We start from the raw sequence: 288,358 nt of genomic DNA on the forward strand, positions 1-288,358 counted from the left end.
GTCTGACTAGCTAATCCACTGACATATGTATTCACAAGCCACTCTTGATGCCAAGTATCTACTGTCGAAACCAGATTCACCTCTTACAAGTAGGCTACCTGTTATTGGCAGACAAGTACCACTTTGCTTCTCGCTCTACTCACTATTAAATGCCTGGTGTACTTAGTTCAGAGACAAGTGCAGACGTTGCAGCTTTCATCTGTTGTCTACTGAATCAATGGCCACTTGGCCAGGCTACTAAATCAATGACATCTTGGGCCTATTCACTGGAGACAAACCCTAAGTAGCAATTAAAATCTGCTACATTTGTGTTTGAGCCCAAGGCAGGCTGTCTCTGTTCCGCATTATTAAGTAAACATATACACTGAAGAGCCAAAGAAACTGGTACACCTGCCTAATATCGTGTAGGATCCCTCCAAGCACGCAGAAGTGCCGCAGCACGACGTGGCATAGACTCGACTAATGTCCGAAGTAGTGCTGGAGGGAATTGACCCCATGAATCCTGCAGGACTATCCATAAATCCGGAAGAGTACTAGGGGGTGGAGATCTCTTCTGAACAGCAGGTTGCAAGGCATCCCAGATATGCTCAATAATGTCCGGGGAGCCTGGTGGCCAGCGAAAGTGTTTAAACTCAGACGAGTGTTTCTGGAGCCACTCTGTAGCAATTCTGGACGTGTGGGGTGTCGCATTGCCCTTCTGGAATTGCCCAACTCCGGCGAAATGCACGATGGACAAGAATAGACGCAGGTGATCAGACAGGATGCTTACGTACGTGTCACCTATCAGAGTCTTATTTAGACCTATCAGTGGTCCCACACCACTCCAACTGCCCCCGCCCCAAAACCATTACAGAGCCTCCACCAGCTTGAACAGTCCCCTGATGACATGCAGGGTCCAAGAAATCATGAAGTTGTCTCCATCCGCTCGTTATAACGAGACTCATTCCACGAGGCAACATGTTTCCAGTCATTAACATTCCAACGTCTGTGTTGACGGGCACAGACGAGGCGTAAAGCTTTGTGTCGAACAGTCATCAAGGGTACACGAGTGGGCCTTCAACTCTGAAAGCCTATTTCGATTATGTTTCGTTGAATGGTTCGAACCCTGACATTTGTTGATGGCCCAGCACTGAAGCCTGCAGCAAGTTGCAGAAGGATTGCACTTCTGTCACGCTGAACAATTCTCTTCAGTCATCGTTGGTCCCGTTCTTGCAAGATCTTTATCCGGCGCAGCGATGTCAAAGATTTGATGTTTTACCTGATTCCTGATATTCACGGTACACTCGTGAAATGGTCGTACGGGAAAATCCCCAGTTCATTGCTACCTCGGAGACGCTGTGTCCCATCGCTCTTGCGCCGACTACAACACCACGTTCCACCTCACTTAAATCTTGGTAACATGCCATTGCAGCAGCAGTAACCGATCTAACAACTGCGCCAGGCATGTGTTGTCTTATATAGGCGTTACCGACCGCAGCGCCGTATTCTGCCTGTTTACGTATCTCTGTATTTGAATATGCCTATACCAGTTTTTTCGGCGCTTCGGTGTCTAAGACACTTGCAAACTGCTATTCATCTGTTAGTTGTAGCAGCACCGCCCGAGTAATACTGCCTTCTCGTGAGTGACGTCCTACTGCTCCAGCAGTAGCGGCTGCTGTCAATGATTATTGCTGACTACGCCTGAAATTTTTCTTCGACTCTGTGTCACTCCCCTGGTATACTGCTCCATACTCCATATTACTGATTACATATAATTATTAACAGCTTTCATCCACTAGGATCTGGTTGCACAGGACCTGCTCCATTATTTCCATAGAACATTCCGTGTACACGTTTCATCTTAATTTGGCTCTAAAAGTCTCGCCTTATTTGGTTTTTGGGAAGTGGGGAACAGCATTATGTGGTAGTGAAACATGGCCTGTGGGAAAACCGGAATAGAAACATCGAAGACGTGGTGCGCAGGAGAGTGTTGGTAATTAGGTGTAGTTATAAGGTAAGTACTGAGGAGATTCTCCGTAGAACCCGCGAGGGAAGGATATATGGAAAAAATTGACGAGAAGAAGGGACAGGAGGACAGGACTTTTGTTAAGCCATCAGAGGATAACCTATATGGTACTAGAGGGAGCTGTAGAGGGTAAAAACTGTAGCGGAAGACAGCGATTCGGATACATCTCGCAAATAATTGAGGACATACGTTGCAAGTGCTTTTCTGAGATCAAAATGTCGACATAGGAGAGGAATTCGTGGGGGGCCGCATCAAACCAGTCAGAAGACTAAAACTTCCTGGCAGATTAGAACTGTGTGCCGGACCGAGACTCGAACTCGGTAGAGCACTTGCCCGCCAACGACAGAGATCCCGAGTTCGAGTCTCGGTCCGGCACACAGTTTTAATCTGCCAGGAAGTTTCATATCAGCGCACACTCCACTGTAGAGTGAAAATTTAATTCTAGTCAGAAGACCGAAGACTAAAAAAAAATAAAAAAAAAAAAAAAAAAAAAACATAGCTGGCGCCTTCGCTGACCTTCAACCGGTAACTCGCTTCTTTCTGTTGTTTCTAGAGCGTTATGTGTAGCAAGTAGCAAGCGTCCTGGCCACCTGGTTAGCTCCTCATGTACACAAACGCTGTACCAGTTATACTCTGACATTTAACTAAAAGCTGTATCACTTATACTCCGACATTTAATCAAAAGTGATAATCGAAGGGATCGGCGTATGAAAAATATACGGATACCACTCATTGATGCTGGACTCTATTTTAAATGGACCAGAGATGTTAATCTTCTACACGCCGGTCAGGAGGTCTACATGTTGCTATATATCGTCGAAAATGCTTGCTCAATAATCCCATCTTTACCTCTCCCCACCCCACTCCACCTCCCCAATCAGAGCTCGTGCTCCATGTCTAATCACCCCGCCGTCGATTGGATGCAACACTAACACTTTATGTCATTCATAATTTTTTCATTATCTGTATAATGTTTTGCCTGTGTTTTATTTATATTTTGTCACTATTTATTTTTCTTCTGATTTTGTACCGAATTTGAACTATTTATATACATGTATGAATTCTGTGAACGTATTGTATGGGTTACTGGTCCTTTTATTGGGACGATTAAATTGTAACGAAAGGCTGTGAAAAGCTGGAAACAATTAGGAAGTCCCTTTGTGTTAAGGACGCAAAACTGCGCCAATGGAAAAGATGGAAGCCGCGTTGGAGAGCGCTCCAACTGAGGAGCGTAATCAGACAGGAGTCAGTAATCAGACATCTCGGATGGCATACGAGGCTAATACCTAACGGGTGTCCGTCCGAAGAGTCATCAGATGCATTTTGTCTGATGTTTCGACAGATATTTGTAATTTAGTTTTTGCAATATGTAGCTGTAGTCGGCCCAAACAAATACTTCTCATCACGTGTTTCGAGCTACGCCTAGTGTCGACGAAAATCGTCGGTTCCTTCCCCATTAGAGACAAAACAATTTTCGAAACAGAATTTTACTTGTCCATTCAATACAGAGGTCCTAAATTAATCTCCCACCATATCTGTTTTATCGATATGCACTAACAGGAATATTACAAGACGAAGGATAACACATAGAACTCCAGTAGGGACTAAGCAGGGCTGCTGTAGGGCGGTAGGAATCAGTGCGGGCCAGGGCGGTGCTCCCGCTACTGGAGCACTATTTGTTATTCTTCGTATTGTACTGTTCCTGTTAATACACATCGATAAAACAAATATAGCAGGAGACTAACCACGCGTGGTAGCCGAGCGGTCAAGGCGCCTTGTCACGGTCCGCGGCCGCGCGGGATAGCCGCGCGGTGTAGGGCGTCTTGTCACAGTCCGCGAGGCTCTCCCCGTCGAAGGTTCGAGTCCTCCCTCGGGCATTGGTGTGTGTGTTGTCCTTAGCGCAACTTAGTTTAAGTTAGATTAAATAGTGTGTAAGCCTAGGGACCGATGACCTCAGCAATTTGGTCCCATAGGAACTTGCCAAAAATTTCCAAATTTTTGCTGGAGACTAATTTGGAACAGCTCTGTGGAACTAACACGCAAAACTCTGCATTAAAATTTTTTTTCTTGCTTGAAAGAAACCGAATCATTTCGTCGTGACTGTGCGTTGCGCGAAAGACATGATGAGAAAAACCGTGATGAGCAAACACGAACTTGTGAATAACTGATGCAACACCAGAGAAAATGCATCTGACAGTTCTCACAAGGGAACCTCCCCATCGCACCCCCCTCAGATTTAGTTATAAGTTGGCACAGTGGATAGGCCTTGATAAACTGAACACAGATCAATTGAGAAAACAGGAAGACGCCGAATAGCGCTTATTATCGTCTTCTCCAGGATGTGTACTCTTTCCTTTAGCATTGAAAATCACGTGGTCCAGCATTTATTGTGTGTTCTGTTATCAGTATAGTCTTATTTACGTGTGAATGAGGACTCACTCCCTGAAATCATGCTGCGTGTGGTAGGTTTCTGCCCCAAATCATAGCCGGCCGGAGTGGCAGAGCGGCTCTAGGCGCTACAATCTGGAACCGCGCGACCGCTACGGTCGCAGGTTCGAATCCTACCTCGGGTATGGATGTGTGTGATGTCTTTAGTTTTGTTAGGTTTAAGTAGTTTTGAGTTCTAGGGGGCTGATGACCTCAGCAGTTAAGTCCCATAGTGCTCAGAGCCATTTTTTGAACCCAAGTTATAGAAGGTACCTTAGCCTTACAATTTTAAAGAGAAAACTGTCTTATTTTCTTAACAAATACTGACAGACATTTCTGCTATTTTTAAAACTACTTACCAATATATTCCAGCAAAAATGTTCACAAATTATGCCTATTGCCTAATGTAAGAGAAATGGATTTGCGTGAAGGTCAAACAAACTTAGAGTAACTTTATTGAAGCATTATTCAACAAAAATTCAAGATAAATGATTAATTCTTTTTGTTTTTGATTTTAATTGTTTGCCAGGTGTGGTAAGTAAGCGTAGTTGTGTTTATGGGTCATATATGTCAATAAAGTAGAGCTGCAGCTTAATTTCTTTGCTCATCTTCCATGTTGCTTTGTTCAGAACCATGTAGGACTTCAGGTAACCGTTAATGTAAGGAAGTGATGTTCTGATAATTATAATCTCACAATGAAGTGCACAATCAAAATTGCATGTAAAAATTGGTTCAATAGCTATCTCATAAAATAATTAATGCAAACAGTTAACTACTAATTCAAATTTGGGGTTAAATTTTTGCAGTTTCTTTATCCATTAAATTGTCCGAATGGTAATGTCGAATGTAATTTACGTTGTTACAATAAGTAATTGCAGAATTATGGGATGTGGTTTACAAAAATGATTCAAATGGCTCTGAGCACTATGGGACTTCATCTGAGGTCATCAGCCCCTTAGACTTAGAACAACTTAAACCTAACTAACCTAAGGACCTCACACACATCCACGCCCGAGGAAGGATTCGAACCTGCGACCGCAGTAGCAGCGCGGCTCCGGACCGAAGCACCTAGAACCGGTCGGTCACAGCAGCCGGCCTATGGTTTACAATCGCATTTTTTTCTGTACTGATTTGGTACGTTTTGTAGAAGATTAATTTAATAAAAAAAAATGGTTCAAATGGCTCTGAGCACTATGGGACTCAACTGCTGAGGTCATTAGTCCCCTAGAACTTAGAACTAGTTAAACCTAAGTAACCTAAGGACATCACAAACATCCATGCCCGAGGCAGGATTCGAACCTGCGACCGTAGCGGTCTTGCGGTTCCAGACTGCAGCGCCTTTAACCGCATGGCCACTTCGGCCGGCTTAATTTAATCCGACTGACTAATTTAACCATTAGTAACACGATCATGTTCACACTTTTTGTAAGACAACAGGTTACACGATTTGTATAGCGTATGAAGGGGTGTTAAAGGAATAACTCACCGACGAACACCAGCTTTATGTGACATTCCTGCAGAGACATCGAGCCTGCGATCGTAGAGATGAATGATGGTCTGTCTTTGGTGGTAATACGGGAGCAAAATTTTAAACTTTATCGCACGTCTGTAGCGATTTAAATGCCGTGCCAAGGTGATGCGCGCGCCGCGGCTGTCGGAAGTCTACCTCTAAGTGTGTCTGAGTGAATTACTGAGCCGTGGTGGCCAACACTTGCTGGACTCGTATGATGGACGCCTTAGTGTGAAGACTATACGAACAGTTATTTGGAGTTACAAGCGCTTCCGTAAGGTTCTTTATACTACGTGTTTAGGTCTGCGCTGACCCCCTTGTATTTAAAGAGTACCAATTCGGTGAAATGGAAATGTCGTGTGGCTAGGGCCTCCCGTCGGGTAGACCGTTCGCCTGGTGCAGGTCTTTCGATTCGACGCCACTTCGGCGACCTGCGCGTCGATGGGGATGAAATGATGATGATTAGGACAACACAACACCCAGTCCCTGAGCAGAGAAAATTTCCGACCCAGCCGGGAATCGAACCCGGGCCCTTAGGATTGACAGTCTGTCACGCTGACCACTCAGCTACCAGGGCGGACACCCATTCGGTTAAATGACATTGCTAAAATTATTTATATGGTTTGAGAACTGATGGTAATTTACTAGTATTCTTCTGGTAAACCTTCCGGGATGTAAGGTCGTGGTCCATGAAACACTTCAGCGGTGAGACTCACCGGAGGAGAAACACCCCTCTGAAGATGTCCAGCGCAGCTCTGGACGAAACGTTAGGAGCTGAAGTGTTTCATGGACCACGACCTTACATCCCGGAAGGTTTACCAGAAGATATGTCATCCGGTCGTGAAAGCCTTCATACTATGATTACTAGTATTCTTTGTGCTAGTTTTCTGTAATTTATTGTCGGCCGTTGTGGACGAGCGGTTCCAGGAGCTTCAGTCTGGAACCGTGCGACCGCTACGGTCGCAGTTTCGAATCCTGCCTCGGGCATGGATGTGTGTGATATCCGTTGGTTAGTTAGGTTTAAGCAGTTCTAAGTTCTAGGGGACTGATGACCTCAGATGTTGAGTCCCATAGGGCTCAGAGCCATTTGAACCATTTGTAATTTATTTTGCACTCAGAGTTAGTGTAAGTTTAAATTATAACCTGCTGTTTTAGTTGAAGCCGTGAGGGTGTTTTTATTTAAATGTTGTTTACACGTTCATTTACAGGAGTAGCTTGAGCAATTTGTATTCTATTCAAAGAGAACAAATAATATTTCTCTGATTCACCTAAAGGTTATATTTTAAAATGTTTAAATAGTGAAACTTCCTGGCAGATTAAAACTGTGTGCCCGACCGAGACTCGAACTCGGGACCTTTGCCTTTCGCGGGCAAGTGCTCTACCAACTGAGCTACCGAAGCACGACTCACGGCCGGTACTCACAACTTTACTTCTGCCAGTACCTCGTCTCCTACCTTCCAAACGTTACAGAAGCTCTCCTGCGAACCTGGGTTCGCAGGAGAGCTTCTGTAAAGTTTGGAAGGTAGGAGACGAGGTACTGGCAGAAGTAAAGTTGTGAGTACCGGCCGTGAGTCGTGCTTCGGTAGCTCAGATGGTAGAGCACTTGCCCGCGAAAGGCAAAGGTCCCGAGTTCGAGTCTCGGTCGGGCACACAGTTTTAATCTGCCAGGAAGTTTCATATCAGCGCACACTCCGCTGCAGAGTGAAAATCTCATTCTGTTTAAATAGTATTTTATAGCTGTTTATTGGCTGCTTTATGTACTGTACTTACAGGTGTTAATCGTTGCGTTGACTAAATGTTTAGTGATGCTTGACGTAGTTGTTTGAAATGTTTGTTAACTGAAATCTTTTCGGTATGTTGTAGCATTTCCTGAATCCATAGTGTGCTTTATGAAAAATAATTTGGAGACAAAACCTCTACGCCTGATGATGTTGCCAAAAAAAAACTGAAAATTTCGCGAATCGATATATTAAATATTGTTTACTCGTTTCCTCACATTCATTTAGATTGTTAAATTTCTCAAGTAAATAAACCAGTCCCATATGTCTTCTTACTTAAATATTGCACAGCATGAACCGCGATGATACTCCTCTCCCCTCCCCTAATTTGCATCCTATGTAAACTAATCGCTACAGAATCGCGTGTTGACTAGAAACATAAATTAGGGGATGTCATTACCAGTAAATATACCGAACTACAAGGTAAGATAGTTATGCAGACCTGTACGCTAATCAACGAGCTCCATTAATACCAGAGACAGTAGCTGACCCGATGACGCTGGGCTTAGGTTGTAAGCGCAAATGAATATGAACGAGCGGCCGCGGACGAGGCGAGAGAGTTCGCGCCGTGTGACGGGTTGCAGTCACACAGGGGTAATCCATCAAGGCGCTAGTTTTGACAACGGAAGCCGAGCTATGCGCGTCCCAGAGCGGGCCGGCGTCTATTTCTGAAGGACTGAACATGCGCTCAGCCTGCCGGCTCGGTCCGTTATTCACGGCCTAATCTTTCGGCGGCTGGAGTTCGGCTCGGCCGATAAACAGACACACACAGACACTCGACGCTCCGGACTAATCTGGTATCCCCTGCTGTGCTTCCCGTCGGTTTAAGTTGAGCGCCGCTGCCACAGGCATCCGTCAAAGCCTGCATAGCTGTGCGATCCACACCGACAAAAGCTCCAGAAATGCTCAACGCCTTGCGCCTGGAAATTAATAACTTTTTTTTATTTTTAGTCAGCAGTCTTCTGACTGTGGCCCGGCACGAATTCCTCTTCCGTGCCAAACTTTTCATCTCGGAATAACGCTTGCAGCCTAATTCCTCAATCATTTGCTCTATGTAGTCCAGTCTCTGTCTCCCTCTACAGGTTTTACCCTCTATAGCTCCCTGTAGTGTCATGGAAGTTAATCCCTGATGTCTTAATAAATGTCCTATCATACTTTATGGCATAAGCTTTTTAAAAATTCTGCAGTCGATCACGTACTGGTACAGGAACTCAGGGAAAAATGACAATAACGCTGGAAATACTCAGAAATTAGAAAAAAAGAACGAATTAAAAACATGTTTTTTGGGTGGCCACTACCCAGGGTTTGTTTTCAGAATGATGCTTTCTCTCTTCAGAGAATTAGGCCTAAGAGATTCATTCTCGAAACATCACTTATAATGCAGCCATCCAAAGTAACATGCATGGAGTTAAACTCCGTATTCGGTGGTTTTTTAATTACGGTACACGAGGTATGAATATATATTGCTTCAAAGCATCAGCAACATTGAGGACCTCTCCAAAACGCGTCATTTTAGACACTATTTGCTATAATAAAATGACAGGAAACTACACTCCTGGAAATGGAAAAAAGAACACATTGACACCGGTGTGTCAGACCCACCATACTTGCTCCGGACACTGCGAGAGGGCTGTACAAGCAATGATCACACGCACGGCACAGCGGACACACCAGGAAACGCGGTGTTGGCCGTCGAATGGCGCTAGCTGCGCCGCATTTGTGCACCGCCGCCGTCAGTGTCAGCCAGTTTGCCGTGGCATACGGAGCTCCATCGCAGTCTTTAACACTGGTAGCATGCCGCGACAGCGTGGACGTGAACCGTATGTGCAGTTGACGGACTTTGAGCGAGGGCGTATAGTGGGCATGCGGGAGGCCGGGTGGACGTACCGCCGAATTGCTCAACACGTGGGGCGTGAGGTCTCCACAGTACATCGATGTTGTCGCCAGTGGTCGGCGGAAGGTGCACGTGCCCGTCGACCTGGGACCGGACCGCAGCGACGCACGGATGCACGCCAAGACCGTAGGATCCTACGCAGTGCCGTAGGGGACCGCACCGCCACTTCCCAGCAAATTAGGGACACTGTTGCTCCTGGGGTATCGGCGAAGACCATTCGCAACCGTCTCCATGAAGCTGGGCTACGGTCCCGCACACCGTTAGGCCGTCTTCCGCTCACGCCCCAACATCGTGCAGCCCGCCTCCAGTGGTGTCGCGACAGGCGTGAATGGAGGGACGATTGGAGACGTGTCGTCTTCAGCGATGAGAGTCGCTTCTGCCTTGGTGCCAATGATGGTCGTATGCGTGTTTGGCGCCGTGCAGGTGAGCGCCACAATCAGGACTGCATACGACCGAGGCACACAGGGCCAACACCTGGCATCATGGTGTGGGGAGCGATCTCCTACACTGGCCGTACACCACTGGTGATCGTCGAGGGGACACTGAATAGTGCACGGTACATCCAAACCGTCATCGAACCCATCGTTCTACCATTCCTAGACCGGCAAGGGAACTTGCTGTTCCAACAGGACAATGCACGTCCGCATGTATCCCGTGCCACCCAACGTGCTCTAGAAGGTGTAAGTCAACTACCCTGGCCAGCAAGATCTCCGGATCTGTCCCCCATTGAGCATGTTTGGGACTGGATGAAGCGTCGTCTCACGCGGTCTGCACGTCCAGCACGAACGCTGGTCCAACTGAGGCGCCAGGTGGAAATGGCATGGCAAGCCGTTCCACAGGACTACATCCAGCATCTCTACGATCGTCTCCATGGGAGAATAGCAGCCTGCATTGCTGCGAAAGGTGGATATACACTGTACTAGTGCCGACATTGTGCATGCTCTGTTGCCTGTGTCTATGTGCCTGTGGTTCTGTCAGTGTGATCATGTGATGTATCTGACCCCAGGAATGTGTCAATAAAGTTTCCCCTTCCTGGGACAATGAATTCACGGTGTTCTTATTTCAATTTCCAGGAGTGTACATAACGGTAGTTACAGTCTTCCCACATTTAATGCTATTAGTGTTATAATCCGCTGTGCTATGAAAGTATACCATTTCAATGCTGCAGCAAAATGATGATTTATCAAAAGCATGTCGTTTTGGCATAGTTTTTCGTAGTTAAATACAACACACAAGAAAAGTTTGAAATAATCGTAAAGCGTAGTCTACGACACTAAAGGTTCAAATGTGCGAAATTTTATGGGACTTAACTGCTAAGGTCATCAGTCTCTAAACTTACACGCTACTTAACCTAAATTATCCTAAGGACAAACACACACACCCATGCCCGAGGGAGGACTCGAACCTCCGCCAGGACCAGCCGCACAGTCAACACTACAGGTCTGATCGACCTAGGCACTTCATCCATTATCCACTACAGCCCGTACACTGGACGGTGTTTACTAATGGCATGCTTTGTGGCCGTTTGCCAGACTTTTAAACATACCTGCACACCGCGAGCAGTCCAGTATCAGCTCCAGCTGCGTTCAGTTTGCATGCAGCACTGCGGTAACATGCCACGTAGAAGCGTACTACACTTTGATAGAGCCAGGACAGTGGCTTTAGTCGTAGCAGGTCACACACAGAAAGATGTGGCCGATCAATTACAAGTCACTCAAAGTGGTGTGTCTAAGGCGTGGCAAAGAACGAAGAGATGGGAAATGTGAACCATAGACCTCGAAGAGGCCTTCCTCGTATGATAACAGCAATGCAGGATCGCTTCTTCCAACTGTCAGTTCGCAGGACACTGCAGAAACACTGGAAATGACTTCTCCCGGGCAACAGGGATTCGTATCTGAGACCAAACAGTGCGTAGAAGATTGCATCAGCATGGTCTTCATTCCAGAATACCAATGACAACGGAACCGACGCAACATCAACAATTGAGCATCGCGGAATGGAGTAATATCACAACTGCTGACAAGATCAGAACTGGCTTGCGACCAAATACTGCACGTGTTAGGGTCTGGAAAGCGCTACACGACACCAGAAACTCCGACGTTTGCACGTCATCTCCGATACCTCCAATAGATTCTATAAACGTTTGTAAGGCGCTACAGACGTGAAGTCGGTGACAAGTTGATCCTAGTCGATGACAATGCAAGACCGCACCGTACTCTAGTAGTGTCTCGGTATCTTCAAAGATGCAACATGAAACGAATGCAATTAGCCAGCACAGTCAAAAAAATGGCTCTGAGCACTATGGGACTTAACATCTGAGGTCATCAGTCCCCTAGAACTTAGAACTACTTAAACCTAACTAAGGACATCACACACATCCATGCCCGAGGCAGGATTCGAAACTGCGACCGAAGCGGTCCCTCGGTTCCAGACTGAAGCGCCTAGGACCGCACGGCCACACCGGCCGGCCCCAGCACAGTCCCCAGACATGAATTCAATTGAGCATTGTTGAAGGTGGCCATAGCACGACGTCTTAATCCCTATGATGATCTTCAGGACCTCACTGAAGCTGCCATGGAGGAGTGGGACCTCATACCACAAGATAAACTTGATGGTCTCATTCAAAACATAACTCGAAAACATAACTCGTAGAGTGGAAAAACTCATCCCCGTGCAGGGAGGACACAGCCACTAGTGAAGACTGATAGTCATCATCATGAAGTAAAAGTGCCGGCCGAAGTGGCCGTGCGGTTAAAGGCGCTGCAGTCTGGAACCGCAAGACCGCTACGGTCGCAGGTTCGAATCCTGCCTCGGGCATGGATGTTTGTGATGTCCTTAGGTTAGTTAGGTTTAACTAGTTGTAAGTTCTAGGGGACTGATGACCACAGCAGTTAAGTCCCATAGTGCTCAGAGACATTTGAACCATTTTTGAAGTAAAAGTATTCACTATTTTTGTTTTCAAGATGTACACTTAGGAGACAGTCTGCTTTGTCTTGTAATGATTTTTTGTAACTAACCAAAATCGTTCTTATTATCCAAATGAATTACCTTTATTCTTTTAGTAAGATATTGTACAAACCTCAATGGGTGTACTGTAAGTAGTCACTACATTAAACTATGAGATTAAAAACATTTGTTGAGTTGTGTACCAAACAGTTTCACTTGTAGAGAACGCCTTTACATGGTGTTTAAAGTATAAGGAGGAGTGGCTGCTATGTTGAATCTGTAGTGTAGTTAATACTAACGTGAGCTGAAAACAGAAAGGTACCAGGTTCCCATCCAGTTCCTTCCAAGTTCTTTTCCTTTTCACCGTTAGTCTTCTAAAAGATTTTCAATGTTTCTTATTAATTTAATAAAAGTATTATCAGTAATGATCGATGTTATTCATTTCTTTCTTTCTTTCTTCCTTTCTTGCAGCCTTTGTCCGACTGCAACATGGAGTCAGCTGGGTTACTATCGACGTGGCAATGTTAGTTGCAGAGGACTGCCGGATGCCCTTCCTGCCACCACCCCTAACTCCTCCCCCCCCCCCCCCCCCCAAGGACGGAATTAGTGTTCCCCAGCTGTCTGCGTCTAGCGGAAGCCATGGAATTGTGCAAACCTTTTTCAACTGTCTGCGAGTCGTTCAAATGGTTCAAATGGCTCTGAGCACTATAGGACTTAACTGCTGAGGTCAGCAGTCTCCTAGAACTTCGAACTAGTTAAACCTAACTATCCTAAGGACATCACACGCATCCATGTCCGAGGCAGGATCCGAACCTGCGACCGTAGCGGTCGCACGGTTCCAGACAGTCGCGCCTAGAACCGCTCGGCCACCCCGGCCGGCTCTGCGAGTCGTGTAACTGAAGCGGAACGTGGAGCCAGCCCAGTATTCACCTAGTGGGATGTGGAAAACCGCCTAAAAGCCACATCCAGGCTGGCCGGAATACCAGCCCTCGTCGGTAATTCGCTGGGCAGATTCAATCCGGGGCCAGCGCGCCTACCGGAGTCCAGGAAGCAGCGCATTAGCGCTCTCGGCTACCCTGGCGAGTAGTCGACGTTATTCATTGTAAATAATGTATTTTCTGCAATTCTTGTCGCAAAGGGCAACGACCGAAATGTTTACCCAGTGGCCATAAATCTTGACTATCGGTCAACGCCAGGAAACGAACACACGTTACGCATTAAAATGCATGTGCTTATCTCTTAGTTTATGGACTGCCTCATATTTGAATCTTGCCGGTAAATATCTTTTTAGTGATTGTGAGTAGCTTCGAGAAGAATCTCCGCTTCCATTCAAATGAAATGACGAAACGAATACCGACCTAGTTGAAGTACCTTACCTTAGAGTGTTGGTAGATACAACATCAAGAATATGGATATTATACTTGCGAAAACTGGCACTACACACTATACCATGAGATGGAAAGTCACTTGAGTTAGCAAGAAACTTCTGATAGTGCGTATCTCAGATCGCTGTACAGAATTATGTGGTTGTACAAGTCTAATAGCACTTCACTCTTCAAGCCACCGACTAGTGCAGAAACTTGTTCGCAATTTTTTCCGCTCTCTTTAGACAATTGTCAACAAACGCAGCTATTTTAGGTGCGTTCATTTTCGTAAAGGAAGTGTGTGATTTACGTGCCAGATGTAGCGGAGATCTGCCGTTAGAGGGCGCAGAGCTTGCAAATGCCATGAGCAGCACGTGATGTTCCGTGAGATGTGGTCGTTTCAGAGCGTGGAGCAGCCACGACAGACATCACGTCTGGGATGTCTGGGATGCTTCGCAATGCGCCATATATCCCCTGTGAGAACTGTTTAACTCGCAACACGCTAGCATACGAGACAGGTCCGAGTCGACCCCGCGCTGCAGATTACTAACCGTGATCTGGTGCACCAAAGAGCCGGACTGTGCTTTTCAGGCGGTTTCCCACTCTTCTTTTAGGCAAACGCTGGACCGGTCCCCAAATTCCGCTTCAGAAAATATTATCACACACGGAACAATGTTTACACAGTTGACAGACAAGTGGAGCACACTACTTCCCTTCTTTAAGTAATTGATGACTGCGGCTATCGCATGAGCATGCGGCCACTGCTAAATAAAATAATATTTTCCATATTCTGAAGACAGTTGACTCCACAGTAGACAGGATTAACGTCAAGCAGAATAACATCATTATAGGATAACAGTCTCAGAACCAAGTGATTTTAGGGGGCTAAATGTTGTGAGGAAGCACAGGTCTATAGCTTCAGTACATTTCAGTGGACGACACATTATTGGATACTATTTCAGCACCAGTAATGTTGTTAACAATACGGTAGGTTTAGAAACCATGACGAAATGGCTGCAGGAAAAATGTGAAGACATGGAAAAAGAAATGATTATCGGAACGACAGACTCAGCTCACAAGAAAGTCAAAACAACCTTCAGTGACATTAAAAGCAAAGGTGGTAATATTAAGAGTGGAACGAGAATTCCACTATTAAATGCAGAGGAGAGAGAGGATAGGTGGAAAGAATACATCGAAAGCCTCTATGAGGGGGAAGATTTATCTGATGAAGAGAGAGGAGATTTAGTACTACAATCAGAATTTAAAAGAACTTTGGAGGACATAAGGTCAAATAAGGCAGAAGGGATAGATAATATTCCATCAGAATTTCTAAAATCATTGAGGGAACTGCCAACAAAACTACTACTCACGTTGGTGTGTAGAACGTATGATTCTGGGGACATACCATCTGACGCCCGGAAGAGCATCAACCACACAATTCCGAAGACGGCAAGAGATGACAAGTGCAAGAATTATCGCACAGTCAGCTTAACAGCTCATGCTTCCAAGTTGCTTACAAGAGTAATATGCAGAAGAATGGGGAAGAAAATTGAGGATGCGCTAGATGACGATCAGTTTTGCTTTAGGGAAAGTAAAGGCACGAGAGAGGCAATTCTGACTTTACGGTTAATAATGGAAGCAAGACTAAAGAAAAATCAAGATACGTTCATAGGATTTGTCGACCTGGAAAAAGCGTTCGACAATGTAAAATGGTGCAAGTTGTTCGAAATTCTGAAAAAAGTACCGGTAAGCTATAGGGAGAGACGGTTCATATACAATATGTGCAATAGCCAAGAGGGAATAATAAGAGTGGACGACCAAGAACGAAGAGCTCGTATTAAAAAGGGTGTTAGACCAAGATGTAGCCTTTCGCCTCTACTGTTCAATCTGAACATCGAGGAGGCAATGATAGAAATAAAAGAAAGGTTCAAGAGTGGAATTAAAATTCAAGGTGAAAGGATATCAATGATATGATTCGCTGATGACTTTGCTATCCTGAGTGATAGTGAAGAAGAATTACATGATCTGCTGAACGGAATGAACAGTCTAATGAATACACAGTATGGATTGAGAGTAAATCGGAGAAAGACGAAGGTAATGAGTAGTAGCGAGAAACTTAACATCAGGATTGTTGGTCACGAAGTAGATGAAGTTAAGGAATTCTGCAACCTAGCCAGTAAAATAACCAATGACGGACGGAGCAAGAAGGACCCCAAAAGCAGACTAGCAATGACAAAAAAGGCATTCCTGTCCGAGAGAAGTCTACTAATATGAAATATCGGCCGTAAGTTTAGGAAGAAATTTCTAAGAATGCACGTCTGGAGCGCAGCACTGTATGGCAGTGAAACATGGACTGTGGGAAAACCGGAACAGAATAGGATCGAAGCATTTGAGATGTGGTGCTACAGACGAATGTTGAAAATTAGGTGGACTGATGAGGTAAGGAACGAGGAGGTTCTAGGCAGAATCGGACAGGAAAGGAACATGTGGGAAACACTGATAAGGAGAAGGGACAGGATAACAGGACATCTGTTAAGACATTAGAGAATGACTTCAGTGGTACTAGAGGGAGCTGTAGAGGGGAAAACCTGTAGAGGAAGACAGAGATTGGAATACGTCCAGCAATAATTGAGGACGTAGGTTTCAAGTGCTACTCTGAAATGAAGAGGTTAGCACAGAGAGGAATTCGTGGCGGGCCGCATCAAACCAGACGACTGATAACAAAAAAAACTAAAACAGGGGAGATAAAGAGACGAGAAGATATAGAATGTGGCCGATCTCACGCAGGCTCAAAGAAAAATCGGTATCATCCTAAAAGAGAGCCAAGTAAAAAAATAAAAAAATTATCTTTTAAGTCTTACTTTCTACTTCCCCCGTGAACTGACTTCCTGCCATATCCGTAATTTGTTGTTGTGGTCTTCAGCCCAGAGACTGGTTTGATGGAGCTCTTTATGATACTGTATCCTGTGCAAGGTTCTTCACCTCCCAGTACCTACTGCAACCTACATCCTTCTGAATCTGTTTAGTGTATTCATCTCTTGGTCTCCCTCTGCGATTTTTACCCTCCACGCTGCCCTCCATTACTAAATTGGTGATCCCTTGATGCCTCAGAACGTGCCCTACCAATCGATCCCTTCATCTAGTCAAGTTGTGCCACAAATTTCTCTTCTCTCCAATTCTATCCAATACCTTCTCATTAGTTATGTGATCTACCCATCTAATCTTCAGCATTCTTCTGTAGCACCACATTTCGTAATATGATATTTTTATGTTTGTTGACAGCAAAAGGAAATGCAAAGACTCAGGTAACTAAAACGAAGACATAATTGATTTCATATGAGATTCGTATTTAGTCCGTCATTGCAACAGTCGCCTATGAAACCTTTTATGTACGAAGCTGCGCCGCAATACAAAATATCTGTGTTTGTTCTGCACTGTTAAAAAGTCCAACTAGATTCTTCCCTCAGAAGTTCTCGCTCCATTTAAAGAATGTTCTCCCGAGCTGTAACACGATTCTCTTGCAGATACAGCACTTCTGGAATTAAAACCCACTTTACCGGCTCCGCCTGGTTATTACTGCCACAAAGCGAGTCTCCACTCCGCAGACGCCAGACACTTTGCTTTCTGCAACCGGCTGCTCCACTATCCGTCTTGCATTGTTCCCAACTTCCATAATCTAATTACTTTTCCTCACTTCAGTATCGCCTTTTAAATAAGGAACGCCAACTATGTCTTCTCCCTCGCAGTCGTCTCTGTGGAATTCTTCATTGCGCTGCAGCCTTACGTTCAGTATGACTAACCGACATTGAATTCGAGCTGCAGTATTAACCTCGTTCAGGGCCTAGCTGTTTACTCATTATATGTGATCTAATCGCTTATCGCTACTTTTATCTTTGTAACAACAGTTTCGTCTGACGGAAACATGCTTAAACCTCAGGAAGCAAAATATCTATATCAAAACTTTGCCAACCACGCTGGAGTGCACGGAAAAGAGTACTTAGTACCAGTTATTGGAGTTTCTTTCCGTTCTGTTCACATTCGAAGCGCGGAAAGAGTGGTTGTTGAAACACTTCAATGCGCGCTGTAGTTACTCTAATCTCGTCCTCGCGATTTCTACGGCAGGGATACGTAGACGGTTGCGGTACATTCACAGATTCATCACTTATAGCTAGTTCTTGAAACTTTGTAAGTTTGCTTTCTAGGGATGGTTTTCTACTGTATTGAAGTGTTGCCAGTTCCGTGACCCTCTCTCACTGGTGAAACAAACCTGTCTCCGTTCGCTATGTCCTTCTCTAAACATTCAGTATTCCCTGTTAGTCCTATTCGGTACGGGTCCCACATACTTGAGCAATGTTCTACTATGGATCGCACTAATATTTTGTAGACAATCGCCTTTGTAGACATATTTCCATCTGCATTACCTATGACTGAGCCTATGTATCGTTCCATTTTATATCCCTATTTATTATTATACCTAGCTATTACGCCACCTGCATTGTCGTCTCTTTCGTTTACATCATTAATCTGCACATGAAGATAATGAATGAAAAACGCCTTTTGTAAGCGTTACGCCGAGCCTAATGATGTTGACATTTCGATGCAAACTTAGCCCTTACAAGTAGCCTAAGTTCGTATTCGGAAGGCCTGACGAATACAACGATGTAATTGTTTTTTTTTTATGTTGATAAAATTGACAAAATTGTTAGGTAAAATTTACACGAACGTCAGTTTTCCAATTTGTAAGTGCTCGTCTAAGTCGGTGATTTAAACAGGGCGGTCAGTGAAGATCGATAAGATGAATAATTCGTGCAGTCGCAAATTTCTGTACGGTGGTAGGAGGGAGGGCCATGAACAACATATCCTGACCTTTGGGAGGCTGGGTGTGGAAGTGGCGGTGCGTCTGGTCACTTTGGTACGTTCCTCTTGAGTAGCTCGTGAACTTGGGCCTCTAACAAAGGAAACTCCCCATTGCGTCCGCCTCAGGTTTAGTGGTAAGATGACGCAGTGGATAGCCCGTCAACGCTGTACACAGATGAAGCATGAAAAACAGCGAACGGTCTCACAACAAGAAGTGCAATAAAGAGCAACCCACTTCAGCAACGACGTCGTGGGTAAATGGTCATCGTGTTGGACTGCCAAGCGAACGAACCGTGTTGAGATCTCATTCGTGCTATATACATGTCCGTGCGGTCATTGAAATGTTTGTTCTCCTTTTGTAGTCTTGGCAGCTGTGATACCACACATTGGTTATAGAATAAGAGTCATCTGGTAAGATATTCATCATTCTGATTTGCAGCTCCTTGTACTGGTCGTGTTTGCAGTTAAAATTGTTGGACGTGACGTCCGCCAGTTATGCAAAACAGCGTTTTTTCTCAGTACCCAGACATGTTTCGGCACCACTGTCCCATCATCAGTGGGTTTTCGTTTTTATTTATTCTGCAATGTCAATATTTTGTTAAATGATTATAAAATTATGTGCATCTTTAGATCAAACAACAGATCGTTTCTTTTTGTAAATACATTTACATTTGGTGTGCATGAATTTTCTGGATCACTTGTGTGTCAGTTACTACAGGTAGCTTGTCATCTGCAACGAAAGTTTTTTGCTGGGAGTTAACCTGTCTTCTAGAATGTAATTTAGTTTGTCGCGATGTTTTCGCACCTATATTCGGTTTTACTTACGTTTTAGTGCGGCAAGCACTTCCATTCTCCGGATCATGCTGAGGTGTTGTGACGCACACGTAACGTTATTTGTGGAAAATACTTGTTATAGTTACGTGAGCATCACAACCCCTCAGAACTCTACTAATACCTGTACTGCTAGCCCCAGTTTTGATCAGAACCGAGGTGGAATTTTCCTACCCGTCGGTCAGGGCCCTGAAGATGGCGTAGCAAATCGCTGAAACTGGTGGTGTTGTTGTGGTCTTCAGTCCTGAGACTGGTTTGATGCAACTCTCCATGCTGCTCTATCCTGTGAGAGCTTCTTCATCTCCCAGTACCTACTGCAACCTACATCCTCCTCAATCTGCTTAGTGTATTTATCTCTTGGTCTCCCTCTACGATTTTTACTCTCCACGCTGCCCTCCAATGTTGAATTTGTGATCCCGTAATGCCTCAGAACATGTCCTACCAACCGGTCCCTTCTTCTAGTCAAGTTGTGCCATGAACTCCTCTTCTCCCCAATTCTGTTCAATACCTCCTCATTAGTTATGTGATCTACCCATCTAATCTTCAACATTCTTCTGTAGCACCACATTTCGAAAGCTTCTATTCTCTTCTTAACCAAACTATTTATCGTCCATGTTTCACTTCCATACATGGCTACACTCCATACAAATACTTTCAGAAACGACTTTCTGACACTTAAATCTATACTCGATATTAACAAATTTCTCTTCTTCAGAAACGCTTTCCTTGCCATTGCCAGTCTACATTTGATATCCTCTCTACTTCGACCATCATCAGTTATTTTGTTCCCCAAATAGCAAAACTCCTTTACTACTTTGAGAGTCTCATTTCCTAATCTAATTCCCTCAGCATCACCCGGCTTAATTCGACTACATGCCATTATCCTCGATTTGCTTTTGATGATATTCATCTTATATCCTCCTTTCAACACAGTGTCCATTCCGTTCAACTGCTCTTCCAAGTCCTTTGCTGTCTGTGACAAAATTACAAAGTCATCGGCGAATCTCAAGGTTTTTATTTCTTCTCCATGGATTTTAATACCTACTCCGAATTTTTCTTTTGTTTCCTTTACTGCTTGCTCAATACCCAGATTGAATAACATCGGGGACAGGCTACAACCCTGTCTCACTCCCTTCCCAACCACTGCTTCCCTTTCATGTCCCTCGACTCTTATAACTGCCATCTGGTTTCTGTACAAATTGTAAATAGCCTTTCGCTCCATGTTTTGAACACTGCCACCTTCAGAATTTGAAGGAGAGCATTCCAGTCGACATTGTCAAAAGCTTTCTCTAAGTCTACAAATGCTAGAAACGTAGGTTTCCCTTTCCTTAATCTATTTTCTAAGATAAGTCGTAGGGTCAGTATTGCCTCACGTGTTCCAATATTTCAACGGTATCCAAATCTTCCCCGAGGTCGGCTTTTACCAGTTTTTCCATTCGTCTGTAAAGAATTCGCATTAGTATTTGCAGCTGTGACTTATTAAACTGACAGTTCGGTAATTTTCACATCTGTCAACACCTGCTTTGTTTGGGATTGTAATTATTATATTCTTCTTGAAGTCTGAGGGTATTTCGCCTGTCTCATACATCTTGCTCACCGGATGGTAGAGTTTTGTCAGGACTGGCTCTCCCAAGACCGTCAGCAGTTCTAATGGAATGTTGTCTACTCCCGGGGCCTTATTTCGACTCAGGTCTTTCAGTGCTCTGTCAAACTCTTCACGCAGTATCGTATCTTCCATTTCATCTTCATCTACATCCTCTCCCTTTTCCTACTCTCGAATTCCAGTCAACCATGACTATTAAATTTCCGACTCCCTTCACTACCTGAATAATTTCTTTTATCTCACCATACATTTCATCAATTTCTTCATCATCTGCAGAGCTAGTTGGTATATAAACTTCTACTATTGTGGTAGGCACGGGCTTCGTGTCTATCTTGGCCACAATAATGCGTTCACTAAGCTGTTTGTAGTAGCTTCCCCGCACTCCTATTTTTGTATTCATTATTAAACCTACTCCTGCATTACCCCTATTTGATTTTGTATTTATAACCCTCTATTCACCTGACCAAAAGTCTTGTTCCTCCTGCCATCGAACTTCACTAATTCCCACTATATCTAACTTTAACCTATCCATTTCCCTTTTTAAATTTTCTAACCTACCTGCCCGATTAAGGTATCTGACATTCCACGATCCGATCCGTAGAATGCCAGTTTTCTTTCTCCTGAAACTGGTAGCCAACAAAATAATTCTGGAAAACGGATGACTGAAAGATTTTTAATTTGACATTTTGAGTTAAAGAATGTATGTAACTGGATTATTGGACTTTTTTTGCCATCGCTGATAGAATTACAGTGTCATCGGGAAAGGTCAAAGTTTTAATTTCTTCTGCTCGAACGTTAATTTCCTTTCAAAATTTCTCCTTAGTTTCCCTGCAGAGCTTGCTCAGTGGGTGTAGCCGCGAGCTATAGTACAGATAGAGCTGAATCCCGCGGGATCCGTGCCAGTGGAACCCATATGTTGGCTCCGACACTGTTCGGCAAATTGACGTCAGCACGGCGGGCACCAGGAAGCAGATGGGACGGAGTGGAGTGAGAGGAGCCGGCGTATTCCGGGAGAGAAGCAGGGGTTAGGCGGGCGGCTCGAGTGGCTGGCGATAGAGGCTGAGAGGCCGGCCTGCAGCTTTGAGGCTGACGGCCGCAGATAAAGCGGTGCCCGCCAGCCCGGCACAGCACGGCACAGCACTGGCGCAGCTGATGAGGCAGCAGTCTGAAACGCTGATACACCGCCACCAGCCGACCGACGTGGCGTCGTGCTGCCAAATGGACACTCCGAACACTGCACACAGTAGTTAGTTCTGTAGCACTCTCAGTGTGTAGCTCTCTTTTCTCAAAGAATCAGTATGGATTCACAATAAAACCACACGTGTGAAACACAGTTCATGTTGTCAACTACGTGACATCTCACAAACATAAGCTCACCAGACAAACGATTATCCACCCCAGAGGACATGCATAGATGAATCGTTAAAGCATTACAGGGTGGCAATCGACACACTTGATTATTAGCGCGTGCAATTTTTTTTTCTGATATGTCCAAAGTGTGACCGCCTTTGGCGATTTTTTTTTCTCGGATGGCACGGTAAAGGAACTAGTTTCACTTTGTTGTTCAAGGTACTTGGGCTCTCTACGGGCCCTTTAGTCTTTCGTAGATGTTGGTTAGGTAAAAAATTGGAAATTTGTGGTAAGGTCTTATGGAACCAAACCGCTGAAGTCATCGGTCCCTAAGCTTACTCACTACTTAATCTAACTTGAAATAAATTACGCTAAGGACAACACATACACCCATGTCCGAGAGAGGACTCGAACTTCCGACGGGGGGGGAGCCGCACGGACCGTGACAAGGCGCCGAAGACCGCGCGGCTACCAAGCGCGGCCTTGGTTAGGTAGTCGTATGAGTGGTTTACATAAACTATTTGCATTTAAGACATCAAAGAACTGAACACTGCATCATCTTTGATGGTCTTGTAGGGGTGCAATAATGGCTCGAGGCACCTTGTATTTGTGCCAAGCTCGCGCTGCCTCTATGTGAGCATAAGGAAATTGCAGTACAAATGGTTCAAATGGCTCTGAGCACTATGGGACTTAACTTCTGAAGTCATCACACCCCTAGAACTTAGAACTACTTAAGCCTAACTAACCTAAGGACATCACACACATCCATGAACGAGGTAGGATTCTAACCTGCGACCGTAGCGGTCGCGCGGTTCCGGACTGCAGCGCCCAGAACCGCTCGTCCACTCAGGCCAGCGGAAATTGCAGTCACCTAAGCATTTACGCTGAGGTGAGAATGTCATGCGACAACGATATGCACATATACAGATGGCGGTAGTATCTCGCACACAAGGTGTAAAAGGGCAGAACACAGGTGATTGATGTGAAACTGTTTCCGACGTGGTTATGGGCGAAAAGCGGGAAATAACAGACTGTTTTCAAAGGAGAATGGTAGTTGGAGCTAGATGCGTAGGATATTCCGTTTCGGAAGTCGCTATGGAATTCAATATTCCGAGATCGATAGTGGCAAGACTGTGCCGAGAACACCAAATTACAGGCATTATCTCTCACTACGGACTATGCACTGGCCGACGGCTTTCACCTAACGACCGAGAGCAGCGGCATTTGTGGAGAGCTCTAAGCAACACTGCGCAAACTAAGCGCAAAAATCAATGGGGGGGGGGGGGGGGTGTACGACGAACGTATGGACAGTACAGCGAACTATGGCGTTAATGAGCTACTGTAGCAGGTGACCGACGTGTGTGCCTTTGGTAATAGCACGACATCGCCTGCAACGCCGCTCCTGGGTGTATGACTGTATCGGTTAGACCTTATGATGATGACGATGAGGTCCCATACTCCGGGGAGCGTAGGGGAAGATGCGGGAGACCCGCACAGTCATACCAGGCGAGGTCCTAGGGAGGTGGTTTGCCATTGCCTTCCTCCGACCGGAATTGGGATGAATGATGATGACGAAGACGACACGACAACACCCAGTCATCTCGAGGCAGGGAAAATCCCTGACCCCGCCGGGAATCGAACCCGGTACCCGTGCGCGGGAAGCGAGAATGCTACCGCAAGACCACGAGCTGCGGACTGTTCGACCCTAGACGACTGGGAAACCTTGGTCTGGTGAGACGAGTCCCGATTTCAGTTGGTAAGAGCTGATGGTAGAGTTCGAGTGTTGCACAGACCCCAAGATGCTATGGACCCAAGTTTTTAACGAGGACTGTGTAAGCTGGTGGTAGCTCCATAATGATGTGGACTGTATTTACATGGACTGGTCCTCTGGGCCAACTGAACCGATTATTGACTGGCAATGATTTTGTTCGGCTACTTGGAGATCATTTGAAGCCATTCATGGACTTTATTTCCAAAACAACGGTGGAATTTTTGTGGAATGACAGTGCACCACAATCGTTTGCGATTAATTCTAAGTATAATCTGGACAGTTCGAATGATTTGGCCTCCCAGACTGTCCGACATGAATCGCGTCGAATATTTATGTGACATAATTGAGAGTTACTTTCGTGAACAAAGTCCTGCACCAGAGAGGTTTTCGCAATTATGGACCGCTATAGAGGCAGCATGGGTCAATATTTCTGCAAAGGACTTCTAACCACTTGCTAAGACCATGCCACGTCGAGTTGCCGCATCATGCCGGAAAAAACGAGGTCTTATACGATATTAGGAGGTATCTCATGACTTTTGCCGCATCAGTGTATGTTTCAAGAAGACATTGTTCGTAAACGTGGTCAATTTATGGACGTGACGAAGTGGCAAAAGGAGCACTCGTGTTTGGTGGTGCATATGGCCATATGTAAGTTGCTGGATTTGTTGGAGTTCTGCGGCAGACTGCTGAACGTTTCTACAAGCAGGGAAGTAACACAGGTGGCCACTGAAAAACGACGTCAGAACTGTGGCTGGAAATAAATACTGGCTGAAGGGACTGGAGATACGTTTCGCAGCTTGTCAATCAAAATCGATTTTAAACCCGACAGAACTTGTTGCAGGTAGTGGAAGGAGGACCTTCTCTGCCTGTCAGCGAAAGAACACAGCGACGATAACTGCGTGCAATGAATATTTGGAGTATCTTCAATGGACCAAAAATCACCGAACCTGGACAGTAAAGCACTGGCGGACCGTAATGAAGTCTAACGAATCACATTTTTGCTTATATTCAAATGACGCAAGTCGTCGAGTGGACCGGAGCTCCAATGAAGCATTTGATTCTGAATGTGTGCGAGGTCGGAATGAAGCCGGAGGTGGGGCTGTTGTGTTTTGGGAGTATTTTTTTCAGTAATTGGAACCGTTAACTGTGGTAGCCACTAACATGAACCAGCAACTTAATTTAAGCATCCTGAAAGATCAGGTAAACACATGCAAGATGACAACAGTAGAGTTCATCGGGCTGGAAGAACATACGCTACTCTTCTGAACACTCCCCCACATATTACGTCTCGACTGACCTGCAAAATCACCTGAATAGAACCACATAGAAAATCTGTGGGACATGTTGAAACAGCAGGTGGAACGCTTACGACAGTATCTTCGCAGTTAGGTGATCAGATCCTCATCGAGTGGCTTAACCCGGATGCGACGTACCTGTACATCCTTGTGGGTTCACTTCCTCACCGAATCAGGCGATTATCACGTCTAGGGCGCAAGTACACCGTATTAAATGATGCTTGTTTTTGTCTCCCCACCGGTGACTAAATATTTGTCCGGCGAGCTCATGAAAGCTTGACATGATGAAATGTTAGATCCACCTGATTTTACGATTCGCTTCTACTTTTGTTTACATTCGGCAACAAATTTTATAAACAGAACGATTGTCTGCTGATGCGAAACTGCATTTCAAGGTTGTTAACTGAAATTTTTGATCACAGAGCTCACTGGTTATCCGCGTATTACAGATAGAATCATTTATTATAAAAGACACATTCATGACTCGATTATAGGAGGGAAGCAGGACATCGAACACCTAACAGCCAAATTTAATTAACAACATCCAAAAATCAGCTTCGAGGCCCAAAAAATGTGTGTGTTAAATTTTATGGGACTTAACTGCTAAAGTCATCAGTCCGTAAGCTTACACACTACTTAATCTAAATTATCCTAAGGACAAACACAGACACACATCCCCGAGGGAGGACTCGAACCTCCGCCGGGACCAGCCGCACAGTCCATGACTGCAGCGTTCAAGGTCCAACATGAAGAAAATGACATAACGATCTTCCAAAATAACGGACGATACATATTCGAAACATTCAGAAATCCGACGTGTTTGGATGGTATAATAATCGATAAATCGTCCCAACCCAGACAATATGAAAGAGCTTACTTCAGTAGCACGATTTAATAAGTCTTTTAAATAACTGCCCTTTTCCAAACTAAAAAAAAAACAATAGTGCGAATAAAACATTCTAAAGCAATTAGTAGAGGCAAATGGCTTGAAAATGAGTGACATTATCAACAGGTGTAAAAGAAATAAGAGTAAAATGTGACGACTTCGGACGAACAAAACCGTTCGCCACAAAACACGATGTATGTTACAATAACGTTCATCCAAAGAGGAAACGTTTCACAAAATAAAAAAGAGATGTTTTCCTAAAACTGTCAGCAAAGCACTTCGTACACAAGGTTGTAGCAAAATGAGACAACATAAGATCGTCTACTTCGCAGAGAAATTCACTACATCAGGAGTAAGTGAGCAAACGTACAAAATGTGATAAGTTTTCCGTGGCATACACAGGACGTTATTTCCATACCAGATTTCAGGAACACAAAGGCTTAAGCAATAAAACTGTGTTCAGGACTTATAAAAGCTGTGGGAAATGTAACACGCAAGATATAAAACATCACTTTAAAGTAATTCACTTAGCCCCAAAGAATCGTTTCCTGGATATACTAGGGGAACATGAAGTATTCCGAGTGACAGTTGAAGGATTCAGACAAACTGTTCAGTGAACAAAACTATTTTCAGATGCACAGCTTTTTCTTAATTTTATAAAGACTTTTGTGGACACGTACTGCCACCTACACACTAAAATAGCTACGACGCTACAAAGTTGGCACCAGTCGATTGTAGGAGCCCGGCGACGATGGGAGCACCTCAGCAGATCGGTTGAGCCCCACGTTATACTAACAAGTGAATGGTCCGACATGCTGTTAACTTACTCTGAAATTTTCCACGCAGAAAGAATACACCGAAAGAAATGAACTGACTAAATTTTAGCTAAGGCAGACTGCAATTACTTTTTAAAAAAAGTTGTTACTCAATTTTGCGCTCGAGAAACCACTTCTAACAGCAGTTTGTACACCTGTGCCTGCCCAGCGCCCCAATCGGCGAATAAGCAGACAAAGGCGTGACAAGAGAACGTAGCACCGCATAGCGTGAAGTCCAAAGTGCACACACACGAAATTTAAGAATGTAAACTACACTACTGGCCATTAAAATTGCTACACCAAGAAGAATTGCAGACGATAAACGGGTATTCATTGGACAAATATATTACACTAGAATTGACATGTGATTACATTTTCACGCAGTTTGGGTGCATAGATCCTTAGAAATCAGTACCCGGAACAACCACCTCTGGCCGTCATAACGGCCTTGATATGCCCAAACAGAGCTTGGATGGCGTGTAGAGGTACAGCTGCCCATGCAGCTTCAACACGATACCACAGTTCATCAAGAGTAGTGACTGGCGTATTGTGACGAGCCAGTTGCTCGGCCACCATTGACAAGACGTTTTCAGTTGGTGAGACATTTGGAGAATGGGCTGGCCAGGGCAGCAGTCGAACATTTTCTGTATCCAGAAAGTCCTGTACAGAACCTGCAACATGCAGTCGTGCATTATCCTTCTGAAATGTAGGGTTTCGCAGGGATCGAATGAAGGGTAGAGTCATGGGTTATAACACATCTGAAATGTAATGTCCGCTGTTCAAAGTGCCGTCATTGCGAACAAGAGGTGAGCGAGACGTGTAACCAATAGCACACCATACCATCACGCCGGGTGATACGTCAGTATGGCGATGACGAATACACGCTTCCAATGTGCGTTCACCGCGAAGTAGCCAAACACGGATGCGACCATCATGATGCCGTAAACAGAACCTGGATTCATCCGAAAAAATGACGTTTTGCCATTCGTGCACCTAGGTTCGTCGTTGAGTACACCATCACAGGCGCTCCTGTCTGTGATGCAGCGTCAAGGGTAACCGCAGCTGATAGACCATGTTGCTGCAAACGTCGTCGAACTGTTCGTGCAGATGGCTGTTGTCTTGCAAACGTCCCCATCTGTTGACTCAGGGATCGAGACGTGGCTGCACGATCCGTTACAGCCATGCGGATAAGATGCCTGTCATCTCGACTGCTAGTGATACGAGGCCGTTGGGATCCAGCACGGCGTTCCGTATTACCCTCCTGAACCCACCGATTCCATATTCTGCTAACAGTCATTGGATCTCGACCAACGCGAGCAGCAATATGGCGATACGATAAACCGCAATCGCGATAGGCTACAATCCGACCTTTATCAGAGTCGGAAACGTGATGGTACGCATTTCTCCTCCTTACACGAGGCATCACAACAACGTTTCACCAGGCAACGCCGGTCAACTGGTGTTTGTGTATGAGAAATCGGTTGGAAACTTTCCTCATGTCAGCACGTTGTAGGTGTCCCCACCGGCGCTAACCACGTATGAATGCTCTAAAAAGCTAATCATTTGCATATCACAGCATCTTCTTCCTGTCCGTTAAATTTCTCTTCTGTAGCACGTCATCTTCGTGGTGTAGCAATTTTAATGTCCAGTAGTGTATACCGAACATGTCTCAAGTCATTAATTTTTTGAAAAACTTGCATTTCATATCGCCAGCTAAAGCTTTGCAGCTGTAATTGTTACACTAGTGACTAGTGTAGTGTATGATGTTACATTACAGATGACTTCTGTCATTCGAGACTTTAATTTGTTAACAGTGTATATTTAATAAAAGTTTCTGTATCACAGTTCTTATGATATATTTTGAATAACCCGTAATATGACAACAATGAAAAGTTCCTTGTTTACAAAATGTTCAAATGAGTGTGAATATCTAAGAGACCAAACTGCTTAGGTCATCGGTCCCTAGACTAACCGAGATACCATCATACAGAGATCTTCACAGATACCTGTTTGGCTCGAGGGATGTATAATATGGTATACTGGGCGGTAAAGGTTTTACAAAATGGTTCAAATGGCTCTGAGCACTATGGGACTTAACTTCTAAGGTCATCAGTCCCCTAGAACTTAGAACTACTTAAACCTAACTAACCTAAGGACATCACACACATCCATGCCGGAGGCAGGATTCGAACCTGCGACCGTAGCGGTCACGCGGTTCCAGACTGTAGCGCCTTTAACTGCTTGGCCACACCGGCCGGCAAAGGTTTTACAGGAACGAAAGTAGCATCGGATGATGTCCAAGGAAGCCTAATAGGCCTTCTACTGCTTTCAATACTGTGTACAGCAGAGTATCACTGTTCAGCACTCTTAGTCAGAGATTTGAGATCTGGCAAATGTGAGACAATGTCCTTGTGCCACTGCCTCAGTTGAAAGTCTGCCCCCCCCCCCCCCTCCCCCTTTAGTTAGAAACTCCAGTATCTTAATGCAATGCCGAGTTACACACTACTCAGCCAGAGTTTTTAGTGTTGGTCCGACCTTTCGGTAAAAGTTAGTGTACGTCATTGCTACGCCGGAATAGCGTTCTTAGAAATATGTGTGAGTATTAAGGAGTCATTTGGGACCCCGGAGCATCTTGTTTGGCGGGTGTGCTGGTCGCGCCGGCAGAGGTGCGCCGAGCGCCGCGTATCGATTTTGGGAGCGGCCAGCAGCGGCGCTGCAGTCGCGCGCCGAGTGGGAGGGGTGCGTTGGGGGTGGGGGACAGGATGGGGTTGGGAGGGGGCGAGGCGACACTTTACGTAACGCCCGGAGCGGAATTGGGCCGGCCACATCGACGCGGATGTCAGCGCCGTCTCCACCAGCTGGCTGCACGCTCCGGCGCTGCTGATCCACCCAGGACGACGTAATCCGTCCATACCACGTGCACCGTCCCGCTGGTGCCGGCTGCCTGAGAAAGGGTGTTTTTGCTTGATGTTGAGCCTTCGAGTCCAGCAGCACACACATGGCTCCATTTTGCCCACTTGGAAAACTTTATGGACAGAATCTTTGGAAAAGTTAGGTCTCATGGAGACTTTTTACAGGCAACTAGGTCGCAAAATGTGGAGCAGACCAGCATCTCAGTGGGAGAATGACTGGGAAACGAGCCTTTATTTTTCGGCTATTACCTAGCATCTCATGCATAGAACGAATCATCTAGTACAGTCTCTGGATATTCACAGTAATCGTTGATCTTGAGAAACCACATCATTTGTTGGTGGCACTGAACGGAAACACGTAAACCGCCACACAGATAAAGTAATAGATGTATTGCATTGTTGGCTGGGAAGATGCGAGCAGTTGTTCAGCCATCTAATTAAAAATAGTTTTCTTCTCCCGATCACAATAACCCCCATTCTCGCGGTGCATGAGAGTTGTTCAAAATGGTTCAAATGGCTCTGAGCACTATGGGATTCAACTGCTGTGGTCATAAGTCCCCTAGAACTTAGAACTACTTAAACCTAACTAACCTAAGGACATCACACACATCCATGCCCGAGGCAGGATTCGAACCTGCGGCCGCAGCGGTCGTGCGGTTCCAGACTGTAGCGCCTTTAACCGCTCGGCCACTCCGGCCGGCATGAGAATTGTGCTTTTTGAACTGTGTATATATCGAGTGTAGCTTTCGTGACATTGATAAAAGGAGGAGGCTTGAAAGTCAGTGCAAACACATAGCCTGTTCCTCTCTACAAGTACCAAGATGACCGCTGGACTTTACGTCTCCAGCCGCCGGACGAAGCATCATCAACATTACATTACATCCAAGTCAGACAACAGATTTTTTTTCGGTCTGCCTCTAACGTAGAGTCATGGACTGTGCTGCTGGTCCCGGCGGAGGTTCGAGTCCTCCCTCGGGCATGGGTGTGTGTGTTTGTCATTACGATAATTTAGGTTAAGTAGTGTGTAAGCTTAGGGACTGATGAACTTAGGAGTTAAGTCCCATAAGATTTCACACACATTTGAACATTTTATAACGTAGCACCGTCCTCTCAGTGATCTTAAGATTCACCAGAAAAAGGCACATGGTTCGGATTCCACGTTAAACTGTAGGTCTACTTTGTCCAGTTGGATAATCAAGTAGGTTAAGGACATACAAGTCGCCGAAATGGTATCCAACTAAAAGACTTTTGCCAGGCCTCTGAGAGGCAAGTAATTATTTCTTCATGAGAGATTGCTGACAGGTTTGGAATTTAACACAATACACTAGCGCGTGACTGGTGATCAAGAAAATCATATCACCTCTACTTCACTTTCCGGCCAAATATTGATCGACAAAATGTCTTACATCAGCAAGATTTGAACCGGCTTCTTAGAGCTTCAGCGCCATCTGGAGGCCGAAGACAAGTGATTCACATACGGAAACTGCTCGAATTCTTTACAAAGTTCCTAGGCTGTGGTTGAGCCAGTCACGCTGGTAGCGTAGTTCGCACACTCTCTCCACATGGAAAAAATATACTGGTTTCTTCCTAGAACTTCTACGGTCTCTTCCGTTTATTACTTTGTCTTCTATTTTGATCTTGACCCGGGGAAAGGACATGGGGTGTTTCCGTGATGATAACAAGAACTTCCAAGTATGGTGAAGAATGACAAGTTTATAAAGAATCCTGATCCACGTGTGCGGCAACGGCCTTGCCACCGTGGATACACCGGTTCCCGTGAGATCACCGAGGTTAAGCGCTGTCGGGCTTGGCCGGCACTTGGATGGGTGACCACCCAGGCCGCCATGCGCTCTTGCCATTTTTCGGGGTGCACTCAGCCTCGTGATGCCAATTGAGGAGCTACTCGACCGATAGTAGCGGCTCCGGTCAAAGAGAACCATCATAACGACCGGTAGAGCTGTGTTTTGACCACATGCCCCTCCTGTCCACAGCCTCACCTGAGGATGACACGGCAGTCGGATTGTCCCGATGAGACACTTGTGACCTGAAGACGGAGTGCTGGTCCATGTGAAGCTAACTGGTGCTTGGGAAGACAGTGCGATTCAATAACGCTTAAACCCATCCGCGCTACATATATTGTGTCGTAATGCGTCGTGATCACGCGCTGGGTGCGTGGGTGACACGTGATTCGGCAGAGAAACTGCTTGGGTGATCACGTGAAAGAAGAGAGAAATACTTTTTCTCTTCTTTCGATGGCTATCTCTTAGAAGGAAGCGTGCATTTTCATAACCTCTGAACGGACGAATGCGGAACGGGTATGCGAGAAATGCTGGACACCACGTTGGTCACTTAAGCTTTGGTAGCTGAGTTGGTCAGTTTAGACTTGGCAGTTAGTCGCTCCGACGTGACAGTGCTTTTTAAACACCAAAGTTGCAAGTTTCGTATCTAACGGCTTCCAGGGACAATAAAAATTTTAATTACAATATTTTATACAATTAGGCCCACTGACCGAATTTAAAATGACATAATCTACTCATTAAGATGTATAATCTTAAGTTAAATGTTTAACCCAGTAAGTCAACTACTAAAGTTAAGCACTGTGTACATGTCTAGAGGTGTTGTAACTCACAGCATACAAATTACCTAGACTGCATCCATCCAGTATTTGAGAATAAGAGAATTTTACACATAAATTCCAACACATTCTAAACATTTTCTCACAGATACTACCCCCCCCACCCCCCCACACACACACAGAATAATGCAAGGAGGAAAGCTTTTCGCTTACTATATTTTCGATTTTCATGAACTCTGGCCGTCGGGCATTAGTTGCATTTCCTTGCGTTCTTGGTAAGACAAGAAAGGAAAAAAAATTAACACTGTTCCCTCCTGTTTTCCCTGTAGAGTGTTCTATACTCCCCCCTCCCCTTTCACAACTTCACAACCAGTCCCCCACCCCATCTTCCATTGGATATGCGGAATTAAAAGTATAATAAAGTTTTAATCTCTATGTTCAAGACGAATGGATGTTACTATTATAATATATTTGCGTATAGGATACTGTGTGAGGTTGGCTTTCTTTTTATTCACACTACACAAGAAATTTTACGATGAATCATCTTGTGAGCTGTTGTTTACTTGCTAGTATATGCTATTTTGGTTTTTATCTGTTAACATAACACCATCCTAGGCCAGTAATGTGTTCGAGCTGACTTATTTTTCGGCAATTATGATGCTTTCTAGTACACAAAATTTCGCCAATGTGGCTTTATTTAGTGTACTGATGTCAATAAATGGTTTTCTATGGTTTAAGCTGATTTATTTTCGGCAGTTACGACGTATTTTAGAGTACAAAGGTCACCAGTGTGGCATTTCTTCATGTACTACCTTTGTATACACGGAACTTCACGATCTAGCTAACTAACGTACAGTGTTTTTTCCTGGAACCAAAGATTATAACGTATCTCTTGGTAAACTGATACTGCAATTGCTAGCATGTATTATGGTTTTATCTCTGACATGGCATTGTCTTTGAGTGTATCTTTGACTGGCCTAGTTACATCTGTCAGCTGTAAATGTGGACTTGCTTCTTGACGAAAATTATCGTACGGTTATTACTGTGCAAATTTTTTTAACGTATTTAAAAGAGCAAATTACTTTTGTTAAAAATATGGCATAGCTTTTCTGCTGTTTATGCCAGCAAGTGAAATATTATTTGACCTCATATTTCCCTGTAAACTGTGTAATCCCTTATACTTTGATTCATTCATTTTAGGCTAAGCTTGATAATGGTCATTGACCGAATCTAGTACCGAATTAAATGACAGCTGAAGGTTTCACCACGAATTCGGAAGCATTTAAATGCTCTTAATGAAAGCACAGAGAAGTAGACATACTATATTATCCTAGCATCAATAATAGTCTTATCTATTAAACTGAGTGGGAATACTGTATGAAATTTATCGTTCGTTTGTTTAATAATGGAACTTTTTATTTTATAATTCATAAAATTTTTCAGTTTACATGGAAGAAAGTGGAACAGTAATACTAAATGCGTCATCTAATTTTATGTTGCCATTTTAAATACAAAACATTGTTTAACTGTTTAAGTTGTACACCGATGAGCCGTAACATTACGACCCCCTACTTAATAGCTTGTCTGTCCGTCTTTCGAACGAAATAAATCACTGATTCTCGGCATCAGAGATCCGACAGTTTGGTGGAAGGTTTGTGGAGGTATGTGGTATTATATGTCTACACTCATATTATGTAATTCGTGTAAATAATGGGCCGCTGATTTGCGTACGGGGGTGGTGGCGCCCGGTAGCGACCCAGACGGGCTGCTTGGGACTTACATATCAGGCGAATTTGGTCGCCGAGACATCAACGTGAGTTCACAATAATGCTTCTCAAAGTGCTGCAAGGTTCTGGCTCCGAGACACGGAAAATTATACTGCTGAAAGACGACATCGCCGTCGGGAAGACATTAAGTATGAATGGATGCAGGTGGTTCTCAGCCGTCAGCGTGTCTTCGATTACTACCACAGGTCCCAAGCAAGCGTAGGAGAATGTCTCCCACAGTATAATACTGCTCCCACCATCCTCCGACCGTGGCGCGCTGCACGTTTAGAGCCGTCGTTCACCTCGATGATTGCATTTGTAGAGACGACCATCGACCTAGTGCAGCAAAAATGTGATTCACCAAAAGAGCCGACACGTTCCTGTTGATCTACGGTTCCACGCTCACTGCAGTCTTAACTGACGATGTCGATGGATCAACATGTGAAGACGTAGGGATAGTCTGCTGTGGAGCTCCATGTTCAACAATGTACGATGAACGGTGTGCTCCGAAACACTTGTTCGTGAACTAGCCTTATGCTCTTTCGGAAGAGATATCACAGATCACTGTCTATCTACATCTTCATCTACATACCTACTCCGCAATCCACCATACGGTGCGTGGCGGATGGTACCTCGTACCACAACTAGCATCTTCTCTCCCTGTTCCACTCCCAAACAGAACGAGGGAAAAATGACTGCCTATATGCCTCTGTACGAGCCCTAATCTTATCTTTGTGGTCTTTCCGCGAAATGTAAGTTGGCGGCAGTAAAATTGTACTGCAGTCAGCCTCAAATGTTGGTTCTCTAAATTTCCTCAATAGCGATTCCTTTCCTCTAGAGACTCCCACCCGAGTTCCTGAAGCATTTCCGTAACACGTGATGATCAAACCTACCAGTAACAAATCTAGCAGCCCTCCTCTGAACTGCTTCTATGTCCTCCCTCAATCCGACCTGAAAGGGTTCCCAAACGCTCGAGCAGTACTCAACAATAGGTCGTATTAGTGTTTTATAAGCGGTCTCCTTTACAGATGAACCACATCTTCTGAAAATTCTACCAATGAACCGAAGACGACTATCTGCCTTCCCCACAACTGCCATTACATGCTTGTCCCACTTCATACTACTTTGCAGAGCAGATGACCCTCCAAACCGCACGTTTTGTGAAGCGTCGTGGACGTTTAATCAGTTAGCGCCTAGTAGTAGTTTCACTGTCCTTCCACCACTTAACCGTAGATGCTCACGACAGTAGCACGTGAACATTCGACCAGTTTTGCCATTTCCGAGATACTCGTTCATAGGCTCTACATAATGATAATCTGCCCCTTTTCAAAGTCACTTATCTCAATGGATCTCTCAGTGTGCAGTACATATCTACGCTAGTGCACTGCCGCGTTCGTGTCTGCTCAGCTTTCATATTCTTGCTACTGCGTCACGTACCCGCAATTCCACCAGGAAGCATCCACCATTGCGTCGCGCAGTGGTCATGATGTTTTGGCTTATCAGTGTATATTTCATGTGATGAAAACTCACCAGTATGTACAATTTAAGAAAATTTAGCCATAACAGTAGTTGAAAATCGATAAACATGGTCAATATTTTCATGTGTGGAACTGAAAAGGAACAGACAATTGTTTTTGTGATACGAAAGAGGAATATCCTACTAATAAAGACCTGTAGTAATGTGTGGAATAAATTATCGCCAGGTTTGGTTCCCCATATCGCACGCCGCCGCTCTCTCCGTTGACCGTACTCCCGAGTGAGAGTGTCTTTGCGAAGCAATATGAGATTTTTAAAGGTATAACCTACAATGAAAAAGTCCACGCGGCTTACACATTACGTACAGATTTTCAGGCGGGCATGCTACGTACAGTTTAGCGCTGTGAGTTGGGAAACACGTACGAGGAAACAAGTAGCTGCGAATCAGGGCTGACTGTCAACTGTTTGCTCTCGGCTTTGGTCGGCAAGCGATTAACTGCGCTCCGGTTGGTCGTTTGTCATGCCAGCCGCGAAAACAAATGCCCATGCCTCACAACTGGCACATCCACCTGCGACGAGAGAGGAGATAACCAGGAAATGGCTGCGGCGCTCTGGCACACTCAGCAGCCATCACTTCCCGATTATGAGGTAATCGAAACGTATAATAGGAGTGATCAGTGCGAAAGGATTGTTTTCGTTACGTAGTTTAAACAGCCAGGTTGTAAGCCGTCGATCAAAAACCTGTATTCTGACAATGAGGGTCACGTTACATAAAGTCCCATATGGATCAATTTCTTCCAAGTGCGCACAACAGCCTAGGTAAATTTTAAAGAACGACATCATTGACAGGCCGTGCTGGTCTTTTTCTAGGATGTGCTCATTTTGAACACCACAAATGTAGAAATCAATGTAGAGACTTCATGCACGTAAGTACATATCACATGCAACGTACAGTAGCACAAGGTATAATCGTCAATGGATACAACCTCGCAATAAATATCCACAAAGTTGTGTTGCAGTATAACCTCACGATTAAACGAATGTAAATAACATAAAGTCGCTATTCGTTGCTGAAGATAGGTCTTCAAAAGTCTTCATCTATATAACTTTAAGAAGCTGTAATCGGTAGCAGTTTTAAAATTATATTAGATTGCAATAGACAAAAACCAAACAATCGAACTCCATTTATAAAACGTCACGTCTTCCGAAATGTATGTCGTGAAATGATGTAATTTTGCAGGTACAGTCAGTGGTATATGTGTATACTGTCAGCAAAATATTTTGCCAATTGAGTTAATAACAGTAATAATTTAAAACGTCACGTCTGATAAAAAAAGCTGTACTGCATTAAAACCGAAAATGTAGTAAGCAATAAACTTTTTTCTGTTATTCATTTTGCGGAGTGATGTCACCGACAAAATGTTTCATAAACTGTCTAAAATTATGTGTAAAATTTGTTGGAAGTTACTAAGTGCCCTTACCCTCAAATACTGAATGAATATGGTGTGCGTAATTTACGCCCCGTAAGTTATGCTTCCCGAAGACATATACACACTTTCAGGCAGTAATACGTGACATACGCTGTGTTATTATATTAGTATAAGTTCGTACCTCTTAATGGGTAGATGACAGCTTTTAAATTTTTACATTCGGCCAACAACTGTACGGCCGGCCGCAGTGGCCGAGCGGCTCTAGGCGCTACAGACTGGAACCGCGCGACCACTACGGTCGCAGGTTCGAATCCTGCCTCGGGCATGGATGTGTGTGATGTAATTAGGTTAGTTAGGTTTAAGTAGTTCTACGTTCTAGGGGACTGATGACCTCAGAAGTTAAGTCCCATAGTGCTCAGAGCCATTTGAACCATTTTGAGCCAACAACTGTACGAAATATTGAAAATAAAACCTTTGTTGCAATCTACGATAAAACAATGGCTACTCATGAATCTCCATATTGCTGTAATGGAGGGTGTGGTTTACGAGGTTAAATCCTCATGTTGCAGTATTCGTTCAAAGGTAAATTTATCGTGTTGTCTTCACGCAGCACTGAGCGCTTCTAAGCTCATCAGCGAAGCTAGTGTCTCGATCAATGTCGCGTGCCGCTGACGCAAACTGTTTCAGTTCGTTCTCTCCAGATGATACATTCATGGTCGTATGTCACGGACTTGATAGTCTAGTTGTACTCACAGCACGTTGTCTTTCGTCACAGATAGGTGAGACAGAGTGCAGCACGCCAGGTTAACGACCCATCAATTAGCACACTGGTCAATCCGTGTAAATGATTTTCACTGTCATCTAGGCGGTGACTAGAATTACTCTTCGAATTTTCTCTAGCTGTTTTTCATGGCGCATTCACTGTTCCACACTCCTCTTATAACCCTATCGGGATATTTTTGACTCAGCTCAAATACAACACCTATGAAGAGGCAACTGTAGTTTACTCCAAGCCACAAGGCAGTAGTAAGGTAAGGCAATATTTATTGTTCTGTTTTAGCCACTCGATGACATCTAGTGCTCTGGAGGCAACCGTATACACGGTATTGAGGATCGTCGAGGAATACAGGGTTATTACAAATGATTGAAGCGATTTCACAGCTCTACAATAACTTTATTATTTGAGATATTTTCACAATGCTTTGCACATACATACAAAAGCTCAAAAAGTTTTTTTAGGCATTCAAAAATGTTCGATATGTGCCCCTTTAGTGATTCGGCGGACATCAAGCCGATAATCAAGTTCCTCCCACACTCGGCGCAGCATGTCCCCATCAATGAGTTCGAAAGCGTCGTTGAAGCGAGCTCGCATTGCTGGCACGTTTCTTGGTAGAGGAGGTTTAAACACTGAATCTTTCACATAACCCCACAGGAATAAATCGCATGGGGTTAAGTCGGGAGAGCGTGGAGGCCATGACATGAATTGCTGATCATGATCTCCACCACGACCGATCCATCGGTTTTCCAATCTCCTGTTTAAGAAATGCCGAACATCATGATGGAAGTGCGGTGGAGCACCATCCTGTTGAAAGATGAAGTCGGCGCTGTCGGTCTCCAGTTGTGGCATGAGCCAATTTTCCAGTATGTCCAGATACACGTGTCCTGTAACGTTTTTTTCGCAGAAGAAAAAGGGGCCGTAAACTTTAAACCGTGAGATTGCACAAAACACGTTAACTTTTGGTGGTGGTGGTGGTGGTGGGTAGTGTTTAACGTCCCGTCGACAACGAGGTCATTAGAGACGGAGCGCAAGCTCGGGTTAGGGAAGGAGTGGGAAGGAAATCGGCCGTGCCCTTTCAAAGGAACCATCCCGGCATTTGCCTGAAACGATTTAGGGAAATCACGGAAAACCTAAATCAGGATGGCCGGAGACGGGATTGAACTGTCGTCCTCCCGAATGCGAGTCCAGTGTGCTAACCACTGCGCCACCTCGCCCGGTAACTTTTGGTGAATTGCGAATTTGCTGCACGAATGCGTGAGGATTCTCTACCGCACAGATTCGCACATTGTGTCTGTTCACTTCACCATTAAGATAAAATACTGCTTCATCACCGAAAACAAGTTTCGCACTGAACGCATCCTCTTCCATGAGCTGTTGCAACCGCGCCGAAAATTCAAAGCGTTTGACTTTGTCATCGGGTGTCAAGGCTTGTAGCAATTGTAAACGGTAAGGCTTCTGCTTTAGCCTTTTCCGTAAGATTTTCCAAACCGTCGGCTGTGTTACGTTTAGCTCCCTGCTTGCTTTATTCGTTGACTTCCGCGGGCTACGCGTGAAACTTGCCCGCACGCGTTCAACCGTTTCTTCGCTCACTGCAGGCCGACCCGTTGATTTCCCCTTACAGAGGCATCCAGAAGCTTTAAACTGCGCATACCATCGCCGAATGGAGTTAGCAGTTGGTGGATCTTTGTTGAACTTCATCCTCAAGTGTCGTTGCACTGTTATGACTGACTGATGTGAGTGCATTTCAAGCACGACATACGCTTTCTCGGCTCCTGTCGCCATTTTGTCCCACTGCGCTCTCGAGCGCTCTGGCGGCACAAACCTGAAGTGCGGCTTCAGCCGAACAAAAATTTATGAGTTTTTCTACGTAACTGTGGTGTGTCGTGACCATATGTCAATGAATGGAGCTCCAGTGAATTTATGAAATCGCTTCAATCATTTGTAATAGGCCTGTAGTGTGCCGTGTCATATTATCGATTACGCCAAGTTATGATTGAGCCGTCATCCGGTAGTTATCAAACAAATGAGCTATTGCGGTGCTTCTGTATACTGAAGCGCCAAAGAAACTGGTCTAGGCATGCGTCTTCAAATATAGAGATACGTCAACGGGCAGGATACGGCCCTGCGGTCGGCAAGGCCTATATAAGACAAGAGTGGCGCAGTTGTTAGATCGGTTACTGCTGCTACAATGGCAGGTTATCAAGATTTAAATGAGTCTGAGCATAGTGTTATAGTCGGCGCACGAGCGATTGGACACAGCATCTCCGAGGTAGCGATGAAGTGGGAATTTTCCAGTACGACCAGTTCACGAGTGTACAGTGAATATCAGGAATACGGTAAAACATCAAATCTCCAACATCGTTGCGGCCGGAAAAAAGATCCTGCAACAAGGGGACACCCAACGGCGACTATTGAGAATCGTTCAACGTGACAGAAGTGCACCCTTCCGCAAAATGCTGCAGATTTCAGCACTGGGCCATCAACAAACGTCAGTGTACGACTGGTTGGGGCTGGGTTGTTTGGGGAAGAGACCGAACAGCGAGGTCATCGGTCTCATCAGATTAGGGAAGGACGGGGAAGGAAGTCGGCCGTGCCCTTTCAAAGGAACCATCCCGGCATTTGCCTGGAGTGATGTAGGGAAATCACGGAAAACCTAAATCAGGATGGCAGGACGCGGGATTGAACCGTCGTCCTCCCGAATGCAAGTCCAGTGTGCTAGCTACTGTCAGCGTACGAACCATTCAACGAAACATCATAGATATAGGCTTCCAGAGCCGAAGGCCCACTCCTGTACCCTTGATGACTGCATGACACGAAGCTTTACGCTGCGCCTGGGCACCATCAACACCACATTAGACTGTTGATGACTGGAAACATGTAGGACGAGTCTCGTTTCAAATTGTATCGATCGGATGGACGTGTACGGGTATGAAGACTACCTCATGAATCCACGCCTCCTCCATGTCAGCAGGGGACTGTTCAAGTTGGTGGAGGTTCTGTAATGGTGTGGGAAAGGTTCAGTTGGAGTGATGTAGGACCCCTGAATCGTCTAGATACGACTCTGACAGGTGACACGTACGTAAGCATCCTGTCTGATCACCTTCATCCATTCACGACCGTTGTACATTCCGACGGACTTGGGCAACTCCATCAGGAAAATGCGACACCCCAAACGTCCAGAATTGCTACAGAGTTTAAACACTTCCGCTGCCCACCAGACACTCCAGACATTATTGAGTATATCTGGGATGCCTTGCAACGTGCTGTTCAGAAGAGGACTCCACTTCCTCGAACTCTTACGGATTTGTGGACAGCCCTGCAGTATTCATGGTGTCAATTCCCTCCAGCGCCACTTGGAGCATTATTCGAGTCATGACACGTCGTGTTGCGGCACTTCTGCGAGCTCGCGGGGCCCTTTACGACATTAGACAGATGCATGCGTTTCTTTGGCTCTTCAGTGTATAATCGCTGGACAGAGTAAGAAAGAGGTGGACAGCCACAGAGGGAAGCTGCGGCAGGTAGTGAGTAAGAAGTGAAGCTACGGACGTAACTGAGGTTATCGACAGAGACTAGCCGTCCTCCTGTACAGACAAACACATGCCAGTGTGTGAATTCTGCGACTGGAAGTTAGTTGGCAACCATAGTGGCACCACAGGCCTAGAATACGGTACATCGATTTTCAAAGCTTCCACCATCAATGATAAACATCGGAGCTGGTGATCGACTACTTTCCATAAGCAAGACGGTACGTTGAACTTGGGAATCTTCAAAAGGCATTTTGAAAATCTGCAGCAAGGATATCGATGTTACGTCACACCGACAGGAAGTGTTTATGTTCGAGCACATAACTCAGTTGTATTACGGATGTGTTTCCGCCAAATAACTAGCGCGCTCGGTCTAACAATAATTAAAACTACTAGTAAGAAAGGCTCCGAACAGTAGCGGCTCCGATCACAGAAAACCATCGTAACGACAGGGAGAGAGGTGTGCTGACCACACGCCCCTCCTATCCGCATCCTCAGTTGAGGACGACACGGCGGTCGGTTGGTCCCGATGAGCCACTTATGGCATGAAGACGGAGTGCCTGCCTTACTGCTAAAGGCAAAACGTGTATGTGTATGAAAAAAGTCATTGGCTGCAGGACTTTTTCTTTTTTGTCAGCCGGCCGCGGTGGTCTCGCGGTTCTAGGCGCGCAGTCCGGAACCGTGCGACTGCCACGGTCGCAGGTTCGAATCCTGCCTCGGGCATGGATGTGTGTGATGTCCTTAGGTTAGTTAGGTTTAAGTAGTTCTAAGTTCTAGGGGACTAATGACCACAGCAGTTGAGTCCCATAGTGCTCAGAGCCACTTGAACCACTTTTTTGTCATCAGTCTTCTGAGTGGTTTGATGTAGCCCACTACGAATTCCTCTCCTGTGCCACCCTCTTCATCGCAGAGTAGTACTTGCGAACTACGTCCTCAATCATTTGCTGCATCTATTCCAATCTCTGTTATCCTATACAGGTTTTACCCTATACAGCTCCCTCTAGTGCAGGTGTCTCCAAACTTTTTAGTCGGCGGGCCACATTGACTCCTCCACGAAGACACAAGGGCCAAGATCTACCTAGTGGGATTAAAGCACCCTAGCACTCCATGATCACCGTAATGTAAGGCTAAAGGAACGATAAAATCGCAAAAATCTAAGGTTGTGGAAATAGCTAGCACTGAAACGAACTACGATTTTTATTTAATTACATAATTTTGATTGGTGGACGTACCTGACCGAAATTCTGGCGTATTTTATTCTGGCGAATTTCACCCACAAAAAAAGTATATCACTGCACATTCTATGTGTATTTTACAACGTAATCAAAAGAAAGTGAAACCTCACTTAAGAAGCATCTTCCATAATGATTGATTACTAAGGCTAGTCGCCGAAGTGGCGTCCATGTGAAAGACTTGCACCAGACTCGTGAGTAGAATAAAACGCAAAGAATTTTTTTTTTACTTAAAATGTTTTCGCCAAACTAGCCTGTTAACCGTTCTTTCTTTTTTTTCCACTATTGCACGGAGAATGGTCTGTCTGTTTATTGTGGATAGTCACAAGTTTAACCATGACCTTCCGCTTTGTAAAGACAGAGCTCCGACAATGTCGCGGTGTATTGGCCGCGATAGGCCTCGAAACTCAATTGTTGGCAGTAAAGGTACCACCTCCAATATTTGGCGAGCCGGATACTGGGGATGTCCGGCCAGCTAACACGGGCCGGTTTGCCGGCCCTAGGGGGCCGGTTTCGGCCCGCGGGCCGAAGTTTGGAGACCCATGCTCTAGTGCAATGGAAGTTATTCCCTGATGTCCTAATAGTGTTCTGTCATTCTATCCCTTCCTCGTGTCAGTATTTTCCACATATTCCTTTCCTCTCCAATTCTGCGCAGAATATCCTTGTTCCTTACCTGATCAGTGTCCGCCCCCGGTAGCTGAGAGGTCAGCGGGACAGACTGTCAATCCTAAGGGGCCCGGGTTCGATTCCCGGCTGGGTCGGAGATTTTCTCCGCTCAGGGACTAGGTGTTGTGTTGTCCTAATCATCATCATTTCATCCCCATCGACGCGCAAGTTGCCGAAGTGGCGTCAAACCGAAGGTCTTGCACCAGGCGAGCGGTCTACCCGACGGGAGGCCCTCGTCCCACATTATTATTATTATTACCTTATCAGTCCAACTAATTTCCAACATTCATCTATAGTCCAACATCTCAAATGCTACGATTCTCTTCTGTTCCGGTTTTCCCACAGTCCATGTTTCACTACCATACAATGCTATGCTCCAAACGTACATTCTCAGAAATTTCTACCTCAAATTAAGGCCAATATTTGGTACTAGTAGACTTCCCTTGGACAGAAATGCCCTTTTTACCAATGCTAGTCTGCTTTTGGTGTCCTCCTTGCTCCGTGCGTCATGGGTTATTTTGGTGCTTAGGTAACAGAATTCCGTAACTTCATCTGCGTCCTGACCATTAATCCAGATGTTAAGTTATTCGCTGTTCTCATGTCTGCTACTTCTCATTACTTTCGTCTTTGTTCGATTTACTCTCAATCCATATTCTGGGCTCATTAGACCATTTTTCCCGTCAGAAAATTCTGTAATTTCTCTTCTCTTTCATTGAGAATAGCAATGTCATCAGCGAATCGTATCATTGATATCCTTTCACCTTGAATTTTAATTCCACTCTTGAACCATTCTTTCATTTTCATCATTACTTTTTGATGTACAGACTGAACGATAGGAGCGAAAGACTACGTCCCTGTCTTACTCACTTTCTAATCCAACAACTTCGTTCTTGGTCTTCAACTCTTATATTCCTTCTCGGCTCTTGCACATGTTGCATATTACACGTGTCTTCCCATACTTTACCCCTATTTTCCTTAGAATTTAGAACATCTTGCACTGTCTGATACTTTCGAACTCTTTTTTTCCTGGCTAATCAATACTATAACGTGTCTTGATTTGTCATTAGTCGTGCTTCCATTTTCAGCTGAAACCTCAGGCTATAGACTAAAACAAATATTTTTCTTTGAATTTTAATGCCACTTCGAAACCTTTCTTTTATTTCTGACAATTCTTTTTTAATGCAGACTCAACAGTGGGGAAAAGATATTGCATCCCAGTCCTAAACCTTTTTACTATGAGCACTTCTTTCAGGATGTTCCATCCTTATTGTCCTTTTTTGGCTTTTTATACATATTGTATACTACCCGTCTCTCCATATAGTTTACACCTACATTTCTGACTCTTTCGAACGTCTTGGACCATTTTACAAGTCGAACACTTTTCCTGCAACTATGAATACCATGAACATGTCTTGATTTTTCTTAAGTCTTGCTTGTTTTGTCATGGGCAACATCATGACTGCTTCTCCTGTGCCTTTACCTTTCCGTAAGGCAAACAGATCACCAGCCAACAGATTCTCAGTTTTATTTTCTCTTGTTCTGTATATTATTCCTATCAGCAATTTGGTTGCATGAGCTGTTAAGCTGATTTCACGATAGTTCTCGCCCTTGTTATCTCTGGGACTGTGTGGACAACATTTTTTGCGAGAGCGCGATGGAGTGTTTCCGGTTGTTGTGTACGTAGTTCCGCGTAGTCAGCGCGTACACAACTTTCCCACTAGAGCGCGCCCCGCTAAGCACAACAGCGCAGGCGCAGCGCTCGTCCGCCTCCGCACTACGAGATGGCGCTGCCTTAGAGATGGACCAAATTCTGCTATCGCCGATCCGCGTATTAATACGTAACGCAGCTAACGTAGAACCTTTTCTCCTCACGGATCACACTCGCGCAGTGATACCTGAACGCGCGAGGTATTATAGAGAGTGTACAGACCTCCGATTAGTCAGACTGCATTTGTCTGCACCAGTCTATAGTCAAGTTTCAGTCTGCGCCTAATAAGATCGCCATATTCCTGTACATGGCCATGAAGATAAGTGTATAGACACTTTTGTCAAGTATCACAGATATATGAGAATAAGATTAACGTACCAATACCAAGGGAACTTCAGATTGTCAATTGTAAATAGCATCCAGAATCAAGTTAAGTAATGTTTATGCTTGTTATTATTTTAATAAATGTGTGTGAAAATTAATCAAGTTCTTTTTAAAGTTGGTCACCGTCAATCTGCTACTCTAAGAATGCAAGTGGCATTTCTATCGTCTGACCTAACGGCAGAAGATAAACACGCCACTATAAGACCAAGAGACATATTGCTTACACTCGCCTACTTCATTAGAGCGACAAGTCAAATAATCTGATGGTGTGTGTACTGAAGGTCTTACAGTATGCACACCACACCGGTCTCACAGCTTCTCCATACCAGCTTAAACAGTAGTTTGGTTTCCACTCCCCAGTGATTTTAGAAATTCGAAGGAATGCTATCTTTCCCTCCTGCCTTATCTGATCGCAAGTCTTCCTACGCTCTGTTAAAATCTCACTGTGTATTTCGTAGTACTCACATTTCTGCTTCTATCATATCATCATCGTAGAGGCCGTCAACGTTTGACTTTTCTATATGCTAAATTTGTCCTCCAGACGAACGTTATCTTTACCGACTATCTCTTAGAAGTGAGTAAATTGCCCAGTGTGCTTACCTCGGCACTCTGAAGGACGCTGTTACGTCGATAACGACGACAGCTCGTTTTCTTCAGATGCTTGACATAGTTTCGTTAAGTAAATACCTGTGCAGCGATTAGACGTAGCGAGCGCGACGTCATCCAGTCATTCATTAAGTCGCAGAGGCGTGGCGCCGTCGGCCGGCCCTATCGATCGCACGCACCTGGCGCAGCTGCCGCGTCAGCTGACTTGAGCCGCGTCAGCTGAGCTATCGAGCGTCCCCCCCCCCCCCCCACCACTTTCCACTCCCTACCACAGCTGGCACAGGGGGCGCAGATGCAGCACCGGGCGGGAAGGGGGAACAGCTGGCCAGGAGGGAGAGCCGAGGATCGCTGCGAAGCCAGCCGCCTACCGCTACGTGCGCGTCTGCTCTTAGAGTTCGCGTACTCCAAAGCCACTACCACGTCCAAGCAGGCGCAAAAGGCCGTTCTGTGGCCGTGTGTGGTTCTGTATCGCCGTTGCTATACTGCCAGTCCAGTAACCTACACATTTAGCGTAAACCATTATGTTCCTCCTTGGTACTTGAACTGAATTTCAGCTGTTCTACTTCATCATATTAGGGTAAATGCTACAATTACTGCACTGGCAGACGTATCTGATCGTTTTGTAATTCAAATTTCAACCCGCGTTACACTTCCCAAAATATTGGCAGGTTCAGTTGGCTCCGAAATAAGAAGATTGCTTGTGTGTGTGTGTGTGTGTGTGTGTGTGTGTGTGTGTGTGTTTGAGGTTTACGGGCGCTAAACAGCGTGGTCATCAGCGCCCAAACGCATAAAAAACAGGAACACATGCAGTGAAGGGACTAAGACGAACAGCGAACAAGGAGAACGGCTAAAAGACAGACCTGACGCAGTTCCAAATCCTCACATACAGAGGCAAAACAAGAGGAGAAGGAACACACTAAAAAGGAAGGGAAACAAGAGAACAGAAACCGAAGGGAAACAAGGAGGTAATCGTGACTGGCAGACCTCTTACCTAAAACCTGGGTGAGCCAGTCACCCAGCAGCACATTAAAACCCTCTCCCTAAAATCCGAGGCAACAAATTGGACAGGACACAAAATCGTAAGACCTTAACTATAGTCGTTGCGTCATCTTGTAAAATAGAGGGCAAATCCGGTGGCAAAGAAACCACCGCCCTCTGGTCAGAGAATACAGGACAGTCAAGTAAAATGTGGCGGCAGTAATCTGGACGCCACAAGCACTGCAGATTGGGGGGTCCTCCCGCCGGAGTAAAAAACCATGCGTTAAGGGACTGTGCCCGATGCGGAGGCGAGTGAGGAGAACCTCATCCCGCCTGCATGACTGGTAGGACGTACGCCATGGCCGCGTGGTGGCCTTGACCAGACGCAGCTTATTTTCACCGACTGCCAGCCACTCCTCTTCCCACTGACGCAGAACGCGAAAACGCAAGAGGGAGGTAACAGCATGGAGGGGGACGGCACATTCAACAACGTGAGGGAGGGAACATGCATCTTTGGCAGCCACATCCGCCAGTTCGTTTCCCCTAATACCCACGTGCCCCGGCACCCAGCAGAAAGAAACCTCCTTCCCCTGGCGTTGCAGGTGAAATAGGGCGTCATGGATGTTCTGGACGACCGTATCCGCTGGGTACAAGTGTTGCATGGTCTGAAGGGCACTCAGGGAGTCAGAACAGATGAGGAACTTAAGACCGGGAACACATCTCATCTGCTCCAATGCCCGCAAGATCGCAAACAATTCGGCATCAAAGATGGTAAACGCCGCAGGAAGCCGTAACTTGACGACTCGATCAGGGAAAACAACAGCACAACCAACAGAGTCCCCCTGTTTAGAGCCATCCGTAAGATTGCTTGTGTACCATAGGGATTAATATTAGGTCCTCTTTTATTCGTGGTAAATAAAATCACCGTGGCTCGGTGGCTTAGTGGTTAAGAGCCAATTTATGGATCCAAAGGTCTTAGGTTCGATCAGTTCTACGATTTTTATCCGTCACTTGTCACTCCTTTCACCCTTGCGAATGTTTGTTAATGTGAAAAATCCTGAAATGCTCCGCGCTTCGGAGTCCATGTTGAACTGCTGGTCTACCTATAACTGTCTGGGTAAGTCTATTCAGTTGTCGGAGGATGGCCGTAACACTTCCGACAAATGCGTGGCTAGTAAAGCACTGCAATTTTTCAAACTGTCAATTCAGCGGCAGCTTTATATTTTAATTAATAACACAGACTGACACAATTTAACTTACACGACATTAAAAGCAAAAGTCTCATTTTGCCAGATAATATAGCATCTACCGCTAGTACCCGCTGCTATCATGTTCGTAAACATCTTGCTGGTAAGGGGAAATGACAATAGTTAAGAAAAGTTAGTGACTACTCCGTTAGAAGTGCAGCTGCTTTTTGTGAACAAGGAGTGTATTACTTATATGTTACAACTAGAGCTGGGCAAACTCGTTTATCCTTGGGAACTAGTCCACTGGTGATCGCTCTTTTTTGGGAACCGTTCATTTTTACTCGTTCCCCGTTCATTTGTGCTTGGTATATGGTTCTTAGCAAAAACTGAAAATTAGTAGCATAAATGATTGAAAATGGAAAGCGCTATGAAAAATGGCTCTGAGCACTATGGGACTTAACATCTTAGGTCATCAGTCCCGTAGAACTTAGAACTACTTAAACCTAACTAACCTAAAGACATCACATACATCCATGCCCGAGGCAGGATTCGAACCTGCGACCTTAGCAGTCCCGCGGTTCCGGACTGCAACGCCTAGAACCGCACGGCCACCGCGGTCGGCGAAAGCACTAAGAGGGGGCACTTGCCTCCCCCATTTAGTAGAGAGTTTTTATTCATAACAGAATTATCACACACTTGTAACTTTCGTGAGCCTCCAAAACCTCTCGTTTAGCCAACTGTTATCCGGCTGACTGCAGTGAAATAATGTAAGGTGGTGCACGAATAACCGGCCCCGAATGCAGACTGCTCGCCAATTACGCGCGATTTGTTGTCTGCTACAAGCAGAATAGATAAACATGTAATAATTAGGCAGTGAAGAAATAACAAATAAGCTAATGCAAACAACAACTTCGAAACAATAGATGACGATTGGTATGCACAATGAGCAGTCTAGTACTCGGGCTGATTTTTCGTGCGCCATCCTGTACCACTAAAATAATATTGTAGAAGTTATCATATTCTCTTTACAAAATGTGACACCAGACACTCGATTATGGAGCGCGGGTTTCATTCGGCTGTAATTCCGTCTGCCTTCCATAACAATGAACATGCTCTTTTACCTTGGATCAGAGAAAGACAGAAAATGGTCTCTCGTGTGTGCCGTGCCGACTTCCTCTGCATGTCTAATAACAAAAAAATTTTGCCTTTTTACAAGTATTTGTTCTGCTGTTTATCGAAATAGTGAAGTAAGATGATATGCCGTTTTGTTACCTGAAAAGATGTTTGTACTACATAGCACGTAATTTTTATGTAATTTACTTAATTATAAAATACATTCTAATTATCGGTCGTGGACGCTAAATAGAACACGAAAGGAACCAGAAGTTCAGAGTTCAAAAGAGGTTTGAAACAGATATAGAATTGGAGTGCGCAGCGAACGAAACGAACGACTCTATACTGAACTAACTATGAGCAGTCGGCAGTGGAACTGCGACTAGTGGCCACGCGAAGAAGAACGAATCCGGCCGACCGAGACCGAGACCGAGACAAACGGGAAACGGGACCGAGGCTGGAACGAGACCAGCCGACGTGCCGTTGCGTGAAATAGATCGACCGTTTCTCGTTCCCGGGAACTATAAGCAGAAAGCCGCGACCGAAGTGAACTATGAAAGACCGTTCCTTATAATTCGTTCCTCGCTCGTTCCGTTCATCTTGATGAACAGTTCCTTTCGACCCGTTAGTTCTCGATCGACCCATCTCTAGTTATAACGATTAAGTACAACAGATGCTCGAAATTCGCCATGGCTACAGAGCACTTTGTTTCCGAAAATAATTTCAGACTCTTTCATGTTACTCACTACCATTTCCCAACTGTTGCCTATCATCTACAATCCTCTGCTCCGGTCCCCCAGCCACGTCACGATCAAAGTGATCCCATGCAAGAAAACCCGAAGGATTCAGATCATGCGATCTTGGAGGCCAACGTGTAGTTCCGCCTCGATTGTTGACCACACCAGCGTGTTAGATTCCCTCTTACAGGGGAAACAACAGAAAGTACCGGTGCCTTGTCATGCACGTACCACATACTCTGACACTGATCGGGGTGAACATCCGTAAAGTAATTGTGTAAAAGTATACACGGTGAGTCAGCTAACGTTACCGCTGGATATATTTCGTAAACCACATCAAATACTGACGAACCGATTCCACAGACCGAACGTGAGGAGAGGGGCTAGTGTAATTTTTCAATACAAACCATTAAAAAATGCACGGAAGTATGTTATTTAACAGAAACCTACGTTTTTTTAAATGGAACCCCGTTAGTTTTGTTAGCACATCTGAACATATAAACAAATACGTAATCAGTGCCGTTTGTTGCATTGTAAAATGTTAATTACATTCGGAGATATTGTAACCTAAAGTTGACGCTTCAGTACCACTCCTCCGCAGTTCGATCGTGTGTATCGGAGAGCACCGAATTATGTAGTGATCCAAAAGGAACGGTGATGGACCTTAGGTACAGAAGAGACTGGAACAACACATTACGTCCACATGCTAACACCTTTTTATTGGTCTTTTTCACTGACGCACATGTACATCACCATAGGACGTGGAGGACGCATAAATTGGCCAGCCCGTTCTCCTGATCTTACACCTCTGGACTTCTTTCTGTGGGGTACGTTAAAGGAGAATGTGTGCCGTGATGTGCCTACAACCCCAGAGGATATGAAACAACGTATTGTGGCAGCCTGCGGCGACATTATACCAGATGTACTGCGGCGTGTACGACATTCATTACGCCAGAGATTGCAATTGTGTGCAGCAAATGATGGCCACCACATTGAACAACTATTGGCCTGACATGTCGGGACACACTCTGTTCCACTCCGTAATTGAAAACGGAAACTACGTGTGTACGTGTACCTCACCCCTCATGGTAATCTACATGTGCGTCAGTGAAAAAGACCAATAAAAAGGTGTTAGCATGTGGACGTAATGTGCTGTTCCAGTCTCTTCTGTACCTATGGTCCATCACCGTTCCCTTTGGATCCCTACGTAATTCGGTGCTCTCCGATACACACGATCGAACTGCGGAGGAATGGTACTCAAGCGTCAACTTTAGGTTACAATATCTCCGGATGTAATTAACATTTTACAATGCAACAAACGGCACTGATTACGTATTTGTTTATATGTTCAGATGTGCTAAGAAAACTGACGGGGTTCCATTTAAAAAAACCTATGTTTGTGTTAAAAAACATACTTCCGTGAATTTTTTTATGGTTTGTATTAACCAATTACACTAGCCCCTCTCCTCACATTCGGTCTGTGGAATCGATTCGTCAGTATTTGATGTGGTTTACGAAATACATCCAGCGGTAATGTTAGGTGACTCACCATGTACAGTCCGGTAAGAATAGGGGCAAATAAGCACAAATGATTTTGGAAATGATTCGCAACTATCCGAAAGAATTCGAAACTAAATATCGAGATGATACAGTACTGCTTCCTGTTTCAACGAATACGCTTTCAACAACTACATTAACAGAAACGAGTTCAGAGATATAATTTCTACATACTACATTAGGACTGTATTCCTCGTTCATTGAAAACAGCTGATATTTTTTCAGTGTCAAGCAGCTTTTGTTTAGCACTACGGTTTTCATATTCAGGTCGACGTTTACAAGTGATGAAGTCGGTGCCGACTAGTAACAAGTAAAATTTTTGAAATTTTTGAAATCATAGTCAGCGATCTAAAAATTTGTTAAAATTAAAATTTAAAACAGTCTTGATTGCAATCCTGTTAAAATATTTTTTTATTGGAGTGAGTGACCGGTTTCGACTCTTTCATAAGAGTCATCTTCAGACTCCAGAGCGGTGGATGGACACTGCGAACAACTGATTTGGGGCCCATGTTTCCTGCGACGTTTTTGTTTGTACAATCGTGTACTTCCGTACTATGTGATTTTGCTCCATTAATCATAACGCCTGTATGTATATGTGTTCAGTTCCACATTAGAGAAGGACTTTTTTTTATGTGAGTATACTGAAAATACTTAAATACTATGAAAGTATACGAAATTTTCTCGGAAGTTCTCGATAATGTGTATATGGACTGTGACTAATCTTGGCAACATAGAACACTTACTGGTTAAAGAAAAGTGTTAAAAATCACAGCGATATATTTAATAAATTTAATATCAGAAAATAAAATGACGAATTTAAAATAAAGTCGGAACTTAGTGCAGAGCGGAAAAAAATGAGTACATTAACCCACAAAATCAGCTATTATTTATCCATTAACGTTAATCGCTTCGTAACAAACAATAAAAATAATTTTAAAAACAAATTAAAGTCTTATCTCCCGAACAATTTCTTTTACTATATAGTCGAATTTCTTAACTGGTAACATGACTGAAAATAGCGCGTTTTTTTACCACACTAGCAAATCACGATTGTCAATTTATGATAATGAATGAATTATGACATGAAATCTCATAGAATTTTAAAATTTACATTTATGTAGTACCATTTTTACTCTTCACACATGCCATATCATTATGAATTATCATGCAAATGATAAATGAAACACATGAAGTACCTAATTAAATAGCTGGAAAGAACACACTACCTATAAAAGAGTCCTGCATTTAAGTGTACAAACAGCATACGCGTGTATTTATACACTCCTGGAAATGGAAAAAAGAACACATTGACACCGGTGTGTCAGACCCACCATACTTGCTCCGGACACTGCGAGAGAGCTGTACAAGCAATGATCACACGCACGGCACAGCGGACACACCAGGAACCGCGGTGTTGGCCGTCGAATGGCGCTAGCTGCGCAGCATTTGTGCACCGCCGCCGTCAGTGTCAGGCAGTTTGCCGTGGCATATGGAGCTCCATCGCAGTCTTTAACACTGGTAGCATGCCGCGACAGCGTGGACGTGAATCGTATGTGCAGTTGACAGACTTTGAGCGAGGGCGTATAGTGGGCATGCGGGAGGCCGGGTGGACGTACCGCCGAATTGCTCAACACATGGGGCATGAGATCTCCACAGTACATCGATGTTGTCGCCAATGGTCGGCGGAAGGTGCACGTGCCCGTCGACCTGGGACCGGACCGCAGCGACGCACGGATGCACGCCAAGACCGTAGGATCCTACGCAGTGCCGTAGGGGACCGCACCGCCACTTCCCAGCAAATTAGGGACACTGTTGCTCCTGGGGTATCGGCGAGGACCATTCGCAACCGTCTCCATGAAGCTGGGTTACGGTCCCGCACACCGTTAGGCCGTCTTCCGCTCACGCCCCAACATCGTGCAGCCTGCCTCCAGTGGTGTCGCGACAGGCGTGAATGGAGGGACGAATGGAGACGTGTCGTCTTCAGCGATGAGAGTCGCTTCTGCCTTGGTGCCAATGATGGTCGTATGCGTGTTTGGCGCCGTGCAGGTGAGCGCCACAATCAGGACTGCATACGACCGAGGCACACAGAGCCAACACCCGGCATCATGATGTGGGGAGCGATCTCCTACACTGGCCGTACACCACTGGTGATCGTCGAGGGGACACTGAATAGTGCACGGTACATCCAAACCGTCATCGAACCCATTGTTCTACCATTCCTAGACCGGCAAGGGAACTTGCTGTTCCAACAGGACAATGCACGTCCGCATGCATCCCGTGCCACCCAACGTGCTCTAGAAGGTGTAAGTCAACTACCCTGGCCAGCAAGATCTCCGGATCTGTCCCCCATTGAGCATGTTTGGGACTGGATGAAGCGTCGTCTCACGCGGTCTGCACGTCCAGCACGAACGCTGGTCCAACTGAGGCGCCAGGTGGAAATGGCATGGCAAGCCGTTCCACAGGACTACATCCAGCATCTCTACGATCGTCTCCATGGCAGAATAGCAGCCTGCATTGCTGCGAAAGGTGGATATACACTGTACTAGTGCTGACATTGTGCATGCTCTGTTGCCTGTGTCTATGTGCCTGTGGTTCTGTCAGTGTGATCATGTGATGTATCTGACCCCAGGAATGTGTCAATAAAGTTTCCCCTTCCTGGCACAATGAATTCACGGTGTTCTTATTTCAATTTCCAGGAGTGTAGATACCATTTTCGCATCAAAACTCTGGTAAATTACTTACGTGATTTAGTTCTACATGTGCAACAGGACCACATTCTGGAGGGAGCAGCAGCTCTTTAAAGGACCGTTTGTGTTTGTGAAGGTACGTCTTTTGGTTGCTCGGTGAACATATACAGAAGTTATATTCAAACGATATCGCGGCTAATGACGTAGTTCTACACTTTATCCTTTTAAAGGTTGCAAAGGGGTTATTTTCTGTAACATTCCGTATATTTACTCGTCATATCGTTTTACTTTATACTCCAACATCGTTCCGAGGTTTTCCAACTAATTAGTCCTTGACGGTCACCGAGAATAGTGAATGTCCCTGTGGCGAAACTGGCGTCTCATCTGTATACGGTGGTGTCTTTTCGTTCAGAACGACATAAAGAGCTTTATCCGCCAATCCTATTTAGGTGCCCTGAATGCTTTTTATCTAAATGTCATTCGTAAACGACATCAAAGACTTCCCGGGAGTATTAACTGGGGCGTCGTCATCTCTACCTTTCTCGGTCTCTAAATAAAGAGACTGATCAGAGTCCCCCATGAGGAGACACTACGTTTCAAGAAAAGCAAATAGGATCGTTCATGCAGCCAACCGCAAGGGGATGTAGCCACGCGTCACACTTACATCATACTCATCCGGAGGAACTGCACTCTCTTGAAGGCTTGTGAAGAGCCGGAAGCACGCAAGGTCGCCAATTCAGGACCGTGACTAAGTCTCGTGCATTCCCGCTACATAAAGGAGCGATCCCATGTCGACACATTATTTTATGAGATTTGAGGTCGAAGGTAGTTCCAAATATCTACAATGGACAAATGTAATGTGGCCTCAAACGAACCTATGCTACGTCACTACAAGTCTTCAGGCGCCCTTTGCACTTCATTTCAAAGATGGCAACATGACAACTCGAATACCAGGATGAATATGTTCTTGGGATTCAGCCTGAAAATGTGAGACTTCATCACAGTTGTCTGCGTAACAGCTTTAAAACATTCGTAAGGACGATAATCTGCACTGTAAAATCAGACCAAAAGTATCTAGAGGCTTTGTCTTTCACGAAAGTAGGGTTTTCTCACACATCAACAAATACTGAGGAGCAAAAGGTTACACACAGAGGATTTTTTAAATCGTGGGACACTTGCTTTTTAGTCGTGCGTTTACAAACAGTGTTTGTAAGGCGTCTGTAAGATACTGAGAACGAATAACAACTATTGTACGTAAATAAAAAATTGTTATAAGCATGTTCGAACAAATTTACATCCAGCGGTCAGTTAGCTCTAAGCCTCATTACGCACACGGTATCTTCATACCAATGGCCGTCCGACATCTTTTGGCAGGTTTACGATTCATGTTGTGAAAGTATAATTGAAACAGGGTGTCAGGTCATCTCTGGTTATAATTGGAGCGAGGCACACTACACTCTCGACATTACTCAAAATAAAAAATAAAGGAGCGTTAAATAAGCAGATCGCTCAGATGACACAAAATGCAGGTGAACACAAAGTCTTGCCCTGATTATAAAAAATTGTAACAGAATAACCGTTTGACATAGTAAGTTGCATTTGATGCCGTTCCATAGGTTAGTGTTACTATTTTTTTAAGACCACTTACGTTAGTAAACCTCAACGCGTATGCTCCCTTGGTAGCTCGGAGAATGTCGGGGCAGTATTCCAGTTCCCTCCAGGTGTTTCGTAACATACTTTCTGTCACAGTACCGACAGCAGCTTGTATCCTTCAGTTCCTCGACGTCAGCAACTGGTGTGACGAAGACTCTGTCCTTGATATAGCCCCAGAAAAAAAAGTCTAGGGGCGTAATGTCTGGAGAGCGGGATGGCTAGGGTGTTGGACAGTTCCTTCCAATCCACCGACCCGGACATATCTCCCCAGACATTATGCCCCTTGACTTTTTTTTCTGGGGCTATATCAAGGACAGAGTCTTCGTCACACCAGTTGCTGATGTCGACGAACTTAAGGCTAGGATACAAGCTGCTGTGGGTACTGTGAGAGAACACATGTTACGAAACACCTGACAGGAACTGGAATACCAAGGAACCACACGTTGAGGTTTCCTAACGTAAGTGGTCTTAAAAAAGTACTAGTAAGACTAACCTCTGTAACGGCATCAAATGTAAATCATTATGTCAAACGGCTATTAAAGTACTAGTAAGACTAACCTATGTAAGGGCATCAAATGTAAATCATTATGTCAAACGGCTATAATAAATTGTTATAATGAGGTCAAGACTTGGTGCTCACCCTGTATGCCTTGCAACCTATTCAGTTTCGCTAGAGCTAACTGTGATCATGAGCCAACGCTAGAATGTTTTATGGCTCCATTATGATGGAATCAAACGTTGATGTACACAGCAGATGCTACTGTCCACAACAGTGTGATTTGCATGTACTGATGGTAGATTACGTCATATGATCGGACTTGCAGAAAAAAATGAACGGCCCGCGAATATGGTTACCGGTTAATCCAGTCCAAATGATTAAGAAAAATCTTCTGAAGAATTGAAAATATTGACTCTCTTGGCACTATATACATATGACTGTGTGTGCTACATTATAAGAAAGACAATTTTCAGCGTTGCAACGAAGTTAACAACTACAAAATTAGAAGTATTTAGTGGAGAAGGTCCTATATCGGAAAAATAAGCTGTGTAAACCTGAAGTAATCTTCACTGTTTTGTCTGCAGAAATAAAGAATATCAAACTTCACGTACGACTATATTTAGCAACGAGCTGGAAAAGACGCTAATCAAATAGTTTATTTAGCATTAAGGAACGTAAAAATTAATATTTCGGCGAAGTGACCTTGTACAGGCGTCAGATACCTAATCAACGGTATTTTTAAATAAACGTTTGCTCTTTACCGTTTCGGTGTCTCGGACCATCATCACAGGTAGATATGGTAAAACATCATAAGGAAGAGCAATTCATCTTTCTCTTAGAGGATTCGAAAGTCCACAACGTTACAATAAGTATGCACGGCCATCTATCATGTACCATGGCTGTAATCATGGTCTTAACAGTAATACACGATAGAATGTGCAGGAGCTATCATGACATTGAATCTTCCTGGCAGATTAAAACTGTGTGCCGGACCGAGACTCGAACTAGGAACCTTTGTCTTTCGCAGGCAACTGCTCTACCATGTGAGCTACCCAAGCAGTGAGCAATGAGCAGTGAGCGTGCATGGGTAGCTCAGATGGTAGGACACTTGCCCGCGAAAGACAAAGGTTCCTACTTCGAGTCTCGGTCCGGCACACAGTTTTAATCCTCCAGAAAGTTTCATATTACCGCACACCCCGCTGCACAATGGAAATCTCATTCTGATACCATGACATTGTCTTGTGCATGACTACGAACGGCACCTGTGTGACGTCTTCAATAAGTTTCAAGTGGCACTAGTGGTGAGAACAGTGTTGTGTGTAGTTGTGAGTGCACTGTGTCGCAGTTGAGAGTATTCGAACGTTAACAGATTGTTGCTGCTCGTCTGGCGAGTAGTTCCGTAATCAAGATAGCCGAAGTGTTCGGTGTTTCAAGGGACGCGATAACAAAGATTTACGCCGCATGCAGGGAAAGCGGAAAACATCATCGGCCGAGTCACAACACGGACGAAAGGGTGCGTTGAGAGATCGTGAACTACTGTTATTCAAGAGGACTCAGAAGGAAAATAAGAGGACGACAGTTGCAAAAGCCACTGTAGAATTAAATGTTCCACTCGCGAACCCTTTCAGCGCCAAAACACCACGCAGCGATTTAAGGGCTAGCTGGAATTCCAGTACCACCCATCAGTGATGTAAATGTCCTTAACAAGAAACCGTGGTACCGAAGCGATAAAAACTGGACTTCGGAGTAATGGAAGAAATTCATTTGGTCGGATGAGTCACGTTTCACAGTATCCAACTTCACCGAATTTACGTCCCGACAGCGAAATATGGCGGGCGTTCACTGATGATTTGGGCAGCCATATCGTCGTATTCCACGGGCTCCAAGGTTGTTCTGCAATATCGCATTGCTGCCAAGGATCAACTACATCTACATTTATACTCCGCAAGCCACCCAACGGTGTGTGGCGGAGGGCACTTTACGTGCCACTGTCATTACCTCCCTTTCCTGTTCCAGTCGCGTATGGTTCGCGGGAAGAACGACTGTCTGAAAGCCTCCATGCGCGCTCTAATCTCTCTAATTTTACATTCGTGATCTCCTCGGGAGGTATAAGTAGGGGGAAGCAATATATTTGATACCTCATCCAGAAACGCACCCTCTCGAAACCTGGCGAGCAAGCTACACCGCGATACAGAGCGCCTCTCTTGCAGAGTCTGCCACTTGAGTTTGTTAAACATCTCCGTAACGCTATCACGGTTACCGAATAACCCTGTGACGAAACGCGCCGCTCTTCTTAGGATCTTCTCCATCTCCTCCGTCAACCCGATCTGGTACGGATCCCACACTGATGAGCAATAAAGTATAGGTCGAACGAGTGTTTTGTAAGCCACCTCCTTTGTTGATGGACTACATTTTCTAAGCACTCTCCCAATGAATCTCAACCTGGCACCCGCCTTACCAGCAATTAATTTTATATGATCATTCCACTTCAAATCGTTCCGCACGCATACTCCCAGATATTTTACAGAGGTAACTGCTACCAGTGTTTGTTCCGCTATCATATAATCATACAATAAAGGATCCTTCTTTCTATGTATTCGCAATACATTACATTTGTCTATGTTAAGGGTCAGTTGCCACTCCCGGCACCAAGTGCCTATCCGCTGCAGATCTTCCTGCATTTCGCTACAATTTTCTAATGCTGCAACTTCTCTGTATACTACAGCATCATCCGCGAAAAGCCGCATGGGACTTCCGACACTATCTACTAGGTCATTTATATATATTGTGAAAAGCAATGGTCCCATAACACTCCCCTGTGGCACGCCAGAGGCTACTTTAACGTCTGTAGACGTCTCTCTATTGATAACAACATGCTGTGTTCTGTTTGCTAAAAACTCTTCAATCCAGCCACACAGCTGGTCTGATATTCCGTAGGCTCTTACTTTGTTTATCAGGCGACAGTGCGGAACTGTATCGACGCCTTCCGGAAGTTAAGAAAAATAGCATCTACCTGGGAGCCTGTATCTAATATTTTCTGGGTCTCATGAACAAATAATCGTGTGACCATTTTGGCTTATCAGGTCAATGTCCACGGAAAAATGTTTGTTCCACTATAGTGATACTGTGTTACAACATGTCAGGGCCACTGCACAAAGCAGGACTGCTTTCTTGAACACGAGAATTCTCCCTGCTTCCCTGGCCACCAGAGTCACCGGACCCAGCACTCTGGGCGAAGACTTCCTGTTTGTCTAAAATCTCGCCAAAGTGCAGCAACAGGATTACGGTATGGGTATATTCTACTAGGAAGCCGATTCTCGTATACAGGACGAGTGTTCTTTTTTTTTTCTTTCCCGAGAGGAAGAGCGGCCAGTTAGAGATCCGGCCCATTACAGAGTCTTAGTTCTTTTTAGCTGGTAATGGGACAGAAGATGGGAACCAATTGGGAATAAGTGGGATGGTATGTACATTACAGCCAAAGCAAACCTCCAGCAAACCCTAGTCAGAACCAGAAGATTGGAAACATTTTTAATTTAGCGTGTGTGGTCGGAGGTATCTCTTGCACTGCCACCATATCACACAATATACTGGTTGGGGAGATAAAATTTTGGATTGTCCAGATCTGCAGTAATTACGGTAATGCACGTCTAGCCAGGCCAGGAATTGCTTACCAAGAAGCGCACTCTGGTATAGGTGCGTGTGTATTAACAACGTTGTGGCAATTCTGAAACATTACTTAAAAGTTACTTCCTTTAGTTTTTGGTGGCCGGCTTAGTATTTACCTTTTCTCCCTGACGATGTACACCAATACCGGCGTTTCTGCGGCGGGTATTCTTTCTTCGAGCTGAATTTTTTATGCAAGTCCTCTAAGCGTAGGGAGAAGGAAATTAGCACGTAGGTCGGTAGCAGAATGATAACTTGCGATTTCCGCAAATTAGAACTTTTACTTATCACAATACGTACGTCTTTCTCACACCAGCTCAGAAGACCGACAGACAACGAGAGCTGTCAGGAAAACAAATTCATTACATGAAAAAATTGACAAATTCACCCTTCAACTAACTTACTCCGATAATCATACCTCCGTACAATATCTTTGCCGCACGGGGACGGCGCGAATATTTATTTATATGTGTAGGCCATTTAAAGAACCTACACAACAATCATGTCAGTCGCATCGAAAGAATTGTAGTTCATGCTGGACCAAGAACCTCTGATTTCTGAAGCTCAGAATCAAAATGACAATTTCAGTGTTTGAAGTACAGTGGCCTCAATCATGCGCATTACGCATAAATGACGGGCTTAAAATGATATGTCTGTTAACAAAAATTTTCTTCATGTAACCTGTTCATTGCTGGAGGCCTGGAAATCATTCTTAATACTTCAGAAAGCCCCACGAAGGGTAAGGAAAAGTATGAAGAGTAACGCGACAGACAGGAACTAAGGAAGGGCCTCGTTCAGTGCATCTTACGGCTTCACCGTCCAAACTTTCTCGCACTCTTGAAAGGTTTCCCCAAAATGGGAACCTGGGGAATGCATAATGTAGGTTACTCCCACAGCAGTCTGCAATACGTTGGTCCGCTCTCGTCTTATAGCTTCCCTAGTTTAGCTCCTTGCAGTCACAACCATTACGGCTTTTTTCTTTTTCTTTTTTTTCTTTTTTTTTTGCGAGGCTCGGAGAAGCTAACTAATATTACTACCATTTCGCAAATTTTCCTGACACATGAAGCTACACTCCGTGAATGTACTGTATTTATTTTTTCTATGTCATTTTTTTCTTTACCAGTCACAACACGAGTGCAGGTTCTGATACGTGGATTTTAAAATAATATTTTTTTGTCACTCTTGGAAGTCTTGGAATGTTCGGGACAGATATTTTGCCAGTATCGATATCGATAAGAGGAAAAAATCATCAAATCTGTCGATTAGCGGGATGGATGAATTATCTGTACACATAATTATGTTTGTAAGGAACACTCGCTGCACGGGTCTTACTCGCATTAATCTGTAGCTCTTGTTCTTGTTTTCTTTTTTTCATGAACACTACGTGATTCGCGCCTGCCAAGCAATACGGAATGTGGCCCTTGTGGTGCCATCTCTTAGAAAAAAAAGGTAACTTCCAGTGGAAGCATAGTGGACAGAGTGTGATCAGGGACCGATAGTTGGCAGCATTTTAGATGGTTGTTAATCACCGAAATAAATATTGTAGCTAGAAAAGAATACACTGACATGCAAAGAACACAGTATTTAGTGGACATGGGCCACATATAAGTCTATATGATTACGTTGCAATTCACAATTAAGTGTCTGGGAGAGGGTTCATCGAACCATCTTTAAGCTACATCTCTAACGTTTCACTCCCGAGCGACGAGCGAGAGAAACGAACACTTAAATCTTTCCGCCTGAGTTCTTGTTTCCTTTATTTTCTTATGATGATCATTTCTCCCTCTGTTGGTGGGAACCAACAAAATATTTTCAAACTATGAGGAGAAAGCAGGTGATTGGAGTTTCATGAGACGATCTTGCCGCAGCGAAAAACGCCTTCGTTTTAATAACTGCACTCACGATTCGTGTATCATATCCGTAGTGTTCTTTCCCTTATTTCCTGATAATACAAAACCCTTCTCTGAACTTTTTCCACGTCCTCAGCCAATCATATCTGATGCAGATACGACACTGCACAGCAATACTCCAAAAGAGGACGAACAACCGTAGAGTAAGCAGCCTCTTTAGTACACCTGTTAAATTTTCCAGGTGTTCTGCCAATGAGTCGCATACTTTGGTTTGCTTCCCCCAGTTTAAGTCACTTGTAACGCGAATCTCTAATTAATTCATCGGTTAATGAATGACGATACACTCCTACGTGTCAGTGAGGAAAATTGTCTAATAAGTAACGTAATAAAGAATAGAGATAGAATTTTGTGGCATGTGTAAGTATGACTATATAAGACACATCGTTGATGGTGGAGGACGCGGGAGCCGTATTGAAATGAAATGGGATGATAGCAAATGAAAAGACTCGAGAATTACAACGACAGGTAAATGTGCAACAAAATGGTCTACTGAGAATCTTCTTGTTATGAGCACGATAATAGCTCCCCATCACTAAATGTGAGTGTTGTCTTTGAAAGTGTAGCTTTTTCTGTGTAAAAAGAAATGGTGATGAGTTCTCAGAATTTGACTAGTTTCTTTTATTTTCGTTTTTTGTTTGACACCCGCTGCTGGATATATATAGTACCAATAAACGCAAAAATGTATCTCCGCTTTTAAATAGGTACTATTAAATTATTCTTTCAGTTCGTAAGTACCGCCCTTAAATGGGCGTTTTAGATTTCACCGAGAGTAATAAAACTAAAAACCCAGCACTAGTAGATGCCTGATAACGAGATATGGCAAAACCGACTACTACAAGTGTGTTGGCTACAGTTCTCATAGTAATCTCAAATAAGTAACAAATAATTCAAATTCTAAATGTTTAAAAGGACGATGTTATGTCTACACCGGGCCTTGAATCACGTACCTCTTGGTGTGTACCGACTGCACCCAATCAGCCACACACTTATGTCAGTAGAAGGAGACAGAGAATGCTCTGCTGCACATTATAGCAAGCTTTCATATTCCGAAGCTAGCAGCAGTTGACGTGCAACGTAGAGACAGATCTCTCTATATTGTATTCTACATTTTTCAATTAAGGGCTCCTGTTACATCATTTGCGTTACATGAGAGGTATCAATAGTGATTCAGAGTAGTCAGTACAACAGTTCAACGTACATTCAGCAAAATTACTATTCACTGATCTCGAGCAAGAATACTGGTGCATCATCTGCAATGAACAACAAAGAGAAGGCAGCCATTATGTTCGGAAATAAAAGTAACGTTCGAATGACCCTGAAAGAGTGCGAATGCAATGAGATGAGGGCCGCTTTCAAGTCCTGCACCTGAAATGCATCGTCCGGTAAGCTTCCACCAATCACAAAGGCTCTCATGAATGCGTTATTTTCTTTCACCATTCATTCACCCATTCACACAGTGTGTTCCGTATATCCCATAAAAAAGAGAGCTTTCTGAGTCGTGGAAAATAATCAGTTTAGCATAAGCTATCAGGCGTGCTAATTAGTTCGTTAAGTACATTAACAACAAAGTAATAATGCTAATTTAGTCACACTGATAAGAGAAAAAGTGATACGTTGAAACACGCTATCGCCCCTCCTCTTCACCGAGCAGCTGTTTTTGTCTAATACTTCAAACTAAGCATTTATGTAACTGCGTACAAAACAGTATCAGCTGTCGGCGAGTCAAAATAATATAATAAAATCTAGCTGAGGCTGATTTCTTTGTTTCTGAATGAGGATATTCAGTTTTGTGTATGATGCCTATTGGTAACCTATTACAGAATTTTGCGCCCGAACAAAATAATCTCAGTTCCGAGCCCTCTACAAGGACGCATAGTTTATATGTAAATTAATTTTCTTGTTTGATGACGATGATGTGTTCCCCCTATTACATAGGTCCCTTTACTGCGTGTTCAACATGCCCCAGTCATCCCTGTTTACCGCTGTCCTTTTCGTTATTTTCGTATGATGCAGTTTTTTATGTTGTCAATTAACTTGTATCTCCTTCTACCTTTAATCCTCTTTCCAGTGACTGTTCCAGTTCATTGTTTATTATGCGGTCTCTTCTCGTCCACTGCCCTTTCATCCACTTGCCCTCCGTTAATTGTTTCCAGACTTTACCTTTTCCCACTCATCCTTTGTAACTCAACCTCATAATTATTTCATCTGCCCATTACCCAACTTCCATTCTTCTCCACATCCACATCTCAAAAGCCTTTAAGCATTTCTTCTCTCTTCGTCATAGTGTCCATGTTTCGGCACTAGAAGGTGCGACACTTCATACAATTCGCTTGTCTTTTCCTTGATTATTTATCTGGTGAACCATAGAAAATACTCCTTCATATTTAAAAACATTCTTTACAATAGCTACCCTTGATTTTATTTCTTGATTACACGTCATGTTATTGGTAATTTTGCATCTGAAACTAACAACTTGTTCCACAAACTCATTACACGTTTTCGCCTTTTTCCTAGACTGCCTTGTAGAAATCATTGCCTTAGTCTTCTCCACATTTACCTTCATTCCATACTTCTCACAGGTGGTCTTCAGTTTTTTAATATATTATTGTCTTTTCATTTTCACTCACTGATACCATGTCATCTGCAAATCTTTATATTTTACTATCATTTCTCCCATTGACACACCACACTTTTTTTTGGTTGTTTTAATCAGATCATCAAAATAAACATTAACAGAGAAGGTGAAATACAACAGCCTTTTCTAACACTTCTGTCAATTTTGATTCCGTCGTCCCATCTCCCGTTCTCATTTTTACTCTTTGTGTAGTATATCAATTGCTTACTAGGCTCCTTTCCTTCCATTTAATTCCAGTATTCTTAGGGACGTCTAAAAGTTCCATCCGCTGAACTTTAACTAATCACTCGCCTTTCTCGTAAACGTCATTGCACAAATTAACTATTTCCGACAGTCATCGGCTTCAACCTTTGATGTGTTCAGTCGAAATCTGTTCTCCATCAATTGTTTTTTTTTTTTTCAAATTTGTTGTCTGTAACTGCTATCTCGCCTTTTAGCACAACGATTGGAATCGTTTTCCCTCTTCTAGTATTGTGATAATTCTATAGAATTCAACAGAATAAAACACTTCTTTGCCTTTGCAGCACAGCCCAAAAGATTATTACACAGGTCAGTACTGACTTAAAGTCAGCGAAGTATGCTAGCAACACTGGCACAGAGAGATCTGTACGTGCAAAGTAAAGGTTTACTTTGAAAATAAACTGGTCTATGAAAAACTCAATAAACTACTAGTTGTAGTGTCACCAAAATTTTCAGCTGGACATGTCAGTTGAGGTATATTAGTAATATTTAATACGTGGGTGGCACAGGAGTTTCGTCAGGTTCGGATGGTACATGTCGCGCTTGTAAATAGATTCTCGCAGCCTTGTCCCTAGAGATGGAAGCTTGTGTCACCGAAATCTACTGCACTTAAACGGAAAACGCTAACTACTGCTGAGCGGATAAAAAAAAAAGGAACGAAATAATATGAAATTTTTCTCCGTAAAGTTCTTATCAGCCGACGTCGTCATCATCGTCCAACACTACGCAAGCTACAAGAGAACTGAAGGTGGGTAAATAACACCAGCAGCCATGCACAAGCTGCATGGTTATGTATAATTGACGACCGTCAAGTATGGAGACGTCTGACAAAGGTCTTTTTCCAGGAATTAATTTCAGATTACAAATGATGATAAAAGTCGTTATAGTTTTTCTGTATTTCAGTCCTGCGATGGGTACACACTCATGTTCAGTCTGTACATCGAGGAAGCAATGAAGAAAATAAAAGAAATTTTTGCGAGTGGGACTGAAATTCATGGTGAAAGGATAAAAATGATGAGAATCGATGATGTCATTACTACAATCAGTGAGTAAGAATTACGTGCCCTGTACATGACTGAAAATACTAATGAGCAAAGAATTTGATGTAAGAGTAAACCACGGAAAACGAAAATAGAGGAGGAGTAGCAGAAATGAGAACAGCGACAAATTAATCAAAATTAAGACCTGCGTAACAGACGAGTGAAGAAATTCAGGTCTGTTTGATGGTTCAGATTCATCGACTGTGCGAAAAATGGGAAAGAAGAGACTCTAAGTGTTTGAGGTGTTGTGCTACAGATAGAGGTTAAAACTTAGATGGACTGATACGAATTGAGGTGGTTTTCCACAGAATCGGCGACGAAGGGAATACATGGAAAACACGGGCAAGAAGAAGGGACAGGATCATAGAACATGTGTTTAGATACCAGGGAATAACCTCCGCGAATTTCTCTCCTGTGCCAATCCTTTCATCTCAGAGTAGCTCTTGCAACCTAAGTCCTCAATTGGATGTATTCCATTCTCTGTCTTCCTCTATAGTGTGTGCCTTCTGCAGCTCCCTTAATACCATGGAAGTCACTCCATGATGTCTTAATAGATGCCCTGTCATCCTGTCTCTTCTCCTTGTCAGTGTTTTCTATATAAAACTTCCCTCGTCGGTTCTGCTCATTGCATGCCTCATCAGTCCACGTAATTTTTAACATTCCTCTGTAGGACCTTCATCTACTTTATTTTGTCCGTAGTGGAATAGGTATTTAGGTTATGTTTTAAATGTGTGTATGACGATTACCATGCCAAAAAAGGAACTGCACATATGGTAACGAAAAATACATTTTTGCAACACTGCACAGTCAGTATAACTTGGTCTTTTGTCTTTTACTTGATACATCGACAGTTTAAAATAACAATATTATAATAGGTAAATATAATTAAATTGATATTCACAAAACTTCCGATTGGAAAAAGAATGACACAAAGAAAAAACGAAACAAATGAAATAAGTTCGCACAGTGATTAAAATAATGTGACATAAACAGAAATAAAAAATTACATTTAAACCAATTAACTGAATAAAAGCAATGATCAAAGTCTTTTCGATAAATATTTAAAAATAAAAAAAAATACCTAACGAGATTGGAACCGACAAGCTATTGTATGTAAAGCTATTATGCTATCTATTACTCCACGCAACCAGACTACGTAATGTGACTTTTTTAACGTTATTGAGCATCACGCAACATTACAAAATTTTTTTCGTCGATTATCGCCACGAGGGCCCAATAGGGTGGATGGCTGCAAGGTGTGATGCGTGGGATCTTAATCTGCATCACTGTGCATTTGGTTTCAAAATGTCGATCTCACATTTGGGGACTTCTCCTTGTTAGATGAAGAGGTTGCTGGCACATGAGAGAAACTCGTGACGGGTCGCATCAAAGCATTCGGAAGATTGGTGGCAAGTAAAAGAAAACTGCACCACTTGAGTACACATATTTAGTAAAGCATTAATTAATCAGTATTTAACTTTTACTTCGTATGTTTACCTAAAGTGTCCTTGAACCCGATCACTCCAACACATAATTACTGGCACAACAGGCAGTAAGAAATCTGTCGAGTGTTCACGCGGACATTAACGGAGAAATTAGCAGGAAAAACTTTCGGGTGGAAAGGATCCGACGCGTAATGTTCTCGCTGAAAGCGGAAAAGCTGAGAAGAGCAAAGGGGAGCTCGTGTGGTGGTCAACGGTACACGCACCTCGTCTGCTTGTCCCCTTCTCTCTCTCTCTCTCTCTCTCTCTCTCTCTCTCTCTTCGTGTTGTGTGTGTGTGCGTGATTGTGTGTGTGCGTATGTGAGGGCGCGTGGGCTTCTCCACTGGGGCGGCAACGGAGCGGGAAGCCAATTTTCCGCGGGGTCGTCGCAGTTTCGGCAAGTTGTGATTGCTGCTCCGCATCGCGCCGTTAAAAATACCGCAGAGCAGCCGTGCGTCCCTCCGACTGTGACACACACACACACACACACACACACACACACACACACACACACACAACGCAACACACAAACGCAGACCAACCAACAAGCTGCCGCATGCATTCCGCCCTCCGAGCGCCTACGCTTGGTTTCCACGTGTATTCACTGCTGGCACCACATGCACGGGAACCAGTTCTGTTCAGTCCCGACGTAGAAGTCAGATCTTTTTTCTGTAGGTATTTGATACATTCACCCACATTTTATACATACAAACAACTGTCAAGAGATAGGGGATCCAGTATTAGAATCGGAATTTAAAAGAGCTTTGGAGGACTTACGGTCAAATAAGGCAGAAGGGATAGATAAAATTCCATCATAATTTCTAAAATCATTGGGGGAAGTGGCAACAAAACGACTATTCACGTTGGTGTGTAGAATATATGAGTCTGGCGACGTACCATCTGACTTTCGGAAAAGCGTCATCCACACAATTCCGAAGACGGCAAGAGCTGACAAGTGCGAGAATTATCGCACAATCAGCTTAACAGCTCATGCATCGAAGCTGCTTACAAGAATAATATACAGAAGAATGGAAAAGAAAATTGAAAATGCGCTAGGTGACGATCAGTTTGGCTTTAGGAAAAGTAAAGGGACGAGAGAGGCAATTCTGACGTTACGGCTAATAATGGAAGCAAGGCTAAAGAAAAATCAAGACACTTTCATAGGATTTGTCGACCTGGAAAAAGCGTTCGACAATATAAAATGGTGCAAACTCTTCGAGATTCTGAAAAAAGTAGGGGTAAGCTATGGGGATAGACGGGTCATATACAATATGTACAACAACCAAGAGGGAATAATAAGAGTGGACGATCAAGAACGAAGTGCTCGTATTAAGAAGGGTGTAAGACAAGGCTGTAGCCTTTCGCCCCTACTCTTCAATCTGTACGTCGAGGAAGCAATGATGGAAATAAAAGAAAGGTTCAGGAGTGGAAGAAAAATACAAGGTGAAAGGATATCAATGATACGATTCGCTGATGACATTGCTATCCTGAGTGAAAGTGAAGAAGAATTAAATGATCTGCTGAACGGAATGAACAGTCTAATGAGTATACAGTATGGTTTGAGAGTAAATCGGAGAAAGACAAAGGTAATGAGAAGTAGTAGAAATGAGAACAGCGAGAAACTTAACATCAGGATTGATGGTCACGAAGTCAATGAAGTTAAGGAATTCTGCTACCTAGGCAGTAAAATAACCAATGACGGACGGAGCAAGGAGGACATCAAAAGCAGGCTCGCTATGGCAAAAAAGGCATTTCTGGCCAAGAGAAGTCTACTAATATCAAATACCGGCCTTAATTTGAGGAAGAAATTTCTGAGGATGTACGTCTGGAGTACAGCATTGTAAGGTAGTAAAACATGGACTGTGGGAAAACCGGACCAGAAGAGAATGGAAGCATTTGAGATGTGGTGCTACAGACGAATGTTGAAAATTAGGTGGACTGATAAGGTAAGGAATGAGGAGGTTCTACGCAGAATCGGAGAGGAAAGGAATATGTGGAAAACACTGATAAGGAGAAGGGACAGGATGAGAAGACATCTGCTAAGACATGAGGGAATGACTTCCATGGTACTAGAGGGAGCTGTAGAGGGCAAAAACTGTAGAGGAAGACAGAGATTGGAATACGTCAAGCAAATAATTGAGGACGTAGGTTGCAAGTGCTACTCTGAGATGAAGAGGTTAGCACAGGAAAGGAATTCGTGGCGGGCCGCATCAAACCAGTCAGTTGACTGATGACAAATAAAAAAAAAAAAACCCTATCATATTTTAGTGCCATCCATGTACAACAAATCTGCGGTTGAGTAGCCGGCACGATAGCTCAGCATGTTCCGTCATAGGACTGGCTGCTCTCTGTAATAAAAAAAACTCAGTGAAGGGATCAACGATGACCTTCAACAGGTGCCATGTGACATCCACCACTATAAAATGCAACGATCTGTAATGGAAAAAACGGGGAAGCGATTTTAACAAGTAATCGAAACGTTCTGTGTCGCTGTTTCGAACCTAGCAACTGCTTAAATTTTGAATAAAAATCATCAGAAATGGCGGCCGGAAGACTTTCAGCATAAGAAGTCACTCTTGTCAAATAGAGCAGACGAGCGGACAGACGTTTAGGGCACTCTCGCTCCTTTGCGTTGGGAAACTGCCCCGTACAGGCAGAAGAATCGACAATTATCCTCGGCATGGAGACAACCGCATTAAAGACAAGTAGAGTGTATCCACACTACCGACATGTGGACTGTAACTGAAAAAGTGCCATGATGATCTCTCCATTGGCAAAAGATCCCGGACTAGTCCGCCATTCGGATCTCCGGGAGGGTACTGCCAACGTGGAGGTGACGATGAGAAAAAGATTGAGTTACCAGAGAAAGAAAAACGTTCTAGGAGTCGGGGTATGAAATGTCAGCAGTTTGAGCGTGGCAGCCAAGCTAGAAAATATGGAAAGGGAAACGCAAAGACTCAGTCTCGATATAGTGGGATCGGTGAAGTGAAATAGAAAGAGATCAGGATTTGTGGCCAGGGTAATATTGACAGCAGCCGAAAATGGTGTAATAGATTAGATTAGATTAGATTAGTACTTGTTCCATAGATCATGAATACGACACTTCGTAATAATGTGGAACGTGTCAGGTTAATAAAAGGTGTCTATACAGGATATTACATTAGACAAAATATTACATGACACTCTTTTTTTTTTTGTCGAGGTTGGAAAATTACCCACTTACTACATCCAAAAATTCATCTAATGAGTAGATGGAGTTGCCATTAATAAATTCTTTTAATTTCCTTTTAAATGCTATATGGCTATCTGTCAGACTTTTGATGCTATTAGGTAAGTGACCAAAGACTTTTGTGGCAGCATAATTTATCCCCTTCTGAGCCAAAGTTAGATTTAACTTTGAGTAGTGAAGATCATCCTTTATCCTAGTGTTGTAGCCGTGTACACTGCTATTACTTTGAATTCGTTCGGATTGTTAATAACAAATTTCATAAGTGAATATATATATTGTGAGGCTACAGTGAAGATTTCTAGCTCTTTAAATCAGTGTCTACAGGATGATCTTGGATGAGCGCCAGCAATTATTCTGATTACACGCTTTTGTGCAATGAACATTCAATGATGAGTTACCCCAGAATATGATGCCATACGAAAGCAGAGAATGAAAATAGGCGTGGTAAGCTAATTTACTCAGATATATATCGCCAAAATTTGCATGACCCTAATAGCATAAGTAGGTTAACTCAAACGTTTCAGCAGATCCTCAGTGTGTTTTCTCCAGTTCAACCCCTCATCAATGCATACACCTAGAAATTTTGAATATTCTACCTTAGCTATCGATTTCTGATCGAAGTCTATATTTATTAATGGGGTCATTCCATTTACTGTGTGGAACTGTATATACTGTGTTTTGTTAAAGCTTAATGAGAGCCCATTTGCAGAGAACCACTTAATGATTTTCTGAAAAACATTGTTTACAATTTCACCAGTTAATGCTTGTCTGTCGGGTGTGATAGCTATACTTGTATCATCGACAAAAAGTACCAGCTTTGCATCTTCGTGAATATAGAATGGCAAGTCATTAATATATATTAAGAACAGCAGAGGAACCAAGACCGAACCTTGCGGTACCCCATTCTTGATTGTTCCCCAGTTTGAGAAATCACCAGTTTCTTGCATATTATGTGAACTGTTTATTTCAACTTTCTGCACTCTTCCAGTTAGGTATGATTTAAACTATTTGAGCACAGGAGTAGGACTCGTTACGAATTGGAAGGTAGACCACAGAGTGTGTTACTGTTAAAGATTCAGTGATAGTATGGTTCTCATGAGATTAGACAACAATAGTTCAGGTATACGTACCAACGTCGCGGGTAGAAGATGAAGACATAGAAGGTACATGACGACAATGAATAGATAATCCAACATGTAAAGGGGGTCTAAAGCTTCCATCTTGTCTGGTGTGACAGGTGAAGATAGCAAAACGAAAGCCGAAGTTTTAAATTCCAAGCTCAAGAAACCGTTCACGCAGGGGAATCGTACAAACATACCGTCGTTTGACCATTAAACAGACTCCCTTATGGACGGCATAATAATAAGCATCCCTGGCCTAGAGAAACATCTGAAGGAGTTGAAAACAAGTAAGTTATCAGGTCCGGATGGAAACCCATTTCGGTGAATCTCTCGCCCAGCGCAAAATACCAAGCGACTGGAAAAAGGCGCAGCTGACTGAAGTATATAAAAAGGTAAGATAACGGTCCAGCAAAATTACAGACCAACGTGCCTAATTTCTGTTTACTGCACAATCTTTGAACATATTCAAAGTTCAAACATAACAAACTTCCTTGAGATTGAGAAACTTATGACCATCAGTCAGCATGGTTTCAGAAGGCATCGTTACTGAGAAACTTAGCTTGCCCTTTTCTCACACGGTATATTGAGAACAACGAATGAAGAGCAACAGGCAGATTCAATATTTCTAGACTTCCGGTAAGGGTTTAATGCAGTACCCCGTTGCAGGCTGTTAAAGAAGGTGCGTGCAAATGGAATAGGTTCACAGATATGTGAGGGCTCTTACGTTACAGAACCCAGTATGATGTCCTCGACAGCGTTTTGATCAGAGACAAGCCTATCGCCAGGAGTGCCCCAGGGAAGAGTGATAGACCCGCTGTTGTTCTCTATATACAAAAAAGTTTAGGCGGACAGGGTTGGCGGCAATCCGCGGTTGTTTTGCTGAAGATGCTTTGGTGTACAGTAACCTGTCGAAGATGAGTGACTATAGGACAATACGAGATGACTCAGACTAAATTTCTAGTTGGTGTCATTAATGGCAGGTTGCTTTAAATGCAGAAAAATGTAAGCTAATGCGGATGAGTAGGAAAAACAAACCCGTAATGTTTGGATACAGCATTAGCAGTGTCCTTTCTGACACAGCCAAATCATTTAAATATCTGGGCGCAACGTTGCAAAGCGACATGAAATGGTACGAACATGTGAGGATTATGGTAGGAAAGGCGAATGGTCGATTTCGGCTTACTTGGAGAATTCTAGGAATGTGTGGCTCAACTGTAAAGGAGACCGCATATAGGATGCTAATGCGACCTGATCTTCAGTACTGCTTGAGTGTTTGGGGTCCGTACCAGGTCGGATTAAAGGAAGACATGCAAGAAATTCAAAGGCAGGCTGCTAGATTTGTTACTGAAAGGCTCGAACAACACGCAAGTATTACGCAGGTCCTTCCGGAACTCAAACGGGAATCGCTGGAGCGAAGGCGACGATCTTTTCGAGGAACACTATTGAGAAAATTCAGACAACCGGCATCTTAAGCTGACTGCAGAACGCTTCTGTTGCTTCCAACATACATTGCGTGTAAGGACCACGAATATAAGATACGAGAAATTAGGGCTCATACGGTGGCATTTAGACAATCTTTTTTCCCTCGTTCTATTTGCGAGTGGAACAGGAAAGAAAATTATTAGTAGTCGTGCGGGGTACTCTTCTTCATGCGCCATAAGATGGATTGTCGGTATCGATGTACACGTGGATGTAGATGTAGAGAGGAAAAATCTAATAATCATGGGGGTCTGCAACGTGGTTGTAGGGGAAGCAGTAGAAGAAAGAGCTACGGGAAAATATGGGCTCCGTAGTAGGAAGGAGAGAGGAGAAAGACTAATTCCTGCAATAACTTTTAGAGAAATGAAATGATGGCCGGGAGTCCCCATATGGGGAAGTTCGGCCGCCTGGTTGCAAGTCTTTTCAGTTGACCCCACATTAGGCGACTTGCGAGTCGATGATGATAAAATAATGACGAGGGCAACCCAACACCCAGTCGCCGAGAGGATAAAATCTTCATCCAACCGGAAAACGAGCCCGAGTCCGCTGATTCGCAGTCAGATGCGCTGAACACTTTTTTTTTTTTTAATCTCATTTTGTTCGCTTTTGTTCGTTGCATCTGCTCGGGGCGGACGTCGTAAGACATCCATTTAAGTTCGTTGTTGATCGATTAGCTCAGGTTTTTTTTTTTATTACAGAGGGCTGCTAACCCTCTGACCGAACCACTCAGCTAAGGGGGCAGACTTCGACGTGATAACAGCAAACACACTGTTAAAAATTCAAAGGAGGAGGAGACATACTTGTAAAAGGCCTGGAAATAGGGAAAGGTGACAGATGGATTACCTCACGACCAGATAGAGAATAATCAGATACTGGATTGCAAGGCGTACCCAGGAGCAGATATAGACTGAGATCACGATTTAGTAATGAGGCAGAGCAGACTGGAGTTTAAGAGACTCATCCGGAAGAACCAGTAGGGGCCGGCCACTGTGGCCGAGCGGTTCTAGGCGCTTCTGTACGGAACCGCGCTGCTGCTACGGTCGCAGGTTCGAATCCTGCCTCGGGCATGGATGTGTGTGATGTCCTCAGGTTAGTTACGTTTAAGTAGTTCTAAGTCAAGGGGACTGATGACCTCAGATGTTAAGTCCCATAGTGCTTAGAGTAATTTGAACCATTTTTTGAATCAGTATGGAAGGAAGTAGGTTACCGACGTAGTGACGATTGATGAGATGCATTTAAAGTTTGCTGAGGATGTGGACAATGCGATAATGAATTTCAGAGTAGGTAGTTCGGGGGAACAAGAGTGGACATAATCTGAAAAGGGTAGTCACAGATGTTCGACCGATAAGCATAGGTACATGATAGGTAACTATGAAGAAACCTTGGGTAACAGAAGAAGTATTTCAAATAACCGAAGAAAGAAGGAAGTTGGGAAAATTTTCAGGGAAACACAGGAAAATAGAAATTGCAGAGAAGCCGATGGGTACTAGCTGCAGGAAAAATGTGAAGAAACTGAAATAGAAATGATCGTTGGAAGGACTGACTAATCATGTAGAAAAGTCAAAACAATCTTTGCTGCAACATTAAGAGTGAAATGGGAATTCCGCTGTTAAATCTAGAAGACAGAGCGGATAAAGGTGAAGGAGGAGATTAGCGTTTAACGTCCCGTCGACAACGAGGTCATTAGAGTCTGAGCACAAGCTCGGATTAGGGAAGGATGCGGAAGGAAATCGGCCGAGCTCTTTCAATGGAACTATCCGGACAATTGCCTGGAGTGATTTAGGAAGTCGCGGAAAACCTAAATCAGGGGGGCCAGAAGCGTGTTTGAAGCGTCGTCCTTCCGAATACGACTGTAGTATCCTAATCGCTGCGCCACCTCGCTCGGTGAAAGAGCGGAGAGGTGAAAAGAGTGCTTTGAAGGAATCTATGATATGTCGGATTGTCTTATGATGTGACAGAAGAAGAAAGTGGAGTCGACAAGGAAGAGATAGGGGATGCAGTATTAGAGTCAGAATTTACAAGTGTTTTCGAAGACTTCAGATCAAGTAAGGCAGAAGAAAAAAAAGCACTCTGTCTTCAGGCCATGAGTGGCCTACCGGGACCATCCGACCGCCGGGTCATCCTCCGTGGAGGATGCGGATAGGAGGGGCATGGGGTCACCACGCTGCTCTCCCGGCCGTTATGATGGTATTCTTGACCGAAGCCGCTACTGTTCGATCGAGTAGCTCCTCAATTGGCATCACGAGGCTGAGTGCGCCCCGAAAAATGGCAACAGCGCATGGCGACTGGATGGTCACCCATCCAAGCGCCGGCCACGACCAACAGCGCTTAACTTCGGTGATCTCACGGGAACCGGTGTATCCACTGCGGCAAGGCCGTTACCAAGTAAGGCAGAAGGGATAGATAATATACCATCGGAATTTCTCAAATCCCTGGGGGGAGGTACGCAATCAAACAATTGTTCAAGCTGGTGTGCAGGATCTATGAGACTGCAACATATCGTCATAATTTCAGGAAAATATCATCCTCACAATTCCTAAGATAGCAAGGGCACGTAATTGGGAGAAGCATCGCACAATCAGCTTAACATCTCTTGCCTATACAGAAAAAGGCAAAAAAAATTGAGGATCTGTTAGATGACGATGAGTTTGGCTTTGGGAAAAGTGAGATAGTCCTGACGTTGAGCTCCATGATGGAAGCAAGACTGGAGAGATATCAGAACACGTGATAGGAGTTGTCCACATGAAAAAAGCGTTCGACAATGTAATGGTGCAAGGAATAGATAAAAATTAGGAACACAGTCAGGCAATTGCGATTATTTCTGACCAGTGTTTCTCTCAGGTATTTACTACCTTCAACCGAATCGTTTTGCTTGAGAGCAAAGTCGTTTTCCTTACCAGGGCTGGACAAGGGGCGACGAAATGAGAACGGAGTTCACAATGTTAAGTAGGAGGTTCGGAAGTTGGGCCGTTAAGTGCGCCCCATAAACGCAGAGCAGCGAGTTATTACGGTTTTCCGCGGCGGGGCGTTTGAAGTTAGTGCTCCGCTCCCTGTCATCGTCCGTATCGGAAATTAAGCGTCCGAAGCAGTGTTTGCGCCCGTCGAGCGATGTTACAACTGTTGACGGCGATATTGCGCTCGAGCGAACATCCTTTAACTGTTTCAGATCAGGTCTCGTCATAATAGCGGCAGTAATAATTCTCCACTCTACTGTCCCTTGGACGGCGTAGTAGCGGTCGTCCGGAATTGCCGACATTTATTATTTGTGACAGAAGTTCGGATAATAATGTTCCGAAAAGAGAGGATGAGAAACTACTCATCGCGCGAGTTATCGTATATCGTAAAAGATGGAACGGTCGCAGATAATTCCAACTGCATTATTAAAGGGATTCGCATTCGTATGTCAGTGGCCATCATTGTAACCGTACGTGAGTGGATAACACCGACTTAAGACTGTACCACTGAATCTTAATCTGAGACAAGCCTATCATGCAGTCGGTTTATGTCGTTCCTTTTCGAATCGCGATGACGCACATCTTCACACAATTTACTGTTGTTACGGTTCACATTTACTAGCACAGATTTTGATGATGGCATTACTGTCCTCAGTCAAAGTCAACACTAATTAGGGGACGTTTGGGCAGAAAAAACAGACTAATGAGTACAAAATACAGAGTAAATTAAACCGAAGAAAGACGAAAGTATTGAGGAGTAACAGAAATCAGGTTGGTAATAATATGATCAAAACTGGTGGCCAACAGGTAAACGAAATGCGTTGCCTTGGAAGCAAAATAACACACGACGGGCAAAGCAAAGAAAACATAAGAACAGCGTAGCACAGGCGAAGAGGGAAATACTGGCCAAAAGAACTACCAGACATCGGCCTTAATTTGAGGAACAAATTTCTGAGAATATATGTTTGGAGCATAGCATTACGTGGAAGCAAATCATCGATTGTGGGAACCCGGAAAAAGAGGACATCGAAGAGTTTGGCATGTGGTGCTACAGAAGGTTGTTTAAAATTAGATGAACTGAAAAGATAAGAAATTAGGACGTTCTCAGCAGGATCGGCGAGGACTATGGAACTGGAGCGAGCTGTAATGGGCAAAACCTGTAGGGGAAGGCAGCGACTAGAAGGCATCCCACCAACAATGAGGGCGTTGGTAGCAAGTGCTATCTGTGAGGTGAAGAGGTTGATGCACGAGATAAAATAGTGAGGTGTCGCATCAGACCAGTCAGGAGTTTGGTGAAAGAAAGCGCTTTACATTGATTGACGGCTAATAACGTAACGGAACAGAAGTGGGGCTATCTGCCTACTTACGTTAGATGCAACCTATTTGTTTACGTAGTCATCTGCAAGTTTTTGCACAAGGCGTAGAAACGTTTTGGGTCTTTTGGCCATTCTGCACACGGAGCGGATTTTTCCGGAGGCGCAACTTGGCATCATTTCAGTCGGAACTTCCCAGTTGCTCCGGTTCAACAGGAAGCGAAAGAATTGCTAAACGACCGACTTCTGTGAACCAGGGGTAGAGTCGCTTCCTCGAGGCCCACATATAAAGCGAATCATGTATTTGACCCTAGATGGTGTTTGATAAATAGCATAAGAAAGACCTGCAATCTCAGACATTTTTTGAATTGGTGATTTATTTCCCCCTAATTAGTTTCGGGCACAGACACATGTCAGACGTTGGCGAAAATTTCTCACACAGATTTCACATTTCTTCGCGCAATGTAATACGATTTTCATGCTTTTCTTGTTTCCAAAAGCTTTTACGTTATGTACAAAATCTTGAAATTTTACTTAGTTGAAGAAATGTTTTGTTTCTTACACTTCAGCACAGAGGCTGCATCATCGATATATGATACATTAAAGTTGAAGTAGGCCAAAGACAAGTCAGCGGGCAGACGTGTTTACATCTGACGTCATGTCAGCTTGTGATTTGATTGGCTGAACCAAACGACAGTACGTCTGGATGGCACGTTGCGAAAGCCAATAAATTAAACAAAAAAAGCAAGATTGAACAGTAATGGAATAATTCTACAGCTATTACTGAAAAGTTTCCCTTCTTTTCTTAATCTTTATTTATACAGCTGCTGCTGTTCACACGATCCTTCATAGATAAACAGAGTCCAGCCTAGAAGAAATAAATCCTACATTTTGCTGAGAAAGAAGTAGAGATGAATTTGTTCGAAGAAACAGAAACTTACTGCTACCTTCACAAAATACCTGACTGCATTTTCAATGACCACCTTTAATTAGATTATTATTAAAAGACTTTATTGGACATCGCCAATACTTTTTATTAGTTAAATGAATAGCTTCAATCACGATCCAGGCTACAAAAAGAAAAAAAATATACATCATACATGTACCATTACTGCATCATCTTGTTTTTTGGTACAGCCAATCAAATCACTAGTTGACGTGACGTCTTGTGTAAAGACACGTGTCCGAATGTTTGTCTTCAGTCAAGTTCAAGTTACCCTTATTATCTATCAACGACACATACCCCTATGGTGCAAAGTATGAAACGAATCTTTCCTCAAGTAAGTAAAATACAAATACCGTGTATGAAAGGTTAAAGTTTTTGTGACCAAGAAACGCATAAATATTCTAATCCTCGATGCTCAAATTTATTACTGTGACATGAATCATTCATCCAAAAATTTTGGCTCACCTTAATTTATTCATTAGTGACATTTACGGAAACAGCCACGGTGTTTTAAAACCATTATTAATATAATAAAGTTCTTGTTAAGTTAAGCGTACTGATAGCATATTTTCACTTTGACGAATAGTCACAATGGTCTCACAAAACAGCGAACAGCTGTTAACGTAACCTTATTACTTACCGAGAAGCAAGTACTATATTAGTTTTTCAGGCGAAATGTTGCTATTCATGAAGGAAATGAATTTCCTGTATGAGTCAGCGATCATTGGCACATTTTGTGAATAAATCCGTCAAGACCGCTTATTGAAACTTCTTTATTCATTAAGACGTTTCGGCTGCTACCATCAAAAGATATAAAGAAGCTTAGTATTTCTAAAAGAAGGTTCTACGTCAGTACTAAAACCTACACGTAATCGGTGCTGCCCGATTAGGCATAGTTTTTAGCACCTAAACTTTTTTATATCTGATGATGGCAGCAGCCGAAACTTCATAGTAAATAAAGAAATCCTAAGAGGCAATCTACACGATTTTATTTACTAAATTACACAGTGTTTCGGTTCCAGAACAGTTTAGCAGTTCGAAATGGTTAGTGTTACTTTTATGTATTCTCCATAAGATAGCATATCGTCAGCTAATTCCTCGTTTAATTGATCTTAAAAGATTATTTGCGAGGACATACGAACAGGGCCGCCTGGTGCAAATCTTTTCATTTCACGCCATTCCGGTGACTTGCTTGTCAATGGTGGTGAATTAATGATGACAACAACACAACGCCCAGTCACAGAGCGGATAACAATTCCAACCCAGCCGGGAATCGGACCCAGCCCCTGCACGGCAGTCAACCACACTGAGCACTTTTTTAAAAAATATATCGCAAAATTGAGCTGTGTCGGGAAGCGGTCAGGGGTCGACCTGTTCCACCCCTCCCCCACCCCCGCCTGGCTCCCACGGGACGGCAGACGTGACTGAAAGGGAATTAGATCAAGGTAGCCGAGAACAATAGTCATGTATGTGCAAGACGAGAGTGGGTCAGCTTAACAGGCCGTTCCGTAGGGGGAGGAGGGGGGGGGGAGGGGAGGAAGGTACTGGGTGAGTTCGCAACATCCCGAGGAGACGAATAAATAAACTAAAATTTAAACTACACATACAAAATAAGTAGTCGGGCACGCCGTTCATCCTGCACGCAATCTTGTCGTTGGCCTGGACATGCTGGTACGCCACACAAATGATCGTATACGTGCCAAGAACGTAGGGGGGTGGGGGAGGGGGGAGATAGTTGATCTTGCTGCGCAAATGGTTGGCAGAGGTCCGACACCATATGTGGGTCAGCATTCGAGCCCACTGTGAGCTGCCAGTGTATGGCATCAAAAATCAAATGTGGAGTGTGGGGGATGCTGGAAAAGTTGTGCGATCGCCTGACCATCGAACCACGTGATAGTATGATGCTTATAGCTGGAGAAAACGAGAAGTGTGTGGAAGAAATAGGAGACGGGGATGGACCGTAGATAGCGGAGCGCGGAGGAAGCAGAACGATATACACTGAAGCGCCAAAGGAACTGGTTTGGCATGCGTATTCATATATAGAGCTATGTAAACAGACAGAGTACGGCGCTGCACTCGGCAACGCCTATAAAAGACAAGTGTCTGGCGCCGTTGTTAGATCGGTTACTGCTGCTACAATGGCAGGTTATCAAGATTTGAGTGAGTTTGAACGTGGTGTTATAGTCGGCGCACGAGCGATGGGACACAGCGTAGCCGAGGTGACGATGAAGTGGGGATTTTCCCTTACGACTATTTCACGAGTGTACCGTGAATATCAGGAATCCGGTAAAACATCAAATCGCTGCGGCTGGAAAAGATTCTGCAAGAATGGGACCAGCGAAGCCTGAAGAGAATTGTTCAACGTGACAGAAGTGCAACCCGTCCGCAAATTGCTACAGATTTCATTGCTGGCCCATCTACAAGGGTCAACATACGAACCATTCAACGAAACATCATCGATATAGGCTTTCGGAGCCAAAGGCCCACTCGTGTACCTTTGATGAATACACGTTGATGACTGGAAACATATCGCCTGGTCGGACGAGTCTCTTTCCAAATTATATCAAGCGGATGGACGTGTACGTGTATGGAGACAACCTCATGAATCCATGGACGGTATATTTCAGCAGGGGACTGTTCGAGATGGTGGAGGCTCTCTAATGGTGTGAGGAGTGATATGGAACTCCTGATACATCTACATACGACTCTGATAGGTGACAGATACGTAGGTATCCTGACTGATCACCGGCATCCATTCATTTCCATTGCGCATTCCGACGGACTTGGGCAATTCCAGCAGGACAATGTGACACCCCATACGCCCAAAAATTGTTACAGACAGGCTCCAGGAACACTCCTCTCAGTTTAAACATTTCCACTGGCCATCGAACTCCCCACGCATGAACATTGTTGAGCATATCCGGGTTGCGTTGCAACGTGCTCTTCAGAAGAGACCTCCACCCCTCGTACTCTTATGGATTAATGGACTGCCCTGCAGAATTCATGTTGAAGGTTCCCTTCAGCACTACTTGAGACATTAGTTGAGTCCATGCTACATCGTGTTGCGACACTTTTACGTGTTCGCGGGGCCCTACACGATATTGGGTAGGTGAAGCAGTTTCTTTGGCTCTTCAGTGTACACCGTATGAGGAACCAGACCTCGTGCTAGTAGCCGTTGTGCACAGGAGTGATGCGACAATTCATCCTAGTGCTCACAGAGTAGTCTTGCACGGTGCAAGACTTGTAAACAGGGGCCCAATCGTCTTGGAACACAGCTTGACCGCTGGGGAACAAATATTGCACCATTGACCAGCTAAAAGGGTCACAAAGTCTTGGCAGTAAAGCGTCGTTGCAGAGTAACTATGGGGCCCAAGGAATACCACGATATGAATGCCCAAATCTTCAGCCAACCCCCGCATTATTTTACACCTGGGACTTAAATGCGGCCGGAAGTTGGAAACAGTGACCAATAACACTCATCCGGTTCCACCTTTGCCCAAAAATGTTCAAATGTGTGTGAAATCTTATGGGACTCAACTGATAAGGTCATCAGTCCCTAAGCTTACACACTACACAACCTAAGGACAAACACACACACCCATGCCCGAGCGAGGACTCGAACCTCCACCAGGACTAGCCGCACAGTCTATGGCTGCAGCGCCTTTGACCGCTCGGCTAATCCCGCGCGGCACACGTTTCCCCCTTAGGGGCATCTGCATTGGTTTTCGAATTCTATCTCGCTCTGTAATTCCCAGTTTAAGGAAACTCTTTCGTATTGTTTATGTGCTGACACGAGTGACTTCTGCACCTGTTGTCTCCTTGTTTTTCGTCACAATCCTCTTCGACGCCCGTCCATCACGACCACCGACCTCATGCTTTCGTCTGCGTTGTGACTTAGCGGATGGTGCATGCGGTGTAAACCTTGGATACGGTGTTATCTGAAACACCACACATCTCGACTCCCCACCGTACGGCCACCAACAATTTGCCCACGTTCGACGTCACGCAGCTCCGATACAAAACACCGACACCTACACATAACTGATACTAGCAACGTGTTTGAGACAGTGCACTGGTGCTGTTCGTAGTATAATCCAACAGCGCAACGTGCAGAATTGGCTAGCATCTGCATTTATGTGTAACGACGCATTTCTCGCAATGTTTTCATATTTATGTCCAACCCGACCTCGGGGATGATCAGTTTGGATTCCGCAGAAATGTTGGAACACGTGAGGCAATACTAATCCTACGACTTATCTTTGAAAATAAATTAAGGAAAGGCAAACCTTCGTTTCTAGCATTTGTAGACTTAGAGAAAGCTTTTGACAATGTTGACTGGAATACTCTCTTTCAAAATCTAAAGGTGGCAGGGGTAAAATACAGGGAGCGAAAGGCTATTTACAATTTGTACAGAAACCAGATGGCAGTTCTAAGAGTCGAGGGGCATGAAAGGGAAGCAGTGGTGTGGAAGGGAGTGAGACAGGGTTGTAGCCTCTCCCCGATGTTATTCAATCTGTATATTGAGCAAGCAGTAAAGGAAACAAAAGAAAAGTTCGGAGTAGGTATTAAAATCCATGGAGAAGAAATAAAAACTTTGAGGTTCGCCGATGACATTGTAATTCTGTCAGAGACACCAAACGACTTGGAAGAGCAGTTGGATGGAATGGACAGTGTCTTGAAAGGAGGATATAAGATGCACTTCAACAAAAGCAAAGCGAGGGTAATGGAATGTAGTCGAATTAAGTCGGGTGATGCTGAGGGAATTAGGTTAGGAAATGAGACACTTAAAGTGGTAAAGGAGTTTTGCTATTTGGGGAGTAAAATAACTGATGATGGTCGAAGTAGAGAGGATATAAAACGTAGACTGGCAATGGCAAGGAAAGCGTTGCTGAAGAAGAGGAATTTGTTAACATCGAGTATAGATTTAAATATGGAGTACTTGTATGGAGTGTAGCCATGTATGGAAGTGAAACGTGGACGATAAATAGTTTGGACAAGAAGAGAATAGAAGCTTTCAAAATGTGGTGCTACAGAAGAATGCTGAAGATTATATGGATAGATCACATAACTAATGAGGAGGTATTGAATAGAATTGGGGAGAAGAGGAGTTTGTGGCACAACTTGATTAGAAGAAGGGATCGGTTGGTAGGACATATTCTGAGGCATCAAGGGATCACCAATTTAGTGTTGGAGGGCAGCGTGGAGGGTAAAAATCGTAGAGGGAGACCAAGAGATGAATACACTAAGCAGATTCAGAAGGATGTAGGTTGCAATAAGTACTGGGAGATGAAGAAGCTTGCACAGGATAGAGTAGCATGGAGAGCTGCATCAAACCAGTCTCATGACTGAAGACAACAACAACAACTTGTCGCTGAAACAATCAATGTACAGGTCTGTGTTAATCGAGTTTGAATGCAATTTAAAGAGCACAAAGTTCGTACAGGTGCAAGGCGACAATTTTGAACATAGTTTATAAAAAATTATATGTTTTTGTTTGTATATGAAAATCTACTCATTGCTGACAGGGGACCGCTTCCGTCTTGGACCTTGAGTAGTAGCCTGTGGATTCGAAGGTTAGACACAACCTTGAGGTTGCGAGAGTACTTATACTCTGCATCCAAAATTGCGCCACACAGCTCGTGAGGTTCACTTTATGAGCGGGACACGCAAGGAGCACCGTAACATACGCGTCGTTGCAAGCGGCTGCAGCAGAACTTTATTGCTTTTCTGGGAAGGGAGAACGAGCAACCTTAGGATTCCAGCAAAGGTGACGCCCGGTGCGTTCAGAACACCTACGCATTAGTCTGCAAAACAGCGTACTCTGTTCTCTGTTAGTGGCACATGTTGAAGTAATTGCTACCTTAGGAGCTTCTGATTGCCTTCTAACGAAGTACAGAAAACTGTGTTCTTCGTTAGCTTCATTACCCGACAACAAATGGAGCACATCTGCTTGTGAAGTATGAGTAATAACAGTGTGACAACAGTATTACTTTCTCGTGACTTACGTCAGACGCAGCTATTACCAGTTCGCATTGAGGAAGACACTTTGAAGAATTATGTGCAATAATTCAAAATATTTGCAAAGAGATCACTCAACTAATAGGACGTACCTGGAAAACTAAGAAAGTACCTGAGGACTGGAAAACTGCCCTAATTCATCCACTGCATAAAAAAGGGGATAGAACAGATGTTAATAATTACCGAGGAATCTCTCTTCTCCCGGTCACAAAAAAGTCTCTCTCTACCTTTACTTGATAGAGCCCAAGAACAGTTAGAACTATAAGTAGCCTGTTTGTATATTGGCAGCGCTATAGACGTTGTTAAAATCGCTGACAGCGCTCTGCGAACTCGGCAAGAGATTCTGTGATTGGGCGGACTAGCAGTTAGCGAGTGGATAAGGAAGTGTATGGACATGATATTCTTAGTGGAGACTCTGTGCTGTTAGGACACGCATTGTAAAGTGAGATAAAATGACGTATTTATAAGAAAATACGCAAGGAAACGCATGACGATGGATGTTTGGTTGATACTGTTTGGTACTGGAATTATTGACAACTATATAATTTTTGGAACTGGATGTCACATGAATAAGGTAAAATTTTCTAAATACATTGTTTGCTTTTCACCAAAATCTTTCTTACGCTAACCATATGCCTCCTAGTACTTAGAGTCTATAGTAGTTTGAATCTTTTTATTTAGCTGGCTGTAGTTGCTACTTGCTGTAATTGCTGTAGTTTGTGTTATGAAGATTTTCTGCGTGGTAAGTGAAAAAAATGGGGATTGCACTGTTGGGATTCGTGACTGACATGAGTTGAGGCAATTAACAAGAGTTGGAGGTAATTACATATTCTTTAATTTCATTTTTCTCGAATTAGTATTATTGTTAGGATTTCTTGCAATTCAGGGCCATTCTTTTGTGTCAATTATTGGAAGTCAAGTTGTCAATGTATAGCAGTCAGACTGCGTTAGGCTTGTATATTGTGGGTTTGTCAGGAAAAATTCTAGAGGTCAGTGTTTAATAGGAACAAATTCTTAATTTAAAACTAATCCTTGAGCACCAAAGGATTTCTGGTAACAATATTGTATGTAGATTTGTGGATTTTAAAAAGGCCTACGACTCAGTTGATCGTGAATCTCTTTTCCAAATTTTAAAAGAGCAAGAGCTAGATAATAAAACTCTAACACTGATTAAGGAAACGTTACCTGGCGCTAGCTCTAGAGTTAAATTACCTGAATGTCTTTAAGGAGCAGAATCTTTCATTTTAAACAGAAACAGGGCTATTGACGAAATTCAAAAGAAGGAAAGAAAGTTTATTAGGAAAATATTAGGCCCAAAAATTACTGATGGAGAAACTTACAGGCTGAGAAGTAATAAGAAAATAGAAGGATACACAGACACACATGGTGACATGAGAAAACAAAAACTTAAATGTTATAGGCACATTAAAAGAATGACAACCACTAGGTTGGCAAAACAAATGGCAGAACTCTACCAAAACAGATGTAAGGCCAAAACTGAGCCAATTAAATGGATCGCTGCGATTAAGGAAGATCTTAAAGTAGCCGGTATAACTCAGGTAGAAGTTACGGTTAGAAAAACATTCAGGCAAAAGATACTTGCTTGGAAAGTTGGTAAGAAGGAAATTAGAAAACGGACGGGAATACCGTGGTCTGACGAAAGAAAGAGACTTCAGTCTGAAACGATGAAACAAATTTGTACACAAAGGAAGGGCAACTATCCAAAGTGACATTGATGGATTGTACGTCCGTAATCCTTTTGGGCCCATACGTAAATAATAATAATATTAATAATAATAGCAAAGTAAGGAGTAAACAGATTTTAAACTGTAGGTTGGTTTGCAAACGACAGCTCTAGCCAAGTAGTGGTACTACTGAGAGCCCAAAATAAACGCAATTATAGCAATACATGTTTAATAAAATCGAAAGTGAAACTTAGACAATTGATGTGACGGAAGATATCCAAGCAGTAGTGAACTCAGAAAATGGATCAAAATTATCTCTTAGTTAAGTTACCATCCCGCAACCGAAACCGAAGTGAAGCAGAGGACGCCTGAATGCGAAATTTCATCTTCAAAAATTGTTTTATGGGAGATCTTCATAGTGTTCGTTTTCTCAACCATCACACGAACGCCCAAATTACACAGATTACGACAAGCGATCGCAGAATAAAAAAAAAAAAAATCACCTAAAATTGATTAACAGTTTACAGCTATAAACAACCTTATCAGATACTTCAGTGACTTTATATGGACCAGTAATCCCCTATTAATGAAATAGCTTTAAACGTCTGATTACTTTACAAATGATTTAATGCGTTAAATATTTGATCTTAAGCAAGCAAAACATTTTCGGCAGAATACAATGTAATTTTTCACTATCTCAGACTTTACGACGTCATATGTCCTGAACTAATTTCCGTAAAATGATATCATTTTGAAACTTCCTGGTAGATTAATATCAGCGCACATTCCGCTACAGAGTGAAAATTTCATTCTGATACAATTTTGTTGTTACATTAACTGGTAAATGTGGATATTGCCTACAAAGTATGGTCCGAATAGAGCTAGACTTAAAGAGGTACTAAATTAAAACGTTGTGCCTGATGATGAAATTTACTGCATGAACAGCGGAAATGTAGCAAGCCTTTTGTTTCACTATTTTATGGGGGTATCAAGGAGAAAAATTTAGAAAGTTTTGTAGCTATGTGTACTGTTTGTTGGGTGTCGCTTAGTGCTCTCATTCTTGAATACTGGATGAATGTAGTCTAGATAATTTGAGCGTGATGAGTTACGCACAATATACACATATTCCAATTTTAAAAGTGGCTTATTGCTTTAAGCTTTTAACTTAAGATTTTAATCCTTAAATAATTGATTATCATAGATTTTTAAATTCGGTCAATAATTACACAAACGAAAAACAAAAACGGAACACACTCAAGGAAAAGGTTATAAGTGAGGTGACAGATAGTTCATTATTGTAAGAGTGTATGATTCAAATGGTTCAAATGGCCCTGAGCACTATGGGACTTAACTTCTGAACTTAGAACTACTTAAACCTAACTAACCTAAGGACATCACATACATCCATGCCCGAGGCAGGATTCGAACTTGCGACCGTAACGGCCGCGCGCTTCCAGACTGAAGTGCCTAGAACCGCTCGGCTACTCCGGCCGGCCTAAGAGTGTATGATAACATATTCAGAGCAAATTGGAAACACATGTCACAGTAAAGGGTAGCGAAACGGTCGCATCACTACACAGTGGACCTCCTCTAGCGGCAACGCAGGTGTTTCTTCTCGCGTGCAAACAATGATAAATGTGACGAATTGCATCCTGCGATAGATTGTATCAAGCAATGGTTCTTGCAGGCTCTGGAGAACGATTAAGTTCCCACTTCACCACGTCCCATATGTGTTCAATTGGCCACTACGAAGAGCACGTTGTGCGCACAATCCTGCTGAAAACGCATGTCGCCTTCTTGTCGGAGAAAGGCCAGTAGCACGGGATGACAACCTGCGTAAAATAGCGGGCGCTAGTTACTATATCCTACAAAATCACAAATGTTTCCTACAAAATCACAAATGTTACCATGAGTCTTAACTGATGGCTCCCCACGCAATGCAGCCTGGGATGGGACCTGTTGAGTGGGCGGATGCACTCCGGAATAGGCATCTCATTTGGCCTACGTCATACACGTTATATCAATAACCCATATACAGACAGAGACTACTGTCATCACCGAAACACCATTCCATTCTCCAGTCGGCTGTTTGACGAGACCAGGGAGGCCGTGCTCGGTGCTGCCCTGGTCTCACTGACAGCCATCCAACATTCACACATGCTCTTAATCCTTGCAAGCGGTGGTAACCGTGCAAGATTCAGACATGCTTTTAGTCCTTGCAAGCAGACGGGTATAAGTGGTCTGTGACGACACAACAAGTACAACGTGTGCCCGGATTTCGTCTCCTGATGATGTCCGGTCGGCAACCACTGCACGCACAATGCGTCTATCTTGACGTGCGACTGCACTACGCCGACGTACGGAATCGGATCTACAGGTGTGGTTGCGAACCACACAGTACTTCTGAAAGCAGTGACACACCAACCATACATTGCGCTCAAAAGGTGCAGAAATCCGTTGGTAAGTCCATCCAGCGTCCCGCAGTCCCACAATGCGCCCTCGATCAAATGGCTGAAACTGTTCAAGAGGAGTACGTAGACGTTGGAAGGACATCTTTGTACCTCTTGAAACACTGTTTACCTCTAAACTAGGCACAGTTACCGCCTGTAGAATCAAAACAGAAGGCACTCAAACTGGTTCCTCTTAGTGCCGTCTAAGAGGTGGTAAGTTCCTATGGGACCAAACTGCTGAGGTCATCGGTTCCTAGGCTGGAACACTACTTAATCTAACTTAAACTAACTTACGCTAAGGACAACACAGACACCCATGACCCAGGGAGGACTCGAACCTCCGACGGGGGAAGCAGCGCGAACCGTGGCAACGCGCCTGAGACCGCACGGGTACTGCGCGCGGCCGAGTGCCGTCTGAACGCAGACGACCGTAGGAAACGAGTCACAAAGGAACATCCCTTCAGTTTCAATATATTATATCTTGGTACCGCCGGACACACTCATTGAGCGTGTCGTGTCTTTTTTCGCTGGTGTATACGAGATACTGAGAATCTAATTTTTTGTGGCCCTGCAAGCCATTACACAGTCAACCTGCAAGTAACCTCTGGTGATCGAGTGACTGTTCTAGCCATTTCGTAATACATACAGGACTCTCGAGCAAGACGCCTGTATGCAGAACGATTCCCACATAGGAGGTCACCAAATCATGTTACATTTCAAAGACTTGATGGTCGTTTTCGTGAAATAAGATCCCTCTGACTAGAAGGATGGGGAACTGATGGATCTCGCAGTGAGCAAACAGTTCAGTTTGAGGAAGCTGTGTTACAGGGAACTGACGACAACCTCAGCACCAGTTCACGATCCACAGCGAACGGTCGCCGGCCGGAGGGCCGAGCGGTTCTAGGCGCTACAATCTGGAACCGTGCGACCGCTACGGTCGCAGGTTCGAATCCTGCCTCCGGCATGGATGTGTATGATGTCCTTAGGTTAGTTAGGTTTAAGTAGTTCTACGTTATAGGGGACTGATGACCTCAGCAGTTGAGTCTCATAGTGCTCAGAGCCATTTGAACCACAGCGAACGAACTAAATACCTCCAACGACAATGCGTTAAACGTCCTATTCGAGACGAGCGTGCATCCATGCAAGTATCAGAGAGTACAAGACCTATCAGCAGATTACTTCTGCCAGTGGTATGTACCCTGATTTCAAAATATGTGACTTGTTTACTGACGTGGCTACCTTCGCAGGGGAAGGAATATTCGACAGCCACAATAGACACTTCTCGGAACTGGAAAAATCTGAAGGCAACCTGTGTGTTCTTCGATTAACAGAGATTTGCCATAAACATATGGGCTAGTATTGTTGACGAACATCTGATGGCACCATACCACGCTCGACGGAGAAAACTGCCTTATCTGTTTCCGTAAAGTACTACCGGAAATATCGAAGAATGTCCTGCTAGCAGTCAAGCAGCGATTATCGTTCCAGCATCACGTGGGCCCACCACACTTTGCCGTTGATGTCATATTTAGACAATATATTCCCCAATTTTTGGACCGGGAGAGGTGGGCCAGGAATATGGCCACCACGTATTTCCAACCTAGTCTGTTGTTGTTGTTGTTGTAGTCTTCATTACTGAGACTGGTTTGATGCAGCTCTTCATGCTACTCTATCCTGTGTAAGCTGCTTAATCTCCCAGTACGTACTGCAGCCTACATCCTTCTGAATCTGCTTAGTGTATTCATCTCTTGGTCTCCCTCTAAGATTTTTACCCTCTACGCTCCCCTCCAACACTAAATTGGTGATCCCTTGATGCCTCAGAATATGTCCTACCAACCGATCCCTTCTTCTAGTCAAGTTGTGCCACAAACTCCTCCCCAATTCTATTCAATAGCTCCTCATTAGTTATGTGATCGACCCATCTAATCTTCAGCATTCTCCTGTAGCATCACATTTCGAAAGCTTCTATTCTCTTCTTGTCCACACTATTTATCGTCCATGTTTCACTTCCATACATGGCTACACTCCATACAAATACTTTCAGAAACGACTTCCTGACACTTAAATCTATACTCGATGTTAACAAATTCCTCTTCTTCAGAAACGCTTTCCTTGCCATTGCCAGTCCACATTTTATATCCTCTCTACTTCGACCATCACCAGTTATTTTGCTCCCCAAATAGCAAAACTCATTTACTACTTTGAGTGTCTCATTTCCTAATCTAATTCCCTCAGCATCACCCGATTGAATTCGACTACATTCCATTATCCTCGTTTTGCTTTTGTTGATGTTTATCTTGTACCCTCCTTTCAAGACACTGTCCATTCTGTTCAACTGCTTTTCCAAGTCTTTTGCTGTCTCTGACAGAATTACAATGTCATCTGCGAACCTCAATGTTGTTATTTCTTTTCCATGAATTTTAATACCTACTCCGAATTTTTCTTCTGTTTCCTTTGCTACTTGCTCAATATACAGATTGAACAACACTGGGGAGACGCTACAACCCTGTCTCACTCCCTTCCCAACCACTGCTTCTCTTGCGTGCCCTCTGTATGGATTTCTTTTTGTGGACGAAGAGGAACCGTTTTGTGTACGAGACACCAATAGACAGAAACAGTTAATCGGACACTTGAAGGAGCAGCAGAGGAAAAAATTGTGGCACCAGAGGAAGATTAGAATATTAGGAACAGATTTATAGATGATGTGGTTGCAGCCGGCCGTAGTGGCCGAACGGTTCTAGGCGCTACAGTCTGGAGCCGCGCGACCGCTACGGTCGCAGGTTCCAGTCCTGCCTCGGGCATGGATGTGTGTGATGTCCTTAGGTTAGTTAGGTTTAAGTAGTTCTAAGTTCTACGGGACTGATGGCCTAAGCAGTTAACCCTTTCGTGGTTGATGGGTCATATATGTCCCACTGACTTTGAGCGCCAGTTCGAGTGTCGGGATATATGTTACCCATCTCTGCACGGTGCTGCCATCTAGGGACGACTGTACTGAACCTAAGAAAAAAATCGGGACTGCGCTGCAAAGGCAACAGAGAAGCGGTGACTACTTTTGTTGACTGGCGTGTATATATGGCCGCTGCAACGCCACTTATTTGTGTCATTCTTCAGTTTTCATCATTTCTCTCTTTCCAGCGATGCCTCAAGTAAGTAATTCATCTTATTATTAACTTAATAATCATTTTTAGTAAAAATACAGTGTGTAATGTACTTCTCAGCGACTGTACTATCTTATAATCGAAATAGAATTAGTGGGAAACATGTGTCCCAGCAGACATTATTTGTAAAGATTAGCAAGACAATTGATTAATGGGTATTCACCCCGGAAAAAGAGGGGATCAATGCCCACTTTCTTCCCAGCAAACAGAGGAGTCTCTAGTGTGGCAGATGACGTCCGGCTCGTGAACGTAGGCAAACATGTACCGAAAGACAGTGGCACTAGGAAGCGATGCAGATTCTGTAGTACAAACTCTAAAGAGAAGAGAACAAAAGCTGTTTGCACTGCTTGTGGTGTACCACTCTGTGCCACACCATGTTTTTCCAAGTTTCATGGCAAGTAAAATTTTGTAAGTATTGATCATGTATCATAAAAACTGAAATGTAATGAATACTTTTTACACTGGCTCTACACAAATAAAAAGATTACATGCATGTATAATTTGTAGTTCTTTTATTCTCTGCAAAATCCTGTTTATGGCTAAAAGAAATAAAATTACAAAATCAGTCAGTCAGCAGAAAAGGTATCTTGCGTTGGTTCATGGGACATGTGTGTCCCACTTCCTGTTGTGAAAAAAATGGAGAACTTAAAAAATATTTTGGTGGTGAAAATATAATAATGGGACTGAAAAGAAACTTTTATCATCTTAATATTTTAAAAATCTGTAAAAAATGAATTTTATCCATAAAAGGGTTAAGTCCCATAGTGCTCAGAGCCATTGGAACCTTTTTTTTTATGTGGTTACAGTTCTTACATACAACTGAAAAGAGAAGCGCAAGATAGGAAGTGTGAAAGAGAGCATCAGATTAAGGGACAGACTGAGGACTTACAAGGGTAGTGAGTCTTTCGGTAGTATTGAAAACGCGCGTGGCAGACGGGAAAGCAAATGTGCGGAGGAGGTGAGCAGGTGCCCGTGTCCCGGAAGGCTGGCGGTTCTGGGGTCTCCCCCCTCTCCCCCTGCCTGCCGCCGCACGTAACTCCCGCCGCGGGAGTTGTGCTCCGGCATTACCGTCCACTCAGCTCAGCGCGGGACGCCATCAACGTCAGCTGGAGGCACGCCGCGCGCCCGCAACGGCGGAAGCGCGAGAAGTTGCGGCCAGCGCTGGCGAAGGAGCGGCTGGCTGCAGCCGAACGCATCCGGAACGGCAGAACGTGTTCCGTCTTTGTTGAGCTAAAATTCGGGCAGACTTTTATAAAATGCGGTAATACGCCTATATCTGCATTCCAGTGTCTGGCGGAGAGATACGAGCAAAAACATCGTCGGGATACCTCGGTATACATCTGGAATTCTCTAGCTCTCGCTATCAAATTAAACACCTTTCAGCCGTCTAGTTGCCAAACTTATGTTATTTGGCTTCCCGTTTCAGCGTTTTACTACGCCATCTTCAGGCCCCTAACTGACGTGTAGGAAAATTCTACCTCGGTTCTGATCAAAACAGGGGCCAGCAATATTGGTATTAGCAGATTTTTGCTATAGCGATCACTTCAACCGTCATCTGTCGACAGTGAAACAAGATGAAGCACCTATATTTTACCAGCAACTGAGCTGCCCATATTCGTTTTACTGAAAAGTGATGACAGGGACAGAATCAGCGTCCACGTCGGAAATCGAAGCTCTAGTAAAATGGTATACACGGTGTCCCATTTAATTTTGCCATCTTGTATATTTCCGAAATGAAACAAAATGTGAAATATGCAATTAGCCAGTAATGTAACTACGTCAGAAGCTCACACAATGGGCAGGAATGCACATGTGCAGTTCAGTGTCTGGTGGAGAGAGAGAAACATCGTCGGGATACCTCGGCATACACCAGGACTTCTCTAGCTCTCGATATCAAATTAAACACCTTTCAGCTGTCTAGTTTCCAAACTTATTTCATTTGGCTACCAGTTTCAGCGTTTTACTGCACCATCTTCAGGCCCCTGAACGACGTGTAGACGATCCCACCTTGGTTCTGATCAAAACAGGGGCCAGCAATACTGGTATTAGCAGTTTTTTTGCTATAGCGATCACTTCAACCATCATCTGCCGACAGTGAAACAAGATGAAGAACCTGTATTCCACCAGCAACTGAGCTGCCCATATTCGTTTTACTGAAAAGTGATAACAGGGACAGAATCAGCGTCCATGTCGGAAATTGAAGCTATAGTAAAATGGTATACACGTGTCCCATTTAACTTTGCCATCTCGTGTATTTCCGAAATGAAACAAAATGTGAAATATGCAGTTGGCCAGTGATGTAACTACGTCAGAAGCTCACACAATGAGCAGCAAGGCACATCCGTAAATATAAACAAACATCACTTTCAACACAAAGTTACGTTTTATTAAATGGAACTTTTATGTTATTTCTACGGAAATGAAAACTGGAAGTACAGTTGGTGATAACTGACTTGGCGTCACTGCTTTAAACCTTATGCCTTCTGGAATACTTGTACTTTAAATAATGGAAACAGGGCCGCAGTTCCAGTCATAATGCTGTCATGCCGGAATGCACGTTGCCTGCACTGTGCCAAAGCCTGCTATAGGTAATCCTTTTCGTTCATCTCCCTCGTCGTCACAAGGTTAATGTAAACAATAGATCATAATGACAAGTACCATTACGGGTAAGGATAGAATCAGCAAGGCATAAATGGTACTGGCGTGTAAAGAGAACGACGTGTAATGAATCACTGAGGGAGGTCCGCGAATTGAGACCCCGAAGCAAGAGAACTAGATACTTGAAGATAAGGTGTTCATCTAGGAAAATATGCAAAGGCTAGAACATACAAAAAAGTAGTGAGACAAGATCTGAAACATCGAAAACGAGAAGACGTTTGGAAACTAGGAAAATTCTATGGGAGATTCAAAGTACGAAATTGAAATAGAGAGAGAATTGAAAGCATCAGAAAAGAATATACACTCCTGGAAATGGAAAAAAGAACACATTGACACCGGTGTGTCAGACCCACCATACTTGCTCCGGACACTGCGAGAGGGCTGTACAAGCAATGATCACACGCACGGCACAGCGGACACACCAGGAACCGCGGTGTTGGCCGTCGAATGGCGCTAGCTGCGCAGCATTTGTGCACCGCCGCCGTCAGTGTCAGCCAGTTTGCCGTGGCATACGGAGCTCCATCGCAGTCTTTAGCACTGGTAGCATGTCGCGACAGCGTGGACGTGAACCGTATGTGCAGTTGACGGACTTTGAGCGAGGGCGTAGAGTGGGCATGCGGGAGGCCGGGTGGACGTACCGCCGAATTGCTCAACACGTGGGGCGTGAGGTCTCCACAGTACATCGATGTTGTCGCCAGTGGTCGGCGGAAGGTGCACGTGCCCGTCGACCTGGGACCGGACCGCAGCGACGCACGGATGCACGCCAAGACCGTAGGATCCTACGCAGTGCCGTAGGGGACCGCACCGCCACTTCCCAGCAAATTAGGGACACTGTTGCTCCTGGGGTATCGGCGAGGACCATTCGCAACCGTCTCCATGAAGCTGGGCTACGGTCCCGCACACCGTTAGGCCGTCTTCCGCTCACGCCCCAACATCGTGCAGCCCGCCTCCAGTGGTGTCGCGACAGGCGTGAATGGAGGGACGAATGGAGACGTGTCGTCTTCAGCGATGAGAGTCGCTTCTGCCTTGGTGCCAATGATGGTCGTATGCGTGTTTGGCGCCGTGCAGGTGAGCGCCACAATCAGGACTGCATACGACCGAGGCACACAGGGCCAACACCCGGCATCATGGTGTGGGGAGCGATCTCCTACACTGGCCGTACACCACTGGTGATCGTCGAGGGGACACTGAATAGTGCACGGTACATCCAAACCGTCATCGAACCCATCGTTCTACCATTCCTAGACCGGCAAGGGAACTTGCTGTTCCAACAGGACAATGCACGTCCGCATGTATCCCGTGCCACCCAACGTGCTCTAGAAGGTGTAAGTCAACTACCCTGGCCAGCAAGATCTCCGGATCTGTCCCCCATTGAGCATGTTTGGGACTGGATGAAGCGTCGTCTCACGCGGTCTGCACGTCCAGCACGAACGCTGGTCCAACTGAGGCGCCAGGTGGAAATGGCATGGCAAGCCGTTCCACAGGACTACATCCAGCATCTCTACGATCGTCTCCATGGGAGAATAGCAGCCTGCATTGCTGCGAAAGGTGGATATACACTGTAATAATGCCGACATTGTGCATGCTCTGTTGCCTGTGTCTATGTGCCTGTGTTTCTGTCAGTGTGATCATGTGATGTATCTGACCCCAGGAATGTGTCAATAAAGTTTCCCCTTCCTGGGACAATGAATTCACGGTGTTCTTATTTCAATTTCCAGGAGTGTATATTAGACTCCATTAATGAATGGACACGTAATAGGAGGCATGAATGAGCGAACGCACAGACAGGACGGATAAACGGAAGATTGCGAAAATAAATGACCAGCTGGTGAAAGCAATGTAGGAACCTCAAAATAGACGGAGGCGTCATGAAAGAAACAGTCTTTAGCTTAGGAATAAAAAAAAAGGAGGAGCAGGAGGGACAAGAAGAATAAGTTGATGATGATGATGACGAAGCAGAAAAAGAAGACAATAAATTTCAAGTGATGGAGTTGCTAGTAAATGAACAGCGTGACTGAAAAGTAGGACAGTACGCAAGGTATCGTAAATTGACCACTGTGGCTAACATGGTAATGATGGCTTACATCTATTGCATCATTAAGAAGTTTGTGAACAATACAGCCCACATTTCTATGTTACCTGGTAGAATATACGCGGATGTTTCTACTTGTGGTCCTAGTTACGTATATGATCCACCGCTCTGGGTTAATTTATAATTGGTGGATGTAGACAGGAGACAAAAAGTGTCAAATATTCCGCTCCACGTGCCTGTGTGTGAGATTTTGCGTCCTGAGGGACATATATGAAATATCTTTCGTACCGAATAGGCTGCTTCCAAACTGGTGCCAAGATAAACTTTTTACTTTCGATGCGTAAGTAATACTTAACGCTAAGTCTTTATCCCTATTCGTAGAATATATGGTCTTGTAAAATCGGACGTTTCTTTCTGACAAATTGTGTCTGAAACCGAACTGGGACGTTACACAATGGTTGTTTTCACTGCTCAGAGAGAGAGAGAGAGCGAGAGAAGAAGAAGAAGAAAACACTGTAGCGGACGTGACTGGCAAAACAGTGGAAACAGCAGGTAGAAGGACAGAATAACAAACGGCCTTCAGTAAGCCGGTGGTCCCACGCCGCTGCATGTGTCACTTGTCGTAAAACTGATCACCACTAGGAAGCTGAACAAATATAGATATATGGCAAGAAACTCCACACTTAACATAGAAATAGAATACATTTTTCCACCAAGACATCTATTACTGCGGCTGCATTAACTTCTGTCACTTAAGCTCATAATAAAAAGCAGAACTTCGTATCGCTTATGAGACGTCGAGACTATGCTCGAGTTCTTTACGATCCACCAAGCAGACGTCTGCGATTTGTGTGTAATGTGCGTAATATTAAGGAGTGAAACGCACTCGCCAAGGAAATGGGAATTGCCGGAGAGTGAATTTTAACATCGCGTTTCACCATAGTATTCCTACCGGGTAAAACTCCTAAAAGGAACTCTACCCCTCGATGTCAACCTCCAGCGTCGAAGTCTACATCATCTAACAATCATAAATGGCGATTTTATTTCCTTAATTGTCGTTTACATTCTCCATGAGGGAGGAGGTCGGGTAGCGGATAAATCAAATTCAGCCAAATGTTTCGCATATTTAAGAAAGTTTTAATTTGATAAAACGCGTAAACTAAAATCTGTTTTTATAAGTACATTGGTGAAGATGATATTTTTTTTTTAAGATTAAAAACTGTATGATTTGCACAAATGTAATCACGGACGATGATGATGATGAAGTTATTGCTATGGCGTAATGGTGATCTTTGTGGTTCATGAAAATGATCATGATCATGATGTAATGATGAGTAGGTGAGTGTTGTACCTTGGAACACTTCTCAAACTGTCGCCTCTTAGAATTTTAATATATTTCACTCCATTCTGAAATGATAGCATTGGCTTTATGTGTGCTGCAGTGTTGTGAAATTAAAAAAAAAACTAATCTAGAAAAGCAAGGTTTCTCCAAATGCGAAAAATTGTTCCAAGTTCAAAAATGGTCATGTACCTACGAAGAAATACTCTGTTCAAATTTAAAAGTGTTACAATCGAGAAAATATTGTCAGTGTCGTATTTAATCGCTTATCTGTTACATTATTACTCCTCTACACACCAATAACCATCAAGTGAAATCAAATTAATAAAGAATATTATCAAAAGCCATTTACAAGTTAAAATCGTTTTGAAATAAAAGTTGCTGGCAACTAACACGAAGTTCCACTTTCAAAACAGTGGAAAACTGCTAAAACGTCAAAGAAAATCACTTCATTTGTATATCACGTTCTACAAGGTAGGAAACATTCTTCCGTTTCAAAGTACAGGACGGTGCACGACCGACGAAGTGTGGCTTAATTGTCCACATGTTGTATAACTAATTTTAAAAGTACACTGAATTTTACTCACGATAAAACCCTGTAACTGAAGAATTAACAGTCTCGACGTTCAACGCTGCCCTACAGAATGGAGCCCTGTGGAACCGCATGTAGCAAGTAACAGTTAACGAAGGACAATGATGGAGGAAGCAGAAAACAAAAGCATAGAATGATGTGGAGTATTGTTAACTGGCTGCGTAGAAGAATACTGTCAGATTTCGTCTTTGAATTGTGGGAGTTGGTTGAATTCCGGTGGGAAAGGATAGATAAGGCGTGGAGGTGGTATATGAATGTAGTGGTGCACCAGAGTGCCATGATTGGTGATTCGTCGGTAGGATATTGGCTATTGGCTATTGGTTTTTCGGTTAATTTGTCCGAAGATGATCCAAGAAGAGAAGATAGCACGGGAAATTGATGAATTGGCATCAGTGCGAGTTGTTGAGGGTTGGATTAGTTGGTTGATTGGTTGGTTGGTTGGCGAGTAAAGTGATATTTCATCTGGAGTTTGTAACGTCCGCCAGAACTTTAATCGAATTATGAAAGTACGTAGAAGTGGGTAAATCTGAGGTCTTGAAAGCAATGTTGATGCCACAGCTGAGAAATAGTTTAAAAAGAAGTATATAGTTCGGGCCAGAGCAGAGGTGAGTGCAGACGAGTGTTCTCCCAAGGCTCATCTATGGCGGGAGAAATTCCACCTGCACCTGACTTTGCACCAACTGGATTAAGGATGACAAGAGTCACCGAATGAAGAATGCCTTCTAGCCAGAAGATTTGTAATAGTAAAAGTGAAAAGGACAGAAAATTAATGGATATCAGTTGAGTGGTATCACATACTGTTACCACCTCACAGGCACGAAAGTTGACAGTAGAATTGCAAGTTTCCGTCAGATGCCGAGATAGTGGCCGTGCGAGATTTGGCGGACCCAATGGAGCACGCCCGCTGAGCCACACCTGCAGCAGCTCGGTACCACGAACGCCCTCTGCCACTGCATTATAGGACAGATAGGGGCAGTCAGCCGCTCGCACATGGAGCCTTTTCGCTGCGTGATGCTAGACAGCTGCCACACAGTCGCGGCACTGACCATCGGGTGCGCTTTAGTACACAGAGCCTCGTCCTCATTGACATGGAGAATGCTGGTGTCTATTTCTTGTTCTATTATTTCCATTGAGTCTCCAGATGCTTTGAGAGAGACAAGTTAAGTAATTTTTCTGTTTACTGTGTTAACTTGTTCACTTATCATTTCTGCTCCTTCCCAGCTTTCCTACAATGACAGTTGTCACACCACTCTGTAGACCACCTCTCCTTACCATAGTGTATGAATTAGTACACAACCAGTTGGACTGACAATTATAAAATACCGTGAGATAAATACTTACGCCAGTAGTTGGATGGAACAGGCGAATGTCCTCCAAGGTTCCGCAAATGATAGTGGCTCTGTCTTCCACAGCCGTTCCACACCTGATCCGCTGCAGTCAAAGTGTCAAACATCGGAGCACCACCCACTGTTTACCAGAGTGCTTCGCTTAAAACGGAAAATAAGGTGCAGCACAAAACAATGGCTAAGCGCACCTAAAAGCAATTTAAACAGAGTAAAAAGTGGGTTGACCGAGGCAGCTGATAAAGCAGGTATGGTCGAGGATCTCTCCAGACCCAGTATGCAGCGCGAGACGCCCGAACGACGAATCGGTGAAAATAAGTGAATGCCGAAGGGGATTTCAAGAGATTTGTAGAATTTAAGTGAGTTGGAGATCCAGATGATGCTGGTATACACTGTGTTGGAGCTAGCGAGGGGCTTTTAGGTGAGTAGTGACTGCAGCTTCAATGGTCTTATGTAAGGAATTGGTCTGTGATTATTCGATCGATGTCATGCTGATAGGGATTGTGTCGATGTCTGCGGTAGGGCCGGTACCGTCGCTACCTCTCCTCCTGGAAGGTAAAAACCTTTGCGAATAGTCTCTCAACAACAAGAGCTCACTTCCATGCGCCATTATGACTGCAGCACTGTCCAGTTCGCATCTCCATGTCCTCTCTGACAACACAGCCCCAAATGATATATGAGTGGGAGAACATATGTGAAGTTTACCGAGGAACATCAAACAGCGATGTATTTCAAGAAGTTATTTTATGTAGACAACCAGTTTTGACACCTCAAAAATGCCATATTCAGGCCCCTATGCGCCCCATGCAGTCGGTCGCTGTGGCCGAGCGGTTCTAGGCTCTTCAGTCCGGAACCGCGCGCCTCCTACAGTCGCAGGTTCGAATCCTACTTCGGGCATGGATGTGTGTGATGCCCTTAGGTTAGTTAGGTTTAAGTAGTACTAAGTCTATGGGACTGATGACGTCAGATGTTAAGTCCCATAGTGTTTAGACCCATCTGAACCATTTTCTATCCATGTAAAGACAATCAGATTTGTCGATATTTGCACACTGAAGCCTTCGGTATCTTTATTTCGTGAGTTCGTTTATGGATTGTTTACTTCGAAGACTTGACAACAAATGATCGTTTGCTTTATTCGAATCAAGTCCGTTAGCGTCATCGATCCCATCGACTGAGGCTGGTCTGACCGAGGGACCTGGACTGCAACCTAATTGGGGCAAGCTGTGCTATCTCACTGTGTTGTGCGGAAGCCAGAGAGATACTCTAGATGAACGTAAGTGAGAACTGAGCGCGTGTTTTGGACTCTTTGTTCAGGATACGATCTGCATATACTTGGAGACCCAAAATAGCAACATGAAAAATTGGTAGCAGCAGCTGCTGATTTCCGGTAAGGGAAGTTACGTGACCTCCTGGGTGACCTTCGTCACAGGCAGCCGAATACAGCGCTGGTCAGCAGGAGTTCCACACCGCCGTTTAGTGCGGAAATAAGGGTACAGGGTGGCTTCTGGTGGGTCGCTCGTTTCCACGGCGCTGGACGGCGCAATCTCGGGTTACTGCCGTGGTCACGGGGGAGGGAGGTTCCTCCCGCAAACTGAGGCCACTACACTGCGTAGCAAAGTGCACTTTTGCAGCCACTACGTCTGGTGAACGCAACATTGGCAACTTTTCTTTGCGGATACTCATGTGGAATGGGAGCCAGTGGACTGCATATCTACATCTGCAGCAAAACTACACAAACTACTTCACGGTATGTGGCGGGGGGAGGGGGGGTGTATTGCTGTTACCACTATCTTTTCCTCCCCGTTCTACAGTTCAATCTATATCTATACACCGCAAGTCACACTACGATGTGTAGCGGAGGGTACTTTGTGTAGCACTGCCATTTTCATGTTTGCTGTTCTAGTCGCGAACACTTCGTGGGAAGAACGATTGCCAGTAGCCTCCGCATGGGGATCGAATCTCTCTGATTTTTATCTTCGTGGTCTTTTCACAAGATACACGTAGGACAAAGCACATTTGTTGACTCTTGTAGGAAAGTACGCTCTCGGAATTTTAACATTAAACCATATAGTGATGCAGAACGCCTCTCTTGCGGCGTCTGCCACTGTTGTTTGTTGAACATCTCCGCAACGCTCTCCTGCAGAATAATACAGCCCCATGGTAAAACTTGTGGCTCTTCTTACACACCCCGTATCTCCTCTATTAATCCAGCCTCGTAATGAGAGGTCCGTGAGTTATGAACAGTACCCCTACAATCGATCGAACGAGTGTTTTGTAAGCCACTTCTTTCATAGTTGCATTAAATTTCCTTAAGATTTTCTCAATGTGGTATCTCGTTTTTCTACTATTTGCTTTATGTCGTCATTCAATGTTCTACATCTACATCTACATGGTTACTCTGCAATTCACACGTAAGTGCCTGGCAGAGGGTTGATCGAGCCATTTTCATACCACTTCTCTACCATTCCACCCTCGAATGCACGTGGGAAAAAGGAACGCCTAAATCTTGCCGTTAGAGCTCTGATGTCTCTTATTTTATTATGATGATCATTGCTCCCTACGTAGGTGAGTGTCAACAAAATATTTTCCCATAAGAAAGAAAAGTTGGTGATTGAAATTTCTTAAATAGATCTTGCATCAAAGAAAACAGCCTTTGTCTCAGTGACTGTCACCCCAACTCGCGTATCATATCAGTGACACTCTCACCCCTATTGCGCGATAACACGAAACGAGCTGCCCTTCTTTGCACTTGTTCGATGTCCTCCGTCAGTTCTGCCTGGTAAGGTACTACCATAATGACGATTCCTCTTCTTTAATAGCAGCACGTTTTCCAGTGCCAATGATGTTTTAACTCCAGCTGCATATCTGTTAGTATATTGCATTTAGTAGTCGATAAAATCAATCTGAATGGAATGCCTTCTGGAAGTTAAGTAACGTGGTATAAACTCGTATCCGCTACGTACTGGCGTCTGGCGCTCGTGCACCAATAGTGTGTGTTGATTTTAACAGTGCCGTTGGTTGTAGGAGCCAGACTGATTCCTGAAGACGAAATCTACATCAACATCCCCCCCCCCCCTCTGCAAACCACTGTGAAGTGCATGGCAAAGTGTACTTGCTACTGTACCAGTTATTAGAGCTTCTTCCTGTTCCAATCGAGAATGAAGCGCGGGAAGCATGTCTCTATCGACGCTGTAATTGATATAATTCACGTGATTCCTATGGGAGAAATACTTGGTGAGATGCAGAATAGTCCTATATTCATCATTTAAAGCTGGTTATTGGAACTTAGTAAGTAGGCTTTCTCGGGGTAGCTTTCATCGAGTGTCTGCTATTTCAGTTTCTTCAGTACCCCCGTGTCACTTCGTCCAGTCCCTGGTAAACACTTCAGCAGGAAAGTTTCGCAATCTTTTCTTTCCAGACTGATAGCATTTCCCTAGAAATCTATCAGTGAACATTAGTATGCCACCTCCTTTACCTACGACTGATCCTATGCGATTGTTCCATGTCACGTTCCTAAAAAGTGTTACACCCAGATACATGTATGAGTTGACAGATTCTAGTTGTGACACGTTGATACTATACTCTTAGTACATTACGTTTCTTTTATTCTGAACTGTACAGTTTTACAGTTCTGATTTAATGCAAGTTGCCAGTCTTTGCACCAATTTTGAAGTATTGTAGAGGCCCGACTGAATGTTTGTTCAGCTTTTTCTTTTTTTTTTAGATTGCACTTTCTTATAGATAAGTGCAAAGTGCATCTGCGGAAACTCTGACATTGTTGTTGATATTGTCTACAGGGTCATTAACTTCCAACACGAACAGCAAGGGCCCCAAGGCCACTTCTACATCTGGCGACGATTCTCCAGCCAAGATAACACGTTGCATCTTCCCCGTCAAGCAATTCTCAACCCAGTTACAAATTTTGCTTCATTAGCGATACGCAATCGCACTTTCGCTAATAATTGTGGATGTGGTACAGAGTCAAATACTTATCGGTAATCAAGAACTGTTGCATCTAGCTGACGGTCTAGTCCATGGACTCAGGATATCATGTGGGAAAACTGCGATTGGGTTTCACACGATTGGTGTTTCCGGAATCAATGCTGGCTGGCATGGGGGGACTACATACGTCTACAGTCATAAGTCTACAGCAGATTGACATCAGCGGAGGAGAGTTTAGTGTTTAACGTCCCTTCAAACTACAAGGTCATCAGAGACGGAGCCCAAGCTCGGATTAGGGAAGGATGGAGAAGGGAAGCGGCCGTGCGGTTGCAGCGATATTAACCTGTAGTTACCCACAATGTTATACGATCCTTCTCTTAAAATGTTTTTATGGCCTGCGTAAAACTTCTTTTTTTTACCGCTTGGAATGTTTAACGGTTGCTACTAGCTGATTCTGGACTGTTTGTCCCCACAAGGTATGGTCCACCCTAAATCCTTGTTGACCCGCTAATCTCTTGTTCTGGCTCAGAAGATCTCGACTTCTTTCTGTAAAACTTTTCACTCCCTTGGCTACCTGATAATTCTACGATTACAGTGCTAGTGTGAACGATCATAGAATTTAACTACTCTCGAACAACCCTCTTCGAAGAGACATGTGAATGTTGACAAGGACGGAAGTCGTCTCTTCGACCTATGACGATATGGAACGTCAGCAGCCGACGTCCATCTCCACCGAAAACCTCCAGAAATCCAATGGCGACAGCGAATAACACATTTAACAGAGGATCCGATTTTTGAAATCAGAAGAGAGGAAAGCGTACTAATCGAGTTTTTCCTCAGAGACAGCAGAAGGACCAATCATATACTGCATGCTTTCCTCGTGTCTGCGTGGATAATCCTTTGGCTCTGTGTGTGTGTGTGTGTGTGTGTGTGTGTGTGTGTGTGTGTGTGCGTGCAACGCGCGAGTTTGTACTGCAAATCACAGCCGGCAATTTAGCGCCGGCACTCGTTACCAATCAGCAGATCTGAGGAAGGCAAACAGCGCCTCTGACGCGGGCCTTCATGCTGCAAACAAATTACGCGCGCTTGGACTGGAGTCGCTGGAGCTTCCAGGATCGCGAGCGTGCCACGTTCTGGAGTCGCCTGCGTTCCGCACAGAGGGTGCGAACAGAATTGACGAACTGCCGTAACGAGTCGGCCATGTCAGGAGCGTCCGTGAAAAGTTGATAAGGGTTGTAGGGGCAAGGTCCACTGGACACAATCCCCCATCCCTGTGTATGGCTACCACGAAAATTCTTTGTTGTAGGTACCATGTGAGGCGCGATAAAGAGTGTGAGGCTGTTCCGTAACGCTTTTAATCACATAAGTTCACATAGGGATGTACCAGATTTATTTTTACAGGCTTTGGTGTCCGGGTTCCTCAGTTTACAACTACAAAAACAACTAGGAGTTTTATGTCTGTCTCTTTTTTTTCCATCGGCTACTAACTGTGTACTGCAGGCAGCCAAACATTCCTCTCTTATGCCAAACTCTTCATCTCAGAGTAACACTTGCACCCTGTGTTCTCATATATTTGTTGGATGTATTCCAATCTCTGTCTTCACTTACAGCTTCCTGTAGTACCATAGTCGATTTTTTCTTATGTCTTAACACATCCTATCATGCTGTCCCTTTTTCTTGTCAGTGTTTTCCAGAAGTTCCTTTCTTCTCAGATTCTGCATAGAACCTTCTCATTCCGTATTAATCGATCTAATTTTCGACAATCTTCTACAGCACCACGTCTCGAAAGCTTACGTTCTCTTCTTCTTCGGTTTTCCAAAAGTCCATTCCAATGCCATCTATTAAAGTGCTCTTCCTCAGATTATGGCCGATTTTTTGATGCTGGTAGACTTGTCCAGGAATGCACTCTTTGTCTGTGACAGTCAGATTTTTAAGTCCTCCTAGCTTCGTCATGCATTGTTTTGCTTTCAAAGTAGAAGAATTGCCTGATTTCTCTGTTTCGTGATCCTCAATTTAGATGATAAATTTATCGTACATCTCATCTTCAGTGCTTTCGTCTTCCTTCGGTTTATTCTCAATTCAGATTTTGTACTCTTAGAGCAGTGTTAGCAGCGAACCTTGTCACGACAACTTTTCACCCTGAATTTTAATTCTTCTCTTGAGCCTTTCTCACAACGTTCTTCCAATGTTTATTCTGAACAGACATAGCCGCATTCACTTTCGCTCTTTATTATGAGTCCATCTTGAAGACAATATTTCCTCGATTTTCAGCGATAATTCGCCATCAGCGGTGTAATTTCTTCCACAAACACAAAAAATATTGTTTATTACACTCTGAATTAACGTTGCTATTTAAATATTGTTGTGATTACTTTCCGAATAAAATGCCACTTAAGTTTTCTGCTCCTTACAAGCCATAATGTTAACAATACATTATGTTTCCTTGTACAGTATGTCATATACAACACGAGCCCCTTTTGTTATTGATAGGTACTTGTCACCTTAATGAACTTTTATGTTATGAGACAAAGAACTTACAACTATGATGGCGATTTGACGATCCTTAAAACAACACAACACGCATGGTTCAAATGGTTCAAATGGCTCTGAGCACTATGGGACTTAACATCTGAGGTCATCAGTCCCCTAGACCTTAGAACTACTTAAACCTAACTAACCTAAGGACATCGCACACATCCATGCCCGAGGCGGGATTCGAACCTGCGACCGTAGCGGTCTCGTGGTTCCAGACTGAAGCGCCTAGAACCGCTTGGCCACACCGGTCGGCACAACATGCATGACTCATATGTTTGCTTCGATTTATTTGACGGTTACTTTGGAAAAAATGGAACTGCGTACGTCAGATTTCTGTAATTATTTGCGCAACTGTTTGCTTGGCGATCACCTGCATGTAAATTACAGCAGTTTATTGCTTTTGATACAATGCTACACGTGTAAAACTGGGTTACAACGTATTTACCTGCTACACTCATGTCTGCTTGTCAAGTTTAATTTCCTGTATCCTGTACATGTCACTGCCACGTAGTGTGTTGTACTGGTTCACTGACAGCGACGTCAGTCGCTGACAAGCGTTTCAATATTGCGCTATCTTGTTTACGGTACGCGAACTGCGAAAATTTGTATAGTGAGGGTGGATTCATGCCAATTCTGTGCGTATGAAAGGTGGGGAGAGGGATGAAAGTGTGATGCAAAGAATTAAGTATGGCGTTGAAGCTGATAGTGGTGACGATGGTGTGTAACTAATGCGTTCACAGTTTCATGATACAGATGTTATTTAAACTAAAAATTAACGATAATTGGCGCTCATGTTGCAGATGACAAGCTGTATGAAGGAATAGATCACGTTATTAATGTCACGACATGTAGGGAACAGAAAGATGAAAACTCTATTCTGTCCAACGATAAGAATAAGTCTAATCACAACAACATTCTAAAATAAACGTTGTGATAATCTAGATTTAATGTGTGTGTTAAAATAAGAGAAACCACTGGTGGAGCTACCGCGTGGAACTAATTAAGGGATTATGTAAATGGAAGGTGGGGGGGGGGGGGGAGTGGCGAAAGGAAAGGAAAAAGGAGGAATAATTGATGTCAACTGCATAGGGACTTTATGCGGAATTGGCGACGGCTAGTGAAAACGTGTGCTGGACCGAGATTCGAACCCGATACCTCCTGCGTATTAGCATTTGCGTTAACCACTGCGCCACCCGGATACATTGTTCATCGCAACTGGGAGGACTACCTTGGCACACCTCTCGGCCAGCAACATTCACACCTAGCACCACCTGTCAGCAGTCCCTGTTCGTGTCCGTGGTTGCTACTTTGAGATTCCCTCGGGAGGTCGAACTTAACTGTGCTTCCGCACTGAAGGTGGTGGATTCATTGCACACCGAGCCGAATCAGTTACACGATTATATGTTCTTTCGGACTATTCATCTATGAGATGGCAAGCATCGAGGATAATGAAGATAACTGCAACAAACGATGTTTATCTAAAAGCACTGTCTTTACGTGGATTATAACTGGGTTGTCGGGATTTGCTCTATAATTATGCTGAACTACTTAGCCCCGGGTTACAACTCAATTTTAAGTACACGCGGTAATGTATTTTACTTTTACCTGCACGTACTGATAATTTGTAATCAGTAAAAAGTGGAACATTTACAGCAATACTGGAAGGTTATCATAGATTTGCTAATGATGTAATATACTGTATTGCTGAAACACTTAACAACTTAGCGTCGTAATAAATACGGTAATCACGCACACAATCATAAATGCAAAACTGTACTACTAATCACGGACAAATCAACATGAATATTTATGCAGGTGATAGTGAGCAGTTAATAAATCTATTAATTTACTGCAATGGCGTAACAGTGCTTCTGTAAAGAAGTTTCATATTTTAGTTCCAAACTTCTGTTAACAGTAAAATATTCTATGATGACGAGTTTTAAACAAAATAGTCAATAAAAGAACCAAATTGTCTGCACTGTATTTAATTCTCGAATTGCAGAAGGTGACTGAAGAGAGTTATCATGAAATTACACTAGGATTTAGCTGGTTGTTGCTGTAGACGTTGTGTTGTACTGGTGGATAAACAGTTTTCACATTCTCCCTCACTCCTTCCATTGCACTGTGATGTTAATTACTTCATGATGGACAGCCTCTTCTTCTGGCATTTCCATAACCACAGACAACTACTATCGATGCTATTACGATCGATAAAATCTCTGTCTGACCAGTGCAGTTGTCATAAAAGTATGATTAAATGTTTTATATACTTTGTTTCTTTTCATTACACAGTCTACTGCTTCTGTGTTGTCTACGTTTTAGGAAAGGGACCACCAAAAAAATATTTACAACTCCTAGTTTGCAAATGATAAAATGTGTGTGAATTTCTAAGGGACCAAACTGCTGAGGTCATCGGTACCTAGACTTACACACTACTTAAACTAACTTATACTAACAATAACACACACACACACCCATACCCGAGAGAGGACTCGAACCTCCGGCGGGAGGGGCCGCGCAATCCGTGACATGGCGGTTCTAACCGTGCGGCCACTCCGCGCGGCTCCTACTCTGCTCACGCAGAAATATGACAACATTTATGCAAATCGTTCCTTACGCTAGTACCAAATAGCATTATTTGTTACATTTACAGATCATCGACGCATACTTCAGAACATCTCGAACTGGATTACCAATTGGAATTAATAAATACAGCTACGTATGTAAATATTATTTAGTGAGTCCCAGTCGTATAGATAGCACAAACTATCCTCATGTGAAAAAGTTCTACATCTACACTCCTCGAGGCGTATTCAGTGGCGTGGCAGAACATACACGAAATGTTGAGGTGTTAAGTGATCAGTGTACGCTGGAACATCAGAAAACATGTGGTATGTTTTAATTGTGTAGTATTATTTGTGACACGCTGGTGCTCCCTGCTACTTTTTATTACGATTTGACGCAATATCACTATTTGAATTTCTGTGTTGTAAAACTCATACACATCTAATAATGTTACAAGATCCGATGATGATCTGTCGAAAACCGGTGGCATAAAAAGAATTACTAGCGATCTTCGCAAAGTTAATTCTTCAAGAATAATATAACCTGAAGATAGCGTGTGTAACTATGGTTTCACCCTTTTCCTGTACCATCCGCGAATACTGCCTAGGAACAGTGACCATCGATGAGCTGTCTGGTTATTCCCTTCATGATCATTTTGCGTGACGTACGTGGGAGGAATTAGTGTGTTGACAGACTCTTGGTGGAACAGATGCTCTTGGAATTTTAACAGTAAACTTCTCTGTGATTCCCATATCTTGATTCGTAACATCAGCCACTGCAGTAGAACGTCCACCAATGCAACACTCTCTACCATTCAGAGAAATTTAATTGTTATCCGAAGCAGCTAAGTGCCCTTATGCTGTTTCAGTGCTCTTGTTTCACACCCTCCTGTGGCGTGATCACAGAATGGTGCGTCACTGACACATTCCACAAAGAATAAAACGGCAGAGAGTCTCTCTAAGCCATCCCCCCCCCCCCACCACCGGATCGGCAAAATCCTCTGTGCCATCCGTCCACATTTATTGAGAATTTCAAAAATGTGCCTCTACAGAGAAAACCTGCGAATACTCCTTGGCGCCTGGAGGCAGGCAACTTTCCTCAGAGGAGTATCAAGCGGTTGCATACCTGCAGGCGTCTCGTGCTACATTTACCAAAGACAGCTGTTGTCATATCAGTGTAGATCAATTTCAAGATGGCAATAAGATCCTATGGAGAACCACACACAGCTAAAATGTTCCAGAAATCATCACACTTTGTGGAGTAAAATGGCTTAGTGAGGTCAATAATGGCAATGTAAATGGGCCTGGTTTGTTCCCTGCATTTTTCCGGAATCTAATGAGCTGTGGATATTATTTCTGTGGTTCCACTAGTCTAGAAGGCCACTGCTAGTAATAACTATCTCGGAATATCGTTAGCTAGTCTGGTAGTTTGAGGAAGCTTATTGATCAAATTCTTGCAAATGGTGCTGTGCTCTTAGCACACATACACTACTGGCCATTAAAATTGCTACACCAAGAAGAAATGCAGATGATAAACGGGTATTCATTGGACAAATTTATTATACTAGAACTGACATGTGATTACATTTTCACGCAATTTGGGTGCATAGATCCTGAGTTATCAGTACCCAGAACACCCACCTCTGGCCGTAACAACGGCCTTGATACGCCTGGGCATTGAGTCAAAAAGAGCTTGGATGGCTTGTACAGGTACAGCTGCCCATGCAGCATCAACACGATACCCCAGTTCATGAAGAGTAGTGAATGGCGTATTGTGACGAGCCAGTTGCTCGGCCACCATTGACCAGACGTTTTCAGTTGGTGAGAGATCTGGAGAATCTCAACGCACCGAATCCATATTCTGCTAACAGTCACTGGATCTCGACCAACCCGAGCAGCAATGTCGCGATACGATAAACCGCAATCGCGATAGGCTACAATCCGACCTTTATCGAAGTCGCAAACGTGATGGTACGCATTTCTCCTCCTCACACGGGGCATCACAACAACGTTTCACCACGCAACGTCGGTCAACTGCTGTTTGTGTATGAGAAATCGTTTGGAAACTTTCCTCATGTCAGCACGTTGTAGGTGTCGCCACGGCGCCAACCTTGTGTGAATGCTCTGAGAAGCTAATCATTTGCATATCACAGCATCTTCTTCCTGTCCGTTAAATTTCTCGTCTGTAGCACGTCTTCTTCGTGGTGTAGCAACTTTAATGGCCAGTAGTGCAGATGACCTATTGATAGTTACCACTCTGGAATGCAGACAGTCAAGACTTGAGATGCGAAGAAGGCTACCGTATCTGAGGAAATGCGTAAGGCCTTCTAGATTTAGGTACGAAGAGCCCTTTACCTTCTTTCAGAGCTAGATGCTCAGAGCTTTAGCTTGCCCTGTACCAGATGGAGCAGTCTGAGTGCAAGTACGAAATTTCCCGGGATCTCTCAGCCAGGCATTCAGGCCGCTGTCTGGGGGCGAGGGACTTCCTGCGGCTCGGCGCCCTCTCCCGGAAGCCTCGTCTGTATTTATGGCGGAGGGTCGCTCTCCCTCGGGATAAACATACCGCCGGCCCGGGCGCCGCCGCCACCGCCAGCTCCAGACGCCGCCGGCCTGCGCGCGCTTCTCCCTTTAAAGGATAAGCACCGCCCGGCATGCGTTACTAGCAGATTAATGACGCCTGTCGGGCTGCTTGTCTTCAGGCGGGCTGCTGCTGCTACTAGGGGCCTTCTTCACCTGGTTTACCTGGCTATGAGGTAGGTACACACACCTGGCCGACAGCAAGCCAGCATCACCTAAAACTCCCTTTCATCTTACTTCATTCTGTAATAAGTGGCTCGACTCAAAACGATTCTGGGTATTTCAGAAACATTACTCTACTTTCACAAGACTATGTCTCCTTCATCAGTAGTTCCCAACCTGCGGGCCCTCACCCTCTGATGGGAAAAATGCAATTTTCTGATGAGGTAAAAGAAGAAGGATTCAACAGCGTTCCAGTCACGAAATTAATTTTTTAAACATTATATTAACTGTTATCATGATACGCAAGAGTACATAAATTACCAATAATTCTATTTTTTAAATACTACCACTAACGCGTGACACAATGTGGTGGAGGTTACATAATGTTAAACCAATGTACGAACATCGTATTCCTCACATAGTCCACCCAATACACACATACTTTCTACCGCATATCTACGAGGGTAATCCCAAAAGTAAGGTCTCCTATTTCCTTGTAAGTACAGACTCTGTTTGTGTGGCAGTTGGTCACACAGCTATGAAGAGTGCTTCACACGCTGTGTGTAAACACGCGCACGCCGCGCTGAGGCGCTCAGTCATGGTTCGGCAGCCATTGAGAATGTTGGATGTTACAGCCAAGTGCGAATTGCGCGCAGTTATTCGGTTTCTGAATGCAAAAGGCACTGCGCCGATTGAAGTCCATCGCCAATTGACGGAAGTGTATGGTGAGTCGTGCGTTGATGTCAAAAATGTTCGTAAGTGGTGCAGAGAGTTTGCAGCTGGTCAGGCCGAATTTCACGACGAACAAAGGAGCGGGAGACCGTCAATTTCTGAGGAGACAGTGTTGAAGGTTGAGAAAAGCGTGCGTGAAGATCGGCGGATCACGCTGGATGATCTCTGCACGTTGGTTCCTGAGGTTTCCCGAAGCACCGCTCACAGGATTTTAACGGAAACATTGAACTACCGGAAGGTGTGCGCAAGGTGGGTGCCACGCATGCTGACTGAGGACCACATGCGGCAACGAGTAGATGCTTCCCGCGCATTTCTTCACCGCCTTGCAGCCGAACAGGACAACTTTCTGGACTTAATTGTCACGGGTAACGGAACCCGGGCATACCTCTTTACACCTGAGATCTAGCAACAATCACGCCAGTGGCGGCATCCTTCTTCACCAAGGTTGCGGAAATTCAACAAACACAGTCTGCTGGTAAAGTCATGACAACCGTTTTTTGGGATCGGAAATGGGTGTTGTTGGTCGATCCACTGGGACCACAATTAACGCTGACAGGTACAGTGAGACTGAAAAAACTCAAACGGACAATTCAGAACCGGAGAAGAGGAATGTTGAGCAAGGGCGTACACATTCTCCATGACAACGCTCGCCCACACATCGCTCGGCAAACCGTTGCTCTCCTGCAACAGGTTCAGTGGAACATAATCACCCACCCACCCTATAGTCCTGACTTGACGCTCCTTGGCCGGAAAGCGATTCAGCTCCGACGACGAGGTGAAAGACGAGGTTCATAACTTTCTGAACAGCATGGAGGCGAATGGGCATACAAAAACTGCCACAGCGTCTACAAAAATGCATCAGCAGAAATGGTGATTATGTCGAAAAATCGCTAAATGTTCAAACTGTAAACTGATGTAAACCACTGTAGAAATAAACAGGTCTATCTACTTATAAAAAAATAGACCTTACTTTTTGGATTACCCTCGTATGACACTGAAATTGAAATATACACGACACGTATGCTTAAACATCTTACGAAATGCCTTCTCCCACTTCTAGACCAGAAGTTGCTTAATTATTCATTTCGCAACAATACACGAAATAATTCGCAGCACAGCTCAACAGTAACTATGATTGACTACGTCACTGCTCCAGCCCCCACACTTATTATTATTATTAGCGGTAGCGATGAAACACAAAGCATTGGCAACGTGGAATCTTTCAATTTCTGCCAGTTCATACATAAGCATTCCACCAAAGAAGTGATTCACGACGTATAGTGCACTTTTTTAACTTGGCTGATCTTAAATGGTGGTGCAGGATGTGAGTGCAGCGAGTGTAGCGAGAGAGAGTAGTGCAGATGAATCACGTACTGTAACGAGTGTATACCCTCTGTACAGGGTGATTCACGAAGATAAGCAAATATTTTAATATGTTATTCTACAAGTAAAACTAAAGAAAAAAGTCCATATAAACATAGGACCGCAAATGTTTAGTTAGGGAGTTACGGATAGTAAAAGATTTTACCTGAAATTTACCAAGCTATTGAAAGCCGAGAAGCTCCAATGGTTGCTTTTAGTCTACGGAATTTAAGTGCGTATTACATTGCGAAACAAACAGTTGGATCTGTTTCTATAGGTTATCCGTCTTGAGCTGGCTGCAGTCTAATTACAAAGCATTGCACCAGACGCGTTTCTCTTTTATTTATAAAGCATCTTCCGTGGTCATTGTTTATACTGGATACACACATTTGTACATGTTTTATTGTTTTAGGTTAAAAACAGCGTTTTCTTTATAAAATTGGTCGACAAACTACTTACGCTGTTTCTTTACATATTTTGGTCATTCCTCCTTGTTAGCAGCGGTTGACGGCGAAAGGCTTCATTTCCCACCTGCGCTTGGCAATTTTTGCCATTCTGTAGTATTTCCTGCGCTGCACTACTTCAAATTCACTTTCTTAAAATGTTTCTCATTCTGCACAGACACAGTGTTGATGTCTATTTGTTTGTTGAGAATGGTGCCAACCTGTGAAAAGGATTCTCTTTTTTTTGCCGGGGGGAGGGGGGGGGGGGGGGAGACAGGAGACAGGTTTATCATTTATGAGTTGTTTCTTTTCTGTTATGGTTTTTTGGATAGGTTAGTTTTCTTGTAAGGTGAAGAGATGTTTTATGTTGGTGTTGGTGTAACTGTTCCGCAAAAAGTTGAATGATTTGTCGTATACTTCCATGCTCTTACGTGTTCATTGTATCTGATGTCAAATGTCGTCCTGGTTTGACCTATGTGTCTTCCATCATATTTATTGCATTTCAGTTGGTATATTCCCGATTTCTGATATAGATCAGTTTTTCCTATTGTTTGTGGGAAGTATTTCTGAATTGAGTTGTTCGTTTGGTGTGCTATTTTCATGCCCTGTTTTTTGAAAATACTGGATATTCTGTGTGTGTGTATTTGTGGTTGTATGTCATTGTGTATCTACTTTCTGTCTCTTTCACGCTTTTTTATGATTCTATTCTTGTACTTTGCGTATTTTTTGTGTGTGATTTTGTCCTTGTGTTGGTTCAAAATGGCTCTGAGCACTATGGGACTCAACATCTTAGGTCATAAGTCCCCTAGAACTGAGAACTACTTAAACCTAACTAACCTAAGGACATCACACACACCCACGCCCGAGGCAGGATTCGAACCTGCGACCGTAGCAGTCCCACGGTTCCGGACTGCAGCGCCAGAACCGCACGGCCACCGCGGCCGGCCCTTGTGTTGGTGACAGCTGGGTGTTTATTCTTTTCTGTTTCCTGATCCTTTTGTTCAGCTTTGTTACTAAGTTCTCTTTGTATCCATCGTTTGAGGCTATTTGTATTATAGTGTTCATTTTATTATTAAGTTAAAGTAAAAAGTATCTATTCTCTTGTCCAGACAAATACCTTCGGAAAAGACTTAGATGGAGGAGATGATGGCCGAAGAAAAGGATTTGGCTATTTTTTGTAAGTGCGAATAATTGCTTCTGTGGAAACTGAAGTGTTTAATTTTCATGTGAATTCTTCCACCTGTCAACCACAGCTTTTGTTTTTATATGCTGAGGTTACCAAGGAAGTAGAGAGGAGGGAGCTAAATATCAAACGGAGATCGTTAGCGTTGTATGTTTCCAGTGCATTGGTCGGATCTTAGGCTTGATGTTGGTGCAGTCGGACTGCCATAGGGCAGTGATCAGTAATGCTGTACTGGTGATTTTTTGACACTGACTTGCAGGTGGAAGTGAAGCTGACAACGCTTGTCAAAAACTGTTTTACTAATGCAATGCTGTAGAGAGTTGATCTGAGCCCACTAATTAAAACGTTCTCCCTGGAATTGAGGTAATTTTTTTACATAATGGGATCACGTAAATACGGTAGCCAAAGTAAAATCGGTCCGCAAAATATTATATATACCTTAAGGTAACCAATCCAACTCACATCATACACACACACTGGGAGGATAGTGTAAGCTGGGTTGCTCATATTAAGGTGCAAGAAATATTTTACGAGTAATTTTTATTTTGTGACAATGTCGGCAAAGCATGGACCCCGGTACAGATATGCTCTCGCCATCATGTGTAGCCACCAAAGAAGATAAACAGGTTGTTACAATAGGTTTCATTGTTGTAGAAAACATCGTATCTACATACACAATTCCTAAACGCCTTAACGTTAGAACCTTGAAGTAACTAGACTTTTTCCAACCCTTGTATTATATTCGTTGTTACTACCTTTCTTGCCGTACAAAGTTACCATCTCTGGTCCGCTTGGCTCTTACCTGTAACAAAAAAAAAAAAAAAGAAAATATTACAAAATTGGTTCAAATGGCTCTGAGCACTATAGGACTCAACTGCTGAGGTCATCAGTCCCCTAGAACTTAGAACTACTTAAACCTAACTAACCTAAGAACATCACACACATCCATGCCCGAGGCAGGATTCGATCCTGCGACCGTAGCGGTCTCGCGGCTCCAGACTGTAGCGCCTAGAACCGCACGGCCACTCCGGCCGGCGAAAATATTACAGATTTATTGTAAATGCTAAGAATGGGGCCTTGAAGATGACCCCTAGAACTAACAAGCCGCAGTTCACATTTTTACTGTACATCAGAACGCCTCACAAAGATATTATCGCCATGTAAGATTGAGATTAATAAAAAGAAATGTAAATCAAACAAAAGCATTGTTGTGAATAAGAACAATAAGGTATATTCAATAGTTATGTATGCAGCAAGCTGTAAAATTTCGTTAACGACGTATTCAGTCGTTCTGCTTGCAAAAACTGTTGGTCGCAGCACGTTATGCTGACCATTTGATTACATGTATTTCATTTTTTGACTCGGAAATCCTCATTATACTGTTCGATATGCTATATAAATACGAGTAGCTCTTTGTCAATGAAATAACATACATCCAGATCACACACATAAGAGCACTTCATGGTCATTCATTCGCAACTGAACTAAAGAATTCACTTCTGTTTAAATAAATAAAATCTTAAAGCTGTTGTGTCCTTCAGTCCGCAGACTGTTTTGATGCAGATCTCCAAAATATTCCGTTCTGTGCAAGTCGCTTCAAATATACGCAACTAATGCAACTCACATCCATTTGAACCTGCTTGCTGTATTAATGGCTTGGTCTCCCTCTACAATTTTTACCCTATATACCACCCCCCCTTACCAAATTGACTACTCCTTTATGACTCAGGACGTGTCCTATCAATCGATCCCTTCGTTTAGTCAAGCTCTGCTATTTTGATTCATCATATCCTCGTTAGTTATCTTATTTACCCGTCTAATATTTAGCTTTTATCTGTAGCAGCACATTTAAAACGTTTCTCTGAGAGAATTCCTTATATCATGCTAAATGGATCGCCTCAGGTGAACTGGTCATTTGTTGTTCAAAAAATTATACTGACGTGTTTGGGGGGAGCCCACCTTCAGAGTATGAAGCAAACTCCTCACCATCAGTGCCGTTACAAAGCCTAGGTACAAAAATGTCCACATTTTGCTAGTTATGCTTTGTAGTGGCGTGTGTTGAGACTTTGTAAGAAGCCAATTTCACATTCTGAAGTTGAGCTGTACCCGAAACGCGCCAACATAATTTTTTGGACAGTGAGTGACGAGTCCATTAAAGCGACCCATTAAGCAGTGATATAAAAAGTGCTCTCAGTTTTACCTGCTGAGCAACTTTATGCGGCAACGTAATTTAAAGTAAAAGGTATCTATTCTCTTGTCCAGACAAATACCTTCAAAAAAGACCTACTTATATTCGATTTTATATGCTCCCTAGTTCACCAATAGTTAGTTATTTTGTATTCCAGAAATCAAAACTGTTACTTTTAGTGACTCACTTTCGTACCTAAATTCCTCAACATCGCCTCAGTTACATCAGTTACATACCATCACCGTAGTTGTCCTTTCGCTGTTCACCTTGCAATCTCTTTTTAACACAGTATCCAATCTCTTCGGCTGGTCTCCGAAGTCCTTTGCTGACACTGACAGGATTACAAAGTCATAAGCAAACTTCTAAATATTTATTTTTTTCTCTCTATACTTTGATTAACTTTATAAATTTCTCCTTGTTTTCTCTAAAAAGTTGCTGAGTGTTAACGGTGAGTAACATTAGGAAGAGGCTAGCGTTCTGTCTCACTCTCTTCCATAATACTGCTTCCTTTCATGTCCATCGACTCTCATAATTGCAGTTTGGTTTCTATACAAGTTGTAGATAACCGTTGGCTCCATGTATTTTATACCTACTACTTTCAAAGTTTAAAGAGCGTAGGCCAGTCCACACTGTCAGAAGCTTCCTCTAAATCTACATACCGAATAAACATAGTCTCGTCTTTCTTTTCCTAAGAAATATCGTAGGGTCAGTATTGTCTCACGTATTCATACGTTTCTTCGGAACCTAAACTGATCTTCCCCAGTGTCGGCCTCTGTCGGTTCTTCCATTATTGTGAAAATAATTTGTGTTAAAATTTTGTAACCATGAATTATTGAATTGATACTTCTGTGAAAATTACGTCTATGAGCACCCGCATTTCTCGGAGCGGGAATTATAACATTCTTCTCGAAATCACCTGAATCTTGTACACCAAGTGAAATAGTTCTGTCACGGGTAGCTCTCACAGCGACCTCACACAGCGCAACACAGGACGACATGGTGCGAACAACAGCAATGGTTTAATGTGCGAATGAAACTCTGCAAAAATAATTAATAACCGAGTAAGGACAATAACAGTGACTATCCTGTTAGAAGAAAAAAGTGGATTCCGAAAAGATCGTTCATAAAAAGAGTTTTACAGAAACGACTGCCGCGCGGGATTAGCCGAGCGGTCTTGGACGCTGCAGTCATGGACTGTGCGGCTGGTCCCGGCGGAGGTTCGAGTCCTCCCTCGGGCATGTGTGTGTGTGTGTTTGTCCTTAGGATAATTTAGGTTAAGTAGTGTGTAAGCTTAGGGACTGATGACCTTAGCAGTTAAGTCCCACAAGATTTCACGCATTATCTATATCAGAAACGACTAAAAGTCATTTTAGACACATTTAAAGCTTTTACTGACTTCAAAAAAGCTTTTGTTATTCGAAAAATATTTTGTTTGTGTAAGCAGAAGGAAACTATACGACGTAATGACTAAAGTTGCATATCTTACACATCTTACTGAAGCTATAAAAAGCTTATACAAGGACACAAAACTATTAATAAAAGTCGGCAATAACAGAACTGAAGAAATGCCTACAAATGAGAGACTTTAACAAGTCTTTAGACTGTCACTAACACTGTATGATTAAGAACTGGAGACAGGAAGTAAATCCGCGTACACAGGTTAACGGAAATGAATACGATAATATCCTAATGTATGCATAAGACGTTACAATTTTGGAGGGGAGTGAAGACGAGCTACAAAAGGCAGTGTATGAATTACGTCGTTTATGAAGATCAGAATATGACGCCAAGCGCAGAGAAAAGGGCTGACCTTCAAATGTAGAAACATAGAGATAAGTGTTGCCATCTATTGATGGATACGGGAACTATCAAAACTGACATTGGTCTCACCCCTAAATATCCTGTGATACTTAGGGGTGAGACAAATGTCAGTTTTGATAGTTCCCGTACCCAGCAACATACGGCAACACTTATCTCTAAGCTTTTGTATTTGAGGATTACCCCTTTTTCCCGCGCATGTCTTCATATAAACTTCGAATATCGACAAGGAAAAGTAAAGGCATAGCTCATCATGGCAAAAGCCCCACCCGCTCAAAAGTAATACCACATCAATTGAGCGGATCACCAGCTTTAATTTTTCGGATGCGACGCAAGCTAAGCTGTGGACAAAGATACAGAAAATAAGTTTAACGAATATCAATCATGCGGAATCATCAAACATACCAGAACAAAATACGGAAGGAAATAAAATGAAAATTTTATAAAACCATTGCTATATATAGGTTACTACATGGAAGTGAGTCATGGATCCGTAAAGAGACGCGATAGAAGTAAATTGCAGACAGCAGAAATGAGCTTTCTCAGGAAGGCCAGAGGTGTTACCAGGGAAGAAACGAAGAAATTAGGACTCAGCTAGATATTTATAATGTTAATGATAAGACTGAAGAAAATAAAACAGTACTGGGACACAAACTAGAAAGAACAAATGAGAGAGAATACCGTGTGTGGGCAGGGTTTACCAGCCGAGAGGAAGACGAGACGTGGGAAGATCCAGAACGATGTGGCAGTGGAAAGTGAAGACCAGACACAAGTGCCTAGACCTTGAAGTGCAGATGAAAAAGAAGCCCTCTGAAGAGGGGCATATGAATCCGAAACCGGTTATGTGTTACAAAAGATGAGAACCTTTACAAAATAGTGACTGCTGAATTTTAGTTGTCTCCCAATAGACGATCAAACAGCGCTGTTTTAAATAGTGCACAGTTGTCGTACAAAAGCAACAGAGCGGTTGTGGCTCGGTGAAAGCGGTCACCCATCAGCTGAAGTGACTCTGGGCACGCACCGGACGCAGGGTGCCAGCAAGAAGTGACATCCCGGCTGACATTAGCGGCCGGCCGCACGAGTGCCGGCGCAGAGATAACGCGAAAATAGCGTGGCCGAGAACCCGCCCTGGCCGCGTCGCTGCCGTGGGCGGTCCTCACCGAGGGGCAAAAAAGTCCGCTGAGGTAGCTGCGACGCCGACAGCCGAGTAGCTGGTCCCGGAAAATGACAGATACTTCTTGTATGTTGCGTATACTCACGTCTCTACTACACTATTCTCAGTTAATGATTTGATGATGTAATGCTACAATGAACAACAGTATCTCAAAATGTATGTACCGAGCGAGGTGGCACAGTAGTTAGCACACTGGTTCAAACCCGCGTCCGGCCACCCTGATTTAGGTTTCTCGTGATTACCCTAAATGCTTCAGGCAAATTCCGGGTTGGTTCCTTTGAAAGGGCACGGCCGACTTTCTCCCCCATCCTTCCCTAATCCGATGGGACCGATGACCTAGCTATTTGGACCGCACATCCCAAGTCAACTACCCTCTCAAAATATATACATATTTCCAGAATGAGATTTTCACTATGCACCGGAGTGTGCGCTGATATGAAACTTCCTGGCAGACTAAAACTGTGTGCCGGACAGAGACTCGAACTCGGGACCTTTGCCTTTCGCGGGCAAGTGCTCTACCAACTGAGCTACCCAAGCAAGAGTCACGCCCCGTCCTCACAGCTTTACTTCCGCCAGTATCTCGTCTCCTACCTTCCAAACTTTACAGAAGCTCTCCTGCGAAGTTTTGTATACATGTTGCCTAATAGCTTTATCAGACGTGGCGGTCAGATTTTGATTTTTTTATGAAACCCTCGCCTTTATCACAAGTATTTGTCTTACTTCCTTCAGCCTTATGCGTTTCTGAATCACGCCATTCTTCAAAGGAACAAAATAAATGGAAACTTAAGCTTTCATTTTGTTAATTTATGGCTTTCGGGCCGTGCCCTTGCAGCCTTCTCAGTAGTAATGTCAATTACGACGACACGAAAGTAAGGACAACACCCAGTCCCCGAGTGGAGGACATTTCCAACTCGGCCGGCAATCCAACCCAGACCCCTTGATTTAGCAAAGCGCTGCTACCGGGCGGACTAAATTTATGCTTAATGCTATCACGTCCGCGCAGTCCCTTGTGCCCATAGAGGTCCATAAGGGTGAGGGGCAAGAGCAGGCATTTCCCCTCATGGAATCTGGATACAGGCTTATAATTCAATGCAAAGTTCTCTCGAATTCCTGGCAATAATTGTCTGCGACACTTTTAAACATTACTGGGCATGAAGGGAAGTATTTGGCCCTTAGCAGTAACTACCTGTAACTATCCAGATTATTATTACCGATTTTTTTCCCCACGCCGTTCACTCGAAGTGGTGCTGATCCGTTGGTGCCGTGGCAGATTCGGTGCTATTCTGCAGTCAAGGTTGATGCGAACGTCTACAGAACAGATAATTTTATTGATCGGCAAACACAGCTAAAATGCTTGTACATAATGTGAAGGACAATCAAACAATTTGAAATCAGGGATGGTAAAGTAGTCTGTGCTGAAACTGGGTGAAAGTCCACATCCGCAATAGCTGTTTTCTGTGTATTTCACAGTATGACGACCGGTTTCATACCCTGGAGGTATATCTTCAGGTCATAAAAGTCTAATACTTCATTTGCTACGAATACCACGGTACAAGAGGGCGTCAAAACATGTCCCTCCTCCGTGAGACCTAGGATGAAACGACAGATGGGAATCCTATCCGAACCGTGCATGAGCAGTAATACGGCTCCAAAACACAGTCAAAAGACGAGTCCACTAGTGATGGAAGAAAACCATCATCAAAAGTCGTGGGAGAAACAAAGAATTAAAAGACATCCAATCCTTGGGAGTCGTCAACATACTAAAATATATTGGCATGCGTCAAATAGAACCACACGTTACAGCGCTAGCAACACACTAAATGTATGAAAACGATCGTCATACAGAGAAATACACAGTGAAAAACACAATAAACAGCCATTGCGGATGTGGACTTTCGCTCAACTTTAGTATAGACTATTCCACCAGCTTGTTTTTGAATTAACTGAGTGCCTTTCACATCATTTACAGAACGACACTGAAACAGTGTCACCATTCGTTTCTGTCTCTTCCACGTACAGTGATTTTTGTGCTACAGAAGGGGGACCGGCCCAACATCCTGAAGCGCGGATTTCACTGCAACGTAAACCTAGTAGATAGTGTCGGAAGTTCCATGCGGCTTTTCGCGGATGATGCTGTAGTATACAGAGAAGTTGCAGCATTAGAAAATTGTAGCGAAATGCAGGAAGATCTGCAGCGGATAGGCACTTGGTGCAGGGAGTGGCAACTGACCCTTAACATAGACAAATGTAATGTATTGCGAATACATAGAAAGAAGGATCCTTTATTGTATGATTATAAGATAGCGGAACAAACACTGGTAGCAGTTACTTCTGTCAAATATCTGGGAGTATGCGTGCGGAACGATTTGAAGTGGAATGATCATATAAAATTAATTGTTGGTAAGGCGGGTGCCAGGTTGAGATTCATTGGGAGAGTCTTTAGAAAATGTAGTCCATCAACAAAGGAGGTGGCTTACAAAACACTCATACGACCTATACTTGAGTATTACTCACCAGTGTGGGTTCCGTACCAGATCGGGTTGACGGAGGAGATAGAGAAGATCCAAAGAAGAGCGGCGCGTTTCGTCACAGGGTTATTTGGTAACCGTGATAGCGTTACGGAGATGTTTAATAAACTCAAGTGGCAGACTCTGCAAGAGAGGCGCTCTGCATCGCGGTGTAGCTTGCTCGCCAGGTTTCGAGAGGGTGCGTTTCTGGATGAGGTATCGAATATATTGCTTCCCCCTACTTATACTTCCCGAGGAGATCACGAATGTAAAATTAGAGAGATTAGAGCGCGCACGGAGGCTTTCAGACAGTCGTTCTTCCCGCGAACCATACGCGACTGGAACAGGAAAGGGAGGTAATGACAGTGGCACGTAAAGTGCCCTCCGCCACACACCGTTGGGTGGATTGCGGAGTATCAATGTAGATGTAGATGTAGATGTAAAGCAAGCAGCAGTGTAAGTGCCTGTCATCCACACCTAACTTTCTCAAAAACCACCCCTGTCCCTACTTCATAACGCAATCGCAGTAGTTGTTTACCGTTTGCCTGTGGAACGACAACAACCGTGATCGCCTGTATATTCTACAATTCGTTTGACACAGCACAGTTATTGCGATTGACTGAAGAACACAGCCGTCTGTACCTAACTTGCGTGTCCATATGCAGCAGTAGAAACAGAATAATCCCAATTTATGCACTAGACGAGAGGGAAAAAGTGTGAAATTTCAAGCGAAAATTGGCTGTGAGGTATAACAGAGCACCACAAGTAAAACTACGAATTCAGCAACCTATCTGGTATGCCTGCAGAACTACGCGACAGACTAGAGAGACGATGATTGACCTGTGTCTGTTATAGGTCCTAGGATACACTTGACATAACAAAACCAAAAAATGTAATTTTAGAAACACATTTTGTTGTGTTTTAGTTTTGTCTCTTAACATTAAAAATAGAAAGCGTGAGTGTGATCAAAGGATGTTGTTTTTTTTTTTCTTTTCTGAATTTTAATTTTCGTTTCACCACATATTATTGGGCGATAAATAATTTTTTATTAGCGTTTACTGTATTTATTTCATAACTCGTTCGATAACCTGGATTTGATCATATCAGGATGAAATTTTAGATCGTTGAATCAACAACGTGGCATTTATAATATTCATATTAATAACCTTACATATACAAATGATATGTTTACCGTTTCCCGATCAAAATAATCTGTCTTTAAAATACTATCTGGATAACTATCAATCGTTTGAGACACAATACTTCTTTTCAATTTACTTCCTGTATCACAATTCGTTTGAGCTTTTGAAATTCACAGAAAATAGCAACTTCATAATTTTGCAACCCGTGGAAAAATTTGTGTGGGTGCCCAGGTTGTATGAATAGGATTTTCTTCATTTATACATGAAGCCAAACGCTTAATGATGGAAGAAATAAAATAAATACTTGTGTTTAAGACGACAGTATTATTATATCTACATTTTAGGGTGCCCAACAATAGGCACACAATAATTTTAAACTATTAACCGGTGGAAAATGGGGATTTCGTCCCTCCACCATCGGAACCATTCTCTCCTGTACCAACGCTGCCGGGATATTGCACCGAAACAAACTCGTCTGACTAATTGTAACGATACAGACCTACACATATGGGATCGATGTTGTAAGATTCAAGACTTACGGAATTCGCTTACCCAGGAAAGCATTGTATGCCGTGTGTCCAGCACCAGTTAGCGAGTTTACATTTCGGAAACAGGTCACTTACTGAAGAAGGAACGCAACTGCAAGACCGATATCTCTTTTTAATAGTTTTTCATTGCGGAATGCAAAAACAGGAGACCTGCTCTCTCTTCAATTATTTCGCTTTTGTCCATTTTGCAGACAGTGTGGTCTGCGTTAGAACTTCTAGCCCGGAAACGTACTGCCCTAAACTCTGCCGGGCAACAGTGGTCGGTAATATTGCCCAACATGTGGCTGCAGTATGTATGAACGGCAATAATAATGGGCAACACTCGTTCACTATATTGTCGGCAATACGCAGTTTTTGTGTCCGGTGCAAACGTACTCAAACATTACTCGGAACAAGTTTTATAAACTTCTGATACACACTCTACACGCCAACCTTAAAAACAAGTTGTTGTTGTGGTCTTCAGTCCTGAGACTGATTTGATGCAGCTCTCCATGCTACTCTATCCTGTGCAAGCTTCTTCATCTCCCAGTACCTACTGCAACCTACATCCTTCTGAATCTGCTTAGTGTATTCATCTCTTGGTCTCCCTCTACGATTTTTACCCTCCACGGTGCCCTCCAATGCTAAATTTGTGCTCCCTTGATGCCTCAAAACATGTCCTACCAACCGATCCCTTCTTCTTGTCAAGTTGTGCCACAAACCTCTCTTCTCCCCAATCCTATTCAATACCTCCTCATCAGTTACGTGATCTACCCACCTTATCTTCAGCATTCTTCTGTAGCACCACATTTCGAAAGCTTCTATTCTCTTCTTGTCCAGACTATTTATCGTCCACGTTTCACTTCCATACATGGCTACACGCCATACAAATACTTTCAGAAACTACTTCCTGACACTTAAATCTATACTCGATGTTAACAAATTTCTCTTCTTGAGAAACGCTTTCCTTGCCATTGCCAGTCTACATTTTATATCCTCTCTACTTCGACCATCATCAGTTATTTTACTCCCTAAATAGCAAATCTCCTTTACTACTTTAGGTGTCTCATTTCCTAATCTAATTCCCTCAGCATCACCCGACTTAATTTGACTACATTCCATTATCCTCGTTTTGCTTTTGTTGATGTTCATCTTATATCCTCCTTTCAAGACACTGTCCATTCCGTTCAACTGCTCTTCCAAGTCGTTTGGTGTCTCTGACAATTACAATGTCATCGGCGAACCTCAAAGTTTTTACTTCTTGTCCATGGATTTTAATACCTACTCCGAATTTTTCTTTTGTTTCCTTTACTGCTAGCTCAATATACAGATTGAATAACATCGGGGAGAGGCTACAACCCTGTCTCACTCCTTTCCCAACCACTGCTTCCCTTTCATGCCCCTCGACTCTTATAACTGCCATCTGGTTTCTGTACAAATTGTAAATAGCCTTTGCTCCCTGTATTTTATCCCTGCCACCTTCAGAATTTGAAAGAGAGTATTACAGTTAACATTGTCAAAAGCTTTCTCTAAGCCTACAAATGCTAGAAACGTAGGTTTGCCTTTTCTTAATCTTTCTTCTAAGAAAAGTCGTAAGGTCAGTATTGCCTCACGTGTTCCAACATTTCTACGGAATCCAAACTGATCTTCCCTGAGGTCGGCTTCTACCAGTTTTTCCATTCGTCTGTAAAGAATTCGAGTTAGTGTTGGAATTATTATATTCTTCTTGAAGTCTGAGGGTATTTCGCCTGTCTCATACATCGTGCTCACCAGATGGTAGAGTTTTGTCATGACTGGCTCTCCCGAGGCCATCAGTAGTTCTAATGGAATGTTGTCTACTCCCGGGGTCTTGTTTCGACTCAGGTCTTTCAGTGCTCTGTCAAACTCTTCACGCAGTATCTTATCTCCCATTTCATCTTCATCTATATCCTCTTCCATTTCCATAATATTGTCCTCAAGTACATCGCCCTTGTATAAACCCTCTATATACTCCTTAAAAACAAGGTCGCTCTTAAATTAATCAAAATCTTCCGTTTCGCGAGTTGTTTCATAATTATGAACGACCCTCACGTTGTATAGGAATGGAGGATATCTCGGCGAAATTCACTGATGAACTCTTCTTAGGTCATCAGCCGAGTGGGGCGGCGTGTCATCGCAACGTTTCGACGATTTTCCTACTCGTCATCTTCAGGTGACATTTTTTTACAATACAACAATAAAAGCATTTCACACTGCTGCAACCGGTTTCGACCGGCCACTGGCCATCATCTTTTTTAAGTCATCAGTCTTCTGAATGGTTTGATACGACGCGGCATGAATTCCTCTCGTGAGCCAACCTCTTCATTTCAAAGCAGTACTACGTCAGCAAGTTTTTGCTGGATGTATTCCAGTCTCTGACTTCTTCTACAGCTTTTACCCTCTACAGCTCCTTCTAGTACCATTGAGGTTATTCACCGATGCCTTAACAGATGTCCTACTATTCTGTCATTTCTTCTTGTCCGTATTTTCCGTCTGTTTTTTTTTCTTCCCCGATTCTGCGGATAACTTCCTCATTCCTTAGCTTACCAGTCCATTTTATTTTCATTATTGTTCTGTAGCACCACATCTCGAATGCCTCTATTCTCTTCTATTCCGATTTTCGTGATTCACTACAATACAATGCTGTGTTCTAGACATAGATTCTCAGATATTTTTCCCACAAATTAAGGAATACGTTTGATACCAGTAGATTTTTCTTGGCCAGGAAAGCGCTTTTTGCCTGTTCTGGTAGCACTTGTACCTTACGTTCTCAATTATTTTCTGGGCGTATTGCAGCCTATTTTTCTCTACAATTTTTACCATCCGCACCTCCCTCTAGTATCTTGTAGGTCCCTGCTTGCTTCGTCCGTCAAGGGCTACTTTGATCCCAAGGTAGTAGAATTCTTTAACTTTTTCTGCTTAGTAACATTCGATTTTGATGTTACGTTTCTCACTACTCTCATTTCTGTTACTTCTGATTGCATTTGTCCTCTTCCGATTTGCTTTCAATCCATAGATTCTCAGACATTTTTCCCTGAAATTAAGGCCTACGTTTGATACCAATAGATTTTTCTTGGCCAGGAATGCATTGTTTGCCTGTTCTGGTAGCACTTGCACCCTACGTTCTCAATTATTGTCTGGGTGTATTGCAGGCTGTTTTCCTCTACCATTTTTACAATCTGCACCTCCCTCTAGTACCTTGTAGGTCCCTGCTTGCTTCGTCCGTCAAGGGTTACTTTGATCCCAAGGTAGGAGAATTCCTTAACTTTTTCTGCTTAGTAACATTCGATTTTGATGTTAAGTTTCTCACTACTCTCATTTCTGTTACTTCTGATTATATTTGTCCTCTTCCGATTTGCTTTCAGTCCATATTATGTACTCATTTCTTTGTTCATTCCATTAAACAGATCCTGTAATTGTTCTCCACTTTCACTGGGGATAGCAGTCTATTCAGCGAATCTCATCATTGAGATACTCTCACCGTGAATCATCAGACTAAAATCATACACTGCAAACGGAGACGTAGCGATTCCGTAGCACTGTCAACATGAGCTCTAAAGTTCTGTCCCACCCCGACACGAAAGACGGTCGGGGCACATGCGAAGTGGATTCCGAAGGACGCCTCTCGCGTGCGAAACAAACACGCCAAGAAATTCGGCGAGGCTTTTGCCTCTCAGGCGCCGGCGCGGCCGACTGAAAAATGGAGCAGAGCAAATATTGCTGCAGCCAGCGCTCCTTTTGATGTCGGCCATTTCCCGCGAATTTCTTAATGAGCGCTTTGCAGTAAACAGCGCCTATGGCGGAGCAGAGCGGAGAGAGTGTAATTATTAAACTTTATTCGCCCCCTCCCCCAACCACCATTTCCTCTCTCCCCCCCTCCCCCACCTCTCCCCTCTACCCTCACCCTACTGCCGCGATTTCGCAGTGGGCCGCCGACAGATGCCTTGTTCCGCAACGCGAAATTAAGCTCCATCCCCGCTGCAGCGTGTTTTCGTGACGGGAGTCGTGATTTTTCCCCTCGTTACGCAGGAGGGGTTGTTGCGGGGCGGGTGAGCGGGGCAGACGAAGTGCTGCGCCCGGCCGAACACAACACAACGGTCTCTCTCGTCTCAAGAGTGGAAGCCGCCCAGTGACGTCACACAGCAAGTGGGATTGGCGCGCGAGTAACAGGGGACTTGAGCGGCGCCTGCTTCGACATAACAACAGAGCTGAAGCTCTTTGCTGAAAAACCGCGAGACCGTCACGAATTTACCTCTGACGTGTCGCTTCCTAGACCTAACTATATAGAAATGTTCAGCCAATATCCTACTGTTTCCCACTAAAATTTTAGCACAGGGAAGGACAGCAAATACACTCCTGGAAATTGAAATAAGAACACCGTGAATTCATTGTCCCAGGAAGGGGAAACTTTATTGACACATTCCTGGGGTCAGATACATCACATGATCACACTGACAGAACCACAGGCACATAGACACAGGCAACAGAGCATGCACAATATCGGCACTAGTACAGTGTATATCCACCTTTCGCAGCAATGCAGGCTGCTATTCTCCCATGGAGACGATCGTAGAGATGCTGGATGTAGTCCTGTGGAACGGCTTGCCATGCCATTTCCACCTGGCGCCTCAGTTGGACCAGCGTTCGTGCTGGACGTGCAGACCGCGTGAGACGACGCTTCATCCAGTCCCAAACATGCTCAATGGGGGACAGATCCGGAGATCTTGCTGGCCAGGGTAGTTGACTTACACCTTCTAGAGCACGTTGGGTGGCACGGGATACATGCGGACGTGCATTGTCCTGTTGGAACAGCTAGTTCCCTTGCCGGTCTAGGAATGGTAGAACGATGGGTTCGATGACGGTTTGGATGTACCGTGCACTATTCAGTGTCCCCTCGACGATCACCAGTGGTGTACGGCCAGTGTAGGAGATCGCTCCCCACACCATGATGCCGGGTGTTGGCCCTGTGTGCCTCGGTCGTATGCAGTCCTGATTGTGGCGCTCACCTGCACGGCGCCAAACACACATACGACCATCATTGGCACCAAGGCAGAAGCGACTCTCATCGCTGAAGACGACACGTCTCCATTCGTCCCTCCATTCACGCCTGCCGCGACACCACTGGAGGCGGGCTGCACGATGTTGGGGCGTGAGCGGAAGACGGCCTAACGGTGTGCGGGACCGTAGCCCAGCTTCATGGAGACGGTTGCGAATGGTCCTCGCCGATACCCCAGGAGCAACAGTGTCCCTAATTTGCTGGGAAGTGGCGGTGCGGTCCCCTACGGCACTGCGTAGGATCCTACGGTCTTGGCGTGCATCCGTGCGTCGCTGCGGTCCGGTCCCAGGTCGACGGGCACGTGCACCTTCCGCCGACCACTGGCGACAACATCGATGTACTGTGGAGACCTCACGCCCCACGTGTTGAGCAATTCGGCGGTACGTCCACCCGGCCTCCCGCATGCCCACTATACACCCTCGCTCAAAGTCCGTCAACTGCACATACGGTTCACGTCCACGCTGTCGCGGCATGCTACCAGTGTTAAAGACTGCGATGGAGCTCCGTATGCCACGGCAAACTGGCTGACACTGACGGCGGCGGTGCACAAATGCTGCGCAGCTAGCGCCATTCGACGGCCAACACCGCGGTTCCTGGTGTGTCCGCTGTGCCGTGCGTGTGATCATTGCTTGTACAGCCCTCTCGCAGTGTCAGGAGCAAGTATGGTGGGTCTGACACACCGGTGTCAATGTGTTCCTTTTTCCATTTCCAGGAGTGTAGTTTAAGTTGTAGAATAAAGTCGCGCTGGAGGTCTACAACACGGCACTCCGTACTCCCTTTCACCTGATATTCTGGTGACTGGTGTTACTCGAATTGCGTAAATAAAAAATTAAGTTTTAACAACAAATGGAATATTATTAGTTGCCAATAAATGGGTGGAAAGGGCGTGCTCATTATTTGACACGAAATAATGCAATTATATCCACTGCCCACATATAGTGCAATAGGAAAATAAGTGATTAATTTTGTAGGTCATTTGGGGATGTATCGGACGGAAATTTCAATACACAGAGCTACAACATCTGACATCAACAACAGCTCTAATTCGTCTGCCCCTGGCATCGAACTGCTTGGATGACAAGTACGACTTGATGCTCCAACTCTGTGCCACCGTTCATCAGTCGTAGGAACGGGCGAATAGTGGCCTACCAGGCTCTCGATTAACTATGGCCATATTAAAGACAGCTCTGTTCTCCCGTCATCCGCATCTTGCACGAAGAACATCTCGTATAGCTGTATAATAATATTTATTGGGACACGACCGGTTTCGTGGCCTACAGTCACATCTTCAGGTGTACATAATACTTTAACTCATTCAAGCGACCAATGTACGAAATAAGTGAGAACATCCTTCAGCGGAAAACGGCATTTCATGCCGGATACAGGGTAGTCAGTCAGAGACGGGGCCGGCTGGTGCGTACATCACACGCCATTAAAGTGTGTTGCCAAACTGGGGGGGGTCTTCGACTGACCCTTTGCCGCTGCTTTGCATCACGTTCAGATTTCGTCAAAAGGTTTTCAAAAATACAGGAGAAAAATTATATTTCGCAAACTCGAAGAAAGTAATGATCAAAGTTTAGCATCACGTCAGTATCAATCTCATTATGAGCGGACTACCTCTAATGGACGTGAATGTCTTGATAAAACAACCATCTCCGAATACAACCAAAATTATTTACAGCCATGAAACTTTTAACAGGTCCACTTGTACGCGTGCTATATGACAGACGTGCGGCAGCGCTGAAAGTGGAGGAACCAGTAGAAGTCGCCTGGCATTGACTTTCTCCGGTCAGCGGTAACCTTTGGCAAACAATGCAGCACATAGTGACGTTGTACAATAGTGAATATTTCTCAGATTTCATGTTCCGCTATTAAGTCATTTAAGTGATTGTTACATTCGAGTGGCTTCGTAGGAAGACAGGTGTCTATTCAGTACTTCGACAGTAATGTTTGTGGGAAGAAGAAATTTCTTTACATGTCTTTCTTAGCCTCAACTCCTTCCAACCCACTTGCAGCGCCGAGTGACTTTGCATCTAAACTGATGTTGCAATTGTATTGATACTATCAGAAAAGTACGCAAGTGAGCTGACTGAAGAGTTTTAGTGAGGTGACAGGCTGCCTTCGTCATGTAGTGACCTGTGTGAACTGAGAAGTGGCTGATTTGGCGTCACTGATTTGTATGTTCGCTGACAATTGGATACTTTGTTAAGTCCGGAGTGATTTCCAAAACAAGACAATATCTCATTCTGGAAAATGGAACTATGTTATCCGTGAACGGTTAGCAGAAGAAATACGGCCGCCGACTACTTTACAAGTCCTCGCAGAGGGCATAATTTTCATCTTGTTGCTCCAGCTTCAAGAGAATCTTTCCTTGTCTCAGTGCCCACAAAACTACGTCGCACCGTATGGATTAAACGTGGAGATTACGTCCTTGACGCACCCATGCCAGAAGGTGACAAAGTGAAAGCTGAGATTGTCACTATTGTGAGAGCATGAAAAGTACTTCGTGAGCTTGGAATTTGGGCCCCAGAATGAGGCTGAAATACTGAAAACTTACGTAGAAGCGGAGATATAAGTGAAGATGGAGATCTATTTGTGAAGTAGAATAAGCGGGTGATGGAAGTGGGTGAATCAGACGAACCTGAAACTAACGAGAAGTGGGAGTGAATTGGGTGATAGCAAAGCAGATAGTGTCAGTGTGGATTCTGGTCCTGGTTTTGTTGAGAGCAAAGCAGGTGACAGAACAAAATGGCTCTGAGCACTATGGGACTCAACTGCTGTGGTCATAAGTCCCCTAGAACTTAGAACTACTTAAACCTAACTAACCTAAGGACATCACACACATCCATCCCCGAGGCAGGATTCGAACCTGCGACCGTAGCGGTCGTGCGGTTCCAGACTGTAGCGCCTTTAACCGCTCGGCCACTCTGGCCGGCGACAGAACAAAAGACAGTGCCAGTGGAGGAGGTGATCCTGATGTTATCAGACACAATTATAGATCAGAAAGAAGTAAATTATCACAGACAATACCAGTGAGAAACATGAGACCTCTCAAAATAATTAAAACATTTTGGCGCACTATCTGGCGAAATAGGTCAACAACTCAGAAAGGAAAATGAATTCCAGAATTTTTTTATGACTGGATGCTTACTACATGTTTCTATTGTGTAACTTCACGCACAAATTAAAATTATATTTGTAAATGAGTTTGGTAGTGGCTTCAAGTAGAAAAATGCGTCAAACGAAATTACTGAAAAATTACGAATCTATACTGAATATTCATATTTTCTAAACAAAATGTAGTTCGTTCTGTTTTTCAGAGTAAGCAACAAAGAATTAAAATACGAGGAATATTAAAATTCGTTTCAACATGTAACAGTTAGGAAAATAAATATGACTTAATTAAAAAAAAATTGGTTAGCGTAGGTAGCTATGAACGTAGTGGTCACGAATTCAGTTCTCGATGTTCAAATCAGTTTTTTCTTCGTTACAACGTTTGTAACAGGGTCCACCCAAACATGTGAAGCCAAATGAGAAACCGCTTCATAAAATAAGCAATGAAACCCTCACGCGAGCCGCCAAAATGGCGTCAAGTTGTAAGGCTTGCAGCAGGCTGGTAGTTGGTAGCCACACGACACTTGCCATTTTGGCATGTAATAAATTTTGAAGATGTCTTCTTCGCAGACAAATTTATTTATCGCGAACCGTTTCGATGTATCATCTTCAGGAAAAATTTGTTCAAAAATTCTCACACTAGCATGCAGTACAATATACACTGTCATGTGAGATGAACACGTTGAGTGCAATGTCAAAAGCTGGCATGCGATGTCTCATGGTTGTAGTATTTAGTTGGTCTTCCTGTCTTTCACAATATGTGTGTGAATTCCGAAGGGACCAAACTGCTGAGGTCATGGGTCCCTGGACTTACTTAAACTAACTTAAACCTACTTATGCGAAGAACAAAACACACACACCCATGCCCGAGGGAGAACCTCCGGCGGGAGGGGCCGCGCAATCCGTGACATTGCGCCTCAAACCGCGTGGCCACTCCGCGCGGCTATTTCATGATAATGTGTTATTGGGTTGACATGAAGAATAATTAAATTATTCATTAACAGATTTTGAATTTGTACTTAATGTGTACATCTCAGGCGAGAGTCTATATTTAACTAAATACGCTGTTTGCTAGTGTGAGCATTTTTAACACTTTTTTCTGAAAATGATGCATCGAAAAACTAATTTGTATCCGACAAAGATGTCTCCAAGAATTTATTACATGCCAGGTCTGAATGGTCGTGTGCCTTAAACATGGATGTATCCGTCAATCAAATGGAAAAAAAAACTTATTTATTTATTTACGTGGATCGCGAACTCGGGCAGAAATTAACTTGTGGCACTAGGGATATCTGAAGTGTGTGCATCTGTGTGGTGAGGAGAACTGCTTAATTTGTATGCATGTATTATTTACGGTTATGGCTAGGGGCAATAATTAATCGTTTTATGTTTTTGTCAGATTTCGGTGTGTGTTCTTTAGTTTTGTCTTGGTTTTCTGTATTACATTGAAAATCAAAATATACTTATCAATTGCATTACTACTACTACTACTACTACTACTACTACTACTACTACTACTACTATTATTGATATCAAATAAATCTATTTTCGTTTCTGGTAAAAATAAATCTCAACGTCAAACCTACCAAACCTAATCGACGAACTGGATAAGCAATCGCAACAGAAACAACGAATTTTGGAGAGATATTTAATGCAGTGTATCAATTAAAGTCAGCTGTTTCGTAGTACACAAGAATAAATACGAAAACCAGCAATTACAGCACTTAATCTTAGCCAACGAAAACGTCACACACACGTGTTTCTTGCGGTACGACAGAAGACATTCTGTGAAACGAAGACTGTGGTAACAGCCTGATCTACAGCGCAGTTCGAAGTCTGATTGGTTGGTATTAGTAAACAGAGCAGGCATCATGCCGACTTACGTGCTTGCTAAAGTGGTTTGCGTACTACGAAAATATGCATTTCAGCTGATGCACTGCATTGAAGATCTGTCCAAAATGAGTGTTTTTGTCATACGGTTTCTTGCACAAAAGTGCCAGGAAATTTTACGTCGGTACATGAAACTTATACCGGACGACATCACGTCTAGTTATCTGTTGTTTACGCGGGAAATAAATGATCATTTTAGACTATATTTGTACCTGAAACTTGGGAACATATCAAGATCCAATTTCAAGACTAAATAGTTATTAGTTACTAATATCAGTAACCTGTAGCTTTCACGTTTATAAATTTCAGTAACCTGTAGCTTTCACGTTTATAAATATTTCTAGACAGCGACGGTGTAAGTAACAAATTTCGCAGCATTTTGTTTAAAAGCCTGATTCGCGTTATGCCCGTAAAAAAAAGTGCACATTTCGTGTTACTGTGTAAAAGAAATATTCCTGTCCACTGTTATGACACATGGGCATGGGCACTGCTCCAAAAATAATATGAGTGAAGTAACGAGTTCCGAGAACTAGTCTTTATCGAACATCCCTCTCACAGAGTCATTTTTTCTGGGTGTTCCAACGTTCGGAAACGGTACCTTACACGCAGCGAAACAGTCAAATTGGAAATCGCGCAACCAGAAAGAGGTCGGCGTCTGCATTCGGCGAAGTTGCGCAGAGATCCGCTGACCGGCGCGCCCGTTGAAACGCTACGGCGTAATCGGATAATTCACGAGCTGAGCGTAACTATGCCATCCCTATAGCCGGCCCTATCGCACGCGACCATAAATTAGCGAGAATGCACGCGCGCGCGCATGCAGTTATTCCATTTAGCGTAATTTAGTACGAACGCCGCCGCAGCGCGGCGCCACGTGGCGCTGGCGCATTTAGACGCAGCGTCGCGTAAACTAATTCCCTTCCTGTCGCCCGCCGCTTGATGGGAATTCTCGCCGTACGCACGGCGACAAACGTCGTTCTGTGGAGCCCGTTACCGGCTGCAAGTATCCGTACCTGCTTCTACCCGCGTGCGGCTGTTAGAAACTGTTCTTTATCGCACTGGCCTCTCCGTTTGGCTCGCTGCGATTTTCGGAATACATCTGGCTCATGTACCCATACGATACACAGGTTGTCCGTTATGGTTACAGACGAAAGGGGGCAATTAGAGGCTGATGACCCTAGCAAATAACGATAACAAACGTACGTGCGTAAACCAGTGGTTTCCCAGATACGACATACGCACAACTGAGTCATGCCAAGGTTATAAGGCTACATTTATTTCGAAACTAGCTGACAAACTCAGTATTGCCACCCTATTCATTTTTTATTCTAAGCGAAAAGAGAAAATGAAATGTGTTGGGAGGGACAGTATCTGAACGCTGGAACCAGCGATTTTGGAAACGTCTCTATTGCAGTGCCTCTTCACAGCGCAGCAGATGTCATTTGTTTTTGCCTACAGCCGTTCGCGCTTCGCCGCCGAAAACTGTCAAAAGCGCTGCCAAGTGTCAGGGATTTCCTTCAGTTGACTCGACTGCTGGAATTTTACAGCAGCAAAAAATAATGACTGTATTAAAACGTCATGCATGATGCGGCATTGTTTTTCACGCATCTCAGTGTTCATTACGTTATATCTCTTGAACCGGGTGTCGAACAATGATATATTTGCTTAGGCACATTCAGTGCCATAAATATGTGCATACTGTCTGCCAAATACGTTGCGAATATACAGGGTGTTTCAAAAATGACCGGTATATTTGAAACGGCAATAAAAACTAAACGAGCAGCGATAGAAATACACCGTTTGTTGCAATATGCTTGGGACAACAGTACATTTTCAGGCGGACAAACTTTCGAAATTACAGTAGTTACAATTTTCAACAACAGATGGCGCTGCAAGTGATGTGAAAGATATAGAAGACAACGCAGTCTGTGGGTGCACCATTCTGTACGTCGTCTTTCTGCTGTTGTGCTGTTCACAACGTGCAAGTGTGCTGTAGACAACATGGTTTATTCCTTAGAACAGAGGATTTTTCTGGTGTTGGAATTCCACCGCCTAGAACACAGTGTTGTTGCAACAAGACGAAGTTTTCAACGGAGGTTTAATGTAACCAAAGGACCGAAAAGCGATACAATAAAGGATCTGTTTGAAAAATTTCAACGGACTGGGAACGTGACGGATGAACGTGCTGGAAAGGTAGGGCGACCGCGTGCGGCAACCACAGAGGGCAACGCGCAGCTAGTGCAGCAGGTGATTCAACAGCGCCCTCGGGTTTCCGTTCGCCGTGTTGCAGCTGCGGTCCAAATGACGCCAACGTCCACGTATCGTCTCATGCGCCAGAGTTTACACCTCTATCCATACAAAATTCAAACGCGGCAACCCCTCAGCGCCGCTACCATTGCTGCACGAGAGACATTCGCTAACGATATAGTGCACAGGATTGATGACGGCGATATGCATGTGGGCAGTATTTGGTTTACTGACGAAGCTTATTTTTACCTGGACGGCTTCGTCAATAAACAGAACTGGCGCATATGGGGAACCGAAAAGCCCCATGTTGCAGTCCCATCGTCCCTGCATCCTCAAAAAGTACTGGTCTGGGCCGCCATTACTTCCAAAGGAATCATTGGCCCATTTTTCAGATCCGAAACGATTACTGAATCACGCTATCTGGATATTCTTCGTGAATTTGTGGCGGTACAAACTGCCTTAGACGACACTGCGAACACCTCGTGGTTTATGCAAGATGGTGCCCGGCCACATCGCACGGCCGACGTCTTTAATTTCCTGAATGAATATTTCGATGATCGTGTGATTGCTTTGGGCTATCCGAAACATACAGGAGGCGGCGTGGATTGGCCTCCCTATTCGCCAGACATGAACCCCTTTGACTTCTTTCTGTGGGGACACTTGAAAGACCAGGTGTACCGCCAGAATCCAGAAACAATTGAACAGCTGAAGTAGTACATTTCATCTGCATGTGAAGCCATTCCGCCAGACACGTTGTCAAAGGTTTCGGGTAATTTCATTCAGAGACTACGCCATATTATTGCTACGCATGGTGGATATGTGGAAAATATCGTACTATAGAGTTTCCCAGACCGCAGCGCCATCTGTTGTTGAAAATTGTAACTACTGTAATTTCGAAAGTTTGTCTGCCTGAAAATGTATTGTTGTCCCAAGCATATTGCAACAAACGGTGTATTTCTATCGCTGCTCGTTTAGTTTTTATTGCCGTTTCAAATATACCGGTCATTTTTGAAACGCCATGTAGTTGGTAGCAATCAAGTAATAACTTTAAACATCATACATCACGCGGCAGTTTTTTTGCCCATCTCAGTGTTTATGACATCATATTCCCCTATCTACATGTCATACAATGATATAATTTTGTAGGTACATTCAGCGGCATATGTGGCTAATGTGTGTCGCCAATCCAGTTAATGTCATGAAATTCGTATTCAGTGAATAATTTGGAATATTTTTGATTAAAGCACTTTTTGTCTATTCTTGTCTACATTTTGTAGCTTTATTTCATAACTTGTTCGACAGGTTGTATAGATGAGAATGTAATTTCAGATCACAAAATAGAAAAATGTGGCATCCGTAATTATGTTCATAATAATAGACGATGAACTTTGCATGTACAACTGAAGTGTACTCATCTCTTTGGATTAAGTACCTTAAAAAATATTGAATGGATAAGTGTCAGTCATGATAGGCCGTACACAGAACTTCCTGTGTAACGGCACGTCTTCAGACATGCCGTACTAGTTATGTAAAAAGAATAGGAACTTTAAAAGCTTGCCCCCTTTTGAATACATTCTTGCAAACGCTACTATACATGTTCCTGCTGCTAGACAAACATGATACGACACTAAACCGTTGTAAACGTTCTCACAGCAAGTTACAGTAAACCTAATGAAGCAACTGGATCAACCAGTATTATTCCCTCTCTCATGAAAAATGTAACTCTGCGATAGCAGTACGTCACAGTTGATGTCGAAACAGGACCTGGAACGCCATTTTGTGACTATCGCAGCGCTTCAAAACGCGTATATCTTTAGGAACCTAACGTTAAAGCCGAGAATGTTATAGACGATCGACTCGCCAGGAAATATTAAACAGAATCTTAATAAAATGATGATTGTTACTATTCACTTCTATTCTTATTCCTCAAATAGACCTTTTTTTAAAGACCATTTCCGTATGAGGATGAATATATTGGGTACAAATTTACCACGTATATGACACATACGCTGATGGTTACTGCTTGTTTTTATCCTTAGTCCTTAAGTTGACCAGTTTAAATACTCTTTTTACAGTATGATTTCTACATTGAACAGTTTAATGATCCACTCATAAGGTCACAGCAGTTCCTTCTTTTACTTCTTGTTCTTAATTTAATTTTTCAGACGCTTGTTATGCAAACAGGAATGATTCTTTTACATTCATGAACACGGTATTACTCCTGTCTTTATTTTAGATCTGTTACCTTATGGTACTGCATGGAGGTGGCACTTGTATTCCTATTAATCTTATATCCTTAGTTTCAACCAGTAGTCAACAGACCTCATGCAATACGCTAATCCTCGAACGCTGCCGTACAGCTTAACAATTTTAATTTTCTATGTTTGTCTTGGTTTACAATATTCATTATGTTGTGTGACTAGGGCCTCCCGTCGGGTAGACCGCCCGCCGGGTGTAAGTCCTTCGAATTTACGCCATTCCGGCGACTTGCACATCGATGAGGATGAAATGATGGTGATTAGAACAACACAACACCCAGTCCCGGAGCAGAAAATTCGATGATCCAGCCGGGAATCTAACCCGGGCCCTAAGGATTGACATTCTGTCGCGCTGATCACTCGGCTACCGGGGGGCGAACATTCATTATGTTTGATTGTACCTATATCTGTGTATTACTTGCTATCCATTTCTTGCGAATATTATGTGTGATCTGTAATTGTATAAATTTCTCAGACGCAGTATTGACACTGTAACCTTCGTTATACACCAGCGTCATCTAGTTTGGAACATGCACCCCAAACTCCATACAGTATGCTTCAAGAAACAATTTGAACTCACTTTACGAAAAAAGTGACAGATTACCATTTGTCACTAATATTGTATGATAATTACAAAACAAAAACTACTTTTCTAATGCCAAAATATATCGTACCCACCATGCGTGAATTGCCATTTGCAGGTCTTCCCTTCTTAAACCTTCTGTGAGTGCATTCTGATCAGTTTGCTCTTATATACCATGGCAGTACAGTTTATGAGATACTGTATATCTATATTGCACAGATTCATTCTGCTTTTTGTTACATATGAAACATTGTGTAATATTTTTGGATAAGTGTTAAGTTTCGTTAGCTTTTCGTGGCGTACACTACTGGTTATTAAAATTGCTACACCACGAAGGTGACGTGCTACAGACTCGAAATTTAAACGAATGAAAGAAGATGCTGTGATATGCAAATGATTAGTTTTTCAGAGCATTCACACAACGTTGGCGCCGGTGCCGACACCCACAACGTGCTGATATGAGAAAAGTTTCCATCCGATTTCTCATACATAAACAGCAGTTGACCGGCGTTGACTGGTAAAACGTTGTTGTGATGCCTCGTGTAAGGGCCGGCCGAGGTGGCCGAGCGGTTCTAGGCGCTACAGTCTGGAACCGCGCGACCGCTACGGTCGCAGGTTCGAATCTTGCCTCGGGCATGGAAGTGTGTGATGTCCTTAGGTTAGTTAGGTTTAAGTAGTTCTAAGTTCTAGGGGACTGATGACCTCCGAAGTTCAGTCTCATAGTGCTCAGAGCTATTTGAACCGTTTTTGAGCCTCATGTAAGGAGGAGAAATGCGTACCATCAAGTTTCCGACTTTGATAAAGGTCGGATTGTAGCCTATAGCGATTGCGGTTTATCGTATCGCGACATTGCTGCTCGCGTTGGTCGAGATCCAATGACTGTTAGCAGATTATGGAATCAGTGGGTTCAGGAGGGTAATACGGAACGCCGTGCTGGATCCCAACGGCTTCGTATCACTAGCAGTCGAGATGACTGGCACCTTATCCGCATGGCTGTAAAGGATCGTGCTGCCAAGTCTCGATCCCTGAGTCAACGGATGGGGACGTTTGCAGGACAACAACCACCTGCACGAACAGTTCGACGACGTTTGAAGCATCATGGACTATCAGCTCGGAGACCACGGCTGCGCTTACCCTTGACGCTGCATCACAGACAGGAGCGCCTGCGATGGTGTACTCAACGACGAACCTGGGTGCACGAATGGCAAAACGTCATTTTTTCGGATGGATCCAGGTTCTGTTTACAGTATGATGATGGTCGCATCCGTGTTTGGCGACATCGCGGTGAACGCGCATTGGAAGCGTGTATTCGTCATTGCCATACCGGCGTGATGGTATGGGGTGCCATTGGTTACACGTCTCGGTCACCTCTTGTTCGCACTGACGGCACTTTGAACAGTGGACGTTACATTTCAGATGTGTTACGACCCGTGGCTCTACCCTCCATTCGATCCCTGCGAAACCCTACATTTCGGCAGGATAATGCACGACCGCATGTTGCAGGTCCTGTACGGGCCTTTCTGGATACAGAAAATGTTCGACTGATGCCCTGGCCAGCACATTCTCCAGATCTTTCACCAATTGAAAAGTCAATGGTGGCCGACCAACTGGCTCGTCACAATACGCTAGTCAATACTCTTGATGAACTGTGGTATCGTGTTGAAGCTGTACCTGTACACGCCATCCAAGCTCTGTTTGACTCAATACCCAAGCGTATCAAGGCCTTTATTACGGCCAGAGGTGGTTGTTCTGGTTACTGATTTCTCAGGATCTATGCACCAAAATTGCGTGAAAATGTAATCACATATCATTTCTAGTATAATATATTTGTCCAATGAATACTCGTTTATCATCTGCATTTCTTCTTGGTGTATCAATTTTAATGGCCAGTAGTGTATTTTGGATGTTATCACATGTTCCTCATTCATGATCATTTTATTGCAGATCCTTTGAAAATGGCGTAACGCCGAAACTTGTAAAATTTAATAAAGTCAACAAAGTACTGTGGTCAGGACAAATAGTGTAATTATAGTGCATCTAAGTGACTGCGACGTCTCACAGAGAATTCATGCGACATACATACAAATATACATAAAGGTAAGTTACGTCCGAGTGTGTGAAAATACAATTATAGAGCTACAATAATCACCGGGAGAAGTACAGTTGTGAGGACGAGTCGTAATTCGTGTTTGGGTAGCTCAGTTGGTAGAGCACTTGCCCGCGAAAGGCAAAGGTCTCGAGTTCGAGTCTCGATCCGGCACACAGTTTCAATGTTCTAGGAAGTTTCATATCAGCGCACACTCACCTGCAGAGTCAAAATTTCATTCTGGAATAATCATAATAATCGTAGAGACAGTTTCTGAGTTTAGGCTATAGCACTAACATACATATGGCAAAGAAGAAGAAGGGTGACGTGAGAGACGTAGGAAGACCATAGAAAACAATGAAAGAAGGAAATGAACATTCACGACGGTATGAATCACTCGATCACTACAGAGACAAGGGAGGAAAATTAACAGACGAGTATTTGAGGTGGCTCCGCTGTTAGTCATGGTAGTGAATAAAGCTACTCCGATGACAGAAAAAAGGCTTCAGAATAGAAGCAAATCGCACGTACGTAAAAAAGCAAGATAGTTCTATCCTAGGGCACATTGGTATGCACGTTAGAAAATCAGCCGCCTCGTCCCGTGATGAAGAAAAATTATATACTCAATAGATAATAGCTCCAGTAACTACTCGCGGAATTACTGACATCGTGTTTGAGAATCCTTAAGTTGCACGGTTTCCCCTTACTGCTGGGGAATTTACGGCGTTAGCCGCTACATCAAAAACGAGGGCCACTTTTCACTCCGTCGTCTCTACGGTTGTGGAATGTAATATCCGCAGTCAGCCCATATGAAAGCGCATGTAAATGTGTTGCTTCTAACAAATGAAATGAATACAGCTGGGGAATGTTGTAACCGTTTACCGCTCGCTTATGTTCCGCGATTTATTGCGTGTTGACTGTACTGGGTAACCGTACGGAGTTGTTGGTCGCGCAAGACGTTCTGTGGTGAATGTAAGACCTTGGCTCGCAGCCTGCGCACTGTATTTAGCTTTATGCTTCTCACAGGCAGCAGACTAGCAGTAAGAATGAACGAGTCACAGGGCGGAAAAGCGAGAGAACTGGTCTCACTATCTGCCGGTGGTTTACTGAGGTAGCTTCTGAGAAAAGCATTTAGAGGGACATATAAACCTTAAACTATGATCGTCAATTTTATCCGCTTTCCGTCGTTCCTTAGTTGCTTCGAAACTCATGGAAGTATGTTCCGTCTTTGCAACTAAATGAAAGGCATTTTGTTTTTTTGCCACACACGTATTGCTTTTTTATTTCAGCAGCCTGTAATACATGTGTGTGTGTGTGTGTGTGTGTGTGTGTGTGTGTGTGTGTACATATAAGAAATACATGACGTAGTACTTAAAAATATGCTATTATGCCACATGAACCATGGACCTTGCCGTTGGTGGGGAGGATTGTGTGCCTCAACGATCCAGATAGCCGTACCGTAGGTGCAACCACAACGGAGGGGTATCTGTTGAGAGGCCAGACAAACGTGTGGTTCCCGAAGAGGGGCAGCAGCCTTTTCAGTAGTTGCAGGGGCAACAGTCTGGATGATTGACTGATGTGGCCTTGTAACACTAACCAAAATGGCCATGCTGTTCTGGTACTGCGAACGGCTGAAAGCAAGGGGAAACCACAGCCGTAATTTTTCCCGAGGGCATGCAGCTTTACTGTATAGTAGATTAAAATTGAAGAAACTGCAAAAAGGTGGGAATTTAAGGAGATGGGACCTGGATAAGCTGAAAGAACCAGAGGTTGTACAGAGTTTCAGGTAGAGCGTAAGGGAACGATTGACAGGAATGGGGGAAAGAAATACAGTAGAAGAAGAATGGGTAGCTTTGAGGGTTGAAATAGTGAAGGCAGCAGACGATCTAATAGGTAAAAAGACGAGGGATAGTAGGAATCCTTGGGTAACAGAAGAAATATTGAATTTAATTGATGAAAGGAGAAAATATAAAAATGCAGTAAGTGAAACAGGCAAAAAGGAATACAAACGTCTCAAAAATGAGATCGACAGGAGGTGCAAAATGGCTAAGCAGGGATGGCTAGAAGACAAATGTAAGGATGTAGAGGCGTATCTCACTAAGGGTAAGATAGATACTGCCTACAGGAAAATTAAAGAGACCTTTGGAGGAAGGAGAACCACTTGCATGAATATCAGGAGCTTTGATGGAAACCCAGTTCTAAACAAAGAATGGAAAGCAGAAAGGTGGAAGGAGTATACAGAGGGTCTATCCAAGGGCGATGTACTTCAGGACAATATTATTGAAGTGGAAGATGATGTAGATGAAGATGAAATGGGAGATGTGATACTGCGTGAAGAGTTTGACAGAGCTCTGAAGGACCTGAGTCGAAACAAGGCCCCCGGAGTATACAACATTCCATTAGAACTACTGACAGCCTTGGGATAGCCAGTCCTGACAAAACTGTACCATCTGGTGAGCAAGATTTATGAGACAGGCGAAATACCCTCAGACTTCAAGAAGAATATAATAATTCCAATCCCAAAGAAAGCAGGTGTTGAACGATGTGAAAATTACCGACCTATCAGTTTAATAAGTCACAGCTGCAAATTACTAACGATAATTCTTTACAGAAGAATGGAAAAACTGTTAGAAACCGACCTAGGGGAAGATCAGTTTGGATTCCGTAGAAATGATGGAACACGTGAGGCAATACTGACCCTACGACTTATCTTAGAAGAAAGATTAAGGAAAAGCAAACCTACGTTTCTAGCATTTGTAGACTTACAGAATGCTTTTGACAATGTTGATTAGAATACTCTCTTTCAAATTCTGAAGGTGGCAGGGGTAAAATACAGGGAGCGAAGGCTATTTACAATTTGTACAGAAACCAGATGGCAGTTATTAGAGTCGAGGGGTATGAAAGGGAAGCAGTGGTTGGGAAGGGAGTGAGACAGGGTTGTAGCCTATCCCCGATGTTATTCAATCTGTATGTTGAGCAAGCAATAAAGGAAACAAAAGATAAGTTCGGAGTAGGTATTAAAATCCATGGAGAAGAAATAAAAACTTTGAGGTTCGCCGATGACATTTCAATTCTGTCAGAGACAGCAAAGGACTTGGAAGAGCAGCTGAACGGAATGGACAGTGTCCTGAAAGAAGGGTATAAAATGAACATCAACAAAAGCAAAACAAGGATAATGGAATGTAGTCGAATTAAGTCGGGTGATGCTGAGGGAATTAGATTAGGAAATGAGACACTTAAAGTAGTAAAGGAGTTTTGCTATTTGGGGAGCAAAATAACTGATGATGGTCGAAGTAGAGAGGATATAAAATGTAGACTGGCAATGGCAAGGTTAGCGTTTCTGAAGAAGAAAAATTTGTTAACATCTAGTATAGATTTAAATGTCAGGAAGTCGTTTCTTAAAGTATTTGTATAGTTTAGACAAAAAGAGAATAGAATCTTTTGAAATGTGGTGCTACAGAAGAATGCTGAAGATTAGATGGGTAGATCACATAACTAATGAGGAGGTACTGAAAAGAATTGGGGAGAAGAGGAGCTTGTGGCACAACTTCACTAGAAGAAGGGGTCGATTGGTAGGACTTGTTCTGAGACATCGAGGGATCACCAATTTAGTATTGGAGGGCAGCGTGGAGGGTAAAAATCGTAGAGGGAGACCAAGAGATGAATACACTAAGCAGATGCAGAAGGATGTAGGCTGCAGTAGGTACTGGGAGATGAAGAAGCTTGCACAGGATAGAGTAGCATGGAGAGCTGCATCAAACCAGTCTCAGGACTGAAGACCACAACAACAAAACATGTTACGTATCCTCGTGTTTTTCTCTTGTTTTTCAGAAAAGAAACAACTTCTGTAGCACACGTTTCGTTAGGTTAAATTATCGTCTTGTGTTAAGATTTCCAATGCTGCTAGTCCATGTGTGTGGTCCTGGAGTGGTGTTCATTCGGTCCCCACACTCCAGATGGCCGATTTCCAGCGTTTTTCCACCCACATTTATTGCAACACACACATAAATAGAACAAAAGAAATAGAAATATCAAACTACACACACTACACAAACAAAAGGAGAAAGATAAAAACACACACACGTTGAGCACAATGACAAGTACAAGTGAAGTGTTGTAATAAATGTGTGTGAAAAAACGACGGAAATCGGCCATCTGGAGAACGGGGACCGAAAAAACACATCTCCAGGACCACACATGTGGACCAGCAACATTGGAGTAGCACCAAATGATAACTTAACGTCATGAAAATTGTGCTACAAAAGTTGTTTGTAATCCAAAAAACATGAGGGAAAAACGAGGAAACGTAACATAGTAACATATTTGTAAGTACTACATAATGTATTTATTATATGTACAAAAAGAAACATTTATTACGGACCACTGTAAATGCTTGATAAATAAAACAAGTGAAACGCATATTCCAAAAAACACACTGCCTTTCATTCAGTTGCAAATACTGATCATACCTCCATGAATTTAAATTATGGCTTATTAAATAGTCATGTTGTAAGTCATTAATTTTTTGACCAGTTTCGACTACTTACGATCAATTTAAAATATTTTTTGTTTGACCGTCTATCTTCTGCACAGAGGTGGATTGTGCGTTATAAAAATAGTTAGGTGTATGATTAAGTAACAGTTAAAACTCCGAGTCTGAAACGCAAAAAAATTTTACAAGCTTCTTTTTATCACTCTTCTGACTGCCACAGGGCTAAACTCAGCCCACTCTGTTCTTGGACGAGATCGAGATAAACCAGTAAACAGCGGGGACGAGTGTGATGCCATGTTCCTTTACTTACAGAAGGCGTTCTATACAAATATATTTTGTCTGCCTTTGTTTTTTTTTGTTTTTTTTTTTTTTTAGTAATGAGTCCGCTAAATGATTTGATGCGGCCCGACTTTCTCTCCTGTGTCAATCTCTTTATCTAAGAGTAGCACTTGCAACCTACGACGTTAATCATTTCTTGGATTCATTCCAATCTCTGTCTTCCTTTACAGTTTTTGCCCTCTACGGCTCCCTCCAGTACCATGGAAGCTATTTCCCAGTGGCTTAACACATGTCATACCATTCTGTCTCTTCTTCTTGTCAGTTTTTTCATATTTTCCTTTCCTCATCGATTCTGTAGAGAAACTCCTCATTTCTTATCAGTCCACCTAATTTTCAGCACCTTTCTATAGCACCTCTTACATCCTTCGATTAACTTTTCCTTCGTGGTTTTCCCAAAGCGCAGCATTCACTTCCATACAATGCCGTGCTCAAAAAGTACGTTCTCAGAAGTTTCTTCTTCAGGTTAAGACTGATGTTTGATACTAGCAGACTTCTCTTTGCCAGGAATTCTCTTCTCACTTATGCTAATCTGCTTTTTATGTCCTCCTTTCCTCGTCCGTCATGTATTCTTTTGCTTCGAAATACCAGTGTTCAAACACTTTGTCTAGTATGTAGTCCACTATTTTGATCTTAAGTTTGTTGCTAATTTTCCTTATGCTAGTCCTCTCAACTTTCGTCTTCCGTTTAGTCGCAATCCATAGTGCGTGTTTATTAATTTGTTCTATCCACACATGTCCTGGATTTCCTCCTTACTTCCTTCAAGGATAACAATGTCATGAACGAACCATATTTGTATCCTTTCAGCTTTGGATTTAATTCATTTACTTACGTCACTCCTTCTTCGAAGCATAGATTGAATAGGGGCTAGACGCTACATCCGTTTTAGTCCCTTTCCTATCTGCTTTGTCAGGCAACAAAGACAGTACCGCACCTAACACGAAAAGAATTATCTACTTGCGATCCACAGTGTATAACCTAAGTTTCCGCCCCTTGTGGTCTGCACAGAGACCGCCGAAAAGGGAGTCCCCAGGGGAGCGACTCAGCCACGGCGGCATTTGCGAAAGGTTACTCAAGCAGAGCTTCCACACTTCTCCGTCGCTTCACGCGGTTGCTTCGTCCCCTAACCAGTAGTGGGGTGAACTCTCCATGATAGGAAAGCATGTCAAACAACCGTTCTCCATGTTTTATTGAGTAAAAGCAGTAGAGGGTGTCCTTGGATAGTACACTGGTGTGCAAATCATACGGAGGAAAATTACTTCTACTGCCAAGTAACATAGCTGGTTGAAGCACTGACCATACATAGAAAGAACTGCTAGAGCACAGGATGATTATAAGTTAGTTATATAACAGTAACATTTAATTGTGAAAAGGGTAAGTAAGGCATAATGCACTCAGGATCATTCATTTAAAAAACACTGCGTGGGACGAGAATTAAACGCGGAACCACCAATTCGCAGATTAGTTACGTCACCAAGTAACTCACTAGATTAGGAGGAACATAGCCGACGTCAAGTGTGGCTTAGTTAGAGAATACAAAAAAATTTTACCCATAAAAAACAAAAATGCCCAAGCAATGTTGAATGAAACTTTTTAGAGAATTTCCCGTGTGGCGTGTGCTGAGTATTGCTTAGCGACGAAGACCGGACCGGGATTTGAGTCGCTCTTCGCCTCGGACTGCACAAGAAAACACTGCCAACGTTCCCGGAATCTGACTTCACATGCATTAGGGAAACCAGTACATCAGCTACCGATGACAGATGGACGATATTATAATAACTCATGGGGCTTAATATTTCTCACGTAAAACCCGCGAGGCTTCAGTTTTTGTGTATCTGGCTACTGAGATCATGTCTAGTTGAAACCTCGTCCGGGGTCAATCTGAAACGTAAAATTACTGCCCCAATTAAAATCTAAAGTGGGTAATTACTCGTTAGAACATTCGTGTCTGCCGGCTCAGAAATGATACGCCGATACAGTTCAAGGCCGGAAAACAGTAGCGCAAATTATACCTCACCACAGACAGTTCCTCAGCACTGCGAGCGGTTTCCTTCCCTAGCTAGCGGTCATGCGTGCGTGCTCGACGAAGTCGTCCAGCCTTTCCTTGAAATTCTACACGCACAAAGTATCATGGTGCACATTCTTCTACAAGAAAGGTAGCAGAAGAAGTACACAAAACTGCCGTGCAATACCTTTGACAAAGTTCGGTTGCAGACTCTTAAAACACATTCTGAAGTTAAACGTAATGAGGCATCTTTAATAGTGTGGTCTCTTCTCTGACAACCAGTATGGATTTCGAAACAGCGGCCATACTGCAACCCAAAACTTTTCTCATATGAAATTGTGAAAGCTACGGATCAAAGCAGACAGGTAGATGCAATATTTCTCGACTTCAAAAAATCATTTGGTTCAGAACTACAGCAACGAAATTACACTCATACGGATTGTCAAACGAAATTTGTGACTGGTTACAGGGTTTCTTCGTAGGGAGTACACAGGATGTTATCTGGGGAGGCAGCGTCATCGGCAGGTGAGGTTGGAACTCTAGGTGCCCACCAGGAAAGTGTGTTGAGACCCTTGCCGCTCATACACTCCTGGAAATGGAAAAAAGAACACATTGACACCGGTGTGTCAGACCCACCATACTTGCTCCGGACACTGCGAGAGGGCTGTACAAGCAATGATCACACGCACGGCACAGCGGACACACCAGGAACCGCGGTGTTGGCCGTCGAATGGCGCTAGCTGCGCAGCATTTGTGCACCGCCGCCGTCAGTGTCAGCCAGTTTGCCGTGGCATACGGAGCTCCATCGCAGTCTTTAACACTGGTAGCATGCCGCGACAGCGTGGACGTGAACCGTATGTGCAGTTGACGGACTTTGAGCGAGGGCGTATAGTGGGCATGCGGGAGGCCGGGTGGACGTACCGCCGAATTGCTCAACACGTGGGGCGTGAGGTCTCCACAGTACATCGATGTTGTCGCCAGTGGTCGGCGGAAGGTGCACGTGCCCGTCGACCTGGGACCGGACCGCAGCGACGCACGGATGCACGCCAAGACCGTAGGATCCTACGCAGTGCCGTAGGGGACCGCACCGCCACTTCCCAGCAAATTAGGGACACTGTTGCTCCTGGGGTATCGGCGAGGACCATTCGCAACCGTCTCCATGAAGCTGGGCTACGGTCCCGCACACCGTTAGGCCGTCTTCCGCTCACGCCCCAACATCGTGCAGCCCGCCTCCAGTGGTGTCGCGACAGGCGTGAATGGAGGGACGAATGGAGACGTGTCGTCTTCAGCGATGAGAGTCGCTTCTGCCTTGGTGCCAATGATGGTCGTATGCGTGTTTGGCGCCGTGCAGGTGAGCGCCACAATCAGGACTGCATACGACCGAGGCACACAGGGCCAACACCCAGCATCATGGTGTGGGGAGCGATCTCCTACACTGGCCGTACACCAATGGTGATCGTCGAGGGGACACTGAATAGTGCACGGTACATCCAAACCGTCATCGAACCCATCGTTCTACCATTCCTAGACCGGCAAGGGAACTTGCTGTTCCAACAGGACAATGCACGTCCGCATGTATCCCGTGCCACCGAACGTGCTCTAGAAGGTGTAAGTCAACTACCCTGGCCAGCAAGATCTCCAGATCTGTCCCCCATTGAGCATGTTTGGGACTGGATGAAGCGTCGTCTCACGCGGTCTGCACGTCCAGCACGAACGCTGGTCCAACTGAGGCGCCAGGTGGAAATGACATGGCAAGCCGTTCCACAGGACTACATCCAGCATCTCTACGATCGTCTCCATGGGAGAATAGCAGCCTGCATTGCTGCGAAAGGTGGATATACACTGTACTAGTGCCGACATTGTGCATGCTCTGTTGCCTGTGTCTATGTGCCTGTGGTTCTGTCAGTGTGATCATGTGATGTATCTGACCCCAGGAATGTGTCAATAAAGTTTCCCCTTCCTGGGACAATGAATTCACGGTGTTCTTATTTCAATTTCCAGGAGTGTATTATACGAGGGTTATTCGGAAAGTAAGGAACGATCGGTCGCGAAGTGGAAACCACAGTGAAAATCCGATGAAGTTTTGCACAGGTGTGTTGAGCAGTGTCTCTAGTATGCTCGTCGATCGCGTTACGTCGTTCTTTTTAGTTCTGAGCACCCAGGGAGCACACAAAGACACCTAGAACAATGGTGTCTCCCGCCAAGTACGAGGGCCTGGTGAGAAATTTCGCCTGAAGCTATGCAGCCAACAGTACATAACTGTCGTGCGCTTACTTTTTCAAGATAATTCTCAGCTGCATTCTGCGGTGGCATCCTGCATCGTTTCAATTGGAAATGTTTGATTACCCACAATACAGTCCGTAATTGTCTCCCTCTGAGTTTCATCTCTGCTCACATGAACCGCTGGCTAAGAAGACAATATTTTGGCACAGACGACGAGCTGTAGGCCAGTGTAGAGAATTGGCGGAAAGCACTGGCGGCTGCCTTCTATAACGAGGATGTTAGAAAGTTGGTACAACGCTACGACAAATGTCTAAGTCGGATCGGCGACTACGGAGATAAGTAGCTGGAAGTTGCAGCTAACTGTTGCAAATACAACAGTTTTGATTTTAACTGTGGTTTCAATTTCGCGACCTATCGTTCCTTAATTTCCGAATAACCCTCGTATATTAGTGACCTCGCAAACAGTATTGGTAGAACAGACTTTTCACAGATGACGCACTTACAATGAAGTACCTTCTAAAAACGAGTTGGACACTTCATCAGTCGGATACTGATAAGATTTCAATGTGGTTAAAACATTGGCAACCTGCTATAATTGTTCTGAAATGTAAAATTTTGCGCCTGACAAAATTCAAAAAAGTTGTTTCCTACGACTATAATGTCAAACGAGTCACTATTGGAATCACTCAAACAAATACCGGGGTGCAACAATTTGTAATTATATTAAATGGAATGAACACATAAGCTCAGACGTAGGTAAATGAGGTGGCATTGTGAGAATACTGGGAAAATAACAAATTGATTGCACAACATTTGTGCGACCCCATCTTATAATACAGGCTGTTCCATAATGATCTTTACAACTTTAAGCTCATACGTTTCAGAAATGGGGATTGGTAGAAAGGTGCGGTTTGCGACGTAATGTTAGCACACACCTTATGTTTTAGTAGCCGTTTAACAGAGGTCACTGTGTGCGCCTTCTGTAGAGCACAGGATATCTGAGCGGTTTTCAGTTCCTTCCATGTCCGTCCTAACCGCCCCTCATTAACGCATGCAGTTGCTGCTCTGATGCGAACTCGCAGTTCCTGCAGATCCCGCAAAGGGGTCTGGGATACAGCATCCTTCAGAAAGCCCCCAAGGAAAAAATCTAATCGGGTCATGTATGGAGACCTAGAGAGTCAGGAAATGGGTCCTCCTCTACCAATTCAACGATCTGAAAATGTGTCGTCCAAAATCTCGAGGCTCAGTGAGGAAGGCAACCTTCCAGCTGCATCACGATATCAGGTTGCAGTTCTTCGACCTGTGCAAATGCATACTGTTCCCTATAAGTCTAGGTAAACAGTCGAAATTATTGACGCCCTTGCGGAGAAAAACAGCTCCAGCGCATGGTCATGAGACAGACCACGCAACACGTTTAGATGTGGAATATCAAGCACAATTTCCGTGCTAAAATAGGGGTTCTCAGAGCCCGAGATCGTCACAGTGGGTCAGTTTGCTTCTCCGGACACGCGAAAGCAAGCTTCGTCCGTGAACGTTACCTTTTTCAGACAGTCTGAGTCATCGTGGATGCGACTCGGAACCTCAAATGATTTGCACCTTGGACCTCTCAGGTTGAAAAACACATAGCAGCTCCACACCGTAAGCTTCAGTCTCTGGAGTAGCACCCTGTGCAGCGTAATTGATGGCCGACACGACTGTTGAGACGCTTGACGGATCGATATGGTTCCGTTCTGGATGAATGCCCGTTGCATCCGTTTCATCTCTGCATCTCTCGTGCTCAGAGGTCCAGAACTTGTCCTTTTCACGACACTTCCGGATTCCTTGAACCGTACACACCACCGTCTGATGGTCGGACGTGATGGTGGCGTGTCTCTGCAAGTTCCGCTGGCCTTGAGTGGCAACCATTCCACACATCTGTTAGCGGGGAAGAGAGGTGGCCAATTTCGTCAATATCTAACATGAAAAAAACAAAACAAAAAATACATATTTGTGTATATTAAACCGCCAACCGCACCTTTCTACGCGTCCTCACTTCTAATATATATGTGGCGAAAATATGCAAAGGTAACACAGACGGTCTCGGGTTTCCTTGACCTGCAAGTGACTGTCACGTGTTGCTCTCATATAGCCCGCGATTGCAAGATTGTACTCATTACAGCGTGAGACATTCAAGCGATCGTTCTATACGCCCGCGGAATGAAACGAGAAGAAACTGTAGTAAGTGAACCTGTGGGAAGAACCTTATATCAAGCACTTCACTATGGGTTGCAGAATAACGGATGTACTGCGACCGGTAGTATCAAATCCCTGCTATCGTATCAGCATTAATCGATTTTCTTGTGTGACGAGGGACGCTATATATGGCAGCGTCGTGTCAAAGTGCTTCTATGGTACGCGTACGCTACGTTCAGCGTCTGGGGGGACGCGTCGGCGCCGGCGTCGGCGTCGGCGTCGCGAAACCCCACAAGGCGGCGCCCACCGCACATTCGGGGCTTCCCAGGCGCGAGCTCTGCGTGACACACACACACACACACACACACACACACACACACACACACACACACAGAGCCGGCGGACGTCGCCGTCTGTCTCGCACACTGTTCTGCTACGGCGGCAGGGCTATGCCACAAGTTACGCAGAAAGGAAGGTATCTTACGTAAACGAGGAGTGAATGCTCGTCTAACAAACAGGGATATTTCGCCGAAACGTAAGACCACTGCAGAATTTTAAAGCAATGCGATCGAGATTTAAAACGTAGACTGTTTTGAGAGTGCAACAGAGAAAAAAATAGCTGGTTCTATTCAATTTTTGTATTTTTCACTTTCCCTTTTTGCAGGCGAAAGCGACGAAAATGGTACGTTCTGCATTCCCCGTCTAACTGTATTATGTGAATAGTTTAGTTAACAAAATTTTGAAAAAAATGCTTTCATCTTGTACAAAATGGCTCTGAGCACTATGGGACTTAACATCTGAGGTCATCAGTCCCCGAGAACTTAGAACTACTTAAACCTAACTAACCTAAGGACATCACACACATCCATGCCCGAGGCAGGATTTGAACCTGGGACCGTAGCGGTCGCACGGTTCCAGACTGCAGCGCCTAGAACCGCTCGGCCACACCGGCCGGCCATCTACTACAGCCTTGAAGAAATCTTTCATATCATTTACATTAGTATCACATTCGACTTTCGAGCTATAGACGTGAAATAATCATTAAAAGAAAAAAAAAATAAAACAAACAACTGTTACAATTATATTTTTTGATTTCTCTAATCTACATCAAAAACCAGTTTCAATAACATATCAAGATAGCACAGAGAAAATTTTATGCAAGGAGATGTTAATGCCTATTTACCTCGTTACAAAGGAAATTATAGTATTGTGAATACTAAATTTACACTGGTATTGTCACTTGTTATATACTTTTTTAACTAGTTAATTATTTGCTTAATGTAAACAATTTCAAGTACACGTTGCTAACATTAAGCCTTGCATTACCATTTGCACTACGTTGTAGTTAACTATATTTCAGCACAATAAAAGAATTTCGAACAGCCGCGCGGGATTAACCGAGCGGTCTAGGGCGGTTCCGGTGGAGGTTCGAGTCCTCCCTCGGGCATGGTTGTGTGTGTTTGTCCTTAGGATAATTTAGGTTAAGTAGTGTGTAAGCTTAGGGACTGATGACCTTAGCAGTTAAGTCCCATAAGATTCCACACATATTTAAAAAAAAATTTCGAACAGATAGTCGTACGCCCATCTACAATTAGATTTTTCCCCTAATGCTATTAAATCCAATGCCACGTTAGCTACTTCGAATTTTTTTCTGGTTTCCTTGCTGCAACACTGCAGCAGTTACTTCTTACTAACATAGCACACTTAAATTCTTTATTTGTGTGGCTATAGTCGCTTTAACATAATGAAAAGTGTTTAAAATCTGCATTTGCAACTACTGGAAATTTTACTCACGTGAAATATCGGGCCGGTCGAAGTGGCCGTGCGGTTAAAGGCGCTGCAGTCTGGAACCGCAAGACCGCTACGGTCGCAGGTTCGAATCCTGCCTCGGGCATGGATGTTTGTGATGTCCTTAGATTAGTTAGGTTTAACTAGTTCTAAGTTCTAGGGGACTAATGACCTCAGCAGTTGAGTCCCATAGTGCTCAGAGCCATTAGAACCATTTTTTGAAATATCGTCAGTGGTGTAGAATGCAACATATTTACAATTTTGGTTTACTTCTGTGTCTAAAAACATTTCGTTACAAAATATACTGAGGCACGATTTTTACTTATAGAGTTTTTGATTTCCGCTTACACCTGGAAGTGTCGTAGGCTTGTACATTTACCGGTATTCTTGCACGTTGCACTGGTGTAAGTAAAATGACAAAGTGCACATACGGCAAACTACAGATCACGATAGCGTTTTTTAGATTAAAAATGTAGCAGGTAAGTTGTCAACACTGCATACACAAAACACACAGACGTATGTTGAGTCAATAGAACATAAACAAACACGGGTAGTGGAATATTTTGTCGAGTTTTACGTCAAAAATGTGTAGTGCTTCAAGCCAAAATAAAATTAGGACAGAAACTTATTTTTCCAAACACATGATAGTCTGGAAGGCTTACAAACAAACGACATTTTAGAATGCAAGTGGTAATTAGACGGAAGTGCTATATGCAACTACGCCATGACGCGTAGTATGAATCGAATCAGTTGATGTGTGTCATTTTTTTGCATACGATATTGCAGTGCCTGCGTTGTTAAGAAAAACGATAAAATATTCCTTCGGACATCCATGCAATTTTCCTCCGATGTGTATGCAAGTGCGAAGGAAAATTGCATCGTTCTTCTTAACGACACTGGAATATTGTATTTATTCACCGATATCAGGACGCGAATTTCAATTAAAATGTCCTCCACTATACAGGATTACGTAATGTGTGTTTTTGACGCAGGAACGAAGACATACGCAAGTTTGGTTTGGCCTAGGATCGTGCACGGATAGCCGAAGCGTTTTTTTTTTTCCTTTTTCGTTTCAAGTTGTGGTCTTCGGACGTTATCCACTCAGCCAGCCTCCAATGCATGATACGCTACAGTTTAAAAGGTACATCCAGTCACATCCATGACACATACTCGTATATATACAAGACACACCTAGAATATTTACAGTGTTTCATACACAATAGGTAAATCATGATGCATTCAGCTAGCAAAAAGTAGTGTACCATATATGTCTATACAATGACACATCACGCGTTGCGAGTAGTGACTTCACACTGGTTGGAAGTAGTTATCCACTAAGAATCAAACACTGCAGCAATTCGGTTGTTGCTTAGTATCGCAGTGGAGAGCCAAAAGTTATGTGGTCGATGGTCTCCTCAGCGCCGCAGTCACATAGGAGCGAAGCAGTGGGTTGTAGACCACAGAGGTGCCGCCGGAACCGTCCATGTTTAAAGCGGAAGGGGAACGCGGTAATTACATACTCTCTGTGGTACACACCGCGAGAGCACCACGGTCGTGCATGGATTTTTTTTTTTTTTTTTTTTTTTTTGGTCATCAGTCTACTGACTGGTTTGATGCGGCCCGCCACGAATTCCTTTCCTGTGCTAACCTCTTCATCTCAGAGTAGCACTTGCAACCAACGTCCTCAACTATTTGCTTGACGTATTCCAATCTCTGTTTTCGTCTACAGTTTTTGCCCTCTACAGCTCCCTCTAGTACCATGGAAGTCATTCCCTCATGTCTTACCAGATGTCCTATCGTCCTGTCCCTTCTTCTTATCAGTGTTTTCCACATATTCCTTTCCTCTCCGATTCTGCATAGAACCTCTGTGGTGTCACCGCCAGACACCACACTTGCTAGGTGGTAGCTTTAAATCGGCCGCGGTCCATTAGTACATATCGGACCCGCGTGTCGCCACTGTGTGATCGCAGACCGAGCGCCACCACAAGGCAGGTCTCGAGATACGGGATAGCATTCGCCCCAGTTGTACGGACGAGGTAGCTAGCGACTACACTGACGAAGCCTCGCTCATTTGCAGAGCAGATAGTTAGAATAGCCTTCAGCTAAGACAATGGCTACGACCTAGCAAGGCGCCATTAGTAACATTGCATGTATCTAAAAAGTCTCACTTGTATCGCCACAATCTCCAGATGTACCAATAGGATGGATTGAAGTTAAGTATTCCAGAAGCTACGTACTTTTCTTTATAGCATTCATTAGGTATCCTGTTTCAGACCTCACGCCATCCAGCTTTAACTTAGCGCGTGCCTTTCGGCTTCCTCTCATTGTGTCTAGGCTGTCTTGTCTAGACACAACAACCTCCCCATTCCTTACCTTATCAGTCCACCTAATTTTCAACATTCGTCTACAGCACCACATCTCAAATGCTTCGATTCTCTTCTGTTCCGGTTTTCCCACAGTCCATGTTTCACTACCATACAATGCTGTACTCCAGACGTACATCCTCAGAAATTTCTTCCTCAAATTAAGGCCGGTATTTGATATTAGTAGACTTCTCTTGGCCAGAAATGCCTTTTTTGCCGTAGCGAGTCTGCTTTTGATGTCCTCCTTGCTCCGTCCGTCATTGGTTATTTTACTGCCTAGGTAGCAGAATTCCTTAACTTCATTCACTTCGTGACCATCAATCCTGATGTTAAGATTCTCGCTGTTCTCATTTCTACTACTTCTCATTACCTTCGTCTTTCTCCGATTTACTCTCAAACCATACTGTGTACTCATTAGACTGTTCATTCCGTTCAGCAGATCATTTAATTCTTCTTCACTTTCACTCAGGATAGCAATGTCATCAGCGAATCGTATCATTGATATCCTTTCACCTTGTATTTTAATTCCACTCCTGAACCTTTCTTTTATTTCCATCATTGCTTCCTCGATGTACAGATTGAAGAGTAGGGGCGAAAGGCTACAGCCTTGTCTTACACCCTTCTTAATACGAGCACTTCGTTCTTGATCGGCCACTCTTATTATTCCCTCTTGGTTGTTGTACATACTGTATATGACCCGTCTCTCCCTATAGCTTACCCCTACTTTTTTCAGAATCTCGAACAGCTTGCACCATTTTATATTGTCGAACGCTTTTTCCAGGTCGACAAATCCTATGAAAGTGTCTTGATTTTTCTTTAGCCTTGCTTCCATTATTAGTCGTAACGTCAGAATTGCCTCTCTCGTCCCTTTACTTTTCCTAAAGCCAAACTGATCGTCAACTAGCGCATTCTCAATTTTCTTTTCCATTCTTCTGTATATTATTCTTGTAAGCAGCTACGATGCATGAGCTGTTAAGCTGATTGTGCGATAATTCTCGCACTTGTCAGCTCTTGCCGTCTTCGGAATTGTGTGGATGATGCTTTTCCGAAAGTCAGATGGTATGTCGCCAGACTCATATATTCTACACACCAACGTGAATAGTCGTTTTGTTGCCACTTCCCCCAATGATTTTAGAAATTCCAATGGAATGTTATCTATCCCTTCTGCCTTAATTGACCGTAAGTCCTCCAAGGCTCTTTTAAATTCAGATTCTAATACTGGACCCCTATCTCTTCTAAATCGACTCCTGTTTCTTCTTCTATCACATCAGACAAATCTTCACCCTCATAGAGGCTTTCAATGTATTCTTTCCATCTATCTGCTCTCTCCTCTGCATTTAACAGTGGAATTCCCGTTGCACTCTTAATGTTACCACCGTGCATGGATATGTGGTAATAGAACAGCATAACGCCTTCCTCTTTGTTGGAACGACAGGTGCCACTTATTGTCACACAATGTTGTGACCTGCTTCCGTACGTCATACAGTAGGGGGTGTAAGCAATGTCTTTGTCCAGTGAAGGCGAACGCTGGCGTAAAGTGAGGAATCTGGGTACGAGGCCCAGTTCGGCACAAATTGTCATTCTCGTCATTCTCTTATACAGCTGACGGTAGTTCGTATTCGCAACTGCAAATACATGACACGTAGTCTATTTTTTTCCTTTTTTCGTCGTTTTCCCACAGTCTTTTTCAGAAACCGCGCAGGTACTTGTGAATAGCCCCGTACACATTCTTTCCGAGACAGTGGTGTGAGGCAAGCGGCGCCACTCCTCGCAGTAGTGTTTGGATGCACTACGACCGCGTTTGGCGATACCAGGTCACTGTGCCCAGGGGTGGCGTACCGAGCGCGCGTGCTGCGGGCTTTAGCGCGACTGGGGGCAGCGATAGCAGGTGCGTAATGCCCCCGCGGCGCCTATTCATAACGGTGCGGCCATGCTGACGTCATGGGCGGCCCTTCTGTATGGGGAGCGCTGACGCGGCCCTTTGTGGGCGGCGCCAGCGGCCGCACCTGAACGCCGATTAATAAGCGCTATTCGCGGCGCCGCCGACGCCGGCGCCAGAGGCGTCGCGACGCGACTCGAGCCGTAGTACGTCTTCAGCCGTGGCAGCGACAGGACTGCTTGCAGAGTTCAGACCTGGACGCAGACCTTCAGCGTCTGAGACTGTCTGAAAGAGCCTGTTAACGTATCAGGGAATAGGCTAAATTAACAAAGTGAAGAGATCGATACCAACCTCAAATTTTACCATACGATATACTTAGGGGTCTGTAGTTCGCAATACATGTTTACAAAGTAATTAAGCGATACACACGGACTTATGTAGAAATAATGTTACTTCTGCTTGTCAGTAATTAACGTGAGCTTTCCTACTGTAGGGAAGCAGCCTACTCACGCTGTAGTAAATTCACATCAGTTTCCATTGTGTACCAGCCAGTCTGCTGTAACTAGCTCTGACGTCATAAATGTTGCGCAATACCTTAAAAATCAAGAAAATGACCTAAAACTTTTCTAGCATGTCAGGAATAATACTAAATTAATGTGTGTTAAACATCAGTTCGATAACTTCAGCCATTCTCGAAATTTGGACGTTTTTCTGAAAAAATCATTGGCGCAACAGAAAAGAGCTAGAGACTTCAAAATTTATATTTAGATTCATCTTTCATAATGATTTAATAAAAACAGTACTTTGGATTTCACAAACTAAGATTTTAGTGGAAATTCATGATTTTCTGGTTTTCATCTCAAAACTGAAGGAAGCAAGATAGATTAAGTAGGCTAATAAATAAGGCTAGGATGTTTAAATTTAAATAGGTTGGTGGTCCGCTATGACTATGAAGATGTGAAAAGTTTCTTTTGAATACCTATAAAATTATAGCAATAGCGGATCTCAAAAGGGCCAGTTCAGAGCTCATCTACTGTGTGCAGTGTAATTTAATTAATTCTCTCGCCCAAAATATTTAACTTAGCCACGTCAAAATTTTATTATCAATACTTACCTGCGTGCTGAATGCACGTTTAAATTAATAGCTTCATCAGCCATCAGCAAAAGAAGTTATAAATTATTATGTAACTTGAAATGGTGCGTTACTAGCCCAGCGGCTAGTCGGGAGAGCGGATTTGATCAGGCGTTCCCTTAGCCGTCCGCACCGCGGCTTTATATATAAGAACGCTGCGCGAGGAAGCGAAGGCCCCAGTTCTCTCCAGACGCTGAATAACACGCCATCTGTGTCGGGAGTCGCGTCGCATCGGTATCACTGCGACAAACAGCCTCGGGTGCCGTATTAAGTTACTAGAGATACGCGGAACCATGAAATCATTTCAAGTGAAGTGTTAATTCTGGGATGATTTTCATTAACTAGCTTCAGTTTGCGTATTGTCGTATTTTTACGTGCCGTCGCGGGACAGACATTCTACCAATTATTTAGCGTGGTGTTTGATGAAATACTCTTATCAAATTATGGCGAGCATTCTTTTTAACATTTAATTCGGACATTTATAGTTGCATCAGCGCATTAGACTCTGAACTGCTCTGTTAGTTAGGTTGTAGGGATACTTGTGTTTTTTATCAATGAATTTCAGAATATACTCAACTATTTTGGAAAACCGTTTTTGATTAGAAATCCCGGACAATCTCCTAATTCCTCAGAGCTATAAGCTGCAGCTATAATGGTATTCTCAGATGAAGTGGGCACTAGGATCTCTAAGTACTGGCTTCACGTTTTGTTAAATCACTTTCTGGGTGCTAAAAAGTAAATAGAGAGCCAGTGTTGAGAATGGCGAAAGACAGCATTAACAACATTCTAAAAGCCAGAAACTGATTCAACATGCAAGCATTTATACAGCAATTAGATTTTTTTACAAATTATTCGCCGCCCCACATATGGTGCATCGGCCGGGAAATGTTACAACATTCAAACAAGGATACAACAGTAAATGTTCCAAACTATTCGCCGCCCCACACTACCAGTCATGCGTTTGTACCATCATAACTATAGTGTCGCGAACTACAAATCCGCATCTGTATCATACGGTACAGTTTGAGATTGGTATCAGTCACAACAACGCTCGTCCCCCTAAGAATCAGAAAACCACGGCTGTCATCGGTGAAACGGGATTCCAGGTACTACCACACACTCCATATCCTCCTGCCTTGGGCCCTTTGGCTTCTGCACTCCCTCGTGTCTACTTTGATGAAGTCTGTCACACCCGCCGTAGGACTCGTTTATTTTAATTGCTGCCATATACAAATGACCTGCTACGTAATTACAGGTCGTATTTTCACAATACAAAACTGTACAAGTACAGAATTTGAAACTTACCTGACATGTCTTATTTATAGTATGGATTGCAGCTGTATATACTTATAGACTTAAATGTACTTTATTTATTTATTTTATGGCCTACATTGGACCACTTTAGTCACTACAATGAACTAGGTTCTTCTGTTTTTTCGTTGAACCAATACTTTTTCATTCTTTCAGATAGTGCCCTTGTCTCCTGATCCGGAATCACCCTTCCCGTTGTCTGTTCCTTAATTTTTATCGGTAATGTGATATGTTTGACTTGAAGTTTCTTGAATGTGTCTGTCTTGCCTTTCAAATTCTCCACCTTAATCAGTAATTTTAATTTTCATCATGTCCTCCTTGATCTCTGTCGATCCATCTAATGCCACTCTTACTATTCCATAACTTCTCAAGCATTTTCCTACTAATTATATTTTCTCTTGTCCTCAGCAAATGTTTTATGAAAGAAATCCGTTTCTTATTCATTGCATTTCTCACTGGCTCTATTTCTTTATAAACTGTTTCATTTGAAGGGATTCTCCTAACTCCCTGGCCTTGGGATGCGGAACTGCCCGTAGGCGGAAGAACTACACTACTGGCCATTAAATTGCTACACCCCGAAGATGACGTCCTACAGACGCGATATTTAACCAACAGGAAGAAGATGCTGTGATATGCAAATGAGTAGCTTTTCAGAACATTCACACAAGGTTGGCGGCGGTGGCGACGCATACAACGTGCTGACATGAGGAAAGTTTCCAACTGATTTCTCATACACAAACAGCAGCTGACCGACGTTGCCTAGTGAAACGTTGTTGTGACGCCTCGTGTAAGGAGGAGAAATGCGTACAATTCCGTTTCCGACTTTGATAAAGATCGGATTGTAGCCTATCGCCATTGCGGTTTATCGTATCGCGACATTACTGCTCGCGATGGTCGAGATCCAATGACTGTTAGCAGAATATGGAATCGGTGGGTTCAGGAGGGTAGTACGGAACGCCCTGCTGGATCCCAACGGCCTCGTATCACTAGCAGTCGAGATGACAGGCATCTTATCCGCATGGCTGTAACGGATCGCGCAGCCACGTCTCGATCCCTGAGTCAACAGATGGGGACGTCTGCAAGACAACAACCATCTGCACAAACAGTTCGACGACGTTTGCAGCAGCATGGATTATCAGCTAGGAGACCATGGCTGCGGTTACCCTTGACGCTGCATCACAGACAGGAGCGCCTGCGATGGTGCACTCAACGACGAACCTGGATGCACGAATGCCAAAACGTCATTTTTTCTGATGACTCCAGGTTCTGTTTACAGCATCATGATGGTCACATCCGTGTTTGGCGACTTCGCGGTGGACGCACATTGGAAGCGTGTATTCGTCATCGCCATACTGGCGTATCACCCGGCGTGATGGTATGGGGTGACATTGGTTACACGTCTCGGTCACCTCTTGTTCGCATTGACGGCACTTTGAACAGTGGACGTTACATTTCAGATGTGGTACGACCCGTGACTCTACCCTTAATTCGATCCCTGCGAAACCCTACATTTCAGCAGGATAATGCACGATCGCATGTTGCAGGTCCTGTACGGGCCTTTCTGGATACAGAAAATGTTCGACTGATGCCCTGGCCAGCACTTTCTCCAGATCTCTCACCAATTGAGAACATCTGGTCAATGGTTGCCGAGCAACTGCCTCGTCCCAATACGCCAGTCACTACTCTTGGTAAACTGTGGTATCGTGTTGAAGCTGCGTGGGCAGATGTACCTGTACACGTCATGCAACTCTGTTTGACTCAATGTCAATTGTAGTATAGTATATTTGTTCAATGAATGCACTAGCAGTCGAGATCAACTGCCTTTCTTCTTGGTGTTGCAATTTTAATGGCCAGTAGTGTAGTAACAATCAGAGGCATGAGGATGCAGGATGCAATAGAGAGCCGGCCGCTGTGGCCGTGCGGTTCTAAGCGCTTCAGCCTGGAACCGCGTGACCGCTACGGTCGCAGGTTCGAATCCTGCCTCGTGCTTGAATGTGTGTGATATCCTTAGGTTAGTTAGGTTTGAGTAGTTCTAAGTTCTAGGGCACTGACGACCACAGAAGTTAAGTCCCATAGTGCTCAGAGCCATTTGAACCTTTTTTTTTTTTTTTTTTTTTTTTTTGCAATAGAGAACGCTGCATTAAAGACACACAGTGCAAAATCACAGCACGTGTGGCCTAGCAGAACACTTCTTTGGCCACATCTCACAGTGATTTTGTGCGTTGCGAACCTCAGTCGATGCGCCCAGGCGTTCACTGCAAAGCGTACCATACTACGATTCGAATAGTGCGATATCGCATGAACGTATTGTCTTTATGGATAGTCTATACAGCTCTCCTGCGAACCAGCTTCTGTAAAGTTTGGAAGGTAGGAGAAGAGATACTGGCAAATGTACAGCTGTGAGGACGGGGCGTGAGTCGTGCTCGGGTAGCTCAGTTGATAGAGCACTTGCCCGCGAAAGGCAAAGGTCCCGAGTTCGAGTCTCGGTTCGGCACACAGTTTTAACCTGCCAGGAAGTTTCAATTAGACCAACATACTTGCATTCTGTAATGATGAGTCAAATGGGTCCTATTAACGTTGGGAAAAAATCAAGTGCACATCAATATGGGCCACCCATCGTATTATTGTCCCGTTCTCAACATGCAACCACACTTACAACTAGATTCTTTTTCAGTCTTAGTTTACAAATAAAAGTTCTTATGTGAACTATCAGTAGGTCATCAATAGAAATTATTTTAGGTTAAATTTAAAACTTACTTTACAATCGGACATTATCTATACATTCTGAAGGTACAGTTGAAATGTCCAACTCCTTGAAGAGGCAACTGCAAGATGACCGCAGGTGAACATCACATGTTACTGTAGTCGACATATTCGTCCCGAGACAACAGCAACTGTATTGATATTTGTAATAAATTTAATTTGTATTTATTTTCCAGTCTGTGCTGAACACTGTTTCTTACAGCATTATTAGTTTCGATCTCTCTTGGCCATATTCAGATTACGTAGTTGCACCAGCCACACGCCCTGTATGAATCAGAGCCTCACATCACTAATTACAGTTACTTTTACTTTTTTCCTATATTAATAACTACCCCACCAAGTTACACTAAGCGGGAATTACTTATCGATTGTCGTATATTCGCTGTCTTCATTCGCCTTGTACAGTTACAAACACATAGGTTTGCTATGGTTTTTGTTAACCGAATAAGTCAGTTCTTCACATTCATACGATGTTTTTTATAGTTTGGCGACGTTAACAGGAACTGTACTCAAACTAGGAAGATCTTAGAGAACAACAATGTTCTCCACGTACAATTTAATACGGCAGCAGCATTCTTCAGGCTGACTCTCAGCCGCGCAGCGATTTGCGAATGTCTTAAACGAACCAATTTAGATTAGTTACTACAGTAAAATGCGTGGATCAACTATAGTTTTTATACTCAGTGACAAGGACTATTCATCGTAACAGCACAGGCGCGACAGAAAAGCAGCAATGGGGTCAATGATGCAACAGCGCGTGTAGATCAGACGCCCCTGAAATGCTGCTCCTCTCAGCGGCTTAGCTAGCTGATTTCTCTAGTCAGCTGCCACTATAATATGCAATACATTCTGCTTACACCTTTTCATGTCCCATCAACAGAGCACGTGTTCAGGCAGATGCGTTACGACTACGAAAGAGAACATGGACGTGTATTGAATCCAAAATAATAGCGCTCAAGTTCACCACGATTGCAGAAAAAAGTATTTGAAAGACATCAAAAGTTTTATGCCTTATTGCGAGAATGTTCGCGAAATCTTAGGGAAGACCCAGAACAAATGCGTTTAACACGAAGGCAGTAGTTCCGCATTCTTGAAAGTGATTCCTTTCACAAGAGAGAGAGTAAAAAAAAAAAAAATTACTTGTGTTTGTCGCTGAAGCCATTCATCCACAATATAAATGTTCCATACGCCCTTTCATTTTGTAAATTGAGTTAGCATCAACAATCGTCACCAAATCACTGTCTCTAACCGCAAGCACTGGTGTTAGAAGGTTAATGTCCGTCTTCCTTTATTCCTCTAGTGTTTCTATGTTCGCTGGATCAGCATCCTCCTTTAGCTTCCACCAAGTCAGTTGCCCACGAAACTACCTGGCAGATTAAAGCTGTGTGCCGCACCGAGTCTCCGACTCGGGACATTAGCCTTTCGCGGGCAAGTGCTCTACTGAATTTCCCGCGAAAGGCAAAGGTCCCGAGTTCGAGTCTCGGTCGGGCACACAGTTTTAATCTGCCAGGAAGTTTCATATCAGCGCACACTCCGCTGCAGAGTGAAAATTTCATTTAGTTGCTCATGTTATTCCGCCGGCCGCGGTGGTCTAGCGGTTCTAGGCGCTCAGTCAGGAACCGCGCGACTGCTACGGTCGCAGGTTCGAATCCTGCCTCGGGCATGGATGTGTGTGATGTCCTTAGGTTAGTTAGGTTTAAGTAGTTCTAAGTTCTAGGGGACTTATGACCACAGATGTTGAGTCCCATAGTGCTCAGAGCCATTTGAACCATTTTATTCCAATTTAGGCCTACAGGCTCATCTCTTCCAGCAGAGGGAAACTGGCTTGTGTTAGAGACCGTGTAAGATTTCTAAATAACATACTTCCTGTGGTATATAAATACTTGCTCAAAATTATATCTTTCACGCCACAGTCAAGTTCAGCCATTTTATATAACAAGGTAAGTGTTTCAGAAATTTATGTACCAACATTATAAAAGCCGTTGTGAGCTAAAACAAGCTTCAGGTGAGAGTACCAAGGATTGTTTTTCCTTGTGAATTGTAACTGATTATATAGGATAAATAACATAAGAGAATTTGTATGTGATGCTGTAATTAAAACACCTAACACATGAAACAATTGGCACGATCGGTGATGTGCTCGCTATATAATACTATTCTCACTTTATAATACTATTCTATATAATACTATTTTATTAATGACACGATTTTATGCTGTAAACTATTCCTTAACGATGAGCTATCGCAGACTAATATTCAATAATGCGTCAGTAAATATAATTCAGAAAAAGCTTGTTTATTATCTAATTCGTTTCTCTCAGTAACTTACCATGCGCCATAGTTCAAAGGCAGTTGAACTGAGTCGTTTAAAAAGTTCTAAAATGTATTTTGACTTTCAGAATAAGCCTGTCTCATACAGCGACAGTTTTCGTCTCGTTTTCCATATTGTGCAAAAGTGAAATATAGAGATGCAAGATACTAGCCTTTCACAAAGGTCCAGAATTTTCTGCTGCTTTAACCACCGCGTCACAAATCTGCCGATATCAGCCAATACCGCACTACGAACAACGAAATTTCAAAGACAGTACCATAACGCGTAAAGCAAAGGATCTGTTTTGTTCAGCCCTGGGTGTCGCTTTTTCAGTTCCAAGAAGGCCAACTCTATAAAACGTCAGTTTCTTTTGGTAGTTTAACCTGTCAATAGGAAAGCTGGAAGTAGCAGAATACAAAAGAATGAAGGAGACAACGGAATAAAAGTTCTTTTGAAGAATAAAAGACGCAACTTGCAGGTGAACTTTCAAACTAGAACTTGTATCACGACTATATACAGAGAACAGTATTCTGGTTTCAATTTTCGTTGGTAAATTGGGAGAATTTCCCCGAAGCAACGTAAGACGTCGGACAGAAGGAAAGAAGGAGGGTAAACAAATTACCTGGTCTTCTGAGTGTCAGTGCATTAAGAACACACGATAGCACTACAAAAGCGGCCAACAAAAAGACTTCTTTCTGCCCGACTCTTTGTAACGCTTCGGTGTTGAAACGTTGTATTAAACAGGTTCTAGCAGGAAGCTGTAAAGTGGTACAAAGAAAAAAGCCGTACGCACTTCTCGCCAGCTTTCTCTGTATTAGTGACCCAAGTAGATACGACAAGACAACAAAAAGAGGGCACATATTTCTGGTCTCCAGGTATCTAAAGGAATTTCGTACAAGAAATGTGGATAAGATGACGTTTAACCTCATATTTCTTTACGTACTACACGAACATGTAATAAAAAATGGGGGTTCCTATTTTAAAAAAACGCAGTATATATCCGTTTGACCTATGGCAGCGCCATCTAGCGGGCCAACCATAGCGCCATCTGGTTTCCCCCCTCAAGCTAGACTAGTTTCGTTCTTTGTAGGTTTCTCGTTCGACGCTTATTTCGTGAGATATTTGGCCCAGTCACGATCAATGGACCACCCTGTATATATACTTGGTGGACACTAAAAATGGACTCCGTCTTCAGGCCACGAGTGGCCTACCGGGACCATCCGACCGCCGTGTCAAACAGCGCTTAACTTCGGTGACCTCACGGGAACCGGTGTATCCACTGCGGCAAGGCCGTTGCCATATATATTTGATGGAACATTAGATTATTTTTAGGAAATTTAGTACCGTCACTTTTTTCGTGACGAGAAAGAAAAATCAGTTTTACTCGTTGAATAATACATTAGCAGAAAATTGCATAATATCTACTGTATGTTCATCAACTACCAATTTTCTTGAATAGACGATTTGAAGGACCTGTCATACACGTCTCCGTTCTAGCTATACGTTTTCATTCTCCACAAGTAAATATATCAGCTGTAACGTTACCATAAGTAGCAAGATTCACATCTTTCCAACATCCTTTTAATAATTAAAGTATATTTTCTGGTATTTTGTCGTTCGTTACGACGTAGCGCCACAGATAAGCACGACGACACCGCCTCTCAACGACTAACTGTGAGCGACTGACGACCACTGCACACAGCAGCTTTCACCGCTGAATTTGCGGTGACATTTGCATATAAAACAAAATCTGAATTTGTGGTTAGGTAAGTTCATTGCCAATTAATTTCCTGAATTACTTGCTTCTCTCATCAACGCGGAATTAATTAAGTACTCGAAACGAGTCTCTAACCCATCTGTCGGTCTGTGGCGCTTCCATTACTTTTAAAATATCATGTCTCCTTCGCTATAGTAGTATTTGTACCCGCCACCTCCGATTCGTTAAAAAATCGAACTCCCAGATAAGACAGCTATGCAAGCATACTACGTCACATCTCCTCTTCGCAGAATATGTCGATCCGGAAAAATGTTCGACAAGTTAAAATGATGAAAAATGTTCGAAATACTGAAAAACTGGGAGAAAGTTATAGGTGCAAACGCATAACACACAATATGTACAAGAGCCGAACGGATGCAAGAGCAAAAACGGAGTATTCCTGTTAAAAAAGGATTAAGATAGGGATTTAGCCTTTCGCGCTACTGTTTCTATATGTAAGAAGCAATGACTAACAAGAAAATTGGATTAAAACGCAAAGTGAAAAACTATCAATGATTACATTCGCTGATGACATTGGTATCCTCAGAAAAGGTGAAGAATAATTACAAAACGTGAAAGACCAGGCCAGTGGGTACAGAATATGTATGGAGAGTAAACCGAACACAGGCGAAAGTAATGAGAAGTAGGAGAAATATGATAAGCGACATATTTAACAACAAAACTGGTGACCATCAAGCAGACGAAGTTAAGGAAAGCTGCTACCTTGGAAGCAAAATAACACATGACGAACGACGTAAGAGGCACAAAAACCCAGATTAACACAAAGAGGGCATTCCTGGTCTTAATATGAGGACGAAATTCCTGAGAATGTACGTTAGAAGCTCAGCATTGTATGGTAGTGAATCATGGACAATGGGAAAGCCGGAAAGGAAGAGAACGGAGCGTTTGGGATGAGTCCTATAGAATGACGAAAATTAAGTGGACTGATACGGAATAAGGAGGTTCTCCGTAAAGTCGCGAGGATGGGAATATATGAAAAACAATGACAAGAAGAAGGGACAGGATGGTAGGATATCGGTTAAGACATCAGGAAATAACTTACACGGTATTAGAGGGAGCTGTAGAGGATAAAACTGTAGGGGGAGAGAGAGGTTAGAATACATGCAACAAATAACTCAGGCGTTAGGGTGCAAGCGCTACTCTGAGATGACGAGATTGACGTAAGAAAGGAATTCGTGGCAGATCGCATCACACCAGTAATAAGATGGGTCAAATGGCTCTGAGCACTATGGGACTTAACTACTGTGGTCATCAGTCCCCTAGAACTTAGAACTACTTAAACCTAACTAACCTAAGGACATCACACACATCCATGCCCGAGGCAGGATTCGAACCTGCGACCGTAGCAGTCGCGCGGTTCCGGACTGCGCGCCTAGAACCGCTAGACCACCGCGGCCGGCCAGTAATAAGACTGTTGATTCAAGAAAAGAAGTATCCAGAAGAATGTATCGTACAATGATGTAATTTACATGAAACGTTGTATCTGATGCTAAAGTTTTACTGCACGAACAACGAAATTTACTAAACATTTTTTTTTATTTAATTACTTTGTGGGGAATTACGTCTACCGTTGTGTTAAGGTCTCTAAGTGCTTTCTTTCTCAAATACTTCATGAATATAGTCTGCGTAATTTGCGCTCCATGAGTTACGCTGCCTGAAGAGACATACAGAGTTCTTAACTTAAAAACTTGACTTAGTGTGTCAAACCTTTAATGTAGGATTATACCTTTTAATATGTAAATTATGACAGCACTTAAAAGTTTTTAAATACTTATATGAAATAGCGAATCACGGCGGGTGGCAGTCAGGTAGGTAACCCGCGGCTGTCTGGAACGTCTCCAGACATTCTGTCGCTAGTCATTGGAGCTGAGTTCGAAGTGGGACTATGTGGTATCACATATCGATACCACCCCATGGCCTATCAAGGTAGGTAACAGAATGGCAAGTTTCTATTTGACGCCGATAGCGGTTGAATGCGACCTGGGGGACCCAATGGTGCGCGTCCGCTGAGCCACACCTGCTGCAGCTCTGCGCTATGAGTGGTCTCTCACGGGCGGCAGAACGGCTGGCGGCAGTCACTCAGCCACTTCCACTTGGAGCCGCTTTGCAACGACACCTTCGTTTGCGTCCAGTACAGCGAGCCTCATCCTAGTTGTTACTATACGAGCTGGACTAATTCTTGCTGCGTTATTTTTAATGCGTCTCCGTACACTTGGAGACATACAACGTAAGTATATCTTTCTTTTGTAGTTCAACTGAGTGCCCAACGGCGAAATCTTCCGTAAAGTTTTGGTGTTTTTCGACTTTGTGGCGGAATTTTCTCAGAATTACCAGAGTAGTACACCTTAGTGCTTGCACATTAAGTTGTTTAAATGGCCCACTAAAGGTGTACAAAGTTTCAAGTAAATCCGTAATCCCAACGTAGTGGCCTCCCATTGAGAGACTAGATTCTGTGGAGGTTCTACTACTGTAAAAATTAAGTCTCGTTAGCTAGAACAATGCTCCATTCATTTGTGCAACCCCCTTACTACACAACTACCCAAATTTCGATTCAGTGTACACTTCAATCCCAAAGAAAGCAGGTGTTGACAGATGTGAAAATTACCGAACTATCAGTTTAATAAGTCACAGCTGCAAAATATTAACGCGAATTTTTTACAGACGAATGGAAAAACTGGTAGAAGTCGACTTCGGGGAAGATCAGTTTGGATTCTGTAGAAATGTTGGAACACGTGAGGCAATACTGACCTTACGCCGTATCTTAGAAGAAAGATCAAGGAAAGGCAAACCTACGTTCCTAGCATTTGTAGACTTAGAGAAAGCTTTTGACAATGTTGACTGGAATACTCTCTTTCAAATTCTAAAGGTGGCAGGGGTAAAATACAGGGGGCGAAAGGCTATTTACAATTTGTACAGAAACCAGATGGCAGTTATAAGAGTCCAGGGGCATGAAAGGGAAGCAGTGGTTGGGAAGGGAGTGAGACAGGGTTGTAGCCTATCCCCGATATTATTCAATCTGTATATTGAGCAAGCAGTAAAGGAAACGAAAGAAAAATTCGGAGTAGGTACTAAAATCCATGGAGAAGAAATAAAAACTTTGAGGTTCGCCGATGACATTGTAATACTGTCAGAGACAGCAAACGACTTGGAAGAGCAGTTGAACGGAATGGACAGTGTCTTGTAACGAGGATATAAGATGAACATCAACGAAAGCAAAACGAGGATAATGGAATGTAGTAGAATTAAATCGAGTGATGCTGAGGGAATTAGATTAGGAAATGAGACACTTAAAGTAGTAATGGAGTTTTGCTATTTGGGGAGCAAAATAACTGATGGTGGTCAAAGTAGAGAGGATATAAAATGTAGACTGGCAATGGCAAGGAAAGCTTTTCTGAAGAAGAGAAATTTGTTAACATCGAGTATAGATTTAAGTGTCAGGAAGTCGTTTCTTAAAGTATTTGTATGGAGTGAAGCTATGTATGGAAGTGAAACATGGACTATAAATAGTTTGGACAAAAAGAGAATAGAAGCTTTCGAAATGTGGTGCTACAGAGGAATGCTGATGATTAGATGGGTAGATCACGAAACTAACGAGGAGGTACAACTTGACAAGGAGAAGGGACCGGTTGGTAGGGCATGTACTGAGGCATCAAGGGATCACAAATTTAGCATTGGAGGGCAGCGTGGAGGGTAAAACTCGTAGAGGGAGACCAAGAGATGAATACACTAAGCAGATTCAGAAGGATGTAGGTTGCAGTAAGTACTGGGAGATGAAGAAGCTTGCACAAGATAGAGTAGCATGGAGAGCTGCATCAAACCAGACTCAGGACTGAAGACAACAACAACAACAGTACACTTCATTATAAAGTACGGCCTTTCCTGGGATACTCCTGTGGAGGTGTGGACAAAAAAAATGGCTCTGAGTACTATGGGACACAACTGCTGAGGTCATTAGTCCCCTAGAACTTAGAACTAGTTAAACCTAACTAACCTAAGGACATCACAAACATCCATGCCCGAGGCAGGATTCGAACCTGCGACCGTAGCGGTCTTGCGGTTCCAGACTGCAGCGCCTTTAACCGCACGGCCACTTCGGCCGGCAGGTGTGTACAATCTGCTACTGTACGGCACGCCTTACGGCTTGTAGAGTTCTATTAGGAAGCTGGGGAACGATTATGCCAGGGAGGAGTGGCCGTAGTCTGGACTCGCCTTGTAAACGCGGCCGTGTCTTCATTACGTGGCCGGGTGTCCCGCCAACGGCGCGTGCTGGGCGACTACGGGCGCGAGTGGGACGGCCGTGCGATGTGCGACGCGGACGCAAATATTTGTCTGCCGCGCGTGGCGTGGCACGGCAAACACGCGCGCTGGCGCAGGACCACGAATTAGCAGCCGCCGAGCCGGCAGCCACTTCACGCACTCGTCTCCCCCCACTACTTCGGCGAAGAGCAAGCGGCGTCTGGAGTGCGCGCACCATCGGCTGGCCGCTGTGCATTCTCGCCGTATGTGCAGGGCACGTCCACCTCTTTGTTTGGAAGGGTCAGCTGCCTCTGTTGCTCGCTGGACGCTGACGAGTGGAGAACACGGCAAGCGCATTAATTCGATTTCCCCGAAACTACACTCTGTGGGAGAGGACTCTAGAGAACATATGTATCGGCCTATCCCTGGTTACTCGACCGTTTGTCAGAAAAAAGACGGTTAAATTATTCAAAGTGATTTAGAGTATTCTTAAGGTACGAAAATCTCAGCGGAAATTTATTTATTTATTTTGTTTATTTATTTAACCTGATCAGATTAGGGCCATCAGACCCTCTCTTACATCGGACCAGTGTTCCACAAATGCAGCATTTCACACATCAGAGTTACATCATGCATAGTTTAAATAAGAAAATTAGATTACTCTAGTGACAATATGGATAAAGAGTAATTACTAAGACTTAATAAAGTAAATGCTGGCAGTATTTTACAACAGGTGCTATACATACAAATTATGATAAAAGCAATAATAATAACATTAAAAAAATCACTTAATAATGATAAACAGGAGAAAAATTGGCAATAGTAATGAAGATATGTGCAGATGTACATTAATATTTTGGTGTGTATGGCTCAAATGGCTCTGAGCACTATGGGACTCAACATCTTAGGTCATAAGTCCCCTAGAACTTAGAACTACTTAAACCTAACTAACCTAAGGACATCACACACACCCATGCCCGAGGCAGGATTCGAACCTGCGACCGTAGCAGTCCCGCGGTTCCGGACTGCAGCGCCAGAACCGCTAGACCACCGCGGCCGGCTTTTGGTGTGTAAAGTAGATGTTTACTAGTATAGCGAGTTTTGGGGAAGGGAGATTTAAGGAGGGGGAAAGAGGGAAGTAATGAGGTGAAGTAAATTCATGTACAGAGGAAGGCATTACTGTTGCTTAAGTAGATACGTCATTAACTGTTTTTTGAAGCCGGACATGTTTTTAAGTTCTCTAACATAACGAGGGAGGTTATTCCAGAGTCGGGTTCCCGCTACTGTAAATGATTTGGAGAAGGTGACTGAGCGATGCAGTGGAACAGAGAGGATTTTATTGTGATGGGAACGTGTGTTTCTGTCATGTTTTTTCGACATAAGCGTTAAGGATGAGGAGAAATATGAGGGACAGTGTACATTTGTATGGCAGTAGATGAGACAGAGTGTATGGAGATCTCTGCGTTTGTCTGCACGCAGCCAGGACAATTTTGCATATGCTGGTGAAATGTGATAAAAAAGTCGAACGTCACAGATACATCGGACACAGGCATTCATAACCAGTTCCAGACGTCGGGAATTTTCCTGAGAGAGGCCTTGTAGGATAATATCGCTGTAGTCAATGATTGCGAGTATAAGCGTTTGTACTAATTTCTTTTTCAGATCGAAAGGGAAGAGTTTTTTATATTTTTGTAGGACATGAAGGGATGCTGATGCTTTTTTGCACACTGCAGTTACGTGCTCTGTCCAATTTAGATTTTCATCTATTATTATTCCCAAACTCTTTGCTGAGGGAGAGAAATTAATATTTGTTCCATTTACGATAAGAGATGTTACGGATTCCCGATGTTTTGGGCTAATGAGCTTAGAGTGACCAACAAGTACCGTTTGGGTTTTAGATGGGTTTAATTTATGTCCTATGTCCTGTGCCCAGTTTGATAGTGCATCGAGGTCAGATTTGAAATTTTCAGTAGCTTTCTTAAGATTATTTGGTTTCGCACTTAGATACAACTGAAGGTCATCAGCATACATATGATATTTGTAATAGGTCAGAACCGATGACACATCATGGACAGACAGAGAGAAGAGATAGGACCTAATACTGAGCCTTGGGGAACGCCTGACACTACCTGCCGCCATTGTGATTTTATATTCTCGGACAGGACGCGTTGCTGACGAGACGTGATGTATGAGCGAAACCATTGCACTGCACTTGGTGAGAAATTTAGACCGCTACGTTTGGCTAGTAAGATGTCGAAGTCGACAGTATCAAATGCTTTGCTGAAATCTAAGAAGCAAATGATAGTCGCTTCTTGTCTGTCCATGGCAAGTTTCAGGTCATCTGTCACCTTTATCAGTGCGGATGTTGTGCTTCGATGTTTACGGAAACCTGATTGGTATTCGTCTAGTAGGTTTTTAGTAAAAAAAATGGCTCTGAGCACTATGGGACTTAACATCTATGGTCATCAGTCCCCTAGAACTTAGAACTACTTAAACCTAACTAACCTAAGGACATCACACAACACCCAGTGGTTGTTAGTAGTTAGGTAGTTGGTGAGCTGGACATGGAAATGGTAGTACACTCACTTTTGCGCCTCATGTTCCAAACCCGATCATTGTTTTTATTTTATTCATTTATCTACTCATGTTCGTAGAAGGTTATTAAACAAACGGGGTTATATTAATTGTGAAACTACAGCTGGGTTTCACAATAAGTGTCATAAATTTCTTATGCAATATCTGTGAGGATGGTACTTTCATAGACTAATTTTTTTTTCAAATTATCTTACTTTTATACACTGAAGCGCCAAAGAAACTCGTGTAGGCAAGAGTATTCAAATACAGAGGTATGTAAACAGACAGAATACGGCGCTGCGGTAGCCAACGCCTATACAAGACAACAAGTCTGGCGCAGTTGTTACATCGGTTACTGCTGCTACAATGGCAGATTGTCACGCTTTAAGTGAGTTTGAGCGTGGTGTTACAGTCGGTACACGAGCGATGGGACACAGCACCTCCGAGGTAGCGATTAAGTGGGGATTTTCCCGTACGACCACGTCACGAGTGTACCGTGAATATCACGAACCAATACGGTTGAAAAATCTCCGACATCGTTTCGGCCGGAAAAAGATCCTTTAAGAACAGGACCAACGACGACTGAAGAGAATCTTTCAACGTGACAGAAACAACCCTTCCGCAAATCCCTGCAGATTTCAACGCCGGGTCATCAACAAGTGTCAGTGCACCAACGATTCAATGAAACATCATTGATACGGGCTTTCGGAGCCGAAGGCCCACTGCCGTACCCTGGATAACTGCACGAGGCAAAGCTTTACGCCTCGCCTGGGTCCGTCAGCACCGACATTGGACTCTTGATGACTGGAAACATATTGCCGCGTTGGACGAGTCTCGTTCCGAATTGTATCGTGCGGATGGACGTATACGGGAACGCAAACAATCTCATGAATCCTTGGACACTGCATGTCAGCAGAGGATTGTCCAAGCAGGTGGAGGCTCTGTAATGGTGTGGGGCGTATGCAGTTGGAGTGATATGTGACCCTTGATATGTCTAAATACGACTGTGACAAGTGACACGTAGGTAAGCATCCTGTCTGATAACCTGCATGCAGGCCGGCCGGAGTGTCCGAGCGGTTCTTGGCTTTACAGTCTGGAACCGCGCGACCACTACGGTCGCAAGTTCGAATCCTGCCTCGGGCATGGATGTGTATGATATCCTTACGTTAGTTAGGTTTAAGTAGTTCTAAGTTCTAGGGGACTGATGACCTCAGAATTTAAGTCCCGTAGTGCTCAGAGCCATTTGAACCATTTGAACCCGCATGCATTCCGACCGACTTGGGCAATTCCAGCAGGACAATAAGACACCCCACGCGTCCAGAATTGCTACAGACACTCTTCTGAGTTTAAACACTTCCACTAGCCACCAAACTTCCCAGACATGAACTTTATTGAGCACATCTAGGACGCCTTGCAAAGTGGTTTTCCGAAAAGATCTCCACCCCCTTGTGCTCTTACGGATTTATGGACAGCCCTGCAGGAGTTATGATGTCAGTGCCCTCCAGCACTACTTCAGACATTAGTCGAGTACGTGCGACGTCGTTTTGTGGCACTTCTGCGTGTTCGCGGGGGCGCTACTCGATATTAGGCAGATTGGAAGATTAGAACTGTATGCCGGACCGACGCGACAGTTGAACTTGGACCTTCTGCGTGTTCGCGGGGGCGCTACTCGATATTAGGCAGGTGTATCAATTTTTATATTCTTATACTTTGTTCTTATGGTTATTCTACGGGTACAATTGGTGCATTCCTTTGAATGATACCGATTATAGAAGCATTCGAAACACAAAAATTCCGAAAAGCACGAGCATCACTTGAAGACAGGTTTTCCACTGCGTCATTTCTTCGCATGAATCTCAATCGGGAAAGACACATGGTTAATATTGCTGAATATTTCACGCTTTTGCACTAACTTTGCGGCAAACCAAGCATAACTGATGACTTTACCGAAAACTAGCGCTTGCAAATGGTTATGAATCACGATAAACAATAGGAATTTCTTAGAAAACAATTTCAAATAATTTTCTCATTCTTTCACTCAATTTTAGCGGTTGTCTGTTGCTATATATGACCGTGATCGACCATCTCCTCTCCTGCGGGCAGCAATGCCTGTGGTTCGTAACGCTCCCAAAACACGTGAAACAATGCTGGTTGAAATACCAAACTCGTGGACCACAATCTTTACTTCTTCCACATTCCAGTTCTCCGAGATTTCCACCGTTTGTGAAGTCATCCAAGTGTTGTCTCCAGGCCACGTTTTAATTAAGAACACTGCCGCAGGGCACCGTAACTGCCCACTGATTAACAGACACTGTCTTTTCCCCTTTCCTTCAACATCGTCATGTTGCGCGGCCAGCTCTATTTGGCGCTATAGAAACGTTGACCTCCAACTTTCCGTGCGCGACTAGGAAACCTCTGGCTATACGCTCATGCACTTCCATTCAATTCCACTCATTAATTGTTACTTTATATATCTCGTCCTTAAGATTTGCAGAGCAATACACAAGGACATGGTCCATATAAAACTGAATGTCGAACTTAATGGAAGATTAGAACTGTATGCCGGACCGACGCGACAGTTGAACTTGGACCCGTTGCCTTTCGCGGACAAGTGCTCTACCGGCCGAACTACCCAAGCACGACTTACGACGCGTCCCCACAGCTTCAATTACGCACGTAACTCACCTCGCCCCTTCGTAACTTCACAGACCTTCTCTTGCGAAAGTAGCAGAACTAGCACTTCTGGAAGAAAGGTTGGTAGGAGACAAGGTAATGGTGTAAGTAAAGCTGTGACGATGGGTCGTGGATGGTACTTGGCTCGCTCAGTCGGTTGAGCACTTGCTCACGAAAGGCAAAGTTCCCGAGTTCGAGTCTTGGTCCGGCTCACACTTTAAATCTGCCAGGACGCTCCATATCTGCGCACACTCCGTTATAGAATGAAAATTTATTTCTGAAAACTGAATCTCCTTCTTCTGCCCTTTACGTATTAAGGACTTGCCTGTTACGGTATCTACGTTTTCCTCAGCCTTCCGAGATTTATTCAAAAACGTGTGTGTGAAATCTTATGGGACTTAACTGTTGAGGTCATCAGTCCCTAAGCTTACACACACACACACCCATGCCCGAGGGAGGACTCGAACCTCCGCCGGGACCAGCCGCACAGCCCATGATTGCAGTGCCTAAGACCGCTCGGCTAATCCCTCGCGGCGAGATTTATTCCACCTACTGGATTACAATTTCTGATTGTGTAAGGGAGTATGCCGCAGGTCATTCATCCAAGATGTTGAAAACACAGTGAAAGGACTCGAGAGGGTAGACAATCAGACAGTGGAAGCAGAGCGTTCTAGACACTAGGGGGTCCGCTGACGTGCAGCGCAAGCTAGTGTTCTTTACGCCAGGCCCGGAGAAAGTGGGTCGAGCGGAGAACGTAAGCGCGAAGAAAGTGATCGAAAACGATAAGACTCTCCCGTTACCCTACGAAGCGGAAGAAATGCTAGGAACGTTCGTATACAAACCCTTTTTTGTGAGGGGGGAGGGGGAGGGGCATCAGTCTTCTGACTGGTCTGATGCTGCCCGCCACGAATTTTTCTCCTGAGCGAACCTCTTCATCTCAGAGTAGCTCTTGTAACCTACATCCTCTATTATTTGCGGGTGTATTCCAATCTCTGTCTGCTTCTACAGTTTTTGCCCTCTACAGTTTCCTCTAGTACCGTGGAAGTCATTCCCTCCTGTCTTAGCAGATTTCGTATCACTCTGTCCCTTCTCCTTATCAGTGTATTTCGCATATTCCTTCCCTCTCTGATTCTGCGTAGAACCTCCTCATTCCTTACCTTATCAGTCCATCTAATTTTCAACATTCGTCTGAAGCACCATGTCTCAAATGCTTCGATTCTCTTCTGTTCCGGTTTTCCCACAGTCCATGTTTCACTATCATACAATCCTGTACTCCAGACGTACATTCTCAGAAATTTCTTCCTCAAATTATGGCCGATATTTGATATTAGAAGAGCTGCATCAAACCAGTCTCGGGACTGAAGACCACAACAACAACAAGACTTCTCATGGCCAGGAATGCCCATTTTCCCATTGGTAGTCTGCTTTAGATGTCCTCTTTGCTCCGTCGTTATTTTACTGCCTAGGTAGCGGAATTCCTTAACTTCATCTACTTCGTGACCATGGATCCTGATATTTAAGTTTTTCGCTGTTCTCTTTTCTACTACTTCTCATTACCTTCGTGTTTCTTCGATTTACCATACACCACATACACCCATCAAAAAAAGTTTTGCATCACCCCGGTCCCAAGAACTCCTGAAGATAGACGTTGACTGTGGATATTCTATCACAGACACACTCCCTTTGAATGTTCAGAGATATCACTAAACGCTCCCAAAATGTAAACAACCATGCATGACCAGCGTCTCTTAGACGGAGGGGGTCCGACAGCCGAACAGTTCCAATCATTCCACCGGGAAGGAGGTACACAGCTCGTGTTGTCTGTAGTTCAACCATGCCTAGACGATCAATACCGCGGTTCGATAGCGTCCGTATTGTTACTTTGTGCCAGGAAGGGTTCTCAAAAAGGGAAGTGTCCAGGTCTCTCGGAGCGAACCAAAGTGATGTTGTTCGGACATGGAGGAGATTCAGAGAGACAGGAACTGTCGATGACAAGTCTCGCTCAGGCCGCGCAAGGGCTACTACTGCAATGGATGACCGCTACCTACGGATTATGGCTCGGAGGAACCTTGACAGGAACACCACCATGTTGAATAATGCTTTTCGTGCAGCCAAAGGACGTTGTGTTACGACTCAAACTGTGCGCAAGAGGCTGCATGATGCGCAACTTCACTCCCGAGGTCCACGGCGAGGTCGTCTTTGCAACAATGACACCATGCAGCGCGTACAGATGGGCCCAACAATGTGCCGAATGGACCACTCGTGATTGGCATCACGTTCTCTTCATATGCCTTCAGCCAGACAATAGTCGGTGGCGTGTCTGGAGGCAACCTGGTCAGGCTTAAAGCCTTAGACACACCCTCCAGCGAGCGCAGCAAGGTGGAGGTTCCCTGTTGTTTTGGTGTGGCATTATATGGGGCCGACGTATGCCGCTGGTGATCATGGAAGACGCCGTAACGGCTGTACGATACGTGAATTCCATCTTCCGACAAATAGTGCAACCGTATCGGCAGCATATTGGCGAGGCATTCGTCTTCATGGACGATAATTCGCGGCCCCATCGTGTACATCTTGTGAATGACTTCCTTCAGGATAACGACATTGGTCGACTAGTGGCCAGCATGTTCTCCAGACATGAACCCTATCAAACATGTCTGGGATGGACTGAAAAGGGCTGTTTATAGAGACCCGATCCACCAACCACTCTGAGGGATCTACTCCGATTTGTCGTTGAGGAGTGGGACAATCTGGACTTGTGGATAGTATGCCACGATGAATACAGTCATGCATCAATGCAATAGAACGAGCTTCTGGGCGTTAGAAGTACCGATGTGTACAGCAATCTCGACCACCACCTTTGAAGGTCTCACTGTATGGTGGTACAACATGCAATGAGTGGTTTTCATGAGCAGCAAAAACTGCGGAAATGATGTTTATGTTGATCTCTATTCCAGTTTTCTGTACAGGTTCTGGAACTCTTGGAACCGAGGTAATGCAAAATTTTCTTTTATGTGTATATTTGGTTTTACATCTGTACATAATCCCCAAGCCACTAAGTGTAAGCCGAAGGGAAAGTTGCACCAACAGTGACGGCCTTCTCTACCATTTCACTCGCTTATAGAGCGTGGGAAAAATTACTGTACATAGCGCTCGGTATGAATCCTAACGTCTCTTATTCTGATGGTGCTTACACTAAAAACACGATTGAGGCAGCTCAGTCGTTGCACAGACTTTCTCAAATGTACCGCACCTTAGTGTGTGCGAGTAATGAGTGGATGGGCAAATATCTATTGGGTACATCACGTATGTAGATTGTGGACAGTTGGGAATGTGGGTCTCACGGGGAGCGTGCTAGGGATAAGTCCCTGCAGTCGCGCTATTCATCTGTGTCCTCGGTGGCTCAGATTGATAGAGCGTCTGCCATGCAAGCACGAGATGCCGGGTTCGAGTCCCGGTCGGGGCATACATTTTCAGCTGTCCCCATGGAGGTGTATCAACAACACCTGTCGGCAGCTGAGGGCTTCACTTAATTATCATTTATACACTGATGTGACAAGAGTCATGGGACATGGATATGCACGTATACATATGGTGGCAGTATTGCCTACACAAGGTATAGAAGGGCAGCGCAATGGCGGAGCTGTGATTTGCCCTCAGATGATTCGTGTGAAAAGCTTTAAGACGTGATTATGGGCGCACGACGAGAATTTACAGACGCAGAACGCGAATGTTAGTTGCAGCTAGACGCATGGGGCATTCCATTTCTGAAATCGTTAGGGAATTCAAAATTCAGCGATCCATAGTGTCAAGAGTATTCCGAGAATACAAAATTTCGGATATTACCTCTCACCACGGGTAAAGTTGTGGCCGACGGTCTTCACTTAACGACCGATAGCTGCGGCGTTCGCGTAGAGTTGTCAGTGGTAATCCACAAGCAACACTGCGTGAATAAATGTGGGACGTACGACTAATGTATCCGTTAGGACAGAGCTGCGAAACTTGGTGTGAATGGAATGAGGCAGCAGACGATCGCTGGTAACAGCACGAAATCACCTACAGCGCCTCTCCTGGGCTCGTGACCATAACAGTTGGAACCTAGACATCTGGAAAACCGTGGCCTGGTCAGACGAGTCTCCACATTTATCGGTAAGGGCTGGTGGTAGAATTCGAGTGTGGCGCAGACCTTACGAAGCTACGGACCAAAAAGCACTGCGCAAGCTGACGGTGATTCGATAATGGTGTGGTCTGTGTTTACATGGAATCTGCTGAGCCCGCTGAACCAACTGAACCGATCATTGATTACTTGGAGAGCATTTGTACCCATTCATGGACTTCATGTCGCCAAACAACGATAAAATTTTTATGGATGACAACGTGCCGTGTCGCTGAGCCACAGTTTTCCGCTATTGATTTGAGGAACATTCTGGACCGTTTGAGCGAAACATTTGTCCAGCCAGGTCACCCGGGATGAATCCAATAGAGTATTTAAGGGGCTCCGGAAAGGCTCAAAATCATGAAAAGTTCAATTTTTACTTTTTTGCGTTTTCTGAATCTGCAGACTATTACCTTTTAATAGATATATAATTTATTCAATTCCGAAGACTACAACCATTTTTAAATTTTTTTGAAATGTGTTCTACATGGGCGTGACCCACTGTGGCGCTGTTAAACTGCTGTCAAATGGTGTTATTATTAACGTCCGTGTTCATCAGGTACATTTTAGTGATGTGAGATAAAGTATGTGTTGTGGCTAACCTGTGATGGTTCAATATATATCGCTGGTGTGATTGTAGATTGTTTCATGTTTATTTACTCTGTCGTTATCTCGAAAATATTCGTAATTAATTCTGTTTCTTGAGTCTCTGTTTTGTTGAAGTATAATAATGAGTAAAAATAAAGTTATTAGAAATCCTCTGAAGGCTTTTAAGAAAAGGAGAAATGTTGGAAAGCCAAAGAATTGTGTTATTACTGTAAACAATAAAGACGATAACCAAGTGAGTGAACCTAACCTCTCAAGTACACCTGCCCATAGCAGTCAAAGTGGGAAAGAAAATACTTCACAGAAGAAGCTTGGTTCAATGAGTGAAAACTATGAATGTTTTATGGGCGAATCGGATGTGAATGAAATATTTGATATGTCGGTTCTCAAAGGAATTTTTTCAAACTGTGTAAGATGTATTCATTGTAGTGAAGTTGGTCTGGAACTCTCCATAATAAAGCACGTAGGACTTGCTAGTGAAATACAACTGAAATGTGATAAGTGTTCATACATGACCACCTTTTGGAACAGTGTTGCAGTAACTGCAACTGAAGAAAATGGTAGCAAAATCTACGAACACAACAACGAGCGATGCTTGCTTTAGAGAAGGAACGTCTTCGGGCTGCAGACAGGGCTGTAAAGAGTCTAGAAATACAAGCAAGAGTAAACAGGAGGAGGAACAAGAGGAAGCTGGAGGAGGAGTTTGCAGAGGATGAAGATAATCCATCCTATGGACCTGGAATGCACTAAAAAGTTAATCCAATCATTGTCGCTCGATTCCCAAAACTTTTATTTTCTCATACTAATTACATGTTTTCTAAGGATCTTCCAAACATATTTGTTTCAAACTTTCAGTAAATGTTACACAGTACCTTCTGCATAATTTAACACAACCTTTCTCCAAAAAACTGTATATTTTTGATTATATAAATAAAAAATTGCAAAAAAATGTTGTGAACTTTCATTACAATTGAAAAACTAAAATTTTGTAAAATCCCTGTGTTAAGTTGTAGCCCATATTCCAATAAATAATCTGTAAAAAGTTCAACTTCCTACCTCAAACACTTTGTGAGGAAAGATGTAATTTATAAGCGTTATTTTAATATTGCAAGTATAGGGCGTTCCGGAGCCCCTTAAGGGACATAACTGGGAGGTCAGTTCATGGACAAAGTCCAGCAGTTATGGACGCCTTTGACACACTGCGGCTCAGTATTTCTGCAGGGGACTCCAACGAATTGTTGAGTCCTTGCCACGTCGAGTTGCTACACTACGCTGGCCAAAAGGAGATACGGTACAATATTAGGAGTTATCCCACGACTTTTGCCACGTCACTGTATTAAGCAAGGTTTGGACGACGAACAGAAGGTGGCTGGTCCGAGCACGGGGCTCACAACCCGAACCACACGCCACTGTTAAGCACTAATGCAGGACTAGGTCCCTTACTTCGACTGCACATAATTCATTAAGGTCAATCCAACAAATTTATTTCAAATACATAAATGAAGTTACATTTGAATCTGTCTGACACTGAACAGGAATTTAAAAAAAAAGTCAATATCAGAGTTTTGGTGTGAAATCTTACAAGACACCCGGAAGCAGTAACAGACACCCACAAATAACACAGGCTATGAGTCAGGGCGGGAGCACATCCTACGAGAACTTGTTCACATTATGCTCACCACAAGCTGTAGACATTCCGGCCGAACATCCGCTTGCGGTGGCTGCCAGAAGGACGAAGCAACCAACAGACCCACGCCGTGCTTCTCACACAGGCACCTCAATTTGTTCAAACATCTAGGCCAACACCAACTCCGGACTCCCTTCTCACTGCGAGGCTTGGCACAGTTTATGCCTTCCAGGCAACCAGTAACCACCGCAGGAGTTTCACGATTCGCCAACAGCCGCAGCGTAACAGACATCACACATGTGCTTACGCCCGAACCACAACTCCGCCAGTCTCACCGGCCGCCCCAAACCGACTGCCTCTCGCCGTCCCGCGCGCCCCAGCCGAAAACGCAAAGATGCTCATGCCCGGGCACGCGCCAAAGATAAGCCGATCGCTGATGATCGACCAGCGATCTGGCTCAGTGGCGCCCAGCAAATAGGGCAAATTTTGCAACAGTTTTTAATTGGGACAATATTAAGGCTCAGATAATGACACGATTTGGCAACGGCCTTGCCGCAGTGGATACACCGGTTCTCTTGAGGTCACCCAAGTTAAGCGCTGTCGGGCGTGGCCGGCACTTGGATGGGGGACCATCCGGCCGCCATGCGCTGTCGCCATTTGTCGGGGTGCACTCAGCCTCGTGAAGCCAATTGAGGAGCTACTCGACAGAATAGTAGCGGCTCCGGTCAAAGAGAACCGTCGTAACGACCGTGAGAGCGGTGTGCTGACCACACGTCCCTCCTATCCGCATCCTCAACTGAGGATGACACGGCGGTCGGATGGTCCCGATGGCCACTTGTGGCCTGAGGACGGAGTGCATTAATGGCACGATCTGCATGTGCACGGTATTAATCGTGGAAGTGTGCTCTGGAAAGAGGTGCTTCTAGGGAGCTACGCTTGTATGTGTATGAAGCTTGTGTGTGAGTAACGTCGTACATTAGATCAGCGGGTGGGCTGCCTAGTTGTTGTTGCGCAGGCGGAACAAGATCGTGGCTCGGTGAGGCCCGGCCGCCGCAGACACCGGGGGCAGCCTTGAACCCAGCTGGCGGCCGACCGGCACGGCTCGCCGACTCACCTGCGGCAGCCCGTCTGGGCGGGGCCCTCCGCCTCCACGGCCGCCCCCGCCCCCGCCGCCACCGCTCCGCCCCATGGCAGTCAGCGACCCGCGCAACCTGACTCCCGCTGCGCTCACCTGCAGCCGGTCGTTTGTGGTCTCCCGTTCTCCGCTTCTTGTAACAGCGAGGAGAAACTTACACAAACACGTGACTGGGGCCACCCGTGGATCGCAGTCTGTGTCTGATTCCTCGCCAAGTGTGTCAACGTAAGAACTGAGGAGGTCACTGGAGGCGCCGACAAGTTCGGGAGTTGCGTCACGGAGCCCTTTGCAGATGTTAGTGCTGAAAGGTATGTGCTAAGGTCTGATCAGGGTAGCTCCAGAAAATAGTCAGTAGTTGCCAACCGCAAGGTGGAATAAGTATAATATCTTTCAGTAGGAGGTTCTTTGATGGTTAAGAGAGCTGGGCACTCGCAGTAAAAAACCGAGGAGTCGCAGGTAGGTGCCCAGAGAAAGCACACTTGCGCAGACAGCTTTAAGGCAGGAGTCGCAGGTAGGTGCCTGGAGGAAGCAGACGTGGAGTGACAGCTCAGCGCTCGCTGCCCCAGACCAAACCTTAGCACGTAAATCAGAGAAGATATATAATGATTTCTAATTGATTTTGTTAGATAATATTCAGAGTTAGGATTTGTATGTCCAAGGTTTGACACAGTAAGCGTTTGGTAAAATTTTTTGTAAGATTGTTTCGTGCTACAAAAATGTTGGAAATGTAGATTTTGTGTATAACTTAAAATTTTAACAATATATATATTGATATCAACAATGTGTTTCAGTCTAAGAGCCTGAATCATAATCCAAATCCTTTGCTTAAATTGAATATGAAAATGAGTAGTAAAGTTACCCCCCCAATGAAAGAAAAAAAATGGTTCAAATGGCTCTGAGCATTATGGGACTTAACATCTGTGGTCATCAGTCCCCTAGAACTTAGAACTACTTAAACCTACCAAAGCAGCGGTCACGAGGTTCCAGACTGAAGCACCTAGAACCGCACGGCCACATCGGCCGGCCCAATGAAAGAACCAAGTAAACATCAGGGCCAAAAGTTAATATTCCAGTACCATCTTAATGCCATTGCACAAACGGCATTATTCTCTTAAATTTTATTGCTGAGTCAAATACATGTTGCATTTCTGGCAAAATGGACGAGTGCAAGAAGCAAGTTCACAGACGCAGTCAGATGCAGGTTTTCTGAATAATTAATTTAGAACAATCTTATCACTGATACTTTCACAGAATAAAAGGATACAATTTTGGTTAGATACTTTCAGTGCGACCAACATTTGACTGGGTTCCTGAAGGAGAGCACCAACCTCTGACCACCATGAATGAAGTTTTCACTCTGAATCGGAGTATATGTTGATATGAAACTTCCTGGCGGATTATAACTTGGGTAGCTCAGTCGGTGGAGCACGCCCGCGAAAGGTAATGGTCCCGAGTTCGAGTCTCGGTCCGGCACACAGTTTTAATCTACGACGAAGTTTCATATCAGCGCACACTCCGCGGCAGAGTGAATATTTCATTCTCGAAACATCCCCCAGGCTGTGGCTGAGCCATGTCTCCGTAATACCCTTTCTTCCAAGAGTGCAAGGTTCGTAGAAGGACTTGAGTGAATATAATTGCGTAGGCTTCCGCGGCCAGTCAGTCGACATAAAAGTAGACCCAGAAGAAGGCCGCTGGAACCTTGGGCAAAACGTTGGTTATTCTCCAGCAGCAGTAGTTTTATACATCACGACGCGGTACCATACCAAGAGAACTTCAATGTCAACTTCTGTGAAGTTGCCGGCCGGAGTGGCCGTGCGGTTCTAGGCGCTACAGTCTGGAACCGAGCGACCGCTACGGTCGCAGGTTCGAATCCTGCCTCGGGCATGGATGTGTGTGATGTCTTTAGGTTAGTTAGGTTTAATTAGTTCTCAGTTCTAGGCGACTGATGACCTCAGAAGTTAAGTCGCATAGTGCTCAGAGCCCACTAATTCTGTGAAGTTCGGAAGGTAGGAGTCGAGGTACTGGCAGAATTGAAGTTATGAGGACAGGTTGTGAGTCGTGCTTGGGTAGCTCAGTCGGTAGAGCACTTTCCCGCGAAAGGCAATGGTCCTGAGTTCGAGTCTCGGTCCGGTACACAGTTTTAATCTACCAGAAAGTTGCATATCTGGCCATCATTTTGAAGGCACTATAGGGCAGATTTGGTCGCAACAAATTTCAGCTGCACAGCTACATCGAATTTTCTTGGAATGTCTGACAATGGTGACAGAAACATAAAAATTGGCATATTTTAATTACTTCTACTGTGTTTGTCACACGGTATCAAATTTTTAGGTAACTCCACAAACGGAGGCACATTTTTGAAGTGCAAAAGCGTGTAGTAATAACCATTTGTAGTGTAAATTCAGAAATGAGTATTACAGTCAACTGCTGTAAATATTTTTGTTATGTAACGTACTCTGTTATGTTCCACACCTACGAAAATTCCCTCATATTTGGGTTCATGGAATGGAAAGTATATCCAATCTAACCTAAGCAAAACGGTTTATTTGTTAATCGCATGTAATACACAAACATAATCACAATAAAACGTAACAAATTTGCACATATATATTTTATGTAACTTACAATTAAAAAAATGATCGTATGGCATTGTTGGCCGGGAGGCCCCATTCAGGGGAGTTGGGCCGCCGTATTGCAAGACCTTTTTAGCCGACGCCACTTCGGGGACTTGCGGGTCAATGATGATGAAAGACACACAACAACCAGTTCCCTGGCGGGAATCGAACCCGGGCCCCTTGCGTGGTAGGCGGTAACGCTACTGCTAAGCTACGGAGGTGGACTGTAGCTATAAATACTCTGCAACATTTCATCTTCCTGCGCAAATTTAAAAAACTCTTTGCAACTATAATCATAATTGATTTCTGTCATAAGCTCTGAATTAATCATTTCTAAGCTGCCCTCTCTCTCTCTCTCTCTCTCTCTCTCTTCATCAGTTCAGTAATTGTTCATAAGAGAAAAAATTCTTTCGAAGCGTGACAAAATGTTGTTGTGTTGTGTCAGTCAAATAAGAAGTAAATAAGGTAACGAGCGTGTTCAAACATGACCGTTTCTATAATCCTCTTTCATGAATCCTCGTTATTTCCGTGTTTTACTCGCTCCACAGCTGCTGATCAGTACGAGGCGAGCGTATCTATGGGTGGCCAGTACTGACCGAGAAACAAGTAAACAATCCCCTCTAGACGCGTAGTTTATGTCATTCTTTTCCTTCTCCTCGCAGTCCCTTTTTCCATAGAAGCATGAACACGACACAGACTATATGACGAAAATAGTATCAATTATTATATCACAACAGTAAAAAACCATTTGACAGCCAAGTCGCATAAAATAATTCTCTATTTAACACAAACAGTTTCAGCAGACTATGCTGTCGTCTTCAGGTCTTAAAATCTTTTGCGCTGAACCTCACGCGCAAGATGCCAAGTGGATAAAAATTAGTACATTATAAAAGATTATAAAAGGCTTGTCATCGCTTTTGTATGTGTGGGAAAGCACATCGCCTTGACTTTGGGAGAGAGTGGACAGATAGCTGTGAAAAAAGAGCGGCTCTTTGCTGTGAATGGGGACTGTGGCCTTGGTTGCCTGTGTTTGCGGAAGTCGGGTTATCAGAACACAGGTGGGGGCCCAGCGGCTATTGTGTATTTTACAACCTGGGCCTGTCTAGCGCCAGAACCGAGGCCGAGCCGCCACTCAAACGGCAGGAGAGCGTCGGTTTCCTGTCTTCCGAGAAAAGCTTTTGAAGATAATCATTGCTCGCTTTCCCAAAGAAACTTGGAGTGGTGAAATAAAGCACCTAGTCTCGTGGACAGTTTATTAATTTCAGAGGATCTCTGATACGAGGCTAGCGCTGGATGCAATGTGCCATTGGCAAGTAGTCGGTGACGTCATGGAGACAGAGTGCAAGCGACTGTTTTGTAGAAGAAGGCGATGTAATGGTGGGATGCTGGGTTGGTTGGTTGGTTGATCTAGGGGAGGGGACCAAACAGTGAGGTCATCGGTCCCATCGGATTAGGGAAGAATGGGGAAGGAAGTCGGCCGTGCCCTTTCAGAGGAACCAACCCGGCATTTGCCTGAAGCGATTTAGGGAAATCACGGAAAACCTAAATAGGATGGCCTCAGGCGAATTTGAACCGTCGTCCTCCCGAATGCGAGTCCAGTGTGCTAACCACTGCGCTACCTCACTGCAGGATTCTGGGTAGCCGGTTGCTGTGGCCGAGGGGTTCTAGGCGCTTCACTCCGGAACCACGAGGCTGATACGGTCGCAGGATCGAATCCTGCCTCAGGCATGGATGTGTGTGATGTCCTTAGTTAGGTTTAGGTAGTTCTAAGTCTACAGGACTGATGACCTCAGATGTTAAGTCCCATAGTGCTTAGAGCCATTTGAACCATCTGATACTGGGTACACACACTACTGGTCCGCTATGTATGCACATCTCGCTACTGGTATCCATGTACGGCTGGGAGTGAAATTATTGCTCGTCTTAGGAAGAGGCTAGAAAATAAGACTCGGTGGTTAGAGGTCGTGGTGGACAAATTCGGATCCTGCGGTCGGCATGCTGAAGTCGCGGTCTGGGGAGCGACTTTTAGCGGGCGACAGAGGTTTAGAGTTGCAGCAGAAATATCACGCACTCGTCTTTTAAAGCAACATCCAGTACAGCGGTGTAATCCATTAATGGCGAGCATAAGCTTCAGCACCAACGTGATGGGGTATTCTTGGTCTACACTTACGGATTTCTGTATGATAATCCGTCCCAGATGCACAGTTGCTGCACTGATTGCATCAGCCTCGATTAACCGCCAGGAGTGCTGTCACTGTATTCGTTTTGAGTTAACGAATTATCAGACCAAATTACTTCTCCATATTTTGCTTTAGAAGGGCTTAGTTACCTCGTTGGTGAAAGTGACTCTGCAAAATATTTAAAATGCAGTAATGCTGTATGCATTGAGTTTATAAATCATTGAGCAATCTCGAATTTTCTGTTCATTTTGTACTACGTTTTATTGAAAAAATTATTGTGTGTACTGAAAGATTGTTTCCGTTAGACACTTTCCGCTCAAATTAAAGTTTTGTTTAAACTTTAGGCTCTATAGTTGGGGCCTTAGAAATCGCGTAATGCATTGAAACTCCAAACATTAAAATTGCTAGCTTAAGTCTTAAAGGCATGTCCAGTTGACAGTTTTCTTGGCAGCAGATAGGTTTTGGCGAACAGTGGGTTTCGCAACATGTTTGAAGTCTGCGTAGATACACCAACAAAACTACCTGATGCACGACTTGGTGCTGGGAACGTCTCCTTTCTGATATTCTATCCTGTCTTCCCGTCGAATCATTTTACTTTGCCGATTCCATGAACACCATATCGCTGCCATGATGTAACTCAGCTGCGAACGGTCATATGACAGCATCGTATCAATTATATACCATCTAGAGTGCTCCAAAAGCAAACACTCTTCTCTTTTAAGTGGGTGACAAATGTTTTTTGTTCAGTGACCTTATCATCTCCCAGCCTGTCGTAACACATCATTTACGAACCTGTTGGGACGAGGTTTCGGACGAACAATTAAGCAATTCGATGTTTAATTTGAGTCGTTTCCTTTTGACTGTAAACCGGTAGAAGTCTGCATAATGGGGTAGCGATGTTGGCTATTAGTGATACATGAGCTGGCTTCCAGCGGAAGATTCTAGAGTTCGTTGGTTCAGTGGTTTGCAAAGGGAGTGATACGCGCAATAACCACTGTATGACAGACCTGTGATATTACGACTGCATTCAGATGCATTACAAGATCCGACCACTTACTTACAAACAAACAACGATAAAAATCTGTGTTCTCCGAGGAAAAAGTGTTAAAGCAAATCATTTCAAAAATCTGCCTAGAAAGTAACAACGAAAGTATATTTAGTCAGTGCGTAAGTACTCAGAATGTACTTTTTGGGCACAGCATTGTATGGTAGCGAAACATGGACTGTGGGCAAACCGGAACAAAAGAGAACCGAAACATCTGGATATGGTGCATTGGAAGAATGTTGGAAATTAGATTCTCCACAGAACTGGCAAGGAAAGAAATAGATGGAAGGACGGAATGGTAGGACATCAGTTAAGAATAACTCCAATGGTACTAGAGAGAGGTGTAGGGGGTAAGAACTGTTTAGGAAAGCATAGACTGGAATACTAACGCTCACGACCGTTACAGCACGTATTTAAAGCAAACTTGATTTGCAGTCTCTTGGTGATGCTACTAGCGCCACCCTTTTCAACTGGCCTGCAGTTTGAACAGACGTCATCTTTCAGAAGTAGAAACACGCCTGTTACCTTTCGTTGGCATGTTTTTCCGCCAGTATATTTTAAAGCATCAACAAAAGCAAAACCAGGATAATGGAATGCAGTCGAATTAAATCGGGTGATGCTGCGGGAATTATATTAGGAAATGAGACGTTTAAAGTAGTAAATTAGTTTTGCTATTTTGGGAGAAAAATAAATGATGATGGCCGAAGTAGAGAGAATATAAAATGTAGACTGACAATGGAAAGGAAAGCGTTTCTGAAGAAGAGAAATTCGTTAATATCGAGTATAGCTTTAAGTGTCAGGAGTCGTTTCTGTAAGTATTTGTATGGAGTGTAGCCATGTATGGAAGTGAAAGTTGGACGATAAATAGTTTAGACAAGAAGAGAATAGAAGCTTTCGAAATATGGTGCTACAGAAGAATGCTGAAGATTTGATCGGTAGACCACATAACTAATGAGGAGGTATTGAAGAGAATTGAAGAGAAGAGAAATTTGTGGCACAACTTGAGTAGAAGAAGGGATCGATTGGTAGAGCATATTCTGAGGCATCAAGGGATCACCAATTTGGTACTGGAGGGCAGCGTGGAGGGTAAAAATAGTAGAGGGAGACCAAGAGATGAATACACTTAACAGATTCAGAAGGATGTAGGTTGCAGTAGGTACTGGGAGATGAAGAAGCTTGCACAGGATAGAGTAGCATGGAGAGTGCATCAAACCAGTCCCTGGACTGAAGACCACCACAACAACAACAACAACATATTTTTAAGTGTGTAGTGCATCCAACTGTTCAATCTTAGGTGTGGAGAGGCGGAAAATTACCCATCTGAGAAGCTAAAATCTCTGCAAGTGCGCTTTTTCCTCTCGACGGTAGACCCGTACGCATTAAATTTATAGCGAAATGACCTCTGTACGACAACTTCAACTGCAATGTAATGTTATTAAGCAGGCTTCCGCGAGGTACTTGTCATTAGCAGCCTTTTTTATTGGGATGTTTTCAGCCCTACGTAGCTTTGCCTTTTTATTCCTTAATTAGAGCCGTGAAAATCACCGAGCTGTGAGGAGTTAATGCAGATGGTGACGTATTTGGCACGCTCGTGACCCTCCATCGCGAGATGAGCGAGCAGAACAGTACTGAGAGCCTGGGAGGTCCTCCCGAGTCAGTGTCCCCTTGCTCAGGTTCTTAACACCGCGAATGAATATTTAACGAGAGCGTAGTTAAAATTTCGCTCCGCCTGCGCCCGCAGCGTCCCACGCCTGGGACGAAAAGCGAGAACCAGCCGAACCACCGACCGTCATCCGGCGTCTGTTCCCAGAAGAAGAGCCGCTGGGAGCAGCCGTCACTCAACTCTTCACTTCTGCACGGAATACACCAGTCAGCCTACCACCTCCTCACGGCACTGTCTTACTCCCCGGCCTCGATTCGTTAACGTTCAGTGCAAAGTAAATTCTACGATAATTATCACTAGCTATCACTTTAACATATTTTATGATGGTTTAACATGTTACAATTTGCGCCGACTTGTTTCACAAGCGCGCAACTTTTCCAAAGGACACATTTCTGACGCGCTAAAATAACCTGGCTGGCTGCCGTATGCTTCTGCTCTAGACGCGCAGTATGTACACTACTGGCCATTAAAACTGCTACACCAAGAATAAATGAAAATGATAAACGGATATTCATTGGACAAATATATTATACGACAACTGACATGTGATCACATTTTCACGTAGATTGGGTGCATAGATCCTGAGAAATCAGTACCCAGAACAACCACCTCTGGCCGTAATAACGGCCTTGATACGCCTGGACATTGAGTCAAAAAGAGCTTGGATGGCGTGTACAGGTACAGCTGCCCATGCAGCTTCAGCACGATACCACAGTTCATCAAGAGTAGTCTGGCGTATTGTGACGGGCCAGTTGTTCGGCCGCCATTGACCAGACCTTTTCAGTTGGTGAGAGACCTGGAGAATGTCCTGACCAGGGCAGCAGTCGAACATTTTCTGTATCCAGAAAGGCCCGTACAGGACCTGCAACATGCGGTCGTGCATTATCCTGCTGAAATATAGGGTTTCGCACGGATCGAATGAAGGGTAGAGCCATTGGTCGTAACACATCTGAAATGTAACGTCCACTGTTCAAAGTGCCGTCAATGCGAACGAGAGGTGACCGAGACGTGTAGCCAATGGCACCCCATACCATCACGCCGGGTGATACGCCAGTATGGCGATGACAAATACACGCTTCCAATGTGCGTTGATCGCGATGTCGCCAAACACAGATGCGACCATCATGATGCTGTAAACAGAACCTGGATTCATCAGAAAAAATGACGTTTTGCCATTCGTGCACACAGGTTCGTCGTTGAGTACACCATCGCAGGCGCTCCAGTCTGTGGCAGCGTCAAGGGTAACCGCAGCCATGGTCTCCGAGCTGATAGTCCATGCTGCTGCAAACGTCGTCGAACTGTTCGTGCAGATGGTTATTGTCTTGCAAACGTCCCCATCTGTTGACTCAGGGATCGAGACGTGGCTGCACGATCCGTCACAGCCATGCGGATAAGATGCCTGTCATCTCGGCTGCTAGTGATACGAGGCCGTTGGGATCCAGCACGGCGTTCCGTATTACCCTCCTGAACCCACGATTCTATGTAACAGTCGTTGGATCCCGACCAACGCGAGCAGCAATGTGGCGATACGATAAACCTCAATATCGCGATAGTCTACAATCCGACCTTTATCAAAGTCGGAAACATGATGGTACGCAGTTCTCCTCCTTACACCAGGCATCACAACAACGTTTCACCAGGCAACGCCGGTCAACTGCAGTTTGTGTATGAGAAATCGGTTGGAAACTTTCCTGATGTCAGCACGTTGTAGCTGTCATCACCGGCGTCAACCTTGAAAAGCTAATCATTTGCATGTCACAGCATCTTCTTCCTGTCGGTTAAAATTCGCGTCTTTAGCACGTCATCTTCGTGTTGTAGCAATTTTAATGGCCAGTAGTGTATCATGCGAAGGTCAAGGACTTCGTCTTGCGACAGCCAATCAGATGTGCAAATGGCTCTTCGTGTATTACCTGAGGATTATTCAGTTAGTAGAAGCGTGACGTGAGCAGCAAGTCTCACTCTGGTCTAAGGTTCTGTACTCTTCGGACTCTGGTCTGCAGTGCCACCATGCTGTGCCACACTTGTGTGAGATCGCTGTATGCTTTCCAAGGTACGCGGCGATTCCGAAGCTTGCCCAACTACATTCTTATAAAGTCAGGACTTTTTTTTTTTTTTTGAGTCATCAGTCTTCTGACTGGTTTGATGCGGCCCACCACGAATTCCTCTCCTGTGCCAACCTCTTCATCTCAGAGTAGCACTTGCAATCTAGTCCTCAACTATTTACTGGATGTATTCCAGTCTGTCTTTCTCTACAGTTTTTGTTCTCTACAGCTCCCTCTAATATCTTGGAAGTCATTCCCTGACGTCTTAACAGATGTCCTACCATCCTGTCCCTTCCCCTTGTCGGTGTTTTCCACATATTCCTTTCCTCTCCCATTCTGCGCAGGACCTTGTCATTTCTTAGCTTTTAGTCCACCTAATTTTCATCATTCGTCTGCAGCACCACATGTCAAATGCTTCAATTCTCTTCTGTTCCGGTTTTCCCACAGTCCATGCTTCACTATCACACATTGCTGTGCACCAAACGTACATTATCAGAAATTTCTTCCTCAAATTAAGGCCTATGTTAGATACTAGTAGACGTCTCTCTGCGAGGAATGCCCTTTTTAACAGTGCTAGTCTGCTTCTGATGTTCTCCTTGCTCCGTCTGTCATTAATTATTTTGCTTCCTATATCGTAGAATTCCTTAACTTCATCTATTTCGTGACCATCAAGCCTGATGTTACGTTTCTAGTTGCTCTCAGTTCTGCTACTTCTCATTACTTTCGTCTTTCTTCAGTTTACTCTCAATCCATATTCTATACTCATTAGAGACTCTCCGTTCGATTCAGCAGATCATGTAATTCTTCTTCACTTTCATTCAGGATAGAAATACCATCAGCAAATCGTATCACTGATACCCTTTCATTTTGAATTTTAATTTCCCTCCTGCACCTTTCTGTTATTTCCATCATTGCTTCTTCGATGTACAGACTACATCCCTGTCTCACACCCTTTTTAATCCGAGCACTTTGTTCTCGATCGTCCATTCTTATTATTCCCTCCTGGCTCTTGTACATATTGTAAATTATACATATTGTAAATTACCCATCTCTCTCCGTATTTGTTGCCCCCATTTTCCTCAGAGTCATGATTACGCTTAGTAGATTCTCACACTGGATGCTTGTTCGAATATTGCAACATACCTATTCTCTGTGATCCGTTCAGAATCGAGAGTGTACGTGGACAAACATATCCAGTCGCATTCATACATCCGTGAGCGATCAAGGTATTCAGTTCCTCTGTCATTCACTTCTGTGTGATCTAGCTGTTTTATTTTTCAGAATAATGGCCCTCTGTGTAATATTCGAGACCATTGCAGTCAACTACTTCCGGCTGTCTCTTCTTTATCTAAAGTTCAAGAATATTATACTGATTTTTCAAACTTTATCGGTTCTCATCTCGTTACTGCACTGAAACCCCCCTCTGTTTGTCGTTTTGTGTTTTGTACAGTTTTGTGAGTTAGGCCACATAATGCTTTAGTACACTTCAGAGCGGGAATATGTAAAATAATTTGTTATTACCGCTTCTGTTCGATTGCGTGTTTTACTTCCTTTCTTTCTCTCCTATCCGTTTTATCCAAAGGAAGGCAAAAAAGTACAGCACAGACTCTTAAGTTTCCATCACATGACTGTTTATACAATTGTCTCCCCAACATACTTTGTACTTATAAATTAGGTATTTGTCATACACACCAATGTTGACAAACTGCACATGGCGGCGCAAAGTATGTGCGAATTTCACATGATGTTTTGGTGTTGTTTATACTACCTTTGACTTTATTGTTTATGATGTTACATTTTTTGTAATATTTACTCTGTCGCATCTATACCCGTTGCCAACACAAATCTTAATAAGATCTGCAGGAAAAAACGAAACAAGCGGTCGTTTATGAAAGAAACAGTTATCCACACCGTGTTTGTTCATTTATTATTTCAATCAGAGTTGCTGATGGAGATCCCCTCATCCCAATGGAAACAAAATCGCTCGCTTGTTTCACTGGCGGGAGAGTGTTGCAGAAGTGTTGAAAAATCTTAATTGGCAGACAGTCGAAGAATGACGCCGTACGTCTCGCAAGAATCGTCCCAAAAAAAAAAAAAAGAGCGGATGAGATAGATCAAACAACATTTTTTGACCTTCATAATTAGGTCCAATAGGGCTTCAACAACGAATGGTGCAACAAATGACTTACACTTTTTGTATTACGGACTAGTTCTTCTTAAATGTCCTGTTACCTGGATTAAAAAATAAGCTTCATTCAATTCGGCACAAGATAGGATAATTATCAGTAACAGTACAGAAAGGGAGTTCTAAAATACGTAGATTGAAATCATATATTACAGATGTTCTCAAACGCTTCAGATCTGCAGTATTGGCTGTGGGTGTAATTGCTGATTTTGGTGCTGAAATCATTTGATTATTAGATTACCTATCGTACTTTCATTCACTGACGTCGTCAGGGGTAATTTTCTCCAGTAATTCCACAGATAGAAACAAAGAATTCATTGCTTTAGGGATATCATCTGGTGTTCATCCTCGAACTTGACGCAGAGAACTGTTTAAAACATTAGACATACGAACAACATGCTCAAGTACATTTTCTCTTTATTACGTTTGTTTTGAATAATCTGGCACAAACTGAGAACAACAGTAGCACTCACAAATATCATACTAAGAGCAATGGCCTTACTATCCACATCTTATCGCTGCTCTTACATATAAAACAGCAAAGTAATTAGCAAATGATAATTTGTTCACCTCTCTTGTGAATTGGAGATGCTGGTATACGATGAAAGTTTTAAAATCAAAGTGCAGTCATCTCTGCTTGACAGGTACTGCACAGATGAATTTCTGAATAGATAGTTACAGTTACCTAATTTTGTTGTTTGTTCATAGAGATGAAGAGTAAGCTGAAGTTCAACAAACCAGTCAGGAAGAATCAATGCACAAAGAGGTGGGATGCTCAAGGACTAAGGAATGAAGTCATACTGTTGAAGTTCTATAAGGCTATATATACTGCGATAAGGAAGAGCTCAGTAGGTAGCTCAATAGGCAGTTCGATTAAAGAGGAATGGATATCTCTAAAAAGAACAATCACAGAAGATGGAAAGGAAACCGTAAGTACAAGGAAGGCAACTGCGAAGAAACCATGGATAACAGATGAAATACTTCAGCTGATCGATGAAAGGGGGGAGCTGCAGAAGTCAAAAACTGTGGAGGAAGACAGAGATTGGAATACATCCAGCAAATAATAGAGGAAGTAGGTTGTAAGTGCTACTCTGAGATGAAGAGGTTGGCACAGGAGAGGAATTCGTGGCGGACAATCACAGAAGATGGAAAGGAAACCGTAAGTACAAGGAAGGCAACTGCGAAGAAACCATGGATAACAGATGAAATACTTCAGCTGATCGATGAAAGGGGGGAGCTGCAGAAGTCAAAAACTGTGGAGGAAGACAGAGATTGGAATACATCCAGCAAATAATAGAGGAAGTAGGTTGTAAGTGCTACTCTGAGATGAAGAGGTTGGCACAGGAGAGGAATTCGTGGCGGACAATCACAGAAGATGGAAAGGAAACCGTAAGTACAAGGAAGGCAACTGCGAAGAAACCATGGATAACAGATGAAATACTTCAGCTGATCGATGAAAGGGGGGAGCTGCAGAAGTCAAAAACTGTGGAGGAAGACAGAGATTGGAATACATCCAGCAAATAATAGAGGAAGTAGGTTGTAAGTGCTACTCTGAGATGAAGAGGTTGGCACTGGAGAGGAATTCGTGGCGGACAATCACAGAAGATGGAAAGGAAACCGTAAGTACAAGGAAGGCAACTGCGAAGAAACCATGGATAACAGATGAAATACTTCAGCTGATCGATGAAAGAAGGAAGTACAAAAATGTTCAGAGAAATTCAGGACTACAGAAATACAAGTCATTCAGGAATGAAATGAATCGAAAGTGCAGGGAAGCTAAGGCGAAATGGCTGCATGAAAAATGAGAAGAAATCGAAAAAGAAACGATGGTCGGAAGAACTGACTTTGCATACAGAAAACTCAGAACAGCCTTCTGTGAAATTAAAAGCAAGGCTGGTAACACGGTGTGCAGTGGGAATTCCATTGTTAAGTGCAAAGGAGAGAGCAGATAGGTGGAAAGAATACTAATACTTTGAAGGCCTCTATGAGGTGAGGGAGGGGAGGGGGGGGGGGGGGAAGCTTGTCTGATGACGTGACACAAGAAGGAACAGGCGTGAATATCTACGAGACAGGGGACCAAGTATCAGAATCGGACTTTATAAGAGCTTTTGAAGACTTAAGATCATATAAGGCTGAAAGGGTAGACAACATTCCGTCAGAATCTCCAAAATCGTTGGGGTAAGTGGCAAGAAAACGTCTATTCAAGTTGGTGTGTAGAATGTATGAGATTGGCTATACACCATCAGACTTTCGGAAAAAACATCATCCACACAATTCCGAACACTGCAAGAGCCGACAAGCGCGAGAATTATCGCACAATCAGCTTAACAGCTCATGCATCTAAGTTGCAGCCAAAAATAATATACAGAAGAATGGAAAAGAAAACTGAGGATTTCTTAGATGACGATCAGTTTAACTTTCGGAAAGGTAAAAGCACCGGAGTGACAATTCTGACGTTGCGGTTTATAAAGGAAGAAAGATTAAAGAGTCGATCTGGAAAAAGCGTTCGACAATGTCAAATGGTGAACGATGTTCGAAACTCTGAGAAAAATGGTAGTAAGCTATGAGGAAAGACGGACGATATACAAGAACCAAGCGGGAGTAATAAGAGTGGAAGAACAATTACGAAGTGCTCGATTTGAAAAAGTGTGTAAGACAGGGATGCAGTTTTTCACCCCTACTGTTCAATCTGTACATCGAAGAAGCAATGACGGAAATAAAAGAAATGTTCAGGTGTGGAATTAAAATTCAAGGTGAAAGGACATCAATGATAAGATTCGCTGATGAAGAAGAATTACAGGTTCTACTGAATGTAATAAAGAGTCTAATGAGTACAGAATATTGATTTAGAACAAATAGAAGAAAGACGAAAGTAATCAGTATAAGTAGAAACGAGAACAGAGAGAAACATCAGGATTGATGGTCGCGAAGTAGATGAAGTTAAGGGATTCCGGTACCTACGCAGCAAAATACCCATGACGGGTGGAGCAAAGAGGACATAAAAAGCAGACCAGCACTGGCAAAAGGGGCATTCCAGCCCCAGAAAAGTCTACTAGTATCGAACAGAAATTTCTGATAATGTAAGTTTGGAGCACAGCATCGTATGGTAGTGAAATATGGACTGTGAGAAAACCGGAACAGAAGAGAATCGAAGCATTTGAGACGTGGTGCTGTAGAAGAAAGTTGAAAATTAGGTGGATTGATAAGGTGAGTAATGAGGAGGTTCTTCGCAGAATCGTCGAGGAAAGGAAAATATAGAAATCACTGATAAGAAGCAGCATGTTAGAGCATATCTTAAGACATCGGGCATTACGTCCACGGTACTAGAGGGAGCTGTGGAGTGTAAAAACTGTAGAGGAAGACAGGGACTGGAGTACATCCAACAAATAATCGAGGTTGTAGGTAGCAAGTGCTATTCAAAAATGCTGTGCTTGGCACAAGAGAGGAATTCTCCGCGGGCCGCATCAAACCAGTCAGATAACGTATGACTTTAAAAAAATTGTTATATGTTAAGACTTCAAAAAAATCCCGATCTAGTAATTTAAAAGGTCATAGTGTCTTTTATTTGTAAAGTTAACGACAAGTTCCTTATCGCAGAAGTACGTTGCGAGTATGATTTACGGAACATGTAACAACAACAACGTTATATTATTGTACCTATAATAATTTTTTCTTCTGATTTTCGATAAATTAGTGCAAGCAATGTTCTGATTTCATTTCTTTTTTTCTTTTCATGTCATTATGTTAAAGAAACTGTAAACAAATTTCGATGTGAATATTAATATTTATGTCAGATTTCTAGCAATGTTATAACAGAATTGAAATGTAAGAAACATTGAAACTGTTGTAAGATGTTAAAGTTGTAATTGTGCGCCTGGTCCATACGTAGGCAATGTATTAGGATATGTAGAATGCAAAACCTCGGGTGAATACCCTGTCTGTAGGGGAGCGGTAAGAGGTGGATGGCAGGCGAGCGCGGGAAAATGCACACGGGCGCGGCACGGCAAAACGGGCTCAGCAGTAGTAGTCGGAGTTGGGCATCGGTCTGAGAAACACGTTCTGGATCGAGGAGGCTCTCCTGGAAAACGTGATTTCGTTGAGCCTCGGATGTGCCGTTTCCGACGCCTATACAGCATGGCAATATTCCATAGGCACTAAATGGAAAAATATTGCGACGCTATGAAGAAGTAAAGTGCTGATACATCAAGAGCCATAGCTGTGATTGTATGTGTGCTCTGCGCCTCGCCATCTCGCCGCTCGCCTACCTCCGCATCGATACGAACAGGTTGAAACTTTTAGTACTGTATTCGTGTGGACCAGTGTTACTTTTGTTCCCGACTGTCCAATAACAACTTATCTTTTACCAGAACTGTCCTATCATTTAATTATCCTCATCACTAACCTAGACAGGGTCCTTTCCACATGTTGTGCAATCCGAGTGTCCCGAAATGAAGGTTTAAAGTTTATCAATAATAATTACCTGCAGACCTAGCTATGTTAGAATGATGTTTAAAGAACTTTGTTGTTAATGAATATATAGGCAAATAATATAAGTCTGACAAAGTTGGAAGATAATTTTGAAATTGGTTTAGTAATGAAGTTTAGTCAATTTGAGACAAAAATAATGGTAGTTAAATAAGCAAGAAATAAGACAAAAAGAGTAGTAACTCATATATTGGAAATCTTGAGTGCTTAACGATTTCGATAATCAAAAATTTCAGTACAGTGATCATAACAGTTTCAGGGTCCCCCCCCCCCCCCCTTTTCCTTTTCTATTCATGTAAATTCTGAAATGTACTGAACTGATTTGACCAGCAAAGTTAAAGTCAATATAAAACCAAAATTTATTAGTGTTTTACCTTTTTCAAAATTGACATTGTATGTGTGTTTCGAAAGTGCTATTTCTAGGGTAACCTATGCCCGATTTTAATCAGATCAATAGACAGTACGAAGTTTGTAGTATTCATTATAGTGTATTGTTGTGTATTTATGGTTTGCCCATATTGGTACAGAAGGTGAAATTATTAGTTCAGTAGATTTTCTGGTTCTAAAATTTACCATATTATGCAGTGTCATTACGTGTTGTTTTGTACGAACGTACATCAGCTTGTACTGGGAAGAAACTCAGTTAATGCCTAATTAGGCTGTCGACCGTATTATTAACAATTTGGTAGCATCTGCTGTGTTGTTTCTTGTCCGTCCTAACGTGTAGTTGCACTTCAGACTTGCTTGACGTATCATTGTTGTTACTGAGTGGGTGAAAGTCTGATTTTGCCTCCATTCAGGTACACGCGGTCAACATATATACCAAAATCCTTTCTTATAAAGTGAAACCCGTCAACTTACCATAGTACAGGCTTTAGTAAGTATCGTGCGCAGTAGCGTAGTGTTACAAACACGCAAAAAAAAAATAAATAAATAAATAAATAAATTTTATTACGTTGTAATGAAAAGTCACTTCTGCCACGCAATTCATAACGGTTCGCAGAGTCTAGACGTAGATGTAGCCAGTAACGATCGATCGCAGGCGCGACCAAGCGGTTGATGGTGAGCTGATTCTGCAACCATCACTGTGTGCCTTAACTCGCCACAGTGGAGTCAGTAACAAAACACTCTGCCCGCCGTACCGGCTGAAATGACAGCAGCTGAAATGAGACGATGCGACGTTGGAACGCGTCGCCGGACACTTGTTCTGAGAAGGCGACCAGAACAGAGCGCTGGGCAGCTGCCGGCCCGCTGACGGACGTGGGCATAAATAACCAGCCGTCAAGTCCTGAGCCCGAGCTGTAGCGGGCCCCTTCTCTTGCGTCGGGACCACTGAGTCTCAAGCACACTACATTAACGCCGTTAGTGCAACGTTATTCACAGGATGGTTTGCGCTTTACAGACCAAATAATACGACAACGCAGCCTTCCTCAGCGAATTCCATTCAAGTCTTCTCAGTTTATCAGCGATCATGGCGTCGTGTTGTCGCGTAGTTTGGGCGAGTTTCCTGCTCCTCATCTTCAGGTGTAGTGTCGGGTTCATGTCCAGTTGGTTCCTTATAGCCGCTCGACCGCAGACTTCTCTGTCGAAGGCTCAATGGGTGGCCATTTACAGGCTTCGGAATGTCGCGTCCAGTGAAGGGATGAGAGGAAGGCTGCAGGGTGAAGTGGGATCTGAGGATTGAGCCCCGGTGCTGCCCCTCTATACACCCACTGCCTTCGCCTCTTTCACCACATGCAATATTGGTACGAAGCAACTTCTGCCAAACTATATCGGTATGAAGTACCCTGCACCATGCTGTATGCTGTATTCTGCCACGCAACATCGGTACGTAGCACGCTTTGTCTATACAAGATTGCAGCGCCAGGCCGCGAAAGCTACCGCAGTAACTACGAGTTCCGCCAGTCTTTGCTTAGATGGCAACGACAGCGGCGGAGGAATCTAATTCGTCATAGTTCAAACAATTTTCAAGAAATGATTATAAATTATGTACACAATTCTTCCTCGTAAATCAGTCTTTCAGTGATAACCGTATCTAAGCCCATACAGTAGTTCCCGAGATCAACCTGATCACAGAGAGAGAACCGAAGTGCAGCACTTCGGTTTATATATCTATAGAACAGAAGACAGAAGAAAATAGAATACTCCTCTTTTTCAGAAACCTTAATTTTCACTCTGCAGTGGAGTGTGTACTGATTTGAAACTTCCTTAGGCAGTGATATTGTGTGCTGGAACAGCACTCAGATCTGGGACCTTTTCATTTCGCGGGCAAGTCGTGTTACCACTCAGATAGTCGAGCGCAACTTACGACCACCCCTCACATCCTTACTAAAGTCAGTACCTCATCTTCTATCTTTCAAACATCACAAAAGTTCCCCTGCACACCTGTGAAGTTTGGAAGGTAGGAAATGAGGTACTGGCGCAAGGAAGGCTGTGAGGGATGGTCGTGAGTCGTGCATGGATAGCTCAGGTGGTACACAACTTGCCCGAGAAAAGCAAAGGTCCCAGGTTCTTGTTCCAGTGTGGCACTGTTTTAATCTGTGAGGAAGGTGTGAGAAGAAATTCAATTTCAAGAATTAAGAATAAGAAATGAAACAGAAGAGAAAAAAGGAAAAAGTTGGAGAACATAATGTGAGAAGCTCGCCAGAAGGTAATTTTGTGGGAAAGAGGGTGACTTACAAGGTGAGATGGGAGGCCCAAATGAAAAAATAGGAAAAAAGGTGGCTAACACACACTTGTGAGGTAGTATTCGACAAGCACGCAGCCAGTTGGAATCCTGAAACTGGAAGAAGTTTTCGTCGCCAGTATTTTGCCAGAAATGGTGGTGGCGGCACGCCCCACGCCTCACGCCATTGCCCCTACAAGTCGGCAGTGGGTGGTAGATCATTGCGGCAGCGCCACGCCCTTGCGCCCTGGGCAGCAGGTGGAGACGGGAGAGGCGTGTTCCCAGCTGTCCAGCCGCGACGTTGTCCGCCGCTCAAAGATAAAAATACACGCCGGCGGAAGCGTGTCCTCCCGGCAAGAACACGGCACGTGGCTCCAGACCACCAGAAAGAAACCAAACCTGCCTGTACCGGCCGTCCCTACCACAGCCTTTTTTGTCGTAGTCTTTGATACGTCTCTCGACGCTAATCTGTAATGTGCTAGCCTCTTCATCTCCGAATAACTACTGCAATCTGCATCCATTTGAATCTGCTTACTCAACTCAGCGCTCGGTTTTCATCTACAATTTTTTTCTGCCCTCACTTCCCTCCATTACCACACTCACGATTGCTTTATGCCTCAAGATGTGTCCTACCGAGCGATAACATAAATTTCTTTTTTCAACATCTACATCTATACACACACTTCGCAACCCAACATACGGTGTTTGGTGGAAGGTAAGATAAGTGGAACTAATATTGTTCCCGCTCCTAATTTCTTCCCCCTAGGAATTTTCGGTTTCCATAGTTGTTAACAAACGTTTTTCCGTGCAACCCAAGCACAACAAACTCAGTTGGTAAAGCACTTGCCCGCGAAAGGCAAAAGGTCCCGAGTTCGAGTCTCGGTCCGGGACACAGTTTTAATCTGCCAGGAAGTTTCAAAGATCATATGTTTTTCGCTTTTTACTCGGTAGCAAAACGTTGTCAAGTAGAATAGTGTGTTTCCTCCCAAGAAATTGTAAGATCGACGTGAAGTACAGAAAACTCTCCAAACTGTTCGTTCCAACTATTGAACGTTCCATCCACAAACAGTGACCAATAGCTTGATAAACATGAATTTCCCTTTTCGCTGGCAGACACCAATTTTCTCTCATTCGCTCCCCTGTTATCATCTGCAAAGAAAACTTTGCTGCCGTCATGCGCCGGTAAATTGTTTTCTTGAAAGAATATCAGTCGAGAATCAGTCGGAGCTTGCATATGTCCCGTGTATTCTATCCTAATGCGATGCAGCTACTGTTTCGCACTTCTGTGGGTAACAAGAATGTTTAAATGCGAACATTTACGCTTTTTTGCTCTTAGAAAATGTTTTAACGTTTCATTTGCTGCTTCATTTGAAATGCAAACTTGACTACTATCGCCTAAAACTTTGTTACTTTTAGTGGATAGTATTCCTGTGCATTTATTGCTTATCACGCTTACACAGTGTCTGAAACTTACATATGCTTTGTTGGTATAGTCTACTGTATACTGTTCCCAGTTGTTAATCAATGAAGCTTCCTTTTGGAAGTTTCAATGGACTCCATCTTAGCAAGGCTTAGAACACGGAACCGTACTTCCCTTTCAGAGATCAAGTACGGTACTGAATTTTGGGAGAAAACCACCCAAAGCAGTAATCTGTCCACGAACTTCTGTGATGCAGAAACTGACCCTTCCCAGTAGCACGTTGCAGTTAGCCACGGACAGAGTGATGTATTCTACTTCTGGAACACCCTTTGCGAGACCCACTACCTGAAGTGTCTTGCGTTGCGTTGAAATATCCTCATTCCATCTCCGTACAAGCGTCGCTCTATACAAGCGTCACAAACCCGGTAACTGCAAAGTTGTAAACAATCTTTTGTCCCCTTTCTGAAGTGTCCTGAACTCTGTGGAAATGTCAACACATTCCATCTCTGAACAAGTGTCACACCACACAAATGTTAGAAACTCGGTTTCTGTAAAGTGTAACTTCCCCACTATAGGTTTATGTATGAAATTTAGCACAAATTTACATCGCACTCGACAAAACGCTACTTATAGCCAAAGTTGTCTACCCACAAACTGTTATCCAACTTAACTCGTATGCTAACCATTGACTAATGGAAATGAAGTCCCATGCTGCTCGACAGAGCGTAGGGGAACGATGGGGAAGACCCTCACCGCCGTACTAGGCAAGGTCCTAACGGAGGTCGTTTGCCGTTGCCTTCCTCCGACCGTAATGGGGATGAATGATGATGATAAAGACGACACAACACCCAGCCATCTTGGGGTAGGTGAAAATCCCGACCCCTCCGGGAATCGAACCCGGGACCCAGTGCTCGAGAAGCGAGAACGCTACCGTGAGACCACGAGAGGCGGACACCTTCGACTAAACAGAACCTGATTTGAAATGTAAGAGGTCTGAATACAGCTTGTCTTTATATTAAATCGCAGCTGAAGTAAAAGTATTCAAAATTCCCACTTACATCGCACCTTGACAACATTATTGCAGATTTCTCAAAAGCACGATATCGAACAGTAAGCTTGCAGCGGCTAAGTTAGATTTCTATTTTTAAACAAATAATATTCAGACTGTTGTATACCATATGGTTCCTGGTGGTAATGCGTGATGGCAAGCCATTTTTAAACAGCGGGATGGGGAGAGTATTTATTCCTATGACATGATATTCCAAGAAGACGACTTTGAATAAGTATGTATTCAAAAAGACAGAACCGTGTGAGTTTCACGCATAACATTGCTCTGAACAATGTTATGCTTAACAAAGTGAACAATAATTTTAAAAACGGTACATTGTTAACGGAGAATTTCCGTAAAAACCAAACAGCTTAATCAGTTGATATGTTAATGGATGACTCAGGGAAATGGGGTGGTCTTTCTCTCACCTCTGAGTACGTGAACAAAGTTAACTAGGTGACAATCATTCCGATAAACTAGCTGCAATTGTCGTGGACAATTCCTAGTATTCTATGGACGAATATGTGGCGGGCTCTGAGCACTATGGGACTTAACTACTGTGGTCATCAGTCCCCTAGAACTTACAACTACTTAAAACTAACTAACCTAAGGACATCACACACATCCATGCCCGAGGCAGGATTCGAACCTGCGACCGTAGCAGTCGTGCGGTTCCGGACTGCGCGCCTAGAACCGCGAGACCACCGCGGCCGGCGGACGAATATGTAATGGAACTCTGGTATCACATGTGCTGTACTTGAAAATCGCATTCACTTTATATTGAATCAGTATTTGTCTTGCATCATTAGCAACAGCAAAGAGTAATACTTTTCATTTTTATTCAGTTTAAGCCACTGTGAAATTCAAAACTCAAAAGATGGACAAAAAGTAGTTCAAATGGCTCTGTGCACTATGGGACTTAACTTCTGAGGTCATCAGTCCCCTTAAATTTCGGAAAGCCTCCGATGTTCTGAACTGTCTAATTGTAAACAAAAAATTTAAGATTCCTCATATAACGCCAACGCAACTGTATTGAAGACGTACTAGAAAACAGTACGCGCTTCTCCACAGACAAACATCAGTAATGAAAGCTCATGTGGGGGAGGAAGCAGTGACTTTGGATAACTACTGCTGACGAGTAGCTACAAACAATGATCTTCGTATCGTCCGTCGGACTGCTTTCATGAGACTATGTAGAAGTGGTTTTGCGCACCCATAGACTGGTCACAGACAGACTGATTTCCCGCCGACAGACGAAGGACTGTGAGGAATAAGGGTCATTTAAATGGAAGTCCGTTCGTATCCACATTGTTGTGCAAATCTCCACCACGGCGCTGCGTTCCTGATCTCGCCAGCTATAAACTTTCCACGAAATATAACGAAGCCTCGCTACCGGCGAAAGGCGCTACTTGTGTTTTTTGAAAATTGCACGGCCAATGGCAGATGATGATGTACCTGAAAGACGTGACATCAATTTGGTTTTTTAAGACTTACACATGACTGACAGTTATCGGTGAGCACCCGGTGAATGTGAACCGTTTGTCGCCCCATGTCCCGAACGTTGCTGGAGGTGTCCCAGATTAGCGCTACACGGTTCCGCACTCGAGGAGCAATCATGTAGGGGATCGAACTCAGTCCCCAGGGACGACACCCGTGTCCAACTCCAGCGTCTACAGCTGCAGCTCACTGTGTACCTCTCGGTACAGGTTACTTCTCAGTTCTCTGTACATTACGGCCTCTTCCCATCCCATTCACAGACTAACGTGACAAGAATTACCTGTCGCTAATCTAATTCATAGGAACAATACCTGGATCGCTGCAATTATTGGTTGATTATGTTCTGAAAACAGATCTTTCGAACTTTTTTAAATTGGTTTCTGCTACGAGTCACGCAATTTTCCTCGACTGTACGCCGGTTAACTTTTTGCTGCATTTTAGTGAAACTCCTCCAAGAGTAAAGAAACCCGTTTCATTTCGTCCTGCTCCTCTTCATGAGCGTTTAGTGCAACCTTTCATGAATTCACACATCACAATACTCCTGGTCGTTGTGCCTTGGTAGGTAGAATTATTTTTTTTTGAGAATCCAAGTTTACCTTCCCATCTGTGGAGAACATCTTCAAAGGGTGTTATGGTTTCTTTGAAGATTCTGGCTCATTACTGAAAGTAAAATTACGGTTCCGCGCGCTCTCGTGGAGAGACATGACCACACATGTACCAGCATTGATCCTAGCAGGTTACCAGTCTGTTAAGGCAGTAAAATGAGTCGCTTCTGGTACTTGAAAACACACTGTGGAATTTAGATGAGAGAATGAGAAGGGACAGTGGGCGCGTTACCCAGCCTGTACGCAACGGAATATCGAACTGTAGCTAGAGAGGAAGAAATTTATGAGGATGTACGTTTCGAGAACAGCATTGTATGGGAGTGAAACATGGGCGGTGGGAGAACCGGAAACGGAGAGAATCGAAGCGTTTCAGGCACGATACTATGTAACTTTTCTGAAGATAAATAATATAGTGAGTGGAATGTAGTGAACACTACTGGACTGAACTGGTTTCCTACCTTAAACTTCCTGTGTATTTCTGATGTAATCTTGAACAATGCAAGTGGCGTAATTAAGGAAACGCTATCTGATAATAATGAGTCGCAAAAACTTTGTCAAACACTTTAACTGTAGTTTATAACATTTACCAAATTGATTAGAAAACATACAACTGGATGTTAAATAAGCAGTCCTGTAAAACTCTGTATTGTGCAGTGCGGCGGACAGTACTACAATGTGTGACATCAGAATACGTGACGTGCAATTCCAACACACAAAACTAACAGAACAAGTATGCTTCACGAAATAACAAAACAAATTTCGAAGGAATAAATAACCAAAAATGTTTCCCTAAAGTGCCCTGTGATTCTACGTAAGCAACTGACTAAATAAAATTCCAAACGCTAAACAATGGTTCAAATGGCTCTGAGCACTATGGGACTTAACTTCTGAGGTCATCAGTCCCCTAGAACTTAGAACTACTTAAACCTAACTATCCTAAGGATATCGCACAGCAGCTCGTGGTCGTGCGGTAGCGTCCTCGCTTCCCCCACCCGGGTTCCCGGGTTCGATTCCCGGCGGGGTCAGGGATTTTCTCTGCCTCGTGACGACTGGGTGTTGCGTGCCGTCCTTAGGTTAGTTAGGTTTAAGTAGTTCTAAGTCCTAGGGGACTGGTTCAAATGGCTCTGAGCACTATGGGACTCAACTGCTGTGGTCATTAGTCCCCTAGAACTTAGAACTACTTAAACCTAACTAACCTAAGGGCATCACACACACCCATGCCCGAGGCAGGATTCGAACCTGCGATCGTAGCAGCAGCGCGGCTCCGGACTGGAGCGCCTAGAACCGCACGGCCACCGCGCCCGGCACTAGGGGACTGATGACCAAAGATGTTAAGTCCCATAGTGCTCAGAGCCATTTAAACCATTTGACAAAAATGGTTCAAATGGCTCTGAGCACTATGGGACTTAACATCTATGGTCATCAGTCCCCTAAAACTTAGAACTACTTAAACCTTACTAACCTAAGGACAGCACACAACACCCAGTCATCACGGAACCATTTGACATCACACACATCCATGCCCAAGGCAGGTTTCGAACCTGCCACCGTAGCGATCGCGCGGTTCCAGACTGTAGCGCCTAGAACCTCTCGGCCACTCCGGGCGGCGCTAGACAATGCACATACAAATTTAACTCTGCGCTGTAATAATACGTCTATCTGTGTAACAAATAAAATCTAAACTGATCTTTGCTGAAATAGCACCTGATAATAATTTTAGAATGCGACGCCTGACTGTGGATGATTTAGTTGTGTCCTGATTGTAATTTTAAACTGGTCCTAACAACTTTATGTGGCTTACCTATGGCAACTGGTAATGCTCTAACTGATGAACATAAAAGCATAAAGTAACAGCAAAGCTAAAAGGAAAGAAAGCCTTATGGACTGCAATGCAATGGCATTCAAATACGCTAAGAAAGGGAAACTCTCCACTACACCCACTCAGATACGGTGATAAGACGGCCCAGTGAATAGCCCGGCAAAAACTGAATACGGATCAAGCATGAAAACAGAAGGATGGTGCACTGAACTGTGGAAAAAGATGAAAAATAAAAACAGTGGACGTTCCAAGCTCAACATGTGCAACATCGAGCGAATTTGAATAACCAAGGCGTCGTGGTTGTGTGCTGGTTCAAATGACTCTGAGCACTATGGGACTCAACAGCTGAGGTCATCAGCCCCCTAGAACTCAGAACTACTTAAACCTAACTAACCTAAGGACATCACATACTTCCATACCCGAGGCAGGATTCGAACCTGCGACCGTAGCGGTCACGCGGTTCCAGACTGAAGCGCCTAGAACCGCCCGGCCACAAAGGCCGGTGGTTGTGTGCTCATGGTGGTGCACTGCGAAGGGGGATATCCGTGTTCAAATCTCCCTCGTGCCCATTTTTCATTTTTTTTCTTTTTTCCCAAAATTATGAACTGTCCGGTCGGGCACTGACGAGTCTGTTCGCTGTATTCGGATTTGTGTCGTGGTGCAAAGTTCGCTTGCAACAGCGATATTTAAGGAAAGGACCTTCAGACGTACGTACATCCTATTTGTTCTACGCAAGTACTAAATGTTCCGATTCTAGATTCCGTTTTAGAAGTTTTGACCGTTGAATTCCTTTGGTGTAACATAGTTCACACGCGTTTATTTGTGGTTTTCAGTTCTGCGTGAGGTCTATGCGGCATCTCGCCCGCTCTCACTATTCATCATGTTTACTTGTGACGGTAATATATCCATACCACATGACTCATATTCTATAACCGATGTATAGTAAGAGAGTTGCTGACCTAATGAAGGAGAATAGACACGTCAATGACCGGGAAAATTTAAACATGAATCTCCTGTTTTATAGTCCAGCAACGTGACCACACAAGCACGACGCTGAGGTTCTTGCAGTTCGCATAATGTTGCACATCTTTAGCTTGGACCTTTCACTGTTTCCACTCTTCTGCTTTTTTTACTATTCAGTACACTTCCTTCCTATTTTCATCCTTAATCTGTGTCCAGTTCTTGACGGGCTATTCACTCGGCCATTTTACCTCTAAACCTGAGGAGGGCGCGAAGCGAAGTTTCCCTTGTAAGGAGGCATGCTTTAACTTTATCCACGATGTTCCGCAGAGTGCAATGCGGTGACACAAAATCAGAAACAAAAATCCAAATTTTCGTGAGAAGTGGATACTGCATTTAGTGCATTTACTAAATGATGTAAAATAGACTAGCATTCAAAAAATATACTGAAACTCTGATATCTTCCTTAACAATTACAAGAATCTGTACAAAACTAATTTCTTATTATATATATGATTCTGCGGTGAAGTTAATTACTGAAGTGGTAAAGGAGCGGTAAATCTACAACTTCTGAGTTTAAGTCATGTCAACTGTTACCTTTACTTAATCACGTCTGAAAAATGAAACTAGCTAACCGGAACTAATAAAGAAAAATCGCACTAAAACTTTCCGTTTTCCCAACACATCATGAATTACGCACAGGCATGCAAATCCTTGGGTAACAGAAGAAATATTGAATTTAATTGATGAAAGGAGAAAATATAAGAATGCAGTAAGTGAAACAGGCAAAAAGGAATACAAACGTCTCAAAAATGAGATCGACAGGAAGTGCAAAATGGCTAACCAGGGATGGCTAGAGGACAAATGTAAGGATGTAGAGGCCTATCTCACTAGGGGTAAGATAGATACCGCCTACAGGAAAATTAAAGAGACCTTTGGAGATAAGAGAACGACTGGTATGAATATCAAGAGCTCAGATGGAAACCCAGTTCTAAGCAAAGAAGGGAAAGCAGAAAGGTGGAAGGAGTATATAGAGGGTCTATACAAGGGCGATGTACTTGAGGACAATATTATGGAAATGGAAGAGGATGTAGATGAAGATGAAATGGGAGATACGATACTGCGTGAAGAGTTTGACAGAGCACTGAAAGACCTGAGTCGAAACAAGGCCCCGGGAGTAGACAATATTCCATTGGAACTACTGACGGCCGTGGGAGAGCCAGTCCTGACAAAACTCTACCATCTGGTGAGCAAGATGTATGAAACAGGCGAAATACCCTCAGACTTCAAGAAGAATATAATAATTCCAATCCCAAAGAAAACAGGTGTTGACAGATGTGAAAATTACCGAACTATCAGCTTAATAAGTCACAGCTGCAAAATACTAACACGAATTCTTTACAGACGAATGGAAAAACTAGTAGAAGCCAACCTCGGGGAAGATCAGTTTGGATTCCGTAGAAACACTGGAACACGTGAGGCAATACTGACCTTACGACTTATCTTAGAAGAAAGATTAAGGAAAGGCAAACCTACGTTTCTAGCATTTGTAGACTTAGAGAAAGCTTTTGACAATGTTGACTGGAATACTCTCTTACAAATTCTGAAGGTGGCAGGGGTAAAATACAGGGAGCGAAAGGCTATTTACAATTTGTACAGAAACCAGATATAAGAGTCGAGGGACATGAAAGGGAAGCAGTGGTTGGGAAGGGAGTAAGACAGGGTTGTAGCCTCTCCCCGATGTTGTTCAATCTGTATATTGAGCAAGCAGTAAAGGAAACAAAAGAAAAATTCGGGGTAGGTATTAAAATTCATGGAGAAGAAATAAAAACTTTGAGGTTCGCCGATGACATTGTAATTCTGTCAGAGACAGCAAAGGACTTGGAAGAGCAGTTGAATGGAATGGACAGTGTCTTGAAAGGAGGATATAAGATGAACATCAACAAAAGCAAGACAAGGATAATGGAATGTAGTCTAATTAAGTCGGGTGTTGCTGAGGGAATTAGATTAGGAAATGAGGCACTTAAAGTAGTAAAGGAGTTTTGCTGTTTGGGGAGCAAAATAACTGATGATGGTCGAAGTAGAGAGGATATAAAATGTAGGCTGGCAATGGCAAGGAAAGCGTTTCTGAAGAAGAGAAATTTGTTAACATCCAGTATTGATTTAAGTGTCAGGAAGTCATTTCTGAAAGTATTCGTATGGAGTGTAGCCATGTATGGAAGTGAAACATGGACGATAAATAGTTTGGACAAGAAGAGAATAGAAGCTTTCGAAATGTGGTGCTACAGAAGAATGCTGAAGATTAGATGGGTAGTTCACATAAGTAATGAGGAAGTATTGAATAGGATTGGGGAGAAGAGAAGTTTGTGGCACAACTTGACCAGAAGAAGGGATCGGTTGATAGGACATGTTCTGAGGCATCAAGGGATCAGCAATTTAGTATTGGAGGGCAGTGTGGAGGGTAAAAATTGTAGAGGGAGACCAAGAGATGAATACACTAAGCAGATTCAGAAGGATGTAGGTTGCAGTAGGTACTGGGAGATGAAAAAGCTTGCACAGGATAGAGTGGCATGGAGAGCTGCATCAAACCAGTCTCAGGACTGAAGACCACAACAACAACAACATGCAAAACACTAACAACGTTACCTGAAAATCTTTACACTTTTCAAATAAATCCTTACCAAATCATATTTCCGCAATTCAACGTCTCCTGTATCTGTATCTCTGTGTTCTGCAAGCTACTTCCAGACCGTTCAGTAGCGTGACCAGCACCCGGCTCACTCAACCACGTCTCACAGAAGGACACTGCAACGACAATGCTATTGAAGTACTGACAACCAAAGCTCATACTGCTTTTACTCGGAACCTCTGCGGCGCAACATGTCAACTATTGAATACTGTTTGAAAACTGTCCAATGAACAAATACGAACTGTGACACATCGAATGAAAATATAGAGCTCACATCACATCCTTGAATGCCAAAAATAATCTAAAAACCTTACAGCTATAGAAGTATGTGGAATATTAGGTAGTGGACCAACAAGAAAGCAAATTAAGTTCTTTACAGACTCGGCGAAGAGAGAAACATGTGGGTAACATTGACAGGAAGAAGGGACAGGATGATGGGAGATCCGCTAAAGATCAGGGGATAACTTCAAAGATGCGAGGGGCAGTTGTAGAGGATAAAAGCTTTATGGGAAGGCGCATGTTGGAATACATCCAACAATTGAGGACGTTAGATGCAAGTGCTAATCAGAGAGGAAGAGGTTGCACAGGAGAGAAGTTCATGGCGGGACTCGTCAAATCAGTGAGAAGATTGAATGAGATTTTCACTCTGCAGCGGAGTGTGCGCTGATATGAAACTTCCTGGCAGATTAAAACTGTGTGCTGGACCGAGACTCCCTTCTTTCAGGAGTGCTATGGTTCAAATGGCTCTGAGCACTATGGGACTCAACTGCTGTGGTCATAAGTCCCCTAGAACTTAGAACTACTTAAACCTAACTAACCTAAGGACAGCACACAACACCCAGCCATCACGAGGCAGAGAAAATCTCTGACCCCGCCGGGAATCGAACCCGGGAACCCGGGCGTGGGAAGCGAGAACGCTACCGCACGACCACGAGATGCGGGCTCAGGAGTGCTATCTCTGCAACGTTCGCAGGAGAGCTTCTGAAAAGTTTGGCAGGTAGGAGGCGAGGTACTGGCAGAAGTAAAGTTGTGAGGACAGGGCGTGAGTTGTGCTTGGGTAGCTCAGTTGGTAAAGCACTTGCCCACGAAAGGCAAAGGTCCCGAGTTCGAGTCTCGGTCCGGCACACAGTTTTAATCTGCCAGGAAGTTTCAGTCAGAAGATTAATGACAAAAAAAAGTCCGACTTGTAAATTTGGCAAAATGGAAGAAAGGGAGATAACGTACTGTTTGTAGTTGAGCTACTACTACACGGTATGAACGTCGACTGTACAACGTATCTACAAGGAAAGGTCTAACACTCGCAACCATGTAACATGGCGTAAGAACAGTAGTCGAAAGCGGAGCCGAATGTCACACCTTGTCAATGACAGTCCTTTTCAAACCCGTTAGGAACTGCTGCTGTCAGTAAATGCTGGTCCGACTGCACGAGCGAACGTTGCGGAACGACCTGCATGGAAAGCACATTTTGAGTCGGTAACGCTGAGAAATTCCATGGCACTTGTAGTGCCTGCTTGGCACTTGTAATTCAGTGCAAGAATTTACGAAAACCAAAGCGCGATAAAACATACGCGACCATAAAAAACTCAGTCTACTTGCGAAGTATTAAATTCGCTGTTACACCTACACGAATTGTATGCTAATTAATATGCTGAAATATGTTAAATAATACTTACAGAATCACGCGCATCTGTTTTGCAGGTGCTCTGAAAACTCAGTATTACCTGAAAAAGAAAAAGAAGTATATCACTTGAAACGTTTTTACAGATTTCAAACTACGAAGAAAATAGCATACAAGGGTTATTAGCCTAAAAGAGCCTACAATAAACATTCAGAAAACAAATTTGAATTTATAGTATCGTAGCTTATCGACACTGCTCGAGGCGGCGCCTCGGTGTAGATTCCTGAGGCAGCAGCGAGCGGTGCTTTGAACATCGCCATCAGTAGGATGACCTGGCCAATGAAGACCCCCAGACGGCTATTAGAAGCGGAGGTCTATTGGGCACCTTGTGCTAGATCGAGATTAGTGTCGTGTTTCTGGTTGGTGCCGAACGTTACGCCGAGCAGTCGACAGCTAGCTCTACCGGCTTACATTGGGTGTACATGGATGCATGCCCGTGTCATGCATCCCCTCTGTTTATAACTAGCCAAGGCTGCCACGCGTTGCCAACAGTGTAGAATTTCTTCACTCGCAAGCCGAGTACAATATATTTGTTTAAAGTGCTCTTGTCTCAACTAATCTTTTCTTGCCTCTCCAGATTCCTACGGCGACAGATCCTCTGGCCAACTTCCACACATTTATCATCAGCAACGAGGGCGTAACATCTGGCTACTCGGAACGTGACGGTCGCCGACTCGCATCATAAAAGAGTTAACAATGAAGCTGTAGTGCCAAATATTGCGTTTTCTTTTTTTGGATTTAAGATAGTTGTGAAACCAAGGGTTCATAGAAAAAAGGAAAAAATACACTGAAGCGCCAAAGAAACTGGTATAGGCATGGGTATTCAAATACAGAGATATCTAAACAGGCAGAATATGGCGCTGCGGTCGGCAACGCCTGTATAAGTGTTTGGCGCAGTTGCTGGGTCGGTTACTGCTGCTACAATGGCAGGTTATCAAGGTTTAATTGAGTCTCAGAGTGGTGTTATAGTCGGCGCACGACCGATGGGACACAGCATCTCCGAAGTAGTGACGAAGTGGGGATTTTCCCGTAGGACCAATTTACGAGTGTACCGTGTATATCACGAATCCGGTAAAACATCATATCTCCGACATCGCTGCGGTCGGAAAAAGATCCTGCAAGAATGGGACAAACGACGACTGAAGAGAATCGTTCAACGTGACAGAAGTACAACCCTTCCGCAAATTGCTGCAGATTTCAGTGTTGGGAAATCAGAAAGTATCAGCGATCGAATCATTCAACAGAACATCATCGATATGGGCTTTCGGAGCCGAAGGCCCACTAGTGGGCCGCGGTGGTCTCGCGGTTCTAGGCGCGCAGTCCGGAACCGCGCGACTGCTACGGTCGCAGGTTCGAATCCTGCCTCGGGCATGGATGTCTGTGATGTCCTTAGGTTAGTTAGGTTTAAGTAGTTCTAAGTTCTAGGGGACTGATGACCACAGCTGTTAAGACTCATAGTGCTCAGAGTCCTTTGAACCAGCCAACCAGCCCACTCGTGTATCCTTCATGAGTGCACGACACAAAGCTTTACGCCTCGCCTGGGCCTGTCATCATTGAAATTCGATTGTTGACGACTGGAAACATGTTACCTGGTCGGGCGAGTCTCGTTTCAAATTGCATCGAGCGGATGGGCGGGTGCGGGCATGGAGACAATCCCATGAATCCATGGACGCAGAATGTCAGCAAAATATGGTTCAAATGGCTCCGAGCACTATGGGACTTAACACCTTAGGTCATCAGTCTCCTAGAACTTAGAACTACTTAAACCTAACTAACCTAAGCACATCACACACATCCATGCCCGAGGCAGGATTCGAACTTGCGACTGTAGCAGTCACGCGGTTCCGGACTGAAGCGCCTAGAACCGCACGGCCACCTAGGCAGGCAGAATGTCAGCAGGCGACTGTTCAAGTTGGTGGAGGCTCTGTAATGATGTGGGGCGGGTTCAGGTGGAGCGATATGGGACCCCTGATACGTCTACATACGACTCTGAGAGGTGACACGTACGTAAGCGTCCTGTCTGATCACCTGCGTCCATTCATATCCATTGTGCATTTAGATGGACTTGGGAAATTCCAGCAGGACAATGGGACACTCCTCCCCCTCCCCTCCCCCACACACACATCTCGGAATGCTACAGAGCTGTTCCAGGAACACTCTTCTGAGTTTAAACACTTCCGCTGGCGACCAAACTCCCTAGACATGAACATTATGGAGTGTATCTTGGATGCCTTGCAACGTGCTGTTCAGAAGAGATCTCCACCCCCTCGTACTATCAATTCCCTCCAGAATTAATTCAGACATTAGTCGAGTCCATGCCACATCGTGTTGTGGCACTTCTGCATGCTCGCGGAGACTTCTTTGGCCCTTCAGTGTACAAATCACGTTCTTGTACGGTTTATGGTTTAAATGGCTCTGAACACTATGGGACTTAACATATGAGGTCATCAATCCCCTAGAACGTAGAACTACTTAAACCTAACTAACCTAAGGACATCACACACATCCATTGTAAGTAGGCTGTTTAGGTTTTTCTGTTGGTACCGCCACGTAGCGCTCTGTATGAAAATCACTGGCTGTGCTGTGTGCAGTCTGTGGCTGCTTTGCATTGTTGTAATACTCGCCATTGTAGCGTTGGGCAGTTGGCTGTTAACAGCGCGTAGCGTTGCGCAGTTGGAGGTGAGCCGCCAGGAGTGGTGGATGTGGGGAGAGAGATGGCGGAATTTTGAGAGCGGACGATCTGGACGTGTGTGCACCAGAAAGAGTAAATTTGTAATATTGGATATCATGGACTTATATATATATATATATAATGACTTTTGAACGCATTGTTTGTTCTCTATCATAATCTTTAATTTGCTATCTATGCCTATCAGTAGTTAGTGCCTTCAGTAGTTAGAATCTTTTATTTAGCTGGCAGTAGTGGTGCTAGCTGTATTGCAGTAGTTTGAGTAACGAAGATTTTTGTAAGGTAAGTGATACATGAAAGGTATAGGTTATTGCTAGTCAGGGCCATTCTTTTGTAGGGATTATTGAAAGTCAGATTGCATTGCACTAAAAGTACTGTGTGTCAGTTTAAGCACAGTCATGTAAAATTTTTCTAAGGGGACGTTTCACCATGCCCGAGGCAGGATTCGAACCTGCGACCGTAGCGGTCGCGCGGTTCCGGACTAAAGCGCCTAGAAACTGTACGGTTTATGGCTCACAGCCATGTTTAAAAATGGATTTATTAATTAATGACTTATTCGCTTGACAACATATTACGATTCATTTCAGTTAAGTATCTCTCACATTTTGGTAGTACAACTGCATAATAATTTCCAGCTCTTTTGGCGACAGATTATATTAGCTCGTCGTCTACGTGTTTCGTTTAGACGAAGAATCCAGTACAGAGCTTCCTTAATCCATCTCCTCTTAGCTCGTCTGGCTGTGTGCCTGAAACAACAGAAATAATACAAATAAGAACATCCCGCTAGCCAAAATTAGAAATTATTCCACCAGACGAAGCTCCGCCCGAGCAAGATTTATTTTGGAATTCATAGCCGAGCCAGATTACCGGCTTTACACTGACCAGGCACAACCGCGCGTGGGTTTTTATTCCGGTTCAGAGATATCACTTCCAGCGGGCGCGTCCGGACAATGACGGCTGCAGATAACACGCCGAATGCGGCGCTCGGCTGCTCCGGTGGCTAGGCAGCGGCGCGGACACGCGTTTACGGAGACCGGGATTCGATTACATAGACGCGATTAGTCCGACCACCGTCAACGGTCGTGCGACCGGACGAAACACACAAACAGCGGTCCGCCATCTGCAAATCTCCCGCAGGAACCTCACAAAAAAAAGACGCATTTGCTCTTTCATTGCGACTCAGGGCAAGAAGAGATATGAATTTGTAGCCAAGTCCCCAGCGACATCCTATCTATGAACTGACAGATCTGAAATAAGAGTAAATATCCCGTGCAGCAGCTTTGAATCAAAGAAATCTAGCTAGACTTGCAGTGTTTTCGACCATAGCTGTTTACCAAAATTCATCTCTCTCTGTTTCCAAGCGAGGGTTACTTGTAACTAAACTGCGCATTTGCAGACAAAATTCCTGTTTAAGTTTTTACACTGAGTAAAAATTAGTTATAGTCTAGTACGCCCTTGCACTACCCTTCAAAATAAATCAACCAATCACACCCCCACATCTCGTCCGCGCGTACCACAAATTTGTGCTGCAACATAGATACCATTTATGCCTTGTTTTGTTCTCAGAACAGTCATTAGTTATAAAATTTTTTATATGCTGCCCTTTTCTCCAAAGTTTTCATTTAGTTTTCATACATTTTATCAAGAGGTGTTTGTTATTTTTAGTAATGAAATTTGTACCATCATTAATGAATTCTAGTAACATAATGTAGGTGTCAGTTTATTTCTGTTGTCTTCCATATAGTTAGCTGCATCTTTCTCCTATTGGAATGTCCTGATTTTATTTACAAATATTCAGTTCTGATAATTACGTGTAGTTCTAGTGTTACCTGTGGTCATTAGTATTCGTACTGAAATTCATATGTTTTTGGTGACATAATTAACGCCCTTTGTACACTTACCATCTTTTATAATGCTTACACTTTCATGACATAACGTACGGACAACCTGCGTACTTTGTATACATTTCGTACTGTTTTGATACTATTCATTCTCTAAATTCCAATTTAATACACTTGTATCCTTACACTGTCATTAGGTTCCAATCATCTTGGACGTGCAGCCACCTCTGTGTCCTTAAGCCTAACATAACGTTAGTTATAACATCTGCGTACGTCCATCTTTTCAGAGATGGTTGAGGGACCTTGGCCGGCCGCTGTGACCGAGCTCTTCTAGCCGCTTCAGTCCGGAACCGCTCTGCTGCTACGGTCGCAGGTTCCAATCCTGCCTCGGGCGTGGATGTCTGTGATGTCCATAGGTTAGTTAAGTTTAACTAGTTCTAAGTTCTAGGGGACTGATGACCTCAGATGTTAAGTCCCATAGTGCTCCGAGCCATCTGAACCATTTTTGCTTCTTTTGGTCTCTACTACTGCCTCTCAAAATAAGGAAAGCAAAGAGGTTACAGTAGAAGAGATTTGTTTTGACAGTATCGAAGTTGAAGAAGTGTTTGTAGCTCTTAAGGTTGAAATATTTTAGAGCCAATTTTTACTAGAACTGTTTTGCTTCGAATGATGGTTGCTGTGATATCCCTAAATATTGACCGTTCCTTCTGGGACACCATGTGTGTGTTAGAAACCAGAGACCATGTGATATTGCTACTGAAATTTGTCCTCTGTAATTCCGATTTATCCACTCACATGTTCTTTCCCCCTACTTGTTTGGCAGAGAACACAAATGATGAACACACGATGTAACATTCCCTGCCTAACGTCTCAAACAAAGATTCAGTCAGTTGCTAACATCTTTGGTTTCCAAAGTCTGATTTACTGTCACTAGTCCGCAGCTCGTGGTCTAGCGGTCGCGTTCTCGCTTCCCGCGCACGGGTTCCCGGATGCGATTCCCGGCGGGGTCAGGGATTTTCACCTGTCTCGAGATGGCTGGGTGTTTGTGTTGTCCTCATCATTTCAGCATCACTCATGCACGTGGCGAGATTAGACTGAGCAAAGATTGGGAATTTGTACGGGCGCTGATAACAGCGCAGTTGAGCGCCCCACAAACCAAACATCATCATCATCATCATACTTTACACTAGAGTCTTTGTGGGCTCTGGACAGTTATCTGATTATGGCATATTAAACCGAAAACCGGTAAGTAATAAACGCGTATTAACGGAACAAAATGCATTTCGCTTGCTTTCTGCGCTTACGCGTGGCATTGTTAAATTAAGAAGCCACAGAAGAATCTACTAAGAAAATGTACAGTATTCAAAAGGCTCATAAGACTTCCAACACCGATTTCTTGAAAAAGCTTGAAAAGCACATCTTACTAGAGCACTGCTCGTTATATCGTAGTGTGTACTTCAGTCGTGTGAAGTGAAATATGAGAAAAACTCCATGACGCTTTGGCTGTTTGCGTCCGTATTCAGCGCTAACCACAGTATTTCGTTGGTCTGAATAGTTCAAGTGGCTCTGAGCACTACGGGACTTAACATCTGAGGTCATCGGTACCCTAGAACTTAGAACTACTTAAACCTAACTAATCCAAGGACATCACACACATCCATGACCGAGGCAGGATTCGAACCCGCGACCGTAACGGTCGCGCGGTTCCGGACTGAAGCGCCCAGAACCGCTCGACCACACCGGCCGGCTCTTTGGTCTGACATGGAATGAGGAACACCATCTGTAGCGACAGAAGTACTGCATCACTCCGTGCAGCTCGAAATAATGCAGTGAGCAAGCAACGGTGAGGGAGGGGGTGGAGGAGGAGGGGGAAGGGTTGTTACGGGAGAAGAGACTGTGTCCGCCAAGTCGGTCAGGGACGGGAGGCGGCGTGCCGGCAAACGCCCACCTGCTATCGATTGTGGCGCATACACACACACAGACACACACACACAAACACACTTGCGTAACTCGCCGGAAGCCGATTTCCGGCACAACTGGCGCTGCCTCACCGCCGAACATCCAATAGCCTACAGCCTGGCTGCAGTAACGTCCTTGGAGCCTTCTCTGGTTCCCACCATTCTACGGTACAGCCGAAATTTAAGGGGAACAGAATATTAAACACTTTGCATAAGAATTGGCTCGTTCCAAATTTAAGACGCTCTACTTTCCCGTTGATGGATCACCAGGCAACTTGTAATAATTTCTACTTGTCGGGAGGGGGTCGCTTTCTGAGTAATAGATAGGTGCTGTAGGTTGGAGCGACGTGTTATACTCCTTACCATTCTGGCGTAAGAACACAAACTGCTGAAAATGGAAAGTATTACGCTACGAAGCACTGATATTTTTTTGTGGAGGTGTTTGTTACAAGACAGGTGTTAAATGATTAAACTTACATTTCATTCGCCACTGTTGTACGTAATGAGGCGTACGTATGAGGCGTGATCCTCATGTGCATGAATACATTTTTGTATTTGCTGTGACTGTAGAGCGTAACCTTAATGAAAAAGCTACTTTCGCGAATCGTTAATCCATTACTAAATGGTCAAATTCTGTACAAGTTAAAGCTTTATTTTACAGCAGATTTATCTGAAGTTAAAGTCAATCGTTAACTTGTAATAGTAAACTTAATGTCTTGAGTGTAGTGAAATAAGCAAGTGAATCGAATTTATTATCGTTGCTTAAATAAATATGTTTAGGTTAGCTAGTTTAGGAAGAACATCGGAGATAAATAAAAACAGCTAAATCACTTAGTCTTATAGTTATTTATTTACCAAATTTTAAATCACAGCAGAATCAAAATACACGAGAAATAGGTCGTGTGTGACAAAAGGTGCATATTCTCGTTCATGAACATTAATATGTTAAAGTTTTCATCCGAGAAATAGGCTCATATAGGAGAAAAAATGTCTTTGCCACAGTAATTTACCAAATTTTAAATCACAGCAGAATCAAAATACACGAGAAATAGGTCGTGTGTGACAAAAGGTGCATATTCTCGTTCATGAACATTAATATGTTAAAGTTTTCATCCGAGAAATAGGCTCATATAGGAGAAAAAATGTCTTTGCCACAGTAAAAAGCCGACTGCAGTGTTCGAGAGTACAGGGGTATTATATTTAAAAAACAAATTTACTAGAATCTAATAAAATATTCTCGGGCTTCCGGCCGCGTCAGGTGGTTAAAATCCCACGAGCTTTCGACCGAGCTCTCCTTAGTCATTGTCAAGTTGTAAATCATTTTCACCAATTGATAATGACTGAGGAGAGCACGGTCGAAAGCTCGCGGGATTGTAACCACCTGAAGCGGCTGGAAGCCCGAGAAAATTTTATTAATTCATATCGCCGCGAAACCGTGCATTTATACATGACTAAAATTTGTTACGGAAGAAATAGCACATCGCTGAAAAAAAAAAAAAAAAAGGTTCAAATACCTCTGAGCACTATGGGACTTAACATCTGAGGTCATCAGTCCCCTAGAACTTAGAACCACTTAAACCTAACTAACCTAAGGACATCACACACATCCATGCCCGACGCAGGATTCGAACCTGCGACCGTAGCGGTCGCGCCGTTCCAGACTGAAGCGCCTAGAAACGCTCGGCCACAACGGCCGGCCTCATCGCTGAATGAGTCCTTTGATTTCATGTCCAGCCATGTTTTGACTACACTCTGGATTTACATTGCACAGATGTCTTACTACTGCGGTTCTCAAAAAATGGTTCAAATGGCTCTGAGCACTATGATTCAAATGGCTCTGAGCAGTATGGGACTCAACCTCTGTGGTCATCAGTCCCCTACAACTTAGAACTACTTAAACCTAACTAACCTAAGGACATCACACACATCCATGCCCGAGGCAGGATTCGAACCTGCGACCGTAGCAGTCCCACGGTTCCGGACTGCGCGCCTAGAACCGCGAGACCACCGCGGCCGGCCTCTGAGCACTATGGGACTTAAATTCTGAGGTCATCAGTCCCCTAGAACTTAGAACTACTTAAACCTAACTAATCTAAGGACATCACATACATCCATGCCCGAGGCAGGATTCGAACCTCCGACCGTAGCGGTCGCGCGGTTCCAGACTGTAGCGCCTAGAACCGCTCGGCCACTTCGGGCGGCACTGCGGATATCTTGGACTGAGTAACAGACTTCAAAATATCTTCTTTTTGTCTTCGTTGATGCTGATTCCGCCACCGCCGCTTAAGGGTATCTCTTTCCTTTGAACTTTTGGAAACTTCGCTCCTCAATGCCTGTTCTATAACTTCTTCCGTTCGTTTTCCTACTACGTCCTTTCAACTGTTGCGCCCCAGAGTTTCATCAGCTGTAAAGCTAGAATAGGAGGCCGGGATTTATTATCCACAGTCAATCCAGAAATAAAAAGTAGCAGGTCAATAAAAAAACAATAAACAGCCATCACTTAGTTATTCTCGCTCGCACTCGATTGATTACATCAGCTGCTCGCACCCCGGCGTTGCCACACACCTACATGACCTGCACTTGTCACAACATAACGGCTGGTGGCACGGCGTCATTTCTTTCATAAATAGTAGCTACCTAATTAACGATTAACGGACTGATAGTAAGTTAATGAAAGTTGATGAAACTGTTAACGTTTTTTAATTAACTCAAAAGTTAATGTATTACTCGAAAAGTTAACGGATTAACAGTCTTGTGCCCAGCTATAGCTGTGACATGGTAGCAAACAGTCTCTGAATGTCATTTTGAAGAAATTCTTGCCTCACTGTATCATATTCATGGAGAAAGTATGAAAGTTTACGTCTTCATCGGGCAAGCCACACATGCTATGTGTGTCAAAAATCACGCGACAGTGCAGATCAGTCAAGGATCCACAAAGTCCTCGAGGCGTTTGACGTGTGAAATGCAGTGTGGGGTCCTGCTTTATCGTATTGGAAATTTCCGTTAGATACCATAGTCATGAAGGCGACAAGAATACCGATTACCATTCTCGACGCACGCCCTAGCAAGAATTCAGCTTGTAACACTACAACCCAGTGCCTCCCGTATTTTTAAACTAGATGATTTCATGAGTTTAAAAACGTTTTTAACTATACGTATTTATCCGTTTTGTCAGTAATTAGTGTTTACGACAATTTAATGTATGCTGAAAGAATAAGTAAGAAATAATTATGTCAAATCACTGTAGTAAATACGCTTGCAATGTCAGGGAAATTTATTTTACACGAAATTCAAAGAATATCTTTCAAGTACACTAACATCGTAGGCGCGAACATGAGCATTTGTAGAAGTGACGCCGGCCGAAGTGGCCGTGCGGTTAACGGCGCTGCAGTCTGGAACCGCAAGACCGCTACGGTCGCAGGTACGAATCCTGCCTCGGGCATGGATGTTTGTGATGTCCTTAGGTTAGTTAGGTTTAAGTAGTTCTAAGTTCTAGGGGACTAATGACCTCAGCAGTTGAGTCCCATAGTGCTCAGAGCCATTTGTAGAAGTGACGGCAGAGTTGGCGGTCTGCCCCCTACAATTCTTTCCCGTGTGCGCGATCTTGCAAGGCAGTGAGGAATCTTTACGTCACAGCAAGCACTGCTTTTGGCCAATAGCTGGTCAGCTTGTGCGACTCTGCAGTTCATACCATCTGGAACCAATGGAAGAATGCATCCTCTGGATGTTTGTTTCTCGGTGCCTATAAAACATACTATCGCTGTATCTGCAGCTACACCTTAAAGGATAGCAAATTTCACGATAAACTCCACCATAGACTGTTTGGTATTCGGTTGCATGCCATCACATCCCATCAGTTCTCATCATCCCGTTACGCCAATATGATTCTACATGCATTCTTTAATGGTCAGCCTCCCGCACGTTTTGTAACTCGCAAGGAGTTCGCCATCGATCTTAATGGTGCGAACCTGTGTGATCACTGACGCGCGCCCTATTTCATTCGCTATTCACGATGCGAGTTAGTGGCTTGTTTTTAACTTTTCTTGAATGTTAGTTCTGTGAAGGGTAACACAGAGTGAATCAAAAAGGACTTTAGAACTTTGGAGTGATGTAGAAATTTATTGAGATAAGTACAAAATCGGTAAATGTGTCATTTTCTAGCAAACAACCTCAAGTTTGAGTCGCGGAGTGCATCAGTACCCGATTCCGCCAGGAGGAGCGCTAGCATAGTGTACAGACGAAATGGCTACTTTCACTGAGGTCGACCGTACTCGCTGTGTGTTTTGGTTTCATGAAACGAACTCTGCAGAAAATATTCGGCGTAAATTTCGCAACGAATACGCTAAAGAGCCTCAAAGCAGCCTTAGAATTTAGCCGACCTGAAAAGTCAAATCTACGCTGCCATTGTACACTACTGGCCATTAAAATTGCTACACCAAGAAGAAATGTAGATGATAAACGGGTATTCATTGGACAAATATATTATACTAGAACTGACATGTGATTACATTTTCACGCAATTTGGGTGCATAGATCCTGAGAAATCAGTACCCAGAACGGCCACCTCTGGCCGTAAAAACGGCCTTGATACGCCTGGGCATTCAGTCGAACAGAGCTTGGATGGCGTGTACAGGTACAGCTGCTCATGCAGCTTCAACACGATACCACAGTTCATCAAGAGTAGTGACTGGCGTATTGTGACGAGCCAGTTGCTCGGCCACCATTGACCAGACATTTTCAGTTAGTGAGAGATATGGAGAATGTGCTGGCCAGGGTAGCAGTCGAACATTTTCTGTATCCAGAAAGGCCCGTACAGGACCTGCAACATGCGGTCGTGCATTATCCTGCTGAAATGTAGGGTTTCACAGGGATAGAATGAAGGATAAATGGTTCACATGGCTCTGAGCACTATGCGACTTAACTTCTGTTTAAGTAGTTCTAAGTTCTAGGGGACTGATGACATAGATGTTAAGTCCCATAGTGCTCAGAGCCATCTGAACCAACATCGGGTCCTTAGCTAGTAATGAATAAAAACGTGGGTTGATGATATTATACTGGTAAAAGTAAACACTTTGGTGTGAGTACTTGAGGGCTTTACTGTAGACACCGTACCGGAATGTCGCTCAGGTGCGAGACCGGTCCACGTGGCGGCTTCCAGCAGCCTCCGCCCTAATGGAGCGTGTTCCGGGCAAGGCGAGGCGGAGCGACCGCTGAGTTACGCAGCAATTACACGGCGCGCGGTTTGCGCAGAGCCATTTAGGTAAGCGGCCAAATTGCGGGAATGAGCCGCTGGCCTGCTACAGTGTATAGGGCCAGGCAGCCGCCGGGTCCGGCGCCGGAGTCCCCGCCATTCTAGTGGGGTCGGCGCGTGGCGGCGCCCGGAGCTCTGCCGCCCACTGGCTAACAGCGTCCAGAGCTACGCCGCACCGTCTACAGTACTTACGCGTAATTGGGAAAACAGCGAAATCGAAAGAGAAGAGGCGAGTGGGCATTCCGGATGACCGTAAAGATGCAGGCACAAGTCGGAAGAGCGTCCTCAGTATACAAAATATAATTAAATATTTCCGGCGAAGGAATTTCGGCTATTGAAAAGCTGTTCAAATGGTTCAAATGGCTCTGAGCACTACGGGACTTAACTTCTGAGGTCATCAGTCCCCCAGAACTTAGAACTCCTTAAACCTAACTAACCTAAGGAGATAACACACCTCCATGCCCGAGGCAGGATACGAACCTGCGACCGTAGCGGTCGAGCGGTTCCAGACTGTAGCGCCTAGAACCGCTCGGCCACTCCGACCGGCTGAAAAGCTGTGATTTAGTCTAGTGAAGATTACGTCTTCTTCCACGTATGACTGAAATTGCTCTAGATGTTCCAGAGTTGACACCGTCCTGTAGGTGCTATGTTGGCCTCACCCCAAGGTTTTTTCCTCTTTGTGCAGTTAATCGTATGAATTCCAAGTTTCTTTAAGTTCCTCCCAGTGATCCCTGGAAGAACGCTGTAGGATGTCGAAAGGAATCAACGGCGGATGCTTAGGGAGGCGGGAGCGGCAGTTACAAACGTAGTGCGTGCCCCTCACGCCATCTGACGTCACTGGATTCCGCACGAGGCCCACGAGAAAGACAGGCCGCGCCGCGTACGTCATGAAGGTAGTCCTGAACTCGCTCGCTCGCTCAGCTCAGCAGACAAAATGCGTTTCTAAACCTGTTAACTCGCAGCTGGGCGTGTATACTGATTAACAATACTACAGCAAAATTTAAGATGAATACTCGATATAAATGGTATAATGGCGTGTTTATAGCATTTAGTCTCTTCTGCTTAACAGTACTCATTACATGCTGAAAGTGGTGCCTTATGCAACCGATAATCATTTTAGTGTGATTTTATTGTATTGTATGCCAGTACAGCCGTAACAAATTATAAGTAGACCCATGGACTTCCCATCATTATAGGACTAATAACAGTAAGATTCCATAACAGCGTAATCCAGTAGAAGATTCAGTTTTCGTTTGTTCCGACAAGCCTAGTTACGAGTTAACAGTTGTAGAAACGTAGTTCGTCTGTTAAGTTGAGTGAGCGAGATAGCGCAGGCCTACCTTCGTGACGTACGCGCCGCGGCCTGTCTTTCTCGTAGGCCTCGGTGCCGCACGGGGCCTACGAGAAAGACCGCGGCTCGTACGTCACGAAGGTAGGCCTGCGCTCGCTCACTCAACTCAGTATACAAACTCTCGTTTCTACAACTGTTAACTCGTAACAAAGTATGTACGTACAAACGAGAATTGCTTCTTCTACTGGAATCCGCTATTATGGAGTCTTAGTGTTATTAGTCCTAGAATGATAGGAAATCCATAGGCCTACTTATAATATGTTACGGCTGTACTGGGGCACAATAAAGTTCGAACCAAGCCAGAATGATTTATCAGTTGCGTAAGGCACCACTTCTTGTACGAAATGAGGACTGTTCAGAAGAAGAGACTACATGCTATAAACAAGCTGTTATATCATTTATATGGAATACTGATCTTAAATTCAATTTTCTTGTAGTACTGTTGATGAGTAAGGCTTCATAATAGCAGATTCCAGTAGGAAGTGCAATTCTCGTTAACATGTACACGCCCAGCTGCGAGTTAACAGGTTTAGAAACGCATTTTGCCTGCTGACCTGAGCGAGCGAGCGAGTTCAGCCCTACCTTCGTGACGTACGTGCTGCGGTATTTCTCGGGGACCTCGGTCCCTCGGCGGGACGGAGCTGCTATGAGTTGCCCAACTCGCCTTCCGCGCACGCGTCGTTTCGGCCCTCTCTGATTGGTGCCGGCGGCCGTAATCGCAGGCATATAAGCGGAAAATAGTGCAAGCCCCGGACACTCCATACCCTTGCCCAAGGTGACTTCCGCCAACTTCCCCTCCCTGATGATGCCCTCATCCCCTCCATCTACCCCTCCTATGAACTTTGATCCTCCCACTCCTCCCCCTGTGTTTTTCCTCCATGGCACCCTCTTCTCTCTTCCTTCCCTCCCCCCTCACCGGACTTCCACACCCCCCCCTTCCCCTTTCCCCTCTCCCTCCCTTCTCCTCTCCCACTGACATCAACCCCTTCCCCCTCTCCCTCCTACCCTCACCTCTTCTCTCTGGCAGGCCCCCGGCTTTTTCGTGTGAACGGTGCATCTTCGTGCGCCGGAGATAGTCGCCAGTTCGTTGGGTTGTTTTGGGGAAAGAGACCAGACAGCGAGGTCATCCGTCTCATCGGATTAGGGAAGAATGGGGAAGGAAGTCGGCCGTGCTCATTTAAAGGCACGATCCTGGCATTTGCCTGAAGCGATTTAGGGAATTCACGGAAAATCTAAATCAGGACGGCCGGACGCGGCTTTGAACCGTCGTCCTCCCGATTGCCAATCCACTGTGCTAACCACTTCGCCGCCTCGCTCGGTCAAAAGAGACGTAAAAGATTTTACATAGTCACATGACGTGTGCATATTTTATCACATTAAAACAGCGATACAGAGGAAGCACCCGTGGTCTAGTGAGTGCAGCTCTCGCAGCCGAGCGAAGCAGACGTGCGGTGTGTGCTCTCCGCTGTCAGAGAGAGCCCGCGCGCCTTGTTTACTTTCTTCGGCCGACACTACCGTGACGCCGTAGCGCTACAAGACCATGGCAAACCAATACAGAAGATCAACCTTGAAATTCACATTTCGGAACGACTTTACTCGACCAAAGGCGCTCGAAGTCGAACGCTTTTTAAAAGAGGAAGCCAAGATCCCGGCTGCCGACATTGTCGGCATTCACTTTTCGATCGTCAGTAGCACGGTCTATGTAAAGCTCATAAACGAAACTACATGCGACAAGGTGCTTCGTGAGATGAAACAAGAACTCCGCTTCTGCCACGCAGATGGCAATGTTGGCAACGTCGAGGTCGGCCATGCCGCAATGGGACTGCGGACTATTCGCATATTCGAACTTCCATTTGAACTCCCGGCGGCAGAAGTTGTAGCGGCGCTCCGCCCCTACGGCACGGTACACGAACACGTGGCTGAAAAATGGACCAGTTTAAGACGTATCCAGTACTCAATGGAGTACGCCAAGTGCGCATAGATCTCCGACGACACGTGCCATCCTATCTACAGATAGGAGGATGCCGGGCCATAGTTATTTATGACGGCCAGCCGAAGACGTGTTCCGGATGCGGCAAAGAAGGACACCTTCGTTCCGAGTGCCTCCAGCGTCGGATCACACAACTCCCACCGAAGGACGTTGCACCACCAGCGGCGAAGACTATTCTACCCGTGACTTACGCGGCGGCGCTCACGACGTTCTCCACACAACAGACACGGCCGACCGCTTCAGCGGTACAAGAATCACTTTCCACGGACAAAAACCTGGATGATCCGCCGACCTGGCCAGTGGTGGAAAATAGTACTACGACTCTGGAGCTACCGAACGCGACAGACATTGACGCCGGCAAGATGGCAATTGATTCCCTTATTGTACCGACCGAAGCGTTTGTTCCGGCGGAGCGTGAGTCACTGCCGTCTTCTGACAATGAAGGCCATGTACGGAAACAGCGATCACCGAAACGCCGAAAGCGCCGTCGTCGGACCGTGTCGGAACACAGCGGTTCGCATTCGGCCGGGGAAGAACAACTGACCACTCAAGAAGCCAGCCGCGAAGCTGAGGCTGTTTCCACTGACTCCAACCTTGCAGAACAGACAGAAAAACATGCAGCTTTCGAACATCAGCCCATTGACAGAAACAGTGAGCAGCGGGAAGGTACCAGTGCAGGCAGCGAAGTCGCCCGGTCCCTTACTACCGAACATTCCGAGGCTATGGAACATGAACAGACATCCGCGCCCGCTTCGTGGGCCGAGGACGTTGAGACACAAGATCCCGACCCGCGGCCAGCTGAGGCGCCGCCGAATCATGCAGCATAAGCAGCACAAGGAGGACCGCGTTTGGCGGGGGGTGACATCACTTCCGATGTTCGCTTCTCTCCAACTTCAACATGGATAACCTCGCCCAAACAACGCGTTGCCAGGCTTACCGCCTGGCGACAATGAATATCAACATGATCAGTTCTCCTGTCAAGATCCAACTTTTGAAAGAAACCATACGAGCCATGGGGGTTGACTTTGCTTTCCTACAAGAAGTGAAAACGACTGTACTCCCGCACTTTTACGGTTATGCCACACATGTGACGCCCGGTAGCCCTGCAGACACCGGAGTGGCAATATTAGTGCGTGAAGGTATTGAAGTTACCGACGTCACGTTTCTTCCCTCCGCGCGAGGAATAGCATTTACGGCGCTCAACACCCGATTCATTAATGTTTACGCGCCGTCGGGTACAACAAGACGTCACGACCGCGCCAGATTCTACTCCACAGATATCGCTCCCCTTTTCCTTGGACGATACGACCACAGCGTCTTCGCCGGCGATTTTAATTGCGTACTTCACTCCAGGGACCAAATCCCACATTACATGCCTTGTCCGGAACTGGGTGCGATGATCCAAGAACTTCACTTGTGCGACACGTGGGAAAAAGTCCACGGTAACCGCTCTGGCCACACTCATCTTACCAGTCATTCGGCCAGCCGACTTGACCGCAAATATGTGTCACAAGATCTCACACAAGGTGTGGTGGACGCCGAATTATGGCCTCAAGCCTATTCCAATCACAGTGCCTATATCTGCACTATACACCTACGCCCCCAACAAGTCTGGCGCAGCAATGGCTTTTGGAAGCTCAACATAACTCATCTCCAGGACCTGGATTGCCGTCGGCAAGTTGCAGCAACGTGGACTGACTGTGAACGCCGCCACCCACGATACACCTCGACCCTGGAGTGGTGGCTCCTCTGTGCCAAACCAGCAGTCCGTAGGACACTTATGCGATATGGCAAGGACGTGACTGCGTGGCATCGACAGACCCTCGATTTTTACTACGCGGCACTCAGGGACCTCGACGCCTTACCCCCTTCCCCGGGGAGACAACATGACCAAAGCAGAATCAAGGCTCACATACTATCATTGACGAAGCGTCGACTAGAAGGTGCAGTAGTCCACTCGCGACGGCACGACCGAACGGTTGCAGAGGAACCCACCATGCACCACGTTGTGGCGGATAAGCGCCGACAACGCCAACATTTAATCACACACCTCAGGACACACGACGGTCGTTTATGTACGACCCAAGCAACCATAGTAAAGGCGGTGGAGGATCATTTTCGTCATCTTTACAAGGAAAGAACCGTCAATGACGAGGCCACTACTGAAGTGTTACAGCAGGTAACACGTACTATCGACGAGGCTACCGTGAATGCACTAACAGAGGAAATCTCACTCGAAGAAGTCGAAGACGCCGTGGACAAAGGTGCGGCCAATAAATCTCCTGGACCTGATGGATTGCCCATCGAATTCTACCGGACTTTCCGTGACATCATGATGCCTCGCTGGGTTATAATGTTCCGCGAACTTATGTCTCCAGACTGTGTTGTGCCGCCAGCGTTTGTAGAAGGTCTCCTCATACCAGTACACAAGCCAGGTGGAGGGCTATCGATTAACGACTATCGGCCGCTTACAATGCTGAACGCCGATTACAAGATTTTCACCAGGATTATGGCGAGCCGTAATAAGACGACTTTGCCGATGATCCTCGCCCCAGAACAGACGTCGCAGGGGGGAGAAGCCAACATACACATGTCCACCGGTGACTGCAGGGACTTAATAGCGATCGCTTCTGCGTGCCGTCTGAGAGCGGCGATCGTCTCCGTCGATTTCAACCGCGCCTTTGATAGAGTGCACCACAACTTCCTCCTACGAGTGATGGACTGTATGGGAATCCCCCCGGGCCTCATCGACACCCTACGGCGTCTTTGGACCGCAGCCAGCTCACACGTCCAGGTCAATGGAAGGACGGTAGGACCAGTACCCATTAAGAGGTCTCTACGACAGGGTTGTCCCCTTTCTACCTACCTTTATGCCATCGCACTCGAGCCACTCCGAGGGGGCCTTAACCACCGCCTATCTGGCATCACGCTGCAGGACGTCACCTTTCGCTATAGGACATACGCTGACGACCTGCTACTGCTGGTTCGTTCCAATGACGAAGTTAAAAGCTTACTAACCTGGATTGAGCGATACGGACAGGCCGCAGGCAGTCTTCTGAACATCAACAAGTCGGCGGCGTTGGACATTGGGCGTGGTCTCGGACCGGAAGCCCTCGCTCCCCTCCCACCAGTTTCTGATCTGCGATATTTGGGAATCACGTTCAAGAAAGATGTACGTAAAACAGCTGCAGCAAACTACCGACGGTTATTACAGATCATACGCGCAATGGTGCGACAGAACCTGCTCCGGGACTTGAATCAGCTACAACGTGTTGAATACCTGAACCTCTACGTAGCATCAAAACTCAACCACGTGGCACAGGTCCTCCCACTACCGCTGCAGATAGGTCGCCGGCTTCAGGCGGCCTTCAGTTACTACATTTCCGCAGGTCATATCTTTAAAGTACGATACGACACTCTTACCCTCCCAGTGCACAAAGGAGGGCTGGGATTGGTCAACGTCAGGGCGAGAGCAGCTGCCCTTTACATGAGCAACATGAGGAAACGATGGAAAAGTCAACATACCTCTCTCACGGGTCGTTTACTACAGGTTCTGATGCCAGCCTCTAACGTCCCGCCGGTGTCGGTTGCGCACGTCGCACCACAGCTCTCCCATGTGTCGACCTTCATTCTTGATTACAGCTATGTCAGCTCGAATCTCTCCGCCACACGTCCTCCAAAGGCGAAAGATTTTTATACCAACCTTCTGCGGGCTGTTCATCATAACGTGGTGGAAAACAAGTACCCTACGGTTCACTGGCCAAGAGTGTGGAAAACGATACACCACCACTTTCTGTCATCCACGGTGCGTTCGAAGTGGTATCAGATCGCCAACAAAAAATATGCCACACGCCAGCGACTTCACACTTTTGGACTGGCAGACTCCCCTTATTGCCCAGATTGTCACCTTTTGGACACCGATGAACATCGTTTTACTTGCACATCATCGTCCGGAGTTTGGCGACTAACACAGAAGATATTGGCTTGTTACCTCCGGGTCACACCTGATATGATTGACCCGCAGACCCTACTCTGTCCCGATGAAACTTACTTTCCGGCTGCAAAATATCATGCGCTTACATGGTTCAAAGGACTTACCGTCGCCTACATCTTTAGCGACGGAGAGAAAGAGCAGCTTGATTACTGGTGGTTCCTACAAAATGCTCACAATGCCCTCGAAAGCACGCCGAAATACCGTACACTCTTCGCAAATTATTTACGCAGCGTTTTCGTTAACCCCCCACTCAGCTGGGGAGTGCCAGGCTGTGGTTAATGTGCTGTGCCGCATCACACTAACGGCTCAAAGTTCTGCCTTGTCAGCCATGACCAAAGGAAGAGACAAGCTGCTGCAAGGATACTGTTTTCCTTGAGGCACTAGCGAAGCAGAATGCCTCCATTGCAGATGCCCTTCAAAGGCGCTATTGGAGATTTCAGATAACGATGGCGAGGCTCCAAGTAGAACCAGTTACATTATTGAAGAACCTTTTAGTTAGAATTACATCAGTGGTTTATATTTTTATTTTTTTGATTACTCTTTTATGCCACCTTTGTTGTTGTAACACTTACTTGTAACACTTAGTTACTAGAATTCTCATTTGTACACGCTCCCTAAATGTAATCATATGACAAGTGGCGGTGGCACTTAGGTTTTCTATTTTTTTTATTTATTTATTTTTTTAGTTCCATTTTCCTAAGGGGCTTCTTAAGGGAAAAAAGTGGTCCAAAAAGGGGATAGCGTCTTAAAAAATTCTTTTTCTTTAAAAAAATAAAAAATAAAACATAAAAAATAAAAAAGGGGTAAAAAGAAGAACAAAATAAAAATAAAAAAGGGGTGGCGTCTAAAAAAATAAAAAATAAAAAAAATAAAAAAGTTGGTGGAGCACTTGCCCGCGAAAGGCAAAAAAAAAGGGTAGCGTCTTTGATAAATAAAAAAAAAGCAGTAGCGTGCATTGTGTCCGTCTACAATGTCTGTGGATCGAGGCCAGCTGCCGAAAAATTTTTATAGCCTCTTCTCTCTGAATGCTGAAGACTTTCTGTAGAAAGTGCCTGCAACCGCTCATAGCTTTTTTTTTTTTTTTTAAAAAAAAAAAAAGGGGTAGCGTCTTTGATTCATAACTAAAACGTCTTCGGTCCCGGGTTCGATCCCCGCCACTGCCTAAATTTTGATAAATAATCAGCATTGGCGGCCGAAGACTTCCGGCAAAAGAAGTCAGCCACATTCTGCTAACGGCCATGTCAAAGAGGGCGGAGGAGCGGATAGAGTTTCAGGGCACTCTCTTGTCCTAGGGGTGGGAAATTGCCCGTAAAGGCGGAAGAATCAGCAATGATCAACGACATGAGGGTGCAGAAGACAATGGAAACCACTGCATTAAATACACGTAACGTGTATCCACAGGACATGTGGCCTGTAATTAAAAGAAGTGTCATGATGATCTCTCCATTGGCAAAAGATTCCGGAATAGTCCCCCATTCGGATCTCCGGGAGGGGACTGCCAAGGGGGAGGTTACCATGAGAAAAAAATTGATTAATCAACGAAAGGACAACGTTCTACGAGTCGGGGCGTGGAATGTCAGAAGCTTGAACGTGGTAGGGAAACTAGAAAATCTGAAAAGGGAAATGCAAAGGCTCAATCTAGTTATAGTAGGGGTCAGTGAAGTGAAGTGGAAGGAAGACAAGGATTTCTGGTCATATGAGTATCGGGTAATATCAACAGCAGCAGAAAATGGTATAACAGGTGTAGGATTCGTTATGAATAGGAAGGTAGGGCAGAGGGTGTGTTACTGTGAACAGTTCAGTGAACGGGTTGTGCTAATCAGAATCGACAGCAGACCAACACCGACAACGATAGTTCAGGTATACATGCCGACGTCGCAAGCTGAAGATGAACAGATAGAGAAAGTGTATGAGGATATTGAAAGGGTAATGCAGTATGTAAAGGGGGACGAAAATCTAATAGTCATGGGCGACTGAAATGCAGTTGTAGGAGAAGGAGTAGAAGAAAAGGTTACAGGAGAATATGGCCTTGGGACAAGGAATGAAAGAGGAGAAAGACTAATTGAGTTCTGTAACAAGTTTCAGCTAGTAATAGCGAATACCCTGTTCAAGAATCACAAGAGGAGGAGGTATACTTGGAAAAGGCCGGAAGATACGGGAAGATTTCAATTAGATTACATCATTGTCAGACAGATATTCCGAAATCAGATACTGGATTGTAAGGCGTACCCAGGAGCAGATATAGACTCGGATCAAAATATAGTAGTGATGAAGAGTAGGCCGAAGTTCAAGACATTAGTCAGGAAGAATCAATACGCAAAGAAGTGGGATACGGAAGTACTAAGGAATGACGAGATACGTTTGAAGTTCTCTAACGCTATAGATACAGCAATAAGGAATAGCTCAGTAGGCAGTACAGTTGAAGAGGAATGGACAACTCTAAAAAGGGCCATCACAGAAGTTGGAAAGGAAAACATAGGTACAAAGAAGGTAGCTGCGAAGAAACCATGGGTAACATAATAAATACTTCAGTTGATTGATGAAAGGAGGAAGTACAAACATGTTCCGGGAAAATCAGGAATACAGAAATACAAGTCGCTGAGGAATGAAATAAATAGGAAGTGCAGGGAAGCTAAGACGAAATGGCTGCAGGAAAAATGTGAAGATATCGAAAAAGATATGATTGTCGGAAGGACAGACTCAGCATACAGGAAAGTCAAAACAACCTTTGGTGACATTAAAAGCAACGGTGGTAACATTAAGAGTGCAACGGGAATTCCACTGTTAAATGCAGAGGAGAGAGCAGATAGGGGGAAAGAATACATTGAAAGCCTCTATGAGGGTGAAGATTTGTCTGATGTGATAGAAGAAGAAACAGGAGTTGATTTAGAAGAGATAGGGGATTCGGTAGTAGAATCGGAATTTAAAAGAGCTTTGGAGGACTTACGGTCAAATAAGGCAGAAGGGATAGATAACATTCCATCAGAATTTCTAAAATCATTGGGAGAAGTGGCAACAAAACGACTATTCACGTTGGTGTGTAGAATATATGAGTCTGGCGACATACCATCTGACTTTCGAAAAAGCATCATCCACACAACTCCGAAGACGGCAAGAGCTGACAAGTGCGAGAATTATCGCACAATCAGCTTAACAGCTCATGCGTCGAAGCTGCTTACAAGAATAATATACAGAAGAATGGAAAAGAAAATTGAGAATGCGCTAGGTGACGATCAGTTTGGCTTTAGGAAAAGTAAAGGGACGAGAGAGGCAATTCTGACGTTACGGCTAATAATGGAAGCAAGGCTAAAGAAAAATCAGGACACTTTCATAGGATTTGTCGACCTGGAAAAAGCGTTCGACAATATAAAATGGTGCAAGCTGTTCGAGATTCTGAAAAAAGTAGGGGAAAGCTACAGGCAGAGACGGGTCATATACAATATGTACAACAACCAAGAGGGAATAATAAGAGTGGACGATCAAGAACGAAGTGCTCGTATTAAGAAGGGTGTAAGACAAGGCTGTAGCCTTTCGCCCCAACTCTTTAATCTGTACATCGAGGAAGCAATGATGGAAATAAAAGAAAGGTTCAGGAGTGGAATTAAAATACAAGGTGAAAGGATATCAATGATACGATTCGCTGATGACATTGCTATCCTGAGTGAAAGTGAAGAAGAATTAAATGATCTGCTGAACGGAATGAACAGTCTAATGAGTACACAGTATGGTTTGAGAGTAGATCGGAGAAAGACGAAGGTAATGAGAAGTAGTAGAAATGAGAACAGCGAGAAACTCAACATCAGGATTGATGGTCACGAAGTCAATGAAGTTAAGGAATTCTGCTACCTAGGCAGTAAAATAACCAATGACGGACGGAGCAAGGAGGACATCAAAAGCAGACTCGCTATGGCAAAAAGGGCATTTCTGGCCAAGAGAAGTCTACTAATATCAAATACCGGCCATAATTTGAGGAAGAAATTTCTGAGGATGTACGTCTGGAGTACAGCATTGTATGGTAGTGAAACATGGACTGTGGGAAAACCGGAACAGAAGAGAATCCAAGCATTTGAGATGTGGTGCTATAGACGAATGTTGAAAATTAGGTGGACTGATAAGGTAAGGAATGAGGAGGTTCTACGCAGAATCGGAGAGGAAAGGAATATGTGGAAAACACTGATAAGGATAAGGGACAGGATGATAGGACATCTGCTAAGACATGAGGGAATGACTTCCATGGTACTATAGGGAGCTGTAGAGGGCAAAAACTGTAGAGGAAGACAGAGATTGGAATACGTCAAGCAAATAATTGAGGTCGTAGGTTGCAAGTGCTACTCTGAGATGAAGAGGTTAGCACAGGAAAGTAATTCGTGGCGGGCCGCATCAAACCAGTCAGTAGACTGATGACCAAAAAAAAAAACAGGGATTCTTCCATCATAAACTAGAGCCGCGCAGAGTGGCTACGCGTTTAGAGGCGCCATGTCACTAATCGTGCGGCCCCTCCCGCCGGAGGGAACATTTGAACGTAAACCAAAGCAAGAATACTACACGTGGCAAAAGTAATTGAAAATGACGCCAAAATACCAGACTCCTTATGATTCACCGGTAAAGAATCACTTTGCACAATAATATCCTAGAAATATCAAAGAAACTGAAGATTTCCATCAGCGGACTTGTCAAGACCACACACCGTAGAGATACAGGCTCCTATGATGATCGTCCTCGCTCAGGAACACTCAACAAAAGCAGTTGGTAGTGACCAGTAAACAAAATAGATTCAAAACAATACGTTAATCGGTAACTGAACTAAACACAAATAGTGATACAGCAGTAAGTGAGTCAACATTGAGATGGCGCCTGGCAGAAAACAACCTCCAGGGTTACGTAGTAACAAGGAAACCACTGTTAAGCATTATTAACAGGAAGATAAGGCTTCAATGGGCTACGACACACGGACTTTGGACGGCAGGGGATTGAGAAAGTCTTATTCACTGATGAACCCAAGTTCTAAATATTTGGAAGCAAACGCCGTCGATTCGTATGTAGTTTACCCAGTAAACTCTTGAATCCTCAGTGCCTAATTCCAACTGTGAAGCATGGAAGGGATTCTGCGATGGTATCAGGATCTTTAGGAGGTAATAAAGTCAGAGATTTGGTGTAAATAGACGGAAGAATGTACCAATGGTGTTATCATGGCATTTTATAGCAAAATGTCAAGACATCTGGTTTGCTTCTGATTGGGAAATGTTTGTCATGCAGTAAATTATTGGCACCATTTCACTACGGCTGCACGTGACATTACATTTGCTCCAGACAACGTCACAATTCCAAGATTAATCTGTGGGCCGTTTAGACATTTCGCCCACAAGCCCTGTGTACTTCAGCTTGGGGTAAGTTTCCAGATGTCGCTCCACCCCACTCCCACACTATGATGCACATGTTACCAGTATCGCAGCAGATCTGTGTTTGCAGGAAACCTGGAACATGCATTCTCGCAATGCGGCATTTTTGTTGAGCAATGGTATTAGCGTGAGAGGACGAGTGTAACTTACTTTCTGAAGACCCGACGTATTTGTGTTTCGCTTCTATAATGAAAAATCCCGAATATGGTGGACATCATGAATACACGACCTTCGTCCTTATCATTTACATCGGATTCAGTACTTTCGAGGAGATGAAGACAGACGAATGGAATTTTTTCGTTGACTAATCGTAAATCCCCGAGGTAATCCCTTTAATACTGTTTTCTGATGAAGCCACTTCCTTCCCTGACAGTTCAGTAAGACCCTTAAGCCTCCTTGGTTGTTCGGTGAAATTTTCAAGAAGGCTTGTCTGTAAATGTGTGGTATGATGTGATGGACAGGCAGTTGACCGGTTCTGTTGTGTTACTCGTCGTCTTACAGCGGCCCGTTATGTAGACGTATTTGGAAAGTTGGAAACGAGGTTCGAGCGTTATTGGAAGACAATCCGTTGGCTACGGAGATGGGTAAGTTCTTCCAGCTTGACTGTGCTCCTGTATATTCTAGTCATCGAGTGACGCTTCATCTGAATTTAGCATTCCCCGGAAGATGGATGAGCTGAAATGATCACGTTTCCTGACCACCTATGTACCTGGAGCTTACCTCTAGAGATTTCTGTTTATACGTTGGTTGAAAAACGAAGCCTACAAAGAATATGTAAACACAAGAGACGAAGTTACCGTTTGGGTTATGAATGTCGGTGTACAACAACGAAAGCGTTATAGTTCCCTATAACGCGGTGTCAGTTATCAAGATGGGTGTTACTGTACGCCGAAAGCTTTCTGGTTATAATTCTGTCACCTGCACGTTATGTGCTCCCTTTCTGATCGGCTATATACGCCGTTTTATAATCGGATTATTAAACAACACACCTTCTGTGCTTAAAAATTGCCTGTAAGCCCGAAATTGGCCAATCGTGCAAGATATAATAAACTGAATGCTTGTGAAAAACATCCTGAAATAATAGCGTTTATTTTGAGATACAGAATTCAAGACGTTCTAATTAATCTTCCCGATCCACTTGTGGCTTGGAATGGTCTTTTGGGACACCAGAACTGAGATACAAACACTGGTAGTTTACTAAGAGATATTAGGTGGTCGCGGAAAACCAGGCGTACTGTTTACATAACTGTAAGGCGCAGGAGTGCGACAATGCTAATTGCAGTCCGTTCCATGGCAATATAAGGTACAGTGAAACGGAAGTATTTACTGGTGGAAGTAATGACGAAATCGGCTATCCATTAGACTGACTCAAAGCAGACTTCTGCAGAAAGTTTCTACTGAATATGGCCTCTTCAGTGGTACGTATGGCCAAGCTAGGAAACAACATGAGCAGAGAAAGTAAAAAGGAAAGTATCACGAATTATTAATATAAAACGTCTACATAACATGTATGAAGAATCAAGGTAGGAGTATAGGGCATATCGAAGACATAAGCACACTATAGAACGTAGCATCATGTTAAAACGGATGAAAAGTAAGATGAATTACGAAAAAGTGAAAACGCTATCTCAAACTAAAAATGTTGCAAAAGAAGTCGTTTCAAGGCTCTATCATGTACTGACGTCATATTTTTACGGCGAAAAATGTTACTTCAGAAAAATTTTCAAGGTTAATATTTGATTTCATACCACATCAACATGTACCCACAACGAGAACTTTTATCAGACCTAGCACCTATTTCGTAGAGAGACCCATCCAATGCTGTCACTTTTTGTGATTGTAAGAACACACCATCACGCACAGCTTTACACGCTTCAGGTAGGTACAAGAAATCGTCAAAAAATAGATAAAGAAAGTAATCTCTAGAGAGATGTGTCGAAGGTGTGTGCAATGAAAAGACAACGACATAAAAATAAAAGGAGAAACGTAACAGTAATATGCTGTACATAATACTAAAACAATAAAAAGAAACCTCATCGAAGTTCGTGGCTATATTTCTTTGTGAAACAAATTTACGTGGAAACGGTGTCTAAATGTGCAGGAAAAATAGAATTAGCAGCTGTCTCATGTATAATGTAGGTTTTTTATGTCCCAAAAAGTGACAGAACTAGATACAAACATCATAAGGTAGCCGAGTCACGTCCAAACGGCCTACTCGTCGTTAATACGTGTTCAACATCCCGTAGCACGACCGCAGAAAAAAGAGCAAGACTAGTTTACGATTCTCAGAAATAGCTGTGCCACATGTAGTTGGTGTAATCTAGAGTCTGAATCCGAGGGAAGAAAAGGTAGGACACATTTCAGGGAACTTATATTACTTCAAGGAAAGGTACAATTAGAAAAGGAATTTTATTCCCCTTCTTCAAATATACATTATCTTATTAAAAATGAGCAGGCACCTATGAGCGGGCGTTAATAGGGAATGTGTCCACCCTTCCCCTTTATGACGACATGAACTCTGCTGAGGATACTTTCAATGAGACGTGAAAGTCTGTGGAGGGACGCCAGCCCATTCTTCCTCAAAAGCCGAAGAGGTGGTGGTGAAGTTGGATGCTGGGGTGTGGAGCATTCTAACTCATCTCACGGTGTTCCATTGGGTTCAGGTAGAGACTCTGGAATTGCCAGTCCATTTTAGGAATGTTATTGGCCATACCATTGCCCAAAAGATGTTCGTTAACGATGACAGGGTGCCTTCTCATGTTGCTACAGTCATCGAAAAAAAAATGGTTGAAATGGCTCTGATCACTATGGGACTCAACATCTGAGGTCATAAGTCCCCTAGAACTTAGAACTACTTAAACCTAACTAACCTAAGGACGTTACACACATCCATGCCCGAGACAGGATTCGTACCTGCGACCGTAGTGGTCGCGCGGCTCCATACTGAAGCGCCTACAACCGCTCGGCCACGTCATCGAAAAAAATGGTTCAAATGGCTCTGAGCACTATGGGACTTAACATCTAAGGTCATAAGTCCCCTAGAACTTAGAACTACTTAAACCTAACTAACCTAAGGACATCACACACATCCATGCCCGAAGCAGGATTCGAACCTGCGACCGTAGCGGTCACGCGGTTCCAGACTGAAGCGCCTAGAACCGCACGGCCACACCGGCCGGCGCTACAGTCATCGTCTCCGAATGTTTCACCGCTCTATAAAGCAGACAATGTTTTAAAATAATGTTCATACCTTTCTGCAGTTAGCATTTTAAGGGATTAATTTCAGTAAGGGGACCACATAGCAACATTCACATACCTTAACATCACCGCATTCGTATTTCACTGTTGTAATTACGCATGATGCCAGGTAGCGTTCTCCAGTCGTTCGCCACAACCAAACCCATTCATCGGATTCCCACGGCCACTTGTGAGTTACGGTGTCAACAGCCTTCTGGAAATCTAGAAATACGGAATTAAATCGATATCCCTAGCCGATAGCACACTGTGTCAGTAAGGAGCTAGTTTCGTTCCCCAATGACGATGTTTTCTACACTCATGCTCATAAATTAAGGATAATGCTGATACATGGTGAAACAACGCTCCGGTGGGCGGTTTGTGGCTTTAAATCACCTCTGCGTATGACCATGCGGCCCATTTGACCTGCGGTCGTCGCACGGTGGCGTTGGCAGCACACCACAAGAAGTCCGATATCTCACCATCAGTGTCCACAGACGGCCATGGAGTACTGCAGGTAGCCTTGCTCAGGACCCTACAACAGCCACTGGAAAACTTGTCTCCAGACACACAGTCTACAGACGACTGAATAGACATGGTTTATTCGCCCGGAGACCTGCAAGGTGCATTCCACTGACCCCTGGTCACATGAGAGCCCTTGAAGCTTGGTGTCAAGAACACAGTACATGGTCATTGGAATAGTGGTATCAGGTTATGTTCACGGACGAGTCCAGGTATAGTCTAATCAGTGATTCTCGCCGGGTTTTCACCTGGCGTGAACCAGGAACCGGATACCAGCCCGTTAACGTCTTTGAAAGGGACCTGTATGGAGGTCGTGGTTTGATGGTACGGGGTGGGACTATGATTGTTGCACATACACCCCTGCATGTCTGTGGCAGAGGAACTGTAACAGGTCAGGGATATCAGGACGTCATTTTGCACCAGTATGTCCGCCTTTTCAGGGGTGTAGTGAGCCCCACCTTCCGTCTGATGGGTGATAGCGCACGGCCCCACCGAGCTGCCATCGTGGAGGAATACCTTAAAACAGAATATATCAGGCGAATGGAGTTGCCTGCTTGTTCTCGAGACCTAAACCCCTTCGAGCACTCTGGGATGCTCTCGGTCGACGTATCGCTGCACGTCTTCAAACCCCTAGGACACTTCAAGAGCTCCGACAGGCACTGGTGCAAGAATGGGAGGCTATATCCCAGCAGTTGGTCGACCACCTGATCCAGAATATGCCAACCCGTTGTAGGGCCTGTGTAAGAGTGCATGGTGATCATATCCCACACTGATGTCGGGGTACATGCGCAGGAAACAGTGGCGTTTTGTAGCACATGTGTTTCGGGACGGTTTTCTCAAATTATCACCAATACCGTGGACTTACAGCTCTGTGTCGTGTGTGTTCCCTATGTGCCTGTAATATTGGCGCCAGTTTTGAGTAGTGCCACGCTGTGTGGGATCACATTCTGCAGTTATCCGTAACTTATGAGCATGAGTGTAGTATGTTCCGTATGGTTTGGTTTAGCGACGGAGCCCACTTTCATTTGGATGGGTTCGTCGATAGGCAAAACTGGCGCATTTGAGGGACTAAGAATCAGCATTTCGCGATCGCGATAACCTCAGTGGGTGACTTCCTGGTATGCAGTGCCCAGTCAAGGAATAATCGGTGCCATATTCCTTGATGGCACGGTGACTTCAGAACGGTACGCGGTTTTGGAAGAGGATTTCGTTCCCATTATCAAAGGTGACCCTGATTTGGACAAGATGTGGTTCATGCAAGACGGAGCTCGACCCCGTCGAACTAGGAGAGTGTTCGATGTCTCGGAGGAGCACTTTGGGACCGCATTCTGGTTCTGGGGTACCCAAAGGCATGGATTGTCCACCATATTCTCTGGATCTGAACACATGCGACTCCTTTTTGTGGGGTCCGCTACGGTCGCAGGTTCGAATCCTGCCTCGGGCATGGATGTGTGTGATGTCCTTAGGTTAGTTAGGTTTAAGTAGTTCTAAGTTCTAGGGGTCTGATGACCACAGATGTTAAGTCCCACAGTGCTGAGAGCCATTTTTTTGTGGGGGTATATTAAAGACAAGTAACGGCCCCCAAACGACAGCTGAACTGAAAACAGCCATTCAGGAGGTCATCCACAGACTAGATGTTCCGACACTTCAGCGGTTTCCTCAAATTATCACCAGTTCCGTGGACTTACAGCTCTGTGTCGTATGTGTTCCCTATGTGCCTATGCTATTAGCGCCAGTTTTGTGTAGTGCCACGTTGTGTGGCACCACATTCTGCAATTATCCTTAATTTATTAGCATGAGTGTAAATCCGTGTGATACCTCTTCGAAGTAATTCATAGTGTTCGAGCGCAATGTATCTTCCAGAATCCTTCTGGATATCGACGTTAATGATACGGGACTGTAATTTAGCGGATTACTCCCACTGTCATTGTTGAATACTGGTGTGAACTGTACCACTTTCTAGTCTTTGGGTACGGATCCTTCCTCGAGCGAGCTGTTGTATATGATTGTTAAGTATGGAACTATTGTATCAATATACTCTGAAAGGAACCTAATTGTTTAACAGACTGGTCCGGAAAACTTGCTTTTATTAAGTGGTTTAAGTTGCTTCACTACTCCGAGGACATATAGTTCTAAGTTACTAATATTGGCAGCTGCTCTTGATTCGAATTCTGAAACATTTACTTGGTCCTCTCTGGTGACGGGATTTCAGAAGGCCGTGTTTAGTACCTCTGCTTTAGCAGCACTGTCATTCCATTGCCACCGCGCAGTCTCATAGCACAACACACCAGTCCCAGCTTGTTAGTTCGCAGAGCCCGCTGACTGTCACCTCTTAGCGTCTGGAGCTGACGCTGCAGACTTCGCAGGTGGCCGGGTCCGCCGTTGCGGGCGGGTCCCGGGGACGCGGCAGCCGTTGAGAGATTTATCGGGAGAGCGGGCCGGCCAGCGCGAGGTGATTAATGGCCGCCTCGAAAGCCAGCTGACTGCCGCTGGCCGACTAATTACCGCCAGACACGATACACTTCTGCAGATTAATTATAAAGCCGGGCGCAAAAAAGAGCCGCGAATTAATCGCGCGGATAAAAACAAAAAAAGAAGAAAAAAGAAACGGGAAAAAAATACGGCCGCTCGCGTCAACGGGAAACTTACCGGCTTCAGCCCCAAGGAGCCGTCCGCGTCCTCTTCCAGTCCGCGGTAATTACTGGGGGGCGGGGGGAGGGGGGGGGGGGAGGAGGGAGGGAGTGGGGAGGATGGGGAAAAGAGGGAGACAGTATCAACTTTGGTCGTTATATCGACTTCATCACCAGCACGTAATTAATAATAACCCAGCTGTAATCGATTTCTTTGCTTCAGTCTTTTGCCGTATTTATCTCTAATAGTGGTCATGATTAATAAAGAAACTTCTGGGTTTCTCAATTTTACTATTGTGGACAATAGAGAACGATAGAACAAGCAAATTATCCTAATAAGCAGGACTGAAAAACCAATGATTTCCCCGATACGAAGCAGTACGGCTGACATCGTCGAAATTCAAGAAATGTTCAAAGCAAACCATTAACTTGCGCCATGAACACCGAAAGACAAATAACGCGCCACAGTGATCACAAAGGCTCGCACCATCAAGACGAACTCCTTGGGAGTTACAAACTGAGCAAGATATCCACTCTTTAAAAATGCATATAGAATTATGTTGGTGTAAGAGGGTGACGAGAGAAGACGGAATGTGATGGCATGCAACCGAAAGCGAAACAGTCCGTCGTGGAGCTTATCGTGAAACTGGCTATGCCTTAATGCGCAGATAGCGCGATAATACGTTTCGACCACTGGAAACAGTATGCTATTTTTCGATTTGTACTAGCTTTGTTTTCAGAATGTGCCTGCTTTGTAATATACTACTGAAATATTACCAGGAATTAACTTAAATCTGGAAAAAAAATCGATGTAGACTGTCAAAGCACCTGAAGATGAGTCTCTAGGGCACGAAACACATTGTTCATTGAAAACAAAAAATATCACGATTGTGGCTGAAGGCGATTGTTCTTTATTTTACGAAAAAACCGAAGCTTAAAATACACCACAACATGACCACAGCTAAAAAGTGTCCCACGACCTGCTACAACCGGCTGCAGCCACCAGAAGTGTAGTTGGACCACTGGCCGTCAAACTTTTTTGCGTGAGAGCCAATAGTGACATTGTAGGGAGACACCAGGGGCTAATCATTTATCACCAAACCATGGTTGTCGGAAGCAGCTTACCACTTACACATTTTGAATCTACGTATTATAAGACATCACACCTAATATATTCAAGTGAAGAAGAAAACAGTGTTGGCTAGTTGGTTGGTTGATTTGGGGAAGGGGAGGGGACCAAACAGCGAGGTCATTGGTCCCATCGAATTAGCGAGGGATGGGGTAGGAAGTCGCCTGCTCCCTTTCAATGGAACCATCACGGCATTTGTCTGAAGCAATTTAGGGAAATCACAGAGAACCTAAATCAGGATGGCCGGAGGTGGGAAAATAATGTATTGAAACTACATTCATTTCTCTATGGGCATACATAGTGACTACTTTTCCGTACCTAAGCGGGTAATATGGCCAGTGCCATTGGAACAGGGACCCACTTTTGTTGCGCCAGTTCCCCCACACATATTCTAGGCATATTTATGCGCTAGTACATGACAGAATATCAGGCGGCTGCAGAAGACCGTTTTCAATCGGATATTCGTATTAGGTCAAACATAACATCATACGGACGGTTTTAAATAATATAATTAATTCAAAATTGTCACAAAGATATAGAATGGCGGGTGATAGTTTTGTATATAAATGGATTCAGAAATCGTTATGTCTGTTGCATTATACGTGTATTTTGGAAGTAAGTAGCTCTTACTGGGGGGGTGAACATCTTGGCCACTTTTCCTGACTAGTATTGTGGCCATTTTCCCATAGGACGCTATGTCGATATTAGTGATCCACAAAAGAAACGATCAAACTGAAATAAATAACAAAGAACTACATTTGCAAGTCAAAAGACGTTATTTAGACACTGATATTGTAAAAATTATCACTCTCCATTAAAAAGAGGTAACAAAAATAATGTTAATAACTTATCAAACGACTCAAAAACAAAAGAAGTTTACACTAAAAATAACAGAACAAGCTTCATCTGTCAATCTCACTGTGTCAACAATGGCGATGTATATCAGAACTAGTCTGACCACTTCCCGGCAGGCAGCAGCACTCTTCGGGGCAAAATTATGCAACGGCCTCTTTCCCGTTCTGACAACTGTAACATATCTTCCCCTAACGATCTTATTATTAAGTGGTGACCTACAAAAATTAATATCTAACATCATAATAGTAATGGTAATACGAGACATCATCACAAATTTTTACTGGGCGTTTTGGATGTCTTTCTCTTTTGGTCATTGCCATGCAGTTTGATTTCATATTAATAGCTACAAGCCGGACGTTGTGGCCAAGCGGTTCAAGGCGCTTCAGTCCGGAACCGCGCTGCTACTACGGTCGCAGGTTCGAATCCTGCCACGGGCATGGATGTGTGTGATGTCCTTAGGTTAGTTAGGTTTAAGAAGTTCTAAGTCTAGGGGACTGATGACCTCAGAAGTTAAGTATAGTGCTCAGAGCCATTTGAACCATTTTTTGAATTGCTACAAATATGTAACACATTTGAAGCTGAACTTCTTTCCAATACCCATTCATGAATTCATGTTACTTCCAGCTGATATTTACGAGTATACCACAGCGTCTGATCGGTGCGACTTGCACACGCTCGTGAATTGTCAACGTTGGAAAACAAACATAAACACATTCCCCTGTCACTTTTATCATGTCCGCGGTGGCGGTAATTTCCAAGAATGTTTGCCTATCGAAGTCGAGGGGTCCAAATAATACATGCCGAGCGTGCGATCGTAAATCGATCATGCGACTCCGCTGGTGGGCGTTCTGATCAATTCTTTGTGATCGTCATTTTTATCTGTTTTGCATCGTTCCCTTAGTTGCTCTAAATTACATACCTCCGCGAATTATTCGTGAGTTGTAGGGAAACCCAGACGATATATGTTGTTAGTTAGTTGGATGTCTGGTGTACTTGACGTTTCTTCGGCTGATTCTCTCACATGGAAGAATCTAATTCCATGTTTACCCAGCGTAGAAAATTGTTCGACTTTTTGTCGCAAATATGGAGTACTACCAGACGAGGAAAGAAGGGACTGTGTATACTGTGGTGGTGCGAAGTGTGTAAAACTTCGTAAGAACAAATGGTTCGCCGGCCGCGGTGACCGAGCGGTTGTAGGCGCTTCAGTCCGGAACCGCGCGACTGCTACGGTCGCAGGTTCGAATCCTGCCTCGGGCATGGATGTGTGCGATGTCCTTAGGTTAGTTAGGTTTAAGAAGTTCTAAGTTCTAGGGGACTGATGACCTCAGCAGTTAAGTCCCATAGTGCTCAGAGCCATTTTTTGAGCAAATGGTTCAAATGGCTCTGAGCGCTATGGGACTTACTTCTGAGGTCATCAGTCGCCTAAAACTTAGAACTACTTAAACGTAACTAACCTAAGGACATCACACACATCCATGCCCGAGGCAGGATTCGAAACTGCAACCGTAGCGGCCGTAAGAACAATTTCGATGCTGAAATACCTTTACACTTTCATTGCGGACAGTGCGGAAAACGAACGAGTTTAAGGAAGAATACATGGTTCGACTCATCCAAATTATCCATCCAGACCACCGTAGCGGACTTTCACATGACGACAACACCGACAACGAGTAAGGTAAATCGTCTCCTTTGCAGTGCTAGGTATTTTTGTAACGCTCTTCTTTCGTCGTTACAGTATTGACCAACGTAAACATACTCACAACGCCCGCCACCAGAGTCGCATGATCAATTTACGATCGCACGCTCGATATGTATCGATCAGGACCCCTCACCTCCGATAGGCAATCATTCTTGGGAATTACCGCGGTGGCAATGCTACGTACCAGTCAGCCCCTGACGTAAGCGGCAACCTGTACTTAGCTCACGGCCGAATTCACCGACGTCAAAATTAAGAACATCTTAAAATATTACTGTCTATTTAAATCTTTTTTTTTCCTACTGAGCAAGAAACACAGGGTGTAACAAAAATACACGGCACAAATTGCGCGACACATTCCTCACATGCAGACGAAGAAATTACCTTATATGATCATGGGTCTAGAAACGCTTTGTTTCTATGTTACAATTCATTTTCTCCAAATTATTAATATTGGGAAAGGTTCAAGAACAGAAAACTAGGATAATGGGCAACATCACTCTTGGTGACGTCTGGTTAGGTTGAGCACCGCCAGTGTTTTGTTTTACATGTCCGTGGGGCCGTGCGACGTGCGTCATTCCTTTTTTACAGATAACATCGACTGTTCTAGCGGTCAGTACGACCGGTGCAAGCACACATGTTACTAATTAGACTTGGCTCGCGCAGTTGCAGTGTACACAAATGCAGAGATGGTAGCTGCCCATATGATGTGTGGATTAGCTGACGGCAAAGGCGCTCGCGGTCAACGTTTCCACCGGGAAAGATTTCCAGAACTAAGGTGCTCCGACAGGAAAGCGTTTGAAACCGTTGATTGTTGACTTAGGGAACGTGGAGCATTTAAGCCTGACACTAGAGACCTGGCGAGGCCTAGACGGACGAGAACACCGCAACGGGAGGCGGCATTTCTTCATGCAGTTCACGACGACCCTAGGGTCAGTACAAGACGTGTAGCTGCAACACCGAATGTTGATCACATGACTGTCTGGCGAGTGTCATACGAGGACTAGCTGTATCCAATGGATGCCTTCCCTTCCTTGATGTGTTGGCCAGAAGGAAGACTGAGGGTACGTTGGGACATTGTGTTTATAGGAAGCCTACTCACACTGACTTGTATCTGCGAGCTGATAGTTATCACAATCCAGCTCAGCGTGAAGGAGTACTTCGTACCTTGGTTCACAGGGCCCACATTATCTCAGACCCTGAAAGTTTGACAGCTGAGCTATCACATCTCGAAGTCACCTTTCGTCAGAATGGTTATAGTGAGAGGCACATCAAACGTTCGTTGCGCTATCAGCCTTCTGTGCAACGGGTGAGTGACGATAGCAACGGAGTGGCACCTAATTCCACGGCCTTTTTCCTTGCGCAGGAAACATTTCCAACAGGATTGGCCGTATTTTGCGGAAATATGATGTGAAATGTGTTTTTCGACCATCCTCTAAGATTAAGGCCCTGTTGGCGTCCGTAAAAGATGATCTTGGTTTCGCGTAAGGCTGGTGTCTATCGTATTCCTTGCAGTTGTGGCATGTCATATATTGGTCAGACAATCAGGACTGTGGAAGACCGGTGTATTGAACATAAGCGTCACACACGATTACAACAGCCGAGCAAATCCGCTATTGCAGAACAATGCCTTGACACCGGTCATCCTATCGAATACAACAACACGGAGATTCTGGCTTGGGATGATATTATTAAGGAAGCTGTTGAAATCAAACTATCAAGCAACCTTATAAACAGAGATGGTGGATATTGTTTAAATGCTGCTTGTAATCCGGCTCTGTCTCTCATCAAAAGACAAAGGGACCGAATTAGTGCTACCTCGCCTGTTGGTTAATAGTCACTATCGATATTTCTGATGTTGCTTAGCTTTGGTTGTGTGTTGACTCTGCGGTTACTTGTTCTGTGTGAGATATCTTCCTTGTTTCTCTTCTGTGAACCGAGGTATTAAATTCCCTTGCACATTGCTTGCGCTATTCACAAAACGTGGACCAATTGCTCTCCGAACCTGAAACCACCGATTGTCTATTTTTGGGGGCGTTGGAAAGCTCTGTTGTTTGGAACCTCAGTACAAGTTGTCCAGAGTCACCGTTCCCGTATTGTGGAAGGCGGCGAAACCATATGCAATACCCCAAGGAAACATCAGCGCATCTTAGATTCACTACGACGGTGGGGTGGCGCGTGGATCAAGCCCACGGAGTGCCTATTTAACATCTGCTGTGAGGAAGAGTTGCATGTGGTATGCCGATGCTTTCTGTTCGCGTGTGTTTCCCAATATTAATCAGTTGGAGACAACGAGTTGTATCATGGAAACAAAGCATTTCCAGACCCACGCTCATGTAACATAATTTCTTCGTCTACGTTTGAGGAATGTATCCTACAGTTTATGCCGTTACATCCTGTATACACTCTTAACATTTTGCCGTCCGCACGTTTCGTACAAATTTATTCACCTGGCGCTAGCACCGCTAGTTCGGATTACTTGGCTTGTCTCCGGCCGCTTGTCACCTTTCCGTTGATGACAAGATTCAAATACATTGACTTTTGCGCTCTTCAATTTTCCTGAAAACCTCTGTTTTGCCGTATCGTTCCACAAACTCGAGTTTTCTTTTCAAGTAACTTTTCTGCAAGCTCTACACTGTTATAATAATCATCCATGCAGAGGTGAAGCCACTTTCCATTACAAGGTGTCAATAGTGCCATCACTGTTTTTGCTGAAGGCTGTCCAGCGCCGGAATGTATCTTGAATGAGGAAATGTATCCCGTACTCGAATCACAGTATCCGAATGAGTATGCCGTATTTCGTAATTTTCGACGGATTGTAAACTTTAAAATTTAATCGTCCACGCCATGGTATCATCCCTTCAATTTGAGAGGTTTTGACTCACATTAAACGTTTCTTTAAACGTTTTGGAAAAATAATCAATTACGAATTGCACTTAGACAAGCCGGTCTGCATTATCCTGTTTATTGTTGCTGTCGCAAAAATGTAAAAATGATAATATTTGTCCGAATCGGTTCCAGGACATCGTTTTGCGAAATATCGGTGTGTGTACCAACGGATTCGTTTACCAAAATCATCGATCCATGCTTTTCTTACAGTTCCCATAAGGATAGCAAGCCCAAACCATTTTCTAAGTTCGGGTTCTGTAACGTCGACAAATTTGGCATTTTTTTTAAATCCAGTTTCCTTCTATTGCAATTTTGACTGTAGTACTAGTTAGTTTCGTTGCTAACATATTCAATTAGATCGTTCCCAATATATAATTCTACGATATCCTCGACGCGCTGTGTATCTTTGGGAAATATGTTTGGACCCGGGGATCCTTCACATTTATTATTGGTGCTCGGTTCAAAAATGGTTCAAATGGCTCTGAGCACTATGGGACTTAACATCTATGGTCATCAGTCCCCTAGAACTTAGAACTACTTAAACCTAACTAACCTAAGGACAGCACACAACACCCAGCCATCACGAGGCAGAGAAAATCCCTGACCCCGCCGGGAATCGAACCCGGGAACCCGGGCGTGGGAAGCGAGAACGCTACCGCACGACCACGAGATGCGGGCTATTGGTGCTCAGTAAATCAAACTCTGACCACTGTGCACTGTCTTCTTCGTCTGATTCAGCCTAATCAGTTGGCAACCGTAGCGTTCGCCGAATTCTTCTTGGTCGTATTTCACTATCTTCCTGCTTCACTTTCGTTTTTTTTATATCCATTGTCTTCTTCCCTATCGGCCAAGTCGTCCGGAACGTCACACAAGACATCCGCGCATTCAACGTAAATAATCCTATTGTCTCTTTCGTCCGCCATGATGAAAGGGCACAAGTACCCATAAAAACAAAAAAACTTGTTGTGGTGTGTAACTTATTGTTAACTGTGGTGTGCATGGTGTAAGACCTCCAGTGCACACACCATCAGATTATTTGAATTGTCGCTCTAACGAAGTAGGCGAGTGTCAGCAATATGTCTCGTGGCCTTATCGTGGCGTGTTTATCTTCTGCCGTTAGGTCAGACGATAGAAATGCCACTTGCACGCTTAGAGTAGCAGATTGACGGTGACCAACTTGAAACAGAACTTGATTAATATCCACACACATTTATTAAAATAATAACAAGCATAATAATTACTGAACTTGGATCTGGATGCTATTTACAACTGACAATCTGAAGTTCCTTTGGTATTGGTACGTTAATCTTATTCTCACATACAGGGTGTTTCAAAAATGACCGGTATATTTGAAACGGCAATAAAAACTAAACGAGCAGCGATAGAAATACACCGTTTGTTGCAATATGCTTGGGACAACAGTACATTTTCAGGCAGACAAACATTCGAAATTACAGTAGTTACAATTTTCAACAACAGATGGCGCTGCAAGTGATGTGAAAGATATAGAAGACAACGCAGTCTGTGGGTGCGCCATTCTGTACGTCGTCTTTCTGCTGTAAGCGTGTGCTGTTCACAACGTGCAAGTGTGCTGTAGACAACATGGTTTATTCCTTAGAACAGAGGAATTCCACCGCCTAGAACACAGTGTTATTGCAACAAGACGAAGTTTTCAACGGGGGTTTAATGTAACCAAAGGACCGAAAAGCGATACAATAAAGGATCTGTTTGAAAAATTTCAACGGACTGGGAACGTGACGGATGAACGTGCTGGAAAGGTAGGGCGACCGCGTACAGCAACCACAGAGGGCAACGCACAGCTAGTGCAGCAGGTGATCCAACAACGGCCTCGGGTTTCTGTTCGCCGTGTTGCAGCTGCGGTCCAAATGACGCCAACGTCCACGTATCGTCTCATGCGCCAGAGTTTACACCTCTATCCATACAAAATTCAAACGCGGCAACCCCTCAGCGCCGCTACCATTGCTGCACGAGAGACATTCGCTAACGATATAGTGCACAGGATTGATGACGGCGATATGCATGTGGGCAGCATTTGGTTTACTGACGAAGCTTATTTTTACCTGGACGGCTTCGTCAATAAACAGAACTGGCGCATATGGGGAACCGAAAAGTCCCATGTTGCAGTCCCATCGTCCCTGCATCCTCAAAAAGTACTGGTCTGGGCCGCCATTTCTTCCAAAGGAATCATTGGCCCATTTTTCAGATCCGAAACGATTACTGCATCACGCTATCTGGACATTCTTCGTGAATTTGTGGCGGTACAAACTGCCTTAGACGACACTGCGAACACCTCGTGGTTTATGCAAGATGGTGCCCGGCCACATCACACGGCCGTCGTCTTTAATTTCCTGAATGAATATTTCGATGATCGTGTGATTGCTTTGGGCTATCCGAAACATACAGGAGGCGGCATGGATTGGCCTCCCTATTCGCCAGACATGAAACCCTGTGACTTCTTTCTGTGGGGACACTTGAAAGACCAGGTGTACCGCCAGAATCCAGAAACAATTGAACAGCTGAAGCAGTACATCTCATCTGCATGTGAAGCCATTCCGCCAGACACGTTGTCAAAGGATTCGGGTAATTTCATTCAGAGACTACGCCATATTATTGCTACGCATGGTGGATATGTGGAAAATATCGTACTATAGAGTTTCCCAGACCGCAGCGCCATCTGTTGTTGAAAATTGTAACTACTGTAATTTCGAAAGTTTGTCTGCCTGAAAATGTACTGTTGTCCCAAGCATACTGCAACAAACGGTGTATTTCTATCGCTGCTCGTTTAGTTTTTATTGCCGTTTCAAATATACCGGTCATTTTTGAAACACCCTGTATATCTCTGATACTTGACAAAAGTGTCTATACATTTATCTTCATGGCTATGTACAGGAATATGGTAATCTTATTAGGCGCAGACTGAAACTTGACTATAGACTGGTGCAGACAAATGCAGACTGACTAATCGGAGGTCTGTACACTCGTTATAATACCTCGCGCGTTCATGTATCACTGCGCGAGCGTGATCCGCGAGGATAAAAGGTTCTACGTTAGCAGCAATCTCATTGGCTGCATTACATATTAATAAGCGGATCGGCGGAAGCAGAATTTGGTCCGTCTCTATGGCAGCGCCATCTCGTAGTGCGGAGACGGACGAGCGCTGCGCCTGCGCTGTTGTGCTTAGCGGGGCGCGCTCTAGTGGAAAGTTGTGTGCGCGCTGACTACGCGGAAGTATGTACACAACATTATCTAAACAAAACACAAACAGAATGCAAAAGATGCTGAAGTGCTGTAGCCGGCTACTGCGCGATACTACGCTCACGACACCACTGTGGTGTCGCCGGCCACTGAGCGGTACTATGCAGACGACAGCACTATGGTGTCGCTGGCCGTTGACCGCCATATCGCGCACGACACCACTGTGGTGTCGCCGGACGGCGTAGTGTTAAGAAGCTAACGTCAGTGGACGTTTTGGATTCTGCTGTTAGTAGCTAGAAGTGTATTATTATAGAGAACCACGGGCGTCACAAATACTTGATTCGCGCAGCAGTTTCACGACCATTGAGTTACAATATTTTGTCAGCGCTGGCTACTAGCCCTGGTGAAATATCAGAAGTATCCCGACATTTGCAGCGGGTGGGTACGAATTCCTGCGCTGGTGTGGCGTGGACGATGGCGGAGCGCTGACAGCGTCAGAGTGATGGAGAAGCGAGCCGGCACCGTGTTTACCTCTGCCGGCCACGCCCACTGCACGGCCGCAATTAAACTCGGCTGGTGGATTATAGTAATGCCGCCGGCCATCACCGCCAATCGATGACTCTCCCCACCCACCACCCCCCACTCCCCGGCGCGCTACGCCACCACCTGCCACCGTACACTACTTTGCATTCGCAAGGCTTCCGGAGAGTAAACATGCCCACCAATCACATTGGGCACTGCACGCCTACTGGATACTTTTGAGCGCAGTAAGACCCTGATTATACGGGATAATGTGGGCCACAGAGTGAACGGATAACCGAAGAACACGCTTAATCCAAAATAAACATGCTCCTATTACCGGAAAATACCATTTACTCTAATTACAAAACATGCTACATGTCACAGTTGAAAGCCCACTGCGTCACTTACGTATTAAACACATGAAACGGTTGTAAAGTATCGATCTTCATCTGGTAAAGAAAGGGCAAGGCAAACGTACAGACAAGAATTTTGCAGCGGAATAATTTTCGATGATAGGGTCTCCGAATTTAACTGAAGATGAGATGGTACCATCGGAAAAATACACTCCTGGAAATTGAAATAAGAACACCGTGAATTCATTGTCCCAGGAAGGGGAAACTTTATTGACACATTCCTGGGGTCAGATACATCACATGATCACACTGACAGAACCACAGGCACATAGACACAGGCAACAGAGCATGCACAATGTCGGCACTAGTACAGTGTATATCCACCTTTAGCAGCAATGCAGGCTGCTATTCTCCCATGGAGACGATCGTAGAGATGCTGGATGTAGTCCTGTGGAACGGCTTGCCATGCCATTTCCACCTGGCGCCTCAGTTGGACCAGCGTTCGTGCTGGACGTGCAGACCGCGTGAGACGACGCTTCATCCAGTCCCAAACATGCTCAATGGGGGACAGATCCGGAGATCTTGCTGGCCAGGGTAGTTGACGTACACCTTCTAGAGCACGTTGGGTGGCACGGGATACATGCGGACGTGCATTGTCCTGTTGGAACAGAAAGTTCCCTTGCCGGTCTAGGAATGGTAGAACGATGGGTTCGATGACGGTTTGGATGTACCGTGCACTATTCAGTGTCCCCTCGACGATCACCAGTGGTGTACGGCCAGTGTAGGAGATCGCTCCCCACACCATGATGCTGGGTGTTGGCCCTGTGTGCCTCGGTCGTATGCAGTCCTGATTGTGGCGCTCACCTGCACGGCGCCAAACACGCATACGACCATCATTGGCACCAAGGCAGAAGCGACTCTCATCGCTGAAGACGACACGTCTCCATTCGTCCCTCCATTCACGCCTGTCGCGACACCACTGGAGGCGGGCTGCACAATGTTGGGGCGTGAGCGGAAGACGGCCTAACGGTGTGCGGGACCATAGCCCAGCTTCATGGGGACGGTTGCGAATGGTCGTCGCCGATACCCCAGGAGAAACAGTGTCCCTAATTTGCTGGGAAGTGGCGGTGCGGTCCCCTACGGCACTGCGTAGGATCCTACGGTCTTGGCGTGCATCCGTGCGTCGCTGCGGTCCGGTCCCAGGTCGACGGGCACGTGCACCTTCCGCCGACCACTGGCGACAACATCGATGTACTGTGGAGACCTCTCGCCCCACGTGTTGAGCAATTCGGCGGTACGTCCACCCAGCCTCCCGCATGCCCACTATACGCCCTCGCTCAAAGTCCGTCAACTGCACATACGGTTCACGTCCACGCTGTCGCGGCATGCTACCAGTGTTAAAGACTGCGATGGAGCTCCGTATGCCACGGCAAACTGGCTGACACTGACGGCGGCGGTGCACAAATGCTGCGCAGCTAGCGCCATTCGGCGGCCAACACCGCGGTTCCTGGTGTGTCCGCTGTGCCGTGCGTGTGATCATTGCTTGTACAGCCCTCTCGCAGTGTCCGGAGCAAGTATGGTGGGTCTGACACACCGGTGTCAATGTGTTCTTTTTTCCATTTCCAGGAGTGTATTTTAGGGATTTCCAACGGTGAGGCATAACGCAGATGCACAATAATGTATTATAAACGAAAATATTCGTTCCAACTGTAGCATAATACCTCAAAATTTTTGTTTCCTTCGAAAATTCGCAAACCAGCTAGCCCACACCCGGATACTGAAAAGTTTGCTGTAATTTCTAAAGTGGCAGCCAGAGATTCTGTTAATTCGATTAGAAAAACTTCTAAACATTACCAAATATTTGCTCCTATCAGCCTGGTAAAATCATCGTAGGGGAGTGAGGGCTTGTTGTAACAGGGGTAAGTAGTAACAGGCTCTTTTCACTAGGATCTTAAACCTTATCAGCATATTTCTTTGACTCGATTTGACGTATAAACCGCGCCGCATCATGTTGCCATAGCCGGTGTCCCGCCGACCGGCGCAGTGAGCGGAAGTGAGCACGCGCTTCACTTCTGCCAGGTAATATAAAATTGCACTGTCGTAACATTTTGGTTTGCGTTATTACTATCGACTAACAGCAAACTTTCTATATCTTAGCCGGCCGGTGTGGCCGAGTGTTTCTAGGCGGTTCAGCCTGGAACCGCGCGACAGCTACGCTCGCAGGTTCGAATCCTGCCTCGGGCATGGATGTGTGTGATGTCCTTAGGTTAGTTAGGTTCAAGTAGTTCTACGTTCTAGGGAACTGATGACCTCAGATGTTAAGTCCCATAGTGCTCTGAGTCATTTGAACCATCTATATCCTATTTACATTCAAATTCATCCATCTCTGATAATGTGTAACAGTTTTTCAGATTGCTAAAGTGTTTAAATAGTTATCTTGATAAATGTTAAAAATCATGCCATGAGGGTTAGTTGTAACAAAATCCCGGGGCTTGTTGTAACGCGTTACAACATGCACCACGTTATGATGTAGATACCTACTTTTTTTTTTTCTTGCTTCTAGAATGAGGGTGTATAAAAGAAAGTCAGAGCGGGCAACACAAAGCCAAGAAGTCTACGGGTAACGGCAGCTAAAGTTGTAGAAAAAAACTGTATTATGTCACGTCTCACTTTATAGATACATAAAGAAAAAGAAGAATATTGAATCTTTAAGAGTTGGTTATGTTAAGCCTAGACAAGTATTTTCTGCAGAAGAAGAGGGTAAGATGGCTTCCTACCTACTAAAGCGCGCCGAAATATATTTTGGACAACTTCCTATAGAAGTAAGGAAACTAGCTTACCAATGCGGTGTGCAGCTTAATATTAAAAACATTCCTCCTTCTTGGCATCAAAATAACATGGCTCGTACTGACTGGCTCCAAACTTTTATGCGCAGAAATCCACAGTTATCTTTAAGGACAGAAGAAGCGACGACGTCGCTCGACTTAAAGACGTCGCTTCAAATGGTTCAAAATTTGAACCATTTGAAGCGACGTCTTTAAGTCGAGCGACGTCTTTCAATAAGACTAACGTTAATTCATTCTTAGCAATATTTCAACGACTTCTCCAAAAATATCAGTTTAATGCTTCTCGAATATGAAACATTGATGAAACAATGTTTGTCGTTACTACTTGCCCCGACAGACGTTACAACTTGCCCCGAGCACGAGGTAAGTTGTAACACCGCACTTCTTCTAGCAAATAATTGATTGTAAAATAATGACCAATAGTTACGGTATTATTTTTACTTGACATGGTAGAGGAAGAGTTGCAGCATCCATTCATCTTTATTTATTAGCAATTTCATCAATGGATCTCAAGATATATTAGTTTTCATGAAAACTGTTACAACAAGCCCCTCCCTCCCCTACCAAAGCTTCGCAAAGTTTATTTTTTATTTTATTTACTTTCTTTTGCGAAGCATAATGATTTCACTCGACTAACACACCTCTCTCAGTCCATCTTTATGCAGGATGGTTGAGGGACTTCGGCCGTTTAATACACTGACGAGCGAAAACATTATGATCGCCTGCTTAATAGTTTCTTTGCCCGTCTTTGGAGCGAAATACCTCACTGATTTTGTGTATCAGGGATCCGACAGTTTGTTGGCAGGTTTGCGCAGGAATGTGGTATTAGACGTCTACGCGCAGGTCTTGTCATTCGTGGAAATAACAGGCCGCTGATCTGCGTAAGCGGTGATGGTGCCGAATAGCGACACAGATGGGTTACATAGAACTTATGTCAGGCGTATTCGGTCGCTGAGATATCGGTGTGAGTTCACTATAGCGCTCCTCAAAATACCGTAGCACGGTTGTGGCTCCAAGATAGGGACAATTATACTACTGAAAGATGACATCGCCGTTGTGGAAGACTTCAGGCGCGAGGGATGCAGATGGTTCGTAGCTGTCAGCGTCTCTGCGATTACTACCACAAATCCCATAAGCGCAGCAGAATGTCTCCAATAGCATACTATTGCTTCCACCAGCCTGCGTCTGTCGCACGCTACATGTTTCTAGCCGCAGTTCACCTGAATGATGTATGCGGTGTAAGTGGGCTGCTTCTGTGTTGGCAGCGCTGTGTAGCGCTTTGCATTGGAGCTCTGACTGCGCTTTCTTTGTAAGAGACTCTGTGGCTGGTTGGACTCGTTGTTGGAAGTTAATCGCCAGTACTGTTGGGCAATAGGTAGGTAGTTGCCAGCAGTGATGGAAGTACTGTTGGGCGGTTGGAGATGAACAGCCAGCAGTGATGGATGTTAGACGTGAGAAGTTAGCATTAATGGAGGGTAGAGGTCTGAAGTTTTAGCGTAGGCTAACGAACTGTACATGTTCGACTTGGAGATTGAATATTATTCATGTTTATATACCTTTGTACTAGACGTCAATGACGATTAATATTCGTGTTAGAAATGGATGTAATATTGTTGTTGTTGTTGTGGTCTTCAGTCCTGAGACTGGTTTGATGCAGCTCTCCATGCTACTCTATCCTGTGCAAGCTTTTTCATCTCCCAGTACCTACTGCAACCTACATCCTTCTGAATCTGCTTAGTGTATTCATCTCTTGGTCTCCCTCTACGATTTTTACCCTCCACGCTGCCCTCCAATACTAAATTGGTGATCCCTTGATGCCTCAGAACATGTCCTACCAACCGATCCCTTCTTCTGGTCAAGTTGTGCCACAAACTTCTCTTCTCCCCAATCCTATTCAATACTTCCTCATTAGTTATGTGATCTACCTATCTAATCTTCAGCATTCTTCTGTAGCACCACATTTCGAAAGCTTCTATTCTCTTCTTGTCCAAACTATTTATCGTCCATGTTTCACTTCCATACATGGCTACACTCCATACGAATACTTTCAGAAATGACTTCCTGACACTTAAATCTATACTGGATGTTAACAAATTTCTCTTCTTCAGAAACGCTTTCCTTGCCATTGCCAGCCTACATTTTATATCCTCTCTACTTCGACCATCATCAGTTATTTTGCTCCCCAAATAGCAAAACTCCTTTACTACTTTAAGTGCCTCATTTCCTAATCTAATTCCCTCAGCATCACCCGACTTAATTAGACTACATTCCATTATCCTTGTTTTGCTTTTGTTGATGTTCATCTTATATCCTCCTTTCAAGACACTGTCCATTCCATTCAACTGCTCTTCCAAGTCCTTTGCTGTCTCTGACAGAATTACAATGTCATCGGCGAACCTCAAAGTTTTTATTTCTTCTCCATGAATTTTAATACCTACTCCGAATTTTTCTTTTGTTTCCTTTACTGCTTGCTCAATATACGGATTGAACAACATCGGGGAGAGGCTACAACCCTGTCTTACTCCCTTCCCAACCACTGCTTCCCTTTCATGTCCCTCGACTCTTATAACTGCCATCTGGTTTCTGTACAAATTGTAAATAGCCTTTCGCTCCCTGTATTTTACCCCTGCCACCTTTAGAATTTGAAAGAGAGTATTCCAGTCAACATTGTCAAAAGCTTTCTCTAAGTCTACAAATGCTAGAAACGTAGGTTTGCCTTTCCTTAATCTTTCTTCTAAGATAAGTCGTAAGGTCAGTATTGCCTCACGTGTTCCAGTGTTTCTACGGAATCCAAACTGATCTTCCCCGAGGTTGGCTTCTACTAGTTTTTCCATTCGTCTGTAAAGAATTCGTGTTAGTATTTTGCAGCTGTGACTTATTAAGCTGATAGTTCGGTAATTTTCACATCTGTCAACACCTGCTTTCTTTGGGATTGGAATTATTATATTCTTCTTAAAGTCTGAGGGTATTTCGCCTGTTTCATACATCTTGCTCACCAGATGGTAGAGTTTTGTCAGGACTGGCTCTCCCACGGCCGTCAGTAGTTCCAATGGAATATTGTCTACTCCGGGGGCCTTGTTCCGACTCAGGTCTTTCAGTGCTCTGTCAAACTCTTCACGCAGTATCATATCTCCCATTTCATCTTCATCTACATCCTCTTCCATTTCCATAATATTGTCCTCAAGTACATCGCCCTTGTATATTATTAAGGTAAAAAATACATTATTTGGCTTGCAACAAAATCTTTCCTTTGCTAACCACATGCCTATTAGTAGTTAGTGGCTTTAGTAGTTAGAATCTTTTATTTAGCTGGCACTATTGACGCTCGCTGTATCGCAGTAGTTCGCGTAATGAAGATTTTTGTGAGGTAAGTGCTTAATGAAATGTATAGGTAATTGCTAAGATTTCTTTTTAGTCAGAACCATTCTCCTGAATTAATCATTTGAAGTCAGGGTGTAATTTTTTTTTTTTTTTTTTTTTTTTGAGCTGTCAGACTGCGGTGCGCTAGAGTATTGTGGGCAGTGTTGACATGATGAGAAAAATTAGTGAGAAAGTAGGATCAGTACGTTCAGTTTTCCTCAGCTGTTTCAGATTCAAATAACGTAGAAGTTTCATCTTCTCAGTCATTCTGCAATTTAAGTAGAGACACACTCATTTAAATAAAGAAGTTTCAGCGGAAACGACCAGCGACATAGAGTAGCAGAAATGTAATTCACCCGAAGAGCTGACACGTTTCCATTGATCGATGGTCGAATCCCGAAGGTCCCGTGCACACTGCAATCGTAATTGACGATGTCGTTGGGCTAACATGTGAACACTTAGGTATGCTCTGCTCCGGAGCCACATGTTCAGCAATGTAAAATGAATGGTGTGCTCCGAAACACTTGTGCGTGCACGAGCACTGTGCTCTTTCGGCAGAGATGCCGCAGATCACCATCTACCCTACTTTACAGAGCAGAGAAGCCACCGAACACCACGTTCTGAGAAAAGTCGAGGACGTCCAAGCATTTAGCGCCTAGTGGTAGTTGCACTATCCTTCTACCTCTTTCCGTTGATACTCACGACAGTAGCACGTGTACATTCGACCAGCTTCGCCGTTTTCGAGATACTCGTGCATAGGCTCTGCGTAATAATAATCTTCCCACAGTTAAAGTCGCTTGTTTCAATGAATTTTCCCATTTGCAGCCTGTAAGAAACTTTTAGTTAAACTTTAATATTGTTGTGTTTAGGAAAATTTAATCTTCTGGGAGTTAATATTTAAAATTGTTGTGTTTAGGATTAGTCGCTTTTTGATGTTGACGAGAGCGTTATCCTGACAACTGTTTCTTTTTTTTTTTTTGTCACACTGAAAACTATGTAAAAGCGTGTATTTTTGTGCTAATATTCCGACATTAAAGTCCTTTCAACTTACACAGTTGTCTTCAATCCGAGAATAAGTAAACTAAAAATATTGCAACTTACACTGTGTACAATGGTATAATGGTTAGTATTAGCACTATGTCACTATGCCTCCCGTACGCAGAAGACAGGTTTTAAATACATGGTGAAAAGTATTTAAACCGACAAACTCTGGTAGGTTGTAGGAGACATGAAAACAAATATTTTTCTCTGAAGTCATTTTTTCCTAAGAGGAGTATTTAAACCGGTAGAGGAAGATTTCTCTGGCGGAAAATTAATTAAACCAACAAACACTTTTCAATTTTTTATGACCAAGAGACAACAACTAGGTAGCATATACGGCCCAATTAAACAGTCCCCAACAACACCGATCCACACACTAACGAAGAACCGCACTTGATGAGCGCTAGTAACTGCGGCATATGGGTTATCCTCACTCCAAACATGCGAATTGTGCATGTTGAAGACTCCATCACCCCCGAACGTTGCTTCATCGGTAAACAACACAGAGGATGGAAACGTATGCATTTCACACTGTTCCAGATTCCACTGCGAAAACTGTGCTCTGGGTGGATAATTAACTGGTTCCAGGTTGTGGACACGTTGTAAGTGAAATGAACGTAACAATTGCTCTCGAAGGACTGTTCTCACATTCGTCTGATTCGTCCCCATGTTACGTGCAATTGCACGAGTGCTAATTGAAGGATCCCGCTCCACATGCTGCAAGACAGCTTCCTCAACTTGCAGCGTTCTTACCGTGCGACGGCGTCCCTGTCCAGGTAATCTGCAAAATGACCCAGTCTCATGCAGACGTTGGTACACAACAGCAAAGGTCGTATGATGTGGGATACGGCGATTAGGATATTGTTGTTGATAAACCCGCTGTGGAGCTCGTCCGTTGTGGTGCGCTACGTAGTACGCACCAACCATATCAGTGTACTCACTCCAGGTGTATCGCACCATTCGTAAACAGAGACAATGCACTACTACACTGGTGGACAGCAGTTGCCTACAACTGAATAGCGTAATACGCCCTCTAACAACTGAAGAGCGGAATACGGCCTCCACCGGTTTAAATAATCCACATAGGATAAAATGACATTAGGGAAAAATATTTGTTTTGATGTCCCCTACAACCTCCCAGAGTTTTCGGTTTAAATACTTTTCACCCTGTATAGGCAGCTTAAGTAACGGATTGGTTGCTTGGGAACAGTATATCGGGATATTGTGACGAATGCAGCATGCAAAACAAAGAAAGATGGCCAGCAGTGGGGTCGCAGATGGGGACGCGTGCGTCGCAGGGAGCAGAGACGAGGGTGCCGAAGTGCTCCAGTCCCGCGATGGAAGTTACGGAGGGAGAACGCAGCCACAAACTACGTCGTTCATCAACCGAGGCACAGATTTCTTTCCATTACACGACGGACGGCGCTCTGTCGGCGGAAGGCGGCAATTGGCAGGCCTGCGGGCAGGCAGCAGAGGAGCGGAGCCAGCGCTTCCGTCGGAGCGGCCGGAAATTGCGCAAGTAAAGCACTCGAGAGAGAGAAATAAACGCTACAGCGGGCCAGGTGCGCTCCATTTACATGCAAATTGGAGTTCGCTGATCGCTGTCTGGCGGTGCGTGAGAATGCGGTGAAAGGGGGGGGGGGGGGTGAGTTTGCGGCTGGCGGGGAGGTCGTGGGAGGGAGTACGCAGCGAGATCGCTCGCTGCACAGCAGATACGTCCACGACGGCGCCATTCATCGCCGCCACTTGTTATCTACTTGCTTCTGAGACTGGCGACTCGAATTGTTCGATTATTTTTTGGTAACAAGAGTACGATGAAAAGTGTCCGACAATACATTGCTTATTACACTACTGGCCCTTAAAATTGCTACACCAAGAAGAAATGCACATCATAAACGGGTATTCATTGGCCAAATGTATTATAAACTAACATATGATTACATTTTCACGCAAATTGGGTGCATAGATCCTGAGAAATCAGTACCCACAACAACCACCTCTGGCCGTAATAACGGCCTTGATACGCCTGGGCATTGAGTCAAACAGAGTTTGGATGACGTGTACAGGTACAGCTGCCCATGCAGCTTCAGCACGATACCACAGTTCATCAAGAGTAGTGACTGGCGTATTGTGACGAGCCAGTTGCTCGGCCGCCACTGACCAGACGTTTTCAATTGGTGAGAGATCTGGAGAATGTGCTGCCCAGGCCAGCAGTCGAATATTTTATCTATCCAGAAAGGCCCGTACAGGAACTGCAACATGCGGTCGTGCATTATCCTACTGAAATGTAGGGTTTCGCAGGGATCGAATGAAGGGTAGAGCCACGAGTCGTAACACATCTGAAATGTAACATCCACTGTTCAAAGTGCCGTTAATGCGAACAGAGGTGACCGACACGTGTAACCAACGGCACCCCATACCATCACGCCGAGTGATACGGCAGTATGGCGATGACGAATACACGCTTCCAATGTGCGTTCGCCGCGATGTCGCCAGACACGGATGCGACCATCATGATGCTGTAAACAGAACCTGATTCATCCGAAAACACGACGTTTTGCCATTCGTCGTCGAGTACACCATCACAGGCGCTCCCTTCGGTGATGCAGCGTCAAGGGTAACCGCAGCCATGGTCTCCGAGCTGATAGTCCATGCTACTGCAAACGTCGTCCAACTGTTCGTGCAGATCATTGTTGCCTTGCAAACGTCCCCATGTGTTGACTCAGGGATCGAAACGTGGCTGCTCGATCTGTTACAGCCATGCGGATAAGATGCCTGTCATCTCGACTGCAGGTGATATGAGGCCGTTGGGATCCAGCACGGCGTTCCGTATTACCCTCCTGAACCCACCGATTCCATATTCTGCTAACAGTCATTGTATCTCGACCAACGCGAGCAGCAATGTCGCGATACGATAAACCGCAATCGCGATAGGCTACAATCCGACCTTTATCAAAGTCGCAAACGTGATGGACGCATTTCTCCTCCTTACACGAGGCATCACAACAACGTTTCACCAGGCAACGCTGGTCAACTGCTGTTTGTGTATGACAAATCGGTTGTGAACTTTCCTCATGTCAGCACGTTGTATGTGTCGCCACCGGCGCCAACCTTGTGTGAATGCTCTGGAAAGCTAATCATTTGCATATCACAGCATGTCGGTTAAATTTCGCGTCGGTAGCACATCATCTTCGTGGTGTAGCAATTTTAATGGCCAGTAGTGTATATACTGCACAGCAAAGAAACCGGTACACCTGCATAATGTCGTGTATGGCCCCCGCGAGCCCGCAGAAGTGCCGCAACATGACGTGGCATGGACTCGACTAATGTCTAAAGTAGTGCTGGAGCGAATTACTATCCTGCAGGGCCGTAAAAGTATGAGGGGATGGAGATCTCTTGTGAACAGCACGTTGCAAGGCTTGCCAGATATGCTCAATAATGTTTAGGTCATTGAAGAGGCGGCCGTTGTGGCAGAGCGGTTCTAGAAGCTTCAGTCCGGAACCGCGCTGCTGCTGCTACGGTCCCAGGTTCGAATCCTGCCTCGGGCATGGATGTGTGTGATGTCCTTAGGTTAGTTAGGTTTATATAGTTCTAAGTCTAGGGGACTGATGACCTCAGATCTTAAGTCCCAGAGTGCTCAGAGCCATTTGGCCCAATTTGGATTCAAGAGGTTGTCTCCACACCAGTGCACGTCCATTCGCTCGATACAATTTGCAACGAGACTCTTCCGACCTGGCAACATGTTTCCAGTCACCAACAGTCCAAAGTCGATGTTGACGGGCCAAGGCGAGGCGTAAAGCTTTGTGTCGTGCAGTCATCAAGGGTATAAGAATGGGCCTTCGGCTCGGAAAGCCGATACCGATGATGTTTCGTTGAACGGTTCGCACGCTGACACTTGCAGATGACCCAGCATTGAAATCTGAAGCAATTTACGGAAGGGTTGCACTTCTGTTACGTTGAACGATTCTTTTCAGTTGTCGTTTCTCACCTTCTTGCAGGGTATTTTTCCGGGCAGAGCGATATTGGAGATGTGATTTTTATCGAATTCCTGACATCCACGGTACACTCGTAAAATGGCCGTACCGGAAAATCCCCATTACTTAGTTACCTCGGAGAAGATGTGTCACATCGCTCGAACGTTAGGCCGGCCGGTGTGGCCGGGTGGTTCTAGGCACTTAGGTCTGGAACCGCACGATCACTACGGTCTCAGGTTAGAATCCTGCCTCGGGTATGGATGTGTGTGATGTCCTTAGGTTCGTTGGGTCTAAGTGGTCTTAAGTTCTAGGACACTGTAGACCTCAGATGTTAAATTCGTTAATGCTCAGAGGTATTTGAACGTTAACTACAACACCACGTTCATAAAACTGAAATAGTGATAACCTGCTATTATATCAGCAGTAACCGATCTAAAAACTGCGCGAGACACGTGTTGCTTTACATAGGCGTTGCCGACCGCAGATCTGTATTCTGCCTGTTTACATTGTATTTGAATACGCATGCCTATACCAGTTTCTTTGACCCTTCAGTGTAGAACATTCATGTTGGTGATATTACTCTCTGATTTTACGAGTCTCCAATGATTAAATGTCCTTGTCGCTCTCTTTTTGTCGGTGTATGCCCATTGCTCACAATGGGCAAACGTGTGGTTGAGGTAGTTTACAGACATCTTTCGCCATTCAGTATCACAGTCTGCCTCGTGAGGATCGCAAAGGTGTCCCTAATACTATGGAGTTTCACAACATAAGTGGCCCGTCACTACTACCGCTGTCCGCACTTCCAGACAATGAGGATGGAGCCAAAGCTTTGTTGGCCAGAAGTATGTGACGTCGATCCTAAAGTGTCTCAGATTCTCACTCATTTCCGATGGAACGCAATAATTAGAGTACTGTTGGTTTTTTTTCCCCTCGCCGTGTCTGAGGAGTCGCCTATTATCTTGTTAACGTGTTACCTCACTTGCTTCTCTTCTGCCAGTGTATGCCCCATACCCCAGCGAGTGAGATGAGGAATCCATAGACACCTTTACAAATGAACGCACTTCATAAGTCGCGATCGCAGTGTAGACATTTTTCACTGTTCCAAGATGACCGGTTTCAGCGGTCTTGTACTGCCATCATCTGATCTTATGGAACTTGTTAGGAATCTGCCTTGCTACATTACATGAAGTCAAAGCATAAAAGGCACTCACCACATATCCGTGTCTTGATAAAATGGTTCAAATGGCTCTGAGAACTATGGGACTTAACATCTGAGGTCATCATTCCCCTAGAACGTAGAACTACTTAAGCCTAACTAACCTAAGTACATCACACACATCCATGCCCGAGGCAGGATTCGAACCTGGATCCAGACTGTAGCGCCTAGAACCGCTCGGCCACTCCGGCCGTCTGTCCTGATAAAAATCCATTTGATAAAATGCAGGAGTATCAGATGATGGCAGCTTAAGACTGTTGAAACTGGTGATACGGGAACAATAAAAGTGTCTACATTGCGATCGCGGCGTACAAACTGTATTCATTTCCAGTCATACCTACCGCCCCAGAGCACAGAAAGTGCACCTTATGCAGCGTGATAATTATCGAACTACATGAAAAAAAAAACATAAATTAGTTACAAACTACGGCGTGCACACACTTTGCTCAACGTGTAAACGTCGCTACAGGTATTCAGATTTAGATTATGAAACTTTCGATATGCCTGCCATTCTTGGCGATGATGTGGCACAGACATGTAGCGAAATTCTACATGACGCGCTGAAGTGTCGGAACATGGAGTCTGTCGATGTCCTCCTGAATGGCTGTTTTCAGCTCAGCAGTGGCTTGGGGGCTATTGGTGTGCCCCCACAAAAAGGAATTGTATGTGTCCAGATCCGGAGAATATGGCGGCCAATCGATGCAGTTGGGTACCCCAGAGCCAGAATGCGGTCCCAAAGTGCTCCTCCACGGCATCAAACACTCTCCTGGTTCGACGGGGTCGAGCTCCGTCTTGCATGAACCACATCTTGTCGAAATCAGGGTCACTTTGAATAATGGGAATTAAATCCTCTTCCAAAACCATGTACCGTACTGTAGTCACCGTGCCATCAAGGAATATGGCACCGATTATTCTGTGACCGGGCACTGCACACCACGAAGTCACTCGTTGAGGGTGAAGAGACTTCTCGATCGCGAAATGCTGATTCTCAGTCCCCCAAATGCGTCAGTTTTGCTTATCGACGAACCCATCCAAATGAAAATGGGCTCCGTCGCTAACCCAAACCATACAGAACATACTACACTACAGGATAATTGCAGAATCTGGTGCCACACAACGTGGCACTACACAAAACTGGTTCTCATGTCATAGGCACATAGGGAATACACACGACACAGATCCATAAGTCCACGGTATTCGTGATAAGTTGAGAAATCGTCTTGAAACACATGTGCTGCAAAACGCCACTGTTTCCTGCGCGTGTGCCGCGACATCAGTATGGGATATGATCACTACGCACACGTACACAGGCCGCACAACGGTTGGCATACTCTGGATCAGGTGGTCGAGCAGCTGCTGGGCTATAGCCTCCCATTCTGGCACCAGTGCCTGTCGGAGCTCCTGAGGTGTCCCAAGCGTTTGAAGACGTTCAGTGATACGTCGATCGAGAGCATCCCAGACGTGCTCGATGGGGTTTAGGTCTGGAGAACAGGCAGGCCACTCCATTCACGTGATTGTTTCAAGGTACTCCTCCACGATGGCAGCTCGGTGGGGTCGTGCGTTATCATCCATTAGGAGGAAGGAGGGACCCACTGCACCCCTGAAAAGGTGGACATACTAGTGCAAAATGACGTCCCGATACAGCTGACCTGTTACAGTTCCTCTGTCAAAGACATGCAGGGGTGTACGTGCACCTATCATAATGCCACCCCACACCATCAAACCACGACCTCCATACAGGTCCCTTTCAAGGAAAAGGGTTGGTCTTTGGTTCCTGGTTCACGCCAGATGAAAACCCGGCGAGAATCACTGTTCAGACTATACCTGGACTCGTCCGTAAACATAACCTGGGACCACTGTTCCAATGACCGTGTACTGTGTTATTGAAACCAGGCTTTAAGGACTCTCCTGCGGCCAGGGGTCAGTAGAATGAACCTTGCAGGTCTCCGGGCGAATAAACCATGTCTGTCCCGTCGTCTGTAGACTAGGTGCCTGGAGACAACTGTTCCATTGCCTGCGGTAAGGTCCCGAGTAATGCTACTGCAGTACTCCGCGGCCGTCTGCGCTCTTCTTGTGGTGTTTGTGGACGTCCTGTACTATAGCGCCTGGACAGGTTTTCTGTCTGCTGGAATCGTTGCCCTAATCTTGAGATCACACATTGTGGCACACGGAGGACCCATGCTACGACCTGCGGTGTTTGACCAGCCTCCAGTCGCCCTAGTATTCTACCCCTCATAACGTCATCAATGTGTGTTTTTCGAGCCATTTTCAACGCACAGTCACCATTAGCACGCTTGAAAGCGTCTGCACACTTACTCGCTGCACCGTACTCTGACATGCACCAACACACCTCTGCGTATGTGGACTGCTGCCAGCGCCACCGTGCGACGACCAGAGGTCAAATACACCGCATGGCCATACCCAAAGGTGATTTAAACCCGCAAACCGCCCACCAGAGCGTTGTTTCACGATGTTTCAGCATTATCCTTAATTTATGAACATGAGTGCAATTCCCGTCATGCCCCGCGGCCAAATGTGCAGTTTGAACGTCCAGACGAAAACCGTTCAGAAGTTATGACGATTTTGTATCATACAGTTCAATAATTGTCACCCCGTAAGGCACCCTCAGGTCTCAGAATGGAGGCTTTCACGGCAGGTGTTGTCATCACTTAACATTTCCGGGCTGAGATGCCGTGGTCCGTACATAAGACTCTCCCCTGTCGTTTCGCCTTCGACTGCCGAAGGCATCCTCCGAGGACAATCGGCGAACTGCAACGAGAGCGCCGTATATATAGGCCATCCAGCGCCCTCTGGATGCCTTCCGCAGTCGAAGGCGAAACGTCAGGGGAGAGTCTTATGTACGGACCACGGCATCCCAGCCCGGAAATGTTAAGTGATGACCCACAGGTTTGTTCAAGAGCCTCGTCGCAGTCCCGAATGGTTGTGAGGCAACACCTCAAAAGAACGCTGCAATTTGCATCCTGTGGTGTCATGGACCTGCATAGACGGGGGAGGAAGGAGTGAGGAAGGAGGGGAGGGGTCGAAAGAGTCTCATATCGTGCTCGGAATGCTCGCTAGCGAGCCCGACAGTGGAGGCGGATTCCCCGCTGCGCGCCCGGCTGGGCGGAAGTTGTGCTTCCAGAGCACGGGCTGCAGCCGGAGCACCGCAACCACTCGGCAGGGACCTCGCAGCCCGCAAATCACAGCCCGCAGCAGCAGCAGGAGCAGACCGCGCCGCACTGAGCACCACCCAGGAGGGCCTCGGCGCGGCGTTCCGATTTACGGTTCGGCCCGTAACTTGCGACGGCTCTCGCGGGAGGCGCGAAGTGGGTCGGCCGAGGAGGCCGTGCAGGCCCGGCGCACGTCGGCGCCAGAAGCGGCTGCGCGATATCTCTCCAGCCAGCCTGCTTGCGGCGCTACGGGGCGGAAACGTCTCTATCCCCGTACTCAGAGTTCGTAACTGAAGTGAACCATTCGTCCATCCGCAGGAAAGTTTGATCGCCACTCGTGCTTTACGACATCTGTTTTGGGAATCGAGCTAAATTTCTCGGTTACTTTACTTTACATCTTTTACTGGTAAACATACCGGGTTGTTATAATTAAACTTTCCTTATTTAAAACGTTATAACACGAGAAGTAATTGCCGTACGAGTACCAAACTTGGTAGCATTAAAGTCCAGAGTATAGGATGGATGATTTCCATCCATCACGGCGCCACCGTCCAGTTGCAAGTATGGCCACCAGGTGTCGTGATCAGTCATGGTGATCCATAGTACCACACACATGACCAGTCGCAGTGTACTTGTTGACGTGTGCATATGAGCTTGGACAAAATGAGCAGAACATTATTGGTGAAGCTCTGTTATCAAAGTCCGGCAGGCCGGAGAGGTCGAGCGGTTCTAGGCGCTACAGTCTGGAACCGCGTGACCGCTACGATCGCAGGTTCGAATCCTGCCTCGGGCATCGATATGTGTGATGTCATTAGGTTAGGTAGGTTTAAGTAGTTCTACGTTCTAGGAGACTGATGATCTCAGAAGTTAAGTCCCATAGTGCTCAGAGCCATTTGAGCCGTATGTTATCAAAACAAGAGCAATGCTGCAGCTGTACTTCGAGAATACCGCCGGCTGAAAGGGTTACGAACAGGTCCTCTCTCTCCACCTGCTGAGCAGAGCATGATGAAGAAGTTCGAATCAACTGGAGAGCTAGGCGTCGCTCCAGTAAGAGGCCGACCACCAGTTGCACTACAGGCGGTTGATGAATTCACTGTTGCTGTATCAGGCAACGCTGCGCGCAATTCCCGTTCGTCAGGCAGTGCGCGTGCTAGTTGAACATCCCGTGGTCCACTGTGCAGAAGGTGTCTCGAACCATTCTCAGATGGTATCCGTACGAGACACATATCGTACAGCGGCCTGCATCACAGGACGCACAACGACTTGTTGACTTCGCTCTCCACTTTCTCGCAAGGACTGAGGTTTTCAAGGGCTGCCCGGGACCAACCTACGGACAGACGAAGCTCATTTTTCTCTGGCGGTTGAAATGTCGTGTGACTAGGGACTCCCGTCGGGTAGATCGTTCGCCGAGTGCAAGTCTTTCAAATTGACGCCTCTTCGGCGACTTGTGCGTCGATGGGGATGAAATTACGATGACTAGGACAACACAACACCCAGTCCCTGAGCGGAGAAAATCTCCGACCCAGCCGGGAATCGAATCCAGGCCCTTAGGATTAATATTCTGTCGCGCTACCTCTCAGCTACCAGGGGTGGACTCTCTGGTCTTTGAAGTGGACAAACAGAATTGTCGTGTGTGGGGATCTTCACTTCCAGTCACTGTGCCTGAAGCTCCTGTGTATGGTGAACCCGTCATCATATGGTGTGGCTTCGCGGCTACGTTCATGACTGGCCCATTCTTTTTTGAACAGCCGGCCGGAGTGGCCGTGCGGTTCTAGGCGCTGCAGTCTGGAGCCGAGCGACGCTACGGTCGCAGGTTCGAATCCTGCCTCGGGCATGGATGTGTGTGATGTCCTTAGGTCAGTTAGGTTTAATTACTTCTAAGTTCTAGGCGACTGATGACCTTAGAAGTTAAGTCGCATAGTGCTCAGCCATTAGAACAATTTTTTGAACAGGTTGGCGCTCAGGGAGCAAAGACGTGCAGTAGGACTGGTCAGTGTCACTGCGACTTGATTCACCAGCACGTCATACCCGCCCTACAGGAGAGAGACGCATTGAACTCAACAGTTTTCATGCAAGATGGGGCTCCACCGCACATCGCTCGTGAAGTTCACTTGGTTGTCCGAAACACATTTGGAAGCGATCGAATTATCAGCCGAACGTTTTCAAATGCTTGGCCGGCATGATCACCTGATCTCACTCCCTGTAATTTTTGGATGTGAGGCTAGCTGAAGGACAGGGTTTACCAGGGGAACATTGTCACATGTGCTGATCTGAAGCGCAAGGGAGGTAGCCAGCATACCTAAGGACATTTTTCGCTCTGCTGTGCAGAATGCAATCCTGCGTTTTCAGCATCTTCTGGATACCGGTGGGCACCGTATTGAGCCACTTTTGTAGCAGCAATGGTACCAGAGTGTAATGGTGGGATGTACCTTAACAATACATTGTAAGTGTTTCAGTTTAACTGATTCTGCATTATTTCTCTTCCCCATGTTTTTGAATTAATGCTATCAAGTTTGGTACTCGCATGGTAATTAGTTTCCGTGTTAAAACGTATTAAATAAGGAAAGTTTAACTATAGCCACCCGATGCACGCGGGGCGTTCAGTAAGCACGTTCCAATTTGCAGGAGCCACAGCTGTGTGCAGCCGACCGACACGCGGGAGATCGACAGTTTTCCGCGACACTGTTTCGACGACGACAGACGCTTCGACCAATGACTCACCGTGCTTTTGTTCAGTGCCAGGTCTGCACTGACATTCTTCAAGAGCCTCTGAGTGAGTATCTGCAATGCTCTGGTATCCGTCAAAAGAAACTCAATGCTAGATCTCAGTTTGGAACGCACCTTCATTATTACTTATGCTATACTGAAGGCTGCGCATAGCACCGCCACCTATCAGATCTTCGTGATTGGTTGGTTTCGGGGAGTGGACCAAACAGCGAGATCATCGGCCCGTTGGATTAGGAAGGATGGGGAAGGAAGTCGGCCGTGCCCTTTCAAAGGAACCATCTTGGCATTTGCCTGAAGCGATTTGACCAGCCGGAGTGGCCGTGCGGTTCTAGGCGCTACAGTCTGGAGCCGAGCGAGCGCTACGGTCGCAGGTTCGAATCCTGCATCGGAAATGGATGTGTGTGATGTCCTTAGGTTAGTTAGGTTTAATTAATTCTAAGTTCTAGGCGACTGGTGACCTCAGAAGTAAAGTCGCATAGTGCTCAGAGCCATTTGAACCATTTTTTGAAGCGATTTATGAAAATCACGGAAAACATAAATCAGGATGGCTGGGTGCGGGTTTGCTCGGTCGTCCTCCCGAATGCGATTCCAGTATGCTAACCACTACGCCACCTCACTCGGTAAACTATAGAGGCTGAAACAGGAATGTTCTACGATGTTCCACAACATATTCTGTATTTTTGCAACAGAAAATTGGCTGAGAAAGAAAAATTGTCCCATTACTTATTGAACGTCCCTCGTATTTTCAGGGACAGTTATATTTTGTCCAACCTGTCTTTGTTTCTGTGGAAACAAAGTTCGAACCTTTTTGTGCAACATTTTTGCTGTTGACTGTTGTACTGTTTTGATTTTGGTGGAGACTATCTGTGGAAGATGTAAGGCTCCTGCTGCAAGTGGTATATGGTTAGGAGTGTACATTTCTCAGTCCAGTGATGGGACCTCGGAATCTTTCTGAAAGAGGGTTAGATAGTTGTTGTTGTTGTGGTCTTCAGTCCTGAGACTGGTTTGATGCAGCTCTCCATGCCACTCTATCCTGTGCAAGCTCCTTCATCTCCCAGTACGTACTGCAACCTACATCCTTCTGAATCTGCTTAGTGTATTCATCTCTTGGTCTCCCTCTACGATTTTTACCCTCCACGCTGCCCTCCAATGCTAAATTTGTGATCCCTTGATGCCTCAGGACATGTCCTACCAACCGATCCCTTCTTTTCTCCTGATCATGACGTCCTCTTGAGTAGTCCCCGCCCGGAGATCCGAATGGGGGACTATTTTACCTCCGGAATATTTTACCCAAGAGGACGCCATCATCATTTAAAGCTGCATGCCCTCGGGAAAAATTACGGCTGTAGTTTCCCCTTGGTTTCAGCCGTTCGCAGTACCACAACAGCAAGGCCGTTTTGGTTAATGTTACAAGGCCAAATCAGTCAATCATCCAGACTACAGGACATTTATTATTGGTATAGGTGTAGTGATAATTTTAACCCTGTCTCGTAAGTCAAAACGACGCTAACGACCTTTATGTAGACTGATGTACAGATTGCACGCCTGGTGTGGAGGCAGATTGTATGAAGAATACTAGATGGAGAAGAAAGGGTGGAGGGGGGTGGGGGTGGGAAGAGAGGTGGTTTGAAACGAAAGACAGAAGTAAATAAACTTTGATTATATTCTGACCATACGTTTTGCATGAGGGCTCTGCCAGGCCGGACTGTAGTGGAGATTGCCTGTTTGTCATGAAAATATGGGAATCGAAATGGGAGGGAAAGGTGGTTCACGATCGATTTAGCTGGTGGCTGGTCGGAGAGAGCAAGGCCGGAGGCAGATGGTAAGAGACCGCCTCCTTCGCCCGAAAGATACAGAACAAGAACGTTTGCTCTGTACGATTGGCGCGCAAGAGAGCGTCTTCGCTGGCCATTGCTGCTTAGAACACAGGCAGTAACAGCAATATCTCACACGCCTCCATATTGGTTAGTCGTTGGAGTGGGTAGTGCGTTCGGCAGACAGCTATCTGTGGCTTTTACAAGACAGAACAGCTTCTTTCCTGAGGGTGTAACTTTTCTGTATAAGAGTAAATAGTAAGTTGTGAGTAGAATATTGTGAACTATAATTGTGCTAGTCTACCGAGCGAATTGGCGCAGTGGTTACCACACTGGACTCGCCATTCGGGACAACGACGGTTCAAATCCACGCCCGGCCATCTTCATTTAGGTTTTCCGTGATTTCCCTAAATCACGTCAGGCAAATGACGAGATGGTTCCTTTGAAAGGGCACGGCCGATTTCCTACTCCATACTTCCCTAAGGTATCAGATAGATTATATAATGGTAAGACAGAGATTTAGGAACCAGGTTTTAAATTGTAAGACATTTCCAGGGGCAGATGTGGACTCTGACCACAATCTATTGGTTATGATCTGTAGATTAAAACTGAAGAAACTGCAAAAAGGTGGGAATTTAAGGAGATGGGACCTGGATAAACTAAAAGAACCAGAGGTTGTACAGAGATTCAGCGAGAGCATAAGGGAGCAATTGACGGGAATGGGGGAAATAAATACAGTAGAAGAAGAATGGGTAGCTTTGAGGGATGAAGTAGTGAAGGCAGCAGAGGATCAAATAGGTAAAAAGACGAGGGCTAGTAGAAATCCTTGGGTAACAGAAGAAATATTGAATTTAATTGATGAAAGGAGAAAATATAAAAATGCAGTAAGTGAAACAGGCAAAAAGGAATACAAACATCTCAAAAATGAGATCGACAGGAAGTGCAAAATGGCTAAGCAGGGATGGTTAGAGGACAAATGTAAGGATGTAGAGGCCTATCTCACTAGGGGTAAGATAGATACTGCCTACAGGAAAATTAAAGAGACCTTTGGAGATAAGAGAACGACTTGTATGAATATCAAGAGCTCAGATGGAAACCCAGTTCTAAGCAAAGAAGGGAAAGCAGAAAGGTGGAAGGAGTATATAGAGGGTCTATACAAGGGCGATGTACTTGAGGACAATATTATGGAAATGGAAGAGGATGTAGATGAAGATGAAATGGGAGATACGATATTGCGTGAAGAGTTTGACAGAGCACTGAAAGACCTGAGTCGAAACAAGGCCCCCGGAGTAGACAATATTCCATTGGAACTACTGACGGCCGTGGGAGAGCCAGTCCTGACAAAACTCTACCATCTGGTGAGCAAGATGTATGAAACAGGCGAAATACCCTCAGACTTCAAGAAGAATATAATAATTCCAATCCCAAAGACAGCAGGTGTTGACAGATGTGAAAATTACCGAACTATCAGCTTAATAAGTCACAGCTGCAAAATACTAACACGAATTCTTTACAGACGAATGGAAAAACTAGTAGAAGCCAACCTCGGGGAAGATCAGTTTGGATTCCGTAGAAACACTGGAACACGTGAGGCAATACTGACCTTACGACTTATCTTAGAAGAAAGATTAAGGAAAGGCAAACCTACGTTTCTAGCATTTGTAGACTTAGAGAAAGCTTTTGACAATGTTGACTGGAATACTCTCTTTCAAATTCTAAAGGTGGCAGGGGTAAAATACAGGGAGCGAAAGGCTATTTACAATTTGTACAGAAACCAGATGGCAGTTATAAGAGTCGAGGGACATGAAAGGGAAGCAGTGGTTGGGAAGGGAGTAAGACAGGGTTGTAGCCTCTCTCCGATGTTGTTCAATCTGTATATTGAGCAAGCAGTAAAGGAAACAAAAGAAAAATTCGGGGTAGGCATTAAAATTCATGGAGAAGAAATAAAAACTTTGAGGTTCGCCGATGACATTGTAATTCTGTCAGAGACAGCAAAGGACTTGGAAGAGCAGTTGAATGGAATGGACAGTATCTTGAAAGGAGGATATAAGATGAACATCAACAAAAGCAAAACAAGGATAATGGAATGTAGTCTAATTAAGTCGGGTGATGCTGAGGGAATTAGATTAGGAAATGAGGCACTTAAAGTAGTAAAGGAGTTTTGCTATTTGGGGAGCAAAATAACTGATGATGGTCGAAGTAGAGAGGATATAAAATGTAGGCTGGCAGTGGCAAGGAAAGCGTTTCTGAAGAAGAGAAATTTGTTAACATCCAGTATTGATTTAAGTGTCAGGAAGTCATTTCTGAAAGTATTCGTATGGAGTGTAGCCATGTATGGAAGTGAAACATGGACGATAAATAGTTTGGACAAGAAGAGAATAGAAGCTTTCGAAATGTGGTGCTACAGAAGAATGCTGAAGATTAGATGGGTAGATCACATAACTAATGAGGAGGTATTGAATAGGATTGGGGAGGAGAGAAGTTTGTGGCACAACTTGACCAGAAGAAGGGATCGGTTGGTAGGACATGTTCTGAGGCATCAAGGGATCACCAATTTAGTATTGGAGGGCAGCGTGGAGGGTAAAAATCGTAGAGGGAGACCAAGAGATGAATACACTAAGCAGATTCAGAAGGATGTAGGTTGCAGTAGGTACTGGGAGATGAAAAAGCTTGCACAGGATAGAGTAGCATGGAGAGCTGCATCAAACCAGTCCCAGGACTGAAGACCACAACAACAACAACAACTTCCCTAATCCGATGGGACCAACTGCGCAGGACTGAACTGGTTTCTTATCTTTAACTTCATTTGTGTGTCTGTTGTAATCCTAAAACATTGCAAGTGGTGTAATTACGAACACGCTGTCTGATAAAATGCGTCGCCAAAACTATCTGAAACTATGTATGACGGTAGTATCTGTTCCCGAAAGAACAGTTACCGTGGATGACCATGCAGCTTTGCTAGAAATGAAATGATGATTAAATGGACACCCTAGCTGCAAACAGGCGTTGATGTGCTTCATTGGGGACGTGTTGAAAATGTAAGCAGGAGATCCCGGGTTCGAGTCCCGGTCGGGGCACACATTTTCAACACGTCCCCGATGAAGTACATTAACGCCTGTTTGCAGCTAGGGTGTCCATTTAATCATCATTTCATTTCTAGCAAAGCTGCATGGTCATCCACGGTAACTGTTCTTTCGGGAACAGATACTACCGTCATACATAGCTAAAATATGGCTTCCCGGCCATTGACCTTCTTGTGCGAACGCACACGCTATGCCCGAACTCGTACGGGACTTGGTAGATTAATCTGCAACGAATAAAGAGTATTATGGGCAAACATCTATTAGGCGCATGAATGTAGTGGTGTGGACATGTTGGGGATGTGGATCTCACGGGGAGCGTGCAAGGGATAAGTCCCTGCAGACGCACTATCCTCTGTGCCTGCGGTGGCTCAGATGGATAGAGCGTCTGCCACGTAAGCAGGAGATCCCGGGTTCGAGTCCCGGTCGGGACACACATTTTCAACACGTCCCCAATGAAGTACATCAACGCCTGTTTGCAGCTAGGGTGTCCATTTAATCATCATTTCATATCTGAAACTGTATTTGAATTAACTTTTACCAAAATAATCGCAAGACCTAAAACTGTACATTAAATAAATTATCCTGTGGTGCTCAGTATTGTGCAGTTCAGTGAACAGTGCTACGGGGCGTGGCGTCGCAGTAAAAGACCTGCAGTTCCAACACTCAAAGCCAACAGAATAAAAACGCTACAAGATATTACCAAACTAATTTTTAAAGAATAAATAACCAAAACCTTTTCCTTAAAATGCCCTGTGAATTTGCGTAAGCAAACTGAATAAATGAAATTCTAAAAATTAAATAATACACACGATAATGAAACACTGCAGTGGGAAAATGAGACAGTCTGCACAAGAAATAAAATCTGAACGAAACTTTACCTAAACTGAACCTGATATGCGAGGCTTGACTGTAACGTAAAGCTGGCCCTCATAAAGTTTTATGGGTTACCTATGGCAACGGAAACTCGGTACGGTTCGAAAGTGATGAATATAAAAACACAGCGCAGCAGCAAACAAGCTAAAAGGAAAGGAAACCTTGCGCAGTGCAATATACGTACATGCAGCTATTCTAACCAGGTCATGTTTCTACTTTAAACACTGTGTTCCACAGAGTGCGATGCGGCGACACGCAATAAAAAAAAATCCAAATTTTCGTGAGGTGAGGGTGCGGAATACTGCATTCACTAAATGATGTAAAAAACACTAGAATTCAAAAACTATATTGAAACTCTAATTCCTTCCTTAACAATTACAATGATCTTTACAAAAGTTACTTCTTATTAAAAATTAGGTCTCAATAGTTAACCATTTATTTTCACCTTACTAATGGAACACTATTTGTTTAGGACTTACCTACAATATTGGAATCCGCAGTTTTATTCTATGACATAACCGCCCACTATCGGTGTTTTGTTCTGATGGACAACGAATTTGGGGTACAAAGTTCCGAGCATTTCCCCCCCTAAAGTTTTTCTTATGTGAATACAAACATTCTAATATTCTCATGTAAAAGTTTTTAACAGTTTTTAAACCCTAGAGGTTGTTATTCCTTCTGGGTTTACTGTTATACAGATGTTCACCTGAAGATGTGAGTTTTAGTTCCACGAAACCAGTAGTGATCCAATAATAAAGCTGTTTATTAATACCCACAGTGACAACTCGTAGCTGTGGTTGCTCTACCTACCTTTCCTAAACACAAAAATTACGCATGAGCAAGCAATGAAGCGACAACATTACCTGAAAATCCTCGCACTTACGGAATCAATCTTTATTAAATCATATTTTCAGGAATCAATACCGTCTGCATCTTTACCTCTGTACTCTGTTAGCAATATTCAGACTGCTCAGTATTGGGACCAACATATGACATACTCACTCACTTCTCAGAGTATTCTACTGTCCACGGCAATGCTAATGAAAAACAAAGATCAAATCGCTTGTACACGGTACCTCCGTGTCGTAACATATCGACTATTGAAGACTACTGTTTGAAAAATGCCCGGAGTAAAAATATGGAGTATGACACATCGAATGAAAATGTAGGGCTCACATCACATTCCTGAAATACCAAAAATAAACCAGAAAATTGCAGTTGTTCCAAAGAAAATGCCTTTTTTGCATGCGGCATATCGAAATTTTTATTTTTATTTATGCACCCAACCTCGATTCGCCTTTTTTGCAAGGCATCGTCAGTGGGTGTCAGGTAACTTCTAATTCACTGCATCTAAGCAAACTGCTTTTTCTCGTTTGGCAACCACGTGGACATCTTACAGTTCGCTCTCAGTTCACTGTTTACGTTACACATCACTGTAACTGCCATATTTTTAATGTGATGTGTAACGTAAACAGTGAACTGAAAGTGAACTGTAAGATGTGCACCTGGTTGCCAGATGAGAAAAAGCAGTTTGCTTAGATGCAGTGAATTAGAAGCTACCTGACACCCACTGAAGATGCCTTGCAAAAAAGGCGAAAGGCGTCCGGGTGCATAAACAAAAATAAAAATTTCTTTGTGCAGCATGCAAAAAAGGCATTTTCTTTGACACAACTGCAATTTATATACAGCTGCTGCAAAAATTGCCACTACAAGAAACGTGTTAAGCTACGCTACTGTCCATTAAAATTGCTACACCACGAAGATGACGAGCTACAGACGCGAAATTTAACCGACAGGAAGAAGATGCTGTCCTATGCAAATGATTAGCTTTTCAGAGCAGTCACACAAGGCTGGCGCCGGTGGCGACACCTACAACGTGCTGACATGAGGAAAGTGTCCAAGCGATTTCTCATACACAAACAGCAGTTGACCGGCGTAGCCTGGAGAAACGTTGTTGTGATGCCTCGTGTAAGAAGGAGAAATACGTCCATCACGTTTCCGACTTTGATAAAGGTCGGATTGTAGCCTATCGCGATTGCAGTTTATCGTATGGCGACATTGCTGTTCGCGTTGGTCGAGATCCAATGACTGTTAGCAGAATATGGAATCGATGGGTTCAGGAAAGTAATACGGAACGCTGTGCTGGATCCCAACGGCCTCGTACCACTACATCTACATCTACATCTACATCTACATCTATACTCCGCGAGCCACCTTACGGTGTGTGGCGGAGGGTACTTATTGTACCACTATCTGATCCCCCCTTCCCTGTTCCATTCACGAATTGTGCGTGGGAAGAACGACTGCTTGTAAGTCTCCGTATTTGCTCTAATTTCTCGGATCTTTTCGTTGTGATCATTACGCGAGATATATGTGGGCGGTAGTAATATGTTGCCCATCTCTTCCCGGAATGTGCTCTCTCTTAATTTCGATAATAAACCTCTCCGTATTGCGTAACGCCTTTCTTGAAGTGTCCGCCACTGGAGCTTGTTCAGCATCTCCGTAACGCTCTCGCGCTGACTAAATGTCCCCATGACGAATCGCGCTGCTTTTCGCTGGATCATGTCTATCTCTTCTATTAATCCAACCTGGTAAGGGTCCCATACTGATGAGCAATACTCAAGAATCGGACGAACAAGCGTTTTGTAAGCTACTTCTTTCGTCGATGAGTCACATTTTCTTAGAATTCTTCCTATGAATCTCAACCTGGCGCCTGCTTTTCCCACTATTTGTTTTATGTGATCATTCCACTTCAGATCGCTCCGGATAGTAACTCCTAAGTATTTTACGGTCGTTACCGCTTCCAATGATTTACCACCTATGGCATAATCGTACTGGAATGGATTTCTGCCCCTATGTATGCGCATTATATTACATTTATCTACGTTTAGGGAAAGCTGCCAGCTGTCGCACCATGCATTAATCCTCTGCAGGTCCTCCTGGAGTACGTACGAGTCTTCTGATGTTGCTACTTTCTTGTAGACAACCGTGTCATCTGCAAATAGCCTCACGGAGCTACCGATGTTGTCAACTAAGTCATTTATGTATATTGTAAACAATAAAGGTCCTATCACGCTTCCCTGCGGTACTCCCGAAATTACCTCTACATCTGCAGATTTTGAACCGTTAAGAATGACATGTTGTGTTCTTTCTTCTAGGAAATCCTGAATCCAATCACAAACCTGGTCCGATATTCCGTAAGCTCGTATTTTTTTCACTAAACGTAAGTGCGGAACCGTATCAAATGCCTTCCTGAAGTCCAGGAATACGGCATCAATCTGCTCGCCAGTGTCTACGGCACTGTGAATTTCTTGGGCAAATAGGGCGAGCTGAGTTTCACACGATCTCTGTTTGCGGAATCCATGTTGGTTATGATGAAGGAGATTTGTATTATCTAAGAACGTCATAATACGAGAACACAAAACAAGTTCCATTATTCTACAACAGATTGACGTAAGCGAAATAGGCCTATAATTATTCGCATCTGATTTATGACCCTTCTTGAAAGTGGGAACGACCTGCGCTTTGGTGGTGGTGGTTAGTGTTTAACGTCCCGTCGACAACGAGGTCATTAGAGACGGAGCGCAAGCTCGGGTTAGGGAAGGAAATCGGCCGTGCCCTTTCAAAGGAACGCCTGAAACGATTTAGGGAAATCACGGAAAACCTAAATCTGGATGGCCGGAGACGGGATTGAACCGTCGTCCTCCCGAATGCGAGTCCAGTGTGCTAACCACTGCGCCACCTCGCTCGGTTACCTGCGCTTTCTTCCAGTCGCTAGGTACTTTACGTTCTTCCAGCGATCTACGATAAATTGCTGATAGAAAGGGGGCAAGTTCTTTAGCATAATCACTGTAGAATCTTAAGGGTATCTCGTCTGGTCCGGATGCTTTTCCGCTACTAAGTGATAGGAGTTGTTTTTCAATTCCGATATCGTTTATTTCAATATTTTCCATTTTGGCGTCCGTGCGACGGCTGAAGTCAGGGACCGTGTTACGATTTTCCGCAGTGAAACAGTTTCGGAACACTGAATTCAGTATTTCTGCCTTTCTTCGGTCGTCCTCTGTTTCGGTGCCATCGTGGTCAACGAGTGACTGAATAGGGGATTTAGATCCGCTTACCGATTTTACATATGACCAAAATTTTTTAGGGTTCTTGTTTAGATTGTTTGCCAATGTTTTATGTTCGAATTCGTTGAATGCTTCTCTCATTGCTCTCTTTACGCTCTTTTTCGCTTCGTTCAGCTTTTCCTTATCAGCTATGATTCGACTACTCTTAAACCTATGATGAAGCTTTCTTTGTTTCCGTAGTACCTTTCGTACATGATTGTTATACCACGGTGGATCTTTCCCCTCGCTTTGGACCTTACTCGGTACGAACTTATCTAAGGCGTACTGGACGATGTTTCTGAATTTTTTCCATTTTTGTTCCACATCCTCTTCCTCAGAAATGAAAGTTTGATGGTGGTCACTCAGATATTCTGCGATTTGTGCCCTATCACTCTTGTTAAGCAAATATATTTTCCTTCCTTTCTTGGCATTTCTTATTACACTTGTAGTCATTGATGCAACCACTGACTTATGATCACTGATACCCTCTTCTACATTCACGGAGTCGAAAAGTTCCGGTCTATTTGTTGCTATGAGGTCTAAAACGTTAGCTTCACGAGTTGGTTCTCTATCTGCTCGAAGTAATTCTCGGACAAGGCAGTCAGGATAATGTCACAAGAGTCTCTGTCCCTGGCTCCAGTTCTGATTGTGTGACTATCCCATTCTATACCTGGTAGATTGAAGTCTCCCCCTATTACAATAGTATGATCACGAAACTTCTTCACGACGTTCTGCAGGTTCTCTCTGAGGCGCTCAACTACTACGGTTGCTGATAAAGGTGGTCTATAGAAGCATCCGACTATCATATCTGACCCACATTTGATACTTAACCCAGATTATTTCACATTCGCATTCGCTAATAACTTCACTGGATATTATTGAATTCTTTACTGCTATAAATACTCCTCCACCATTGGCGTTTATCCTATCCTTGCGGTATATATTCCATTCTGTGTCTAGGATTTCGTTACTGTTCACTTCCGGTTTTAACCAACTTTCCGTTCCTAATACTATATGCGCGCTATTCCCTTCAATAAGAGATACTAATTCAGGAACCTTGCCCTGGATACTCCTGCAGTTTACCAATATTACGTTAACTTTTCCTGTTTTTGGTCTCTGAGGACGGACGTTCTTTATCAACGATGATAATGTCCTCTCTGGTAAGCCGTCAGGTATTTTATCGTTTCGCTCAAGGGGGGGGGGGTCCCTCTAACCTAAAAAACCCCCGTGTGCACGCCACACGTACTCTGCTACCCTAGTAGCTGCTTCCGGTGTGTAGTGCACGCCTGACCTGTCTAGGGGGGCCCTACAGTTCTCCACCCAATAACGGAGGTCGATGAATTTGCAACCATTATAGTCGCAGAGTCGTCTGAGCCTCTGGTTTAGACCCTCCACACGACTCCAAACCAGAGGACCGCGATCGACTCTGGGCACTATGCTGCAGATATTAAGCTCAGCTTGCACTCCGCGTGCGATGCTGGTTGTCTTCACCAAATCAGCCAGCCGCCGGAAGGAACCAAGGATGGCCTCAGAACCCAAGCGGCAGGCGTCATTCGTTCCGACATGTGCTACTATCTGCAGCCGGTCACACCCAGTGCGTTCAATAGCTGCCGGAAGGGCCTCCTCCACATTACGGACGAGACCCCCCGGCAAGCACACCGAGTGCACACTGGCATTCTTCCCCGACCTACCCGCTATTTTCCTGAGGGGCTCCATAACCCGCCTAACGTTGGAGCTCCCTATAACTAATAGGCCCGCCCTCTGTGACTGTCGGGACCTTGCCGGAGAATCGGCCACTGGCCCAACAGGCGAGGCATCCTGTGGTGGCTCGGAAACGATGTCATCACCACTAGGAAGCACCCCGTACCTGTTGGAAAGGGGTAAGGCAGCTGCCACGCGGCCAGATCCCACCTTTGCCTTTCGGCCAGGCACGCGCGAGCCCACCACTGTCCGCCATTCACCCTGGAGTGATGGCTGACCGGTAAGATGCTCACTGCCGGAAGACGCAGCGACATCAGGGGTTCCATGTGATTCCAAGGCCACCGAAGTAGGCATAGGTCTCACCACAGTTGCCCCAACGCCACGCCTGCGCCTCGAGCTCGATGAGCCTAACAGACAAAGCCTCCACCTACCCCCGAAGAGTGGCCAATTCTCCTTGCGTCCGCTCACAACAACCACAGTCCCTACACATGACTATGTTTACCCTACTCTATACGGTGACAAATTCCCAAGATAATCTTCTGATGAGCTACTCTGATAATCAAGAAACACTCACTGAAATACGA

At 44.4% G+C, this 288,358-nt stretch overlaps 1 non-coding gene across 1 annotated transcript; it reads left to right on the plus strand.

Moving 5' to 3' along the window:
* The first annotated feature begins 281,450 nt into the window (after positions 1-281,450).
* On the plus strand, positions 281,451-281,525 carry Trnat-cgu (transfer RNA threonine (anticodon CGU)). The gene has a single exon. It is a non-coding gene; the product is annotated as a tRNA-Thr (tRNA).
* The last annotated feature ends 6,833 nt before the right edge of the window (positions 281,526-288,358 follow it).

This window comes from Schistocerca serialis, chromosome 1, assembly GCF_023864345.2.
Source record: "Schistocerca serialis cubense isolate TAMUIC-IGC-003099 chromosome 1, iqSchSeri2.2, whole genome shotgun sequence".
NCBI classification, from domain to species: domain Eukaryota; kingdom Metazoa; phylum Arthropoda; class Insecta; order Orthoptera; family Acrididae; genus Schistocerca; species Schistocerca serialis.